Genomic DNA, 288,358 nt, shown 5'->3' on the forward strand with positions numbered 1-288,358 from the left:
ATAGGACTGAAAGAAAGTAAAGTAATTTCTCTCAGAAGTAGAAATACTAAGGAATTATCGTTAAAGCCGCAATTTTCAATCCAAGGTTCTCACATTAGTGGAGTTCTTCTCCCAGCCAAATACTTGGAGATTACTATGTTTGATTTCTTTAACATTAATTACACAAATTGACCTCAACGTTTTGGCCCATTTTGCTAATCCTGCAAACAGAGTTTATACAAGTGTTTGATTGACGCTTGGTTCAAATCGCCAACAGTTATTGATTCCCCACCTTGAATGCTCAAATTTCCTAAAAAATCGTCTTCCAGTCACGTAAGAATGAAATATTATCACAAAGTTCGATCAGCAGTAGCTTCGCACTGATCTTTTGGCAGTCTTTCTGCGTTTTTGTGGCCGGTAAAAAAACTAAAAAGTGGCTTTTTCTGGAGCGTGTGCCCGCGTATTGCCTGTTTGGTGTCCACTTAAACGATGAACGCCGCCATAGCTTCGGGCTTCTTTAAAGGGAGGCCCCGCCTTTAAAGAAACGTGTTATTCAGATAAGCTTATCAGCTTTTCATACCTAACAGAAACGTGTCAATTGCCTTTATGTGTAGTGTCTTAGAAACACGCAGCAAACTCATTTCTTCTAGAATTTATAAGCAGTTCTTGCAAGTTCTTTCGAAACCGCTTAAAGCTCTGTCCGTTCAGGGGTAGTCATAAAGGCAGTCACGGATTTGTTTTTCGTAGGCTCTATTTACAGGCGCTTATCAATAGACAGAATCCGGCTTTTGACAGGTGCCTGTCGATAGAAAAAAATTATATTGGCACGCTTGACGTTTTTTGCCAAATTCACTACATTTTAGCTAAATAAACTGCTCTTCGATCACCTTATTAAAACACTGTTCTGCCATGTAAAAATTAAAAAATAAGTTGCAATACGTCACAATTCAACATTTGTACGCAGAAGATAAATCCTTTGCACTTGTCTTACAAACCAAACGCTGAAAAAGCGTTTTATTGATGTCGTTACCTTTGTGCATTTTGGGCATTTCCTCTTCTTTTTCGGCATTTTTTCAAATTGCCGTCCATAACTTTCCAGATTATCTAGTTCGAAAAACCGTATATGAAAATATTTGCTTTGTAAACTGCGTTCAGTTGTGCACTGCTTTTCTTTCTTAGAGATCTACTTGCAGCCATCGTGATCGGAACAGGGGAACACACTTCAAAAATAAGATAACCTTTACTGGCAGGACATATCATTGTTTATCACTGAAGTAGTCTATCAGTAAGAATCTCATGTGAATTACGAAATGTGGCAGCAGTTAAATTATTTGACCAGGCTGGAAATATCTAAAGCGCAAAATTAGTCTTAAATTGGCGCTTGCAATGAGTTTGGTATATAATTTTGAATAGTTGCGTAACAATGCTCAAACTGAATAACGAAATTAGAACAGAAGTCAGGTGTTGTCAATCACCGACAAAATCCTTGTCTGTAGGCAGTAAGATTTACACCAGTGATATACCAAAGTAATTATAGTTCTATAAACACAAGTCATTTTGTCTTATTTTCAGAACTGTGATCAGCACGAAAATAAAAAGATATAACTGTTAGTAATAATAGTAAAATTTAGAATTTAAGATGTTTTTTTTAATTTAGTGCAAATGGAGGGTGATAGTCTTGCACAGCGAATGTATTTTTTGACTAAAAAGGTCAACAAGAACAGACAATCAGATGATACATATTAAATAATATCTCTCCAGGGATCATTTCGGTATGACTTTACTTGCCTTACTGAGCCTGAACAACTCGAAAACGTCCTTCTAGAAATTCTGCTGTTTTTGTATGCTATCCGTTTAAGGCCCTATAATAGTCAAAATATTAAATAAAACAGAGATATTCAACTAACTATAACTTGGTAAAAGGTATAACTCATAATTTCCGATGTTTCTTACCTGCTTTGTACAGCAGCTCATCTAATTTATCGTCCATGCCCGTGATTAACCTAGTGACCTGCTCAGCAACATTTTCATTTTCGATGTTCGGAATGTTCTTGTTTTGAATGATAGGCTGAGATGCTGATGGACCTGTTTTCCTGGAAACACGTAATAATACAAATATATTATGACTTACAAATCTTGACCACTCGACTTATATTGAATAACGACCTCTCACATCCTTTAATTCTCGGATGCATTCTTACACCGAATGGTCATGTGGATGCAAAGTGCAAGGTTCATGAAATATTGCCACTCAGTATTGATTGAAATACAGTTGTCAAGAGTTATATTTTTCTACTGCATTATTATTTCCTCGATGACTGACAACTTCCATAAACGTATGATGTAATGCCTATAGATACCACGCATCATATGCCCTTGAATGACATAATGAAATTAATATTAACGAAAAGATGTATATCAAATGGATCAACATTTGAGAAATGAGATTTGACTAATAATTTCAATGACAATGCAATATCTTTTTTCTAACATATAAACTAAACCTGCAGGCGGCTTTTCATAATCAATGAAATAGTCACAAAACTATATTCAAGAGCTCCTACAATTTCTAACGAGCTTTTCCCGAACATGCAGATTTACAGTGAGCTATATATTATTGCAGGTCAGCCCACACCCTACACAAGGTTGCAAGTCAGCAGATCTGTTAGTAACTTTATCAATATCTTAGCTCACATATGAGTAGAAATGTAACAATCGATATGTAACATCGTAACAATGAAGATCTACATCTCAAAGGTGTGTAACAACTGTCATTGTATGTGCATTTGACATCACTTTTGATGTCCACTAACTTTAAGATCAACTAGTCCGCCAATGAAACCAAAATCGTCCAAAACGAGAAAAGGCCCATATCTTACTGATGATCAGTAGTACGGCATCAGGCACTTACTTGATCGTTACTCAGTAAAAACCAATACAATGAAATATTGTGGCCTAAATGCACCTACGGGACAGAGAAAATATTCCAAACTTCACGACTATAATACTCATAATCAATACACAATAATAGGGAATCAAAATTCATTTACCAAGTGGTACTTAGAATATCCTTGGAGGTCTCATGAGGGCGCAAATCGGCAAACTCAAAATACTTCATTTTTCGAAAATGACATACAGTTCATCAACCCAAACCTTTGTAGGCCATCTGACAAAGAATACTGAAAGAAGGGAGAAGCTGGCAATAAACAGGCGGAGCTCAAATGAACAATAATGACATTTATTGGCGTGCATTCTTGTGTATCTAAAACATAGCTCACTCCACAGGCGCTTGGCACATTGCTGGGATAGTAAATCGTGTAGAATGTCTATATACGACTTGATTATTCAATAAAAGAATCACCGTACGTGATATTAGTGTAAGCCTATAGGCCTACATGTTGACTGGCATTATACCGAGTGGCTATGGCAGCCTGGATCGGGCCCGGCGAACGCACTGCATAATCATCAATGTTTAGAATGTCTACATGACTTGATTATTTGATAAAGAATAACGGTACGTGATATTACTGTACATGTCGGCTAGCCTAACCGAGCGGCTGTAGCTGCAGGGCTTGGGCCGTGCTTGGGCCCGTTGTCCACTGCTGCACAGACATAAACTCAAGGTGAGAAAGCTTTTCACAGCCCGATTTCATAAATCAGCGAAATTCACGAACCCTGAGCGTTTCCGGTGATAAAAACTGGTCAACGGTCAGATGGTTGGATAAACAATCGATCGACCGGCCTCTTTTGCCTAAATTCATACCTTACCCTATGCTACTGGCGAGAAATCGTCCTGAAATCGGCTGGGCACACCAACCAGCGCCGGCCATTTGAATAAGCTGCATGCAATGTATGCGTCCAATGAGAGAAGAGCAATTGAAAGACAATACGTCATCTGCCAAGGGTTGTACGCACAGGCGCATACATTGCATGCAGCTTATTCAAAATGGCCGGCGCTGGGTTGGTGTGCCCAGCCGATTTCAGGACGATTTCTCGCCAGTAGCATCATAGGGTAAGATATGAATTTAGGCAAAAGAGGCCGGTCGATCGATTGTTTATCCAACCATCTGACCGTTGACCAGTTTTTATCACTGGAAACGCTCAGAGTTCGTGAATTTCGCTGATTTATGAAATCGGGCTGTGAAAAGCTTTCTCACCTTGAGTTTATGTCTGTGCAGCAGTGGACAACGGGCCCAAGCACGGCCCAAGCCCTGCAGCAACAGCCGCTCGGTTTGGCTAGCCGACATGTACAGTAATATCACGTACCGTTATTCTTTATCAAATAATCAAGTCATGTAGACATTCTAAACACTGATGATTATGCAGTGCGTTGGCCGGGCCCGAGCCAGGCAGCCATAGCCACTCGGTATAGTGCCAGTCAACACGTACCCTATAGGCCTACACTTATTTCACGTACGGTGATTTTTTTATTGAATACACAAGTCGTATGTAGACATTCTACATATTAAATAAGATTATTATCCAAGCAATGTGCCAAGCGCCTGTGGCTCACTCAGTGGTAAATACACTGACAGGCAGCATATATGACATTTTAGTTGATAACATTGCTTAAAAGATTAGACATCGCTATGACATGAATATTGATGTGGGTCGGAACGATTTCAATGTCGACTTCAAAGGTTAAGCAAGCGAACATTTATCCTCCACTCAGGATAAGAATCAGGGGCAAACTCTTGAATGTCATAAGTCTAAAGTACATCATTGTTTCAAAATTAGTGTATTTTTCTGCTTTTTTAAGTTTGGTTGAAAAAACACTATAAGCATTATGCTTGCCAAGTCGATAAAGACAGCTCAGTGTCGAGCCAACAATGATCACTTTCACAAAAATTATAACCGAAGTAAAACAAAATAACATGATCAAGCATCGACAGAGTGGGATGTATCAGCTTCCAGGGACGTCACCATCTAAGTCAACTTAGTTAAAGCACCGCCATCTCTATTAGACTCAACTTCTATGCATTCTTGGATAACAACCGATGCCGTCTTAAGGTGGGGTACTATCCATTACTAAGAATATTGCCATTTTCTAGAAATCACATATGTTGTAGTTAGAAGGGTAAGGATTAAAATATGATCAGAAAAAATGGGTGTTTCCATTCTGCTTTTTAAGATAATTTACATTCAATCACCCATTACCTGATGATTAGAGCACCGCGCACGACTTTTGAAAATGTGATTCTTTACAAAAACAACAATGGTGGATAAAAACAGTGTTATTAAATTACACTTGTGATTCTAAAACGTCTTCTACATGTAGTATTGCCGATATAAACAACATGTATGAAGTTACTGAGCCAATAACAAAGCTGCAACCTATTCAATACATTAAACTTGAGAAAAAAAAGCTGAGTCAGCACTATTCATCAGCAACTTTTCAAAGGAAAGCGTACTATTATGATGCTCTCTAAACATTAAGCATGGTTACCTGGTAATTATATTATATTTAAGCAAAAAAGCACACCCAGCGATGGTATACCACGAGATTTTGACCAGTTCACGACATGTATGCACGAGCGATAGCAAGTGCATATATGAAGTGAACTGGTCAAAATCGAGTGGTATACCGTTGCTGGGTGTGATTTATTGCTATTATATCATAACAGTATATTAAAATTCTGGCATGGAACGTCTTAAACAGGTTTTTGCTCAAGCTGAGAGCTCGTGCGTATGTCAGCCGTGGTATATCGCCAATTAGTATACCACAGTTCTTTTCACATCTCGACCAATCAGATCGCCGCATTTGCGTCATCAATATACAGGTATGATATAATTTTCAATATGTTGAAGTTTCAGGAAATTTACAATATTCCTAATATGCTTTCTGACATTTCTACATGCAATCCTATTCCATGGCTAATTTTGCGTAGCTCCTGGACAAAGATATAATTATCATACATGTTTTGCCGTTGATTACTCAGTTTACCGGAGATAATGTCAGTAATTTCTGGAAATGTTACCTCAGCTTGGTCTTCCGCAGACAATTTTCCTGAATTTTTCGGTGGTAACTTTTGACGAAATTGGACATGCACGGTCATGTTTGGATCTGAAAGCTATTTCCTGGAATTATTCGAAAAAGGAAATGTGTAGAGGCATACTTTTAGCAACAGGGATGAGAAATGTTCTGCGATAGGGCATATGTATTCATTTTACCGTAAAGCAATCAGGCTTGACATTGTTTTGCATATATCATTCTTCAAATGACCCATTTTAGTCTCAGTCCCATTGACAGTACCACATATGACTGAAACACGAGCGACTGATTTCCACAGACGACTGACGTCCAAAATAATCATTTGATTGACTTTGTAAAAAGACGAAAGCTACGCAAAATTAGAACATTGTACAGGTCAGGACTAACAATGGGCAAACCCCACTCTTATCTAGAAAACTATTTCACTCTGACGGTAAGCTTCTTAAGCTTCATAACCCTGTTCTGCTGACAACTGAATGTAATTTTTTCTGGCTTAACACACCCAAGAACTCCGCAAAAGCATCGACCAGTTCTTCCTAGGGCAATCATGACTCTGTGCAATTTTCTCAAAATGAAGGAAATATCTGTCAACGTCCTTTTCTTGAAAGCGAGGACTACCCTGAAATGTTAAGTAACATCAAACTTGTCTGAGGCTGAAATTCTTCCTGTATGTTGAAGCTCCAAATGTTTTTATTTCTAACTAAAGTCGATGGTCCTAATTTCTAATTCTTTTTTCTCGTGTTTCATTTTTTCTGCATTTCTAATTCTATTTCTTGAGTTCTATGGTAGATTGTATGGTGAATTCAGGCATATAATAACTCAAGGCCTATTCATTAACTTTGCCTAAAGTAATAAATGTTTAATAATATTGTGCTGGATTTCCTTCTTGAGCATAGATCTTTTAACTTTCTACTTTAACGACTGGCCAGTGTAATTAAATCGTTTTTACTGAGGAAATCAAATATATCCTGATCAAGGTCCTCCATAAATTCGTCTGGCTTGAATTCTGCCATGATGACTATTCGCTCTGTTCACAATATACAATAGTTTTGTAAAGGCTGGCAAAATATTGTCAATTGATATCAAATGTTCGACTCCTGGACTAGCCTCCAATTTCTGTTACATGAGAAAGCATGGTGAAGTCAGCGATTTTCTTGAAAATAAAATTTATTACAAAAAAATAAAACAAATCACTAATTCAAGGTATACATTACAAACGTAAAGGCTACTTATCTCGGCTGGGACGACACAAAGCTCAAGAGTTGGATCAGACAGACTGGTAAGTGAAAAATCCTTTGGCTTGCAGGCTTGAGGTTGATCTTTGCAAAGTCCGCAGAAGATATCCAACGTGTGAATGTGAAGGTTTTGAAAAGTTTTGAAATCACATTGCTGGACTGATCCAAAAAGTCTTGAAGTAAACACGTTAGTGACACGATGCCAAATGTCTGACTGAAAAGCTGTGCTGCCCCTATTTATACTCAAGGTTCAATCGAGAGAATATGAGAACAATCTAGAACTTCCGTTGATATGCTAATTACTGTTCTAAAAATATCTTCACCCGGTAGTAAACACGGCTTATTGAGTTTCCAGAAAGGTCCAAACATGACTAATTGAATTCAAGGTTATGGAGGAGAACTACCCTAAGAATGTTCTGGACAAATTAACCCAGGTCATGGTTGGAGTAAAACGATCTACATAACACAATAAACAGGGAATCTAATCCCGTTAGTAGAGAAATAGTAAATAGTGCTTGTGCATCAAAAAGGTTGCTATGAAATGCAATGTATTTGAACCAAGCTATATTTATTGAAAGGAAAATATGACTATAAAGGAACTCATGACCTTGACCTCATTATTCCAACACTTACAATTATCTACCTTGATTGTTATTTGTACAGCACCCTCTTGGCGGTCTTTTAATCGGACCCCAGCCATATCTGTTAGACTAAAGCTTCTGTACATACTGGAAATCTCAAACGCCAAGACAAACATATAGTTGACATATATTGCAACAGATTACTCAGTTTGCTAAAAGGAATGGCAGTAATTTTCTGATGTCATCTGAGCTTGGTCTTTCGCTGACAAAAGTAATAGATCTTCGATGGCAACTTTTGACTCAGATTTGAATAGTTAGGTATTTATGAACTTAAAAGTTTTGTCCCCCATAACCAACTTGGTTCTAAGAATGTTTGGAAAAGGAAAATATGAATAGCAATATTTTCAGCAAAAGGGGTGCCCGGTGTTTTGCGATTGATCATTATAAATCTTCTCATAATGGTACTATAATCAGGCTCGAAATTGTTCTGCCATTAAGACTTTTTGCCTTAGTCCCGCTGACAGTGAAACAGCATTGGACTGAAACACATTCGACTGATTTTCACATTCTTCTGGCGTCCAAAATTTAAATTTGATTCTTATATTTGACAAAAGCTACGCAAAATTACCCAGTTGCATATGCTATTAAAGATTCCACGGGTCAGGACTAACAGTTCGCGAACCTAACCCTTATCAGATTTTGTTCCTTTGATACCTTGCTACGCTATTTGGTGGGCGGGTGTATCCCGGTAAGGCTGCATTCACAAACATCTCTTCAGGTTGGGGGGGGGGGGGATTCACCTTACAAACTCACTACTGGTTCAAGTCCCCCTTCTGACGTGTTACAATTTTGAAGTCTCCCACCCTTCAAAGGAAGGCAAAATGTGACTGATATAGAGCTTCGTCCAAAAATATCAAATCACAATACTTGGGAGTATATTGAACAAATTATTAACATTTTGGCCACAAAAACAAGCTCTATCTCTGCATTTATATGTGATTTATGATTTATGTAAATGTACTTTGCTTGAAGTGGCAGGTAAAAAGTGCACGTTAGTACAAACGCTGATTCACTATACATGGTAGTCTATAAGAAATTTTGAACACTTATTTTCAAATATGAAACTAGCAATGTTTGTTCTTCTATGAAAGTTTGTTAATTAGTATAACATACTTGATCAGCACGGAGTGTTTACAAGGGCATATGTGAACAAGAAATTTGATTTTAGAACAGAGAAGTCGGGTAAAACACGATTGGAACTAATTTGGGATAATTGTATGGTTAAGTAATGTCTGTTCAATCTACAAATGTAGCCTTATTTGCTTTTCTTTTCAAGTTATTTTTTATGAGTAATTTGTAATATTGCAACATTCAGCTATACGGCACCTAGTATTTTTGAGAAATTTGAAAAATATAACGATCCAATTATCCCAAATTAGTTCCAATCGTGTTGTAAATAATTAGTTCCTATCGTGTTGTAAGTAGGAATCCTGCCAACCTAAATAGTTTGCCTCAAGTTGACAGCTTGGGTCTTCAATAAAATTTTTCCCCTTAAACTTGCGCCCGAAAGTGGAGCCGAAAATTGAAATGGCAGAGAATGAAAATGCTAGAAGGTATTTGGAAAGGAATTTGATAGTCAACAAATGTTCAAGTCTCACCTTTGCAATGCCATTTTTTTTTCAGATCCCCCTGGCACGTTGTAATTTTTTCACGTCTTCCCTAAAATATCCCGCCCCCTCAGAGGCGTTTGTGAATGCAGCCTAAGATTCCATGTCTCCAAAGTTATAAATCTATCAATATTTAAGGTGAAGTACTACGAATTACGTCAAAATTAAGTTGTGGTGTCATTTTCTTGAAACTTTGCACAAATATTCTTGGAAGTTGTGCAAGTGCAAAAATAAATAAAAAATGGGGGTCACCACGCTCGTTTCCATGGAAACGGACGTTAAAATGGCGTCGTTAGAAATAAATAAAAACGATATAATTCACTTAAACTAAAGAAAGCAATTATAAAAAGCTTAGCAAATGAGTTAATTTTAATAAATACCAAGACTGAAGATCCATATCTATCGAATGTATAGTTTTCATGATGTTTGTAAAGAAATTTTTACGTAAGTATCGATTACAAAATGACGATATCGAAATTATATCACAACATAATTTTCGAACTTTCTTCCTGTCGCTTTGAATGGTGTCATTTTGACCAAACTTGGCGAATAAAATCCTGACATAATACCATTTAGTTTACACTTTTAATAAAAGGGGGTCACCACGCTACTTTTTACAATATCTCCAGGTGAATGGGTAATATGCGCCATGTAAATGGGAGAGAAATGTTAATTTTTCGCTCATATTGAATAAAAACCAGCTTCCTAGGGGGTCAAAATATGACAAGGTTATAGGTCACATGTATTTCTAAGAGACTGGGTCAAAAAATTAGGTAGAAGCGCAATTTCAACAATGACAGATGATGTTAAATACATGAGCTACAAAGTAACCCATTTGCGACAGGCTGGAGTTAAATCTGCGCATAAACGTTCTAAAGCGTGTGCGCGTCCGAATTCGTCGCCCTTTACCTTAAGCATCTTGATGAGAAAATAATTGGCTACAGAAGTTATATACATATGTACATGTATATATATATATATTTATATTTATATTTATATATATTTCGAAGTATACAGTGCCCTTGTGGGTGCCATTCCATCCGTAGGTGGTATTACAACTTGATAAATAATAATTGTTTTGGTGGCAACATTTGAAAACCAAGTCAGATCGTTTGTTTAACGAAGATTGCTTTATTTGCTTATGTTAGAGTGACTCGATGTTTTGTCGACAATTTACCACGAGACGTTGTTGACTCCTGTTGATATCTTGGCCTTGACTGAACAGTTACCTTTCAATGGGCATTCAGACTTGTCCCGGCAATTGCAATCAGGTGGTCGATCTTTACGCTGAACTCCGGTGATTATTATGCGACTTGATTATACTAGCCATATTTTTCATACAGTTGTAACAAATTTATTTTTTCCGAATTGAATACCTTGTGCAGTTTGGATCCATTTGGAATATCTTTTTCAAGAAGTTGGAGAAATTTCTCGTCGATATTAATTTACATCTTCTTACTGAAAGGGGTTGAAGCATGTGATGTTTCGTTTCCTGTTATTGCTTATCCTTGACACGTTGATTGGTTGGTCTTAACGTATTCAATTTGCTTTCGTGTACCCGCTTGACGTTATCGCAGTGTCGTAGTGACCTTTGTATTTATCAAAGATGCCCTTATCACTGGATATCTATTGTTGAGTTGCGTTTGCTTATTGCGTCGGGTATGCATTAGCTTGGTGAGTGATTGGACTGCTTACGGGCATACATTATTGGTCATTTGGTTTATGATACGGATGTATATATACATATATATATATATATATAGAGAGAGAGAGAGAGAGAGAGAGAGAGAGAGAGAGAGAGAGAGAGAGAGAGAGAGAGAGAGAGAGAGAGAGAGAGACAAAGACACAGAGAGAGACAGGCACAGACAAACAGAGACAGAGAGGTATACAGATGTCCTCGTGGGAAATTGCAGAGCTCGATGCTAAAGCAGAGCGCTATAATTAATGATCGGATTACTCCAAGTAAAAAGTAATTACATCTGTTACGTAGGTTTCATGCATCCTGAAACTATTTGACATATTAAGGGAAAGGGTCGTTAGCCCCACACTCTCTTTTACATCTTTGGGACGTACCATTCTATTTGTAGGTGGGGTTGAAGTATGATAAATAATATTTGTTTTGGTGGCGACATTTTGAAACCAACTCAGAACGTTTTTTTAATAGCGTATATTTCTAAGCATTGATAATGTGCATTTTTTCTGATATACAAAGATTGAATCGCTTGCTTAAGTTAGAGTAGTTCGATGCTTTGTCAATAATTGACCATGAAATTTCAACGACCTTGTTCATACTTTTTTAAGTTTTTGATAGTTCCTTACTATTTTTATGTTTCTCGTTGCTCTACGATTGCATACGGTTAGTGAAGCGCATCTTGAATGTGTTATTAGTGAGACCGATGTAAACCTTCTCCGTTTTGTCCTTCGTTGATGCTTTGACCTTGTAACCCATGCCTTTGACTTGACAGTTACCCTTCAAGGGGAATGTAGATTTGTCCCGGCAATTACAATCAGCTGCTTGATCCTTACGCTGATCTCCGGTGATTACTCTCTTATTATGCGATTTAATTATACTAGCCATATTCTTCATACAGCTGTAAGTCAGTTTAATTTTGTTCCTATTGAAGATCTTGTAAAGTTTAAGACCCCTTTGAAAAGTGTTTGTCAACAAGTTGAAGAAATTTCTTGCCGATATTAGTTTCCGCGTTCTTTTGCTGAAAGGGGGGGGGGCGGGTTGAACCACGTCAGAGTAAGTTCAATGCTGACAAGAGTGTCTTGCGCCGTTCATAGTGAAAGAGTGCTGCGGCATGTCCACACAGTGTGATGCTACGTTTCACCTGGATCTCCGTACGTAACGTGACGCTTCCTGTTATTGGTTCTCCTCGTTGATTGGTTGGTCTTGACATATTCAATTTGATCTGTGTACCCGATTGATTTAACGCTGTGTTGTAATGACCTTTGCGTTTATCAAAGATGCCCTTATCGCTGGATATTGTTGTGATGTGTTTGCTTATTTTGTCAGATATATGTGAATAATTACAGTTTGCGGGTGATTAGACTGCTTATGGACATTCATTGTTTGCTCGTTTGGTTCACGCTACGGACAGAACTTGCCGTCATTTATATTAAATGTCATGTCAAAGACATTTCATGGTCAATTATTGTCAAAGAATCGAGCTACTCTAACATAAAGCAAGCGATACAAACTCTGTATATCAGAAAAGCTGCACATTATCAATGCTGAGAAATCTACGCTGTTAAACAAACGTTCTGAGCTGTTTCAAAATGTCGCCAGCAAAACTATTATTTATCCAATTGTAACACCACTTAAAAAATAGAATTACTTTATATATATATATATTTATTTATATATATATATATATATATATAATATATATATATATATATATATATATATATATATATATATATATATATATATATATATATATATATATAATATATATATATATATATATATATATATATATAAGGGAATACATTTACCGATGCAGGATCGGAGAGCAACATTAAAACAAAGATGATAACACATATAGTAATTTGGGTACCTAGTACTCGAAATTTGAGTATCAGACGATGGTACTTTTTTGACAAGACCAGGACACTACAACTCAAAGAGGTAGGTGTAGATATATCATTCACTTAAAGCTGTCGAATACAAAGGGTTAAACTTCCAACTTCTTTGGGTGATATGCCCGGTAAATAATGCCTCTGTCTTCGTACAATATTTCAAAGTTCATTCATGTTTATAATTGCCAACTCTAATCTTAATAAAAAGGAATAGTTAAATACTGTCTGTGCATTACAACACTGTCCTAGAAAATGAAAAGTATTTGAACCGGTCATATTGTTCGAAAGAACAGTATGACCAGAAATGAACTCATAAACTTTGACCTTACTCTTCCAACACGGAACATTAAAACCTGGAAATTTGCCTAGTTTAACTTGTATTTGAGCTGCACCCTTTTGGTGGTCTTTTTGTTGAACCGTCGCCATTTCCCTTGGACATTAACTTTTGTGCAATCTTAGATAACGGCCCGCCCCGTCTACAACGCCTTGACAATTATTTTGCTCATGATGCCGGAAAGAGTAATAGTAATTTTCCGCAATGTCATATCGGTCTCGGTCCACGATAATTGAGTCAACTCACACGCTGTATATTGGTAGGCAAATAACCATGCCAAGAGGCAGGTGAAGAGATAACAATCACGGAAGGTTGCCAAATAAAATGTAATCAAATTTTCAACTTTGTAGGATTGTCTTCAGAAAGTAATGCCTCTTTTCCTGACAGTACACTTAGTAAATAATACTTACATCGTAAAAGGCTTCAGGAATGACAAGTATTGTACTTAAGTTAGGTAAGATGACACCTTTTCCAGTCGAATCTCTGCACGATACACCGTAGAACAAGACGAAAACACCTACTCCGGCTCCTTTTGCTCCTTGATGCGTCACAAGCTAGAAATGGAGGTAGGCAAAGGGTCAATTGGAAATACATTGATTTATTTATTGTGATAAATAGCTATTACATATTTATCAAACTAACTGAAACTCTTTCAGTGTGTGCCCGTAGTTACTTCCTCTCTTTCCACATAATATTTAGTCCGCACATCCAACCTTAATCCAAATTATAAAGCAATAGAAAAATAGTGCATGTGCATCGAAAATGTCCTGTGAAATGCAATGCATTTGAACCGAGTATATTGATTCCAAGAACATTACGACCATATCGATTAACTGATGAACTTTGACCTAAGTATTCCAACCTATACCCGGTTTGAAGTTAATTGGATTTCCTCTACTTCTGAAAATCTCACTAAAATGGCCACTAGAGGGCCGGGCAGAGAAATTGAAATGTTGCTTTCCTAGCATTTTCAAAAACTCGAGAAGGGCGGATTTTTTCCTTCACGTTATTTAATTGTCAATTTTCACGCTTACCAAAATAAATTAGGAATTCATTTACAATTGGATAGCACATAATTTTCCTTAAAGTATATTTTGAATTTCATTCATTTGTATTGCCCTGCAAATATTAAATTTTCATCCCATTTTTGTAAAATTTAAAGAGACTTTTTGTTGTTGCTGTAGGATAAAACAGTGCTTGAATTTTTGTATATTTGTTAATTACTAGTTAAATTTCCTACAGAAAACAGGAAAGTTGACCCCAATCATACGGAAGTAATGAATTAGTGCCAGTGCATCGAAGACTGTCCTTTAAAATATAATTTATTTGAACTGAGCTATATTCATTGGAAGCATTAGAATGACCACAAAGGAACTCATGAACTTTGACCTAAATATTGAAACACTTGGCTTTGCCTACCTTAGCTGCTACTTCAACAGCGCCCTCTTGGTGGTCTTTTAATTAAACCGCCGCCACCTCTGTTACCACCGCAATGTCTGTTAGACTCTAAGCTAATAGAGTCTAACAACTGGTTCCGTCTTAAAACGCCTGGACAAATATATTGTATATAGGTTTTGGAGAAGATTGCTCAGTATACCGGAGAGGGTGGCAGTAATTTCATGCAGTGTCATCTCAGCGTGGTATTCCGCAGACAAAATAAAGATCACTTCTTAGCTGTTTGATGGCAACTTTTGACTTTGATTTGACATAGACGGTCATGTTTTGACGTCAAAAGTTATTTTCCTATGACGACCTTGGATTAAAAAGTAAGAACATGAACAGGCATATTTCGGCAAAGAAGGCATATCGTACATCTGCCGATTATTATACAGTAATCAGACACGAAATGGCTATGCTAAGAAGACCTAAACAATCTTTTTTTTTTATTAGTGCAACTTACAGTGAAACCGCATTGGACAGAAACACGTGCACCAGGTTTCTCACTTCCCAAAGAATGATTTGATTTTCTAAAATGACGAAAGCTGTGTTAAGACATTTTACGGGCCAGGATTAGCAGTTCTCGAACCCCACCCTTATAAGATCACCCGTTTCTGTAATACTATGCTACGCTGGTTGATGGGGGATATCCCGATAAAAGCCTATGGATGGTTATGGATGGTTATAGCCGTTATAGCCGTAGCTGAACCACGTGACTGACCACAAATACACAGTAATGGTTTGTTTACATGCCCGTGAATATGTAACATTAACAACTCAAAGTATCGTAACTTTACAGCTAAAACGTAAATCATAATCAATCACAAAATAAAATAAAGCACTTGTGGACGGATTTGCCATTTTTTACAGTGACTGACAGTGCGTCGCGTATTGCTCAGTTCTGGGGTCCAGTTGTTGTTCGCCTGGGAAATGTTCTCAAATATTGACGGTTTTCTTGGGTTGGTTGATAATATAATGGAAATAACAGACTCCGCCCTGACCATTAACGTTTATTCTATAATAAAGAGCCTGGGTGATGTTTACAATCGACAGCATGTTTAAGCGTCAGTAGCTGGACGCATTGTATCCTAGACTGGTACCTCAATTCAGAGTCCGTAAAGAGAGAAGTAACAGATTGGCGGAGAATCCAGGTAAACTGAATCAGCAAGGCTTCGAGATCTGCGAGAACCAATCAGTGACAAGAACAAGAGATTGCAGAACCAGTGGCAGTACCACTGAACTGACAGCATGATCAACCCCATGTTGATATGTCGGGGCTCTTCAACGGATGGAGGTGAATCATGACCGAGAGAGATGAGGGCGGGCTGCAGACATGAACGTTCTAGGTTGGTGATTTGACAATATTGATTTTGGTGATTTTATTTTGCCTTCTAGATACACTGGACGGGAGAGTGATTGTCAACGGACATGGCTAAAGAAGTTTGATTGGCATGTAAACTTAGAACAAGTACGATAAGCCAATGTCAGCAATGCCATTTGTTCGCTTATTCTTGATAACATAATAAGGACATTGATGATACTGTAAAGTGCTAAAACTGTACAGGACAGTGTTCCCAGTTTTACTAATGGCCCCAAAACCGGGGTTTATAGGTTTACTATACTAATTGATAGTTTATATATGCGGAGGTATTGGATACTATCTCCTTCCAACCCCACCCCATCATGTCAATCCTGTATAGAAAATGCAAATTCAGGCAAATGTATACTGATTTTCCATTCGCCCCTTGAACAAATTTCAGGTACCCAGTTTTAGTTGAATGAGACACAATTACCACTTTTTATGGGCACCTTGAGGAAACACCGCTACAGTCTGCCTAAGTATCTAAAATGAAGAAGGGGAAAGCACTCTGCATGAAAAAGGTAGAGGGTAAAACAAGTGTAGACTGATGAACAATGATTAGGGAGCTCTATTTCTCTTGTTCAATACAGAGTGCCCCAAAAACCTGCCAACTATTTTTAGCAGTAGATCGTGCCAGGGTTTTATTTTTTGGTTCACATTGAATTGCAAGAGGCAGAGAATACCAACTGGTATAGATATAGATGCAGATTTAACTATAGATGCTGGTTTATGTAAATTCCACAAGTCTGGCTCAGAAGAAGCAGGGGGGGGTTCAGCAAACGTGGCCGAAATGGACGATGCTGCCTAAAATAGTTTTGAAGAACTCTCACAATGTGATCAATGTCAAGGAATACTTCTGATGTTGCAGAAAAGTAGAACATGAACTCTGAATACCACCAATAGAAACATTAAACAACTTCCTCAATGTAGCAATATCAAGTTCTTCAACATTTTGATTGAACGTTTTTACGCTGAACTTTGTTATGTAGTCACGAAGGCGAGGCGTGTGTCAAAATTGGACTCATAGATTTTGACAAAAAAGTCTTGCTGGTCCAAAATTTGTCTCGGGTCGACTCAGGTCGGTTCGGTATTTCCGGCAAGCCTATCTTGGCCGCGGGGTGACGTCATTGAGGTGACATCACGGAGTTTACATCCGTGGAGACATATTCGTGGCGACTACGGATATTATGTGACAAAAAGTAGAAATCACATTTGTATCATTCATATACTGTTATGTCGGAAAAACGGTGAAGTCAGCCATTTTCTTCAAAACAAAATTGTATTAATACTTATCATTAAATTAAGTGATTTACCATAGAGTTAAAGTTTACAGGCTATTTATCTCAGCTAGGATAGTACAAAGTTTAGTCAGACAGGCTGATGAGTGAGAAATCCTTTGCTTGTAGGCTTGAGGTTTATCCGTGCAGAATCCGATGACATATGGTCTCCATTAAGGTCATAAAGTTTGTACTCTAACGATTAAGCTAAGCTAAATTTGACATCCAATTTTTCCAATTCAATGTGTATTCCGTAATCTCACATATATTTTATCAACAAAGTAATTGTATTTCAGACATTCTATATACAGTTATGTGAAAAAAAAACCTCGTGAACTCAGCAGTTTTCCTTAAAAATAAAATTTATTCCAAACAGAAAATATAACTAGTCGCTAAGTCAAGGGATAAAATACAAACTTTAAAAGTCTACAAGCTACTTATCTCAGCTGGGACGAAAACTCTCCAGAATAGAGTCACACAGTGAGTCAAAGTGTACAGTTTTTTGACTTACTTGAAGACTTGAATGCAAGGTCCACGGTAGTGCAAAGTCTACGTCGAGCGTGGCAGTGAGATAAAGTTTTGAAAGCTGTACCGCTGGAGTTTCCAAAGTCCGGAAGTTAAACGTCTGTGACAGGATCCCAAAAATTGTCTGACTAAAAACCACGCTGCCCCAGTATTTATACGAATAATTATATAAGAAAACAAAGAGCAGTCCTGTGACTAATTTGAATGCCAAGGTCATGAAAGACAGTGACCCTAAGAATGTTCTAGTTCAATTGAACTCAAGAGTGTGAGGGGCTAAGATCTACATAACAAAATTTCATCAAAGTTATTGTTTTTAGTAACCTTGCATGCATTGTGAGGCGTGTACAACAAATCAAACTGAGAGACTTACATTTGTTTGTCAACAAAGGATAATATTTAGAAATCAAAATAATTTTAAAGTATGTATTGATATTCTCGAGGTATATTGCCCTTTCAGTACAGATTATCACATTGTCAATATCATACAAGTCCTGTGTAATGAACTGTTTGTGAACTTTTTGTAAACTTGCTTTTATCTGATGTGTCTCTTTCATCACACAATTCAAAATTTAGTCCTTACATGACAACGATTAGCCTGAAGTTTAACTCAAAGAGGAAAATACAAAAATGATATATACAAATACATAACGTATATTACATCATACCTTTTTAAGGATATACTAAATGGGAGTTCCCCAAAAGTGTTTATAAAATGATAAAAACTTGTATCACTGAAACCATTGGATCATAGAATTATGGGATACATGCTTTTTCATTCTCGGCAGATGTATCAAGTTATTAAAAAAACAACATTGTATTGCAAAGATGTCATTATCTCTAAGACTTGTCCGGATATAATGGTGTCATTTAATACACTCCCGCAATCACCATGCTACCACGGCTTTATCACAACTGAGAAAGGAAAAAAGATGTTGAGCAATTAGAAATATTACTTGTACGAATGTTTGGCATTCAAAGCCTTCAACTCTCCATTTTCAACACCAACATTTAAGTTGTACCTTTCGCAATAGCCTATTTTTTTGTAAAATACGAACGAAAGAGATGTTCCGGATTTCAGAGAATCGAGCTTTTAATAATAAGCCCCTTGTCATAGAACACTATCAAGCTCCAATTCAACACGTGTTTCTTCAACACGTAGTGCAGGTGATGTAGTGGATTCATTATGACGCCATGCAAATTTTACATTTTTACATTTTCTGCACGATTTGTAAGAAAACTAAAGCTATAATGCTACTTTAGAGAACGGATTTGTTATCAGAAAAAGAAAAACGACTGAAAAACAGTGCGTATTGCAAAATGTGAAAAATCCATTTGTACGGGTTTACAGTTTCCGATTTAATGTACACGTGTAAAACTAAAATAAAAACATGCAATCACTACTATAAGTGCACAAGAGTGGTTCAATAGTTCAAATGAGATCAGACTCCCCTTAACGAAAACATGGCAGTTGCATTTTATACACAAATCTGAGATGTTCTCAAACAATATGTATTTGTTGTTAGTTTAAGGTGGCGGTAAAGGCTAGAGCGTCAGTTATAAACTTCAATAAAACTATTATAATATAAAAGTAGTCAAAATTCTCTGTGGAATAAAAAAACTAGACATTTGGGGTCAAAGGCATTTCAGACTTATAGCCTGTTGAAACTTCTGAAAAACTGACCAAATAAGAGAAAGTTGGGGAGTCCTTAGTGTATTAACTATGGTAGAGGTCCCCTAGCTTTTCATAAGTGTTTGAAAAGGGAAAGTCATTATTTGCTGTTTTTCAGGAAAGTTTGACAAGGCAGTGCTTGCATTCAGAATGCATGACTGCTATTGTAGATGCATCTTTAGATTCTTTGAGTGTCAAAGAGGTGTCAAAAGTGAGATTAACCAAAAAATCACATTTTGAAATTTGAAAGAATTTGTTAATAATTTTTTGATATGTAAACCCATGTAAAATCAGAAAAACAAATTTTATTTACAAATCCTGCCGTACCCATCCTACAATTAATAGTGTCAACATATTTATAACTAATTTAGTAGTATTAAGTACAATCCAATTATTATTAAATTCAAATATGCAAAGCAATATGAAAAATTAAATTTTAATATTTACTTGTGTCATATTTCAAAACATGGCTGCAAATATACAATTTTTATAATCTTTGAAGAAAGTATTTAGTAAGGGAGTTATCCTGAAAATTTGAACTAAATATCTTGATTTTAACACTTGAAACTTGACATTAACTCTGAGAAAAAAATTGGTGCAAAACTAGCCTTTCCAGCCACCTTAAGTTGGCAATAATCATGAATATAGGTCGGTCCCCGATGCACACATTGCATTTACAGGTGGTTTAATTATCTAAGTAAACTACTTATGCCATCAGGAGAGTACTTACAGACAACAATCAAGACAACGACAAGAGCGATACTGATACCAATTATGATGAACATGCAGTACATCTGAAATGGAATTATATTTATATTTCAAGTAAGGAAATAGGGGTCTTTACAGAAGTTCTATACACAGGAATTAATTTGAATACTTCAAGAAAGCGCATTGATGGAAAATAACACTGGGTACACTAAAAATCAGTGTTGCATTCCCTGAAAGTTATCAAACTGAACAGTCGTAAGCACAAGGACTTCAAAAGTAAGCCTCAGTAATCAATACCTATTTGGTGTTTTTAAGCATACATCGCACCTGTATGTTAACCTTAATCATACATCGCGAAGGTTTGTGAAGATAGATTGATTACATGCCATGCATTAATTTTGGCACCTTTTTTGCTGTAGATCAAATTAGTTCGTGAAACCTAGTAATTCCATTTTAGGACATTTAGCCGCATTTATTTGTTACATAAATCACGCAGTGTATGTTTCTTCCAATGTACAAAGATTGGGCACATTCACTTCATCTATTCCTGATGCCAGACACTAGTAACGTCAACTATGCACATTTGAACAGGCTATCTTGGTAACATGATTTAAACGACTATAAATATGGAAATACAATTCTAAGAAGTTATCATCAAAGATAGTTACTTTGCAGTTCAACCTATTTAAGCTTTTCAGACAAAACCCCAAGTTCCAATTACCTTTAGGTTCAGCCTAAAGAAGCCTACAATATCTCAGTGAAAGAGGTGAAATCAACTGGTACTCACTAAAATTCGTTCACAAATTGATACAAAGCACTTCCTATGTCATAAGTTTTTTTTAAGATCAGTGGAGTTGACTGGCATTCAAAATTGCAATTATAATGAGTTTTTTATCTCTTAAGATAAGAAGTAAACAAAACCTTTCATTGGCAGTCGTTACCTTTACAGATTTGCAAAATAAGGTCCTCTTCACTCTCGCTGTAGTTTTTTTAAACTGCAGTGCAGAGGTTTCCAGATTCTCTAATTTGGAAAAATATATATACATTTTGTTTTTACGAACTTTTAGCCGTGCATTAAATCAGAATTATATCTTTCAGATACAGAAAAAGGGTGTACAATTGAAAAATACCGCTCTAATAGGCGGCCACATCATGCTCTGTGACTAAAGTAGTCGACGTAAATTCACAATATAACTAAGTAATGTGGAAGCATTTAGTATTTTTCACCAAACCGGAAAAATCTAAAGTGCAAACATTTTTTTAAATGAATCTCCAAATAACATATTAAAGATGATATGCTACACTGAGACTGATTAGTTGAAGTACAACGGAACAGATTGCTACGATAAGTGCTATCAACTAGGCAGAATGCTTTTGTGTTCCTGGATTTAACTTTACATCAATGGTAAACAGTTGCGCCATTCTACAAATTGGAGTATTCATGTCATGTTACCCTTTAATTCTTATCAATAATTGTCACTATAAGTGTACAATTTATAATGTGAGAGGTGCAATGTAATTAGCCAAAACTTTGAAGAGCATGTCTTTGTTTGTTTGTTTTCATCAAATAGAAAATTACAGAGTGAATTACAGAGAATCTGACAATACATATAATCTTATTCTTCGAGCTAAGACCACAATGAACTTACTTGAACGCATGCGTAATGAGCTACGATTAACTTGCAATTCGAACACTTCCACAAATTCCGTTGACTTTCTAGTTAATTCATTACACCCACTAAAACAGGCAGAATATCAAACTCAACAAAGATATTCAACAAAATGTAATTGTGTGAAATCGGATTGACTAAATATTTCTGATTCAGATACACATTTTTTTACCTGACATAATTTCCAACTTCTCTATATTTTCTCCCCTGTCCAGAATTTTATTTAGGTTTTCTTTCACAATGTCAGTGACCTCATCAACTTCATCCTGAAGTAGTTGAATTGTATGGGTCTGATTTTGATTGTAGGAGGAATTTCCCGCTGTGCGTGCTGCCCTATAAAACATTGCAAAATGTAAATGTGGTAAATTGATATGAAATTTAAAAGATGATTTCGATGGTGTGGATGACTATTCGTATTATACAATATCGATTTTCAATACATATAAACCAAAACCAGGGGTGACGTTATGTTTAAGTTGCCAATAGCAGCTGATGAAAGACATACAGTTACATGACTGAAATGGAGAGGTCACGAATATGCATAAGACGACTGCAATTCATGATAGATGACATGCAGAAAAATACCATAATATATTACTTTGTCACGTACAACAAATCAGATGAATTCGAGACATATAACAACTCAAAATAGCTAAGCGCGGAAAAAGCTCATATTCATTCACGGCACCAATAGGTCATACTTGTACGCACCAAAATATAGTTGTGTGGGCAGCTCACATTGTGGTTTATATGTGTTGCATATGAGCCGCGCTTGTGGATCATATATAATACCTCGATTTTGATCCCTATCACCTTTAGGGAGCGTTCAGTTATTATGGCCGGGGTGGGCCGGCAAATTCTATCTGTGCATTAGTCAAAATAAGTGAACCCCCTACCCATTGCACCAAAAAAAATGATGACCCCCTTTTAAGTTGACAAAAAATTCATGACCCCCCCCCCCCCAACATTGCCTGAGTTAAGCTGCAGAAACAAACACCTCGGGGTGGGGGTAGGGGATAGAATCCAAAAAAAAGTTCTCAGATATTTTCAAATGATCTGACCTTACAAACTCACAAAGTGTTAATGTTCAAATTTCCCCTTCTGATTTGCTATAAGTTTGAAATTACCCCTCAAAGGAATTGGAAAGAAATTACAGGTGGATGGCAATTTTTTTTGTGGAAGCGTGTGTGTACAAAATTTTGATATTTGGATTCAATTGATAATCAGCTGTTGATAATGTTGATTCACTGTACATGATAGTGTATGAAAACTGTGTAATAATTTTTCAATATAAAACTATATCTATGCATTTATAGATATTTGATAACTGACATAATTGTACTTAATTGGAATAGGGTTGTTGCAACTGGTATGTGGACAAAAAATTTGACTTAAGAATTTCACCAAAAATGTTCCTCCACTATACATGCGAGTCAATGATAAAATTGTGAATAATTTTTTTCGAATGAAAAACTTGCTATACTTGTGCATATACAGATGTCGAATAATTAACACAATTGTACTTGATTAGAATACGATGGTTAGAGGTGCATATTATGTGTACGAGAAATCTGATTTTGGAATTTCACTGAAAATGTTCATCCACTATACATGGGAGTCTATAAGGAAACTATAAATATTTTTTTTCTAATACAAAAATAGGTAAATCTGTGTATTTATGTACTCTTGATTATTAATATTAATGTACTTGATTAGACTAGGGTAGTAACAAATGGATGTGTTCACCAGAATTTGGATTTTGGAATTTCACCAAAAGGTAGATTCACTGTACATCGGAGTCTATGAAAAAACTATGAATTTTTTTTTACAATGCTAAACTCAATTAATTTGTGCTTTTATAGGTGTTTGATAATTGATATATACGGCTAGTTTTCAATCGGATTCGAACCCAAAACATACGGCATCAGTCGCCTATTTACTTGATTCAAATAGGGTATTTGAAAGTTCAGATGTTGACAACAATTAATATATTGGAATTTCACCTAAAAGAATTATTTAATTTTTCATGGTACTAGTAGTCTACAGGTGATTGTTAAATAATTTCCCTGACAAAACTTGCTATATCTCTAATATGTAAGTAATAGTGAGCTCCATTTACAATAAAGCGATTTCCAAGAACTTATTCCAGGCAAAGATGAGCACAGTCTTTTCCGATGTGTTGCTCTATTTGGATGTGCACTGGTCAGAAATGCATATGAAAATACAGATGGCAGTTTTCAGGATAGTGAGAAAGAATTAGAAACTAAACTGATTCATGAAATAAGAGCAACACTTGGACAACAACTCATGTCTTCAGGGTGTGTTAATTACTTTGAGTACACAATTCCTGTGAAAGAACAGGAAAGTCTGATCAGAATGGAGGATAATCAGTTTGATATAGAGTCACGTGCACTGCATGTTAAAACTGCAAAACAGCAGGTGACTTTGCTGAGATTGTCTGCCTGTCCTTTGTACTTAAGTGCCCTGTTCTTGTTTATGACAAGGAAAACAATTTAATACACATTTTTGGGTCAAAATACAAGGCAGTTCAGCCTTTCTGTGTCAAAAGACATACTTATGGTGGGTAAAGTCTGCTCTTGGTAAGTGAAAGAAATTTTGATGACTTTGACCTCATAGATATCAACACACCAGATGATATATTCCAGCCATGGTACACAACAAACATCAGAATACATGGCCCTGGCTGTTTGGATTGGAAAATGAAGGATGTGTTTGGTGTAAAACTGTTTCTAGCTGCAGAGTCGGACTCAGAGGCACCTAAACCAAAAAGAAGGAAAACAACATATTCTGATATTTAGTCTGTCAGTCTCCAGTCTGAAACTGATGGTCTCCTTCCAGAGGTCTGCATGTCCTCTGGTTTCCAAATTCAAACTGGTGTAAAATTGGAGGACTTTCAATTAAATTCAGTGGTAATTTCAGCATTGGAACACATTAAGAAAGAAAGTTTTCTGTACTGATTTCAAAAACATTATATTAAGGAATATGATAGTGATCTGTTGCTGCCAAACTTTAGGATATACCTTTCAAAACAAGGCAGTGAATTGCCAGAGAAATCAAATGTTGTATATTTAGGAGTTCTGAACGAGCCATGTGACAAGTTGGATACAGTCAAACATGTGGTTGAAAAATTACACACTATTTTTCAAATAGGAAAACATCTTAAGTATCTTGTTGTTGTGGGGGATGGCAAAACGTTTGAGTACCTTAATAAGGTAAAATATGAGTATGAAGACGAGTTACATTGGCTGTTAACTTTTTCGGGTGACCGGCATTTCCTAAAAAATACACAACCTGTGTTGTTTATATTGTATCTTGAGGTCGGGTTAAAGAGGTTGCCAAAGCTTCTCACACTGAGGGTGTTGTAAAATTCTCTGATACAATGTCAAAATTGTAAGAGATGTCTTTAATTTATATTGAACACATGGGAAGCACTCTATCGCTATCAAATAGATGCCTTTATGAAGTGTAAAGAATCAGTATCTGACACTTCACTCGATTATGAAAAGATCATTGAAAATGTATGGGAAACAACAGAAAAGTTGGAGAAACTACCTACTGAAAACAGTGATATAGAAAGCATACAATCATTAATAAAATCAATGCACAATACTGTATCAAATTTACATGGGGAATTCATGCAATTCATACACATAGAAGTCAAGAAGATTCAACTTTCAAATTTTGTCTGATTTTGTTCACCAACATGGCATGTCATATATCTGCATATATTTATTGGTGAGAAGTTCAGACTGGGATTTGAGAATGGTAGCACTGAAATCCCTGGATCCATTGTTTCATGCCTATGATCGCCCAATTTATCTTAGACTAATTCCCAAACATCTACGTGACTTACTAACAGTGCCAACCAGTGTGCTTTCACACTTGAAATCAGGGGGTTTCACTGCTAGCATAACTGGCTCGTCATGGAGGGAGATAGCTCTAGATGAAGCTCATGAGCCAATGATTAACCTGAGCGTTAAATCCACAGTCCACAAGCCTTCCCCTGAATTTCTTGACTCTATGGCAGTTTACCTCCCCACAGGGAATCTTGTCTACAAAATCTACAAAAAGAGTTACTGCCACCCGGTTTTGAATACAATCCTGTAAGGTACAGGGATGATCAGAAAAGTGTCAAGGAAAATAATGATGCCCTTTGTCGAAAATATTTGGCAAAAATTGTGACTAGCAGAGCATTTGATTTTTCATGTAATTCAAGGGGGGCGGTAAAACTATTCAGTGATGACTTGGCCACTGGTGCAACATTTGAAGATCTCACAACATTTTGTCAAGTAGGAGAGCAGTCTTTAAAAGACTATATACGCACACGTCTACTGGATGTACCCAGTACAGACCCTCCCATTTGCCGTCTTCAGTCTTCCAGATTCTCGTAGCTTCACATTGACGCAGGGCGTGGAGTGACTTGAGATGGTACATTTCGAGGACGTTGTTGTTGACGGCTCGGAGATGGCCGACGAAGTGAGTGTCCCAGGCGAACGATTCACAACAAAGGCACAAGTTAAAAGGAAAGTTCGTTCTAATGATGCTGACAAAAAATTAATAAATGCATGTATAAGACTTCAAATTGCACATTCCATCAAGCAAGGTGAACCAATATCTGAATTTTTACAATTTATTGCATTACCTAGAGCAATATGTGAGGCTGGTGGGTTTATGCACCACCAAGGCACATAATCAAATGCCACAAAAACAAACATGGAAGGATATTAGAAATCAAGCATTAATTAACCATGCCTTGAATCAAACTGGCAGCCCGACCTTGCTTTGCTAGAGGGTATGTTTATGATTCAGGGCGCACCTATAAGGAGCCATCACCTGAAATTAAAACACTATGCCGTGTATCGTATAAGAAGTGGATTATCCCACACCTTAGAAAGGAATGTACATCAGTGCATATTTTGTTTGATGACCCCAATGCAATGAGTGACCCCTACCAAGCCCTAAAGATATAGAGAGGGGTAGAAGGGATGGCAGCAAAATGTGCAAAATTTATGAGAACTTAACAATGGAATCAGATATTCCCAAAGAAAGTTGGATGGCATTCCCGGTTCAGAGGACCAATATACCAGTTTTGATTGAACTATTTCTGGGTTTGACCCAGAATGTAGTTACAGTTAGTGGCTTAGAAGGTGAGATGTGAGGTAAGGCTTTGTGGGTAACAACCAATACTGATCCAAATGATATAGCATGTTACCATGGGAACCACGAGGAAACTGATACAAGGCCATGGCATCATGATGTTGTTTCAGGTGCTAAAATATTCTGATATACTCACCTGACACTGATACATACCATATTTGGTTGCCTTACATGCTATCTTAATTATCATCAAGCCAGGTTTTTATTCAGCTACGTGCACATGCCAATGATAATTCCTTCGTTGACTTGAATAAACTGACTAATAGTTTATCTCATGATCCGGATTTAGTGCAAGTAGACACGAGCAACAGGGCAAAAATAATCCAGACTCTGTTCATAACATCTGGTTGTGATTTCATTTCATATTTTGTTGGCTATGGCAAAGCTTATTTCCTTAAAGTACTATTCCAGTATGCAGAATTCATAACTGGTGGGAAAGTTGCCCCCGGAACCCTTGCTGATGTTGACAGTTCTAACACGGATAAAGGGTTACTAACTTTCTACAGACTAACTGGAACGCTATACTTTCAAAAAACACTTCAGTCAATTTTCATCCGAGTATTCCACACCTTTTGATTTGTATAAAAACAATCAAAGCAGATAATTCGTCAGATGCATTACTTCAGGTGCACGAGACTTGGCTTTATAAAATCAGAAATACAATACAAGCGAGAGCACAGTATGAAGATGAATTACTGCTAAATAGTACTGCCCTTCAATTTCATTGGAAGCGTACATACTTCATTTCAGAAATATGGTCACAGGCCCATAAAAGTAACACTTTACTTCCCCCATACAATGATTCTGGGTACAACATTGAACATGGTAGGATTTTCCCTATATGGGATTCCCCAGAAAACATGTCATTGGTGGAAGAGCGTGTGTATTTCTTCACGAAGGGCTGCAGGTGCAAAAGTGGATTTAAAACCAAAATATGCAAAGTAAATTGGTCAGCAACTTGTGTAGACCAGGCTGTTCATGCATTAACTTCAAAACTGTAATACAACTGTCTTAGCAAGCCAGATAAATGCAAATCAGAATGAAGACACTGATTATATGATCTTTGAGGAAAACAGTATTCATGAAACAAATATTGTAATTGAGGTAGAAGATGGGGTACAAGTTGTACAACGTGTGGAGCGGTCTCAGTCAGAAAAATGTAATAACTTAGCCGGCTATTGAACCACTCTTTTTTGAGAGTGGGGTTAGCCGGCTATTGAACCACTCATTTTTGAGAGTGGGGATTTAGCCGAGCGGTTCTCTCTGTGGCCTCTCCGCTAGGCGACTGATGCCGTATGTTGTGGGTTCGAACCCGATTGAAAACTAGCCGTATTGTATATGATATAGCTGAACAAAGTCTACAAGAAATGGCTGATGATGACTAAGAAGGAAATGAAAATGAAATTGTCAGGGAAGACTGAACAACTGTGTTGAGAATATTTGATTTCAATGCCAAACAATTGATATAATTTTGTTTATAGATAGAAGTAAAATTGGATAAACTGAGACATTATAATAAACTTTCATTGCCATTACTTTAGTATGAAATAGACTAGTTATTGCTAATGCATTTAATGAATTTTTTCAATCCGTATTTACATCAGATGATGAAAGTATTGAGAACGAATTTCCACCATTTCATCCTAGGATTACAGACCAACTTTCAAATATATCATTAGGTTATCAGGACGTTTTACATGAGCTAAATAGTATTGATGTTAACAAAGCAGTAGGGCCAGATCTTCTGTCTGGTGTCATCCTGAAAGCATGTTCTCATGAACTTGATATTCCATTATGTATCATCTTCAACTGGTCTTTGCTTTTGGGAGTCTTTCCTCAAGCATTCAAAGTTGCAAATGTTACACCAGTCCATAAATCAGGTGACAAATCAAAGGTAGTTTACTACCGTCCAATATCGCTTTTGCCATTAGTATCTACAGTTTTTGAAAAAGTAGTTTATACTCGCCTGTTTTCCCATGTTAGGGAATTTATTTCAGAATCCCAACATGGATTTATGAAAGGTCGTTCAACTCAAACAAATTTAGTAAGTTATGTTGATTTTATTACAGATGCTATCGATCAGAAATTACAGGTTGACAGCATTTATACTGATTTCAGTAAGGCTTTCGATACTGTATCACATTCCTTATTGTCACATAAACTGAGCAGATATGGTTTCACCGGCAGTGTTTTGTCCTGGCTTACATCGTACCTCCATAACAGAACACAACGTGTAGTTATCAATGGTCACATGTCATCACCATGCGATGTCACGTCAGTTGTACCCCAAGGTTCATTAATTGGGCCACTTTTGTTCATTCTCTATGTCAACGACTTGCCAGACATTGTTCATTGCCATGGATCATCACTGTGCTAAATGTATGCTGACGACGCTAAAATTTTTCGCACAATTAGCACACAACGTGATTGTATTTACCTCCAAGCAGACATTGATAATGTTTATAAATGGTGCAATGCATGGAAATTAAAGCTTAATGTCGGGAAGTGCAGCATCATTACATTTACAAACAAAAAGAAACGGATCACCTACAATTACAGTATTGCTGGTGGGCCACTAGCCCGCGTTCATAGTGTTAAAGATCTTGATATTCTTCTTACCTCGGTCATGTGTTTTAAAACTCACATTGATAGTATTGTAAGAAAAGCTTTTAGAATGATGGGTTTTATTAAGCGTACATGCGCTAACTTTTCAAATATTTCTACTCTGAGGTCTTTGTATGTGAGCCATGTGAGAAGCCACCTAGAATACTGCAGTGTTATATGGTCTCCATGGCAAGTAACACAAATTGATAAAAGTGAACGAGTGCAGCAAATGTTTATTAAAGTTTTATGCTTTAAATCAAATCTGCAATATACTTCAGCAGGGTATTATTCTCTCAGTACCAGGTTTAAGCTTCCCCAACTGGTAAGAAGGCGTAAATTTTTAGATGGCACTTTTGTTTTCAAACTGGTCAATGCACACTATAATTGCTCGTCCATTTTGAACAAAATACCTTTTAACGTACCATGCAGACACCTGCGTAATAGCTACATTTTCCGCATCAGCGCCTCTAGAATTAATTTCAGGAAACACTCCAATTTTAAGATGTTTAAATACTATCAATGGAATTTTAAAAGATCATCCAAATATTGATTTAATTATTTCTACTTCCGCCTTTCGGCATGCGCTGCAGGGTGCATGTTTTTATTAGTTTCCTTGATTGTTGTTTTTAACTTTGTTTTAGTTATGATTGTGATGTCATTTTTTCATATTTTTGCGTATAGTTTTCTTTTTTATATGTCAAGTTTAATATATTTCTAAGGTGCCTGTAAATGGGCTTTACGCCCGTTGGTCTACGTATATAAATAGATAAATAAATAAATAAATGTTAGACACAAATCAGAATAATTGTTGTTATGAACAACGTCGGTCGGCGTGTACGCAAAACAAACAATTGTCGTAAATCACACGTACTCATTAAAAAGCATATACACTGGCAGAAATTCAAATTTAAGTAGTGGTTAGGTAAACAAACTAATCTACTGCGAAAACATCTAAATTCGACGCGAGACCTGTAAACCAGAGCGTCTGGATCGCACGTGAAAGACGCTAATAAGACGATGTAAACAGAAGTTGACCTTTGGCGGTCACATGATGTTCAACACTGTGTTAGTTACGTTCAGTATAAGGTATACTAGGTAGGCCTACCATATTTAGCACGAATAAACTTTGAACCTTAGTGATCATGTAGTTTTAGTACTGTTGTATCTCAAGGCCTCTATGACCTCTCCCAAAAGTTCAGAAGATACTAAACAATGACGCCATTTTGCTAAAATACATTACAAAGCGATGGTTCGAAAATTCACCTTAAAATGTATAAATGGCACGGCAACAGTATTCTATTTGATAAGGAATACATAGTTTCAATTTTTATGATATTTTTTTTCCTTCTAAACCGCAAACAATATTCTGAACCAGGCTTTCCAAACACGTTCACGGAGAGCAAAAAAGTACATCCACCATATTGTCATTTCCCGGAAGATTGAAAACGAGGCTCCAGAGCATAGTTACGTATGCAATTTTACGACCCAGGTTCTCGAGTGGTATTGCACTCCACTTATCAGCTTGTCATAGTTGTCAAGAATCGACTGCTGTGGTCGACGCAAAACAAACAAAATGGCTAATGTAGCGAGGGATAGCAACCATATACCGATTGCCCAGGGTCTGATATATACGAAAACAAACAGGTAACCTTACCTACTACTACTTCGGTAAAACGAATGCAGCACTAAAACAGAAATCAAAATAAACATATTTCCACAGGATTCTCTCTGGCAATATCAAAGCCTATATCGATGAAACACTGCCGGGCTTTGATCCGTCGACGTCGGCATTTTTTACATAGCGTAAGCACATTTCCACTGAAATTGCGTACGTCATTTTCATCATTTGTTACGACTGAACAAGGTGTGCCTTTTGAAAGAAGGGTAACTTGGTTGGAGCCTTTAAGGCTGATACCTCTACCCGCTATATTTGCTTTGACCAGCTTCAGTAAACATAGCTTGGACCGTACGATAAATTTGAATAACCGTGATGGGGACTTTCGTGATGGTTACGAATAGGGGTCAAACAGAGATCACACTGTTGAAACACATACGTTCTCTGACGAAAAAAGAACATGTTTTTCAATTTATTTTCAATTCACCTTTAATCGCCACATATTCACAGACATCGTATGCAAGATTTCATGACAATGAAGGCCAGAAACATGAGAAACATAGGTTTCTGGAAACAAACACGGCACGTTTGATCAGTAACGTGGCTTTTTCACATTTTTATTGACTTACGATCCTGCTTTTATGAGAGCGTCTTGTTTAAGGTGCGCGTTGTTATTTCAGCAATAGACTTGCAGGCTGGGCTAGTGCTGACTGTATATAAAATCGACTGTCGACAAGCCAAATACTTGTGTTGAGGGGGTAAAACTAGAAACTGTTGACACGCAAAAACATAAAATAGGTCATCGAAACTGCAGCTAGTGTTCCTATCATATGTCACCAACTATAATATTTTTTTAATAATATTTTTTACAGGCTGTTCAACAATGGATGTTCGATAAACAACTTATAGCTTGATAAAAAAAGATTATCGTATCTTCTTATTTTTGTGTTAAAACAAAAGTGCGAGGTCACAGGTCAAATAGACTCCCATAAAATGTCAAGTCATTAGACACGGTTTTAACTAATTCCTAAACCTGCTAATACGTAAACTCGATGGGTTACAAACGCAGATGAATAATAATGCATAACACTGATTTTGGGTAGGTAACGTAACAAAGACAATGCACATGACAAAACTCTTCGACATACGGCGAAACAGTTCGCGTTAGTTTTGCACCCTGTTTACTGGCAAGCCCAGAGCATTTTATCTCCATCCGCGACAAGAATCAGGTGCAGAGATATTAATTACTGGCATTTTTCTCTGTCAAAAATTGGTAAAATTTCCAAATTCTCGGGAAGTATGCCCACAAAATTTTGTTTCTTTTCCAATGACATCTCTTTTCACAACTAAAAACAGAAATGAACTAAAACAAAGCTCGGTAGCTAGCATTATGAATAATGCATTGGCCCAAAAGTTTTGCAGTTGGTCATTGTCACTTCTGATTATCCAACTTGGAAAAAATACTTACATATTGAAAGGTTCTGGAATGACGAGTATTATACTAAAGTTAATGATGATTGTCAATATGTCGAGTCTGTATCAACGTCCACTGAAGAACGGCACCACTTTGGCCCTGAAGCACCAGCCAAATCTGCAAGTAGGTAACAGGTCAAGTGATAAAAGCATTGATTTATTATTTGTGATAAAGAACTGACGTAAGCCATATCATTTAGTCTGTTTTCAGTCCCTTGTGCCTCGCCTGCTTATGACTGGTATAGTCTCTCGCACATACGAATAGGGGTTTCAATCGTAGCACCGAAGGCGCGAGTCGGGAATACCGATGCCATGACCGCGAGTGCCGAAGGTACACGTGAGTCACTGCTGCTGCGCCCTCGCTGACAACAGTGGAAGAAACTGTGTTCTAAAATAACGCAGAGGGAATGATTGAGAGGTGAAGCGGGGCATACGTCAGCCAGTCATGATGGATGTGGGGAATGACGAAGCATGCAGGTTCTTTGATGGCAGTCACGAATCTCGGACACCAGCAGTTGAAGTTAAGCATATAGGAACGACAAACAGAACACTGGAACACTGACCTCTCTAAGGACCATTCTCTAAAATGCATCTGACCCGTCACGCGGGAAAATTGCTCCAAAGTAAACGCGGAAAAATTGCCCCAAAGTAAACGCGGGAAAATTGCCCCAAAGTAAACGTGAGAAAATTGCTTTGCTCTGATTGGTCCTTAAGTATATACGTAAAGTAACCTGAATGGTCCATTTCACTCAAACGTGATTGGTCCGGATCTGGTTTTTGAATCAAGCTCAACATGTATTTCCAAAGTACATGTTATGTAGAGAATATATAGAGTCGCCCAGTCACGAAAAAGGAAACAACACCAACAAAACATGGTGACGGCGAAGCAACTTAACCATAGCGAAGCCTTGGAGAAACTTTGATATTGGCGCTTCGAAGACTTTCAGACAAGTTATTGATGGTCATATTGCTGGAAAAGATGTCTTCCTACAACGGCTCCACTACGGGCCAAAACTATTGACGTCGAAGTCAGACAGTGGAAATAGTGTGGCTTAGATCAGCGTGTGATCGAACCCCAGGGATTGGACCTAATTTTTTTACATCTTCATTATGCTCTAATGCATTTTGCAAACCAGACAATGTTAAAAGTTCCTCCTCATGTATCCAATTTATATCTTTGTGTTTCCTTACGCCAGATATTTCGATTTAAGGAGTATATCATAACATTCCTTAAGGTATATCTTTGCTTTGGAATCTGTAGCACTTTTGCCTAATAATAGATAAATGCTTGGCAGTATAAAGAAATAGGAGAGAACTACCACATTCTCCGAGATAGCATGCAAGGAGCAAGCAAAGAGCGGTATACGTTTCAGTCAAAAGTACTTGGTAAACTTCGATTTTCAGCAACACGAACCAAGCCAGTGAAATCATGGTGTCAGCAATACTAAAATAAACGTCCTAGTAGCCAGAAATCACTAAAGTCGACTTGAGAGCAATATACTTTAATGTTATAGCAAGAAACTTCTTCAATTTGTTTACATTTGTATAACCGGGAACGTACTAGATGGAGGTGTACAATAGTGTGCGATAACCTTAAAACACATGCAAGTGTTTCCAAGGTCTACCTACAATATGACTTATATCTGTCACTGATAACGACAGAAGAACGAGAAACAGGTATAAAATGCTACAATTTTAGGTAAAAGGTATTCATTGCATGATTAAGACAATGTGATTTGAATATATTTCAAAGGTCAGATTGCAGGAAACGAATTATGTGTATAGATGCTTTCTAAGTATTTTCAATAGAAAATAAACCCATGAATTATGCCCGGCATTCATGAATGGAAGTGTTTTACTAATGATTCACTGTCGGCCGACCTGCATTAACTGTTTTTTATTTGTACTGCTCGACATTGAATATACTAACAATCATCAACAATGATTACCTGCCCCGTTGTCAGAGTAGGTATAAACCTGGAGGTTCTGCTTCACAATCTGATCCTGAAGTAGTGAGTGCTCCATTTTATTCTGTGATTGATTATGATTTACGTTGCAGCTGTAAAGTTACGATACTTTGAGTTGTTAATCTTATTATTAATATTCACGGGCATGTAAACAAACCATTAGTGTGTATTTTGTGGTAAGTCACGTGGTTCACCTCGACCAATCAAATGCGACGGGCAGGGCATGGTAATATAACCTAACAGCGACTTTGTTAATAAGTGATGGAAAATAAGGGTTACAGCCAAGGTGCCAAGAAATGAGACACGTCATGAGCACATTTCATAATCATATAGTGAGCCGTGTGGTAAATCAATCTTCAGCAAGCCACTTTGTTCTCGTTATAGCGATAAACTGCTGACACTGCGTGTATGTTGGGGGAGTGACATGATGCAATGTAGCTTAACTAGATACGGATGATACAGTATAAGGGTGATTAATTGTTACTACATGGGATTCAGAATGAATAAACATACTAGTATACCGGAATATTATTATATACTAATAGCTAAGTAAAATAAAGATTTCAAGCTGTACCTTCGTTTCGGTTCCTGCTCTTGGAATTTCTATAAAATTACATCTTTGTCCATGCGTTTAGATTTCATGAAACTATATGTGCTTTGAATGAGTGGTTTCTTCCAAATGGTACGGCCACTGAGTGGTTATTAAGGGTTCTCGTGGCAAAGTTAAAAGTTTATTCATTTGTTGGTTTGGGCTAACAACTGAAACAATGTATAAAGCCCGATAAGGTCTAAGCACGATGCTACTCCATTCCATAAAGTTTTGCCCATTTGCAATTTGGACATACTCACCCTCGCATCCTTCCTACAGCTTTATCTGGCTTTAGCCATGTTTTCAGATGGTAAGAGATGTGGACTGTTTCTTTGAAATAATATGCAAAGAAAGCAATTAGACATTTATAGTAAGGTACATGTAATAACATGGTCAGATTTATCATCTGATAAATGCATCGCTCCTATGAACCTGTGAAGGCGGGTATACTGGACTTTGGACGACGCATAAGATTTTTCCATATTCGTTTTTACTTTGTCTATTCGTATTCGTTTTCGCCATGGAGAAAAAGACATGGTGTGCCAGCTACAGTGCTTCCCAAGCCGCTTGCCCAAGTCTTTATTGTAAAAGATGATTACTTGTAATTTCTAGACATTTAAGAGTCGTTATGATAATCAGTTATATGTAAACATACAGATAATTAAACAGCAATTCAGAAGCATTGAAGCTCGTGTAACAACCATTGACTAGTTCAAAATCATTAATTATTTATTTCAAATCTAAAACATTCAGCACTTGTTTACCTTAAAGTATTTAGGGTATCTCGCTAAATGATATTTATTCTTTCTTGATATGAAGAAAAAAGACAAAGTGAATGTTGAAAAGTTGAAATTATATCTTTCATTAAATGTATGAATTTTGGCTAGAAATGTCATTTATCAGACACGTAAACATGTCTGGCAACATTTCACCTTATGTATTTAATATAGTTTAACAATTGGTTATGATGCACTGTCCCTGGTTGATTCCTTACAGGCCTTGCTAATAAATTGGAAGAAAACATCTTGTAATATTTAACACCGTTTTGGGCTTTCGGTAAATGTACTGTTCACATTCTGTTTAGGGCAACAACTTGCTTAGAATCAACAAATCTGTCTCGACATTGAAGAGTATCTATGTATGCAGGAAGTCAAAGTCCACTTGTACCAACAAATTTCGCTGTAACTGTTTCTAACTCGTTCGTGTAATGCTATAGTCAGTACTTTAATGTGATCGATTACTTAACGATGTAATGTTCTCAGTCAATATATATTCTTCCGTAGTTATAGCAAAATCCTATATTGTACTTTCAGGCAGACATCAACATTTCGTACTTTTGAACTTTCGTTTAGGGGAGCGGGCGAGGGTTTTGATGTAAACGAAGGGATTTCGTTTCTTGAACTTATGCGACAATCTGAGACGGTCCCTTAGCTGAACGTTGGCATATTCAGCCAGTTGGTATAAATCTATTACCGCAGCTGATAATGATGCCCCTTTTGGTTTACGTTTGAGGGAAGAAGGTGCCTCTAAGACATACATATGGACTCTCAAACTTAGACAATTCTTTTCTGATCTACCACTTGTGATGGCTCATTTTGAAGCTATTGGTGTAAGAGCAATTTTCACCGTCTTAGTTTTTCTGAAAATCGACAATTATAGAGTTAACACCGGGATAACGGCAATTTTGAATTCCAAAAATCAGTAAATATTGGCTAATTTGCTTCTCCAGTATCAAAACCCCTGATTTTTATTCTTGATTTTGGAATAAAATGGTTGAAAGATTCCTTGAGGAAAATGTAATCAAAAGTTTAAGTATTTCACTTTTGAGGCGCATACCACCTTAAAGGGAGTAACATTACTGTTTTTGATCTATCAATCTCTTGAAACCGTGTTTAGTCAACGATGTGAGTTGTAAGATATTCGAACCTGACGCATGTTTTCGAGAATAATATGCAGACGTGAGGAATATGACGTGTTGAAGAGAGAGAGAGAGTGAGAGAGAGATAGAGAGTTGTGAAGTGAATATAACATCTCTAAGCCAACATAATGACAAGAGATATATCTACTGCTAGGTGCAATAATATCATTGCAAATAGTCATAACGAAAGAGTAGACATTTGATTGAGAACAGCTTTTTAATTGATTTTACAAAACAGATTTTACAAAAAAGATTTTACAAAATACAGTAAACAGTTTTGAAAGTGAAAAATGTAACGTTGGTAATGAAAATATTACAGACTAACTACCCTCAACTTTAAATGTGACTTATGAAAACGTTACATTTCCATCATTTCATTATTTTCGGAGCTGCAGTTCATGTCCTTTAATAATGGTGTCATTTCCATCACCACCGTCTCTATCTCCTATCACCATGCTGTCATGGATTGGTCATCACTGAAAAAAGGTAAAAACAATATGTTATAAAGCAATTAAAAGTATTTCATGAAAATTATATCTGTACCCTTTCGTGCTTTTGTCCTTTTCTATGATTAAAAAGAAAAAAAGTTGCCTTAATTTACAGAGTATTGCTTTTGATAGTATGCTCCTGGCTATATGATATCCTCAAGTTTTAATGCTTCCTTCTTCAACATACATTGAACCTTAGATAGCCTGATGTATTAGAAGCATAGAGGTTATGATGTTACTTTCGAGAAAGTGTTCGATGTCGAGTAAAAACAAGAGGCGTGTGAAAACAATGTACATTACAAATATATATGCAACTTTCTATCAATATCCTGTCACATTTCTACGCATATAAAATATTGAATATATTAATATATTGAATCCTATTTTAGCCATTACAGCTCTATGGTCTGCCGAAACACATTCTAATCAATGGTGGTCGTGAACCTGTTAACAGGGGCTTAAGGTATGTACAGGTTAACCACTACCTTTTTGAACGTAGAACAGACTCCTTCCTGTATTCAGACATTGAAATCATAATTTTGGTGTTAATCATCCAAAGAAGTAACATAAAACAAGGACATGGTACTTACAGACAATAATGAAGACAACGTCAAATACGAAACCGATACGCAATTACAGGAGTATGCACCTGAATTGAAAATTAATGAAAAGTCACAAAGTTTATAATCAAAGAAAGCATGTTTTTATTTTTTCTGATGCAATCGCTATCTGACTTACTTGTTTCAATCAAAGTTGTACATCTAAAGTAAGTCAAGTGGGTGTCAAATGTATATTGACAATATAAGCAAAACATATTGGTCAAAAATGAAAATAAATATGCGTAAAAGAAAACATTGATTGCTTGTTACATTTCTTCAAAGTTTTCCAATTTAAGGGTAATGGTGAATGCAATTGCTGAGGTAAGGCCCAGTAATTATCGTTAATTTAGTGCTTTTCGTCATTACAGATTATAAGTGACATCATACTGGTAACACCTGAAATGCATGTTAGACTAGTTTAGCTACATTCAATGGATAACTATTGTTTTTCTATAATTTTTGGCAAAAACTGAAATATATGTTACAATTTTATGCAAGGTTCAATAAACAAATTATGCAAATGTTTTTAGTTCAATCACTCCCACTGTACAAAGTTCGAATACATTCACTTTATACACCCCTAAAACTATACAAATTTGAAGGAACAATTTTGATCATTTGACAAAACTGGCTCCAAATATTGCATACACAAAGAAAATAATTTTCCGTCGAACTCAAATACTAAGGCATTATTGTAAAAGAAGCGTTTTATTTATTCAGTAAAAATTATTGAAGATTTTCAGATCTAACTACCTTTACGTGCAGTGCTTTAAAAACAACAGCGAAGTCTTACTTCTTTTGAAATTCATCAGCAGTTCTTCCGAGTTCTTACACAAACTCAAGGAAGCAAATAAATGCCAATTCTACCAATTTCAAAATTTTTTGAAGGCCTGTCCAGTGATGGGTGTCAAAAATAAAGGCAATCAAGGTTTTTAAAATAAAAGTTAATACAAAATATTTAATACTGAAGAAAGAAATGAAAATAAAAACTGAAGAAATATTTCGGTTATATCGCTACCTTTTTGCATTTCAGGCGCTTCCACTTCTTTTCCGTCTTCTTCTTTGGCATTTTTTCGAATTCCTTTCCACAAGTTTCCAGATAATCTAGTTTGGAAAAATGTTTATCAAATGATTTGCTTTATTAACTGCGCTAAGTTGTGCACTGCTTTTCTCTCTTAGATATATACTGCGGCCATCGGAAAGGCGAATACACTTCAAAATTATGATTACCTCTACTAGAACGACATATCCTTGTGATCATTCAATTAGCCTGTCTACGAGAAAGAATCCCATTGAAATTACTTAATTTGGCAGCAGTAAAATTATTTCGTCGAACTATAAAAATCCTTAGCTCAAAAATAGTCTTCAAATGGCGCTTTGAAGATAGCTTGATTCATATTTATGGAGAGTTGTATAACAATGTTCAATCTGGTTTACAAAATAAAAACAGAATAAAAGCGTTGAAAACTATGAAGAAATGTCTTGTCTCTTTTACATTAAGTTTACATAAATGACAGACAATATTAACTATTTCAGCTTCTTCAAATAGAAGTTTTCGTGACGTATTGCCCGAAGGTATGATCAACAACAACAAATTATTGTCGTGAACAAGAACAGAAATTATCACCACAATGATAGGAAAATTAGAATATAAGATGCTGTCGTGCAATGAAAGAGTGAAAGCCTTGCACATTATATTACCATGCCCTGCCCGTCCCATATTGATTGGTCGAGCTGAACCACGTGACTGACCACAAATACACAGTAATGGTATGCTTACATGCCCGTGAATATGAATAATAAGATTAACAACTCAAAGTATAGTAACTTTATAGCTCAAACGTAAATCATAATCAATCACAAAATAAAATGGTGCACTTGTAGGTCAAGTTGAGATACTTTTTTCTGAAAACATTTCCGGATTTGCCAATTTTTTATAGCGCGTGATAGTGCGTCGCGTATTGCTCAGTTTCTGGGGCCCAGTTGTCGTTCGCTCCTTGAAATTTTCGGTTTTCTTGGGTTCGATGATAATATAATGGAAATCACTGACTCCGCTCTGACCATAAACGTTTATTTGTGGGCGCGGGCTCGAGGAAAGCCAAATTAACGGGCTCGGCAAGCCTCGCCCGTCAATTTTTGGCTTTCCTCTCGCCCTTGACCACAAATAAACGTTAATGGTCAGCGCGTCGCCCGTTATTTCTATAGTATGTCTCTGTTAGTTTGTTTGTTTACTATCAAACGGAAAAAGGTTTAGTAGCAGAGAGAATCTGATAATACATATTAAATCATAACCTTTAAGGGGAACATTTCGCTGACCACACTGACTGTAGATGAAAGCATACTTATCAAACTTAGATCGACTCGAAAATTTTCTTCTACAAACTATGTTTCTATTTTCTATGTAATCAGTTCAATGCTAGATCATAGTCATGATATTAAACTCAACAAAGACATTCAACAAAATGTGACTTTGTAAAAAGAGTTAAGTCAAAATTGCTGATTTAGATAAGATTGTTCATACCTGCTTTGGGCTGCAGCTCATCTATTTTATCGTATAGGGCTTTATTAAGGAAGTCGGAGGCCTCATCGGTATCATTTGGACTATGTTGTATGTCGTCGCAGGAAATTTCTGATGTTCCTGTTGCCCTGGAATATATATATGGAATTGTTAATCTTGACCACTATACTTGTATTAAGTGGCGATTTTTCACGTCCTTAAATTACCGGATGTATCTTTACGCCGAATAATCATGTGAATGCAAAGTGAGTAACCTGTGAAATATTGCTAATTTATATTAATGTAAGTTATGTATTTAAGATATATATATATATATATATATATATATATATATATATATATATATATATATAATATATATATATATGTGACATACTTTACACGTATTGAATGGCATTAAGAAAGTAACATGGTATTTGAATAAAGACATGAATGGTGTTAATGACTATGCAATATATATACACACACACACACACACACACACCACATATATATATATATATATATATATATATAATATATATATATATATGCATATTATATATGTATATATTGCATAGTCATTAACACAATTCATGTCTTTATTCAAATACAATGTTATATATATATATATATATATATATATATATATATAATATATATAATAATGATAATAATAAAAACATATAAATTAAAACTTTAAGTGATTTCATAATAAGCGGAATAGTTGCAAAGCAGTTTTCTACATTTCCAAAGTCGCCCTTCTCGTACCTACATATTTAGTGAGTTGTATACGTATGATGTTGCAGATCTACAAATATCGCTCTGCCAGGCATTCCGCAGACGACTACAAGTTAGTTATATGGGTGTATACACAATTATCGTTTCGCTGCAGCTCCCGGAAGATTGCATGCAGCTATTAACATCTCAGACAGATCAACAGCGTACATATGACAGCTTAAAGGTAGATCTTTACAGGAGGTGGAGGACTTCATAGCAGTTGATATACATCGATACAACAGCACAAAGCAGATGGCTTGTACACTACACATCTATCAGCTCAAATAAGTTCAATACAGACATTGCTCGTATTTATGCACTGCTGTTAGCTTACAAATATACACACGGAAATATACATGGTTATAAGGAAGTCGGAGGCCTCATCGGTATCATTTGGACTATGTTGTATGTCGTCGCAGGAAATTTCTGATGTTCCTGTTGCCCTGGAATATATATATGGAATTGTTAATCTTGACCACTATACTTGTATTAAGTGGCGATTTTTCACGTCCTTAAATTACCGGATGTATCTTTACGCCGAATAATCATGTGAATGCAAAGTGAGTAACCTGTGAAATATTGCTAATTTATATTAATGTAAGTTATGTATTTAAGATATATATATATATATATATAATATATATATATATATATATATATATATATATATATATATATATATGTGACATACTTTACACGTATTGAATGGCATTAAGAAAGTAACATGGTATTTGAATAAAGACATGAATGGTGTTAATGACTATGCAATATATATACACACACACACACACACACACACACACACACACACACATATATATATATATATATATATATATATATATATATATATATATGCATATTATATATGTATATATTGCATAGTCATTAACACAATTCATGTCTTTATTCAAATACAATGTTATATATATATATATATATATATATATATATATATATATATATATATATATATAATAATAATGATAATAATAAAAACATATAAATTAAAACTTTAAGTGATTTCATAATAAGCGGAATAGTTGCAAAGCAGTTTTCTACATTTCCAAAGTCGCCCTTCTCGTACCTACATATTTAGTGAGTTGTATACGTATGATGTTGCAGATCTACAAATATCGCTCTGCCAGGCATTCCGCAGACGACTACAAGTTAGTTATATGGGTGTATACACAATTATCGTTTCGCTGCAGCTCCCGGAAGATTGCATGCAGCTATTAACATCTCAGACAGATCAACAGCGTACATATGACAGCTTAAAGGTAGATCTTTACAGGAGGTGGAGGACTTCATAGCAGTTGATATACATCGATACAACAGCACAAAGCAGATGGCTTGTACACTACACATCTATCAGCTCAAATAAGTTCAATACAGACATTGCTCGTATTTATGCACTGCTGTTAGCTTACAAATATACACACGGAAATATACATGGTTCTTGCTCACACCGGGCCACCTCACGTGGTTCAGATGCATGCAACAACTTCTGGGGATCCCCATTGTTTTGAGCTTCCAGTCCGTGTCACTCAACCATACGCAGACCAGTGAGTAACATCGTCGTGTAATAATTCACTCAGAATACCCTCGAAGGTCTCATGAGGGCGCCAAAATGAAGTAGCCACACTGTGTTGAATGGTCTCTGCAACCCCAGCCTTTATTGGCAATCTGACAAAAATACTGTTTGGGTAACAGCTTATTCAAAGCCTAAGCACATAGCGAAAATATTCCGCCAGGTGTGAACTCATAAATATTCATGAATACAACAAAGTATAAAGTAGTCCCCTGGGAACACAAGGTGTCATTCCTCACACAGCCAGGGCAGAGAACGCAGGGAGCTAGGAGGTACACTGTTAAGGAACCATTTGTAAGTCCTGACGGTAGCGGAAAGGAAAGTTTAGTTTGGTTTGTTTTATTTATGTTTTTGTTTTTGTTTTGTTCTTTTTATCCCACCCTCCCTCCCATGCACTTTGTGTTAAAAGGTCACTTTGCTCATGATATGCCGCAACGATGCTCGCACCCTATCCAATCCTTCATACAATAGGCAATATCATTGAGCGAAGTGATTAGGCTTTAAATATTACTTGATGATAAACCGAACTGGGTAAACTGTACTAAAGAACATTCAACACTTAACAATATGGGCAAATTCTTATAAATAAAAACAAACATAGCTGAGAGTTAGTAAAACATGAAGTATTCACAGACATGTAGGAAGGACTGTTTTTGTAGAGTTGTCCACTTACCCCTTTTGAACACATTATGGCATATGTGACAACTATTAAACGGCTAGGACATGTCAAGCGTGATCTATACTAGTTTAGTGACTTTCAAGTACTACAGAGTTGAGAAAATTTAATTCTGTTAACCCTGTCAACATATATTGTGATACCGTATCAAAACGTATAATCAACAAAGAACAAAAAAATGATTTACCCACGTATGAGGAAAATTACGGGAACAACAAAATTAACTTTTGTCCGAGGGAAAAACCGTTTGACACTGTAGTAAAATTTTAAATTGATCCATTCGTGAGTCAGACTTCAAGACATCATGAATTTATAACAATCGTTTTAAAGTTTGACGATGACTTATTCGAAAACATCGTTGACTTCCTCACAAGATTCCATCAATGGCATTGTGTGAACCAAATTTTATAGTATTTTGTATAACAAAATATTAAAATTGATGTTTGGATTTGGATTTGTTTCAATTTGGAAAAAAGATAAAACTTATTTAAACAAGTTACAGTTTAGCAAGGCATATGGCACTGCCTGAAAATGCTGAACTGCTATTAAAAGCACATATTGTAAGGCTTGCTGTAGCCATCTTTTTTACCTCGGTGAATGGACTAAAATTTCACCAGCCAAAAAGTTACTATCTTCTACAATAATCGCCAGACACGGGAGTGTAAAGTCGTGGGGGCTTGTCCGGGGTATTTTTAGATCGGATATAACTAACGATCCTTGAAAATCAACCGGGAGACAGGGGAGAAGTATTTACCAATAGCAGGATATTATCCGTCAGGTGCGCCACAATGCAGTAAATCAAAGCAAGGGTAAACTGAACTAATAAGGCATGACAAGGATAAAGCAAATGAGACAGATAGCGGTCACAGCAACCCCATCTTTTATGGCAGGCATGACCCTTGCACGCACTAGTAATCTGGACGAAATCATACATCTAAACATACATAACTTCAGTTCGATCAGTCTACATTCAAAATTCAAGTATCTCCAAATAAGTATCTCCAAATAAAACATTCGTGTCTGGCTAACTGCCTATGCGTTGAACACATGCACTCTAAAATACGGTAACATTATCTTAGTATTGAACAGTTACACAAAAATCCTAGAAAGAGTCTTTTCAATCGATATTTGCATTACGGAGTTTGAAGGTCTGTGTCAGGTGTCAGATTGTCTTGCCTGGAAGTGTACTAGATTACTATTCCTATGGAAATAAACAGACTATGACACTTCCATAATTACGAGGATCAGGTCCCCGCCTTTAGCATAATCTACTAGTATTAACAATCACCGTCTATACGTGACCCACATTTCATAAAGTTATGTATTTTCGACGGACAATATATTTATCATTAGAATACACATTGGAGAATGTTGTTCTGCGAAAATGAACAGTCAGCTGTTGATATGAGGATAGAGGTCGGTAAAAATAAAAATTGCGAATAAATGCATTCTGTTCTTCGTTTCAATCTATGCTATTTTCAATTCTATGCTATTTCCGATAAAGATAAAATAATTAGTATATCTCGTGATATTGACCAATTGATTTAATCCTGTGTCAACACCTGAGACGATAAGGCAATATTTATAGACTGATTATATTAGTGTGTTACATGTCTTTAGCGGAAATATCGCATAGACTGAAAATAGAGAATAGAGCACATTCATTCCTAATCATCATTTTACTGACCCCTATTAAAATTTCGCAAAGGAGGAAGTAAAGGACTGCATCAGGAAATATCTGCTTCAAATTGTAAGCATATCTGCAGTACAGAATTCCTGATTGAGTGATCCAAAAGAATAAAAAAGAAACACAAAAAATCAAGACTATGGCAATTTATGTTTGAGCAGTTTGTTGATCGTTAACACTCGATTACCATTGCATAGATCATACACAGGGTTATTTGGTTATCAGTGCATGGCAACACTCCTATCTAGACATACAAGGAAATGGTAGGTCGCAGACCACGGTACTTAATTGAATATTGCACGCAGTTCATTGACTGTCCAAGAGCACTATGACTGCAAGGGACAGAAGCAGAGATTTCATTTACTGAAAGGTGCTGAATAAAACATGGTATAAGGTAGAATTTCCAAATTTTTGGGATTGTATTACAGAAAAAGATACTTCTTTTCGAACTGACGGTGAGTATACACAGCCGAAAATAAACAGTAATAAATAAATGACAAAGGTTGGTAGCTCTTGTTATACACGATGCATTTGCGCAAGAGTTTCTGCAGTGAATCTCTAAGTTGTACTTAAGTAAACAATACTTATATCGTAATAGATTTCGGCGATGACAAGTATTACACCGAAGCTAGCTATGACGACACTATTGTCAGAATAATCTGTGCAAGATACACTGTAGAACAACACAAACATACCCGGTCAAGCTACGTTCGCTCAGTGATAGATCACCAGCCAGAAATACAAGTACGCAAAGGGTCAAGTGGACAATATTTTGACAGATTTATTGTAATAAATAATTATTAAACTTTTGTAAAACTAACTGCAACTGTTTCAGTGTGTGTCTGTAGGATTCCTCTCTCCCCGTACATTTTCAAAGTTCATGTTCATTGCCAACCCAAATCCCAATAACAAGGAAATGGTAAAAAAGTGCCTGTGAATTACAAAGTGTCCTGTGGAGTGTATTTGAACCAGCCATATTGATTGAAAGAACAGTAAAGATCAACTTATGAACTTTGAACTCCCTAGTCCAACATTGAACCTTGAAGACAATAATTTGCCTGGTTCAGCTGCTACTTCAACAGTAAACTTTGGTCTGTCTTTTAGTTCAACCGCCGCCATTTCTGCTAGGCTTAAGATTCTGTGCAATCTGTGATAACAATCGGTTCCGTCTCAAATGACTAGACAAACATACAGTCTACTTGTTTTGGGACAGATTACCTGGTTTATTGGAGAGGGTGGCAGTAATTTTTCGCAGTGTCATTCAGCGTAGTCTTTTGCAGACAATCAACCATCATTTCGTAGCTGTTTGATCGCAAATTTTGACTCAGATTTGGCATAGTCGATCATGTTTGGACATAAAAAGTTATTTTCCCAACACTTACTTGTTTCTTGGAATTGTTGAAAAGGAAAACATGGACAGGCATATTTTTCGCGAAACAAGTGTTCTGCGACAGGGCATATAATACATCGTCCGACAATCGTCAGTAATCTGGCTTAAAATAGTTTTGCAAATAAGCCTGAAACGATCTTGTTTCGGTCTTCCTCACGCTGAAAATGAAACCGCATTGGACTGAAACACATGCGACCGATTTTTCCGAAATAATGCAAAATAAGCTGTTAGAAACTTGTGCATGTCAGAACTGATAGTTCGCGAACCCAAACCTTATTAGATAAACTACCTTTTTTTCTAACTGATGCTTTGCTATGCTTATTGGTGCGGATATTTTGATAAAATTCCCTGTCTCGAAAGTGATATAAGCCACCTTGATTTTGTAATAATTGTAGTATTTTTGATATTAATTATTTGTTTAATTAGTTATAGTAAACTGGGAACCTAGTCCCAATAATAAGGAAATAATGAAATAGTACCAGTGCATCGGAGACTATCATTTGAAATGAAGTGTATTTGAACTGAGCTATATTCATTGAAAGAATAGTATGACTGCAGAGGAACTCATGAACTTTTACCTACATATTGAAACACTTGGATTACTATATATTTAAAGCCTTATCACTTCGCTCAGGGATATAGCCATTGTTAGGATTGGGTCGAAATTCTGGTGGGCTTATCCGTGGCGAAGCAATATATACATGGGGTGGGTGGGCGGGAGACCGCCGCCCCTCTCCGTATCTCTACACCATCGGGTCTTAGCCTACTTCTGTGTCGCCTTCTCCCCGTTTGCAATGAGGAGAGATAGTCCGGATGACACCTTTTCTATTTATACCTTATAAATTTGCATATGGCGGATTACTTTCACTACGTGATGCGGCTTTGAATAACTATATATTTAAAGCCTTATCACTTCGCTCAGGGATATAGCCATTGTTAGGATTGGGTCGAAATTCTGGTTTGCTCCCTGATGCTCTACGCATCATATTATTCTGCTCCCGTTAATACCCATACCTTAAAAGAATCCCAATCCCAATCATTAACAACGTACCGGGAAGAAAAACAGCCAGATCCGATACGCATGTTTCAAGATGTTTATTATTCATCTATGATATGGAGTACACACTTAGCTTTACCAACCTAACTTATATCTGTATATTCATTAGTAACATCCTCTGTATAGATTATAATATAGGCCCTTTACTCGAAAGCCTTATGGAAACCGACAAGTTCATCCATATGCTTATATGTGTCTGTAATACTGCCTGATGTTTCTACTAAATTTACGAGTTTGTCTGCTGGTGCGCCGAGTTGTGTAACTTTTGAAAGCTTCATGTAGTACCTAGCTGTCTCTTCCGCCTTCCAGCCAACATGCTCCATGAGGGCGTATATGTCTGTACTCGTCATGGCAAGTGAGATGGCGCATGCGCTTCGACAGCCATGCGGTGTTTCTCCTGCATTAATACCAACCTCCTGTAAATATGATTTCAGCCTATAATACATTAATTGGGAAGACATTGGTTTCATTTCTATAGTTCCTTGTGGGGCGGTTGGCCGGAAGAGATAACCAGTGAGAATATTAATGCCCAGGCTGCTGGCTAAAGCGATATACGCTTCCAACGAATTGACAGGGCACATGACTAAGTCGGAACATCTTTTAATAGCAAATAAATTTGTGGAGTTGCCTCTTAGCGTCTTTCCAAATGTATGATTAAAGAGTAAACCAGAATCGTCAGGAAATCTCAAAATTTCTTGGGTTTTCACGTGGCCTAGGTCGTGTGCCCTGTCTCCAGAAAAAGACAACATCTTGAAAAAGGCCATGTCTCTGGCTAATATATATAACTGTGTGGGCGATTTTGCAAGCATTATCTTTTGAAGTATATGTTCAAATACAAGTCTCATCTTATTAATAGACCGATGGGGGTCTATGCCGACCTGCCCGACAGCTGAAATAGCGCCAGTTTGGATTCTAGAGGAGATTGACTGAGAAATGAACTCAACAAAATTTACACAGGCAGGATTATTGGCAAAGATACGAGCTGGTGGGGTGGAACTATCATACTGTTTTCCTTTAAATGGACCTTTATAATGTTGAAAATACTCCGGGACTCCGACTCCATTAGTGATCCATTCCATGACAGGATCGTGACTACCAGTAGACATAATAGTTTCCCAGTTACATCTGTGTCGATGTAATTCTCCTGCGATGAATTCATCGGGGCAGCGAAAAGCTAATGTCGTTGGGGAAGCTCTCATCTTTCCCATCGTTACATCCCCGATGGTGGGGTTACACTCCAGGCCCTGTCGAGGGGCACCCTCAAAAGCTACCCAAGAGTAGGTAGTTCTAGGTGTCGGAATTTTTTCCACCATAAACTTTTCCCATGGATATGGTACATTTGTATTCTGCAACAGAACAGATCAAGGCCGAAACATGAAAAAAACAAACAAAATTACCTGTGAGGGCGCCCCTAGACAGGACCTCGAAATGCGAGGTGTGCAGGAAAGTACACGAGGTGCTATGGACCCTCCCTGTAGAAGGGATGAGGAGGAGGTATTACTTTACATGGGAGGCTTTGAAGAATGGCGCATAAATTTTGACACCTTGGACGCTATTTCCTCCTCTTCCTTGTTTCCCAGGAGAAGAATCAACAACCTGCCGGCTTCCTGCCCAAAATCATTAGACTCGAACTGGGCTAATACCGCCCGAAACCTAGGCAGTTTTGGATGAGCTGCAACCGTCGCTCTGTCGACCAGTGCCCTCAATGCGCTGACGAGTTGAACCCTGGAGGCCAACAATGGTGTGTGCGCCAATTCCATGACTTTCGACAGGGCGTCCTCAACGGATGCAGTTTCCGCCATATCTTGAAGCTTCTGAATTTGAGTCTTCAAATTCTTCATCTCGTCAGCCTATAAATTCAACCAAGAAATATCAGCCGTCAACATCATTTCAATATTATAGTAGACAACATTACCTACTATCGCAACAACATAGCGAGATGGTCGTATACTCTACATCTGCATACTCGCACATTTCTTTGGCATAATCACAGCACCCCACTATGCCCGCCGCTGGCATCACTATCATATACTTTTTTTTTTTTTTTTTTTTTGTTTTGTTGTTTTGTTTTGTTTTTGTTTTGTTTTTTTTTCTGTCGTTTTTTAATCATTTATGCCACTTCTCCACAATGTATGCACTAGCCTTACTATAACGTCCTCAAGTACCACTCTCTGAGGTCTGTACGTTATTCCCACAGCAACTTCTCATCTGTTATTGCTGTATTCCCCACATACAATACCATCCATCTATATGTTGCTAGAACTCGATCACCAAGGGCTTGTATTCCCCTACAGGCTAAAACACTGATGGCACCCTCGCAGTAACTCCTCATCGAGTTATCTACCTGGCCAATTCTCCCGGCACCCTCGCAGTAACTCCTCATCGAGTTAACTACCTGGCCAATTCTCCCGGCACCCTCGCAGCAACTCCTCATCGAGTTAACTACCTGGCCAGACTTAGCGACTTCAAGTAAAAGAAGATAACAGGACGGTGAAAAGAGGGTACAGAAAGAGAAACTAAACACAAGTATGACGTAGAATGAACACAAAAGAAGACAAAAGAGAGAGAAATGAGACTGCAGTATCAGATGGAAACCACAGACAGCTGGCTAACATGAATACTACACGTGCGCAAGCAAAAAGAGCAGTGAACATGAACAAACAAGCCAAGTGACAGAAATGAAAAACAGGGGGGAAAGGAAGCGGAAAACGTATCAGCGAAGAAATTCCAACTTGAAAGCATCTAGACACGTGCGCACACAAACTTGCGGCATGCTAGCGCCCTGGAGAGACCAGGTGAATGACTCGTACCAACAGGTGGTAGCGTGCCAAACGAAAACTGACTCGTGCTATTCCTTGCATAATTCGCAATTATCTAGTAATGAAATGACGGCGACATACACACAAGCAACGTATCAAACAGTCTAACAAACCAGCTCTACGATACGATATGCTCACCTGTGAAGGTTGGCTCTCCTGTGGCCCTATCTGGGGTCTAGGCGTTTCTGGTCGTGGTTGTTTGTCATTGGCTCCCAGTGGTGTTTGCAAAGCAGTATGGGCACGGGAATTCTCAGCATTCTCGGGTGGTTGAGAAGCAGCAGTCGCCCTAGACGGGCCTCCGTGTGCAGCAACAAAGGCTTGGCTGGCGCTAGTAACTGGTTGAGACGATGCCATGCTGTGTCGCTGGTCCCGTGTGCAATGAGGAGAGATAGTCCGGATGACACCTTTTCTATTTATACCTTATAAATTTGCATATGGCGGATTACTTTCACTACGTGATGCGGCTTTGAATATGCCTAGCTTGGCTGCTACTGCAACAGCGCCCTCTTGGTGGTCTTTTAGTTAAACCGCCTCAATCTCTGTTACCGCTGCCATCTCTGGCAGATTTAATCTTCTTTCTCATCTGGAGTAATAACCGGTTCAGTCTGAAACGCCTCGACAAACATATTGTATATATGTTTTGGAGAATATTGCCCAGTCTGCCGGGGAGAGTGGCAGTAATTTTCTGCAATGCCATCTCAGCTTTGTATTTCGCATACAAAATGACCATTATTTCTCAGCTGTTTGATGGCAACTGTTGACTTAGATTTGACATAGACGGTTATGTTTGGATGTCGAAAGATATTTTCCCATTACCACTTTTGTTTAAAAAGGAAAACATGTTAAGGCATATTTCGCCAAAGGTAATAGCCAATTGTTATTGCAACAGAGGCATATGATTCAAGATGCATTTAATACATCTACCGATTATGATACCGTAAGACACGAAATGGCTATGCCAAGAGGACCTAGACAATCTCTTTTATGTCCAAGTCAAACTTAGAGTGAGATCGCATTGACCAGATACACGTGCACCATTATATATTTCTCTCTTCCAAATATTGTTTTGATTTTTTTTAATAATGAAAGCTACGCAAAATTAGCCAGTTGCATCTGCGAATAAAACATTCTACGAGTCAGGACTAAAAGTTTGTGAACCCCCACCCTCATCAGATCATTTTGTCTTTGATTCTATCCTACGCTAATTGGAGGGTATATCCATGTAAAATACCATGGATGGGTATAGCCGTAAACATCGATCAAAGGTCAAATGCACTATTTTTGTGACCTACTCAATCTCCTTGCAACCTTCTTGACATACTAAATATCGTAGTTGGCTCTGCTTGTCCCCTTGTATCCAAAACAATACTTTCAAAGAAAGTAATAAAAGTAGATTCAAAATACAGATGTAAGACATTGTCTGCGCCGAGATAATCCTAATGTCAAGTTAATTGAAATTCTGCAAAATTTGAAAATCTCACCTGAACAAAGCAATAGATTGATTGCATTAACATAAATACTTTGAGGTGAGGGTGACCCACTGATTGACACTATCAGTATAATTTGAAACCCGATAGGTCGGTATAATTGCCAATGTGAACCCTTCTTGTGAATGGCTTTCATGGTAATTTTATCGGTGATGGTACTGAATAGATGAGCTTCATCATAACTAATAACAACAGACACAAGGTAGATATTAGTGCGACAACTCTTTAACATAAAATAATTTTAGATATTATTAATACTTCTGGGTAAAAATAAAACAGTACGTATTTTAGCTAAATAGTTTAATCCTATGATGTTATGTTATCAATGAAATTGAAAGAACAGATAAAGCATTTTACATGTATTTGTTCAGCATATAGACGATCAGACAAATTATTGTGTGGTGTACATACAGCGACCTAAATAACATCTGGTATATCGCAAGCACTGCATTATTAGCAATTGTCCCTGCAACATTTGGTACTGGAGCCAGTGCTGCTCTTGTTGTTTAAATTATTCAATTCAATAAAAAAGTTCTAATCGCTAGAAAAAAGAATGCTTAAAAATTCAACAAAAAACAATTACTAACACTTCATTTATCTGTACATGAAGTGAAATATTTGCAGACAGGCCTCACTTTGTTACAAATACAGATGATCCGTGAATTAAACAGAAGTGCAAACATAGAGACAGATAGGCAGCGTCAGACAGACAGAGAGTTTGTGTTGTGAAATGAATGTAACATCTCTTGGTAGATCTACTACTTAATTGAATAATATGGTTTGCATACGGTCATCATCAAATAGACTAAATATTACACTTACAACCGGTTTTTAAAATTAAAAAAGCAGATTTTTACAAAATACTGTTAAAATGTCGAAAAATTGAAAATGTAACGTTGGTTGTGAAAATGCGCTAGTAGTCGAAACTTTCAATATAATGAATGAAAAATGAGATTCCATGACTTCATCATCTCTCGATCATGTCCAAATATGATGGTGCAATTTCCATCACCAGTACTATCACCATGCCATCATGACTTTTACAGCCCTGAGAAAGAAAAAAAAAGAGCTATGTCATACAGCAGTTAATAGTATTCCTTAATTAAAATGTTCATCATTTAAAGGTTTCGTTACGTCTTCCATTTTTTCACATGAAAATGTTATCTATACTTTTTCGCACTTTCTTTATCCGTTTTCTACTATTATAAAACGTTAGTTGATTTCATGCAGTCAACCAGTATGTTAATTTGCAAAAATGAGCTACAACACACTGTTAGTTGGAGAAATGCCTGGGAATCGGCTTACAAAATTACAAATAAAATAATGAAGAGCTTTTACTTGAAATTTTACACTGAATTTTTATAAACAACGTGAGGTTGTGTACATGGAACAAATACTTAAACGCAGTATTTGAACATTGTAATGTTATAGACAATGTCAAACATCATTATTTCGATTGTACTGTTGTTAGAAAAGTCTGGAAAGTGACAGCAAGAATTATGAATGCTGTGTATCAACAACATGTTGTAATTCCTTGGGAAATAATTACCAAGGATTTACATATCAATATAGATGTCAATAGGAGAATTAACTTCATTGGCTTGATTGTAAGCTTGTTCGTTCACAAAAGTCGATGCTTAAGTCTTTACGATGCAAATATTGAAATGTTATTTAGACAAGAAATAAAGGTTTTGCTATGTATCTTTTTAATTTTGAAATTGAATGAGAGGATCATTATAACAAAAGAAAACACTCCGCCTTAATTACAGAGTATTCCTTTTGATAATATGCTCCCGGCCATTTGACATCGTCAGGCCAGGTTTTAGTGCTTCCTTCTTCAACATGTACCATGCAAGTGAAATAGCGTGATGTACTAGAAGCATGGGAACTACGATGGTGCTTAGGGTTCGATGTTGGTTAAAGACAACTGGTGTGGAAACAGTGCACTTTACAATTATATAAAAATTTGTTGATAAGAGTTCGCAATTTTCTGTCAAATTTCTGTCATATTTCCATTCTTATTGAATATTAGTTTAACCATTTCACCACTATGGCCTGTCCTAATCCATTCTTATCAATACCGAGTGTTGACCTGTTTACAGGGACTTTAAGGTAGTGAGCTACCATTCTATATAGGAGAGCGCCCTCTTTTGTCCAGAAGATGTACATGTTCATTTTAGACTACCTAACCTGGTGAGCGTGAATAACAGGACAAAATGGCAAAAAAATCATGCTAGTGACCTTATAATATTTCTTTCAGAAGTTTTTATGAATAAAAAAACCGAAATTATATTTTTGCACTGAAAAATCGACAGTTGTTTTTATTTTGAAATATCAGTAGAGAATAATTAACAATTGTAGCTCTGACATAATATCAGTAAGCTACAGGGTCAAATCTCAGGTCTAACAAATTTCACCTTTTTCCGCCTTTTTTTGCTGTTTAGTAAGAAAATTTGCGTGGTGACCTCAACTTTTTTTGCTTCTAAATCAAAAAACACTGTCTGTTTGATAGATATTGCTGCACTTTTTAACATTTTGAAAATTATTTTGTGCATTTATATTTTTAAAAAGTTTAAGTTTATATTTTTAAAAAAGACTAATTTTACAGTTAAATGATAAATTCAGGGTCTAATATTTAATTTTTAAGACAAGAAATCACCAATTTTAGTTGATTGTCCTAATTCAGCTGTCCTGGCAATGCAAAAATGTGGTATGCACACTGGGATCTGTTAATCGTTTGCAATAAAATAAAGATTCTGCTGGTAAGTGCAAATTTCGCAAAATGGGAGATTTAGTGGTTTTCTGTCAATTTTGACATGTGTTTTTTCAAAAGTTTTCCATTGGTACCCCATATTTTTTCAAATCTTTGCAATGTAAACATAAAGATTTTTTCAGAAAAGTCAATTTCAAGAATGTCCCAACATTTTTTTGAATGGTAGCGTACCTCCTTAAGGGTCCACAGGTTAACTTGACCACCATATTGAACATACAGGTAGAATAGACCCCTTCCTCTATGCACACATTGCATTTGTAGTGCGGGTGATAATCACCCAACGAATTTACATATCTGAGGATTATACTTACAAGACAAATATGAGGACAATGACAAGTACGAAGGCGATACCAACTACAATAGTATGCAGCAGAACTAAATAGAAAAGAAATGGAAAATCACAGGAGTAAAAAGATTCTTAACATTGCAAAAATAAAGAATATAATTTTTCTAAGAAGCATATATACTAAGGACTTGTCGTAAAAGAAACGTTTCATTCTTGTAAACTTATTAATCACTTCACACTTAGCAGAGACGTGCCTATGCATTCAAGTGTAATTCCATAAACACCGACAAAATCGCACTTCTTCTGAAATTGACAGCAGTTCTTGCAAGTCCTTTCACATACATAAATAAGCAAAAACATTTCTACCAATATCAAACATTTAAAGACCTGTCCGTTCACGGGATGTAAAAAAGGCAATAACTGTTTTGTTTCTCTGAGTGTCTATTGACAGGCATTTGTCAATACGCAGAATCAGGCTATCGACAGGCGCCTGTCAATAGAAAAAAACTGCTATTGACACACAAGACACTTTTTGCCTGATTGACCACATTTTAGCGAAATAAACTGCTCTTCTGCCACTTAAATAAAAAAAACATCATTCTGCCATGGAAAACCTACAACGTAAGTTACAATACGTCACAAATTCAGCATTTGTACGCAGAAGAGAAAGCCATCACACTTATCTTACAAAATAAAAAGTGAAGAAACTTTTTAATGACATCGTTACCTCTCTGCATTTTGGGCACTTCCTCTTCTTCTCCGGCATTGCTTCAAATAGCGAACCATAAGTTTCCACATTAGCTAGTTCGAAAAAGTATATCAAAATATTAGCGTTTTTAAACTGCGCTCAGTTTTGCATAGCTTTTCTCTTAGAGAGATATTCTTGCTGCTATGGGAAAAGGGTAATACACTTCAAAATTACGATTACCTCGGTTGGCGGGGCGTATTATTAGCGGTCTGCTAGAAAGAATCCCACATTAACTATGGATTGTGGCACCAGTTTAAGTATTTCACCAAGCTGAAAAGATCTTAAGCGCAAAATTAACCTTCCTGGTACTTGAAGACAGTATGGAACATACTTTTGGAGAAAGGCATAACAATGCTCAAACAGAAATTTGTCTGTTTGTAGTTAGGTTTACATCAGTGATATACAATATAAACCATTTTAGCTCTACAAACTGAAGTATGTATGTCATATTGTCTGAAATATTGATCAACAGAACGTAAATAATTATCACGATAATAGTAAAATTTAGAATGTAAGATGTTATAGTGCAATGAGAAAGTGAAGGCTTGCACAGCAAGTCTCTGTCTGTTTGTTTGTTTGTTTGTTTGTTTATCTTTTTGTTTGTGTGTTTGTTTTGTTTGCTTGTTTACTTCGAACAGAAAAAAGTTCGGTAGCACAGAGAATTTGATGATACAAATAAAATCATTCTAGGATAACATTTCGATCTGACCTGACTGACTTTACTTGAAAGTTCGATTAACTCCAAAATATTCTTCAATAAATTCTGTTGTATGTTATTCATATGTTATTAGTAAAATGACCTATCATAGTAATTATATCATACCAGTATATTGATGGCGCAACTGCAGCGATCTGATTGGTCGAGACTTGAAAAGAATCATGGTATATTCGCGATATACCACGGTTAGCACACGCGCGAACTCTTGGCAAGCGCAAAAATCATTTTTCGACTTTTTATCCCAAAATTGCAATATTCTATTATGATATAATAGCAATAAAGCACGCCAAGAGACGGTATACTACTCAATTTTGACCACTGCACGACATATTTGCACTCGCTTTCGCTCGTGCATATATGTCGTGAACTGGTCAATATCGCTGGAGGTGCTTCATTGCTGAAATATATTAAACCAAACAGAGATATTCAACTAAACGCAACTTGGTAAAAGGGTTGATTCAAAATTTCTGATTTAGATGATACAGTATATGTTTCGTACCTGCTTGGCACTGCAGCTCAATCAATCTATTGTCCGTGGCTCTAAGTAACGCAGTGGCCTCATCAACAACATTTGGGTCGTTTGGAATGTCCTGGTTTTGAATGTTAGGTTCATCTATTGATAAGTCATTTTCCCTGGAACATGGAATAAGAAAAATATAGTGGGAATTACAAATCTTAATCTTTAGACTTGTATCTAATGGCGATCTTTCACATCCTTTAATTCCCGGGTGCATCCTTGACGGCAATCATGTTGATACAATATGACATCAAATAAGTTCCAGCAATAGTTATCATTCAAGACAAGTAAATCAAGTAAAAATTTGTGGCCCATAAAATATTGCCACTTGGTATGAATGGAAATCTAGTTGTCAAGAGTTATATATTTCCACTATATTATTACTTCCTGGATAACTGAAAACTTTTATAAACGTATGATGTAATGTCAGTAGATAACACACATCACATGACTTTTTAATGACACTAGGAAATTAACAAGACAAGAATACCAAAACGATCAAAATCTGAGGAAAATTAGAATAAAGATTTTTTGGATTTACATGACAATGCAATATCAATTTCTAACAAATAAAGTGAAACTAAAGGGGACTTTTAATAATCAATGGAATCGTTGCAAAGAAATTGTCTGCAATCCCTAAGATTTGCAGTGAGCTGGTAGCTGTTGCAAATCTGTAAATGATTCTCTGTCACAAATCCTGCAGATGGCTGCAACTTGGCATATTCGGTGTATTTAGAATACGCTTTGTGCTGCAGCTCGTCAAAGATGACATGAAGCTCAAGGCAACTCATTGCATCTCACCAGCATGAAATTGCCAGCTCCAAAAGCAGCTCACGGCAGGTGACATGCAGACATATATACGAAGTCATGTTGGGGTCATACTTGTTGATATACTGACATATAACAATACAGATCATATAAATATGACTAATATAATTACTTGTTGACACATATTTGCTAAAACCAGCTCAATGTAGATATTGCTCATATTGACTCAGATACAACACCTTGTTTGGGATCCATCACATTGATATGGCAGTTCGTGTCGCTCAACAATTAAGATATCTAACAATAACTTAGCCAGTGTCCTAGCTCACGTATAAGTAAAAACGTAACAACTTATCTACGATGAAGAAGGATACTGACTGTTAGCGAAAAGGGGGAAATTCGTTTCTTCGCTTCGATAAAGTGTGTATGTGCGATGTATGATAGTGAGCATGCGTGCGTGAGTGCTTCACGAACTCTACAACGTGTGGAGCGGTCTCAGTCAGAAAAATGTAACAACTTAGCCGGCTATTGAACCACTCTTTTTGGGAGTGGGGATTTAGCCGAGCGGTTCTCTCTTTGGCCTCTCCGCTAGGCGACTGATGCCGTATGTTGTGGGTTCGAACCCGATTGAAAACTAGCCGTATTTCATACAACAAAGGTCTTTAGCCTTCATAAAGACATTGTATCACATCAAAAATCCAAAATAGTTCCGGTAATTGATAATCAAGTTTTGATAATTTATCTCAGCCTTGAATAATTACATGTCAGATTATTTTCAATTGATATGTAAAGTAGCGCTTAAAATATATGACAAGTATTAACTATGAACGTCCATGTCATCCTCATTCCCTAACGTAATGGGTTATCGAGAAACAATGACTTTATCAGCAGAATACACCTTGTATGATGTTTATATATCTGCGAAAACGAACAGTGCGTATGATGATTTGAGGATAGGGCTGGTTAAAATAGCCGAATAAATATATTTTATTCCATCTTTTCAATCAGTGCTATTTCAGATAATGATGAGACGATCAGTATATCACGTGATATTGGTCGATTGATTTAATTTTGTCAAGGTTAACACTTTAGGTGATAAGGCAATGAGCAATGTTTACAGACTTACATAGCTGCGTGTATACAAGTGGTCAAGGATTGCAATAAATGTTTGGTGAAGTTGGTAACTATATTTCTTTGCTGGAAATATCACATCAATTGAATATGAAGAATATAGCACAATCATTCATCAAAATTTTACTGACTCCTATGGCTTTCGCTATAACCAAAGGACTGCGGCCGAGAAAAAATCTGCTTTGAATTGTGAGCAAATGTACAGCATTGAATTACTGATTCAGTGGTCTTAAAGAATGCAAAAAATTCAGACCGTTAATATATATGCTTCAGTAGGTTGTCGATGGTTAAACAAGCGATTGTCATAGTCAAGAACCTAGTATGTAGAATTATTTGGTTTCAAGGCAGATCTCATAATCCTCATTACTGTTTGCAATAGGGAAATAGTGCCAGTGCAGAGAACTAACTGTCCTATGAAATTTATTGTATTTGAACCGGGCTGCATCGATTGAAAGAACGGTATGACCGTAAATAAACTCTTGAACTTCGACCTTCCTATTCCAACACGGAACCTTGAACACTGAAAATTGCCTTCTTTAGTTCTTTTAGCTGTCTTTTATTTCAACTGCCGCCAATTTTGTTAAACCTAAAATTCTGTCCAATCTGGGATAACAACCGGTTTCACCTCAAACGCCTGGAAAAACATAGTATACATGTTTTGGAGCTGATTGCTTAGTTTACCAGAGGGGATGGCAGTACATTTCTGCAATGTCATCTCAGGTTTGTCTTTCGCAGACAAAATAAACGTCAGTTTTACCTGTTTGATGGCATCTGTTAAGTCAGATTTGACATAGAAAGTCGTGTTTGAACGTCTAAGGGACTGGTCAGTTTCTTCGGCGTGGGGGGGGGGGGCGGTGGATTCATGGGGGGTCACCCTATTTTTTACTTTGGTGATGGGGGGGGGGTCACCATGTTTTTGAAATGCCCAATAGGGGGGGGTCAGTGTGTTTTTGAATTTCGACACAGGCTCATCATTGCCTAAAATGCATCGTGTCAGCCACAAATTTCATCGTTCAGTTGCAGTTTTCGGCGCGCCCTTCGGGCGCGTAACTTTAATAATCAGACATATTTTCAGCACGCCCAACTTTAACATATCAGGCATACATATATCAGAGATATCTGTATGTTCAATATTTTTCGGCGTGCTCTTCGAGCACATTACTTTAATATATCAGACATTTTTCAGCACGCCCTTCCTGTGCATGACTTTAATAAACAAGAAATATATATCAGAGGTATCAGGATGTTTCATATTTTTCTCCGCGCCCTTCGGGCGCCATACTTTAATAAATCAGAGATATATGCCGGAGATATCTTGATGTTTGCTAAGTGAAAGTGTACCGTTATGAAATCTGCATTTCATATGAAAAGCATGACAAATTTCTGATACTTTTCTGTTCTCTGTATGAGAATTCAGTATGAGAAAGCAACATGCACTAATATTTCACAATATATATTTGATAAAGTGACTTATTTTAGAGATAGAAAAATGACAAGATATCTTTCATTGTCATTGATGCAACTGTTTTCCTTTGTGTCTCAGGTTTTCTGTAGAATGCTTTTTTATGACCAAAATAACAGTTAAAAAGGCGGTTTTTGTCATTAGCTGTGCTTTTATGGTTTCAATGTTACAAGAAAAGGTCATCTCAGACACTGCACACATCAGATTTAGCTAAAATGCCTCTCTATGGCTCCTCAGGAGATTTAATTGGATTGCTGGCAAGTCTTAATACCCATCAAAATTTTTGATTTACTGCTTTTTCCTCTTTGATATTAATGATTGACATCCATTTCTGTTCAGGACATCTGGTAAGCATAGAAAATGTGAAATACATTCACAACTCATTCAAAATGTACTGTATTCAAACTTCAAGATTGACACTTTGAAATTCCTATCTTACAACTGACATGTCAACAATTTCATTAAAACACAGAATGAGTGTTAAAATATAAATGTATGTAAAATATATTAATATTAATATTATATATATATATATATATATATATATATATATATATATATATATATATATATATATATATATATATATATATATATATATATTATGTCCACCATTTGTTTTACAGTTGTCGCGTGCGGGGGGGGGGGATCACCCTGTTTTCGAAATTTGGGATAGGGGGGATCACCTTGTTTTCAAAATTTTGAATAGGGGGGGTCAGCCACATTTTGACGTCGGCAAAAAATAACACTGCATAAAAACCTTATAATACTTGCTGTATTAACATGGATTATTGCCTGTATTTTTGCTGAAGAGTGCATATACAGATGAATACAGTCAAGAATCCATTTTTTGTATTCAGCAAGCCTGTATTCATGTGGATTCATGTGAATTCACGTGTATTATACTATAATACAGGCAATTCATTAATGTGAATTTATCTGTATTATCGGGTTTTCATGCAGTGTAATCCACCGCCCCCCCCCCAGGCCGAAGAAACTGACCAGTCCCTAAAGTTATTTTCCATTATCGAACTTGGCTCTCACAATTATTGGAATTTCAAAACAAAAACATGAACAGGTATATTTTCATTAAAAGGGGTGCCAAATGTTTTGAGAGAGCATACTAAATTTCCGATTATGGTACTGTAATCAGTCTTAGAAGCATGTATACAAGCGATCAAGGGTTGCAATTGGAATCCAGGGTAAGAGTTGTTAACTATTACATGTCATTACCTGAGAATATAGCACAATCATTCATCATCGTCATTTTACTGACCCTATGATTTTCGCAAAGGATCAAAAGACTGCGACCAAGAAAGATCTGTTTTGAATTGTAAGCACATCTACAGCATGAAATTACTGATTCGATGGTCTATAAGGATGCAAAAGAATTCTGACTGTGGCTCTTCATGTTTCAATTGATTGTCGACCGTAAAACAAGAGATTGTCATTGCCAAGAACTTGTATGAAATCATATGGTTTCAATTGCATTTGCTTTCTCATAGCTACATTGTTACACAGTTTGTAATTGGGAAAAAGTGCCAGTGCACGAAGGATAATCCAATGAAATGCATTGTTTTTGAACTGGGCTATATTGATTGAAAGAACAGTTCAATCATAGATCAACTCATGGACGTTGACCTCCATATGGCAACACGGAACCCTGAACCCTGAAATTAAGCTACTACTTGAACTGCGCCTTTTTGGCCGCCTTTTCGTAAAAAGGCCGCCATCTATGTTCCACTTAGATTTCTGTGCATTCCGGAATAACAACCAGTTCCGGCCTTTATAGTAAGGCCAAAGAAATAAAATGTACTGCTCTGATAACCCGACCTACCCTTTTTTTGCCTGCCGACCCTAAACTTTTTAGAGCCACGTAACCACGTAACATATATATATATATATATATATATATATATATATATATATATATATATATATATATATATATATATATATATATATATATATATATATATATATATATATATAAGATACGTTTTTTTCTGGAAATGTTGTAGCCAGTGTTTGATCTCCCTGAACACCTGGAAAGCGCGATATTTAAAAATAAAAATACTTTGGAAAAATCCCTGTCGACCTACCCTATTTTTGAAAACCATGTTATCGGAACAGCGCAATTTTTTTTCCTAACGCCCGGACGAACGTATAGTGTACATGTTTTGGAGCAGATTGATAATTTTGCTGGAGAGAGTGGCAGTAATATTCAGCAATATCATCTCAGCTTGGTCTTTCACGTCCAGTGAGAGAAGGGCAACTGAAACAAAACACGTCATCTGCCAAGGGTCGTATGCATGTGCGCGTACAATGCATGAAGCTTATTCAAAATGGCCGGCACTAGGTTGGTGTGCCTAGTCGATTTTAGGACAATTTCCCTCCAGTAGTATAGGGTAAGGTATGATTTAGGCAAAAAAGGCAAGTCGATCGATTTTTAATGCACTCATCTGACCATTGATCAGGTTTTATCATCGGAAATGCTCATAGTTCGTGAATTTCACTGACTTAGGAAATCGGTTGGTGAAAAGCTTTCACACCTTTGTTATCTTCTGTGCAGCCGCGGAGTGGACTACGCGTGTTGGCTGGGACCAAGCTCGACAGCAATAGCCACGCGGTTGCAATGTCATCTCAGCTTGGTTTTTCGCAGACAAAATAAACATCATTTCATACCTGTTTCATGACAACTTTTGACCCAGATTTGACATAGAAAGTAATGTTTAAACATCTAAACTTACTTTCCCATAACTAACTTGGTTCTCAGAATTATTGGAATTTCAAAACGAAAACATAAACAAGCATATTTTCATCAAAAATGCAGCCCAGTGCCTCTGAAACTTTCACGATCTCTTTTTTGGTCTTAGTACCACAGGCAGTGAAATTGCATTGGACTGAAACAGCATTGGACGGAATATCGCAACAGATTTTCACATATTTCTGACCCCCCCCTCCCCAAATGATTTGACTTTTAAAATGACAAAAGCTACGCATAATCAGCCAGTTGTGTATGCTGGCTAAAGATTCTGCGGGTCAGGACTAATAGTTCGCGAACCAAATCCTTATAAGATGACTGTTTCATTGATACTACGCTAAGCTTATGGGCGAGGGGTATCCCGGTAAAATTCCATGTATCGAAAGTGGTAACTATGTAAGACACCTTGATAGAAACGCTCTCGAACCTACAAGGAAATAGTACATTATTGACAAGCGCAGGCACTAGAACTCAAAGAGACAGGTGCAGAGATATCATTTGCTGAAGGTTCCCGAATAAAAAAGGTAAAATTTCCAAATTCTTTGGATAGAATGCCCAGAAAATGATGCTTCGCTTCCAACTGACAGTACACACAGCCGAAAATAAAAATTAACATCGTAAATTACAAAGCTTGGCAGCTGGTATCATACACTTTGCATTTGTGTAAGGGTTTTTGCAGTTATCAGTGGTAACGTGTACTCCCAATTCTCTAAGCTCTACGTTTGTAAACAATACTTACATCGTACTAGATGTCAGCAATGACAAGTACACTGAAGTTAGCTGTGATGCGACTGTTTGTAGAATGTGTGCAAGATACACTGTAGGACCACACAAACACACCCGGTCAAGCTACGTTTGCCCAGTGATGGATCACCAGCCAGAAATGCAGGTAGGCGAAGTGTCAAGTTAGGAATAAATTGGCTGATTTATAGTAATAATAACTTTTAAAACCCTTGTAAAAGTAAATGCAGCTGTGTCTCTACAGGGATACTTCCTCTAATTCGTTTAATGTTTTAAAGTTTATTTTAATTGCCAACCCTAATCAAAATATTAAGGAAACAGTTAAATGGTGTCTGTGTGTTACAAAACTATCCTACGAAGTGAAATGTACTTGAACCGGCCATATTGATTGAAAGAACAGTATGGCCATAGATGAACTCGTGAACTTTGACCTCCATATTCCAACATGGAACCTTGAACACCAAAAATTTGCTTAGCTTAGCTACTACTTTAACTGCGCTCTTTTTGTTGTCTTTTAGTTAAATCACCGCTATCTCTGCTTGACTTAAGCTTCTGTGCAATCTAGGATAACAACCGTTTCCGACTTTAATGTCTGGACAAAGATGTAGTGTACATGTTTTGGAACAGATTGCCCAGTTTACCGGAGAGGATGGCAGTAATTTTTCGCAGTGTCATTCAGCTTGGTCTTTCGCAGACAATTATCCGTCATTTCTCAGCTGTTTTGTTGCAACTTTTGAATCTGATTTGACACAGTCGGTAATGTTTGAACGCCACAAGTTATTTTCCCCAGAGGAACTTTGTTCTTACAAGTATTTGAAAAGGAAAACATATATAGGTATATCTTTAGCTAAAAAGAGTGACAAGTGTTCTGCGACAGGGCATATAATACATTTTCTGATAATTGTACAATAATCGGTCTCGAAAATGTTTTCCAATCAGCCTCAAACGATCTCTCTTCTTTGATCTTCCTCCCACTGATAATGAAACCGCATGGCAGAAACACATGTGACCGATTTTTACATATTTAACGTCCGAAATAATGATTTCAATGTGTAAAATGACGAAAGCTTCGCAACAAAAGCTGCTAGAACCTTGTACAGGTCAGGAAAAACAGTTCACGAAAATACACCCTTATCAGATAAACTATTTCTTTGATACTTTGCAACGCTAATTGACGGGGGATATTCATGTAAAATTCTATGTCTCGAAAATGATGTAAGCAAGCGAATAAGAGAATAATGTGCTAAATAAATTGTAATATGTACATTTTTGTCATTAACAAGGGCCATGTACATGGCAACTCAGTTGAACCTACAAGGTAATAGTTGGTGTCGGGCCACGCTACTTGAGTCAATTGTACAACCTGTTCATTTGAAGTTAAGTGAACTGTAACTCCACCTGTGCCAAGAGGCAGGTGTTAGAGACATAGATCACTGAATGTTGTCGTATTAAATGCAGTAAAATTGTTATCTTCCCGAGAGGGTATGCCCAGAAAGTAATGTCTCTTTCCAACTTACGGTCCTTGCAGCCGAAAAAAAGAAATAATGAAAAAATAAATGGTAGAGCTTGGCGGTGGTTGTTGTTGTATGCAATGCATTTACGATTCATTGCAGTTATCAGTTATCAGTGGCCATGTATGCTTCTAATTCTTTAAGTTGTATATGGTAATCATACTTATATTGTAAAATGATTCAAGAGAGACAAGTATTACACTGAAGGTAGGTTTGGCGACATTATTCTCGGTCGAATCTGTGCAAAATTCACCCTAGAACCAGACAAAAGTTCATGGTCCGGCTACTTTTCTCTTGTGATGGATCACCAGCCAGAAATGAATTAGAAAAAGGGTCAATGTGAAACTACATTGATTTATTGTTTTGATAAATAAGTATCACACTTTCATGAGTTTCACTGCACCTGCTAGAAATTAAAGAGACATTATTTGTATCTTTTGACCTTATATTGTTGCAAACGAGCAATTGATAATGTTGTCCAACTTACTGAAAGATGTCTAAAAAACGGTCGACCACAGAAAACTTCAATCCCGTTTGCATACTCTGTATTGATGAAAAACCTTGGGTCTGAGGTTTACAATTATCGCAGGATATGGGGCACGATTCATTTATGCAAATGAGATTTTGGGTAGCGAAGGGTAGCGGAGGTAGCGGACCATAATTTCAACGTTTCATCTATTTTTATCTACTTAGCAATTGTTTAAAAGTATAGTACTTGCTAAATGTCAAAGAATTACACCAAACTAGCAACCTAACGTGCCAATTAAGCGCAACACAGTGCGCACCATATTCTGAACGTGTGTGCGTAACTAGTGCGAACAACTTCATCGACTGTACAGCCACGGTCTAGAGGGTCATGGTACAGCACATCTACCGAACACTAACTATTTGCTTTGAACGGAAGCTGGCACTAAAACAAACTGGAAAAAACTTGCAAAACAAAAGAAAGCCTTTCACTTGTGAACTCAAGTTCACGTGAACCCTCAGATAAGATGGCCTGTTGTGACGCTGATAGGTTTTCGTCTAACTGGTGGAAACCTGTCATGAAAGTATTTGTAATTAAAAAATTGAAAATGGTCATCATTTACTGTTGTGACTGTCATTTCGGCTATAGCTGGTTGCCACTTTTGGCGATGTATTGAGCCCCAGTGCCATCTACTGAGGCGTTCTGCTACTCTAATGCAAGTTCGGAGTCAGTGTGATTGAATCCATTAGCCTGCTTTGTCTGATCAACAGTTTGTGGCTGACTCAGGTTACAAGGGTGGCAGTTAGGCACCTCACTGTCTTTCTTTCCAGAGCTTAATTGCTTCCTTTTGACGGTATGCCATGTCCTTCCATGGACTATCTATTTTGGGATGTGAGGCTAGACTGCTACACAGCTGTACACGCGCGTCACAATAATGTTTGAAGCTACACTCGCTGCCGTCTTTGAGATCGCTTTTATTGTATTGGTACTTATAGTAAACACCTACGCTGTCTTTCTCCTACTTGCTTGTGGAAAAAGTAGACCTGCAGTCATGTTTGACTTCGCCTATTTCGAGCAGCAACTGCTGCTCTCTGAGATCAGAAAAGTCACTCTCCCATGACTTGATACCCGACTCTATATCTGTGAGCAACGCAGCATGGTATTTCAGGATAGCATCCCACGTAATGATATTCACGTCTTTCATTAAAGGCATGGAGATGTGGCAGATGAAACCGGTTCTCTTCGGGGCTTAATTCACTCAATTGTAGAAAAGTCAAGTGTCCCTTCATATATTCGGACATGGACAGGTCATTGTACTTCGGGGTGGAACATGTGAATGTTTTGCTCCGTACATACACAGTACCACCTGACGTATGCGATCGCATGGTCACTGTCAATGAAATCTCATTGACTTCCACTGAGGCCTACCGTAGTTCCGGTAAAAGCAACTGCCGGGGTCCCTGCAGAACTTGTACCTAATGATGTTGTTTGATTGGACCATAGCCTACTATTGGGTAGAAAATCGCTCACTTTCGTAGTAATTCAGCCCAACGTCTAATTTTGTTTTGGGCTGCTACAGCAGCATGTCTAATTGAACATCTGTTGTTAATTGCGGACTCGGTCATGATCTGGTTCCCATGGTAAGAATCACTTGTCGCGACATCACAGGTAGAGTTTTGGCCGGTACAAGTGATCTCAAGGGGGTACAATTTATTCATTGGACGTCAGGATTTGGTTTTCATGCTAGCTGACCGAACTAGTCGGTCTTTTCTGTACAGCAGCTCCTGTACCACAGTATGATTCCAGTTGATGCGACGTTTGTAATCGTTTTGTACTAGGACCACGTCTTCATTTTTTATCACATTGCCAATCTTACCCTAACGGCTATGACATTCATAAAGTGCAGGCAAATACTCTGCTGACCATCTATGCCAGAAATGCTTGTGCAATTGGGCAAGATATTTGACACAGGAGAAGCCAGGGGCGCGGGCAATGAACAAACCGCCACTCGTCACATTCAACGATTGAAGGCGTCTAGAAGAGCTCATCATGGTCAGATGACAAAACTCATTAACAAAGCATCAGAAATCACAGGACAATGGTGTGTCGCCTGAATAATAAGACATCACACGGAAATATACAGACTGAACGTGCAGGAATTTCAAGTGTGTCTTTTTGAGTCCGTATGGCTCCCAAGCCAACTGGGCTTGCGTCTGCGATAAACTCGGTGTGTTTGGATGGATCATAGTAACACATGACTGTGTCACTGCTCATTTCAATGCATCCAATGCATTTTGGTGTACTTCAGTCCATTTCCATTTGGCATCTTTCTTTGTCAGTTCTCTGAGGGGATGGATTATTGTGGCAAAGTCCGGGATAAATCTTGAACAATAACTTGCCATTCCCAGCAGGCTCTTCTCTTCACTCTGGTTTGTAGGGGGACTTGCATTCTGTATCGCTAACACCTTTTTTGGGTCAGGTGACACTCCATCTGCAGAGAAGATATTTCCATAGTATTCAGGCGAGCTTTTATTGAATCTACACTTTTCTTCTTAAAATGTGAGATTCTTCTCGCAGATTCGCTTAAAGGCAGCTTTCTGTTGTTCATAGTGATTTTCTTCATCAGTACCTGTGACGATGATGTCATCACTTATATTTCTGAGACTAGGTAAGCCTTGTAGAGATTGCTCAATGTGATTTTGAAACACATCAGCTGCAGACGTCACACCAAAATTCAGTTGCTTGTATCGTCTTAGACCAAGATGAGTCGAAAAAGTAGTTATATATCGGGACTCTTGCGCTAGCTCTAGCTGATGGTATCCTTAATTTAAAACAAGCTTGGAAAACACCTTTGCACCATTAATGTCATACAAGATCTCATCTATGGTTGGTGTTGAGTTTATTTATCTTTTGATGGCTTGATTAGGTAATCTCATGTCAACGCAGATTCGTACTTTATCAGGATTTGTTGGTTTAGGTGCTGCTAAAATCGGATAAACCCAAGGTGTTGCTCCTTCTACTTTCTCAATAATATCTAGCTCTTCTAGTTTTGCTATTTCTTCTTCAACTTTCTTTCTGATATGAAAGGGAACTAGTCAATGTGGTTGTGTAACTGGTTGTACACTGGAATCAATATGCAGTTTCACTTGAGCATCATTCAGTTTTCCTAAACCCTGGAAATCTATCTGAATACTCCTTTACCAGTTTATCTATCTTTCCATCAGATGTTGTTTCATGGCATAGGTAATATTAATGAGATTTAGAGCACATGCTGTTTCATAGCTAAGTAGTGAACCACTGTTGCCACTTACAACAAAGAATCTGGCATGTGTTTTGCTAGACTTGGAATGGACATCTGTATTAAACTTGCCAAGTATAGATAGAGGTTTCTTCGAACCATATGGATAAACATTGGTATTTGTTTTCTCATACGTGGGCTTGTTATTCAATTTCTCCAATGTACTGCGGTCTATCAGGGTAACACTAGCTCCTGTGTCTACCAGAAATTTTACTGGTGTGCCTGATAATACCACTGTTGCTTTTGGTTGATTTTGATGTTTGTCTTTGGTATTACACATGTATAAATTGTAGATGTATTCATCACCGCAGCTAGACGAATCAATTTTATCGCCAACTGATGGTTCAACATCATTTACAGGATTTTTCTTTTCATTTCGTTTTCTAGTTGTTGCTTGGTCTTGTTTTAGTCTTGACTGACACATTGTTGCAAATTGTTTGCTTTGCCACAGATATTAAATGTCTTTCCTCTAGCCGGCATGATTTGGCACCATCTTTGTGTGGGTACTCGCCTCCACAGTAACGACATTTTGTGCTTCTGTGTTGTCTGCTCTGAGACTTTTTATCTCGATATCTTTTTGGAGGTTTGATGGCATTTACTGCTTCAGAATTGTTCATGGCATTTTCAATACCACTTGCTTGTGCGTCAAACAGTTCCATAGCTAACAGGGTAGTTAGGGGCATTTCAGGTTCTCTCAATGCACGACGGCATAACCGTGAAAAGGTACAACTCTGTACGATCTGTGTTTTGATTTCTCTCTCTACATTTATGAATTCACACGTCGCTGCCACCTGTCTAAGGCTGGAGTGATATGTTGCAATCGATTCTTTGGGCTCTACATTCTTTTTGGTGTTAACACTGCGGCGACTGCTTCCTTTCTACCAAGGTTTGCACGACCTCGCTCAGCCGTCGTATCGCGCGAACATCTGGTTTTTATCAATAACCAGACGATCTGTTCTCTCAAGAACTATGCATGAAATATTGGGCAAAGTGAGAAAATACTTCAATGTGTAGCAACCTGGGGTGTTCGTTATTTACATATCAAAGGAAAAATGCATTTCATGAATTTATTATCTGAATAGAATCATGAAATACATATGAAAAATGCAGTGCGAGTGAATGTTATTTGTCATTGGCGGTGTTTACTCACTTTTTTAACTGCCTGGGAAACATGCGTCCGTTTGTGTGACCTCAAAGTGTTTACACTGTACTCGAACATTAGAAATTTTAGACGGCACATCTGTTGCCGCTGATGTCAAGCATTGGTTCGTAAAGCTCATCTCTTTCTCTCGCTTGTATATTACAGGCAGTGAGAAACCACGATGCAACAAGAAATAGAGCGTAGACAGGAATACTACGAAACGAGTATTGCCGGTGGTACCGTAAACAGACCATATACAGACCTACGAACTGGTGATTTCGATCTTTTACCAGAGTTCATTGGTCCAGAGCCAGGGCTTATCAACCCACTGCCAGATGATGATTCAGAAGTCGAATGGTTTTTGCAAATATTCGACGAGGATCTGATAAGATTCATTACCCGATGCACTAATCGTTACGCTAGACAGAGGAGCAGGGCAAATGCCAGGGAACGGCAAAGATCGGCCTGGACACCGATGACAGTTGTCGAAATGAGAGCATTCATTGGAGTGATGGTGCTATTCGGAATTTGCTGACAGCCTGAAATCCAGCTGTATTGGTCGGACCATGTTTGCTTCTGTCATAATTTCGTCAAGAGAACTTTTTCCCGTGATCGCTTCAAGCTACTGATGCGATATTTATACTACAGCACACAGCCGTACTGTGCTCGTAAGACAGCCATGTATACAACCCAAAAATAAGTGAGAAACGGGATAGGATGTTGAAAGTACGAAATGTCATTGATCGAGTGAATGCAAACAGCCGAATGCACCGGAGCCCAATGTGCGAACTGGCAATCGACGAAGGAGTCATCCCCTACCGGGGCCGCACAAAGAATGTTCTCTACAATCCAGCAAAACCGCACAAATATGGAATGAGAGTTTACACTCTCAGTGAGTCCGCCACGGGTTACGTTTACAACGACGAAGTCTATCAACCTGTCGCTGATAACTGTCATCACCCGCTTGATCCCGATGCTGCAGACGACCCCCGAGTTTTCAGGGGAAATAGACCTGGGAAAGTTGTTTCCCAGCTGATTCGACCTTACTATGAGTTAGGACATCATGTCATTATGGACTCATATTACACTTCTGCCCCGTTGTTTGACCATCTCTACATGCATAATATTGCTGCCACGGGAACCTGCAGAATGTACACCTTAGGTTTAACCGATGAAGTAAAGAATGCCGCAAACTATGATCCACAAGTCGTACTGCCTGATGCTGATGATAAAGAGCGATGGCCACGTGGTAGTTTCTCGGTATTTCAAGATGGCGCAATGACAGTATGTGCCTGGAAAGACACAAAAATGGTGAAATTTATGAGCATGGCAGTCTCTGCACAAAGACGGAATCGAGCGCTAGTGAGGCGCCGATTTAAAGATAAAAGAACCGGTGCTTTTGAAAGAATTGAAGTACTATGCCCGAACGTTGCTGTAATGTACAATCAGTCTTCAGAAGTGTTGACTTACTGGCTTACTACACGCCAGGTCGATCATCGCCACGGTGGCACAGAGCTGTGGTTTACCACAAGCTGAACAAGGCACTCATGAACGCTTTCCACAACATGGCAGCAGTTCATGGATACGGTCAAAGTGGATAGAGATACAGACGTCAGCTCATGTTTCGCGCCCAAGTAGCAAAACAGCTGATCGGTAATTTCTCATCTCGGCAATGTCCCCCAAGAGGAACTAGTCTGACGGCACCACGTCTCATTCCTACCAATGTGGAAAGAGTTGGTCATCGAATGGGTCGCAATCCGGATGGAAGACATAGTTGCGTGATGTGTCGACGTGCAGGACGGATAGTAGGCCATGGAACTCGTCCCAATGGTGTTCATGAGACAATCAACTGTTGCCTCACTTGCCAGTTACCACTGTGTCACCCACGGTACAGACAAGCGTGCTGGTGAGAGCACAATGTGTGAATGCCATTTGCAGAGGACTGCAGAACTTGACTATGCACGGACTGAACATTTGTCGGTATTACAACCCTTTATTACACAGTTGACATGGAAATAAAAAACATTCACTCACAAACTATCAGTGAGTACGATGTACTTTTGTGTGTGGTTGTGTGAAGTGAATGATTGAGTCTAACACGTTTACGTTTTGGGTAAAGATCGAGTTACAACGATGATTGCATCGGACGATCGCAAGACAAGGTCTCAGCCAGAGCAGTTCCTGTTTTGGCAGAGAGCGAGTCTGTGTGCGATGAAAAATGCATCTGAGTAGCTAACAGTCGATTTCCCCAGTCTGTAATCTCTCAAATGCGTAATAAAAATATTTTTTATTATGCAAATAGTATTCAACATTTACATACGGCTCCCTAGGCTGTACATACCTCAAATACATCAACACAGTAAAGATCACATCCCCGGCGAAATGTCAACTGTGGTGTACCATGGTCAACAAGGTATTTGATGGTTTTTGATGTTTGACCATGAACTACCATAGTTGGCCATGATATGAGACCACAGTAGGCATTCTAATACTATGGTCTACCACAGTTAACCACGGTCTATCATGGCTGACCTGTTTATGGACATCGGCTACCATGGTTGACCATGGTTTTTGATGACTGATTGTATTTATGACCGTGGTTACCGATGGTCAACTATGGTTGGTATGATATTTGATGACTCATGGTAGTTAATTTTGATGCCCAATTTTCTTGATGATCATATTGATAATAGGCTGTATGTATATACACTCCTATATTTACACAGTCGAGTCTCTTGACATCATTCATAGTTGTAAGAGAGAATTAATGTCGTTGCCCGGGAAGCTTAGACCAATATGCTGTATTCTTGTTCATGTCAGAAGACTGTGGACAAATATCGAGCTGAATTTCTTGAAATTATTGACATGGAGGGCATGAAAGCACTGCTGCAATGGCAGGAAGTTAAGACTATCTCAGTCTCACTCAATGTTTGCCTCGAAACATGATATCAACATAGGCAAGGTCATAGGTCCATTGTCATTGGACCTTTGGCCCTTTACCATGATGTCACATGTCATAAAGCAATGCATTTGATTGGCTCATTTGAAGCAGCCATCTTCAAAATTCACTTCAAACGGATTGTCTGTTCAGTGAACAACTGGAAAAGTAGCTGTGTTTTTAACATCGATTTTGGGAGAAAGTTTAGACTATTTTACCCATCAAACATTCAAGGAAATACTCAGAAGATGTTGGAGGATGATCTTTTATAGAATCTGAAGGGCTTGGCCGTTATTGCACTGGACATTATAATGGAGGCTAAGTTTGCTGGTCCTTAAGCGGGTCTGTCAAGTTATAAAGACACCAGTCAGGGATCACAGGTGTTTTGCAGAGTTCTGGTGAGGTTTATACCAAGATTTTTTCCGTTTTGACAATTTTCGACCCAAGTTTTTGATTCAAAAACCATCAAATACCATTTGACGGTGATCATGGTTGACCAAGGTTAATAACATGGTCAACCATGTTTGATGCCCATGGTCAACCATGGTTAACCATGGTTAACTACCTTGGTTTACCATGGTTGACCATGGTTGGTGACCATGGACAACCATGGTAATTTGTGCCATTTAACAAACATGGTCGACCATGAACTATCAAGGTTGACCATGGTCATATGACCATGAACTAACATGGTAGTCCATGTTAGACCACCGACACTTTCGCCGGGGAATTGTCAGCTCAGGGTAGTTCAGACCATAACTGCTCAAACTGACAACTGCTGACCGACAAACATGGAAACGTGAGATCGGCCTTGTGGGAACCTGTCGCCTCAGTGTTAAATACTCAGTAAGTTTGTCAACTGCTGTTTGGTACCTGTTTTCTTCTCCGGCATCAGGCAGAGAATCGAATACATCGTACACTTCCTCACTAGCGTAGTGCAGAAGTAAGGCTCTTTTGCGCGTAGTATCTTTAATATCTAGAGCAAGTGTCAGATTTTTGACCCGTTTAATCCACTTTTTCCATTGTATGCCTATAGTGCTCAGTTCCGAATTTAACTAGAATTTTGGAAATGGCGGTAATTCACGTGCGGGCCATTTTGGATCTATTGCGCACTTACTTTTACTATCTGAGGTTTGTTGACGTCTGGGCTTGTCTACCAGCTGTTCTTTCAGTCTCTGGCGAGATACCAGGTAGAGTTCAGATGACCCCATCCTCGTTGCCAATGTTGAGTCGCCTGAATAATAAGACGTCACCCGAAAAATATACAGACTGAACTGCCTTTATTGGGGAGGCCTTCCGATCCCTCTGCTTATCAATACCACAATGCAGAAGTAGATTAGAGCGCCCTCACAGGTCACTCATACACATAGTAAGCGCTGGACACTACAACCACAATGAGATTACTGAAGAGGGGGCAAACAATCTGATTTCGACGATCAAAAATATCTCAAAGAAACAGGCCCACCTCAACAAACTTGATGCCGACATTATGGCCACAATGGATGTCGCCAAACTTCAAAGTGAAATTGGGGAAATAGATGACTACGATGCCAGGATCACAGACATGTTAACCACCCACTGCAACCTACCATTAATCGTATCTGCAATGTTAGAACACGCTTAATGATTCAAAGACTGGACCCAGAACTGCTAGCAAAATATAACAATATCATCAACGACCAGGTGTCACGTGTATTTATCAGTGACGTCACCAATGATGACACATTGCTTGAACACTATCTCCCTCCTCGCTATGAAAAAAGACTCGGAGACCACACCAATGAGAATCATATATGACTGCAGTTGTAAACAGTCCGCTGATCAGCCAAGCCTGAACGAATGCTTAGAAACAGGGCCGTCTTTACTTAGCAGATTAAGCGAAATACTCTGGTGCTTTCGCGAACAACATCAGCATATCTAGTAATGTCGAAAAAGCCTTCTTGCACGTGAATCTAGATGAAAAAGTTCGACAACATACCAAATTCCTGTGGCTGTCTGATCCTACAGATCCAGAAAGCCCTTTCAAGACATACCACTTCAAAGAAGTACTCTTCGGCGCAGTATGTTTGCCATTTATATTACTTTCAGTCAACAAAATACACATGGTAGCAAACCCGTCACCGGTAGCAATCGATATTTGGAGAAATACCTACGTGGATAACGTTGTGAGTGGAATGAATGACTCCTATTGCGCCATACAGTACTGCAAAGCGGCAAAGTCGTTGATGCAATCGGAGTCCTCTGGTTTCAAACTTCGCGCCTTGGCATCCAACAACTTGAAATTAAATGCAATTGCCCGACAAGACGGAGTACTTGAAACCACAAAAATATGTAAATACCCTTGGTACTAAATGGCCAACAGCTACCAATGAATCGATGTACGCATTGAAACTGGAGGAAAGCGATATCCTCCCTACCATGCAAGAGATTGTTCGCTGCACATCAACAATATTTGATACTTTGGGATACCTTTCACCAATACACATAAACACAAAGATCTTTACCAAGGAACTTTGGAAGGAAAAACTTGATTGAGATGTGCCAATTTCAGATAAGCTAGAGCAGAAATGGCGTACACTAGACGTGAAACTTCCACGCCATTAATTTCGGACATTGATCCAGACTGCTGTGAACTTTTTCTTAATCGCAACGAGACTAGCGAACCATGTTTTTGATGCCCTACACGATACCATTCGCTTTAGCAAACAAGTTATTTGGGTTGACAGCCAAATCGTCATCCGCTGGACTACGGGCAATTAAAACTCCAAGTTTTGCAGGGAACCAGATAAATGAAATCAACAAGTCTACCTACAAAGTATAGTATTGCCCGTCCAAATACAACCCCGCTGACCTACTGACGCCGGAAAAATCTGCTGCAGAACTCAAAACTCCTGTCTATGGTGGAACGGATCCACCTGGCTTGGGCATGGTGACTGGGCAATATGTGAGTTGTTCGAAAGCCCAATCCCACTACAACCAGAACTGCACAGTGAATCACCGGACATCACAAGGGGTAGAATAGGCCGAATCATACACATAAATCATTACAGTTTGTTTGTAAAGTTGCTAAGAGTAACCGCCTTAGGACTCAGATTCGTATCCTTGGTGAAGGGGAAAGGTCAAAATCATAACTGTGACTCTTGAAGACTTGGAGTCTCTTTGCCGTTTCTGTATCCTGACCTCCTCTTGCATGGTGATTCTTCGAGGAAGATAATAGTCAATGGTAATAGCACTTTTAGAAGCAGGTTCTAAATTGTCTGATGAAGAGGTTATGATGCACAGTCTACGACACTGTCTCTCTCGTTTTGACATGAACAATGAACTTACTTTTATTGCATAAAAAGAGGCGGGCAAATCGCCTCAACATGTCAGTCAACTATGACCTGAACAACTTGCAACACTTTGTCTAAACTCAGTCCGAAGCATTTTTGAGTCCTGACACTACTGGCCTAAAATAGTTGCTGAATCTCCTGCTCATCTACGGCCATTTTGCGCAAGTCTGGCAATGGCATATGGGCCGAGCTCTCCATTGATGGATCCATTGCCTGCGAGTTTGTCCTGCAAAGAAGCTTTTTCGATATTTAGCGTCTCTATATCTCGCCTCAAAGTCTCTGTTTCTGCCTCTTCTTTTATCTGTGTAAGGCTGATTCGAGTTTGAACAACTCGTCAATGAGTTTTTTTTCTTTCCGAGTGGTCTCCATAACTGTGCGTCAAGTTGTTGGTTTTGCATCAGGCTTGGCCTGGTCATTACCTAGGACTTGTATGCAACGAGGCATCCCGATTTGAAATGTTGTTTATTGGTGAAATGTTGTTGTATTTTTATTGTTAGGGAACGAGCACAATTAACGGCAGGGGGGCTGGAAGAGAAAATATGTGGTGCATATATTTTTTACAGCCCCCCCCCCCAAACACCAGCAAAAAATTTTGTGCCCCCCCCCAATCACCGGTAACAAAATTTTTTTGCCCCTCCTCTCCCAAAAAAAGAAAGAAAGATTACATAGGTACAAAGTTGTACACTTGTAAGACCTACAGTTACTTTACAGTATTGTGTTGTGCTATTTTAATCTCAAAGAATGATGAAATTACCAAATACCTTATAAACAATCTACAAGTTCATTCAGTGCTGTTATAGTTGTTATAGTTGAAGCATTGGTTTAGACATGAATTATTTTAAATGATGACAGTGTTCACTGCACATCTTCAAGTTAGTCTAACAAGCTCAATATTGTGCATTTCATCATACTCTGAGTAAAATAAGAACTTCAAGTAAAACACACAGAACACAAAATACTAAAAAATAGCCAAATTATGTACAGCTACTGACCATCAATACCTTTCCAAATGATGCATACTCCAAGGCAGGAGATCAAAATAGAATACACTTTGAACAAAAAGAGCAACAATTGTCACTAAAGCAAATATAAACATGAACGGTCTTGAAGAGGTACACAACATAAAAGCAGATACCAAGTACAAAAGTCTTTTGTTTACTATGACAGAATAACAGTTTTAGTGTGGCTAATACTAGAAATATTGGCTGAAAATGGTCTGCTGTCTCAAAAATAACCTAAAATGTGTTTTCTGGATCAAATTTCATTACAAACTGATAGGAAATACAACTACATTATCAGTATGATACTGTCTAAAACACTTTCTTGGTTCATATAGGTTATTGAATGTTACAGACTGAGAAAATGCCTAAAAAATACAGGTTTCCCAACACTGAGTACAAGATTTATCTCATAACATCCCAAGGGAATTTTATGCAAAATTGCAAAGCTTTCAAACAATTAGTTTTTGAGAACAAGTATATTGACAAAAAATGCCTAAAAAACAACCTCACAAACATACATACATACTTTCATACATACATACATACATACATACATGCATGCATGCATGCATGCATTAGGCATTTTCTCAGTCTGTAACATTCAATAACCTATATGAACCAAGAAAGTGTTTTAGACAGTATGCATGCATGCATGCATACATGCATACATACATACATACATACATACATACACACACACACACACACACACACACACACACACACACACACACACATACATACATACATACATACATACATACATACATACATACATACATAACAATGATTATTGTTATGGTAATAAGTTTGTATAATTTACCAAAAATTACAGAGCGGTGGCTGCCACTCTGTATTGCTGTGGGGAAAATAATGGGCTATTACATATACAAAACTATTCATTTTGTACATATTTTGCATACAGAATGGACTGGAAATGGTTGTTGTCACTGCTCCCTTTACAGGGACAGTGGCTATACCTTTTGAACAATTTTCAGTGTGTTTTTCTCTTTTAAATTTACATTTCTCTTTCAACTCCTTAAAACTTGTTATTACAATGTGTGCAAATTGCTCTGTTATGATTGAAATATTGCGACTTTTAATCTAGACTATCAAGAACATGTAAAGTATGCTGTCACTATGCTGAAAACTGGACAATGCCACATATTTTAGGGAGTTGAACAATAACTGTCGATTTATACCGAGACTAAATACCAGGGAAATTAAGATATTTAGCTACTGTACCTTTAACCAGCCGTATATAAGAATGTTCAGTTATTATGCTGTGTGTTGTGTGTTTAGTTTGAATACCCTGAAAACAAAAGACATTTGGAGGACATTTTTGACAGATTTCTGCACAACCCTAAAGATAAGTGTTTTTATGAGCAAAATTTCATGTAACTTTCCCCCTTCAGTTTAATATAGTTTTAAATTAACCTGTACTCAAAAGTCATCCGAACAAATGGTCACACAGGGGTCATGTACATATTACCCATGGTATATAGAATGAATGCATTGTCTTTTTAATTTCCAAAGTATGATACAGCAAAGAGTAAGAATTGTAGGACAATTTTGTCATTGAGAAGACTGAACTGAACTGCATAACTATTTTTGAGTCTGTTTGCTGGTATGCATGTTTAGCATTTCATATACCGGTATGTCTATGCTTTACTTCAACTGAGTATCTGTATGGTGTTTTCAGATGTTGGGGAAAATGTATAACATGGCCATTGTGATTTCAATGCACTTTCCACAACCCAGTGTCTGCCTTTCTATGACTACCCAAGATATTCAATGGTACTCCACTGAAATGACAGTCTGCCATTGGAATAATCCTTCATGGGCTAACTATAAAAGACCCATTAATGCCATTTTTTCTCCTTTTTTCAGTATTTTTCCCTGTGTGTCCATTACGTATTTTAGTTCTTCCTATAGCATGATGAAATAACACGTTTCAACCTAGCCTCTGTATCATTACCAACCATTATTATTGTTGACAAATGAAGTCAATTTTCAATAATAATATTACTCATTTTACACATAACAATTGCATTGTGAGGTTTAAGACTTGGTATTTCATCATGCTACAAGAAGTTTAACAAGGAACTCCAGCTTCAACAAGGAACAAAAATGCTGAAAAATATTCTCTGTCTGTCATGGTGTAAAAAATTTTGATGGCCCACCCCTTACCTTTCCTGGAATTTTCATGGCCCACCTTAAGAACACTCTTTTTTTTCGTGCCCCCCCTCCCCATTTTCCCTTCCGCCCCTTCTGTTAATTGTGCTCGGTCCCTTATATGAAGAGGTATACATACAGAAGTTATGGTTGTTTGTGTGCTTGTATTGACAGAGCTAATGATCCGAATATGATACAATCATCCTGCATTTTGAAGATGAGTCTTCACTGTTGCCGTTTCCTGCTACAGATCAAAAAAATGATTAAAATGCACAAGTTGGTGTGTCAGCTTCAGCCAGAAAGCACTACGATCTCAGACTGGTATCTGAACTTAGAGACCATAGAGGAAAAAAGATAACAGCATTTTATTTTATTCATTACAATAGAGTAAAGGGTTAGATGATGACTCTCTCACTCAGTATAATTAGATTTTTACCATTGGTAACACAATTGCCATCGTCCGGCACATACCTGTATGCAAAATATCAAAGACATCTGATCAGTAGTTTTCGAGTTTTCAGCTTTTTGTCATTTTCTCTGTTTGTATAAAACAAAGCTGGCAGGCTTATTTAAACCAATTCCCCGTCTACAAGCCACAATGTATGTAAATACCAACACGATACATGCAGCGACCTGTCCGTCCGGTTGCCGACTTGCCTTGGCGATGGGACAGCACGAGACAATGATTGACACGTTCACTTGACGGAATCCGTATGTCAGGTTGGTGGAGCACGGTCCCTCCACAAAACTGGAGGGACCGTGGGTGGAGATACCATTCCGTGTATCAACATTTCAACTTTATAGGATTTTTGAATGAAATTACCTGTAATTCATTTGCACATCTCCTTTGTACAGTTTGCTTTACCTATTAAATCAGAGTAATCCTTGTGATTAACACACATCGTAACAAAATCATTCGATTTGTGACAATAATTTTGATCTGTCTTAATAAAAAGAAAAATAAGGAGACGTCACTGTTCATGTGATAAATATATAATCCCTTAGAATTTTCTGTGTTTCACGTCATTCTATACTCATGACACGTCAGTTGTTGTATAGGAATTTTAATTATTTTCAATCTTAATGTGTGAATACAATATTTTAAATGAGCTGTGAATGTATTTCACACTTTCTGTGCATAACCGGATTTAAAGATCTCTTGTACATAAATTGATGATCGTGAGAAAACCCCTTAGCACAAACTTTGTTTCTAGACACTCATCACAATGACAATACAAAAGTGTAGACATTGTTTGCTATCCAATAAACACCCTGTGTTTTGTAAATAAACAAGCATGTTTACAAACTTGCACAGGGGGGAGTGGTAACAGCCAGAGTGACTTTACAATGACAACTAGTTGGTCCGGCTGCTGTTGGTACACATGCCCCGTGACTTTTAAAGCACAGTCTCGTTCAAGGGGTTTATTTCGAAGTCAAGAAATCACTCAAATTTGATAGAATCCTGTCTCTAATGGGGCTATTCTAATATATATATATATATATATATATATATATATATATATATATATATATATATATATATATATATATATTATATATATATACGATGGTTTAAATCGGGTTCGAACTCACAACAGACGGTACCCAGTCAGCCAGCGGAAAAGCCACAGACAAAACCTATAAACACACACCACACACACACACACACACACACACACACACACATATATATATATATATATATATATATATATATATATATATATATATATATATATATATATATATGTGTGTGTGTATATATATATATATACACACACACACACACATATATATATATATATATATATATATATATGCAAATTTGAACTATAAATGGCATTGCACTTTACGTGAAACATCGACAAAGTTACAAAATATGCTTCATTCTACATTTCATTCTACAAACACGAACTACAACCAAAACTTCAAACAAGAACTCAAAACTTACGAAAGAAACTCAAAGAGAATACAGGTAACCGCACTTATCGTCGCTTGAATAAACAGCTACAGAATCAAGTGAGAAACACTGAGATAAAACTTAACAGAACACACAAAAACAAGTTTGCGTCTCTGGCATCTGTTGTGTCCCACATGAAGACAACGCCAAGAACAGCTCAACAGATTTTACACCCACAGTTCATGCGAAAATTGTTCAACAAGCAGATAAAATGCATCACAATTCTACAATTTCAGATACAGAGAAGTTAGCTATTTGCAACAAAGATAACATTAAAACTCCTTATATTCATGGGCTTGCTAAATGGCATAAATTAAAAAACATAGACGTCACGGTTGACGTTAATCCACCCATACGAGCAATAATCTCACATATCAATAGTTCCACTCGTACAGCCTCGATCTAGCTTCACTATCAACTCATGAATATCGTGCCAATATACTGTGTAGAGTTGGTTAAGGATACCACCGATTTTCTGAATCTTTTGCACCATTATAATGCATCACAGCTGTCAAACTTGCCAGACAATACCATTCTATTTAGTCTTGACGTGGTGAGCCTCTATCCTAATATTCCCCGTAAAGAATTCGAAGGATTAGAAGCATTAAAACATGCTTTCAAAACCTGCTCTACTTTAAATGACAAAAACATCAATGATATTATTGATCTAGCAGATATCATCCTTCAAAATAACTACTTTGAATTTTGTGAAGAGTACTACCTTCAAACACATGGTACAGCCATGGGTACTCCCTTTGCACCCATGTATGCTAACATATTTATGAGCTGGTTTTGGAGAAAAACAAGTGTTTATAAAGATCAAGCAGACTTTCTTAAACGTTTCATTGATGATTTGTACGGTATTTGGACACTTGGTGAAAATAGACTCCAAACTTATGACACTTTCCTCAATAGCATTCACCCGTCAATCAAATTTACTGTAGAATACGAAACAAAAATGCAACATTTTCTGGATATGTCCACCAGCCTAATTAATTCAAGAGTAGAGACAGATCTACATATTAAACCAACCGATAGCGGTAGATATCTGCCTCCATCCTCTTTTCACCCCAAGCATATATTCAACAGCATTATCTACAGTGGTACCATAAGATTGAGACGCATTTGTTCCCTAGACAAATGGTTTGATCAGCGAATAGAAGAGTTTCAAGATAAATTGGTTAAATCAGGATATAATAAAAATAAGATAATTGAAATCATAGAGAAGGTTCGTAATATACCTAGGACACATTTCCTTCAATATAACAAACCTAAGACAACAAAGAGAGTAGCATGGGTCAGTGACTTTCATCCTCTGCGCCCAAATATAAAAGAAATGGCCAAAAAACACCAAGATATATTAAAAATTTCCAAAAGAATGCGTGAAGTCGTGCCCCACCCACCTCTTATTTCACAAAGAGTGTGCGCAAACCTTGGCCAACTCATTGTTAGACATAAATTAACATTGAAACGTAGTGACAATATAAATTACGGTTCAGGACCATGTGGAGATAGTAAATGTAAAATAATGTGTTCACATATGGTAAAAACGGACAAACTGACTAATATCCATAATGGAAAAATATTTCAAATAAAAGGGAATTATAATTGTAACACTGAGAATGTTATATACTGTATCTACTGTGATAAATGCATGTGTCAATATGTTGGACAAACCAAGAATAAAATTAGATATAGAATGGCTGGACACAGGAGTATGATTAAATCTCATAAGTCTGACCCTAATAACCCTGCAATGTTCGAGAGCCAACATTTTAATTCATCTAACCACTCCGTCAAAAATATGAAAGTTGTAATGCTCGAAAAAGTACACAAAGATGACAAATTCTCCAGAGATTTCACAGAGTCAAAGTGGATATCTCAACTCAACACAATGTATCCTCAGGGTTTGAACAGAGAGACACCACAAAAATTCTAGATGTGTAAGCAGATTTTACAGCTCTTTCTTCATTTCATTTTGACAATTTTTAGTAGGCATCACTCTTTCAGCAGTATTCATTTTTAGTTTTCTTTGTAACTGTTCTAGTTTGATGTATTGTAGAATTTCAGTTGTTACATAAGTGTCCTGGGATGTACGCTATTGTCCACGGTTCATAATTTCACCTGTTTGAGCTGTATTTTTAGAGTCGGATATTTTTAGTACGTCATTTCTGTGTGGTTTGCACTGCCACCTTTCCTACACTTAAATATGCAAATGTCTTTCAAGTATAAATAAGCCTTGACGTTGTTTTGAAACAATACCCACACTTTGACCATTCGACTCCTGGGCTCGAAGGAAAGCGGGGCAGTTTTCTGCTCGCCGTTTTTTGTAAGTTGGCGCCAATTTTTTGTTTTAACTTTTACACGTTTTCCAGTCACTGTATGATTCCATCTTTTTTAGCATGTGTATTTTACTTTAAGTTTGTCGTTGTTATTTTATTTCAGATTGTTTTAACCTTGATAAAGTGGGATTACCCCCACGAAACGTCGGTGTAATAAATTTTATAAATGAAGAGCTTGATGTCCTGAGTTGGTGCGTCTTGACCTGCTTTGTTTATATATATATATATATATATATATATATATATATATATATATATATATATATATATATATATATATATATATATATATATATATATATATATATATATATTTGCTTAAACTTTGGAGAAGTACAACTCTGGTTAGAAACAGTTTACTTGTAATGCGATGTAAGGCTCTTGTTTATGTCTTCAGTACAAGGTTACACAATTTCAATTTCCCAGAAGCAGCTGGATTCATACATGGCTGCTATATTCTCATTTCTCGCCAGGCACCTTGGCGAAGGCACTGGCTTTGACCGGGTTGGAACCTGCCAGAGAGGCTCACCCGGATCCCTCTGATTTATCACAGGTGACGCATTACCCCAATTATACTGGGATTGGGTTGAAATGTTGGCAGCGTCAGTGCAAAGTAAAACCATATCTTGCATGGTTTCTTGGAAACCGAAAATAATAGTGATGCAGAGACTGTACAGATACTCGGCATTGATGACGCTGCGTTAGAACAGGAGTGAACAACCTAACGATAGACAGCCGTTTTCAGGGCCATTACCTATTCCAAAATGAGAGTTGCCAAAAACCTTCATCAACATGTTATACTCAAAAATACTTTGATTTAGTGGCATACTTTTTTAGTGAATTTGGATTTCTAGTAAATTGATAGAGAGAGGTTTAGATTAGCTTTATCTTAAGGGGGCGCTGCACCCAACACAGCATATTTTGCTCAAAAATCACGTTTTTGCAAATATTCATTCAATTTTTATTAACTTGTTAACCAAAGATTAAAATATTGGTTGGGTTCACCTTTTAGCTTGTCAAACAGTCAAAAGTTGCGCGATAAAGAAGTGTTAATTTATGCAAATGTATGCAAATCACCCGATTTCCTGGCTTCTCTTTCCTCCAAATTTCAAAACTTCAAAAGAATTTAACTCCATTCTGGCTGGGTCAAATTTTCTGAAATTTTCACATTATGTTCTTAAAATGCTCTATAAAAAATGACTATTTTGTTTGGCAATTAAGTTATTACATTTTGAATAAGAGGCATTTGAATTTTGCCAATCGTCAGTCTTTCAACCCTTGCCAATTTTGAATTAGGATAGATAATTCAAAATAAAATAGTCGTTGCTTTCTACATATTTTCTTCTTTCAAGTAAAATATTACAAGTTTTTGACTTAAATTAATTTTTATCATCAATACCAAAATTGAGGTTTTTTACCCAAAATATACACCCACTTCATTCCGCGAGTGAACTACTGCTACCATAATAAACTTTAGAGTCTCTGCTTTTTGAAAAGACATAGTATGAGGGGTTTCCTTGTCATCTTTCATGAGAAATATTGCTTTGAAAAAAAGCAATGTTGGCAACATGCCGCTCCACCTTAAATTAGCGAATTTTGAAACCTAGGTAAATTAGCTAAAATAGTGTTCTGGCTAAAAAGACATGTTTTACAGTAAACTGCACGTTCCCGCGAGAAATAGAAAGACGCACAAGAATTTATTTCTGAAACCGCCTCTTCTGTCCTGTTACAAAGTGATAGTAAATATCTGAATTGCATTGTAATGCAAAAACTACCTGGTGACAATTAATAACATACATTTACCAAATAGTAAAGTAATGATTGGCTCACACAATGATAAAGTACCTAAGTCGCTTGTTTTCTGAAACACGCTGGCCGCCGTGCTGAAGTAAACATAGTGTTTACTACATCAGCCGCCAGCCGGCAGGAGGGTAACACGGTGTTTACTGCAGCACAGCCGGCCAGCGTGTATCAGAGAACAAGCGACTGAGTAATGTACCAAGTAATTCGCCACGCATAACATAGAACACAAGAGCCAGACGATGTGCGATAAATGAAATACGGAGAGAGTTGTTATGGAGTTGTTATAATGTTTTTCGTGGCATTTGCTTGCCACAGAATTTTATCCATTCACGAGTATTATTCATCATTGTGTCATTTTTCCCTTTGTCAGCACGTGTAGAATATATTATCATTCTGTGACACGTGCTGCGCATCCCATTAAACATGTCAATCATTACAAGTTGTTAACAACATAGCCATCGTCAAGTGTGACCATCTTTTGTTACGTTATCAGGGTTTACATAACAAAATTCCTCTCTGAAAGGTTCATTGTGTTGATCAACTCATTCTCACCTTTTGTGAGTAACACTGAAGTGATCTCGAAAGTCCGCCGGGAAATCTGTAGCATACTGTATTATACAAAAAGCAGCTTAATCCAGACAACACTTGGAAATTCTAGAATTTCTATCGATGTGTAATTTACATCACTCTTCTTACAGTATCTTCACTTGTAATAAAACATGACCTTCTAGGAAGTTCTGAACTAAATTAATCAACAAGCTCAAGGTCATGGAGGAGAATGAACCTAAACATATGTCTTGCGGAATGTTGTAGACTAATTAAACCCAGGTCCCGGGTGGGGGACATGACCTACATAAATAACACACCTCTTCTCACTTCAAAAAATGAACATTTAAAGACCTTTCTTTTTACACATGTGATATCAAAAGTGTGAAAAATGATAAACATTAAATACGAGAGAGACAGTCTGCAATCAATTTTGTTCTCTACCCTTTATATGTCTGATGTCAAGATAAACTATTGTACCTTAAAACTCCTTCTTAACAATCTCTGACTTTTGCCTTTTAATTTCTGCTGAAAAAGAAGAGGTTGGGATAAATATATACCGGTACCACTGTCAGCAGATTTGAAGAAGTTTCATAAACTTCAAAATGTCGTAATGCTAAATTCAAAGATAAATATTCTTTTTGAGAATTAGCTAGAAAAAAACATATAGATAGGATGATCTTTCCAATGACATTCCTCTTGCAATAGAACAGCACCAGCAGTCACATTACTAGCATCTACAGCTAATTTGGAAGGCAAAGTGAAATTTGGTGCGAACAAGACTGGAGTTCTTTGCAGTACGGCTTTAAGTGTATCACTTGCCTGTTTGCATTGTTCAAACAAACTTTACTATCTTTAAAAGTAAGTCAATCAAAAGTTCAGTAATGATGGACTAACCGGCCATACAGACAGACATCGCATCAGTTGTCTGTTGCAGTTTGGTATGGGAAAGCTTGAAATAGCACTGATTTTGGCATCGACAAGTTTAACCTCACCCTGCCCTGCATTATTTCCGAGGTAAGTCAATCTAGCCCAACCAGACCCAGATTTGGCGAGGCTGACAGCCAGTATTGCTTTGCTTAGTCTCCCAAAGAACTTCCTCATGAGGTTCATGTGTTCTTCCCATATGTTTCTGTACAACATCAACGTAGGCTGCAATGCAGTCATCAATAGCTGATCTATGACTTGTTGAATTCCAGGCGTAAAGTTGGAACCTTGGTCGGACTTGACAGATTTAGGAAGGCCAAATGAGGTGAAAAAATTGACTATAGCTCTCACATTAGTTTTTGCCTTTGATTTTTGCAGTGGTATGGCTTCAGGAAACCGTGTAGATGTACACATTATTATCAATATGAAGTCATTTTCTGATCTAGTTTTGGGTAGGGGCCAAACGCGGTGTATGGGTATTCTACGAAATGGTCCTTCAAGTGCAGGAATAGGCTGTAAAAAGGACTTTGGAATGGTCGGATTTGGGTTTTTTTACAGATATATGACATCCTTCCTGGGATTCCATCAATACAATTGCTTGAGAATTTTATTATAGTCCGGCAGCCAGTGGGGTAAACCTTGCTTGTGGTCTTAAGTTTTTTCTTGGTGGATTTCGTTTGTCAAGACCACCACAATAAGAAATATAATTACTGGCCCTCTGTCAGCATTGAGCAATTTGAGAAAATTAGCATAATCAAAATGGCCGCCAGCTTATTGCACTTTGTATGAGAAAGAAGACTCAAATGGCTTTATACATACTGTAATTTTGTTTTTCTCGTTCAATCACCAAACAGTTGCTGATGGCAAACTGGAACATAAATATTGGCATATATTATTTGAATGAAATGCTAATTTGCATAATTTCAAGATGGCAGCTAGCTGTAAACATGTCTGGCAGCCAGCTGCCAGTGGGTTAAACCTTGCTTTGTGGTCTTAAGTGTTTTGCTTGGTGGATTTCGTTTGCCAAGACCACCACAAAAAGAAGTATAACTACTTGCCCTCTGTCAGCATTGAGCAATTTGAGAAAATTAGCATAATCAAAATGGCCGCCAGCTTATTGCACTGTGTATGAGAAAGAAGACTCAAATGGCTTTATACATACTGTAACTTTGTTTTTCTCGTTTAATCACCAAGCAGTTGCTAACGGCAAACTGGAACATATATGTTGGCATATATTATTTGAATGACATGCTAATTTGCATAATTTCAAAATGGCGGCCAGCTGTAAACAATTCTTTGTTAAGCGTAACTCTACATTATTATCTTTTACTGTACTTTGTGCAGTTATTTTAACACAGTAGCTTTTACATCACTGTTTTAATAGTTGCACGTACATAAACTTCTTTTTCTGTTGCAAATTTAATGTTGATAATCAGACATGTAAGCAGCCGACAAGTTTAGCCTTCGCCCATTGTCGAGTACTTGTCTGTTTACTCGTAAAAAGATATAAACTGATGACGACAGTGTTCTAGTAATTGTGTTTCACTCTCCCAAGAGCCTCTGTTATGTTTCTAAGTAATTAGTGATCTTTATGCCTTTGCTAAAACCAACCTGAGTTGTGATTTTCTAACCAAAACAATGATTAAGTGAGGTAGGAACATTTTCCTAGCTCGACTATCAATGAATTTATGTACATTTAAGAAAAAACGTTGTGATTTACACTACTTTCGAGGTTGATATGGAATCTGCTGATGTCATATTGAATCCATGATCAGTCACACTTTGTGTATCAGAAAAAGACTATGGGTTTGGAGTATAATGATTTATAGAAGATATTTCCAAAGTTACTCGGGTTCTCTAAAGGTAAAAAGGGGAAGGCAGCTCAACACATTATACTATTTTTGAGGATGTTCAATTTTTTCGTATGTTACTCTTAATATGTGTATTTTTGAGGGGGGTTAATTTATTTTTGAATGTACTATGACGATTCGTCGTTCGGTCTGTAGTGTCAAAATCAATTGTGATCCATTTTAACGTGCATTTCGAAACTCTTAAATGTGAGTTCTTCTTCAGTCTCTTAATATTGTTATCCTTATTTTGTTCGTGTATGACCTCCAGAATTACATTTGTTCATTTAGTAACGAAACTATTATTGATATATTTGGATCTAACTCCAATCCATTGTGAGATTGTATTGTCTGTGTATGGCCTGTTTTCTTTGGATGTTGTTGAACTCTCTTGTTCTTTAGTGATGTGTTTATTTGTTTGTTTGTTTTTCTCTTTTTCGTTGATCCTTTGCGTTTATTTTGGCTCTTACTACAAGTAATTCATCTTTTAAGTTTTGTTTCTCTTGTATGCTATTATTGGTTTTTCAGGGAACAAAAACTGAAGACGTTCATCGCTTTCAATTATTTTCCATTTCATTGTTAGTGCTTTTATATCGTTTGTTCTAATTTGTGGACTGTAGTTGGTTGCGTATGTATATTAGTTTTGTTATTATTGATTTTCCCTAGTTTGAGGTACGATTCGCACTTTGTGTGTCCAACTTCCTTTTTCTGATTGTGCGATTTCTGTGGTCTTATAACCTTGTTTTTGTTTTGTTTTTGTTTTTTGTTGAAAATTCAACTTTCTTGTCAAAGTCTTGGTTATTAGTATATGTTGTTACACGGGCATATCCCAGCAATTTACAGTAATTAAACCAGTAAAAATACCTTTTTGGGTCGCACCAGTTTCTGGCTAGATATTGAAATGGTCCGTTGTTTTGGTGCGAGTTTTTGTGTCGAGTATTCTCCCTTTGTAAATCATTAATAACACTTTGAGGAGAATACTCTATTGTACTTTTGAAAGTTTAGTGTAACTTCTTGATGTTAGCCATAAATTCACATTCAGCTCAGTTTCTGTTCCCGTATAGATCATGAAAACATCATCTCTGAATCGTTTCCAAAAGGAAAGTCTGCTTCTGTGTAGTTTAATGACCTCAGTTTCAAGGTTGTAGAATGTTGTATCAGCGATTTCCGGCGAAACTGGTGAACCCAGGCTACAGCCACAAATCTGTTGGTAGACGTTTCTGTTAAATTCAACCGTGTTATGTTGCAGAATTATTGTTAGTAATTCTTTAGTGGAACGCTTCGATCTTTTCTTTATATTTTACAGCTGTAATTGATAGTGAATACTGAATTAAGTGCGTTTGTGACAGCTTGCTTCAGTTTATGGAGTATTTGTGTACATCGAGATTACATCCAGAGTGACTAGTAATGCATTATGTTGTATTGTTATCTTGCTTAGTTTGTTGGTAAAGTCTGTTGTGTCTTTAATGTACATTGGCTGGTTTTGTACAATCAGTTTTAAGAAATAGTCTATCTTATGTATTCTGATATTTTGTGTGTTGGGCTAGAGCAGCCATAAATAATTTGGACCGTGACGACAAATGAATTTTGCTGATGCTGGTGACTTTTTTGAATTTTTGGAGTGGATACTGCTTTGGTGTGCATATTATGTGTATTCAAGGGATCATGATATTTGAACGTATCATTTGTCTATTTGTTTATTTTAGTACATGTCCGTGTAGTTTTCTGGTTGTGTTGTCGCTGTCATTTACATGCACTTTTGTATCGTAATCTCTTTTGGCTTAAAAGTCCGTGACTTTCTTCAATGTAATCAGTTTAATTTGATATTGCTATTCGATTTCCCCTGTCTTTATCTAATGGTTTTATGGCAATGTTATGGTTCAATTTGATAGTGTTTTAATGGCATTTTTTCTGCCTATGTTATGTTAGATTTGGTTGTATTGAAATGAATTTCGGAATTTTTCAGGGATAAATTGTAAGCCTCTATTCAATGTTATTTCAGGAGTTAATAGTTTAACACAATTGGAACTAATTTGGGATAATTCGATGGTGATGTAATGTCGATTTAATCTTCAAATGTAATCTAACCTGCTTTTCTTATATATTACACACTTGTTCTTATAAGTAATTTGCGATACTGCAACATTCAGCTATATGGCACCGAACACTTTTCAGAAATTCGCAAATTATGAAAATCCAATTATCCCAAATTAGTTCCAATCGTGCTGTTCATATTCCGAGAGATATTTTAATATATTTAGAGTTCTTAGGGATTTGTATTTGGTACGCCTGTTTGCGTCTTATTTTTTGTTTGTTTCTTTAATTAATTCGTTTCTTTTGCTTTCAATGTCAGAGAAGATTTCCTCAATCTGTTACATTTTCTCTGTGTGTATTTTGAATATGATGGCCTGGCCATCGTATTTCAATGGTAGTTCTTTTGCTGAAAAATTTGGTGGCCCTGAAAAAGAGCCCTTTGGTTTGGTATGGGGAAGTACGTCACAACTTATATTTTGAGTTTATGTGTAAGTATGTGTAAGTTGTTATTTGACTTCTTCTTCAAAACGTCCGATGAGCTTCTTTGCTTGTTGTATTTGGTCTCTTTCTATTAGAGATTGTATTCCTTGTAAGACTGTTGTGGTATTTTCGTTTGCCAGTTATTGGACCGGTTATATCTGTGTTCGGGCACGTGTATAATGTTGAGAGAGCTGTATGAAACACGGAGCCTACTTTTACCTCCTTGTAGACTTTTTGTTTCGCCATAGTGTCCCAACACTGTATCCAAAATTATAGAAGACGAAAATATTAAACATATTACGAGAAACACAGGAAAACACTGAATATCCGAAAAAATAGTATGGTGTATTGAGCTGCCTTCCCCTTTACCGCACCAATTCATTTAGCATTCCTGTAGCATTTTTCTTATCTACTTTGATACAGTTCAAGCTTCCCTATAAAATATGGTTTATGTGTTAATTTATGCAAATTAGTATTTAAATGTATTCATCTATGATTACTAACCTTTTTTTTAGTTGAAGCACCAATAGAAATGTGCTTTTACTAGCAGACTTTAACAATATTAAAGCCTACTTCTACTGCTTCCAATGGTAATTTGTGATAATTTTTGTTAATTTATGCAAATTAGTATTTAAATTTATTCATCTATGATTACTAACCTTTTTTTGTTGAAGCACTAATAGAAATGTGCTTTTACTAGCAGACTTTAACAATATAAAGCCTACTTCTACTGCTTCCAATGGTAATTTGTGATAATTTTGTGTTAATTTATGCAAATTAGTATTTAAATTTATTCATCTATGATTATTAACCTTTTTTTTGTTGAAGCACTAATAGAAATGTGCTTTTACTAGCAGACTTTAACAATATAAAGCCTACTTCTACTGCTTCCAATGGTAATTTGTGATAATTTGGCGGCCATTTTGTTTATGCTAATTATCTAAAATTGCTCAATACTGACAGAGATCCAGTAACTATTTTTTTCACTTTGGTTATCTTGACTAGCAAAATCCGGTTAAAAAAAACTTAAGACCCTAACACAAGGTTCAGGACAAAAAGTGGATTTGGCTGCCGGACTATTATAGGTCTTACTCATTCCGAAATGCCAAGCCCAGGGAGTTTCATTTGCAAGTTAAGGCATAATATTTCAGAACGATAGGACTTTGGAAGCACTATTTGATGTTTTATTGCCCAGTTGTCATCAACAAAAACATCTGGTCTCCATTTACGCATGAGAATACCAGACTTTGTGTAATAACAAACACTACTATCTGAAATTACAACTTCATCAACAAAACTGTCAAACAAACACAAAATAGTTGAGTCTTTGTGTTGTTCTTCACTAGGATGTGATCTTGAAAAAGTCTGAACTTGGTCAGCAGAAATTTAGTTGAGATTTGAAATCCACTAGGGATAATGGACTGACCTGTATCAAATACCTGACCGTGAAAGGTGTTCGTTCAAGTCAAAGTCTATGACATCATTTTTAAGAATGTTTTTTATACTCAGAAGTTTTCTTTGACATGGCTCGAGTAATGGCACATGCAGGATACAATCAAGAATTTCCTATTCGACTGGCTCTTGATTCTGATTTAAAGAATGGTTATCAGTCACAAGTTGATTTTAAATGACCTTGTCCGTAGCAAGACTTAAAAAGACTTAAAAGGCCTAATATACCTCATATAAAAGTCACAGTCATAGACATTATGAAGAGGACTTGGAATGAAGTCAATACAATCTACCCCTTAAAAAGAACTTAGAACCTAACAATTACTTTCCTGAAAACAGCAAGGTATCTGACAACACGAGCGGGAAACCAGGGTTTCTCATAAAATGCTACGGGGGTAGCGGAAATAAAATCTCTAGAAAGTGATATTAAACCATCGTGAATAAATGGTTTTGAAAACAGCCATAATGCTATTTTGAGAAGAACTGACCTTGACCTTACTGATTGGGGATAAGAGCATTTAAACTCAGAAAATGGGTGCATTATTAGACTCTAATTGAGATGATGAAGAAATAAGGCCAGTGGGCTTAGATCCACTTTGATCACTTTGACCTTCACATTTTCTTTTCAATTTTAGACAATTTGACATCACATGGCCGTCTTTCTTACAATAATGACAAGAAGGAGTACCTAATGTTTTGCCAGAAGAAGATTGAGATGTGGGGTCTAAGGATGGAGAAACTATGTGAACTCTGTGAACTATTGTCATTTGATTGTCTACTCTCCTTTGAGAAATTCTTCAGATGAAAGAGAGAGTTAAATTTCCCTGCACTGTTTTTGTATGAAAAGGACTGCGATTGTTGGCTGACAAATGAAATTTCATGGGTCAATGAATAATCATTGGTCAAGCGTGCAGCAGCCTCTAATGTGTCTATTTTTTTCGTTAATAAATGTATTGATGTCGATTTGAATGCAGCTTTTAAATTCGTCATTCTAAATGAGTTGCCGTAAATTTGCATGATCCTGACAAACTTCTCAGAAGAAAAGCAACAGTCAAATCATTGTTTGTTTGTTCAAGCAGACTCAACATAACTTTGATCTTTCACTTTCTCACAGTCCGTACATTTCTGAAGATAAGCTTTCGGCACAAACTCATAGCCCATTGTTTAAGCTCCAACTTTACCCTTCATTTCTAATTCTAATTTTATGAATTCTGAGGCAAACTCAGGAACATATTCTTTTAACGTGGAATACCCAAATTTGCCTAAACTAACAAAATGTTTTACGATATTGTACTGAATTTCCCTTTTCCGCATAGATCTTGTGACTTCCACTTTAAGAAAATTTGCTATTTTCATTAGGTCGTCTTTTCTGAAAGAATCAAATGTGTCCTGATTACGGTCCTCCATTAATGCGTCTGGCTTGAATTCTGCCGTGATGAAAATCGCTGAGTTCTCAATGCTCAGAGGCAATGGATTTGCAGTAATTTGGTAAAGACTGACAAAATATAATCAAATCATATTAAATCGTTCAAGTCTCACAACATGTTGAATCCAAGACAAACCCTAAATTTCCGTTACCACAAAAAAATTATGAAATTTATGAAAATAAACTTATAACTACATTTAAGGTGTAAATCAAGATAAAATTACAATGCAGAGCAAAATTTACTTATCTACTAAAATTTACTTCCTCTCCAGAGAATTAAGAGTAGACAGGCACTGATGAGTTAGAATTCTTAGTCCTTCTCTAGCTTGCAGGCTTGAGTTGATTCATATCTAACTTCAGTTCACAGAACAAGTCCAGCGTGAGTGTGAAGGTCCAAATTAGTTCAAGTAAACACTGAGGTGGTCCCGAAAGTCTGCCCGAAAATCTGTACCATTCTGTATACTAAAAGGAACCCCATCTAGACAACACTGATATGCTAATTACTGTTCCAAAACCATCTTACTTGACCTTCTAGAAAGTTCTAAACTAAATAAACTTATGTCATTGGCAAAGGAGAATAACATAAATATACTTTATTTATGTATATAGTGTATAATGCGTCCTCATACCGAGTTCTCACAGAAACAGTTGAAATAGATAAGGATTTTTTTCATCTTTTTCATATTAACTGCATATTCAATAATAAGTAGTACGCTTTGCAAGCTTTCGATTTGCAAACATCCAGACATCTCTAATATAATTCTCTTATATATCAAAGTTCTGCCCCCGAATAGTGCACCAAAATCATGGCTAGTATGATGCTTTGCAAAAATAAATTTGAAAAAATGCATTTATCTCTATTATAAATCTCTGATACATTAGGATTAGTTCCTAAAGAGTGCACTGAACAATTCAACTGAATTATGGAATTCGTTGTTGTGAAATTGCATTTTATGCAAGTATGAGCTCATGATATGGTCAAAAAACACCCTGAACCCCTCGAACATATCAAAAACATGGTGAAACCCCTCGTCTCTAATCACAAAATCAAAAACAGGGTGATCCCGCATGAATCCACCCCACGAAGAAACTTTGCCAGTGTGACATAGTGTCATGTCATTATTATTTATTAGCTGTCATTACTATTCATAAGGGCATGTATATCTGTCTTGGCCCACGTGTACTCAAGTCAGTCTCCAGCTTAGCATCACTCTATGTACGTAGCCTAAGTGCTTAGTGTAATAAAGTAGCATCTTAGATTATACAGTACTCGCTGTTTGGAGTCGTCTTTACATCCCTTCTACATTGGAATACCAGCCTTGCCGGCTACCCCGTAACCGACAACACCATCTTAACCTCGGCCATATCACATTGGTGCCAGCTTAATGGGATTCCAACTCACATTCTCTAGACGAACTTGGAGGAAATCTGGTTGTTACAAAGCTTAACCTGTGCGTACTTTAAGATACTTATAAGCTGTGTGTGAGACATGCTCGGACTAAAAGCTGAGAGACTTGGAGCGAACGCTTCTATTGTTGTTGTAACCTGCCGTTGCTACAAGCAGCAAGTTAAATATCTGCTGGAACTTTGGAAAGTTATCTGCAGTGGAGAGATTGTTGTCCTATGTATGTATTGGAGTGTATGCCAGCATAGCAGTCTCAGGTCCCTTAGATAGCCTAGCATAACTGAATTTGCTGATCAACTTAATACTGGTTCAGACGCTGCCGTGTGCACGGAGCTAGTAAACCAAAGACGGGAAGTTGGAAGGTTAGCACTGTCAAGGCCAAGACATCAAGCGGAGAAGTCAACCATCGCCACCAGAAGAAGCCCAGTTCACAGTCAGCAGTGGACAATTAAAAAGACAAAAGAACTTTTGTGTGAAGCGAACTTAATTGAACTCTGCCATGGGCAGAGTCATTGAAGCAACCAGGCTTGCTTTTTATGACTTTTTAATTTCCGGAAAATTTCTGTGTGGAGAGAATTTTCACGATCTTTTTGTTTGAGTGTTTAATTGATCTTTAAGTATACGCAGGAAGACATTGTGTTGACGCAAAAGACTGTAAGTAGTAATATAAACACCTATTGAAACAAAATCCTAACATCTAAAGATAACTTGTTTTTCTAGGGTGAACACCCCTTAACTAAGTACCTTTGTAAATCGCACGACAGGAAATTTGCATTTCTGTGATTGTGCTATTGTGCATCTTTTCATTAGTGGTGAAAAACAAAGATAACAAGCCATGGGAAATACTAGCATTCAATTAAGAAATTTACACTAACTGGGTGGGGTCAGCACAACAGGTTGTTGATACCATTGCATTCTAGGGGTGACCAGGTAAGTGTATATCTTTTACTACAGCTGTGCGCTAGGGGTGCTATTGAGTGAACGATCTAATGTCCGATAGTAATACTGAAGTAAGTTTTCCCAGTATGTCAGAAATCCAAGACAAAGCAACAGTTAAGGAAGAGCCTTATGATGATTATGGCGCAACAAGTGGTTTAGGTGGAAAAGAATTAGCTGAAAACCTCTTGTGTCAAAAAGAAATTCTTCAGCTCAAATTGGATGTGTATAAACAAGAGCAGGCAAATCACGCGCAGCATTTAGAAAGAGAATGGAAGCGTATAAATGCAGAAAAAGAAAAATGTTAGCAGGAATTGCAGGCGGCCAGGGAAAAGTGCGACCACGATTTAAAATGAAAGAACTTGAGTTAAAAGCAAAGGAATATTCGCATGATGCAGATCGTGAGTTCAATGATTGAACTGCTAAACTCCCTCAGTTCGAAGAAGGTGACAGTGTTGACAGAAATTTGCGTACATTTGAGAGGCTAGCTCAAACGTACAGTTGGCCCAAGCGGATTTGGCCGAAGAAATTAGCTCTGACTCTCGTGGTTAGGCCCAGGAGGTATATTCTACGTTAAAAGAAGACAGCGCCCTGGATTATGATAAGGTCAAGGTGGCTGCACTTAGGAAATATGAGCTCACCAGCGAGTCATACAGAGTTAAATTCAGAGCTTGCCAACATACAGATTAGGAGACATTCTGTATGTGGGGTGATATTGTTGCCGATACTTTTGACCGCTGGATGGAAACAAGCTGGGTTCCATCCTTAAGTGGTGAAGAAAAATATGAATGGGTACGTGAACTATTTATAATGGAGCAATTAGTTGAGGGCGTACCCAAACAAATGCAAACATGGTTAAAGTAAAGGGATCCTGAAAGAGTTGATAAAACTTGGTGAGACATATAAATCTGCTCATTCTGGCGCTGCTAGCGATCAGACTGAGCGGAAGAGGAATTTCAAAAGTTTTAACAATAAAGCAGCAAAAGGGTGAGGGAAAGAAGTCTGATAACTCATCCCGAGCGTTGAGAAGTCAAAGCCTTCTGCTGCATGTTACACTTGTGGGAAAACTGGTCATTTGGCAAGCAATTGTCCCTAACAAAAGTCTGATAAAAATGCAGGTTCAGCAAAGACAAAAGTCATTGGCCATGTCAGAAGTCGGGATGACAAAGGCTATGATATTTGGGCTGAATTTGGTAATGGATATCTACTTGGGAGAAATAATTATGTCGGGTGTTTAGACGGTAAACCAGTGAGTATTCAGAGGGACACAGGTTGTTGTCAAACCTTGGTAAAGCCAGAGGTCGTACAACAATCTAACTATTTGCCTAGCGCCTGGAGAGACTTGCAATATTAGTTTTGCTGACAAAACAGTGCACAAGGCCCTGTTGTCAAAGCCCACATCGAGAGTGAAATTTTCACTGGACCTTTACGCATTGGGGTATGGAAAGGTATACCCAAGAATGTTCTGCTTGGTGAGAGGACGCATTTGCCTTGCAGGATCGCCGTGCGTTAGTGGTCACAAGACGTCAAAAGAAGGCGCAGGACGAGTGAGAGGCTATAGTTAGGCGAAATGAAATGGCGTCTGGTGTGAGAGCAATACCTGTTGAGGAATTGCCGACTCTCATTGAAGTGGATCAAAGTGATGATGACTTCAATGAGGAAGTAGAATCATCTGATGAAAGTAACAGTGCTTCAAAGCACATTGACAATGTCAATGAAATCCAAGAGGTAAATGGGTCACATGATGAACAGGATGATTCGCTGGGTATCTTTAGATTGTTTGATGAGGACAATTCAAATAATTGGAAAGCGGATGAAGTAAACAGTGGGAGTGAGTGTAATGATACCTCCCATGATGCATCAGCCCTTGATGAGCTGTTTGATGAGACTTCAGCAGATCTGAGTGACATCAGTGATGACAATGAAAGTGATGATGTCACTTCTAAAGTGCCCAAGAATATTTCCGCTGGAATAAAATGTCATCAGGAACATGCTGAAATATAAAGGTTAGATCGGGATAAGTTAAGAGAACTTCAATCAGCCAATCATACTCTTGCAAAGGTATGAGAGCATGCAGATGCAAATCAATCGTCGGAAAATCAAACAGGATTTTTCTGGCATGAGAATTTGTATATTGTATTGTAAGTGGATTTCTTCACATAAGGTGTGTGAATGTCGCAATGCACTGCTAAGAGTATCACATGACATACCTCTGTCAGGACACCTTGGCATTAAAAAGACTAAACAAAGGTTGCTACGATACTATTACTGGCCCGGTATTTTCAAGGATGTTGCCAAATACTGCAGGACTTGTAGTCCATGTCAAAAATTTGCAAGACGGAGAGCATCTGAGAAAGCTCCTCTTGTTTCAATGCCTATTATGAATATACAGTTCGAGTTAATCGCAATTGATCTTGTGGGTCCCTTGAAAAGAACTCGATGCGGAAATAAGTTTATTTTAGTCATTGTGGATTATGCAACTCGGTATCCTGAGGCCTTGGCTATGCCAGACCAGGAAGCCGAAACTGTGCGACAGCATTGATCGAAGTGTTTAGTCGTATAGGAGTAGCTGGTGAAATTTTGATGGACCAGGGTACAAATTTCATATTGCATCATATGACTGATATGTGTGCTAAGTTGAAGATCTCAAAGATTAAAACGAGCCCATATCACTCTGAAGGAAATGGATTATCTTGGAGGTTTAATGGTATTTTCAAGGCGATGTTACAACGTTTTGTAGCGGAAGAGCCGAAGGATTGGGACCGATATTTGCCGTACCTTCTTTTTGCGTACAGAGAAGTACTACAAGCGAGTAGCAGTTTCTCACCTTTCGAGCTAATATATGATCAAAGTATAAGGGGACCACTCACTGTGATCAGAAAGAGAGTGTATAGCCATTGTTTGGGCTGTGGAAGCTTTGAATCCTTTCTTGTGCGGGAGAGAGTTTACAGTTCAAACAGATCACAATCCGTTGGTTTGGTTAGACAAAATGTGTAGTAAAAATCGTAGGTTGTTGTGATGGAATTTAATACTGCAAGAGCATCAATTTAAGATTGAGTACAAAAAGAGCAGCGAAAATACAAATGCAGACGTATTGTCGCGAATGTGGAGCTCGGACGTACGGTAGCGTGTGAAAAATGTGACATGTCATTATTATATGTCATTATTATTCATGAGCTCTCATTACTATTCATAAGGGCATGTATATCTGTCTTGCCCCAAGTGTACTCAAGTCAGTCTCCAGCTTAGCATCACTGTATGTACGTAGCCTTGGTGCTTAGTGTAATAAAGTAGCATCTTAGATTATACAGTACTCGCTGTTTCCAGTCGTCTTTACATCCCTTCTACATTGGAATACTAGCCTTGCCGGCCCAAACACGCTACCCCGTAACCGACAACACCATCATAACCTCGGTTATATCACAGCCAGATTTCATTCCAATCTTATAAGCTGTTCTTGAGATATCACGCAGAGAGAGACAGGCAGGAAGAGAGAGAGGTAGACAGATAGACAGACATGCAACCTTAACGTTTGTTTAAACTGGTAGTGAGCATTGATAAATTCAGCTCAAACTCTCATTTTGAAAATAGAAAGATATCATTGTTACCTTCCAGTGTCACCAGCTTGGTCAGCTTTGCCTCCAATCTTGACGTTGACCTCTAAAGGTGATGAGTGTACAAGATTCACTGTAAAATGTAACCATGGAGAATGATGTATAAATGTGTGTGTGTAACCTTAAGAACTGTGTATTTAACAGAGATCATGGAAACCTAAGCTGTTATATAGTTTATGATAATTTTTCCCTGTTTCCATCATACCACCTTGCATCCTTTACTTTTACAATTACTTACTATTTGCATAACTTTAGTGCCATTAATTAACTTGAAATATCTGCTGTCTGGAAACTTCTGGGAACTAATTTTGCTTATCATACACAAGAAACGATTCTCTTTTCACATTCACCTTCTGGCCTAGATGAGTATCTGTCTAAATCTAATAAACAATCATTAGTTTACATTAGTCAATATTTAAAGGTCATTATGACATAAGAAGTATTCTAGTAGGAAACGTTATAAACTGAAGACCATTTGAGTTGAGCAAATCTTAAACCTGCAAGTGAGTCATCCTTTAGCTCTTGTTTATTAAATACTGTATCAAGACGTGGCCTTGGGACAGTAGAGAACTTTGCTCACCATTTTCGCTCATTTAAACATATTGCCCCAACATTATCACAAAACATCAACCAAATCTTATACTTTTTGTGCATCCTAATATACCAAACACTGAAGTATCAATTTGGCAATATGAACATTTTTTAGTCAAGCAATAAAGACTACCTTACTAGGACTCTCCAGTAGGGAGCATACAGACTCTCTATCAAAAGCAAAAGTCTCCCCTAGAACACGGTCTCTATTTAAACTCTGTATGGTTTCCAGCTACAAACTCGACCGCCCAAAGCCATGCCGGAAGCCCTAGTCTCCCTCTGTCTACATGTACCCTTAGATGGTCATGTCGAATCTAGTCTTCCACCATCTGATAAGCCTTAAGAGTGTCTGACCCATCCCTGTTCCCAATGCTCCGACAATCAAATTCTCAAACAGAAATCTCTGTTCTCTATATAGCCTGCCGAATTTCCCGCAAAAACAAAGTCAGAGCACTCTACTATATTTACAACAGAGCGGAAACAGTCTCATGCGAAAGTCGTGCAAAAGGTTATGGCCCCGAAAAGGGTTGTTTATGGTTTGGATTGACTTTGGCCTATGCCAATGCCTGGCTTAGTCTCGTCATCGTCATCATTCTCTGGCGAATATGGGGTACACACTTGGGGACATGGTTCAGGTTAGAGAGACAGAATGGCCGGAGACAGCTTTGTATTGTGCTTGTAGAAAGTTAAACATTATTTTTTTGTACTTCGGCACTGAATGTGTTGTGTTGCACCATTCTCCTCTAATTAGTATAGGATTCCCGTTTCGCAAGTCCTGCTGAACTTCAATTCAGAAATACATTGCTAAAGCTACACAGTTCAAAATGTCTGTGTGGTCGCACATACTATAGCACGTCCGGTCTGCGTCACTTCAGGCTGTCCATAACAGAGAATAATTATTCGACCTCGCTCACAGCACATACTCCAAACAGTAACTTATCACATCGCAGTTTAAATAATTTCAGAGAATTGGTACTTTTTTGAAAGCAAACAAAAAGTAAGCTGGTATATTAGCTAAGCTAAGCATACTCAACTCAACGATGTGCTAATAAGAATAATTAAAATACGAAATATAGAAACCTGATGAAGGGGTTCATGGGAAAATTTCAAAAAGTAATAGAGTCTTTTGATCTCAGGATGTTTTAAAGGCCTCGACGATGCCCTAGCTCCGCCAATTTCTGTTAAGTAGAAACAATTTAGGAGTCAGTGATTTTCTTGGAAATAAAATTTGTTAAAAAACTAAAACTGATCACTAAGTCAATTTATAAAATACAAACAGTAAAAGTTTAGAGGTTACTTATTTCAGCAAGGAGGGCACAAAGATCAAGAGTTGAGCCAGAGAGACGGATGAGTGAGAATCCTTTGGCTTGCAGGGCTGAGATTAATCCGTGCAAAGTTCAAAGAATAAATCCAACTTGGTTGTGAAGGTCTTGAAGAGTCTTGAAATAAACATAGCTGAAGCAATCCCAAAGGTTGACTGAAAAATTGTGCCCCCCCTATTTATACTCAATGATTCAATCTATAGAATATATATACAATCTATAACTTCTATTGGCCTCCTAATTACAGTTCTAAAATATCTTGATTCATGGTAAACACGAGCATCGGAATTTCTAGAAAGGGCTAAACATGACTAATAGGATTCAAGGTCATGGAGGCGAATGACCTTAAGAATGTTCTTGAATAATTAAACTCAGGTCACGAGTGGGAGAAAACGACTTAATAACAATCCATCCGCACATACACAGATACATAGATACATACATTACATTACATTATATTACATTACATACATCCCTGTACGAAAGATAAAGCTTGCTACATATTAGTACATATATGTTACAAAGTTGATAAACACTTTAATTGAACATGTGAATGTTCACCAAGTTTGCTCTAGTTTGGTACAAACTAAGGGGATTTTCACCGTGATTGTGGTGGAATTACCAAGCTTGTAGAGATATGTGAAATATGCATCAAGTTTAGTACTGACTTCAGACTTTTTTTGCTGTCCCACATGGAACTTGTACAGAATTGATATAATGAATGATAGCTTAGAAACCCCTGTGTTCAAACAAAATGAAAACTTAATTCTTTTAGAGTTGTAAGTTTTTATTTTGGTTAAATTATTAACTTGCAATATTTGCTGCACTAGGCCTACATGTAATGAAAAAAATTTGAAAAGCAAGACATCCATCAATTAGTCAACTCAGCTGTATATTCACAATTTCCTTTGGCGTATTTTAAACGATTAGGTACACAAATTCCAGTTACAAGACTTTTTTGTTTGAATAATGTACCTGATATTTGCCCGCCTGAAAGAAAGTCCTACATTGCTGCATGGTCCCCTCTGGACCATGATTAATGCCACAGAACCCACAGAAAGGCAATTGGCTAATCACGATGATTACTTGCATTATTGCACATGTCAGAAGACCATGGAAGTACACTGACACCAATGTCTTTAAGTGATTAATTTCAAGAGAATAAAACTTGGCCTAAAAGTAAAAGTACTTCGTTTTTTAAGTGAAACGGACGCTCGAATGCATGACAGTGGCGAACAGGTCAAAAGTCTAACCACAGGGTCCTCGAGCTCCGATGATGATGGTGATTAAACATTTAAAAATGAAGAAAAATAAAATATATTTGGACTCAGTAAAGTTGTTGTTGTTGTTGTTGTTGTTTGTTATTGTTGTTGTAGTTGATAGTATTTGCAGAACAGGACAAATTATGCGCTGCAAATTCAATACAGCCTCACTGTACACATGGAGGTAAGCTACCTCCATGCTATACACAAGCGCTGCAAAATTCAATACAGCGATATTGATGATGATGATGATTAAATATTTAAAAAGGGAGAAAAATAAAAATTTATTGGACTCTGTAAAGTTGTTGTTGTTGTTGTTTTATTATTGTTGTTGTTGTTGTTGATAGTATTTGCAGAAAAGAACAAATTATGCGCTGCGAAATTCAATACAGCCTTACTATACTATGCGCTGCAAAATTCAATACAGCCTAACTATACATGTGCGTTGCAGCCTAACTATACTATGCGTTGCAAATTCAATACAGCCTAACTATACATGTGCGTTGCCGCCTAACTATACTATGCGTTGCAAATTCAATACAGCCTAACATTACCCAAGGGTTGTCACTTCATTGCCACACACTTTTTTTTCAATCGCCAAAAATGCACCTAGCAAGCATCGAAATCGGTAAAATTCGACGTAGGGTCAAAGCACATTGGTCCTTCTCAATCATACTCAAACATGTTTACCTCTTACCGATGAAAAGTCGAGAAATCAGCAGGTTTTTCGGCGCATCTGGTCGTCTCTCACATTATAGATTTAAAAGACCGCGCGGTACATTAAGTCACATGGGCGCATTTCAAATCGAACCAATAGCTGAGCCCGTACTGAATGAATGGGCCCGACGTGAAACCCGGCAGTAACGTAAGTTTCTCACGTCTTTGGAAAGAACTTTCTCTTGCTATGGGTGAACTGCAACTGTTAAAGTTACCAGAATTTCATACGCAGACAGTGTCACCCATAGTCTTCAAAAGACGTAAGAAACTTACGTTACTGCCAGGTTTTCACGCTGGCCCATCCAGCTCTGCTATTGGTTCGATTTGAAATGCGCCCATGTGACTTAATGTACCGCGCGGTCTTTTAAATCTATAATGTGAGAGACGACCAGATGCGCCGAAAACCTGCTGATTTCTCGACTTTTCATCGGTAAGAGGTAAACATGTTTGAGTATGATTGAGAAGGACCAATGTGCTTTGACCCTACGTCGAATTTTACCGATTTCGATGCTTGCTAGGTGCATTTTTGGCGATTGAAAAAAAAGTGTGTGGCAATGAAGTGACAACCCTTGGGTAATGTTAGGCTGTATTGAATTTGCAACGCATAGTATAGTTAGGCGGCAACGCACATGTATAGTTAGGCTGTATTGAATTTGCAACGCATAGTATAGTTAGGCTGCAACGCACATGTATAGTTAGGCTGTATTGAATTTTGCAGCGCATAGTATAGTAAGGCTGTATTGAATTTCGCAGCGCATAATTTGTTCTTTTCTGCAAATACTATCAACAACAACAACAACAATAATAAAACAACAACAACAACAACTTTACAGAGTCCAATAAATTTTTATTTTTCTCCCTTTTTAAATATTTAATCATCATCATCATCAATATCGCTGTATTGAATTTTGCAGCGCTTGTGTATAGCATGGAGGTAGCTTACCTCCATGTGTACAGTGAGGCTGTATTGAATTTTGCAGCGCATAATTTGTCCTGTTCTGCAAATACTATCAACTACAACAACAATAACAACAACAACAACAACAACAACAACTTTACTGAGTCCAAATATATTTTTATTTTTCTTCATTTTTAAATGTTTAATCACCATCATCATCGGAGCTCGAGGACCCTGTGGTCTAACAGATCATTATGTATTAGAACTTTGGCCTTACAACATCATGTGTCGTAAAGCAAGACACTTGATTGGTCAATTTTGCCAACATCAAGTGCATACTGAGTCAGGATAGCTGCCAAATTTAACGCCGTTTTAGGGGAAATTGTCGATTATTTCTCTCATTGGACGATTAACGGAACAAAGAAGAGATTTGAGAGTACAACTATTGTTTGAAGGAGACTGCCTGTGTTCGACGCTGAGAGTTCATGTAAGTTAAATACATCGACCAGCGGATCACTGGATGTCCGTTATGTACACTCTAAATGGCCGTGGACACGTTGAGTTCCGGGTTTTTAGTGAGGTGTTGACCGAGAGTTTGCTGCCTTGACACTTTCCGCACTAAAGAGGACTGTTTCAAACCAACAACTGTTCTTTGAAAAGTTTACAACATATGGTGACAAGAAGTGATCTCAGTCCCTATAGATCACTGCATTGGTACTTACGTCGATAGCAACTCTACTGCACGCTGTGTGTAGGAATGTATAACACAGTGCAAATCGGACATGATACAGTTTTATTGTCGTCTCAGTTGTCGATGTCTTAATGGTGGAATAAATGTTTTCGGACTTGACGAAACTACTCTCTCCAAGTTGTCTTGGATTTGGAGGTTTTAGTTAAATGCTTTTGGAAGTTTCATTGCTATGTGTCTTATATATCGCTGTTACAGTAAATAATGTCAAGGTCATCAGAGTCTCAATCCTGTTTGTAGCAATGGAAATTGTTTTACCATGACTTTGCAGTTACTGCTTTTGATTGAAAGTCAACATATAGTCAAAGATCTCTTGTACACTCCATTATCAGGAAAGGCATTTTAAAATATTTGAAATGAATTTCATTTGTCAACAATATGGTATACATGTGACACAAATACCAGGTTTTTTATTCATCTTTAGATATGACTTATTAACATAACATTTTTTCACCAATAAATTTTCTATTTGGTATACATTTTAAAAATTCGTGATCTGTATGATCTTGCCAGAGCTGTCTAAAATAATATAATTTACTTTTTCAATGTAAATTCCATTATCAGGGAACATTTTAATTATTTCTTAGTACGTGCCGTACAACATACATGTATGCCAAAATTAATATCAACAAAAGTACCGAGAATTTATAATGGATATTTTTCTTACACAAAATTCAATATTGATTAATTTTTACTAACTGTAAACTGTTACAAGTACTAATTAAAATTTGTTATGTTTAACTGTGGATGACGGATCTGTATAATCTTGCCAAAGCGTTTTTCAACAGATAGAATTTACCAAACGATTTTCATGTTCACTTCATTGTCTACACTGTCGGTTATGTTTCCAACATATTAATGTTTTCTACAAACATTTTGTATTTATTGTCTAATATGATAGATCAACCTACTAACATTTTATATTTTGTATCAAACCAATATTTATAAAGAATACATATATTTACAGCTCATTTTATGTAGAACGTACTTTTGTATGTTTATTATAGAAGAGATATTTTGTTCTGTTCTACAGTAATACATTATTTTTTTTAATGAACAATTTATTGCCTGAGAAGTTTTCTTTTTACAGTATAGTGCAGTACATCACAGTACAGTACGTGGAGTGTATGTTGGATGCACTGATATCCTATCAGCTTTTTCATAACTTTTAATATCTATCATCTGGATACATGACTCTAACGTGAATGTTAAAATTCGCTGCTCACAAGGTAAACGTATCTAAAGAGTGAAAATTTATATGCCAGTTTAGAAAAATCATTTGTATACAATACAGTGGGGAGAAGCAGCACAAAGATGTCATGTACCAGATGCTGTGTAAACATTGCTGTGAAAAAGACATTGTCAGGAATTACAATCATCTAAACCCCCTAAATTTTACCAGAGCAACAGTATTTTTGCTGTTGCTAAGGCAACAGTTTCCATGCCCTTGATATTGAATCACACCCCCAACGCAAAGCTTGGTGTGCTCTCAATACAAACAAACACATGCAAACTTGATGCAAAGTTTATAACACTCTCCACACATACTTGCTGCTAACTTGGCTAATATTTGAATCAAAGTGTATATAACTGACTAGCAAGATTGGTACTTGTTTGGACATCAGAATTTGTATCGTTTGTAACAAATTAGGAATGCGGACTTGTGGCAAGTTTTGATCTCTCGTAAGGGTACATACATACATACATACATACATACATACATACATACATACATACATACATACATACACACACACGGACTTGTGGCAAGTTTTGATCTCTCGTAAGGGTACATACATACATACATACATACATACATACATACATACATCACACACACACACACACACACACACACACACACATACATACATACATACATACATACATACATACATACATACATACATACATACATACATACAAACAAACAAACAACCAACTCTGAGACTGGAGCTTCGCCGTCCCAGCTGAGATAAGTAGTCTGTACACTTTTAAAGCTTGTACTCTATCCCTGACTTAGCAATTAGTTTTATTTTCGTAATAAATTTTGTTTAAACGGAAACTGCTGAGTTCACCCTTTTGTTCGTTTTCTCTGCACGTAACAAAATTGGGGGCTCGTCCGAGAGACGAATATTTTGAGCCGTTTGACAACATTTTGACAGCCTTTTCAAAACTACTGTATACTGTGAACTCAGCGAAATTTTATCATGGCAGAATTTAAACCAGACGAATTTATGGATGACCTTGATCAGGACGCATTTGATTCCCTCAAAAAAGACAACCTCATTGCACTGGCCATTTTTTCCTTAAAGTAGATGTCAAAAGATCTATGCGCAAGCGGGAAATACAGTACCACATTGCAAAACATTTAGTTAATTTAGGCCAATTTGAGGAATCCACCTTGAAAGATTATGAGCCCGAGTCTACCTTTGAACTAAGAAAATTAGAATTAGAAATACAGGCAGATTTGGAGTTTAAAAAATTGGCATTAGAAAAATAAAAAATAAAAATGCACTTACAAATGGAAGAAAGACAGAGAGAGAAAGATAGGAAGGAAAGATTAGAAATGGAAGAAAGACAGAAAGAGAGGGAATTGGAAATGAAAGAAAAAGAATTGCAAATGGAAGAAAGACAAAGGGAGAAAGAAAGAGGGGAAAAAGAAAAGGAAAGAGAATTAGCAGAACACCGACTGCAGTTAGAAATGAGACGTTTAGAGCTTGGACAGTCAGGAAAATTCTTCCCTTCAGACAAGTTTGACATCACTAAGCATTTCAGGTTAGTTCCCTCTTTCCAAGAAAAGGATGTTGATAAATATTCCTTCATTTTGAGAAAATTGCTCAGAGTCTGAATTGGCCCAAGGAGTCCTGGTCCATGCTTTTGCAGAGTGCTTTGGTGGGTAAAGACAGAGAAATTTACATTCAGTTGTCAGTAGAGCAGGCTTCAAATTATGATTCTGTGAAGGAATTAATTCTCAAGGGCTATGAGTTGGTGCCTGAAGCTTACCGTCAGAAATTTAGGGATTGTGAGAAGGTGAAGGATCAAACTTATGTTGAATTTGCTCGAACAAAAGAACAACTGTTGATCGTTGGTGCTCTTCTGAAAAGGTCAGTCAGAATTATGACAAATTACGACAGCTTGTTTTGATTGAGGAATTTAAAAGGTGCATTCGGAGTGACATCAAGACGTTTATCAATGAACAAAAGGCAGATACATTGGAGGTTGCTGCACGTTTGGCCGATGATTATTCATTGACCCACAAATCTTCATTTCTCAGCAAACCATCCCAGTCCTTTTCCTACAGAAACAATGCAGGTAAATTTAACTCCTCCTTTTCATCCAAGAATTTTTCAAAGGACAGTAGGAAATCAAATGACAACAGTTCACAGAGTTCAAGTAACACTCCCACATCATCAGATCCCAAGTCTCAATCTCTTTCTGACAAACAGTTCGGTACACTTTCTTGTAATTATTGTAAGAAAGACGGCCATTTAATGTCAGATTGTTTCAAGTTGAAAATAAAACATGAAGGTCAAAGTGGTCAAAGTGGATCTAAGCCCACCGGCTTTATTTCTTCATCAACTCAATTAGAGTCTAATAATGTGTGCAACACAATTTCTGAGGTTGAACATCTCTTATCCCCAATTAATGAGGTCAAGGTCAATTCTTCTCAAGATAGCATTATGGGTATTTTGGAACCATTTATTCATGATGGTTTTATATCACTTTCTAGTGATTTTTCTTCAGCTACCCCTGTCAAAATTTTAAGAGATACCGGGGCTTCCCAGTCTCTTTTGTCGGCAGATACCCTGCCGTTTTCTGAAAAGTCATTTTCAGGTTCTAAAGTTCTTATTAAGGGGATTGATTGTAATGACTACATTCCTGTTCCTCTCCATGATGTCAATTTGTCTTCGGACTTTGTTTCTGGACCTGTGACTTTAGGTATTAGGCCTTTTTTGCCTTTTGAAGGGATTCACCTTCTTCTTGGAAACGACCTTGCTGGGACAAGGTCATTACTAATCCACTTGTGACTGATAATCCTAGTTTAGATCAGAATCCAGAGCCAATAGAGGAAGAAATTCCCGGTTTTTTCCCTTCATGTGCTATTACTCGAGCCATGTCAAAGAAAACTTCTGAGAATCAAAATACTCTCAAAAATAATGTCACAGATGTTGACTTAAATGACACCTTTCTCAGTCAGGTGTTTGACACGGATCATTCCGTTATCCCTCGTGGATTTGAAACTTCCAGTAAAACTTCTGCTTACCAAAGTCAGACATTTTCTAGATCAAATCTCATTGCAGAACAACACAAAGACCAAGATATTTTGTCTTTGTTTGACAGGGTAGATGATGAAGGTAAAACTTCAGATAGCTCTGTTTCCTATTATACAAAATCTGGTATTCTCATGCGTAAATGGAGACCTCAAGACATTTTGGTTGATGACGATTGGGCTATAAAACATCAAATTGTGGTTCCAAAGCCCTACCGTGCTGAAATATTGCACCTGGCCCATGAAACCCCCTGGGCTGGTCACTTAGGAGTCAGGAAAACTTATCATAAAATTCTCAGTCACTTTTAATGGCCCAATCTCAGGCAGGATGTAGCACATTTCTGTAAAACTTGTCACACATGTCAAGTGGTAGGAAAGCCAAGTCAGACCATTCTAAAGGCCCCTTTACAGCCAATTCCTGCCTTTCAAGAACCATTTAGTAGGATTCTAATAGACTGTGTTGGGCCCCTACCAAAAATAAGATCAGGAAATGAGTACATGTTGATAATTATGTGTACATCAACTCGGTTCCCAGAAGCCATACCACTGAGAAACATAAAGACAAAGACTATAGTGAGAGCTTTAGTCAAATTTTTCACTTTATTTGGCCTCTCTAAATGTGTCCAGTCCGATCAAGGCTAAAACTTTATGTCTGGTATTTTTCAACAAGTAATGGATCAGCTAGGCATTAAACAGTATAGGTCATCCGTCAGAGCGCTCTTGAGCGATTTCATCAAACTTTGAAAAATATGATTAGGACCTACTGTTTTGACACAGAGAAGCAGTGGGATGAAGAAATTCATTTTCTGCTCTTTGCTGTTAGAAAGTCAATTCAAGAGTCTCTTGGTTTTAGCCCATTTGAGCTTGTTTTTGGACATACAGTCCGTGGCCCACTTAAGCTCAGTAAAGAGAAATTCCTATCAGACGATGATGATTGTCTGAATATTTTGCAATATGTGTCAGATTTTCATACAAAACTCTCTAAAGCATGTGAATTAGCCAGAGAAAATCTTGAGTCATCCCAGCAGTCAATGAAAACCAAATACGATAAAAACACATCAAAACAGAAGTTTTAACCAGGTCAAAAAGTTCTTGTTCTATTTCCAATTCCTGGCAAACCACTCCATGCTCGTTACTTTGGGCCATACCTAATTGATAAGAAATTGAGTGATTTAAATTACATCATAATAACACCTGACAGGCGAAAACAAAAATAGCTATGACACATAAATATGCTTAAGCCATATTTGGATAGGGATAATCCTACTAAAACAAAGCCTGTCAGTGCAGTCAGTTCAAAACATTATCAAACCATGATACTGAAACTGACGTGATTGAAAATACTCTAAATTCAAAGCTGGGCTCGGTCAAGCTTCAGAACTCAGAAATCCTGGAGAAGCTGGAGTCTACAAAGTTGGCACACCTCCAGCCAAAACAACAACAACAGGTGAAAGAACTGCTCCATGAATATAAACACCTGTTTCAAGATGTTCCAACGAGGACAAACATCATCTATCACGACGTTGATGTTTGGGACAGTAAGCCTGTAAAACAACATCCATACAGACTGAATCCAACAAAAGTGAAATATTTCCAGGAAGAAGTCAAATACCTGCTGGACAATGACTTTATTGAACCCAGTAAAAGTAACTGGAGTTCGCCGTGCATACTTGTACCCAAATCAGGTCACAGTTATCGTTTGTGCACGGACTTTAGGAAGGTCAACACTTTAACAAAGACAGACACTTTCCCAATCCCGAGGATTGATGACTGCATCGACCGAGTGGGAAAAGCCAAGTATGTGACGAAATTTGACCTACTGAAGGGATTTGGCAAGTCCCTCTGACGGATCGTGCTCGTGAAATATCCGCCTTTGTTACGCCAGACGGATTGTTCCAGTACAAGGTGATGCCATTCGGAATGAAGAACTCTCCGGCAACATTCCAACGGATGATCAACGACGTCATATCCGGGCTAGACGGATGTGCAGCTTATGTTGACGACGTCGTCCTGTATAGTGACACCTGGGAGGAACACATCAAGCTCATGCGGAAGTTCTTTGAGAGACTGAGCAAAGCAATGTTGACTGTCAACCTTGCCAAATCTGAGTTTGGTTGGGCGAGGGTGACTTACCTCGGACATACTGTAGGACAGGGTTAGGTAAAACCTGTTGATGCCAAAATCAGTGCCATTCAAGTTTTCAAACTGCAAACGACAACTGATGCGCTTTCTCGGTATGGCTGGTTACTACAGAAAATTCTGTCCAAATTTTTCCACAATTACTGAGCCTTTGACTAACTTACTTAAAAAAGAAAGTAAAGTTTGTTTGGTCAGAGCAATGCCAACAGGCATTTGATACACTTAAAGCCATACTGCAAAGTGCTCCAGTGTTGTCTGCACCAGATTTCACTTTGCCATTCAAATTAGCTGTAGATGCTAGTGATACGGCTGCTGGTGCTGTTTTATTGCAAGAGGATAGTCATGGTGTAGATCATCCTGTTTGCTATTTTTCACGCAAATTTAACAAATCCCAGAGAAACTACTCTACAATTGAAAAAGAGTGTTTATCTTTGATATTAGCTTTACAGCATTTTGAAGTTTATGTTACTTCTTCAAATCAGCCAATAGTGGTTTATATTGATCACAACCCTCTTGTTTTTCTGCAGAAATTTAAAGGCAAAAATTAGAGATTGCTAAGATGGAGTTTAATCGTGACATTAGACATATCAAAGGCAGAGACAATTTAATTGCAGACTGTCTCTCTCGTATTTAGAGCTTATTGTTGTTCACACTTTTAAGATTACATTTGTAAAAGAAAGATTTTTCTTTGAAAAATTTTCTTTTTTGAAGAGGGGGTGTGTTATGTAGGTCATTTCCCCCCACACTCATCATGACCTGAGTTCAATTAGTCTAGAACATTCTCAAGGTCACTGCCCTTAATGACCTCACAACCTTGAATTCAATTAGTCATGTTTGGAATGTTCTAGAAATTTAGTTAGCTGTGTAACAGAGATAATTTTAGAACAGTAATTAGCATGTCAATAAAAGTTCTAGATTGTTCTTATATGCCCTTATGTAAGCACATGTGTATAATATATAATACATATATATATATATATATATATATATATATATATATATATATATATATATATATATATATATATATATATATATATATATATAAAATCTCCAGTATTTCGAAAGTGTGACATCATCGAAGACGAGGGTTCCCCCCAATATAGGGGCAGTATCCCTCCGGGCCGGTAGGCTAGGAGGGATACAGCTATGTTGGGGGAAACACGACTCTTGGATGACATCAAATGAGTGAGAAATACTGGGAGAATATATGTTTATCACATGCATAGACCCACTTTTTTTTATTCGAATAAATTTCACTTTCCAGTGCGATGTAATTTGGACCTTTGTTAAGTCAGCGTGGAGGATGAAGTGGTACGGCTCGAGCTGATTCCGTTCACATTTGGACGCACTTTCCTCTCTATGCGTCGGAGTAGTCTCTCGCTCTCGAATTTTCCGTGCAAAACTAGAATTGATATAGCCGTTATCATCGAGGACAAGGGAAAGGAGGATGATATAGTATCTTCAGATGCATTATTTTGTTTGAAGGTAAAGTAATAATGTAAAAAATACATCGAAATTTAACCTTGCCTTGCCGTTCATAGCGGTGCTTACATGTTGTTTATACTGTACGAACGAACACACTGTGCAATGCTGCAGTAGTCATTTTACTGCTATCTAAAAATCGTGTCAGTTCCTGATTTCGATCATAATTAGAGGTTATTACCCCATATCGCCTGTACCTGTGTCGTATCAGCATGAGTGTCATTTGTGCTGCGTCAAACGCAGCACAAATGCTGATACGACACAAGACACGAATGCTGATACGATACAAGGAACAGGCGATATTGAGTAATAACCGATTTATCATATACCCATGCCAATAATGTTACTAATAGTACTAAAAACCCCTAATTTTGAGGCTTTACTTTATTACACCTTGCGCATAAACATCAGAATTTTTATTTGGACAGGCTTCATTCATAAAGTATACAACAAAGTAAACATCACGCGCGACATCACTGCAAGTCCTCCATATCTCAATGAACCCCAAGAAGAAAGACACGGCGGAACCTTTTAAGGTTCAATATGCTATTACAATTGTAACCGATCAAAAACTGTCCTCAGCTTTAAATCTATGCTAATTTCGATCGCACTCGATCGTCGTACGGCACTGAGCACGCGCGGAGTGGTCGCCATTTTGTTTGTTTACCCTGAGAGTTGCCATGTCAACATTCGTCACGCGCGCGCCATTGCTGTCACGCCATGCGCTCACTACCTTTTTGGGGGGTAGACCGTGCACAGTGCCGGCGCCGCGCAAACAGCAGAATTTTTGCTAGAGCTTGGCCAAAACTATACGAGAACTTTAACAGGAAAACAATGGGAAAACATTACAATACTCAACATGTTATTCCGTATTTTGCAACCAGAAATACTCGTGTTCCTCGAAGCCCTTGAGGTATTTACGTCGGCTACATCGCTTCGCACGCGGGGAGCGGCAGCCGTTTTGTTTGTTTATGTTGTTTACAAACAAACTGCTAATGTGGGAGAACGCCAAAACCGATGGCGTTTATCGTGCATATATCGACCTTTACCGTGAAACGGTGAACGTCACTAGGATGAAGCCATACGGGCAGGGATTTATGATAATAAATGAATAAAATCACAATTGAACTCTATTACATTGTTCTTGTTGGTCATTTATGTAACCATACTGCACCTAGGAAAATTATGTTGCTCGAAACTTGCGAGGACTGGAGGAGTATGATGCCGTATGAAGATCGTACGTTCGCATATATTCTCAGCGCCTTGGACGTTGTTTGAAATTGAGAGGAAAAGTGTATCATCGTTCGTCGTGATTATGAATGAAACTAAAATTATAAACAATCACAGTAAACAAAACGAAACAAGAAACTTTTGCCATGTAACGTTCATTCGATCTTGAATTTACTCTGTCTTGTGAAAACAGTTCATTGTGGCCGCGGCTCCTATCGAGCTGTCCACGAAGTGGCACAAGCTTCTGAAAACCGCGTTTGCCGTACGTTACTACAGTAAACATTATCGCTTTAGTACAGCCTACCGCAGAAGTTCAACAGCAATACAACACTTTGCCGATGCTAGGAATTTAACCCGTCACCTGACAGGATGATGTGTTGATTTTAATACATCATATTCTTAATATATATGTTGGATTCTTGTTCTGTGATAAATTTGTCGACTTTAAGGGATGACTCAGCTGTTTACGACTCGTGACGAGATAGCACAGTTCACTGGTAGTAGCAAACGTAGGGAGCAGACGAATGTGAGCGCTCTCGTTTTCCCCACTTTCACAATCATCGCTACCAAGAGCCTTGACTTTTTCGCTATTTAGGCTGCGTTCACAATTAGGGGGGGGGGGGTTGGTAGAATCGTGATTGAAATCTTATTTTTTTCAGATCCCCCCTCAGTATCCTAAAAAAAACCTCAAATGCCCCCCCCCTCTATATGGTCAAAATTTTTCAAGTCCCCCCCAACTATCACAGGCCCGCATATTTGTAAAGGATGTGAGCGCAGAAAAAATAAACATGTACTGCGCCGTTCTGCTCACAGGTGTTCAACATTACATGTATTGGCACTTTGTATAGTCATATTCCCAAGGCAAGTTCTTTAGTGAATTTTTTTAGATTTATTGGTAAAAGCAACCTTGAGTTAATCCAACTCTGGCCAGGTCAATTGCTCCTGCCGAAGAGCACACAAAATGACAATCATGAGAGAGTAGGTAAATTGTGAATTCTGGCTAATTGCCATATTGTAAAAAACTGAGCACAGTGACCTACCAAAATTTTTTTCAAAACTACAAGACATATATGAATAAGATGCTGCTCAAAATTGACAATACTGGAAGGATAAAATATCCTATCAAATAAATGTTTTAATCTCTAAAATTTTGGGTGTAATAATTGCAAATTTGGTTAAAAAATAAATAATTCCATTTTGTCAAATATTTTTTCATTTAGTCTTTACTATTCAAAGTTTTACCTCTATGTCATTTTATGACAAGAATGTGAAAATTTAGAAAATTAAGCATGATGACCCCATCTTTTTTCTTTAATATTTGATTGTTCTCATATGCCAGAATTAAAAAATATCAATGTGTTCTTCCATGTGTTGCTCTCTGGCCTGATCTTGTGTAAAAGTATGTTTCACTGCCATGAGTGTCATTTGAACCAAACTCTTCTTTAACTACCATGTACATCAAACTCAGAGCTATCTCTGTCACTGTTCAGGTATGCAGTAACAGTGACACTACAGTAGCAGAGCATAAATGATAGTTACACTACCTGTAGGCAGTAGCTGTATTAACTTTGATAATTTGAAAATATTTTTTTTCAGTTTATACAACTGCATTCTTGTTCAACTCCCTAGAGCATGTTGAATTGTCCAGTATTCAGCTTGCTATCACAGCCTATGTATGTGTACCATGCATTTCTATCACTGACAACTGACTGTCAGTCTGGAGTACTCCAATTACATTATCACCTAATACATATATATATATATATATATATATATATATATATATATATATATATATATATATATATATATATATATATATATATATATATATATATATATATATATATATATATATATATATATATATATATATATATATATATATATATATATATATATATATATATATATATATATATATATACAGGCTTTGTCAACAAACTTAATATTGTGTGTTTGAGCATGATGTAGGGAGATAGCAAGAAACTGTAGTTGTTGTATTGCATAAAAATATTGCAGAAATCATTAACAGTTGCAGCTTTTTACGACCAATCACACATTTTTAGATTTTTTCGAGATAAAAGTCATGAAATGTGACAAAATGGTTCTAGACTTTGTTAAATTATTACTAACATTAGAACATTTTAATGACAAAAATTGTATTCATTTTTCATTAAATTACCTACAAAAACTTGGAATTGGAAAATGTAAAACATAAAGGGCAACCAAAAAATGTAAAGTTCCCCCCCTTACAGGTAGAGCAAAATTTAAAGTCCCCCTCTACTACCCACAAAATTTTCGAATCCCCACCCTGAATTCCTCCAGCCCCCCCCTCCCTAGCCGTTTTTGTGAACGCAGCCTTATTACCTTTACCGCATTTTTCTCTAAACTCCTTTGTGTACACTCACGGGAAATTCATACTCATCAGATATCCAGTAATAAGCTCCCTCAACAATAGAAGCGAATTAGTATCGACCTACAGACACAGAAGAAAATTTCTGCTGTGCAGTCACTAATATATACAACTTTTCGCACCAAACAATCAGGTGCCAACAAAAAAAAGAAATTGTTCCACGCCCTACAATATATTCAATTAGCAGCCCAAACGTTTCAGTCGAACACAGCCACCCGATGAGTGTAGGCGGCTCTGCAGCCTATACGAAACAAATTTGTGGTGGAAATGTAATTTAGATTATCCTGATCAACTCAGTTGTGTATTAAGCTCTACTCTAGTATTCAGCAGTCTACTCCAGTTGATCTTGAACTAAACAAGTATATATACATACATACATATATATATATATATATATATATATATATATATATATATATATATATATATATATATATATATATATATATATATATATATATATATATATACTGCAATTTTTTCTGGTTTGCCGGCAAGCTAAATTCAAGCCAAAAATAAACCGGCTTGTTTATCAGTTAACAGATTGTTTGGAGTTGTGAATTTGGCTTAGTTTTGGCTTTCTGGCATGCCAAGTCTCTTTTCTGTGCATGCCAGTTTGGTTTGTGATTTGGCATATATACATGCCAAGTGAAGATCATTTCAGCTTGCCAGTAAGCCAGTTAGTACTTAACAATGGTTTACAGGCAATCCACTATTATATGAATTAGGCTTGTTAGCAAGCCATGTTTAAGATGCTATGGCTTGCCCATATACCAGATAATGCTGAACAGTGGCTTATATATGAACCAATATCACACTTCTCTGGCTCAACGGTAAGCCAATTCTGGTTCCATCTGGTTTGAAGATAAGTCAATATTAGTGCAATGTGGCTTACAGACAAACCAATTTCTGACTAATTCTGGTTTACAGGCAAGCCACTTTAAGGATTCCTCTGGTTTACCAACAAGCCATTACAAGCTGGCTTGTAGGCATGCCACTCTAGGGCCTTAGTATGGCTTGCTGACAAACCAGATCAATAGTAACCATAATGGGGAATAATTATTTCTGACCATCCTTCAAATTTAAATTGCATTTCTTCAAATTTTGCAGATACAGGGGAGGATTTTCATCCAATGAAATGGCCTATTGGGTTCTCTACGTGATGGAGCTACACAAAGCAGGACTGTAAACATCTGAAACACAAAAAACAGCTGAAGTAGTTAGAAATCCTGCAAGCTACATTAAAAAAACAACAACAACAATAATCAAAATTAATTTCAGACTAACATTTATTGCAATTTACAAGAAACAGTAATTGTTGCAACATAATTAAATCTAATACTTACAAGGGAATATTCACAAAACTGACATTCTTATGAATGCTACTTGTAAAATCATATTGATAACATAATTTGATATTATAAAGTTTACCTCATGCATCTGATGCAAAATTGCTAGCTGCTTCACTGGGAAATCCCCTGCACACTACAGACTACTCATATATTGTCAGCCCATTTACTTCACATCCCAGCTTTGTCAAGCCAGAAGTGCTCTACAAATTGAAATGTTCCTTTCACACATCTGATGTAATTAAAGTTTGAAACTCTAGATAACTAAGCAAACGTAGCACAATATTGTCTCTTTTGATACTGCTGAATATAACACCTTCAAGAAACAACACAAACTGCTTGCTCCTTCATAGACGAGCGCACCTAAACAGGGATGCTGCTCTGCATCTCATCCGCAGAATGTGAGTTTTCCAGCATCCTGGAATATAAAAGATGTAAACATTCAAAATTTGAGGTACAAGATTAGCTCCTGGTAAAACACCCAGTGCCCAGCTACTAGTGCAATGAGGGCAAGACCTAGCTACTGGTATGTTTAGGGCATTTGAACAAGTATATTGGACTGTTCATCGGTAGCATTCTAAATTACGGTCATGTTCTTAAACACATATTTGACTGCAGGAACACAATTATCAAATCTTTCTTGGTGCACCAATAATCTGACATGACTGCTCAGGGCAAGTCTCTTAGCATGACAAAGATAGCTTTTACAAGTTATTGTCAATGTCATAGCCGTTGCTGCATCAGTGCACTTGCAAAAAATGTGTAAAACTATGGTTTGAATGTGATGAATGTGATGAATTCCAGAATATCAAAATGAATTTATTACAAGGCAAATATATTAGAGTCGCAGTGCAATGTCCTTTTGAGACTTGCAAAGAAGTTGGAAAGACCTTTGAGAGAGCATTTTATCACTATGGCTACGCAACAGTCATCATTGATGATATACTTCACATGTATGTATTTTGAAATAAGTAAATGAGGCTCCATTAACTGTAACTTTGGGCTACTTCTTCAGTATTTCAGCACTGTTTATCAACTACAGTTTCTTGGCCTACTTTCTACAGCATACTAAAATGCCAAGTAATATGTTTGTAAACACAGCCTGTATATTTGATCATTTTTGTCATCGACAAATGAATTCTTGTCCTGCCCTAAATGAACTTTTCAACAATAACAATGCTACATACATACTGTACTGTGTAGCTAAACATTGGGGATTTCATCATGCTTCAATGACTTGGATGGGAAATTGCAGTTGATAAGCAGAATAAAAATGCTGGCAGAAAGCCCCAAAAGTTGTGGCCAATGGAGATCAGAACAACAGAACTAAGCCATAATCTACCAGGTAAACATATGATTCATGTGAATGAGGGTGTGATTGATTGCCATATTGGCCTGTTTTTCTTGAAACAAATTGACAAATGCAGATTTGGCATGGCCATGTCCATGTACAACATCCTAGCACAGCTTTGAGGAGCACATCTGTGTACCACCTATGTAGTTGACAACACGGTAGCAGGGGTAATTTTCACATTTCCCTAATATAGGAATGTGTGCTGTAGGTATGTAATGTGCCTAGCACTATATGTATGTACTAGAAGTGTTGTTCACCTCTCTGTACCAGGATCCATGTTCAGCATTTGAGGCACAGTGATGAACACATCCGCATACCAGCCCTGTTGAAATGTTTAGCCCCCTTCCCACCCTGGTCACATAAAAACTTACTTCTCTGTACCACCCTTAGTGTAAACACACAGTGCAATTGTGCCTAGTATGCAGACATTCATATACCAGTTATGTTGGAATCCCCCCATTACAAAACTGTACACCTTGCTTCTACAGGGTTAATTTTGAAGGAAATGTTTCAAGCTAATGTTTTCAAACCCATGTTGCATGTACTATTTACAAAACTATTGTACTGGACTGTTGACACACGAGGTACATGGATGTGAAATGCAGCTGTGCTAGTTATTTTTCTGACTATAGCATATATGGGGATATTATTTTAATAGCTGGTAGTCTCTGTAACTTCTCAGGGCTGGTACAGCTGTGTGTACATCCCTGAACCAGCCCTCAGAAGGTAACAGGGAGTTTTCCAGTGTAGTGTTAGTGTCCTCGTACTGAATCTGAGAGAAATCAAATACGGCATGTTGAAAGCTCCATCAGCTGTAACTTTTGGCAATTTCCAAGTAGTTTTGTTTTATGAAAAAAAACCTGCAGTTTCTTGTTCTACTTCTTAAGGCATAATGAATGTCAAACATACATTATCAACCCAGTTCATATGTATACGATGGTATCAACCAGGACTCGAACCCACAACGCACGGCACCCAATCACCTAGCGCAGAGGACAACAGTCAAACCGCTCGACTATATATTTAGCATGGTTATTGTTGAAAATCAAATTTTAGTCTGGAATAGAATTCATTTGTCAACAACAACAATGGTTGTTAAATATGTACACAGTACATTGTCAAGCAGAATATTAGTATTCAAGAGACTGTTATATAGCTATTGAAACTGCAGTTTGTACACACAACAATGAAGATTGAAAATTGCTAAAACTTACAGCTAATGTGCCTTTAATAATTTGCACTGAATTACGGTAACAATTTTTTTCAACAAGCAATACTTACGTCACAACCGTAACCACTTGTCCAACTGCATTTTTTCCACAAAAGACATTCTTGAGGACCCAAAACGTTTGATGCCTGTTTAACAACCAGGAAAAGGGTAAATTACGTTCATTCTACTCATCCATACATCAGACTAAGATTCAATATCATAAACCAGGTGCATGCAAGTGGCTCCCCTCACGTGATTGATTATTATACCTCTGCATCTGTAACCTATGGAGTTTCGTCGTACAGTAAGTTTCCGTATCAGAGGATACAGAGTCCAATAAATTTGTTGCAGAGTACAATAACCTTTGGTGTTATTGGACGCTATTTGATATTTGCCCTCAGAAAAACATTTACGTCAGAGCAGGGAAAAAGGAAAGATGATTTCAAATTTTTAACAAAATGTGTCAGCGTTTCCGTTACAATTTCAAAACTTGCCTACGATTTTACGCAAATGAGTTTTTATTTGCGTAAAATGTATTCAAAATGCGTACGGTAGGAATCAGTATCTGAAGTGAGCTTGGCAGTCTTTTCTGTAGAACTTGGGGGTTTCCTGTAATGTGCATGCTCTATTAACAAAAAACAACAACCTGGGGGGCTTCAAGGTGTAGCTGAACGTTTGCAATGCCGTTATGCATGTCCCGTATATGATCGTTGAGCAGCCCAATGAGTTCATGTTCAAAGAAAATACCTTCTGACTACGACATTAGTGTTTTCAAAGGGCCAACAAAAAGTAGATACTGTTCAAAGTCCAGCGGGACCTCTCAAGAATGCAACCCGACAGAGTCTAAATGGTCACCCGTATAAAACACTTTCCAAATAACATGCGACGTAATGACCATTAACTGTATTGTGTTACCAACAACCAACAACGTAGACTCGATCGATTCTCGAATTTTTTGCATCTGTAGTGCCATTGTCTGTACAGAACTGATTGACATGACGTTTTGTGATGATGAAATACAATGTTGCATAAAGTGCTGCGGTCTGCTAAAGTCTAAAATGTTGCAATATCATGATAAATGTCACTTGCAAGCTGGTGCATATGTTCTATTTTTGTCCTGCATTGAACCATGTTCAGGCAATGTAGTGCGGGCCAAGTACGTCGTGTCATTGGGCGGCATTTCTCAGTGCGTATTTGTTTACGCAGTCATGATTTTTTTGCGTATTTCAGAACAATTTTGCGTAAAATACGCAGGATTTTGCGTTAACGGAAACACTGCAGTGTACTTCTAAAACATTCAGTACTTCACAACGTAACTAGTGGTGAATCAAAACCCTGTGAATTAGAGTGAAATTATGCTGCTGGCCTACAATTTCTATCACGTACACTGTGCTGGGTGAAATTTAGTTCTGTGCACTTAGCCGACACGCTGAACGTGTTCTCAGTTTACTTGTAATCGCGTAGTGTAGTACGCGACGGGCATCCCAAAAATACTTTAATTTTGACTCTTTTGTGGTAAAACCGGACTAAAAGGTGTATAATAAGGTTATTCACAAAATACTGGGATTTATGTCCTCGTACATTGTACGCTTTCAAATTGGTATTGTCCTCGATGCTACGCATCTCGGACAATACCTCTGCTGCACGATGTACTTGGACATAAATCCCAGTATTTTGTGAATCACCTTAAGGCAATACCAAAGGATTCATATTGCTAAGCAACAGTTGCTAAGGTTAATTTCCAAAATCAATCAAAATGCAAAGTTTTCATGCTTTCTTTGCATAATAAAGATTTACAGAACAATACGATTGCAAAACACGCACGTTTGTCACGCGATTGGTCCATGACGTCACACATATACAAATTTTCACTGCTCTACTTTAAAACGTTTCAGCTCCTACAAAATTGCACCAAATTTTAGAAAATTTCAGAATGTAACACATGAGATATCTGTTTAGAGCCTCTAGCATGGATTAGGTCATCTGTTCAAGAACAAACGATTTTCGAACAGGAAAATATCTACTGTGTAATTTTGTGAAATTTTGAAGGGTTATATGGCGATATCTCGTAAACGGTCCGGATTTTTTAGAAACGCATGCTTATCTATATTTTCATGTATGACATCAATAACCCTACCAAAAGTCAGCTAAATTGGTTAACAATTGAGAGACTTGAAAGATTTTGAACATTTTCAAAATACCGACAGTCGAAAATCCATAGAAAACAATGAACAGTAAGATTTTGCACATGCAAAAGTGTGCGTTAAGAACGTTGCCAGCGATAGCAACCAAAGCGCACTTTGAATCATTCGGTATCGCCTTAAATTATAACAATAATAAGTGTAAACGTTTACGTCTGTTGTGTGACTACGACAAAGATACGTCACAGATATGTAATAACAGCTGAAATCAGAACAAAACCCAAGGTGTTAGTGTAATATGTGGAAGTATGAGGAACGTTCACGCCTGACATGATTACTATTGCTGCAAACAACGAATTTTGATCACGTTTTATATTCACTTTCTAAGTTCCATATCTGAGGGCAGAGTCTTCATTCCATTTCCACATTGTACTCAGAGAATCCATCGCTAATTTTTGGAACTGAAGGCATTTTCTGTATCAAGTATATCATGCCCTGGACAATCTGTTGAAAAAGAAACAAATAAGTATCTATTACCGGTAAGTGGAAGTAAATGGTCAACATTTGTACATATAGTCATTTGCTGAAAATGAATCACTTTAGTATGTACCTGTCTTGAATGACAAGATAGCTCACAAGATTTGTGTAAGCAATGATGTTGAAGGACCCAAGTTAAAATCAAGCTGTGGAAACATAAATTTGCCTTGAATAACAGAAACAACCATTACATCATTTCGGACAAATGATTTGTTAGGTATGTTTGTCTGTATTAAATCATCTAAGTTGCCAGTTTGAGGTTATCATCAACATAAACAAGAAATATCATCCAGCGTATGTTTGTTATTGAAAGAATGGCATGAGGGTACCTGCATCTAAGCTGTGGCAAGTCAGTTTGCCTTAAGATCACACAGAAAGGTAGCTAAAACAAATGTGCAGTTTACTCACTTTTTCTGGTCCCTTCTTATAAAATGGGCATCTCTCTAATGCGGTAATAGCTCTAGTTGCAGCTATTTGTTGGTTTCTCCGTCCTATACGATAATGACAAGGGGTTATTAAATGCAATTTTCCTGTGAACTGATGGATGACAAAATTTAAATGATTGCCATCTCTCCGTTCAGGATGAACAATGGCAAGGGGTTATTAAATGTACAGCAGACTATGGACTAAGCCACACATCAACCTTTTAGAAAAGCTCCTCGTTGCTGAGAACGGAGCTAAGCAAACGAATTTGAATATTCACCGAGCAGGGACGATTTGGGGGGAAAATTTGAAATACAAGTAAGTGTTAAGTTGGGAACACATTCACTTTTTAATTTTTCACGATATCGTGGTCATGAAAAGCCATATAAACACAATAACATGTAAAAGGGACACACACACACATCAGTTAAGTCTGATAAAATGAAATTGAATGCCAATTTGTCACATGCTTGGTAATGATCGTTGATATGAATGTATGCACTAGCTTACTAGCACTAGCTGCAAAATTGTAGAGCTACTGTGAGGCGGTCGGTGAGTTTGGTTTTTGCGACCTCGGTCAAAGTAGTGCTACAGAGCCGACGGCCCTGTAGAGTGCCAAATACATGTAAGAGCACCCCACTGGACGAGGCGTGTTGATGTGAAATGCTACACATTTGCTCCATTAGGTCGTACCGAATTATCACTACTGAAGACTAAACACTATACTACACTAACCTTGTCGTTTATGGGGTTTGGAATTTGTTCAAACACGTCGATCGTGTGCCATAAACATTGAGCGTGGGGCATCCGTGTTTCCGGGAGCCGCCTTTACCAAATTGGGCAGCGGAAGTTGGTAATGGCCGCTCCTAGAAATGTTTTCGGAACGCAATCGACGTATTTGAACAAATTCAAGCCCGGTTTAAATTAATGACTTTGCACATCTTACACGGAATATAACACGGAATAAAACAAAGACGTAAGCTTACGTTCGATTTGTAGGCACTGGGCTCAAAGACGTCGGTTAGGCAGATCGTCCATGTAGCCGACACGAACACGAACCGTCTGTTGAACGTATTAACGCAATATACTTATCGCTAAGATATATACATCGCCAGTTCTTCCGAAGAAATCCTTCGCCAGTGATGGAAGCCATTACTGTCGACTGTTTTGTGGGAAATTTTGGAGGTAAACTGACGGACTGCCGAAGTAGAGGTGTGAGGTCACAGAGTACCATCTCGGCTGCGCTGCATTGCAAGGCCCGTATACTATTCGGAACTTTGGCGCGCAATCTATGCTTACAGATGAAGGGAGGTGGATTCCACCGGCCAGCAGTCATGTTAAGAGTATGATTAATGAGCAAGTACTATAATTTTTACATACAGTATCTATAACGAAGTTAACATTGGCTCGGCGAATCATTGTGTAAAATTGAACTATTTTAAAGTGTAATGTTACAAAGGGTGAACCGTGGGTCAAAAGCTACGGAACGACCGCGACCGTTGACCTTTATTAACACACAATATCATCACCTTTGCTGTGGCATGCATATTTTTCACATACTTCAGGGGCATGGAACATCCATTTCAAAGATGTCCTTATTAATAAAATACATCAGAATTGTCCCAGGATCAAGGCTGTGGCCTGGAAAAAAATTAGGATATTACGCGATTTAAGGTTTGTTACTATAAGCTTAGCTGTACGCGAGCGACATTGCTGCCTGAAATTCGACCGACCAAAGTTTGTTGTTGCAATGGGTAATAGTCTCAGCCATAAATTACTACGGTTTTTACTTTCGTTGTTCTCTCGGAAAATGCGGACAATCCGACATACAGGCTCTATATTTATTTTTGCATGTTAATGAAAGAAAAATGACGTCCTTTGCGATCAACGCTATTTCAGTATTGTCAGTTAATTCCTTCAATTTATTGTTTTGATATTTATATGCCTACATACTTGCAGCAAGTCCATGCCTCCTCTTCAATTGAAAACTTCATAAAATTGTATCGTACTACAAAATTAAAGCCAATCAATCTGTCACACTGAATGCAGGCATTGATGCGCACCGTCCTTGCTGTTATCAATGTAGTGATGTGATGTACAATTCTGGTTTAGATACTAGCCAGTGACTGTCATGACAATGGCTTGAAAACAGGCCGATTAATTCCAAGTGCTTGAATGGTTTAAACTTAAACCATGCTCGCAAAGTTGCCATATGTGGTTGACTTAAAGATGAGCCAATGAATTTGTCGGTCTATAAACAAACCAACGATGCCAGTGGTTAAAATTTAAACCGATAAAATTATATTGTGAAGGGCTTAAAAAGAAGCCATTCGGCTTAAATTTATGCCATGACGGGCTTGATAATAAGCCACCAATGTATTGGCATGAATACACGCCATTCATACTCTGTGTGGTGGCGTGACTTCAAACCACAAAAATCTCAGTGGATTTCGGGCAAACCGAAATATTTGAAACACATACACACTGGTTCACCCGCAAGCCACATACAAGCCATGTGGTTAAATTTCAAGCCAGAAGAATTTGCAGTGTATATATACACCAATTGTTACCATAAACCCGTTTTGGGTAATACAGTTGCCTTATTTATCTGACAGTGGGTTACATGACCGGTCATGGATTCATGTAATTGGGAAAATAGTTGTTGTGATTGCAAAATCTAATCAACTTCTTCAAAACTTCTAAAAATGAGAGAAAATATGCTCCCGACTAGAAGGATGATTACATTTTTATGACAGCGATTTTCAAAAATTCTTAGCTTGTGAAGAAGTGGTCGACTTCCAAAGGGTCGTCACTGTTTGATGCTGTTGCACTTATATTAGTAATCTGCGCCTGTGCTGTAAAAATATAGGCAGCGCGGGACTCAAAAATGTGTTACGATTGCCAATGCTTCAGAAACTAACGGCGGCATTCTCTAAAAATAACAACGCAGCTCATTAAGTTGACTCCCGTACAAAGTTCCAATGCTATAAGGAATTTCTTATGTGTGCGGTGACGCAAAGCCCGCTCGTAGATACCTAAAAATTATGTTATGTTCTTTGAGTCTACTTTCGATAAGGGAGTGGTCAGTTTCTTCGGCCTAGAGTGGTGCGGTGGATTCATGGAGGAATCACCCTGTTTTTGACTTCGGTGATAGGGGTCACCATATTTAAGGGCTGTCAGTGTATTTTTGAAAATCGACACGGGCTCATACTTGCCTCTAATGCATTGTGTCAGCCACTAATTTTATCATTCAATTGCACTTTTCGGCGCGCCCTTTTGGCGCGTATCTTATCTGACATATTATTCAGTACCACACTTTTGGCGTGTAACTTTAATATATCAGATATTTTTATATCAGAGATATCTATTTGTTTATTATTTTTCAGCGTGACCTTCAGGCGCATTACTTTAGTTATATCAGACATATTTCTCTGCAGCCCCTTTGGGTGCACAACTTTAAGATATCACAAATACATATCAGAGATAGCTGGATGTTTAATATTTTCGGCGCGGTGATTTTGTATACTGGGGATACATGTCAGAGATATCTTGCTGTCAGCTAATTGAAAGTCTGTTTAGCAAAGTGTACAAATCATTATGAAATCTTTAGTTCATATGAAAAGCATGACAAATTTCAATGAGAACTCAGTATAAGAAAGCAACACGCACTAATTTCCCACAATATATTTGATACAGTGACATAAATTAGAAAGCGAAAAAATGACAAGGTACTTTTCGTTCTCATTGATGCAACTATTTTACTTTTGTGTCAAAGTTTTTCTGGAAAAAGGTGCTTTTCTCATGACTAAAATAATTATTAGGAAAACGTATTCTTTTCATTATTTTCTATGTTCTTATGGTTTGAATGGCATATTAAAAGAAAATGTGCTGTAAGACACTCCGCACGTCATATACAACTTAAAAAGATACCAATCTATGGATTATCTGGAGATGTAACTTGATAGCTGGCAAGTATAATCACCAATCAAAGTATTTTTATCTACTGCTGTTATCATACATAGAAAGTGTGGAATACACACAGTTTTTCAAAATACTGTATTCAAACTTTAAAATCGATACTTTCGAATTCCTATCTCACAAGTGATATAAACAACAATTTCATTGATATGTATGTATGTATATATATAATTATTATAATTATAATAATAATTATAATAATTATAATTGGTTTATTTACCCGATTTGAAAAAAAGTCTATTACATGACACATGAACTCGAGGGAGAAAATAACAAAGTAGAGGGTAGATGGGGAGTCGGGAAATAGCTTACAGCTAGTCTAGCCCAAACCCCGTCATGGTAGCTTTCTGAAAAAACAGAGTTAGCAAAGGGGCTCATGATAACAATAACAAATAGTTCTTTAAGTAAATAAAAGAGAAGTCCTGAAATAATTACAATGTCGTGAAGATAACTAAATTACTACATGGCAAAGTGAAATCTGTTACTGATTTATCAAATATTGTCTAAAAGTGTGTTTGAAGTTATGTAGAGAGTTTGTGGACTTTTTATGAAAAGGTATGTCATTCCAAACTCTTGCTCCAGAAAAAGAAAAAGCAAACTGGCCTGAATTTGTCATTGCATGATATGGACGTTGGTTTTGAAGTTGACAATTCCTAGTATTATAGTCCTGACAACTGACACTGAAGTAATCTGATAATGTATGTGGTGAATGCTTGTGAATCAAGCTGTGAACGAAGGTACCAAGGAGGAATTTATGGAGTTTAAAAACATCGAGAATATTAATAGTCCGGCAGCCAAATCCACTTTTTGTCCTGAACCTTGCGTTAGGGTCTTAAGTTTTTTTTAAACCGGATTTTGCTAGTCAAGATAACCAAAGTGAAAAAAATAGTTACTGGATCTCTGTCAGTATGAGCAATTTTAATAATTAGCATAAACAAAATGGCCGCCAAATTATCACAAATTACCATTGGAAGCAGTAGAAGTAGGCTTTATATTGTTAAAGTCTGCAAGTAAAAGCACATTTCTATTAGTGCTTCAACTAAAAAAAGGTTAGTAATCATAGATGAATAAATTTAAATACTAATTTGCATAAATTAACACAAAATTATCACAAATTACCATTGGAAGCAGTAGAAATATGCTTTATATTGTTATAGTCTGCTAGTAAAAGCACATTTCTATTAGTGCTTCAACTAAAAAAGGTTAGTAATCATAGATGAATACATTTAAATACTAATTTGCATAAATTAACACAAAATTATCACAAATTACCATTGGAAGCAGTAGATGTAGGCTTTATATTGTTAAAGTCTGCTAGTAAAAGCACATTGTGCTGTTTTGTGTCTATGTTTACAACTATTGTCTTACGAATTCTGACCCTGTCATTGGATTATGGATTGGTATGATTGCGATTATTCTATTAGTGCTTCAATTAAAAAAAGGTTAGTGATCATAGATGAATAAATTTAAATACTAATTTGCATAAATTAACATAAAATTATCACAAATTACCATTGGAAGCAGTAGAAGTAGGCTTTATATTGTTAAAGTCTGCTAGTAAAAGCACATTGTGCTGTTTTGTGTCTATGGTCACAACTATGTCTTACGAATTCTGACCCTGTCATTGGATTATGGATTGGTATGATTGCGATTATTCTATTAGTGCTTCAATTAAAAAAAGGTTAGTGATCATAGATGAATAAATTTAAATACTAATTTGCATAAATTAACATAAAATTATCACAAATTACCATTGGAAGCAGTAGAAGTAGGCTTAAAGTCTGCTAGTAAAAGCACATTTCTATTAGTGCGTCAACTAAAAAAAGGTTAGTAATCATAGATGAATAAATTTAAATACTAATTTGCATAAATTAACACATAAACCATATTTTATAGGAAAGCTTGAACTGTACCAAAGTAGATTATAAACAATGCTACAATGAATGCTAAATTAATTGGTGCGGCAAAGGGGAAGGCAGCTCCACACACCATACTATTTTTGCGGATATTCTTTGTTTTCCTATGTAACTCGTAATATGTTTAATATTTTCGTCTTCTATAATTTTGGACACAGTGTTGGGATACTATGGCGAAACAAAAAGTCTACAACGAGGTAAAATTAGGCTCCGTGTTTCATACAGCTCTCTCAACATTATACACGTGCCCGAACACAAATATAACCGGTCCAATAACTGGCAAACGAAAATACCACAACAGTCTTACAAGGAATACAATCTCTAACAGAAAGAGACCAAATACAACAAGCAAAGAAGCTCCTCGGACGTTTCGAAGAAGAAGTCAAATAACAACTTACACATAAACTCAAAATATAAGTTGTTACGTACAAAAAACTACTTCCCCAAACCAAACCAAACCAAAGGGCTCTTTTTCAGGGCTACCAAATTTTTCAGCCAAAGAACTACCATTGAAATACGATGGCCAGGCCATCATATTTAAAATACACACAGAGAAAATTTAACAGATTGAGGAAATCTTCTCTGATAATGGAAGCAAAAGAAAAGAATTAATTAAAGAAATAAACACAAAATAGGACGCAAACAGGCGTACCAAATACAAATCCCTAAGAACTCTAAATGTATTAAAATATCTCTCGGAATATGAACAGCACGATTGGAACTAATTTGGGATAATTGGATTTTCGTCTTTTGCGAATTTCTGAAAAGTGTTCGGTGCCATATAGCTGAATGTTGCAGTATCGCAAATGACTCATAAAAACAAGTGTGTAATATAAAGAAAAGCAGATTAGATTACATTTGAAGATTAAATAGACATTACGTCACCATCCAATTATCCCAAATTAGTTCCAATTGTGTTAAACTATTAACTCCTGAAATAACATTGAATATAGGCTTAAATTTATCCTGGAAAATCCGAAATTCATTTCCAATTCATTTCAATACAACCAAATCTAACATAACATAGCAGAAAAAATGCCATTAAAACACTATCAAATGAACCATAACATTACCATTTAACCATTAGATAAAGACAGGCGAAATGGAATAGCAATATCAAATTAAATAGATTACATTGAAGAAAGTCACAGACTTTTAGCCAAAAGAGATTACGATACAAAAGTGCATGTAAATGACAGCGACAACACAACCAGAAAACTACACGGACATGTACTAAAATAAACAAATAGACAAATGATACGTTCAAATATCATGATCCCTTGAATACACATAATATGCACACCAACGCAGAATCCAAATTCAAAAAGTCAACAGCATCAGCAAATTCATTTGTCATCACGGTCCAAATTATTTCTGGGTGCTCTAGCCCAACACACAAAATATCGGAATACATAATATAGACTATTTCTTAAAACTGATTGTACAAAACCAGCCAATGTACATTAAAGACACAACGGACTTTACCAACAAACTAAGCATGATAACAATACAACATAATGCATTACTAGTCACTCTGGATGTAATCTTGATGTACACAAATACTCCACAAACTGAAGCAAGCTGTCACGAACGCACTTGATTCAGTATCAACTATCAATTACAGCTGTAAAATATAAAGAAAAGATCGAAGCGTTCCACTAAAGAATTACCAATAATAATTCTGCAACATAACACGGTTGAATTTAACAGAACGTCTACCAACAGATTTGTGGCTGTAGCCTGGGTTCACCAGTTTCGCCGGAAATCGCTGATACAACATTCTACAACCTTGAAACTGAGGTCATTAAACTACACAGAAGCAGACTTTCCTTTTGGAAACGATTCAGAGATGATGTTTTCATGATCTATACGGTAACAGAAACTGAGCTGAATGTGAATTTATGGCTAACATCAATAAGTTACACTGAACTTTCAAATTTACAATAGAGTATTCTCCTCAAAGTGTCATTAATGATTTACAAAGTCAATGATACAATAAAGGGAGAATTCTCGACACATAAACTCACACCAAAATAACGGACCATTTCAATATCTAGCCAGAAACTTGTGCGACCCACAAAAGTATTTTTACTGGTTTAATTAAGGTAAATTGCTGAGATATGCCCGTGTAACAACACATAATAATAACCAAGACTTTGACAAGAAAGTGAATTTCAACAAAAAACAAAAACAAAACAAAACAAGGTTATAAGACCACAGAAATCGCACAATCAGAAAAAGGAAGTTGGACACACAAAGTGCGAATCGTACCTCAAACTAGGGAAAATCAAGAATAACAAAACTAATATACATACGCAACCAAATACAGTCCACAAATTAGAACAAACGATATAAAAGCACTAACAATGAAATGGAAAATAATTGAAAGCGATGAACGTCTTCAGTTTCTGTTCCCTGAAAAACCAATAATAGCATACAAGAGAAACAAAAGTTAAAAGATGAATTACTTGTAGTAAGAGCCAAAATCAACGCAAAGGATCAACGAAAAAGAGAAAAAACAAACAAATAAACACATAAGTAAAGAACGAGAGAGATCAACAACGTCCAAAGGAAAACAGGCCATACACAGACAATACAAATATACAATCTCACAATGGTGTCGATTCAGATCCAAATATATCAATTATAGTTTCGTTACTAAATGAACAAATGTAATTCTAGAGGTCATACACGAACAAAATAACTTAAGGATAACAATATTAAAAGACTGAAGAAGAACTTACATTTAAGAGTTTCGAAATGCACGTTACAATGGATCACAAATGATTTTGACACTACAGACCGAATGACGAATCGTCATAGTACATCCAAAAATAAATTAAACCCCCCAAAAATACACATATTAAGAGTAACATACGAAAAATCTGAACATCCTCAAAATAGTACGGTGCGTTGAGCCGCCTTCCCCTTTTTACCTTTAGAGAACACAAGTAACTTTGGAAATATCTTCTATAAGTCATTGTACTCCAAACCCATAGTCTTTTTCTGATACACAAAGTGTGACTAATCATGGATTCAATGTGACGTCAGCAAAATCCATATCAACCTCGAAAGTAGTGTAAATCACAACGTTTTTTATTGAATGTACATAAAACTCATTGATAGTCGAGCTAGGAAAAAGTTTCCACCTGACTTAATCATTGTTTCGGTTAGAAAATCACAACTCAGGTTGGTTTTAGCCAAGGCATAAAGATCACTAACTTACTTAGAAACATAACAGAGGCTCTTGGCAGAGTGAAACACAATTACGAGAACACTGTCGGCATCATTTATATCTTTTTACAAGTAAAAAGACTAGTACTCGACAATGGGCGAAGGCTAAACTAGTCGGCTGCTTACATGTCTGATTATCAACATTAAATTTGCAACAGAAAAAGAAGTTTATGTACGTGCAACTATTAAAACAGTGATGTAAAAGCTACTGTGTTAAAATAACTGCACAAAGTACAGTAAATGATAATAATGTAGAGTTACGCTTAACAAGGAATTGTTTACAGCTAGCTGCCATCTGGAAATTATGCAAATTAGCATGTCATTCAAGTAATATATGCCAGCATTTATGTTCCACTTTGCCATTAGCAATTGGTGATTAAACGAGAAAAACAAAGTTACAGTATGTATAAAGCCATTTGAGTCTTCTTTCTCATACAAAAAGCAATAAGCTGGCAGCCATTTTGATTATGCTAATTTTCTCAAATTGCTCAATGCTGACAGAGGGCCAGTAGTTATACTTCTTGTTGTGGTGGTCTTGGCAAACGAAATCCACCAAGAAAAAAACTTAAGACCACAAAGCAAGGTTTACCCCACTGGCAGCTGGCTGCCGGACATGTTTACAGCTAGCCGCCATCTTGAAATTATGCAAATTAGCATGTCATTCAAATAATATATGCCAATATTTATGTTCCAGTTTGCCGTTAGCAACTGCTTGGTGATTAAACGAGAAAAACAAAGTTACAGTAATGTATAAAGCCATTTGAGTCTTCTTTCTCATACAAAAAGCAATAAGCTGGCGGCCATTTTGATTATGCTAATTTTCTCAAATTGCTCAATGCTGACAGAGGGCCAGTAATTATATTTCTTTTTGTGGTGGTCTTGACAAACGAAATCCACCAAGAAAAAAACTTAAGACCACAAAGCAAGGTTTACCCCACTGGCTGCCGGACTATAAGTTGAGTGAAACAAGGAGCTGAGTGGTCTGTGGTTGACTTGAACATCATCGTATCGTGCGAAAAATCATTTTCTTGGCTTCTAAGATACAGTTTAAGTGTGTAGAGTACGTACTTCCCCAGACTTTTAGGCCGTAGCTGATGTGGGGAAGTATAAATGCATTGTACAAAAGTAACAAAATGTGTAAAGGTAAAATGGATCTGAGTCTGTACAAAATTCCACATTTCTTTCGAATAATCTTATTTGTCTTATCAATATGTTTAGACCAAGAGAGATGCTTATCCAACAAAATACCGATAAAAGGGGCAACATCAACCTCTCTGATTTGCTCGCCACGGATGTAAACAGAACCCGAGACATTCAGTTTCTTACGTCGGCCTCTAAATATAATAAAATTTGTCTTACTCCTATTTATTGTCAGTTTGTTGGAATCACACCACAATTGCATATCGTTTAAGTAAGATGATACAGCATTAAGGTCTATAAAATCTGAACCAAAGTAAGTATGAAAAAGATTGGAATCATCAGCAAATAAACGGAAATCAAAAAAGGACAAGAATTTGGAAGATCATTTATATATATTAAAAATAAAGTCGGACCAAACACTGATCCTTGGGTTACACATGATGAATGCTAAATTTCTCTGACACATTGTCATTTAATTGAACAAATTGAGAACGGTTTGATAAATAACTTTGTATCCAGTGTAGGCAGGGGCCCCTGAATCCATAATGCTCAAGTTTTGACAACAAAATGTCATGTTTTCTGGTGTCGAAAGCTTTACTAAAGTCGATAAAAACTCCTAAAGTAGAATTTCCTTTGTCAATTTCATGCAACAAATAATTTACTAAGTTAATCAAAGATAACTTTGTGCTGTGCTTCTTTCTAAAACAACGCTGATGTTTGTACAGTATGTTGAACTTATTAAGGTATGAGGTGAGCTGCTTGTTAACTACTTTTTCCATGAATTTACTGAACAATGATAGAATAGACACTGGTCTGTAATTCCCAACAAGTTCTCGTTCTCCCTTTTTAAAGATGGGCATAACTTTGGCAATTTTCAAAGCGGTGGGGAACACAGAATTAGTTATAATATGGGCCAGTGGTTGTGAAATGACAATGGCTTCATCAATGTGAAGTCTCGGGGCAAATTGTTCCATTCACTTGCTGTTTTGCCATCTAAATTTACTAAAAGTTGGTGAACCTCATACTCTGTTACTGGTTGGAGAAAAAATGAGTGTGTCATTAGCCGACTAAGGTTTGTGAGAATATTTCTGTTCAATTTAAAACGAGAAACTGCCCTGGGATCATGGTGACTGGAAATAACTTGGGCGTACATATATATTTGTTTTACCTGTGTTGCGCGAGGTAGGGTCACCCTGTTTTTGAAGTTAAAAAGGGGGTCAGTCTGTTTGCGAAAGTTAGAATTGGAGAACAGCCTGTTTGCGAAAGTTGGATTTGGGAGGCAGCTACTTCTTGACGTCCGCAAAATAATCCAACGGTTCCCATGCAGGACGAAGAAAATGACCAGTCCCTAATACATCGACATTGCTGCACTTCATGTTCAGCCTTCAGCTGATGTCCTCACTTCTGCTTTACGCTGCTGCAAGTTCGATTCCGATTTGGACTTCAGGGAAATTTTCGTGTAATAATGGAAATTTGTCGTTCATCGTTCATCGAATTGATTGGTGCTTTGAGCCTTTCATGTTGCTCCCGAAAGATCAAGGTTAACTTTTTACTTACGTTGAGGTGCAGCTTTCCACTTTATTGACAGGTACGATGTTCACATTGACCGGTACGAAAGGAACCGCTATGTTACTGAAATATTATCATAAATCAACAGCAGCCCCATTCTGATGTTTGGCATAGATAAAGGTTTGGCGACTCGAAATTTCGTTGGACATGCCTTCTGTGTTTTCATGTCTGAATTTATCTCATCACCTTTTCGTAAAAATCTCATGAGGGCATGGCACGGCATCGATGGCGACAGATCAGTCTTTGCACACAAGCGTCACGGCGTACATGAACAGTAAAAAAGTTCAAGTTGATGACGTACAACTGTGGGAACCTGGTCTGCGTCACGCAGGTGGTGATCCTGGCCAGTTCATATGATAAAGTTGCAAAACTATCGAAAGAGGTGTTATGTAAATAAAATTTCACTCAATTTCTTGGGGTGAGTTTAAATTGGTACGTTTTCTAAAAATAAACAGAACAATTTTTTGTGGACGAACACTTTTTTGATAAGGACAGCTTCTTTTTATTTTAACTTGACGTCCATTAGACTGGTGGTCCAAAACAAGTATCTCGAGCCCAGTTAGGTATGTCATGTCATCAAATCTGACACAGGCTAACCCAAAGATCATCCACACTACATTTCAAAGCAATCGGTCGAGCAATTTCACAGGAGATTTTTTACCCAAAAATGGGAAACATTCCCCAAAAAATTACAACTATAAAAAATTCACCACAATTTTAACAAATCCACCAAAAGTCACCATAATAGACCTAAATACCAAGTTTCAACAAAATTTGAAATATCGTTACAGAGGTGTAGCAATAAACAGGATTTTCCCTTTTTAACCTCATTTACATATTTTTGACACTGACATGTTCATTTTAAGAAATTAACATCTACACCCCCGGGTACACACTTTTCACTAAATACTGAGGGGTAGGTGGTGCCGTTTTTTTCTTTTTGAAGTGGCCGGACATTCGTACATCCGCACATACTTACGTACATACGTACTAAAAATTAAAGTATCACAATACCTGTCATATCAATTTCAGTCTGAGATGTATGATGTTTGTCAACGGTTTCTTCAGTTATCATGGCATCAACTTCAACCTTCAGATGGAATATGTGGTAAAACTTAAACAAACATAAGTGTCATGACATTTCCCATCATTTCATTAGTATTTTCATCTTTATGTCTTTATTAAGTAATTAGGCCACGTTCACAAAATGGTGAGGGGGCTGGAGGAAATCAGAGGGGATTCAAAAATTTGTTGGTAGTAGAGAGGGGGACCTGGAAGTTTGCACTGCCTGTAGCGGGCCTGAAAACCATTTGGTTCCTCTTACTTTTTGCATTTTCCAATTTCAAGGTTATCAACTGTTATGAAAATGTTATCATGTATCAAAGTATTATCAAATGTTAATACAGCTACTGCCATCCTACTACAGTGTCATTATCACTGCATATCGGAAATAACAGAGATAGCTCTGATGACTATGCACATGTAGTTGAAGAAGAGTTTGAGTTAATTGACGGTGATGTCCACCAAATCGGGTAAGAGAGCAGCACATGATATGGAAAGTTATCAGGGATTTTTGAATTCTGGCTAATGAGAATGATCAAATATTAAAGAAAAAATATGGCGTCACCATGCTTGAACTTCGAAATTTTGTTATTGTCATATAAAATAAACAAATAACACAAAAGAAAAAACTTTCAACGGTAAGGACCCTAATTTAAATGCAAAAATGTGTCACTGAATGGAATTATCTATTTTCTACCAAATTTGCAATTGTCCAAAGTGTCTGAGATTTAGACTTTTATTTCATGGAACATTTTAACCTTCCAGTCTTGTTAATTTTGAGCTACATGTCAGTTATGTATGTCTCTTACTTTTGAAAACAACGAATTGGTGGGTCACTCTGCTCAGTTTTTGAGAATTTGGCAAAATATAGTAAGGAATTCACAATTTGCATACTCACGATATGAGCGTCATTTTATGTGCTTATCAACAGGTGCCATTGACCTGGCCAGCATTGGATAAACTCAAGTCGGCTTTGACTGATAAATTCAAAAAGTCCACTGATGCTTTTAAAATGAACAAATTTAAGAACTTGCCTCTAAGCAATATGGCTCTACAAACAACTGCGAATAACTGTTAGTGTAGAACATCTAAGAGCCAAATACATATTTATTTTTTTCTGTGTGTGCATCCCTGATAAATGAGCGGCTATATATAAATTGGGGGATATGACAAATGTTGATCATAGAGACGGGGGACTTGATTTATACGAGTACTGAGGGGGAGGGGTCTGAAAAAATATTTCAATAGCGATTCCTCCAGTCCCCTAACCGTTAGTTGAGAACTCAGCCTTAAAATGATATTTAATCTTTGAGTATACCATTTCATGAAACATTGTTAATGTCAACCACAGGCACGTGGAGTGTTCAATGTTAGTAATGTAAGGGAAAGAAAGGTATGACATAACTTTGTCCTCCGGAACGGTGAATACAATACAAATCCATGTTAAGGTGGTTGGAAAGGCTATTTTTGCACCAATTCTTTTCTCAGAGTTAATGTCAAGTTTCAAGTGTTAGAATCAAGATATTTAGTTCAAATTTTCAGGATAACTCCTTAGTCAATATTTACTCCAAAGAATATAAAAATTGTATATTTGCAGCCATGGTTTTGAAATATGACACCAGTAAATATTAAAATTTAATTTTTCATATTTTTTTACATATTTGAATTTAATAATAATTGGATAGTATTATATTACCAAATTAGTTATAAATATGTTGACACTATTTATTGCAAGATTTGTACGGTAGGAATTGTAAATAAAATTTGTTTTTATGATTTTACATGGGTTTATATATCAAAAAATTATTAAAAATTCTTTCAAATTTCAAAATGTGATTTTTCAAAAAGTACTTCAAATACAGGAAAATTGTGCCGTACAAATCTTATCTGTAACCTTGTTAAGGTTCCATGTCCATATCTCATTTCAAAGTTGGATTAAATTGGTATACAATTATGTAGGAAAACTGTTATTCTGTCAAAAATGTTGAAAACAAGCCATATTTGCACCCCTCTTTTGAAGTCATAGAGCATTTTTTTTGTTAATCTCACTTTTGACACCTCTTTGACACTCAAAGAATCTAAAAATGCATTTACAATAGCAGTCACTCACTCTGAATGCCAGCACCGCCTTGTCAAACTTTCCTGAAAAACAGCAAATAATGACTTTCCCTTTTCAAACATTTTATTAAAAGCTAGGGGACCTCTACCATAGTAAATACACTAAGGACTCCCCAACTTCTTCTTATTTGGTCAGTTTTTCAGAAGTTTTAACAGGCTATAACTCTGCAATGCCTTTGTGCCCAAATGTCTAGGTTTTTTTATTCCACAGAGAATGTTGACTACTTATATATTTTAATAGTTTTGTTGAACTTTATAACTGACGCTCTAGCCTTTCCAACCACCTTAATCAACACAAGCGGTCAAAAATTATCATCCATCAATAGATAGATACTTTTGACATTTAGTGTCTAGCTCTTAGACGACTTCATAGCTTTTAGTCCAACTATTGACGCAAACTCCTCGTTATGCACAATCAAGCGGTCTGACATACATCAGATATTCTGAAAGGGTCAATACCCTTAGTTAAGCGCTGACTTATAGCGTTTTATTGGAACTCGTGACCTTTGCAAGATCAAAAGACTAGTACGTATATAGAGGGGATAAGAGTAGCCCAGTGAGTGGATCGCTAAATACTTACCAACTAACAATATTATATATACAATATTGTTAAATAAGCCAAAAATAGACGTCGAATACCAGTATCTGTAGCCCGTTTGATAGCTGATTTAAATTTAATTGTTGCAGGGTCGTGGGCTCACGCGAATTGTTAAAGAGAAATAAAGTGATTGCCAGATATGAACTGAATGTGTTCACGTGATTTACAACAGGTTCATTAATAGTCAGTAAACAGACTAGAAAATTTTAGCATTTACTCAACAGAACAACTTGACCTACTAATGTGACCCCTGAATGGAAGGAATGACTTTGAGTTTGACAAAATTACAAACTTAGTTATCAAGCAATGAAATTGACTGCTGATGACTCGACATGTATTGACATTTATCAGACACTACTGGACACATGAAATAATACAGTATGACATGAATTACTGCATACATTTTGACTGTTATGAAGTTGTGTAAAACAATTGTACCTTTCACCTGTCTCATATTAAAGTGACAAATTAACGAGCAAGGAGATGTTACGCAACATTTGCAGACCTCAGGACAATCACTAACCAAAACACAAGAACAAAGACAGACATTGTATATTGTGACAGCAGATGACGACGCGGAGTGGAAGACAGATTTCTTATAAGGCCAGACGTGTATACGGTCTACTGCCTGAGTAACTATCTCTGACGAGGATTCATTGTATTATGTTTTTCAATATTCCTATCAATAAACCAAATTCATACCAATATAATCGACATCCATGTGAGGCGTGTAATAAGAACAATCAGATATCTGTTATATCATTATATGTAGCAGGTTTCATCAACTTTCGCACAGTACTCTCAGAGTTAAATCACTAATTACAAAACTTTATTTAATATATAAATGAGCTAATTATTAACTTGACACGCCCAATGCTTCTCAGTACAATTAAACATTTATCAGATCAATATCTGTTGCAAGTTTCATCAAATGTAATGCTGTAATTTTGAAGTAATATCACTAATTACAAAATTCATTAAATATGCAAATGAATCCTTACTTAACTCCACACAACTAAATGCTTTATACCACAATTACCTATCTGTCGAATCAGTATCTGCGGCAGATTTCATCACATTTGGTCCAGTTATTTTGGAGCTATATGACTAATTACAAAACTTCATAAAATATGGAAATGAGCTATTTGTTAACTTGACAGTGCCAAACGCTTGTCAGTACAATTAGATATTTATCAGGTCAATATCTGTACCAGATTTCACTGACTTGAATGCCGTAATTTCAGAATTATATACCTAATTACAAAGGTCATTAAATATACTAATGAACCCTTAATTAACTTGACATTACTAAGTACTTTACACCACAGTTAGATATCAGTCAGATCAGTATCTGCAGCGGAATTCATCAAATTTCATGCAGTTATATTGGAGTTATATGACTAATTATAAAACTTCATAAAATATGCAAATGAGTCATTTATTAACTTGACACTACCCAATGCTTCTAAGTGTAATTATATATATAGCAGATCAATATTTGTTGCACGTATCATATAGTTTGATGTGGGAATTTCAGGGTTATGTCACTAATAACAAAAGTTCATTAAATATGCAAATGAGCAGATAATTGACATCATAATGTTCTGAGATCGTCATCTGTGAAAAGTTTCATGAAATTTTGTGCAGTATTTATTGATATATGTCTACACTCTCATTACCGTGTCCATAAGGAAACCATTGTATGGAAAAATGATATTGCATAACTTCATTAATATGCAAGCCACACTGACCAAAATCTAATCAGTTCTTGCAAGTAGCATATGGTACCTGTGTACCACATCTGACTTGAATCTGTTCAGGCGTTTTTGAGTTATCGTGTAAACAGACACACAGACACACACACACACACACACACACACACACACACACGGACAGACAGACAGACATTGCTATAACATTAGCCCACGTGTGCACATGTGGGCTAAAAACGGTCGCTGTACGTAAAAGTCTGATAACAGGCATGACAAGACAGTTTTTGATCCGATATTGGCACCATTTGAAAACTTTGGTAGTAAAGGGAAGAGGTATTTAGCTGTTGATATATATCTTTTATTTGACTGTTAACTCAGTACCATATTGCATTCACGGTCCTACTAGCAGAATCGTGTCATACCTGTCATTCTCTCTGTGTGTATCACATTGGCAATTCCAAGCACCTATGGTCTCAACTTATTATAATGTGAATAATATTTTGTCGCTTTCCATTGACTGATGTAGCTCGAAATATTTACTTTATAATCTATGGTAGTTATTATGATGAAATTTCCGTTAACTGAATGCTGTCCATATATTCTCACTGAGCTTCCAAATTTGTCATCATGGCACATCTCAAAAGCGTATAAATAATGTGTTTTGATCAGTCTGGCAAATTGTTCGATGAGAAAATAGATCAAATGGGAGAGCCTGGCCCAGTGTTGAAAGCAATGGCTCAAATCACCCTCTAAGACTATCAGTTGATGAAAGTGGCATCTTAACGCCTTAATTCTAGTCTAAGAGACAAAAACAACCAATTTTCACTTTGCAGCAGTGTAATGGTACGTCGAAAAAAGTATATTTATTGTAATCAGGTTTACTCACATCAGAATTGCAGAGTATCTCCTGAATGTGCTTCCTTTCAAAATGAGTGTAGACTTCAACTGGCTTCACACCTCCACCATCGCCTGAAAGTAAACAAATAGTACATGTAAGTGACAGCCAATCATTCACATGCTCCCATTATTTTTAAACTTAAATCTCTTTTATAGATACACAAATAACACGTTTGACTGTGCTGACATAATAATCTTGCCAGAAAAGTAATTCAACTTACGGTTGATAAAGAAAAGCTCAATTTCTTTAAAACACTCTTCATCATATGTTGCCTTTAACTGCAGTGTTACCCCAACTTTAGCAGCAAGCTCTCGCATTTCGTATGTTATCAGGAGTGGTTCAAATGCTTTGGCAAGGTTGGTAGATCTGCAAGTCTGCTTCAATCTGTAGAGATTATAAAGACCAGGTAACCTCAGCAACATCCCCAGGGAGTCTGCTGTCAGATCACAAGGGTCCACATCACCAAGGTAATCCTTGACGGTTTCCACGATTACTTGACGACCACTATCGTCAGCCAACACTTCTTCAACGTTTTGATGTAATCCTTTTCGACAGTCAGTCAATGCAGCTTCTGCACCTGGTTTACCTTCCTCCATGAAGGGCTTTTGATTTATTCCGAAAATAAGTTTGAGTTCATTTGATCCTACATTGTAGCACAGGGAAAACAACAATTAATCCGATAATATCCATGGAAGACAAAATAGCAAACACAAAAAGTGTTGTGCTCAATTTTATTTATCTCCGATATCATCTACATTATGTGATGATAATGTTACTGTGGTTTTACGACTTATCCGGACACCAAATTTGCTAATTACCCAGCAACTTCGCTGACGATATTGAGACTTTGATCGGTAATTACCAAAGCACTTCGGTAATTCACCTCAAACTTGATACACGATCTGGCTGCATGAGTGCTCCAAGGGATACACAATGTGTATACAAAGTCACTGATAAGTATCATACTAGTGCCATAAACTAATTTGTGACCAGGGGTTAGAATTCCACTGAGAGCATTCCTCAGTAAAACCAACATATGTACATGTGTGCTGTTCGTCCGTGTTACATGTAAAACTCAACTATGGAGAGGTTAGGAGAGTATAATGGGTCGTTAGTGTTTGTTAAATTACTTTTCAGAGCAGAAAAACTATTACTAACATTAAAACAAGGGGACATTGGAATTCCTGTTACAGCATTGAGAGGAAAATCCTACATTATCCAGTTTATTTAATCCCATGACCCTCCGTCTCCGTCACCTAAATAGAATATTCCCACTCCACGCATCCGCCATTGGTTTTCCTCCTCTAAAACCTGCAGTTTCATTCATTTCACATTTCATTCACCTGTGAAGAGTTTTTACCGGTGACTATTACAACTTTCACTGCCAGTTGTTGTTTTCATAAGATGCAGACCATTTGATACTGAGTACACTGAGTTGCTTTTACGTGCAGGCAATGCAGATGCGACTTCACAGCTCACACTGTGCTGTTGGTCGGCAAAGTACAAGATGTCTTTGTTTCACTTTTGTTATTTCAGGATATGATTCATGTGAAAATTTTACCAAATGTCACTGATGGGATTGTGTTTTCAATTTCATTTGATGCAGGGATATGAAATACTGTGTCAGTTTAGCTCGGAATCGTTGCTGAGTTTTGCTGCCTTTTTGGCAATGGTTGTCTATCAGCATAAATGTCATCGAGGAATGTAATGCCCGTTCATGAAGTTAGAAAGATTGAAAATCTTTTCTGTATTCTAGCTTCCTTTACAATTTCTTCAGGTGTAAGTCGATTTAGGAAAGAGATTTAAGTTTGAGTGGTGTTCAATAATTGTGCCTAAATCAGCACAAATTGATTGGAAAAATATTTAAGTAGGACTATTCAATCAGGCATGATGTCCATTGAAGTTACAGAAATCCTTTTGGTGCAGTGGGCAGGTTTACTGCAATGCAAGTTGTATTTGTCCTGTGCCATTTTCATCACTTTGTTCAGCAATTTTTTGTATGGGTACACTGTTGAAAACTTTGAGTGCAAACTCATGTCTAAATTGGTTTATGCTATCACTGTATGCACTGAGATGTCGGCGTCTGTGTTTACACTTTGCTACCCATGGAGTTACTGCAGCCAGATCAAGTATCAAGTTTGAGGTGAATTACCAAAGTGCTTTGGTAATTACTGATCAAAGTCTCGATATCATCAGCTAAGTTGCTTGGTAATTAGCAAGCTTGGTGTCCGGATAAATCGTAAAACCACAGTAAGTTTACGTCTGTTGAAGTAGCATTTCGCCAAGTAGTTTCATTGTACCAACATTTCTTAACGGTTCACACTGTACTTTGATTAAAAAAAGTCAGCTTTCATAGCAAACTTACAATACACTGTAAACTATACGAAAAAAAGAAAATATTTGCAATTTATATGCCCCGTGATTTACTGGTCTTTGCCTTCATATTTTTGAAAGGAAATGAAATTAATGAGTAAATGATCACTAACGTGGTATATATACTGGCTAGTACTCTTACCTTGTTCTTCTTCCAAAAAGCCTAGTTCCCCTCCAGTCAGTATTTGAGATTTCATCTCTCCTGGGGTTTCAACACCACTGCTTCTCTTTACAGCTTTTCTAGCTTGAGTGTCTCCACATTTGCCTGAAACACTTCCTTTTTTAATCATCTTAGACAGTGTCATTGTTTTTTGTGAGTTGTGACTTGTCACGGCACATGATGTCATTGACTGTGACTGTGCTTTATGGGTTCCTTGAGCTCTATCTATATCTGATACCTCTGATTGTGATGCCCCGGTTCTCTGTAGCTTTGATGTGTCATCCTTTTCTGTATTCTCGCTTAGTTTTGCTTTGATTTTGCGTTGGTTGAGATCCGTCCTACCTAGTAGCGGCGTTGATTCATTATCCATCCTCTTTGGTTGCACGCTTACTTCTTGTTTTCTCTTCTTTGCCTCTTTAAATGTGCCTTTTTTTTTAGAAAATGCACTTTGTTGTCTTTTTGTTTGATGTTTCATGTGTGACGGTTTCTCTGTTTGTAAATGTGTACCGATTTGCTGTGATATATCTGATTTGCTTGCGTTTTTATTTTGTGTTCTGGGGTTCTCTGCCTTTTCTCGAGTAACATGGTGTGAAATTGATTGCACTTTCTGTGTTTCTTGAGTTGCACTTATTCCACTTGCCTCAGATTGAGGCCGTTGTTTCTTTTCTAATGTAACATCTTTTCCCAACTTTGATGTAGATGCAGTCTTCTGTTTTTCTCCTTGCACTCTGCTGTTTATTCTAGTCTGTTGTAGTGTCCTGTCAGTTAACAAAGATGTCAATTTTGCACTTCCAAGGAATATGTCTTCATGAGCCTGCAAGGTCTTTTTTAGTGCATTTGCCTTTTCAAATGCTACCGTAAGATTACTCATGGTCCCCAAAATTTTATTATGATATAACTTCTTTTGTGGATCATGAATAATGCAGTCATCAGCATGATATTTGAAGTGTTCTGTCAATAAGCAAGCTAACTGAGAATCATCTTCTATCATGGTAGGTAACCCTGCTGCCATTGCTTCTAGGCCTTGGAGACTGTAATCCTTATAACATGGTGAGGGAATACAGAGATGAGACTGTTGTAAAGTGGTCATCAAGGCACCAACTGAACAGTCTTGATAAAATTTTGGTTCTAAATGAGAACTTTTCAATTTTTTCACAAGTTCATTTTTGTCCTTCGTTTTCACATTTGGAGAAATCCCTTGAATCCTCCAATCTGGAATACTACCATAATTCTCCTTCCTAATGTTCGCCGCTTTTCCAATCGATTGTGCCATAACGTGACATTTGTTCAGTGCTTCTGGGGTATCATGTTCCCCATATGTCAGGATGTTGCACGTTGTGTCACCTGGTATTATGGTTAGCTTTATGTCAAAGAATACACTTTCAGGTTTAGGAAGAATCTCCTCATGGGGGATGTCTGATAGCTGCTTGTTATTAAGTTTGACTCTATATTGGTTTTTAAAATATTGATGGATTTTAGGACCAATGAAAAACAAAATATCAGCCTCACTTGCCAACATCAACATCCTTTTTGATAATTTTTGCTCTTCATTTTCATTTCCCAAAAGGCTCTTTTCTCCAGGACAGACATGGTTGATGAGAACTAGCAGTGCACCTGGGAACAGTCTCTCTCGAATAATAGCCGCTGCATCTCCAGTCTTTGGTGCATAACCAACAACGTATTGGATATTTTCTAATTTTCGTATGCCTGGGTAGTGAATGTCATAATACTTCAGCCATGACAATTTTGGATCTTCAACTTCTGAAAATCGATCCATTTGTGCTGGAATTAAGGTAACACCACAATTGGCAGCATCTGTCATCTGGTCATCTGTGAGTTTGAGACTGAGTACTGTAGAGTAAGCTTTAATACTTTGTCTAACCTTCACTTTTCGTTTACAAAACTCGTAGATGACTCTTCTGTGAAATCCTGTCAGACCACACATGTCTTTATTCCATTCAGTGTAAAGGAATAGTGCTCCCGTTGTTTGTTCCATTGAAAGTCAGAGTATCTAATGCAAAAAAGTACACAATGGGTTTTGACAATGCAAATTGTAGACTGCATGTGGCATGGGGCATGATATGACAGTTAACATATTTACATAGAGGAAGACATCACCTACTTTTAATCTCCCATTATCTCTGCGTTGTTTGTCAAAATCGCAATTTTACATATGTACTAACCCTCTACAGGCTAAAAGTACACGACAAAGTGACAAAGAAATTCCCTACATATATAAGTTGATTATTTGAATAAGGGCAACTTATCTTTGTAAATAGATAAACAAAATGTCAATTTAAATTAATGGGGTCATTAGTTTAGATGCAAAGTTACCAAATAGACAACAGACAACTAAATCAACACTCAGATATTTCATAAGTCAAGATCATTGTCAATGAAGCTGCAAAATCTAGAATGGGAATGTCTTTCGCATAAATGAATTCACATCAAGATATTAAAGGTACTTAAAGCCTGGAAATTTAAATACATAAATTTTCGTTCAAATTTCTATCAGAAAACAGTAAACTGTTCCCTTCTGAAATCAAAAAATCAAAGTAACATTTAAATGGACATAAAGTGTAATTTAAGCTGCTAGTTATGTTACCGGGGCAAAATCATTAAGGATAATGTGAAATCAAGCGAAAATGTCATCCACGTAACATTTTTGCAACATGTTTGCCTTTCATATTTATATCTACATACCAAAAATCAGACTTGTAGCTCTATTGTCAAGTTCAGAACTAGATATAATTAATGGAGTATGAGACGAGCCACCTGTAGCATATTGCAGTAGTAGAGATACGCGCCCTCAACATTAGCAAAGCTGCATGCATGTGTTCGTGTGTTGTGTTGTAATTTGCTCTAAGACTTGAAGACTTCCGCCCAGCATGGCGCGAAGCACGGTTATTGAGTTCAATAGAGTGTTTAGTTGTTTGAACCGTACCAACTGATTGTTTGGTCTGTATGCAGATGAAAACATAACATGGTGGCAGCGGTAAACTCCAGAGAACAAAATTACGCCAAATAGACAATGTGAAGACATCCGAAGAAAAACACCACAGAAGACAGTGAGTGAAAATGACGTCACTGCAAGCCCCACTACCACCACCAGTAATGCAATGGGAGGCGCCCAATGCATCGGACAAAGAACGTGCTAGTTATCTGTCACTATTGGTAGGGGAATCTGGTCTAGATATCTACAAAAGCTGGTCTTTCGACAATGAAGACGATAGAAAGTAACCAACAGTGTTACTAGACAGATTTTCCCAACACCTAGAGCCGAGATCAAATCATCGCATGTACAGATATCAGTTTCAAGATATGAAACAGCAAACAGATGAACCTGTCGATAATTTCATGGCCAAACTGAAAAATGAAGTGGCCAAATGCAAATTTGGTACTGATAACGAGCGAGAAGCCAGACTCGTCGACCAATTAATATGGGGGTCATGTCACCCAGAAGTTCAGAAGCAACTTATAGGGCGTGATGAGAATTTAACCCTGAAACAAGCCCTTGATATAGCCAGGGCATTTGAAGCCACTAGGCAACAGATGAAAACACTGGCTGACAACTATAGAGAGAACTCGATGGGGGGAAATAAAATCAGTCAGCGCGATTAATAGACAACAGAAAAGAGCGGAAACAAAACAGTGCATAGTGTCATAGAATGTATTTACTTCCTGCATATTAGAGAGTATTTACTTCCTTGTCATAGTGTGAAGTAGCTTAGTCCTCACTTCCTGTATCCTTTTGTTTGATTTATTTTAAGTTAATCGTTCCCAAATGTTCCCAAACGTTCTTAGTACAACATTGTTCGCATAGAATTTGCTGTTCTCAGTCTGGAAGACATGCTTATATTCGAATAAACCACATGAAACTCAGATCAGATATTTGGTTCGTCTTATTTAAGAGGGATCGCATTACGGAAAATCAGTTGTAGACGACTATTGCAAAGTAGTTGCAGACAAATTATTTTGAGTCTTAAGGAATTTGTTTGTGCGCTACTTTTCTCATTAACGATAATTACATCGAACTTGTGATATTCACCTAAGTCAAACCATAAGAAGACAGAGAACAGAACTTAAAAGCATCATTGGAAAAGCAATTACAAGAGCCCAGGCGTAGCAGCCGTGACAGAACACCGTCTGAAAAGGACTTGAAAATATGTTAGCTACTAAATCTAGCTTCTTTGAGAAAATAGCGAGTTCACTAACCAAAAGGTCCAGTGAAGTACAAGCGTTCATCGCTGATAAGTCAGACTTATTCACAGTCAAACTGAAGTTTGAAGTGTGGAAGGGGCTGCATGAAGGTTTTGTCTCCACGGGCAAGGAATACGAAGAATTACTCCCAAAGGATCAGGTGCCAGACGAACGCCTTCGTTGGCTGGTCAATGTCGAAGACATTTTTGGGACCTTCTTTGAAGACACCAGTGCATGGTTGAGCGAACATGAAGCGAACCCAACACCAGATCATCCTCAAGATGATGTAGAACCAGAAGATAGTGTTTCCCAAGTCAGCATACCAAAACCTTCTATAGTCGGCAGACTGAGTGGAGTCAGCCACCATACGAGCCACAGTGCACTCTCAGCTACCAAAATAACAGACAAAAGTAAAAAGGCTGAACTGTTGGCAATGTCAGCCAAGCTTAAGAAGAAGCAAGAAATTGAGCGTGCCAAGTATAAGCTTCAACTCCAAGAAGAGCGGCAGAGGCAAGAAATGGAGCATGCCATGGCAAGACATGAGCTTCAACTCAAGGAGGAGAAACATGAACTTGACACGAAAATTGCTGTAGCCGATGCCAGAGCTAGATCTCTGAATAATAATTTTATTTTGGCGATGGATTCCAGGACGATGTTGCAATCAATATTAAGACTGAACCACTGGAGTACAAGTCTATTGTGTCCAGAAAAACACCGCTGAAGACCACAACACCAGTACAAGTATATAAGAAGAAAAGTCCTACAATAGAAAGGGAAAGTGACACCAGTGAGTCTGATGATTTAGAAGAGGCAGTCAGCGTAGCAGCTTACAGAATTTCCAACAGAAGTAGAGGCAGTAGCATGAATAAGACAACACGTGACTCTGCACAGTGGGCAATGATCAGAGCAATAAAGAAAATGTCCACCGTGATAAAGAAGTTTGACGGCAACATCAAGGAGTACAGATCATTCATGGATGAGTTTGAGACCAAACTAGTACCGACTGCCGAAGATGATAAAGATAAACTCACTCTGCTGAGACAGTTCACAGAAGGCTCAGCCCATGAAATAGTTTAAGGGCATGCAGGTATAGATGCAAGTGAAGCATATCAAGGTGCCATGGAGGAGCTGGAGGAGCGCTATGGTGATCCACACAAGATAGCCAACGCCTACCTTAGGAAGGTTTTAGACTGGCTTCGAATCAAGCCAGACAAAGTGGCCTCATTAGACAAGTTCGCCGTCTTCTTGAATCGATGTAAGACTGCAACCCGATGCGTTGATGGCCTAGAAATACTAGAACATTCAGAAAATATGAACTGGATCGTCAAGCAGCTTCCTTACTTTATTCAAAATTCTTGGAGCAAACTCACAGTGAAGATACGCAAAGCCAAGACAAGAGTAAGATTTGAAGACCTTATCGATCTAATGAAGTTCGAAGCAGGCAGACTGTCAGTCCCGGACTACAGCAGACAAGCTATGGCTAGTCTCGACAACCCGGTGAAAAAGAAGAAAAGCACTGACAAAATGGAACAATCCTTTGCCACCAGTGTTACGAACACAAAGAAGACAAACCAAGGGAGCAAGAAGAGCAACGCTTCGACCTCCAAACCACACAAGGCTCAACAGACACCATGCCTGTACTGCCAAAATAGCAATAATCCTTTCAAAAATTGCAAATGGTTGATTGAAGCCGGTCAAGAAGATACTGTTAAGTTCCTAAGAGATCAAGGTGTGTGTTTTGGTTGTCTGAAGCCTGGCCATCGGAGTAAGGACTGCAGGCAGAAAGCCAAATGCTCCAAATGCCAAGGAAAACACCCAACAATGCTACATCAGGATCGTCGACCAACAACTGATAAAGATGAGGATTCAAAGAGACCGATACAGACGGAGAATGTCGCAGTACACTGCACCACAGCAGAGGTAGACCAAGTACAGTCCTTTATTGGGACCGGTGGTGATGATGATGATAACTGCAAGGTCCTGCTGACTATTATCCCTGTCAATAGAATTGTACAGACTTATGCCTTTCTGGACACATGTAGTAGGGTGGCCAAGCCATTTTTTTCTCTTGTTTATACACACAGTTTAAATGGATTTTTAGCAAGAATGGGGTAAAAGAAGTAAAATAAAAAAAACATTATGCAAATAGCTGTATCCAATCAAAAGTTATGAATTTTAAAGCAATAAAAATGCTATTTTTTCGCGGACAATTTTCGGCAAATTTTAAAATTATTTCAATGAATGCCGATTCCTTCAAGTTTGGCAACCCATAATTTTTTATTTACTTCACATGGAATCATTAAACTATGTGTCTTGTGCACAGATTTACCCAATATTACGGAAAAATCAAGATTTGACTGATGCACAGTCTTGGATTTTGAAACTGTGAGTGTTGAAAATTGAAAATATTTTGTCTGACTTAGTCAAAATGGCGGCGGCACCGTACCATCGAAAAATGGATGGATTTTTATGTTTTTATGAATTTTGAATTCACATGACTTAAAAACTAGAGCTCACAATACAATGAAATTTTGTCACAATGTTATTTAATAACACTCAATTCTAACAAATCAATTTAAACTGCCAATTGTCTTTTAATGCAGTTCATTTTCAGCCATGAAATTGTAAGAAATAGCTGTCCCTAACTTCATCCTCAGGCAGGCTGTCAATGGTGTGTCAGTGTGACTGCCTTCCGCCGCCATCTTGAGTCACACTGTACTGAGGTCTATGAATGAACACGATTTTGTTTTTAAGGTTCGTACTTGTGCTCGTGGACAGATTTGTGTCATATTTCACAGAAATGTTGGAATGATGTTTAAAAAGAGCATGCTACAAGTTTTATGGCAAAAATATGTATCTAAATGGGGAAAATCTACACCGAATTTACCGTACTCACTTTACCTCGTGTTTGCTGGCTAAAATTCCCAGAATATAACAAAAACTCACCACTACATGTAAATGGGATGGTCTGCCACTTCCTGGCCAAGTTTCACAGTTCTATGACAGCATGCACAGGGACCAAAAGCAGTTCCGTTGCGAAAAAGGTATTGACTGGATTCAGAAGTGCGTGCCATGAGCGGCGACCGCTCGAGCCCTGTGGCCGGTCAGTACAAAGTGGCATTTTTGGAGAGAAAAAACACTATTTTTCTATCTTTTTTTCTTCAGTTTTTTAATGAAACCTGCCTCATACATCGATTTTAATTGGAAATATCCATTTTTTCAGTAACTGAGCTACTTATTTTCAGAAAAAATGGCGTTTAAAATTTCACGAAAATCAAATTTCACTTTCAGTGTGCGTGAGTTGCGTATAATGTCGCAACATTTTAGCTTAACTTTGGCCACCCGACATGTAGTGTCATATCATCCTGCAAAGAAGCGTTACAGAGAAAACTTGGAGCCATAGGCAGAAAGACAAAGCTGACTGAAAACACAGTGAATGGTTTTGGCACCCACACTTGCGACAAAGTCATGGGCATAGAAGTTTACGACCTAGACTGTTCAGAGCCACAGGTAGAGCTGAAAACAGTGTACACTAAACCAGAGATAGGCGTCTGTGAAGACATTCCCAGTCAAGAAGATCTCATGAGATGGCCGCATTTGAAGGATATAAGGCTTCCAAGAATAGATGCCGAAATAGGACTGATGATAGGTACTGGAGAAACAGCAGCGTGTCACTGAGAAGAGGTATGGAATGGTTTTCACATGTATAGCAACTCGTGCGGTACATTTAGAAGTAGCCTGCTCATTCACCAGGCTGTCAGAAGATCCGAACGATCTAGAGGCATTAACACCCAACCTTCTGTTGATGTTGAAGCCAAAACAGGCCCTGCAACTCGGCTTGTTTCAGCAGAATGACAACTACGCACAGTACACAAAACAACTCGGTCCATATTGGCAACATAGTTCTGATAATCATAATTTTCTGATTTCTCACTGCAAATAATGAGAATATCAACCCCTTTTCCGCGGAGGAGATAGCAATTTTGTAATTTTGTCGTCATAAATTTTTGACAGCCATACACAATATTTTCAAGGAAACTAAGGGAATAAGTTGCATCTGTGTTCGCTAAAGAAAGGGTATTTCTTTTTTAATGTTCGTAACAAAGGAAATTTGCATGTCTGACAAGTGGTATGATGAGACCATCTTAGTTGCTGATAACTTTATCTTCACAAGTGTGCAATTTTTAGCACCTCCAAACATCGACTTCTCATTCAATTTACTCTTATAACATAATCGATAATTTAGGAACATAGTATTAATAAATAATCCTGAACTTAAATTGTAAGTTAAAAATTGTGAAGAAACTGATAAAATTGAAGAAGCCTTCAGCAAAAAATGTGTGAGTGAACAAATCGGGGGAGTTGTGGGTAGCTTCACTTACTGTGCTACGTACGCCGTCAATGGAGACAAGTGCAGTACCTGGTGGATATATTCTGGAAGAGATGGATGAAAGAATATCTCCCATTACTACAAGAGAGACAGAAGTGGCTTGAGATCAGAAGAAACCTCAATGTCTCCAATGTTGAGGTTTGTTGATCGTGGACAACACAGCGCAAATGAACTCCTGGTCCATGGGCAGAATCATCAAAGTGATGAAAGACAAGAAGGGACTCGTCAGGTTTGCAGAAGTCAAGACCAGAACGACTACTCTACGACACCCGGTGGATAAGTTGAGTGTGCTCCTGGAGGCCGACACCATCGAAGATTCTTCTGAAGGACACAAGTACAGCTAAGAGCTTTAATCTTTTTTATTAGTGATATATGAACATAATATTATTCATGTTTGTTTAGTTAGATTGAATTTTGACCAGTTTAGAATATTGGATTTATAATTGTTTCGAGCCACATCTACACATTTAGGGGACCTGAATCATACGATCAAAATCAACATCCCTTTATTTGGTCATAGTTTACAAATTCAAAGTCACGTGAAATGAGTCACCATAATTTCGCCCCTTCAATGTTTACCTTTTATATTACGCAATGTGCACATGTATCCATTCCAAGCATGCCTTTAGCCACTTAAGTTTAGACACCATCAGGGAGTGGATTTCTCTGAAGGCGACCAGCTACAGTTCTCGCCAAGATTGCTTGTAAAGACCATTTTGATGGAACAGTTTCCAACCTGTTGATGCCATAGTCTTATACAGCCCCCATAATTATCTGTGAGTTGATTCTCTTTGTGATTTAAGCGGGCATTCTTGAAGGAACCTTGAATAGCCTTGTTCCTTTGTGAGACTCTTAGCACGTGTACCTAACAAAGGGCCAAGGACTCATTGAATTATGCGAACAATGAACATTATAATGGACACATTCAATGGACTTTGACTATGTTTATAGTACCTCCTTTTGATACTTTTCAGTTAAAGTAGTTTTAATGATTGTATTTTTATGCAACTTTGAGTTAGTGATTGTTTCAAAAGCAGCTAATTGTTCACTCATTAAGTCAAGGCTGCTTTTATGCAAATGATATTTTGTCGACAAAGGTAAACGTTCAGTCACCGTTAGAGGGCGTTTACTGAATTGGGTCACGTGACCCTCTCACCTATTTGACTTTTGACCCCTGGGTCATTTCAGAGGGAGTATTACTTCCTGTTAGTTACTTCCTGTTTCCAATTTCCTGTGTCATAGAATGTATTTACTTCCTGCATATTAGAGAGTATTTACTTTCTGTGTCATAGTGTGAAGTAGCTTAGTTCTCAGTTCCTGTATCCTTTTGTTTGATTTGTTTTCAGTTAATTGATCCAAAACGTTCCCAAACGTTCTTAGTACAACATTCTTTGCAGAGAATTTGTTGTTCTTAGTCTGGAAGACATGCTTATATTCGCATAAACCATGTGAAACTCAGATCGGATATTTGCATCATCTTATTTAAGAGAGAACTCTTTACGGAATATCAGTTGTAGACGGCTATTGCAAAGTAGTTGCAGACAAATTATTTTGAGTCTTAAGGAATTTGTTTGCGCTACTTAGAGGTTATTACCCAATATCGCCTGTTCCTGTGTCAATATCGCCTGTTCCTGTGTCGTATCAGCATGAGTGTCATTTGTGCTGCGTCAGACACGAGACGAAGTCGAGTGTCATTCACAAATGACACGAATGCTGATACGACACATGGAACAGGCGATATTGGGTAATAACCGATTTATCATATACCCATGCCCATAATTTAAGGGAATTTTTACTAATAGAACGAAAAACCTGTAATTTTGAGGCTTTACTTTATTACGCCTTGCGCATAAATATCAGAATGTTTATGTGAACAGGCTTCATTCATAAAGTATGCGACGAAGATGTTAACATCACGCGCGACATTGCTGCAAGTCGTCCATATCTCTATGAAACCCAAAAAGGAAAGACACGGGGGATACAAAAATCGTCATACAGAAGGAACATTTTAAGGTGCAATATGCTGTTACAACTGTAACCGATCAAAAACTGCTCAGCTTTAAATCTATCCTGATTTCGATCGTCGTACGGCACGGAGCTCGCGCGGAGAGGGGATGCCATTTTGTTAGTTTACCTTTAGAGTTGCCATGTCAACAGTCATCGCGCGTGCGCGACATCGCTGTCACGCCACCCGCTCACTACCTGTTCAATGGAGACCGTGCACAGTGCCGGCGCTGTGCGAACGGCAAAATGTTTGCAAGAACTTGACCAAAAAATACCATGGGAAAACATTTCAAGACTCAACGTGATATTTCCGCATTTTGCAACCAGAAATACCCGTGTTCCTCGAAGCCCTTCAAGTTTTTACGTCGGCGACATCGCTTTGCAGGCGGGGAGCAGCAGCCATTTTGTTGTTTACGTTGTTTACCAACAAACTGCTAATGTAGTTCGGGAAAACTCTAAAACTGATGACGTCCATCGTGCATATCTCGAGATTTACCGTGAAATATCACGGCTGATATTTTACGTTGAACGTCACTAGGATGTAGCAATATGGGCATGGGTATATGATAAACATACTATATCATTTCACCGGTTTAGGACAGTAACTGAGTTACTGCTACAAATAAAAACATTGCACCCGATTTCAAACTGGAGGATAACCCTTGTGATTTGATATTTAAATTATGTGAGGGCAAGATGAACTTATCTGAGTTTAAGTTGTCTTTACTTGTATAGACCTTTTACCAACATGATGACATGATTTTCTTCTCTTCTAATCACTAAATAGCCAGAAGCAGTATCACTTATCACACACATTCAGCAAATATTTTACACAGCAAATATTTACAAAGAAAAATTAAAAAATTTATTTCAAAACTATAATTCAATCAGAGTTTTAAAAAGTAAATACACAATGGAGTAAAAAGAGCCATTAGAATTGTAACATCGAAATGCCATGATGGGAGGTGCCGAAAAAATATGCTGTGTTTTAGGGGAGTTAGTTAAGATAGAAAACTCCTTAAAGATGATTTTTACGGATTCTATGGTTGAAAGCATGGTATGTTAACACAAGAGGAATGCAATCACGTTGAGATCGGGTGGTTGACATTAACGCATCCTCCTGTGTTAGTGGTTCGACTGTTTAGCTTTGTCCACTACAGAGTGGGGATAACCCCGAGCCAAAAAACAAGTGCTAATAGTGTCTAACTGCTGCTCAAAGTCTTTTTGGTCAGAGCAAATGCGGCGAGCGCATAGAAACTGTGAAAATGGAATGGATTCCTTGCACAGACGGGGATGTGATGAGCTGAATAGAATATGTTCACATACTGTCCTTTCAACCATAGAATCCGTAAAATCATCTTTGAGGAGTTTTCTATCTTAACTAACTCCCCTAACACACAGCATATTTTTTCGGCACCTCCCATCATGGCATTTCAACGTGACTCGAATATCAAAGACCGGCTCGTACGGTCCAGTTTGCCTAATTGCCACTGCGCAACTGGAACGTCATCATGTGACCGTCGAGTATGTAACACCTGCCCGCACACTTTCACTACCATTGTCATTCAGGGCCTGCGTGGTAGAGTCAATGTTTCCGGCATGTTCACACGCACGTCGGCTAATATCATTTATTGCGTCAAATGCAGACGCTGCAGCATGTTATACATTGGCAAAACAAAGCATCGCCTAGGCGATCGCTTTGCTGAACATCTTCGTACCATGACCGATAACAAGCTTGCATACCCGGTGGCTAAACATTTCTGTACACCTCCCAACCGTGGTCGGTCTGACATGGCAGTGTCTGCTATTATTTCCATCACCGACTCTACCCGCAATATACTTGAACAGGCCACAATTTTTAAACTTGGCACTCTTGCGTCAGCCGGATTGAATAGATATTTTAATGCGTTCGATCGTTCTGTCGTCTGATTGGTTGTTTTAATTTCTTGTGTCTCCGTGTCCTCCAGTGAGTTTTTTAGTACTGATGAAGGGTTGAACCCGAAACGTCTATGTGTTTTAGTCTCTGCAATTTGCAAATGTTTTAATTCCCGCTGGTCGGTCAGTATTTTACTGTGTTTGTTTTTTCTATTGCAGTTTTTATTTTCTGCTTTTTAACAAGTATTGTATCTCCCGCCGGTCGGCCTATTTTTACAATATTTCAAACTAGTTGTATGTTGCACAGATGTTGGAATTGCTGCACTGACCTTGGAATTTGTTCCAATCTAGTGAAGCACATTTTCTTTAATGTTTGGAAAGAAAACAATCAATGTTGTGGCTAACAGAGCCCCTTTGTGATATTGACATTGTGACGTAGTGTCATGTGATTGTTATTCATGAGCTGTCATTACTATTCATAAGGGCATGTATATCTCTCTTGGCCCACGTGTACTCAAGTCAGTCTCCAGCTTACCATCACTCTATGTACGTAGCTTAGAGCTTAGTGTAATAAAGTAGCATCTTAGATTATATTGTACTCGCTGTTTCCAGTCGTCTTTACATCCCTTCATCATCGGAATATCAGCCTTGCCGGCCCCGACACGCTACCACATAACCGTCAATACCAACGTAACCTCGGTTATATCACATTGGAGCCAGCGGGTGGGATTCTAACTCACATTCTCAAGACGGACTTGGAGGAAACCTGGTTGTAACAAAGCTTAACCCGTGTGTAGTGTTTCAACACTATCTCACATCTGTTCACTTCCGTCAAGTAAACATCCTTGAGTCAATATACTGACTTGACAATCACATTCCAGAGATTAATCATCCATGATGTGATATGTTACAGTCTTTACTATTAGACAATAAAGTAATCAGTTCTAGTTTAGACATCAAGCCTACAACAGTGTCTGTCCCTGTATCCACACACACACTACACACAGACACATCACATTGGCGACGAGGATTAGCGGATGCGAGAAAACTCACGTACAAGCTACGATTGAGACGATCCGTACAATCAAAGATATCATGGCAACCGGAGCTGTTCCTCACTACGAACCATTTTCAGTCCATGCCGAAGCTGGATCCAATGCGACCAGATGGGAAGAATGGTTGAAAGGTTTCAAGCACCTCATGGAAGGCTTCAACATAACGGAAAACAAGAGAAAACGTGCTCTACTTTTCATCTACGCAGGTAAAGACGTACAGTATGATATCGAGTCAATGACAGAGGCAGAAATAGGTGGCGATGAAGATTACCAGAAGTTAGTCGATGCGCTAACAGCCCGTTACTCACCAAAAGTAACGAAAGCATACTACAGACATCTATTTCGTCAAGCCAAACAGAAACCAGGCGAATCAATCGACAGATACCACGCAAGACTACGGGTACTGATCAAAAAGTGTCAATACCATGACAACGATGACGAAATCCTTACTCAAATCATTGAACACTGTTCATCACAGAGAGTACGAAGACGAGCTCTACGTGAAGACATGACTTTGAAGGACTTACTACAGTACACCCGATCACTTGAAATCTCAGAATCGCAAGCAACGGAAATGGAAGCCAACACTGGTTCGACAATCAACGCGGTTCGAAGGAAACAAAGCAAGCCTGATAAATTTAAGCGTGGCAAGTCAACTAGAAGTGAAGACAAGAAATCGAAATGTCACTTCTGTGGAGGAAACTACCCTCACCAAGACACATGCCCAGCAAAAGGCAAGAAATGCAAGTCCTGTGGAAAACTAAACCACTTTGCAAAAGTTTGCCGATCGAAAGGACAGGAATCCAAAACACGTGGTCATCGTTCTGTGAAACAACTAGACGCAGATACGGATACAGACACGAACTCGATTGCAACAAACTCTGACTCCGACTCGCAGTACGTATACAACATACGATCCGCGAGATGAAGCAATTCGCACAACTACTGTCAAGAATCCGACAGCGGATATCGAAATAAAAGGTAAGAAGATACATTTTATGATCGATACTGGTGCAGCAATCAATGTCATTGAAGAGCGTGACTACAAAAAGATAAAAGACAAAATCAAGTTGAAGGACAGCAACGTCAGAATATTTCCCTACAAAAGCTCTAAGCCTTTGAAAACTTTAGGTACGTTCAACGCAGAAATCGGATTCAAATTCCAGTCGACCAAATGAAAGAAGGCATTATCTAAAGTCGAATTTCACGTCGTAAAGCAAGATGGCGAAATTGGCGGCTCTCTTTTAAGTTTTAAGACTGCTGAAGACTTAGGATTGATACAGATTGTCAAACAAGTCGGAGGGCAACAAAACTTAACGGTCTTCAAAGGAAAACGGATAAGCTGATAGAAGAATATCAGGACTTATTCAAAGGCATGGGGAAGCTAAAAGATTATCAAGTCAAACTACACATCGACAAAACTGTTCAACCGATAACACAGCCACATAGGCGTATACCATTTCACATTCGCAAGAAAGTCGAAAAGAAACTTGCCGAAATGGAAAAAAACGATATAATCGAAAAGGTCGAAGGTCCAACACCGTGGGTCTCACCGATCGTAGCGGTTCCAAAACCAAAAGATCCGAATGATATCCGAATATGCGTGGATATGAGACAACCCAATAAAGCGATAAAACGTGAACGACACATCACGCCAACGATTGATGATGTTATGCATGATCTGAACAATGCGACGGTATTTTCCAAACTTGATCTGAATCAAGGTTATCATCAACTTGAACTCGCTCCAGAATCAAGATACATTCCCTTACGAAAGATCAAAATTTGCCACAAGTTTGCATTCCTTATTTGTTACAAACTTGATACAAATTCTGACATCCAAACAAGCACCAATCTTGCTAGTCAGTTATATACACTTTGATTCAAAAATAGGCTAAGTTTGCAGCAAGTTTGTACAGAGAATGTAGAGGTCATTTTGTTTTTGTTTGTATTGAGTGTGCACCAAGCTTGGAGATGTGGGGGGGGGATTCAATATCATGGGCATGGTATCTGTTGCCTTAGCAACAGCAGACATATACTGTTGCCCTGGTAACATTTCAGGGGATTTAGATGATTGTAATTCCTGACAGCGTCTTTTTCAAAGTAATGCTCACACAACATGTGGTACATGACATCATCGTGCTGCTACTCCCCATTGTATTGTATACAAAAGATAATTTCTAAACTGGCTTATAAATATACACTCTTTAGATATGTTTACCTTGTGAGCAGCAGATTCTAAAATTCACCTTAGAGTCATGTATCCAGATGTTAGGTTGAACATCATGAAAAAGTTGAGAGGATATTACTACATCCAACACGCACTCACCCTACGACACATTCAACTATACTACACTGTAAAAAGAAAAAACTTCTCACACAATAAATTTTGTTAACTAAAAAACACAATATATTACTGCAGAATAAAACAGTATCTCTACTATAATAAACATACAATCTTTGTACTTTATACATAAAATGAGCAGTAAAATATATTCTTTTTGGCATATATGTACAGTACACTCTAATTCAAAACATTCCCTGACAATGGAATTTAGATTGAAAAATGGTAAATTCTGTCTCTTTAAAGAAGATCATACAGATCACAATTTTTTTAAATGTGTACCAAATAGAAACTGAGTGGTGAAAAAATATTAAAGTCTCATAGATAGTTAACAATGAAAAACTTATTCAAAAAATTTTGTAATTTTTGTGACATATATACTTTTGTTGACGAATAAAATTCACTTTAAACATTTCAAAATACCTTTGCGATGGAATGTACATGGAAAACATGAGAGTTTTAACTTAATGTTGTATTATTACATGTTCAAATCAAAACGCAAAATCATCGAAAAACATTGTCCAGAGCTACAAAAAAAAAACTTCATGGGATGACCTTGACTTAACAGCGATATTTGAACAGACACTTAGTGTTCAGTCCAACTTCAAAAAAGCAAACAACTAAATACAACCACATTCCACATCACTTGGATGATAGATTAGTTCCGCCGAGTCCAAAATATTGCTTCCACCATAAGATACTGACAACTGTGACGAAAATAACTCTGCCATGTCCGATTTGTCCAATGCACAGCATGCAGTGCCTGTGGAGTTTCTATCATAAGAACCAATGCAATGATCGATAGGGACAGTCCCTATCGATCATTGCATTGGTTCTTATGATAGGGCAGTCTCACTTCTAGTCATCATGATGTTCTCAATGAACAGTGGTTGAATTGAAATAGTCCTCTGTGGCATGGAAAGTGTCAAAGCAGCAAACTCTAGCTTGAAACTTAACTGAAATCCCGCGGAATTGTCCAAGGTCATTTGAGTGTATAACGGACATCCATGATCCACTGAATGTGTTTAACTTACAAACTCTCGGTGTCGAACGGAGGCAATATGTCCTTCATCAAACAACAATTGTACTCCCAAATCTCTTCTTTGTTCCCTTAATCGTCCGATGACAGAAATAATCTACAATTTCTCCCCAAAACGGCAGGTAAAAACGTTGTAAATTTGACTGCTGAAGCAGTGCATGATCCATGACTTGTTATGGTGCAGTGGAGTTCAAATGCTGGTATTGGCCAAATTAGCCAATCAAGTGTCTCTCTTCACGACATGTGATCTTGTAAGGTCGAAGTCCAAATACATTATAGTCTGTGTGACCTGTGACCTCGATGCTCTCATTTATCTGAAACGTCAGTTTCTCGAGAAATGGGAGAGTATATTACTTTTTTACCAACTTTTATGCACTTGAAATCAATCATTTGAAGACATTTGGTGTCAGCTGGGATCCATGGTCTTTGGACATGTGTAATAATGCAAGTAATCATTTATAGCCGTGGCAATGACTTTTCCCTGCTCTGAGCGTACTACTGGTATGACAGTGTGAATATGTTTTGGCGGACACATGACAGGTACTTTCAGTGGTTACGACTAGTGAACGGAACAAAATAGTCTTTAAGTGGAATTCGAGTACCATTTTTGGATCCTTATCATTTAAAATATGCCCAAGGAAATTGTTTGAAAAAATGGCAGCTTAGTTGACTTTTGATGTTTTTCATTCATGATGTTGCAATGGTTTGATATGGAGGTAGCTACCTCAATGGTTTTTATAAATTTGTGCATTCCACGCGTAACCTAATTCATATGTGTTTAACCACAGAGCGTATTTAAAAATTTTTTGAATAAAAAAGAATTAATTTGTCATTTTGTACAATGAACACAGGGTACGTAGTTCGATCATTGTTTCAATTCTGTGACAAAACAGTGCCACGTGGGACAGCTAAAAAATCTGAAGTTCGTACCAAACTTGATTTGTATTTCACATATATCTACAAGCTTGGTACAAATGTCACAACTACCATGGTGAAAATCCCATAGTGTGTACCAAACTAGTACAAACTTGGTGCATATTCCACATGTTCAATTAAAGTGTGTATCAAATTTGTAACATATATGTACTAATATGTAGCAAGTTTTGATCTTTCGTACGGGTTACTACGTTCAGTACACATGTAGGTTTACGTCGATACAAACGACTCAACTTTGGAGTTACGTCGGCATCGGAGATATTCCAAAATACAATACGGGAGGCACTTGAAGGTTTACCCGCCCTAAACATCAGTGACGACATACTGGTATACGGCAACAGAGATACACATCTCGACAATCTCCGCCGAGTATTTCAACGATTACGCGAGCGCAACTTAACACTGAACAAGAAGAAATGCGAATTCAATAAGACAACACTTCTATTCTACGGAACGAAATTCTCAGACGAAGGAATATCACCAGATCCTGAGAAGGTAACTGCAATCAAAGACGCAGCACCGCCAACAAACCCAAGTGAGGTAAGAAGTTTACTTGGTATGGTTAATTACTTCAGTCGATTTATCCCCGACTTAGCGACGATTACACAACCGCTAAGACAGCTAACGGTAAAAGACGAACCGTGGGAATGGACGGGAAAACAAGATGACGCACTGAAAACTATCAAAGAAAGACTGACAAGTGATACAATAATGGCATATTTCGATCCAAAGAAAGTGACTGAAATAGTGGTAGATGCAAGCCCAGTTGGTTTAGCAGCTATGTTGACACAAAAGAGCAAAAGAGATGACGCTCCACGAGTACTTTGCTATGCAAGCAGATCACTTACGCCAGTCAAACAACGATACTCGCAGACCGAACGAGAAGCACTCGCAGTAGTATGGGCCTGCGAACGATTTCATTTGTATGTGTACGGCCAGAAATTCAACATTATCACTGATCACAAGCCGTTAATCCACATATACAACAATCCAAATTCGAAACCACCTGCTCGAATTGAACGATGGGCATTGAAGTTACAAGACTACGACTTCACTGTAATATACAAGCCAGGAAAAGACAACCCAGCTGATTACATGTCAAGACACCCTGACTATAAATCAAAGCCGAGCAACAGACAAGAGAAAGTAGCTGAAGAATACATTAACTTTGTTGCTACACACGCCACACCCAAAGCTTTAACGCTAGAGGAAATCAAGGCCGAAACGATAGCTGATCCAACGCTACAGGCAGCGGCAACAGCAATTAAGACGGGACAATGGTACAAGGTCATCGATCCAAGCGATGAAGAAAACATTGACCGGAAAGCAATACAAGCGCTACACAAAGTCCGAGACCAGCTGACTTTAACAACGACAGAAGACTTACTTCTGCGTGGGACACAAATCGTGATTCCAGCATCAATACAAAATAGAGCCATCGAACTCGCTCATGAAGGACACCAAGGAGTTGTCAAGACAAAGAAATTACTACGAGAGAAAATATGGTTTCCAAACATCGACAAGTTGGTAGAAGAGAAAGCACAAAACTGTCTACCATGTCAAGCAGCGACGCACAGTAAAAGTCGTGAACCATTACGGATGACGGAAACACCGGATAATCCCTGGGAAGAATTAAGCATCGACTTCTGTGGACCATTTCCATCAGGTGACTATTTACTTGTCATTATAGACCAATACTCCAGATATCCAGTTGTAGAAATTATCAAATCAACATCAGCAAGAGCAGTAATACCCAAGCTCGACAAGATATTTTCCGAATATGGCATACCGAAAAGGCTAACATCCGACAACGGACCTCCATTCAACAGTCATGAATTCAAGCAATTTGCAAACTATCTAGGATTTAAACATCGTAAGATCACACCATACTGGCCAGGAGCAAATGGAGAAGCTGAACGCTTCATGCGCACAGTTGAGAAGGCAACACGTACAGCACAAGCAGAAAATAAATCATGGAAACAAGAACTGTACACATTTCTAAGAAATTAGCGATCAACACTACACAGTACAACAGGTTTACCACCAGCGACAGAAATCTTCCAGCGACCACTCAACATCAAAATTCCAACTTTCATCAGACGAAAACCTCAACAGAAATTACAACAACAAGACATGAAAGCCAAGGACAAAATGAAGAAATACGCTGATAAACGCCGAAACACTAAACCATGTGACATCAAACAAGGCGACACTGTTCTCATTAAAAACACCGAGAAAGGAAAACTTGAAACTCCGTACAAAATACACCCGTACGAAGTCATTCAGAAGAAAGGAAGTATGGTTACAGCTAAAAGAGGCTCTCACACCATCACTCGCAACTCATCACAAGTAAAGAAAATCCCCAAGAGAAACATCAAACAAGAAAATGCTGACAATGAAGAGGAAGAGGAAAGAGAAATAAATATGACACCGCTGAACAAGGACGAGCTAACAGAAGAAACACATGTGCCAACATCAGAACTGACACCGACCCAGGACAAAGGAAAGAGATATCCGGAACGAGAAAGACGTGCACCAAAATACCTCGAGGATTACGTGACTAAGTGAGAAAAGATTTAGTCAGCCAGAAATACACTAGTCCTGTTGGGGAGCAGAATAATCTCCTCACTAGATGTATACAGAGACCGGATAGTCCACCCCAATCTCTTAGTTAAAATTAGAAATAGAATTAGAAAGCATGCAATAGAATAGCAATATATTTACTTTGATTTTATTATTTTAGAATTTCAATTAGAAACTTTTGACTCATTTATTAACGGACAATATGAACTCTATTTTGAACTCTATAATCAAACAGTCAATACATCAACATCCGATCATTCAACATTTTGGAACTATCACAAATAATCCAATTTTAATTAAAGGAGGGATGTAGTGTTTCAGCACTATCTCACATCTGTTCACTTCTGTCAAGTAAACATCCTTGAATCAATATACTGACTTGACAATCACATTCCAGAGATTAATCATCCATGACGTGATATGTTACAGTCTTTACTATTAGACAATAAAGTAATCAGTTCTAGTTTAGACATCAAGCCTACAACAGTGTCTGTCCCTGTATCCACACACACACTACACACAGACACATCACACCGTGAGTACTTTAAAGACACTATAAGCCGTGTGTAAGGCACACTCGGAATTTTGACAAATAACTCTGTGCTACTAAAAGCTGAGAGACTCGGAACGAATGCTTCTATGGTTGTTGTAACCTGACTTTGCTACAAGCAGCAAATTAAATATCTGCCGGAACTTTGGAAAGTTTTCTGCAGGGGAGACTGTCGTCATTTTTATGTATGCATTGGTATGTGGACATACCATCATAGCAGAATCTCCGATACCTGAGATAATTCAGTGGAACTGAATTTGCTGATCAACTTAATACTGGTGCAGACGTCGCCGTGTGGACGTAGCTGATAAACCAGGGACGAGAAGTTGGATTTTGTGAGCAGTGTCAACCTTGAAGAGAACTCAACCATAAGCCAGCAGAAGCAAGTTCACAGAAGACGGGGGACAATTAAAGAAGACAAAAGAACTTTTGTGTGAAGTTAACTTAATTGAACCTTGCTGTGGACACTGTCAATGAAACAACCGGACTTGCTTTTTTATGACTTTGAAATTTCTTGAAAATTTCTGTGTGCAGAGAATTTTCACAATCTTTTTGTTTCAGTGTTTAATTAATCTTTCAGTATACGCGGGAAGACACACCTGTTGACACAAAAGACTGTAAGTACTAAGATAAACACGTATTGAAACAAAGTCTTAACGATCTAAAGAGAAAAGCGCGAACACGATTTGAAAATGAAGGAATTAGAGATAAAAGCGAAAACAAATTCACACGATGCAGATCGTGAGTTCAATGATTGGACTGCTAAACTCCCTCAGTTCAAGGAAGGTGACAATGTGGACACACATTTGCATACATTCGAGAGGCTAGTTCGAATGTACAGTTGGCCTAAGCAGATTTGGCCAAAAAAATTAGCTCTGACTCTTGTAGGTAAGGCCCAGGAGGCATATTCTAGGTTGAGAGAAGACGATGCCATAGATTATGATAAGGTCAAAGTTGCTATACTTAGGAAGTATGAGCTCACCAGAGAGTCATACAGAGTTAAATTCAGAGCTTGCAAACATACAAATGAGGAGACATTCTGTATATGGGGTGATATTGTTGCCGATACTTTTGACCGCTGGATGGAAACAAGTGGGGTTCCGTCTTTAAGTGGTGAAGAGAAATATGAACGGGTACGTGAACTATTTATAATGGAGCAATTAGTTGAAGGCGTGCCCAAGCAAATGCAAACATATTTGAAGGAAAGAGATCCTGAAAACTATAAGGAGTTGGTAAAACTTGGTGAAACATATAAATCTGCACATTCTGGCACTGCTAGCGATCAGACTGAGCGGAAGCGGGGTTTCAAAAGTTTTAACAATAAAAATAAGCAGCAAAAGGGTGAGGGAAAGAAGTTTGATAACTCATCCCAGAGTGGTGAGAAGTCAAAGCCCTCAGCTGCGTGTTATACTTGTGGGAAAACTGGTCATTTGGCAAGAAATTGTCCCGAACAAAAGGCTGATAAAAATGCAGGTTCAGCAAAGACAAAGGTCGTTGGCCATGTCAAAAGTCAGGATGACAAAGGCTATGATATTTGGGCTGAATTTGGTAATAATTATCTACTTGGGAGAAATACTTATGTTGGGAGTTTAGACGGTAAACCAGTGAGTATACAGAGGGATACGGGTTGTTGTCAAACCTTGGTAAAGCCAGAGGTCGTACAACAATCTAACTATTTGCCTGGAGAGACTTGCAATATTAGTTTTGCAGACGAAACAGTACACGAGGCGCCTGTTGTCAAAGCCCACATCGAAAGTGAAATTTTCACTGGACCTTTACGTATGGGGGTATAGAAAGGTATACCTAAGGACGTTCTGCTAGGTGAGGACGCGCTTGCCTTGCAGGATCGCCGTGCCTTAGTGGTCACAAGACGTCAAAAGAAAGCGCAGGACGAGCGCGAGGATATAGTTAAGCAAAATGAATTGGCATCTGGCGTGAGAGCAATACCTGTTGAGGAATTGCCGACTCTCAGTGAAGCAGAAGAACGTGATGATGACTTCGATGAGGAAGTAGAATCATCTGATGAAAGTAGCAGTGCTTCAAAACACATTGACGAGGTCAATGAAATCCAAGAGGTAATTGGGTCACGTGACGAACACGATGATTCACTGGGTATCTCTAGATTGTTTGATGAGGACAATTTAAACGATTGGAAAGCGGATGATGTAAACAGTGAGAGTGAGTGTAATGATACCTCCCATGATGCATCAGCCCTTGACGAACCGTTTGATGAGACTTTATCAGATCTGAGTGACATCAGTGATGACGAGGAAAGTGATGACGTCACTTCGAAAGTGTCCAAGAATATTTCCACTGGATTAAAATGTCAGCAGGAATATGCTGAAATATTAAGATTAGATCGGGATAAGTTAAGAGAACTTCAATCGGCCGATCTTACTCTTGCAAAGGTGCGAGAGCATGCAGATGCAACTCAATCGTCGGAAAATCAAACTGGATTTTTCTGGCATGAGAAATTATTGTATCGTAAGTGGATTTCTTCACATAAGGTGCGTGAAGTTAGACAAATTGTAGTACCGGCAGAATGTCGCCATGCATTGTTAAGAGTGTCACATGACATACCTCTGTCAGGACACCTTGGCATTGAAAAGACTAAACAAAGGCTGCTACAATACTATTATTGGCCCGGTATTTTTAAGGATGTTGCAGAATACTGCAGGACTTGTAGTCCATGTCAAAAATCTGCAAGACGGAGAGCGTCTGAGAAAGCGCCTCTTATTTCGATGCCTATTATAAATATACCGTTTGAGTTGATTGCAATGGATATTGTGGGTCCCTTGAAAAGAACTCGACGTGGAAATAAGTTTATTTTAGTCATTGTGGATTATGCAACTCGGTATCCAGAGGCTTTGGCTATGCCAGACCAGGAAGCCGAGACTGTTGCGACAGCGTTGATCGAAGTTTTTAGTCGGATGGGACTACCTGGTGAAATTTTGATAGATCAGGGTACAAACTTCATGTCACGCCTTATGACTGATATGTGCGCGTAGTTGAAGATCTCAAAAATTCGAACGTCCCCATATCACGCACAAGGCAATGGATTAACTGAACATTTTAACGGAACGCTCAAGGCCATGTTACAACGTTTCGTAGCGGAAGACCCGAAGGAGTGGGACCGATATTTGCCCTACCTTCTTTTTGCATATAGAGAAGTACCGCAAGCGAGTACCGGTTTCTCACCTTTAGAGCTAATGTATGGTCGAAGTATAAGAGGACCACTCGCTGTGATCAAGGATCAGTGGACTGAGAAAGGTTCACAGGAAGAAAACTTGGCGCAATACGTAATAACGATGCGAGGTGCCGACATGAGAAAAATTGTCAAAAAGAACATGGAAAAAGCCCAAGCACGACAAAAACAGTGGTACAATAGGGGAGCAAGGAAACGTTCTTTTAAGAATGGTGATAAAGTACTTGTACTCTTACCTTCCTCAACGCATAAGTTGAGTGCTCAGTGGCAAGGACCATTCACTGTGGTGAGGAAAGTCTCGAACGTTGATTACGAAATTGAGCGAGGTGGCCGTAGAAAACCGAAGCGGGTTTATCATATCAACATGCTGAGAGCATGGAAAGAAAGAAATAAACCGGTGTATTTTGTTGACACTGTTGATGCTGTGTGCAACAAGGACATAGAAAACTCTATGTACTACACACCGGAGGATCAGAGCACAGAGACTTGGAGAGATGTAGTAATTGCGGATTCGGTAACTGCGGATCAGCTTGCAGAACTGTTACGCTTACTGCAAGAGTACAGTGATGTTTTAACTGATGTACCCGGTTGTACTTATCAGGTAGAACACGATGTGATAACTACTGACGAAACGCCAATTTGTCAGAAACCATATCGTCTACCGCAGGCAGCTAAACAGACAGTAAAGAGGAACTGCAGAAAATGCTGAAAGCTGGAATTATCACTGAATCAAAGAGTCCCTATGCCTCGCTTCTCGTTTTAGTCAAGAAGAAACAGGGCGGAATTCGATTCTGCGTTGACTATAGAGGTCTGAATAAGGTCACGGTATCTGATGCATATCCGATGCCTAGACCAGATGGATTGATTGAGGAAATCGGTGGATCGAATTATATATCGACGATCGATCTCACGAAGGGATATTGGCAAATTCCCTTGAGCAAACATGCTCGGGAGAAGTCCGCCTTTATCACTCCTTTTGGACTGTATGAGTTTACTGTTATGCCATTTGGGATGAAAAATGCACCAGCAACTTTTCAGAGGTTAATGGATAAGACGTTTAATCAGCCCAGAGAAAAAGCATATATGGATGACTTGGGTCCACATGATCATTCATGGGAAGATCATGTTAAACACCTGCGTAGCATATTTGAGAGGTTGCGTAGTTGTAAACTAACTGCTAGACCAACGAAGTGCTATCTTGGTGGCAGTGAGGTTTCTTTCATTGGTTACGGTGCTGGAAGTGGAAAAATAAAACCTATGGCAGATAAGGTTAATGCTGTTGTCAATTATCCAACACCAGTGACAAAGCGTGACGTCAGATCATTTTTAGGATTAGCAGGATACTACAGGAAGTTTATCCCAAATTTCTCTGACATTGCGACCCCATTGACTGAGCTGACATGTAAAAATAGCCCAGCCAATGTTCAATGGACTCAGAGCTGTGTAGATGCTTTCCAGAAGCTGAAAGATGCTTTAGCATCATCACCAGTTCTGGCGGTTCCAGATTATAATAAGCCGTTTGTGGTGCAGACAGATGCGTCTGACCATGGTATTGGTGCGGTTTTGTGTCAATATGATGACAAGGGAGAGGAACATCCGGCTCAGTATATTAGCCGAAAACTCCTCCCCAGGGAGAGAAATTACCCAACTATAGAAAGGGAGTGTTTAGCCATTGTTTTGGCTGTGGAAGCTTTGAATCCTTACTTGTACGGAAGAGAGTTTACAGTTCAAACAGATCACAATCCGTTGGTTTGGTTAGACAAAATGTGTAGTAAAAATCGTAGGTTGTTGCGATGGAGTTTAATACTGCAAGAGCATCAATTTAAGATTGAGTACAAGAAGGGCAGCGAAAATACAAACGCGGACGCATTGTCGCGAATGTGGAGCTCGGATGTACGGCAGTGAGTGAAGGTGCATGAATGATGTAGTGAAAGGGCTGTAGTGACCTGATATACACTGTTTTGGAAAATGCGTGTTGAATTTTCAACCCTTATAGTAATGTTGTTTGCCCAGGTTACTGTACCCGACTTAGTCAGTAGGTTTTTTTGTCATGTACTTTCTTTAAGATTCAGTAGTATTAGCATTGTATTATTTCATTTTGATTTTTGCTGATTTTCTGAATTATTTTGCCGTACTAGTGATGTAGACTCCCTGTCGCCATCAAAATAAGGAGGGAGGAATGTGACGTAGTGTCAAGTGATTGTTATTCATGAGCTGTCATTACTGTTCATGAGGGCATGTATATCTCTCTTGGCCCACGTGTACTCAAGTCAGTCATCACTCTATGTACGTAGCTTAGAGCTTAGTGTAATAAAGTAGCATCTTAGATTATATTGTACTCGCTGTTTCCAGTCGTCTTTACATCCCTTCATCATCGGAATATCAGCCTTGCCGGCCCCGACACGCTACCACATAACCGTCAATACCAACGTAACCTCGGTTATATCACAGACATGTAATACAACACATCTATGGGGATAAACATATATCAGAAGACAACTTACTCAAATCTGCTGTGGCAATCTGCTTTGAAAATTTCAAAGCAATCATTCGAGTGGTTTCTCAGAAGATATTTTTTCACTAAAGGACCAAAATTGCCCAAAAATACATTTACATACAAACTTCACCATAATTTGATCAAATATTACTCGGTTGTTTTGGCTTCAGGAACCTGCCTACTGAACTTCAAAGCAAATGAATAAGTGGTTTGAGAGAAAATTTCCTGTATACCAAAGTTCACAACAAGTTAATTGACAAGTGCTTTTAAGGGAAGTCAACTGTGGATGGACAGGTGGAAGGCCAAGAGATAATCAGCCATTTGAACACTTTGAGTCAACTGACGCGGTGAAAACTGGGCAATCATAATGTATTGATAAGATGAGATCTGCTGCGTATTTCCTCGCTATTTTCAGATGCAACGAGTAGAATGACTGCTGTCCTCTTAGAGTTTTAAAATACACTTTTTTTCTTTTAGACAGGCATCTAATGTACATTAAAGTTCATTCAACGGATTTGCTCTTCAAGCCGCTCAGGAGACCTCACGATGACAAATGCACTCTCCTCTTCTCTTCTTCATCTTAACTCAGTTCACAAGTAAACCCGTCAAAAGAGTCATGTTGTCATCATTTAGAAACACACAACGACTCGTCTTCATGGCCTGCGAGACAAAATAAATTGAAAACAGTTTAGTAAAAAGGGTAACTAACCACAGAGGCAGTAAATGAATAAATAAGAGATAAGGGTCACTGCTTTACTGGATAACAGTGTTGTTTAAATTTGTGTTTTCAATTTTTTATGAAAATTGTGTGATATTTCTATCTCTTGATTTTTCATTTTAAGCATCTTAACATTGCTGCAAAAGATATTATTATTTGCTATAAAACATTAAAGTGTTACTGCATTAACATTGGCTAAAGGAATTGTGTGAAACTATCAGCGCTAAAGCATCAGATTGACTTTGTTGTAACATAAAAGGAAATCCAATTTTTTAGAAGTTTGGAAAGGTTTGGTCAGGTGTAAAAAGTGTTCTCCCGGGAATTTCTGATAGCAAATAGCCTAATTTGCATAACAACGTTATTATTGTAGTTGCCATCGCTGGATGGGAACTGAGTGAATAGAGATGCAAATGTCTCTCAGAATGCTACCAAAAAGAACCCAAAAATTGAATGGGGCTCTTCCCATCATGGAAGCATAATACATAATTTGAAATATAAGAATTAAGAGTCTGGTCAGATTAATCCAAAATCCTCGCAACATATTTATTCAATGACTGTAATTTGAGAGGAAAACAATAGACAGAAACGCCTATTCTTCTCACGACTTCAGTTTTACTATCCCCGGACATTTTTAGTTGGGGTTTAGCAAAAGGTAGGACGTAAGCCATTCATGTTACTTTGCCTTTTTGGGGTCTATGCGTGTATATTTGCCTGCAAGGGATTAACACTCCTCCCTTGGTCTGATGCACGGCATGACATGAAGAGGTCACATTAGCGTAAAGGGCTTGGAAACAGGAAGCTAGAAATAGGTGTCCATGCAAAAGTTTGGAATTGGTGCTCATTTGCAACAGTCAGGAATATTGATGAATGAAAACATATAATATGTTTAATACTTGCATCTGATAAAGACATTACTATACAAAGCTATAGAAGAGAAAGTATCAAAAAAATGGGACTGTTTGAGAGGACAACTTTACATACCTGGATTAACAACGGCTGTCCAGCTGATGTTGTATAACTATGATAGCGGTGATTAAGGTATTTGTCTACACGTCGCTATTGTTGGAAAGGTTGCTCTCTTCGTCCAAGTTTCAAAAATTGGTTGTATAGTTTCACCCTGGTTAAACAGGGGTTGAGCGGACAATAAAACGTGCATTGCTTGTCGAATTGAACGGCTTGTACCTTCATGGCAACCCGATGCGGAGACCAGCTACAACTTTAACACACGTACTGCATAGTGATCAAGGTAGCGCTTTATTGTTTACGACCCCTAAAGTGCTCAAAGATTCACAGGCTGTCTGGCTAGGGGGTCATGTTGGAGTAAGCATCGCCTGCCCGCTGCTCCTGCGGAACTGGTAGAAATTATGACGACAAAATTTTGAAAATCCACAGAATATCTCCACAGAAAGTTTTTACACGACTACCAGTGTAGACTGAAGTCATTTCAATGAGTGCACTAACCAGAGAAACCCGTTCTGGAGCAAAAACCAGTCCACAAGACAAGGGAGCAATTTCAAAGTACTTTCAAGATGGCGACAGCATGCGTTCTCAGAGACACGTGAGTGACACAGCTGCAGCTGGATCAGATGCCACAAGTGGTCTGCCTGAAGGATGGTTGGCAGCAGCATTGAAAGCGATTATTTCAGAATGCCTCGCGGCACTTGCAGAGACTGTCGAAGTAGTTTCCAAAACGGTCAACGAAATTCGTAAAGAACAGACGATAGTCCTCGGACGTGTGGAAAAGGTGGAGCAGAAATTTGAGGAATTGGAAGAAAGTGCGAACGCCATGGGCCAAGATATGCTCAAGGTACGTCACCGTATTAGTAATCTCGAAACGCAGAAAGACAAGCTGACCAAAGCCTTGCACCAAGCAATGGAGAGAATAACAGAAACTGAGAACACTGCTCTGGAATATCGACGTACAGTCAGCAAATAACCTCCTTTTTCTCCTCACAAAGTTTTCTGTGATTTCTGGTTTACATGTGAATCTTGATAAAACTGAAGCACTGTGGTTAGGAAAATCAAAGCATTGTAAGGATAGACCGTTCGGGGTGAAATGGCCTATGTCGCCCATTAAGAATGTGGGTGTTTTTTCTCTTATAATACTCTAGCTGCATATAAAATGAATTTGAGTGCACCTTTCGAAGGGTTATCAAATGTTCCAAACTGTTGGAAAGGACGTTCCCTTTCCCTAATTGGTGGGTTGCAAATTGTAAAGACCCTTGTTATTCCAAAGTTTGTCTACATTTTCTCTCACATCAATGTTGATCAGAAAGATTTAAGAATTTTAAATTCTAAAATCTATTCCTTTATATGGAAGGGGCACGATAGAGTAGCACGTGACACTATGATAGGTGACATAGGCCGAGGTGGACTCAGAATGTTGGATATAGTTGCTCTGCAAAAGGCTTTAAAAGGGACCTTGGTCAAACACTATCTTTTCTCACGTTTTTATCCTTGGAAATTGGTCTTTGATTACTATTTGAAACCAGTTGGTGGACCTTTTATCTTTAAGTGCACTTACTCACTAAAGGCACTTGGTGTAAAATTTCCTCCGTTTTTGAAAGAAATATTACACATTTGGAGTTCCTTTTCACAGAATGATTTACCCCCAACTTTTGAAATAATATGGAATAACAAAAATATTTTGATTAATGGGAAAAGTATATATTTTTAAATGACTTCTACAAACTGGGAATTGTTTATATCGCAGATATTTTTTCCTCTGAAGGCAATTTTAAAGACTGGAATTTCTTTAGAAATCTCGGGATAAACAAAATTAACTTTTTACAGTGGCAAGGGCTAATATCTGCTATACCTAAATACCTGAAAATTCATCAAGCAGTTTGTGTGCGACCTGAAAATGCTGTTATGGTACATGGTCAGAATTTGTCGCTTTCACTTAGAAAATCTTCTTCAAAATTGCTTCGAGATATGATATCTGATTCTTATTTTGTCAGTCCAACAAGTCAATTTTTCTTTACCAGAATTTTCCAAGGGGATTTAGATTGGAAGTTTATATACAAAATGCCCTTCAAAGTAACTATCTGTAGTACACTTCGTGATTTTCAATGAAGACTTAACCACGACATTATTTATACAAATGCATTGCTTTTTAAAATGAAGTCCCATTTAGTAAGTTCAGACCTATGTCCTTTTAGTCAATTAGACCCGGAGACAATTGTTCAATTGTTTGTGGAATGTGACATTGTTAAAAGTGTATGGAATGATATATGCAAATTATGGCACACAGCTTTATATTGTCCAAACAATCCAACACAAAGACTAGTGTAAAATGAATATTTTGGGTGAAAAAAATTGGTCATATTTACTCAATAACATAGTATTGGTGTACAAAAAGTATATTTATGACTGTAAACTTAAAAAAGAAGCACCAACGTTTCAGATATTGAGAATTAAAGTCAAACATATTCAAAGACCAGAATTTTTTTTTCAAAAAGAAAGAACACTGTGTCTATTTATAAAGACAAATGGAAGGAATTTGCTGCATAGTTTCTCCTATCTCTCTGAAAATGAAACCAGCTCTGTACAATGAATATATCCATTTTCAATATTGTCCTTGCAGTATCTGTAGTATTTCTTTTTTGCCTTTGGTTTAGACTATTGTAACAGTCTTTGCACACGTACACATACGTGTCCCATGCAATAAACACGAAAGTTGACGAGATCTTAAAAACGACGTGTCGGCCTGAGTGAGTGATAAGAGCTTACGGCGAAGGCTAAACCTTCATTCTGACTGAGGACAGAGTATTCACACTTCGAAACGGAGCTGTCAAAGAAAGGCGAAATTTACGTTTTAGAAGAACAAATCATCTACTCTCCTTATGTTAGTCAGTAAATGGAAATATTGTTGTTCCCTGTTGATGAAATCATGGACAGTCTAACGTCTCTGGATGGTGGACTGTGATTACATATTTGACATATGCTTTGATAAAAAGTATTTTTATTTTCAATATTATATTCTTATTTAACCGAAATAATATCCCAACTTACTGTCATTAGTTCCTTTAACATTACAAAGACGTAGCCCGTGCGTAAAAGTTGATAGTAGACGAGATGTTTTTCAAAGTGGTATATTGTATTTCTAAGCACGGCCGCGCCCGACCAGGTCGAACTTCTGAGCGTGAGCACAGACATGGAGAAGTGTCTGTGCTCGAGAGAGAAATGGGTTTCACAACAAGCGTGTGTCTAGGCAAATGCAATAAATCACTTCAGTTGAATAAAACAAAACTTTTTGACATTTTATCTTTTCATGTTAATTTTAAGAACTTTTTTCAGATATAATATCTATTGTTTAGCCTACATGTCTGATTTCTGTCGGGAAAAATGATCAATACATTCATGATTTATGCAATCCATCATCGGGGCACAGCCTCGCCTTCACATGCAGGACTACGCGAGGAGTTCTTGACATTTTGACGTGTGATTCGATTGAGAAACTATAAAATAAAATTTCTTGCGCCACTGTTGGACTCGGTCTCGATATCTTTGTGTTTTTGAATAAGCAACTTTACCCTTTAAATGAAAGTAATCCGCGTAAATGAAAGACAAATCACGACGAAATTCATGCATTTTGTTACAATAATTTTGAACCATCTACGTCAAAAAAATAAGAACACTGTTCATGTGATAAATATATAATCCCATGGAAGTTTTCTCTGTTTGATGTCATCGTACACTCGTTTTATATATATATATATATATATATATATATATATATATATATATATATATATATATATATATATATATATATATATATATATATATATATCGTATATTTTTATGGCACTGTATTGTCAGAATATCTTCGCATCGCATTCTAATAGAAGATTTTCTTCCAAAATTTGCCAGCCTGTACAACAATATGTTGTCTCAAGGAGGACAACAACCTAAAAGTATTAGCCAGTTTCATAAAGCTATGTCAAGACATCCTCAACTTTTTGAAAATTCAATGTAACACCGAAAGACATCATATATAACATCAGACTCAGAATAACTTAAGGTGTGGTGGTACCTGATCAGTACTGCTTGGGAAGCCAAGGCAGTTGACTGTATTGTTTTCGAATCCCCGAAACAGTCGCCTTGGTAAATAACTGATGAACACCTAGGAGATTTTGATGATGTCATTTCTTTGCTGTATATTAATTGTTATAAACTAATCCTGCTGATTTCATATCTTCATCATTCATATGACACAATCATAGAGAACCCATAATGATCTATTGCTTGCACTTGCATGACGTTACTTTACATCATTGCTGTATTTATTTCCATCCGAGTGAATTTAAACTGTTTAACTACTTTTGACTATATGTATATAAATATATATATATAAATATATAAATATATATATATATATATATATATATATATATATATATATATATATAATTATTGTTACGTCCAGAGAAAACGAACAAAAGGGTGAACTCAGCAGTTTCCGTTTAAACAAAATTTATTACGAAAATAAAACTAATTGCTAAGTTAGGGATAGAATACAAGCTTTAAAGTGTACAGACTACTTATCTCAGCTGGGACGGCAAAGCTCCAGTCTCAGAGTTGTAACAGTCAGTCGGATGAATGAACAGTCCTTCGGCTTGCAGGCTTGTAGTTGCACAAAGTCCACAGTATAAATCCAGCGTTGGCAGTGAAGGTCTTGAAAAGTCTTGAGAATGACTATTGCTGGAGTTTAGTAACACACAAGAGACACGATCCCAAAAGTCTGACTGGAAGCTGTGCACGTCCCTTTTATACACATGTGCTTACATAAGGGCATATAAGAACAATCTAGAACTTTTATTGATATCCTAATTACTGTTCTAAAATTATCTCTCTTACACAACTAATCAAATTTCTAGAACATTCCAAACATGACTTATTGAATTCAAGGTTGTGAGGTCATTAAGGGCAGTGACCTTGAGAATGTTCTAGACTAATTGAACTCAGGTCATGATGAGTGTGGGGGAAATAACCTACTTAACAATATGTATATATATATATTTATACCTCTTTTCCGACACACAAAACAAAGCTGAAGATGAAAAGTAACAAATATATTTATAACAAAGTTAGGCAGCTGATGTTATACACAAAGCATCGGTGTAAGGGTTGTTTGCAGTCATCAGCGCTCTTGTGTTTCCCTTATTCTCTGAGCTATACTTTTGAAAACAATAGTTACATTGTTATAGATTTCAGCAATGACAAGAATTACATTGAAGCTTGATATGATAAGACGTTTGCCATCCGACTCTTTGCAAAATACACTGTAAAACAACGCAAACACACTCGGTCCGGCTATGTTCGCCACATGATTGATCACCAGCCAGAAATACAAGTGTGCAAAAGGTCAAGTCGGCAATACACTGACTTATTGTGATAAATACCTATAGGACTGTTGTAAACGAAGTGAAACTGTCAGTATTGGTCTGTAGGATACTTATTTTCTCTCCACATAATATTTCAAACTTCATACCTGTAAATCCTAATCCCAATAACAAGGAAGAAGTGAAATAATGCCTGTGCACTACAAAAGTCTCCAATAAAATAAAGGGTATTTGAAATAGCCATATTGACTGAAAGAACAGTATGACCATAGGTGAACTCATTTTTTCTCCCTATTCAAACACGGAACCTTGAACCCTTAAAATATGCCTAGTGCAGCTGATATTTTAACTGCGCCCTTTTGAAGGATTTTATTTAAACCAACGTTATCTCTTATCGACTTAAACTTCTATGCAATCTGCGATGACGACCGATTTTGACTTAAACGCCTGGACAATCATATATCATACATGTTTTGAAGCAAATTGATAAGTTCACTGGAGAGGGTGGCAGTAATTTTCTGCAATGTCATCTCGGTCTCGAGCCACGACACTTGAGTCAGTTTTACATGCTGTTTATTGGTAAGCTTAGAGCACTTAACTCCGCCCATGCTAAGGGGTAGGTGTAGAGAAATTCATCGCAGAGAGTTGAAGAAAGAAAAGAATGCTTCTTTTGCAATGACAGTACACACAGCCAAAAAAAGAAATGAACAAATAAATGGTAAGCACTTTTTTTGTGGCTGTTGTTATATGCGATCCATTGGTGGAAGGGTCATTGCAGTTATCAGTGGTCACGTGTGCTTGGAATTCTTCAAGTTGTACATGGTAAAAATAGGTACATCGTGATGGTTTTGAGGAATGACAACCATTAGGCCGCGTTCAAATATATATGTTAGGGGGGCTAGAGGAATAGCGATTAAAATCTTTTTTTTACAGATCCCCCTCAGTACTCTAAATGATCAAACTCATTCAAGGTCCCCGCCCCCACCAAATTATCATTTAGCCGCATACTTATTTGGGATGCACGCAAACAAAAAATAAACATGTACTGGACAGTTTTACACTGCATGAAAACCCGATAATACAGATAAATTCACATTAATGAAATGCCTGTATTATAGTATAATACACGTGAATTCACATGAATCCACATGAATACAGGCTTGCTGAATACAAAAAATGGATTCTTGACTGTATTCATCTGTATATGCACTCTTCAGCAAAAATACAGGCAATAATCCATGTTAATACAGTAAGTATTATAAGGTTTTTATGCAGTGTTACTCGCAGAGCCATATTTGCAAGTGCAAGTCCCGCATTTACATATCAACTGTACGGCTGTGTACAGATGCAGTAGCACTGACTTATTCGTCCTTGTCCTGTCAAGTTGTACGAGAAGACAGACTATTTGCACAGTCTATGTGGCAGTGAACTCTCAGTTATTTCAAAGTTACGTTTGTGTCTACTTTCAGACTTGCAAAGGCTTTAATGGTTTAATGTAAACAAAATGATAGTAATATTTTTATGTATTTTTTTCATTTATTTGTTTCAATTGACTTTGTCATATTTGTATTTTTGTTCTTTTCCTCAGAACCGTGTGTTCCGTTCTTATCGTGTTTACCGTTCGTACGTGTGTAGGTCATGTGCGTACCGTGTGTACCATTTCACATATGTAACAAGTGCTAAGACAGTGTAGACTCCATTGATAGAGAGTTACATTAAAGGCCATTTTGTACTACACACGAGTGTCGAGAGTTTTATAACAAGGGGCCCATGCTTTGTAGGGTTAGGTGCTACATAATTCTGAAATGACGTTGAAGAAGTTTAAGTTCCAATTCAGCGGAAACTAGTTCTGAAGATCACACTTAGGAGTAATGGCATCAGGAAGTGACAACAGGTATCAAGTACCTTCTTCACAAGAACGAATTCCAGAGAGTGTGTCCAGAGAAGAAATAAGCGAATTGATTGTCTCAGAAATTAAAGAGATCAATAATTGCTTACCATGGACACATGACACGAACTTATATGGATATAGAGACTCTGTTAATTTGGTCAGCTAACCACCAAGAGGTTATGAACAAAAGAAAACTCCTGGATTGACTTTCTACCGAGTACAAAAATGCGTACAATGAGAGTCAGCAGCTTCTTCACCCTTCTGAACGAGAAAGTGTTGATATGGATTACGACTAAGAAGTCAAAAGAAAGGAATGTTTAGACCATCGCCTTAAAAACTGGGTTTCACTTCATAAGATTTCGCTATTGGGTTCACCACAAGGTTTAGGGCCACTTGCAGATGGTTCCAATAAAACAGAAATACCGAAGGACGGTTTTATCGGTGACAGCCCAAATGGTAACTTAGTTTTTGATCCAGCAAGACGTTCCAGTTTAGAGACTTCTAAACATTCACAACACTCTCACAGAACGAAATCAAGTAGAAGTACTGTTGATTCTGGTATGAAATTGCAGTGTCATCATGCCGACGGTAACTGTACTAAGTATTCTTCTGAGAATGAATGTCATTCTGTAGTTGCATCAAAGATGAGTAATGCACCATGGATAGCAAAGAAATATATTTTTGAGACCCAGCTTGAATTTAACAGAATCAAGAAAGAACAGAAACTGAAAACTCGGCTTAAAGAAATAGAACTTGAAAAGGAAAGAGAAAAGCACGAGTCAGCATTGACGATACTGGCGGCTCAACAAAGACTAAAGTATGCAGAAAATGGAAGCTGAACTAGCCGAAGCAGGAAATTGGTCTAAAAGTGGTTCTAAAATGCAAAATAGAATGAAGATGACTATCCAAAGTGACTCAATTAACAGGTATTTTCAATGTTTTCATGGTTCAACCCCCCCCCCCCCTTGCCATCTGTGGGTCCATCAGTCACTGCATCAAAATGCAGATAGCCATTCCTAGATCTGAGGAAAGCCATGGGTTTGAACGTAGATTGGATAGGGGGAAAGGGGTCTGGATGTCACATTCTTACACTGAATCCAGATGCAGAAGAATGGCAACGGATGATTGATGATGTAAGGCAACAACCTTTTGAAGGTTATGAGAGAGTCAATTGTTCACCAGTTCCCATTTTAAGATCATCAATATGAAATATTACAGAATATAATTAGGCAACAAAACGAAACTAATCAAGCACTCCTATCAAGTTTGAATATGCCTAAGAGGGAGTTATTATTATTTGACAGTGATCCTGTGTTGTATCCCGTCTTTATTAAGAACTTTGAAGTAATATCGAATGAATGGTGAATGATAACAGTGTAAGATTAGCCTACCTTATCCAACAATGCACGGGTCCAGCTAAAGAAGCGATTAAAAACTGTGTAATTTTCCCTCCAGAACAAAGTTATGCTGTAGCCAGAAAAATTTTATATCACAATTTTGGTCAGAAACACCATTGTTTATGCAACAATAGACAAAGTTGTTAAAGGATCTCGAATTAAGACGTCAGAAACAGGAAATTGCGCCAATTAATTCTATAGACACACTTGCGAAAATTGTGAAATGTCTTCCGACATATTTGCATACAGAATGGCCAAAAAGAGCGAGAAAGTTGGTTTGCTCAGGTGTTGAACCGGAATTATTCATTTGACGCAATTCCTGGAAACTAGAACTGCTATTGCAAGTATCAAATTTGGAAAACTTGTCTGCTCCAAACCAGATGACAAAGAAACAGTGTCCACCATTAAGACTTCGACCTCAACAGCAAAGGCAAACACTTTGGTTACAAAGGGCAGTGATCGTGAAACAAAGAAAGGAACTTTCGAGAAACTGAAGTCGAAATCCAACAGTGAAATCACCTATCTATTCTGCAGAGGAAACACAAGTTGATGACATGTCGACAATTTGCTGGTAAGTCGTATGATGACAAGGAGAGCTTTGTAATTGTTGTCTGGAATCCAGCCAACCTCACTTTGCCAGAAATTGTAAAAGTAGTATGTTTTGTCCAGTTACTGGCTGCAGAAGACGCAATCATCCAATATTGCACCCATTGTTGAGTCAACTAAATAAAGCACCTTGAGGTAGCATTTCATCAACACCTACTTCTAGTAATCAGAATGAAGAGAAAGAAAATGTAAAGATATCTGAACCTTACAATGGGGCCGGAAATGCAGCTAATTGTAGAGCAATCTGAACAGAACAACCTCGTATCTGTCTCCAAGTTGTTCTCGTTAGAGTTAGTGGGTCAAATGGCGGACCTAAAAGTCAAACATATGCTTTTCTTGATAGTGGTTCAGACAGAACAATTTGCCTAGGATATCTGGCAGACAGACTTGGCCTCGAGGTAAATCAATTAGTAACACCTTATCAACTCCAGATACTGAAATTGAAAAGCATGGTCGTGAGATTCAGTTGGAAGTACAAGCTTTAAACACATCAGAAGGTATACATCTCGATAAGGTCTGGACAACTGACAATCTTCCTATTACATCAAATAGTATTCCAACTGTAAAGGATACACAAGAATGGTCTCATTTGAATGGTATTGACTTGCAAGAGTTACAGGACAAGGAAGTAACAATTCTCATCGGCAATTATGTCCCTTAGGCTCATTGGGTTCTTGAGTAAAGACCTTGTAGATTTCTTTGGACCTCTATTCGTCAAATAGAGAAGGGTACTACCAAAAGGTATGGCTGTATCTGTACTTGCTTTGCCATCTTAGCAGTACATATAGAAGTCGCCCAAGTTTAACCATAGATTCTTTCATACAACAAGCTGTCTGGCGGTTTGTTTTTAGGCGCGGACCACCAACAACACTGTATGGTGACAATGGAACAAATTTCCGTGGAGCTGAAGCGCTTGGAAACTGGAATCAAGAAATAATTCTTGATTGTCTACGTCGTAGGAGTATTCAATGGTACTTCAATGGTACTTCAATCCACCGGCTGCATATCACGCTGGAGGTGTTTGGGAGAGAATGATTCGGTCAGTGAGAAAGATTCTGAGATCTCTGATGCGAAATCAACTGGTCGACGATGGATGTCTACTTACCTATCTGGTAGAGGTACAAAAAAGATTATTAATGATCGACCACTTGTTCAGCAATCAGATAACCCTAGTGACCTTGAACCCATCCCTCCAAACAGTCTATTACTGCTTAGACAAAATCCATGTACATCACAGAGTAGCATTTCCACCATATATAACTTAAACGACAGAAGAAGGCAGGTTCAGCAAATGGCAGATTCTTTCTGGAAAAGATGGATCCGCGAGTATTTGCCAACACTACAGCAATGAAAAATATGGTTGAAACCTCGGTGGAATTTCACTGTTGGGATCTGGTTATCATCGCAGATAACAATATTTCAAGTGGCAGGTGGCCTAAAGGACTTGTGAAACAAACTTTTCCAGATCGCTATGGTAACATCCGCCAAGTTCTATTGAAAACTGTAATGGGAAGTTTGCATAGAGATGTGTGCAAGCTTTGCTTGTTAGGAGCAGTCATTATGCAATAGAAAACAATGTAATCTCAAGCTACACAGTGATTTATTCAATAACTTGAAATATCAAAATTAAGTTGACGTGATAAAAAAGTGTCAATTATTTCTAAAAAGTCATTTCAAATTGTTTCAAGGACATTAGTGTTCAAACGCATTTTATTGAGAGCCTAATATTTCTTATGGTTTATTTCAGGACTTGCTGAGAAATGTAAAAATGGTACGCTTTTTGGGGCCGGTGTGTAAGTGCAAGTCCCGCATTTACATATTAGCTGCAAAGCCGTGCAAAGCTGGTGGGCGACTATTTAAATGCTCTACACGTTGGACTATTTACTTTTTGTTTCGTTGTAGCTGTTCGTGATAGTTGATGTCGACATTTTTAGAAGATCAAGAGCGACTTTTGCTTGCTTTCTTTCGGTTCGTTCTCATGCACAAGTGTCCCTGAAAGCGTCACCATCTGAGGTAACACCTTTTACTTCAATATTGTCATTTCGCTCATCTACGAGACAGTAGCATTGAATTATTCGTCCGTGTCCCGTAAAGTTGTATGAGAAGACAGAAAGAATATTTGCACTGTCTACGTGGCAGTGAACTCTCAGTTATTTCAAAGTTACGTTTGTGTCTACTTTCAGACTTGCAAAGGATTTACTGATTTAATGTAAACGAAATGATAGTAATATTTTTATGTATTTTTTTCATTTATTTCTTTGAATTGAATTCGTCATATTTGTATATTCGTTCTTTTTCACAGAACCGTGTGTACTGTGCGTACCGTGTAATACCTGTAACAAGTCCTAAGACTTTGTACACTCCATTGGTAGAGAGTTACATTAAAGGCCATTTTGAACTATACACGAGTGTCTAGAGTGTTATAACCATGAGCCCATGCATCGCAGAGTTTAGATCCTACAATATTCCTAAGGCAACTTTTTAAACTGTTTTTTTTTTTAAACCCATCAGTGGATTTTTTTATTTATCAGTCTAAGCCTACTTGAGTTAATCCAACTCTGGCCAGGGCACTGGCACCTCCTGAAGAGCACACAAACACAAAATGACGATCATGAGAGAGTATGCAAATTGTGAATTCTTAGCTACATTTGCCAAATTGTGAAAAAAGTGAGCACTGACCTGCCAAAAATGACTAAGATGCTGCTCAAAATTGACAATACTTAAAATTTAAAATACTCTATATGATAAACGTTTTAGTCTCTATAAATACTTCCCCTTTGTCATATATTTTTTTGATTTAAATTTCAGTCTTCACCTTTCAAAATTGTATTTTGTGTTCGTTTACTATGAGAATGTAAGAATTAAAAAATCAAGCATGGAGACCCCATCTTTTCTCTTTAATATCTGATTATTCCCACATGCCAAAATTCAAAAATGTCTGATAATTTTTACGTTTCTTTGTCTTCCATATCATGTGTTGCTCTCTGGTCTGACCTTATGTACAAGTATATTTCACTGTCATGAGCGTCATTTGACCTAAACTCTTCTTCAACTACATCAGAGTCAGAACTATCTCTGTCACTGCCGATATGCAGTGACGGCGACAACGCAGTAGCAAGGCAGTAGCTGTATTTACTTTGATTACTTTGACATTATTTATATTCAGTTTATACAACCGTGTTTTCTTCTACTCCCTACAGTATATATATACTAGTATTCAGCTTGGAAACACAGCCTCTGCATGTGTACTGTGCATTTGTATCATTGACAAATGACTTTCAGTCTTGACTCTAATTCAATTATCAGCCAATACACATTTGTATGTATATATACAGGCTTTGTCGACAAACTGAATATTGTGTGCGTCAGGATACTATACGTACACGGCAAAAACTGTATTTGATACATCGCTTAGAAATATTTAAAAAAATTATTTACAGTTGCAGCTTCTGTCCTGTTACTAGGCTCACTCGTTTGGGGGTTTGGTGAAAAATCATACATGTTTAGATTTTTCGAGATAAAAGGCATGAAATGTGACAAATCGTTGTCGTTATCGATTTTGTTCAAAATGATTAAAAACATTAGAACGATTGGACGACATTAAAATATTATTCATTTTTCATTGAATTACCTTACAAACCTTGGAATTTGGTAATGTAAAGGTAAAAGGGAACCACAATATTTTCAGATACACAGCAGAATGAAAGCACCTGGTCCGGCCACTTTCGACCCATGATGGATCGATTTATACATCGATTTATTGATTGTGATAAATAACTATCACACCTTTATAAAACTACAACTGTGTCAATGTGTCTGACATTACTTTCTGTATTTCTCCGCATAGCATTCCAAAGTCCCTACATTTAATTGTCAAGAGTAATCCCAATAAAAGGAAAATACTGAAATAGTACCTGTGCATTAAAATCTGTCTTACATGACAACTTTTCCCACACAGATTTAGACGTGGTGGGTATGGCCGATAATTTTCATTATTGTACTTTTCTTGTTTACGCATACACTTAAAACGATAGGAAATCTAGTTAATTGGTATTACATCAGGTTGACAATCCCTACACGTGGACAGTGAATTAATATCACACTTCGTACGACAGTTACAATTCTGAATAAAGAAAGACAAGTTTTTTGGTTTCACAAATGTCCCTACAAAAACAACACTTACGTTCGCCAAACAGGGAAAACTATGCAGCCCCAGCAAAGCCGTTTGTAACGACATTTGAACACACTGATCATGTAATGAGAAATATATTCCACAATGATTGCCGTGTAGCGTAGGGGTACTAGCTCCGCTCCTGGCTCCATGATCGTATCGAGCGACCAACCATGGAGGTAGAAGATAACTTTTACCTCCATGGACTAACGTATTCGTGACTGAAAAACAAAACCGAGGAGGTTACTACTAGTATTTACTTTAAGTAATTTTCTGTCTTGATATTATCCGATGCGTTATGGTCAGCTACCACAGGCATTCGACTCAATGCAAGCAAACCATCACTGATGCAACCTGTGGTCAGCTAGTAGCCCTACAGCTTGTATGAGTCCAGGAGTGCGGGCTATGGCGATTCAAACGAACCTTTGTAGCAGTGTAACTGCTTTTTGTAGTTTAGAACTCATCTATAGGCAACATGACGTCTAACATGATCATCTGACCAGTACAGAGGCCTAGGAGTCATTACAAATAGTGAGAACAGATATTTTATAAAATAACGTACGTGTTTCATGAAATGTGTATGAAGCACTGGGCTGATCTGACATTTGTAGATAAACATCGAAAACAGTAGTATTAGTGCATGCGTTGTACTCCCAACTAGGCCAGTTTCTGTGTTGGGAAAAGTTGTACAGATGAAATGCAATGCTTTTGAACTTAAGTAATATCCATTGAAAGATCAGCATGACTAAAGAGGAGTTCAGGAACTTTGATCTAAGCATTCGAACGCTTAGATTTCCTCGCTTAGCTGCAACTTGAATAGCGTCCTCTTAGCTGTTTATAGTTAAACCACGGCCATCTCTGTTAGTCTTAAGCTTCTATGCAATCTGGGATAACAAACAGTTCCGTCTTAAACGCCTAGACAAACATATAGTGTACATGTTTTGAAACAGATTGCTCAGTTTACCGGAGAGGGTGGCAGTAATTTTCTCCAACGTCATGTCAGTTATTTTTGCATAAGGTACTTGGTTTTTAGAATTATAGGCAAAAGAAAACATGTACATTGGCATATTTTCAGCGAAAGGAGTGCCAAGAGTTTGCGACAGGGCATATAATACATCTTTTGATTTTAGGACGGTATAAATCAGGCTTGAAATTGTTTTGCCAATAAGATTTAAACGACCTCTTTTTGGCCTTAAGTGAAATCGCAATGCATAACAACAAGTACGACTGGTTTTCATTTTTTCTCTCTTCGTAAATAAATATTTGACTGTATAAAATGGCGAAAGCCGAGCAAAATTAGACAAATGCAATTGCTATTAAAACTGATTCACCCATCTTTTCCGTTGTAACAGAAAATTATCATGGCAGATCCGGGAACTGACTAATTTACAAGTGATCCCTGAAACATTCGGACCAGCTTGTACCAATTTCTTATACTGTCATTGGTGTTCTGTCAAATCAAAAATTTCAAAACATGTCAGAATTAGAGCCAGAACAATTTATGGAAGAACCTGATCAGGATGTGTCTGATTATCTCGAAAGAGAAGATCTGATCTAAATGACCAAGCTTCGAAAGGTAAAACGTAATTATCCTACGAAGAAGAGAAGAATATAGAAACAAATATTTAGTCGAGTTCAAAACGTTTCTGGTTCTGCCTCAAAATGTTATATGCCCACCCAAAAGAACCGAAAATTATCGACATCCAGGCCAAATCAGACCTTATAATTTGCTATATTGACCTTAAGAGAAAGACACCAAGAAAGAAGAAATTAAAGACTTTTTACGTCTGAAAATGTCATATGAATCATCAGGATCACTAGTCAAGTCTATATGAGGTGGCAGTAACAAAGCTAGTTTGATCAATTTGCAAATTCACTGAAACCTAAGAACAGAAGGTAAAAGATTAAGTTCTTAAGTCATAATGAGTCACAAAACATTGTAGAGACTATACTATTTTACTGAGCATATGGTACTTCCTGTAAAGTAATAGTTTTTAGATGACACCTGTTGAAGGATTGAAACAAAATAGTCCTATGCAGACTGTTAACTTTGAAACCAATGAGGCCAAATTGAAATTCCAAGTACCTCCATCTAAACCATTCATGTCTGGCTAACTGCCTATCCATCAAACAATCTTTATAGAAAATCATTACCTTAGTGATGGATAAGTACACCAAAATTGTAGAAAGTTTGTTTTCAATTGATGAGTGAAATACACTTCTGAAAATAAACTACTAGTATTAACTGTGACCGGCTACGTAACCCTATTTCCGTAACGTAATGAGTTATCGAGGGACAATGGCTTTATCAGCACAATACATATTGTAACATATTGAACTGCGAAAATAAACGGTAAATATGTGGTTTGAGGAAAGGGACTGGTAAGAAAAACCATTTTCAACAACAGTATTTTAATCTTCCCTTTCAATCTGTGCTATTTTAGATAAAGATAAGACGATAAGCATATCACGTGATATTGATGAATTGATTTAATCTTGTAAGGTCAACACCTAAGCTGACAAGGCAATGTTTAAAGACGTACATAGTAGCATGTATACAAGTGGTCAAAGAATGATTGCAATACAATTGTAGGTAAAGTTTGAGAGGCCGGCAGTAAATTTCTGCAATGTCATCTCAGCTTCTTTTGCAACTGACAGTACACGCAGCCGAAAAAAGAAATGAACAAATAAATGGTAAACAACCTTTGTGGCTGGTGTTATATTCAATGCATTGGTGGAAGAGTCCTTGCAGTTATCAGTGTCCACGTGTGCTTGGAATTCTTCAAGTTGTATACGGTAAAAGTAGTAATGTCGTGATGGGTTTCAGGAATGACAACTGTTATGTTGGTCATTTCCCCCCACACTCATCATGACCTGAGTTCAATTAGTCTAGAACATTCTCAAGGTCACTGCCCTTAATGACTTCACAACCTTGAATTCAATTAGTCATGTTTGGAATGTTCTAGAAATTTGATTAGTTGTGTTAGAGAGATAATTTTAGAACAGTAATTAGCATGTCAATAAAAGTTCTAAATTGTTCTTATATGCCTTTATGTAAGCACATGGGTATAAAAGGGACGTGCACAGCTTCCAGTCAGACTTTTGGGATCGTGTCTCTTGTGTGTTACTACACTCCTGAAGTAGTAATTCTCAAGACTTTTCAAGACCTTCACCGCCAACGCTGGATTTATACTGTGGACTTTGTGCAACTTCAAGCCTGCAAGCCAAAGGACTGTTCATTCATCCGACAGACTGTTACAACTCTGAGACTGGAGCTTTGCCGTCCCAGCTGAGATAAGTAGTCTGTACACTTTTAAAGCTTGTACTCTATCCCTGACTTAGCAATTAGTTTTATTTTCGTAATAAATTTTGTTTAAACGTTAACTGCTGAGTTCACCCTTTTGTTCGTTTTCTCTGCACATAACAAAATTGGGGGCTTGTCCGGGATACAAATATTTTGAGCCGTTTGACAACATTTTGCCTGCCTTTTCAAAACTACTGTATACTGTGAACTCAGCGAAATTCAATCATGGCGGAATTCAAGCCAGACGAATTTATGGATGACCTTGATAAGGACACATTTAATTCCCTCAGAAAAGACAACCTCATAGTACTGGCATATTTCCTTAAAGTAGATGTCAAAAGATCTATACGCAAGCGAGAAATACAGTTCAAGATTGCAAAACATTTAGTTAATTCTGGCCATTTTGAGGAGTCTGCCTTAAAAGATTATGAGCCTGAATCTTCCTTCGAACTCAAAAAATTAGAATTAGAAATACAGACAGATTTGGAGCTTAAGAAATTGGAATTAGAAAAAGAAAAGTTACAAATGGAAGAAAGACAGAAAGAAAAAGAAAGGCAGGAAAGATTAGAAATGGAAGAAAGACCAAGAGAAAAAGAATTGCGATTAGAAGAACAGCGATTACAGGTAGAAATAAAACGTTTAGAGCTTGGACAGTGAGGAAAATTATTCCCTTCAGACAAGTTTGACATCACTAAGCATTTCAGGTTAGTTCCCCCTTTTCAAGAAAAGGATGTCGACAAATATTTCCTTCATTTTGAGAAAATTGCTCAGAGTCTGAATTGGCCTAAGGAGTCCCCAGGTCTATGCTTTTGCAGAGTGCTTTGGTGGGTAAAGCCAGAGAAATTTACATTCAATTGTCAGTAGAGCAGGCTTCAAACTATGATTCTGTGAAGGAATTAATTCTCAAGGGCTATGAGTTGGTGCCTGAAGCTTACCGTCAGAAATTTAGGGATTGTGAGAAAGTGAAGGATCAAACTTTTGTTGAATTTGCTCGAACAAAAGAACAACTGTTTGATCGTTGGTGTTCTTCTGAAAAGGTCAGTCAGAATTATGAAAAATTACGACAACTTGTTTTGATTGAGGAATTTAAATGGTGCATCAGAAGTGACATCAAGACAATTATCAATGAACAAAAGGCAGATACATTTGAGGTTGCTGCTCGTTTGGCCGATGATTATTCATTGACCCACAAATCTTCATTTCTCAGCAAACCATCCCAGTCCTTTCCATACAGAAACAATGCAGGTAAATTTAACTCCTCCTCTTCATCCAATAATTTTTCAAAGGAGAGTAGAAAATCAAATGACAACAGTTCACAGAGTTCAAGTAACACTCCCACATCATCAGATCCCAAGTCTCAATCTCCTTCTGACAAACAGTTCGGTACACTTTCTTGTTATTATTGTAAGAAAGACGGCCATTTAGTGTCAGATTGTTTCAAATTGAAAAGAAAACGTGAAGGTCAAAGTGGTCAAAGTGGATCTAAGCCCACTGGCTTTATTTCTTCATCAACTCAATTAGAGTCTTATAATGCGTGTAACACATTTTCCGAGGTTCAACCCCTCTTATCCCCAATTAATGAGGTCAATGTCAATTCTTCTCAAGATAGCATTATAGGTATTTTTGAACCATTTATTCATGATGGTTTTATATCACTTTCTAGTGATTTGTCTTCCGCTACCCCTGTCAAAATTCTAAGAGATACCGCGGCTTCCCAGTCTCTTTTGTTGGCAGATATCCTGCCGTTTTCTGAAAAGTCATTTTCAGGTTCTAAAGTTCTTATTAAGGGGGTAGATTGTAATGACTACATTCCTGTTCCTCTCCATAATGTCTATTTGTCTCCGGACTTTGTTTCTGGACCTGTGACTTTAGGGATTAGGTCTCTTTTTTGCCTTTTGAAGGGATTCACCTTCTTGGAAACGACCTTGCCGGCGACAAGGTCATCACTAATCCACTTGTGACTGATAATCCTAGTTTAGATCAGAATCCAGAGCCAATAGAAGAGGAAATTCCCGGCTTTTTTCTTTCATGTGCTATTACTCGAGCCATGTCAAAGAAAACTTCTGAGAATCAAACTACTCTCAAAAATAATGTCACAGATGTTGACTTAAATGACAACTTTCTCAGTCAGGTGTTTGACACGGATCATTCCGTTATCCCTCGTGGATTTGAAACTTTCGGTAAAACTTCTGCTGACCAAATTCAGACATTTTCTAGATCAAATCTCATTGCAGAACAACACAAAGACCAAGATATTTTGTCTTTGTTTGACAGGGTAGATGATGAAGGTAAAACTTCAGATAGCTCTGTTTCCTATTATACAAAATCTGGTATTCTCATGCGTAAATGGAGACCTCCAGACATTTTGGTTGATGACGATTGGGCTATAAAACATCAAATTGTGGTTCCAAAGTCCTATCGTGCTGAAATATTGTGCCTGGCCCATGAAACGCCCTGGGCTGGTCATGAAGGTGTCAGGAAAACTTATCATAAAATTCTCAGTCACTTTTATTGGCCTTATCTCAGGCAGGATGTAGCACATTTCTGTAAAACTTGTCACACATGTCAAATGGTAGGAAAGCCAACTCAGACCATTTCAAAGGCCCCTTTACAGCCAATTCCTGCATTTCAAGAACCATTTAGTAGGATTCTAATAGACTGTGTTGGGCCCCTACCAAAAACAAGATCAGGAAATGAGTACATGCTGACAATAATGTGTACATCAACTCGGTTCCCCGAAGCCATACCACTGAGAAATATAAAGACAAAGACTATAGTGAGAGGTTTAGTCAAATTTTTCACTTTATTCAGCCAGTCCAGTCCGATCAAGGCTCCAACTTTATGTCTAGTATTTTTCAACAAGTAATGGATCAGCTAGGCATTAAACAGTATAGGTCATCCGCCTATCATCCAGAAAGTCAGGGTGCTCTTGAGCGATTACAGCAAACTTTGAAAAACATGATTAGGACCTACTGTTTTGACACAGAGAAGCAGTGGGATGAAGGAATTCATTTTCTGCTCTTTGCTGTTAGAGAGTCAATTCAAGAGTCTCTTGGTTTTAGCCCATTTGAGCTTGTATTTGGACATACAGTCCGTGGCCCACTTAAGCTCGTTAAAGAGAAATTCCTATCAGACGACGATGATTGTCTGAATATTTTACAATATGTGTCAGATTTTCGTACAAAATTCTATAAAGCATGTGAATTAGCCAGAGAAAATCTTTAGTCATCTCAGCAGTCAATGAAAATCAAATACGATAAAAACACCTCAAAACGGAAATTTGGACCAGGTCAAAAAGTTCTTGTTCTACTTCCAATTCCTGGCAAACCACTCCATGCTCAGCCAGTCCAGACAGATGCCTGTAGAGTTTATTTTGTTCACTTTCAAGAAGTTTTACTATAGAGTAAAAAAAATTTGAGTACTTAAATCTTTTTCAAGATTACATTTGCAAAAGAAAGATTTTTCTTTGAAATATTTTCTTTTTTGAAGAGTGTTATGTTGGTCATTCCCCCCCCCCCCCCCACACTCATCATGACCTGAGTTCAATTAGTCTAGAACATTCTCAAGGTCACTGCCCTTAATGACTTCACAACCTTGAATTCAATTAGTCATGTTTGGAATGTTCTAGAAATTTGATTAGTTGTGTAAGAGAGATAATTTTAGAACAGTAATTAGCATGTCAATAAAAGTTCTAGATTGTTCTTATATGCCTTTATGTAAGCACATGGGTATAAAAGGGACGTGCACAGCTTCCAGTCAGACTTTTGGGATCGTGTCTCTTGTGTGTTACTAAACTCCTGAAGTAGTAATTCTCAAGACTTTTCAAGACCTTCACCGCCAACGCTGGATTTATACTGTGGACTTTGTGCAACTTCAAGCCTGCAAGCCGAAGGACTGTTCATTCATCCGACAGACTGTTACAACTCTGAGACTGGAGCTTTGCCGTCCCAGCTGAGATAAGTAGTCTGTACACTTTTAAAGCTTGTACTCCATCCCTGACTTAGCAATTAGTTTTATTTTCGTAATAAATTTTGTTTAAACGTTAAAGCCGCCGTTCTCAATTCCAGGATCATGCATTAGTGGGTACTCCACCCTGTCAACATAGTATCGTTTCATTGTTTTGCGTCAAACGCCGCTATATTAGTAGATTTACAAACATAAATTCACGTCGAACGTCGATGAGCACGTCGGAGAACGTGCATTTTGGCATGAGGTGTTTTCACCATACTTGGTGCGTTAGAGTTACAGATTTCACCGATTCCGGCAATGTGTCGCTTGGTGCTAGATGCAGACAGTGTTCTCGACCATCTTCCCCCCATACTCTCTATACCTCGATCCACAAATTTACAAGTCAATATACTGATATGTAAAAAACACAATCTGCATCGTTCGCATCTCTCAAATTCTTAGAAGTAATGTTTTATTAAATTTGGAAACATCGGTGTCGAAATAACATAAAATGAGTATTTCCTGAAGATTGAACCATGATCCCAGGTTATCCTGACGTACTCAACCAGCCCAACGTAAAACTTTTATGAGGCCAAGATGGCGGTCAGAAGTCAGAAAACAAGTCCAGATCATCGTGTATTACATTATTTGCAAATTTGTGTTGCGAGACTTCGTTTGAATTGTAACCAAAAAAGTACAAAAATGCATTTCGAAAACTCGGACAGGAAATCTCGTAATTTAAAATTTCTCAGACGTAATGAACTTTGATCGATATGCAGCGGAACTGCATGACATCTGTTTTCGATAAGATGGCACTTGCTCACGAGGCTACGTACACTCGAAGTGACGGCAGAACGAAACAGAGGAAGTCAAATCATCCTTTTTTTAGCTCCATGGTCAAATAAACATTTCGTTTATAAGTAGACTCACAGAGGTAAAAATGACACTCCATGGGGAACTATACACGGATACCGTACCACTTCACACCTCTGTGCCGGGGTATTGAACATTTCTTGATTTGTCATTCTGAGCTTAGGGACTGGACGTAAATTAGCAGGGGGGAGGGCCGGGGGGATTTGGGGGAGGGTCACAAATTTTTGAGCCTCTGTTTGGGGGAGGGTCACAATTTTTTGAGCTCCTCTAAGGGGGAGGGTCACAAATTTTTGGGCTTGTTGTTGGTGCACTAAAAGTGGAAAAGAAACTGTTTGTATAGACAATTATAGTCACATGACATCACTCGCACACTGCCTCTTACTTTCTATTAAGTGCTCATTCCCAACTCGCTGTGTATCTCTTCCCCACCATTATCTTAAACAGGATTGTCTCTGTCGTTGCTATTCCTATAGCCATTAAGTTTATAGCAAATCCAATCTATTTTGTTCCTCTGTTAACCCCCTTTATGATTCTTGGCATTCTGGCTGCACATTGTACCGGTACATGTAGTGTGTTTTGTTAATAAACACTGGACAGTGTTTTTGCTCAGGTTGGGAAACATTGGGAACCCTGGTAAAATTTCTGTTGTCCGCTAGTATGACTGCACTGATATACCAAGGCTAACCCTGGTAAAATGACTGGGGAACCCCGGTAACATTTACCCAGGTACCGCCCTTAACAAAAACACTACCACGCTATCTTACATTGTTCCACTGATGTAGTCAATCTTGAACCTAACTATTCGACAATATTATTTCTCATTCCACTTTTTGTTGATCAACAAAAGTTCCCTCTCTTGCATAAGCCACTTCCCTTTAAAGTTTAAGGCCAAGCTCCACCCTGCATCAGTCACTTTTTAGGTACATGAATTTTAGTTTTTAGAGATACTATTGTTTGAAATTAAGAGCAAGCTTTGGTGTGATAATTGATAATTTTGATTCTAGAAAAATGATTTTAGTATACTTAAATATTTAGGTGCAGTCATCTGATTGGTATGGCTACTTGTGGCATTTTCAAGTTTATATTGGCTTTACCACGTGGGTACTATCTTTGGAATGGATAGTGTTCATTTGTGTTGGGATGGCAGGATATATGACATTTATTGAAATTTAATGCGGGTATAATTTATACAGTGAATTAGCCATGTTGATCACGTATTCAGATTGAACTTGATTAAATATGGTGATATCCCAATGTCATTTCAGAATATGAAGACTTGATTGATCATGAACTAGTGTTTGCCACTTCTGTGTCTAATCACGATCTATCCTCTATTATCTAGACTGCTTTCTGTGATATGTTTAAAATGCAAAGAAATGAGGCACAAAAATTGACAATTTGTGAAGTGTTGTCAATGTTAAAAAATCATAATTTCACACACAGCATTCAATCTATGACCATACTTTGAATTGTTTGCTTAAATTATTGCTTGAATAGGCACAGCCTTTCTGTTGACCTCTGCTCACAAACAGGGCAACATGACCAAAACTTCTCATTGTCTACTCGAACACATGGTATATTTTGTAAAACTGGATTTGATATGAGTGCAATGAGCACATGTACAGATATTTTCAGTTCTTTGACTATACAGGTCTATTGGAAATATAATAAATTCAGTGAATAATGGGGTCATGCACACATGTAGTTCTATATCTGTACCAGGAACACATACTTTCCCATATTTCCTCCCCATGTAGAGATTGAACTGCTCAATACATTGTCCATGACCAAATTACATTGTTGTGGAGATCAGTGTCACATTGTGTTTCTGCAGTATTCCCTCAATGGTCAATGTGATACATTCCAAAATTATGAATTTCACTGATATTTTGATAAATGTTAAATTATAATATCTAAGAAAAAATGGCAGGCAAATGTGCACTAATATAAAAGAAAACATTTGAAGAGTATTATTTATTTCAATCACCCTTAATGGAGTATAAGTGCTCTATTCCATTATGAGCCAATTTGGGCATTCATTATTGGAAGTATTGGACAGTCTGTTGAATCATAACATTCCACATGTGCAGTTCAAGGCCAAAGTGAAAGGGTGCATATTTACTGCCTACTTTACATGATATATGCCATTGACTTGATGTAGCAGTCTAAGCCCTACGAGAATCGTAAGAGTATTCAGCTATTGGCTGCTCTTATTGCCTCCAACAATGACATATTCGTCACACACAGGTGAAACCACAGTCGCAACGCAAAGGCCTATGCACCCTGTAGAGAGAGCTCTTCCGGTAAGTAGCCTTCGCGTAGCGACAGTGGTACACATATCCTCCTAGCATAGGGCAATATTGCCGTTGTACCTCAATATTTGGACCGGTGTTTAGGTAGGACGTCAACTTGATCAAACCCTAAAAACTAAAAGCTTAAACTCGAAAAAAGGCAAAACCTTCAGCTTCGGAACTGCAGCTACATTAAAGCAATATATAATACCACGGTACTACCAAAAGAGAGTGGTAGCTCCTTGCTGCGGATCCGTAGCCCTACCACTCCCCCAACACAACCAGCAAAGGGAGTGGTAGGGCTACGGATCCGCAGGAAGGTAGCTCCTAGCTTTGCATGGCAGGGCTGTGCGTTACCAGTGTTATACGGCCTGTGGTAGGAGGCCGTATAACGCCGGTAACACAGCCCTTCCATGCAGAGCTTGGTAGCTCCATGGTGATACTGACAGTGATACGCTCCTGCTTGGGAAAACAACACTGGGAGTCCAGGACTTGTGAATTGCAATATCAACATCCTTCTGATCCTTAATATTATATTTTTCATAGGCCAATAAGTCAATCATTTAAACATACAGACCTTTATTTCCTGAAAATGATAGGCTAAAATGTACAGTCTACGGTACGCCCAGAGAACTTCTTGGTACAGCGCGACACGACACTTATAAACAAACTTGAATGCGTTGAAGTTATTTGAATATTTTTAGAATCATGTTCACAGTCACACTTGGAAGTAGTAACAATTTAGTCCAGTTGTAAGTGAAACATATTTATGAAAATCATCATTAAATTAAGTACTTTCAATACTTCGACCTCAATCAATTTTGACAGTCAGGAAGAACAGACAGAAATAATTGAGTGAAATTAAAATGACCTATATGACGAATGTCTGACTTAAAATGAAATTACAGTTACTGTCATTTCCCAGAATTAGCGTACCAAGCTTGCAGGTCAAGTCCAGAGGGTCAAGTATGATATAAAATAGGCACAGAAGAAAGTTTTTAAATAGATTTGAAACAAGCAGACTGCCGATCTTATTTATCAGTCATCTTGTACCATGACTTCAATTTTTTCACATGATGCTTATATGCTTGGTGTCTACCTCCATGGTGTACAACATACCGGTACATGATTCGTCACTCAGCAGAGGACTGCACTTTCATATTGGAAATATTTGTGAATTCACATGGTGGTGTAATCTTATATCCCTGTTCAGAAATGGCTAATATTATGCTACTTTGGACAAAGCTATTTTTGTCAACATTTTACAGTACTTATATCTTGTCAATGCACCAATTATAAAAGTATTCATTGCCACCATTTTAATACTTCAACAGTGCAATGGTCATGCTGCTTGACACTTGAATTAAAATAATCTGTACTAGATATGTACCAAGTTGAAGGGACAAAGTTGCTCATTTTTGACATTATTTTGCCATTTAAATTTCTTTTGATGGATTATTCTCACTGAAATACGCTCACTCTCTGGTTGTTGCAATTCAATTCTCATTTTTTATATAACACTTATTATTTATTTATTTATTTATTTATTTATTTATTTCGAACACCAACACAGATATGATACAGTTAAAAACCATATACATCCGCACTTACAGGAGGATTTTAGTAAAAAATACAAATAACATGATGTTACAGGACAAGAAAGCAAGTTAAAACAAAAGACATGCACAACAAGGACAAAGTAAAAATTCAAAAGCAAATGCTTTTAGCTTTTCTTTTAAAACTCGAAACAGAAATGTTAAAAATTGGTAGAGATTGATAAAAACTATTATATAGCTTTGGAATGCGATTAAAAAGTGAATTGCTAGTAAATCTAACTCTACCACCAGGTTCATGAAATTTCCGTTTCTGTCTAGTTGATCGCCCAGGAATGTGTAAATTAAAAATTGGTTGGCAATCAAGAAGGGCATTAATTGATTTGTGAAGAAAAACAAGGTCAAAATAAGTGCGCCTTTTAGACAGCATTGGTAAATTAAACATAACACACATATCATCATATGAATAATCATCAAACCTTACATTTACAAGATAACACAAATATTTAACAAAGTTACGCTGTACAGCTTCCAGTTTGTCTGAGTACACTTTGTCAATACTATTCCAAACAACTGATGCATACTCGAGTTTAGTTCTAATGAATGTTTTGTAAACCACGAGCAATGCATCCACTGACAACCGTTTGCCAAACCTTTTTAGCGTGCCAAGTAGTCTTCGAGCATCAGTGACAATTGAAACAACGTGAGTTGAAAAAGTTAACTTTGTGTCTAGTGTCACGCCTAGGTCACTGTAACTATAAACAGTCTTCAAGTTGTGAGCATCAATATTATAATCCCTCTCAATTGGCAATCTTTTCAATGAAAGACGAAGTACTACACATTTGGCATAATTAAGGTACATTTTCCATTTCTCATACCATGTGGACAAGTAATTGATATCTTCTTGTAACATTGAACAGTCATTCACACTACGTATTATCTTAAACAACTTCAGATCGTCTGCAAAGCCTAAGGAGCCACATTTAAAATTACCAAATATATCATTTAAATAAAGAATGAAACACAGTGGTCCCAGTTGTGACCCCTGCGGAACCCCGGACTTAACTAAGACAGGGTCTGATCTACACCCTTTAACATTAACTACCTGGGATCTATTAGTTAGGTAGCTACTAAACCAGTCAAGGAGGGCGTCTTGTATTCCATACTTACTAAGTTTGTAAACTAAATATTTATGATTTACTTTGTCGAAAGCTTTGGAAAAATCTGTATATATAACATCCAACTGTCTTGCCTCATTAACAGCAATACGAGCTTCATTAAGCAAGACAGATAGATTAGATTCACATGATCGCCCAGGCAAAAAACCATGCTGTTGTTCAGACAAAACACACTTTACATGGTTATATACATGCCTTGAAATCATTTTCTCACACATTTTCGAAACAATTGACAAAAGGGACACTGGGCGATAATTTCTAACGTTAGTTTTTATGGGTCCGTGAAGTTTGTTACTTATTCCTTTTTCCTTATTCCTTATTCGAACGTGAAGTTTGTTCCTTATTCCTTTTTCCTTATTCCTTATTCGAACGTGAAGTTTGTTCCTTATTCCTTTTTCCTTATTCCTTATTCGAACGTGAAGTTTGTTCCTTATTCCTTTTTCCTTATTCCTTATTCGAACGTGAAGTTTGTTCCTTATTCCTTTTTCCTTATTCCTTATTCGAACGTGAAGTTTGTTCCTTATTCCTTTTTCCTTATTCGTTACTTATTCCTTATTCCTTATTCGAAGTTTGTTACTTATTCCTTTTTCCTTATTCCTTATTCGAACGTGAAGTTTGTTACTTATTCCTTATTGGTTATTCCTTATTCAAAATGTGAAGTATCTTAGTTATTAGTCCCAACGGACACCGTGCTTGCGTGCGTGTGTCCGTCCGTCTGTCAATGCGTGCGTCCATCCGTCTGTCTGTCCGTTCACGCAGATATCTGAGAGATGTCAAAAGCGATTTCATTCAAGTCTGTTACTTATTCCTTTTTCCTTATTCCTTATTTGAACGTGAAGTTTGTTCCTTATTCCTTTTTCCTTATTCCTTATTCGTTACTTATTCCTTTTTCCTTATTCCTTATTTGTTACTTATTCCTTTTTCCTTATTCCTTATTCGTTACTTATTCCTTTTTCCTTATTCCTTATTCGTTACTTATTCCTTTTTCCTTATTCCTTATTCGTTACTTATTCCTTTTTCCTTATTCGTTACTTATTCCTTTTTCCTTATTCCTTATTCGAAGTTTGTTACTTATTCCTTTTTCCTTATTCCTTATTCGAACGTTAATTTTGTTCCTTATTCCTTTTTCCTTATTCGTTACTTATTCCTTTTTCCTTATTCCTTATTCATTACTTATTCCTTTTTCCTTATTCCTTATTCGTTACTTATTCCTTTTTCCTTATTCCTTATTCGTTACTTATTCCTTTTTCCTTATTCCTTATTCGTCACTTATTCCTTTTTCCTTATTCCTTATTCGTTACTTATTCCTTTTTCCTTATTCCTTATTCGTTACTTATTCCTTTTTCCTTATTCCTTATTCGTCACTTATTCCTTTTTCGTTATTCCTTATTCGAACGTGAAGTTTGTTCCTTATTCCTTTTTCCTTATTCGTTACTTATTCCTTATTCCTTATTCGAAGTTTGTTACTTATTCCTTTTTCCTTATTCCTTATTCGAACGTGAAGTTTGTTACTTATTCCTTATTGGTTATTCCTTATTCAAAATGTGAAGTATGTTAGTTATTAGTCCCAACGGACACCGTGCTTGCGTGCGTGTGTCCGTCCGTCTGTCAATGCGTGCGTCCATCCGTCTGTCTGTCCGTTCACGCAGATATCTGAGAGATGACAAAAGCGATTTCATTCAAGTCTGTTACTTATTCCTTTTTCCTTATTCCTTATTCGAACGTGAAGTTTGTTCCTTATTCCTTTTTCCTTATTCCTTATTCGTTACTTATTCCTTTTTCCTTATTCCTTATTTGTTACTTTTTCCTTTTTCCTTATTCCTTATTCGTTACTTATTCCTTTTTCCTTATTCCTTATTCGTTACTAATCCGTGGCAAAACGCGTCCAACGGTTTTCTTTTAATCTCGTTTTCAAATGTAAAAAGGAATAAAGACACTTTTTTATGTTTTTCATTAAAAGGTCATCAAAAGATAATTGGTCTTAAGCTCGTTTTCATTAGCTTGTTACTCATTCCGAAAAATTTATAACATAATTAGGGTACCCCCTCTCACCAAATAGGGGTCTAATTGCGTCCATTCGTTTCATCGTGCCTGCCTGTTAAGTACTTAAATCACTAGACACTCCAAACAAAAATGTTCGAGTGTCTATGCCTAGGGAAAAGAAAACATGAAAATGTGGTGTTTTTGTGTTTTCATTTTCAAATAATCTTTTTCTCTTTCAGTGTTAAAGTATGCGTGTTCTATCCAAAGTACATGAACTGTACGCACATTTAATTACTTAGGTTTGCTACAATGTAACAATTAATTGCCGAACTTGTTATATTTGTCCAAATAATTCGCGCCACTTTTGTTTATGAAGACATTGTTCTACTTAAAATTGAGTTCCCGCCAAATTGAAAAATATAAGCACTGTTTTCAACAGATTGCAAAAGGTGGTACAACTAACCCTTTTGAGGTATCTTTTAAAAATGTTCTCGAACTATTCTGGGGTGCAAACGTATGCAGGGTTTTCCTTAAAGTGGTAACTTTAAGGGGTATTTTTAGACATTTCGGCAAACAACTAATGCTTTGTCATGTCATATTTACGTGACATAACATCACAAGTTAGCCCAAGAACACATTGTGCTTTGTTAGTTTGTATCGTGTAATAGGTGTGATTATCTGTGGTCACAAATGTCACAAATGTCACGTGGCCAATTTCAAAGACAACTGTTTCTTACTCACAGCAAACGATAGAAACTTGCCTTTACCACGTTTACATGCTGAACATATTCACAGATAAGTTGTCCTATATACCGTTTAGTTACTGATAATCCCTACAACGGTTGGAAATACTCTCTGTGATCAAAACGATTTGCAATTGTGCCGTGTGAAGGCATCATACAGCTGAGAAATTTCTCCTTTTATTGAATATTCACATTTTATGTCAAACAAAGAATATTAAAAGGTGTGTTAGAACTGTTTTAATGTGTTTGAAATGACAAAACAATCAAGAGCAAGCAAGGGTTAGGTAACGTAAAATATGCGTAGAATTTTTATGATATAGGTGTTTACAATGTGAACATTTTAAATAATGTTAATATAGAATTATATGTGTTTTCTGAAAATAACGTCATGTTTTACGTACACTCTGAACGTTTGCCAATGTTTCATAAGATCTATCGAAATTGAAATTCAAAGGCAAAGTCAAATATGCTACGAACTTCTTTGAATTCTCTGTTATGACACCAGTCCTTTATTTCTTTAATATGTACATATACGCTCTTTCTATCCAAGATTTATTTTAAAAATCTACTATGAAAATTTAGTTTGGGGTATTTGTGAAACAAACATGCAGTTTAAAATCATAAGAATATGTTTTTACTTGAATGTTATATCCACTGTCATATTGTTATATTTTCCGTAGAGTAGTTGGTGATAATCAATTTGTTCAATCTTTATGCACTAGGGTACTTGAAAGCCGCGCAGTGAAGAGTTTTTAAACTTGTTAAAACTTAAAGATCTATTTTTTGAGGAATTGATATTGTACGTTTTGAGCTAAATCTGCGCCATGCCCATATGCATTTGTAGTAGAGTAATTTTAACCGTTTCAATGAAGACGTAGACCATATATAAATTTTTTAGAGAGAATTATTATCATGAAAAAACATACGGGCGGAAAATCATTAAAATAAGATAAATACTTTAACACTGAAAGAGAAAAAGATTATTTGAAAATGAAAACACAAAAACACCACATTTTCATGTTTTCTTTTCCCTAGGCATAGACACTCGAACATTTTTGTTTGGAGTGTCTAGTGATTTAAGTACTTAACAGGCAGGCACGATGAAACGAATGGACGCAATTAGACCCCTATTTGGTGAGAGGGGGTACCCTAATTATGTTATAAATTTTTCGGAATGAGTAACAAGCTAATGAAAACGAGCTTAAGACCAATTATCTTTTGATGACCTTTTAATGAAAAACACAAAAAAGTGTCTTTATTCCTTTTTACATTTGAAAACGAGATTAAAAGAGAACCGTTGGACGCGTTTTGCCACGGATTGATGTCCATGAGAAGTAAACGCCAGTCTGAAGTTGTTTAAGATAATACGTATAGTGAATAACAGTTCAATGTTACAAGAAGATATCAATTACTTGTCCACATGGTCTGAGAAATGGAAAATGCACCTTAATTATGCCAAATAATCCGTGGCAAAACGCGTCCAATAGTTCTTCCTTTTTGATACCAAGAGATGAAAACAAGAAAACTGCTATCGTATACTGTTTTTCGGCATTTGTTGAAGAAGTGAAAAGTACATGTAAGTTCCTTTTTCATGTTTTTGCTTTTCTCTCCTGTTTACGTATTAACGAAACAAGGAGCCCTACTTTCTACAGAGTGGTCCAAGTGCGTCCATTCATTTTACGAATTTTAAAAAATAATGCAAAATTGACAGTGCAGAGATATTTTAATTATAACGCGCGTTCTCATGGGGGCATACTTATCAACTCAAGAGTTCGTTACATAACGTTGACCAGTTTGTTATTGTTCATAGTGGATAGGTTTGTGCATAATTATTTGCAGTTTCCATGCATTTCTTTTATAATAATGTCGATTTGCCATGGCAACCTTCCGAAAAATTTCATTTTTATGAAGATATACAGACAATATTTATACTGTATAATACATACTTAATATGCAGCCACGCTGTAAAGTTTAATCATAGATTAATAACAAAAAGGCATTAAATGACTAGAAAAAGTAGAAAATATAGTTGGAATTGCAAAGTTACGATCAGTCCATCGAACTCAAACCCGAATCCGAAACCGAATCTAAGTTCGGTTGTTGAATAAAATCACTACTTCCTATGATTGTCTGCATCGCTTTTGGCAGGAAACTTTGCGCGAGTTCTTCAATCTGGCAACATGTAACTTAGTTTAAGTCAGATTAAGGAAAGGGCCGCAGTCAAAATAAACGGGAAGGTATCAACACAAGCCTAAATAATTTTAATGATTATATTTGCGATAATTCCTGTAACTCAGAGCGAATTGCGTTCGGTAGAATATTTCGACTGAATCACTCAGCCTCCATCAGCTGTTGTGTGATTGTGAAGAGTGCGATGACTTAACAGGTCCACTGATTCAGTCGAAATATTGTACCAAAAGCAATTCGCTCTGAGTTACAGGAACTACGACCAATAGAATATGTTTCCAGAGCAAGGAAACAATACTTTAGTTGTATTTTACTGATTGATACTTAAAGTAGCTACATTTCATTGTTTGCACTGTCGAGTGTGACAACTGTTGATACAAGCATTTGCTGCAAAGGTAGCCGTGTACGATAACTGAATTAGAGCTTCCAAGAAAGGTTGCCATGGCAATTTAACATTATTATAAAAGAAATACATCGAAACTAAAAATAATTATGCACGAACCTACCAACTATGGACAATAACAAACTTGTCCACGTTATATAACGAACTCTTGAGTTGATAAGTACACCCCCATGAGAACGCGCGTTATAAAAAGAAGCTAAAATATCCCTGCAACTGTCAATTTTGCGTTTTGTTGTAAAAGTCGTAAAATGAATGGACGCACTTGGACCACTCTGTAGAAAGTAGGGCTCCCTGTTTCGTTAATAAGTATACAGGAGAGAAAAGAAAAAAAGTGAAAAAGGAACTTACATGTATTTTTCACTTATTCAACAAAAGCTGAAAAACAGTATATGATAGCAGTTTCCTTGTTTTCATTTCTTTGTATCCAAAAGGAATAATTGTTGGACGCGTTTTGCCACGGATTGTTACTTATTCCTTTTTCCTTATTCCTTATTCGTTACTTATTCCTTTTTCCTTATTCCTTATTCGTTACTTATTCCTTTTTCCTTATTCCTTATTCGAAGTTTGTTACTTATTCCTTTTTCCTTATTCCTTATTCGAACGTTAATTTTGTTCCTTATTCCTTTTTCCTTATTCGTTACTTATTCCTTTTTCCTTATTCCTTATTCATTACTTATTCCTTTTTCCTTATTCCTTATTCGTTACTTATTCCTTTTTCCTTATTCCTTATTCGTTACTTATTCCTTTTTCCTTATTCCTTATTCGTCACTTATTCCTTTTTCCTTATTCCTTATTCGTTACTTATTCCTTTTTCCTTATTCCTTATTCGTTACTTATTCCTTTTTCCTTATTCCTTATTCGTCACTTATTCCTTTTTCCTTATTCCTTATTCGAACGTGAAGTTTGTTACTTATTCCTTATTCGTTATTCCTTATTCAAAATGTGAAGTATGTTAGTTATTAGTCCCAACGGACACCGTGCGTGCGTGTGTTCGTCCGTCTGTCTGTCAATGGGTGCGTGCGTCCGTCCATCTGTCTGTCCCTTCACGCAGATATCTAAGAGATGTCAAAAGCGATTTCATTCAAACTTTGTACAAGGATTACTTCATATGTCATACAGATGCACCTCGATTTGTTTGGTGATACAATCCAATATGGCTGCCGTGCGCCCATTTTATTACGATTTTTTCATGTACAGAGCCATTACTCAGGCATGTTTTAACCGATTTTATTCAAAGTTGATACAAGGACATTGACCAAAGACATAGATATGCACGTCAATTTGTTATGTGATACGATCCAATATGGCTTCCGTACGGCAATTTTGTTTCAATTTTTCATGTACAGAGCCATTACTCAGGCATATCTCAACCGATTTTATTCAAACTTGGTACAAGGACGTTGACCAATGTCAAACATATGCACGTTAATTTGTTTTGTGACACGATCAAATATGGCTGCTGTGCGGCCATTTCGTTATGATTTTTTCATGTACAAAGCCATAACTCCGGCATATCTCAACCAATTATATTCAAAGTTGGTACAAAGACATTTACCAATGTCATGTTGGTTTTTTTTTTTGTGATACGATACAATATGGCCGGCTTGTGGCCATTTTGTAATGATTTTTTCATGTCCTGAACCATAACTCAGACATGTATCAAGCGAATTTATTCAAAAGTATTTTTATCACAGACCTAATGAAGAGGACTCTATCCTCTCTGAGGACCTGTAATCAAGTGCCCATTAACAAGTGGGGACTGTGTCATCAATGATGACTTGTTCCTTAGTACTTATTCCTTATTCAAAGCTATCGAAATCTTAAGTTTTTTACTTATTCCTTATTCGAAATCTTAAGTGTTTTACTTATTCCCTATTCGAAATCTGAAGTGTGTGACTTATTCCTTATTCGAAATCTGTAGTGTGTGACTTATTCCTTATTCACAACCTGAACTTTTTGACTTATTCCTTATTCGAAATCTCACGTTTTTTACTTATTCCCTATTCGAAATCTGAAGTTTGTGACTTATTCCTTTTTCCTTATTCCTTATTCGAACGTGAAGTTTGTTACTTATTCCTTATTACTTAATCTTTATTCAAAATGTGAAGTTTGTTAGCTATTCCTTATTACTTATTCCTTATTCAAAGCTATCGAAATCTGAAGTGCTTTACTGATTCCTTATTCGAAATCTGAAGTGTGTGTCTTATTCCTTATTCTCAGCCTGACCTTTTTGACTTATTTCTTATTCGAAATCTGAAGTTTTTTACTTATTCCCTATTCGAAATCTGAAGTGTGTGACTTATTCCTTATTCCTTATTCCTTTTTCGAAGTTTGTTACTTATTCCTTTTTCCCTTTTCCTTATTCGAAGTTTTTCCTTATTCCTTATTCGAAGTCTGTTACTTATTCCTTTTTCCTTATTCCTTTTTCGAAATCTTAAGTTTTTTACTTATTCCTTTTTCCTTATTCCTTATTTGAAGTCTGTTACTTATTCCTTTTTCCTTATTCCTTATTCGAAATCTAAAGATTTTTACTTATTCCCTATTCGAAATCTGAAGTTTGTGACTTATTCCTTATTCACAACCAGAACTTTTTGACTTATTCCTTATTCACAACCTGAACTTTTTTACTTATTCCTTACTCGAAATCTGAAGTTTTTCACTTATTCAAATCTGAAGATTGTGACGTTCGTGAAGTGCATGCAAGCAGGTAGGTATTCGGTCGTCCATCTGTGCCAGAAGTGTTGATGTATAAATTTTGCAAGATATCTGGCGCGTTTTTTATTGTTGTCCGGTACCGATCATGTGCAATCGTAGGTGCTGTCGTTTCATCCATGTCGATCAGTTCATAAGTATTGAAAACCGCTTGTGACCTTTGCCGCTCTCTGTGATATCACGTTTAAAATGCCCATACCATAGAATCAGTCGCCGACAGCGGCATCGGTTTCAATGCACACGCCGTTGTGGACCTTCGCTCATCATCGCCAGAACGCATGCAAGCGCATGTGCATATGAGTCCCGCTGGGTGGTCAAACAGCCAAGTTAATAACGAAGCTTAACTTATAAGTTCATCTAGGCTGAAGCGAGTGCAGCCCAAAACTTTCTCCAAAATCCAACCACCAAACCATGTAGTTCCTTTGGGAATAAAATTCCTTTCGACGCCAATATTGTTCATGTATTCTGTTTCTTCTTGTGTTTTTAGAAGTTTATTGATTTCTTCAGAAGCGGAGAGATATGTTGACGCGTTATCCGATATTACTTGGATCGATTGTAACTCGTGTTTCCCCGTGGTATTAGAATTGGAACTTTTGTCTCGTAGCTGACAGTAAAGCCATGTTGTAAGTTCAGGTTGTGAATAAGGAATAAGTCACAAGCTTCAGATTTCGAAAAGGGAATAAGTAAAAAACTTAAGATTTCGCATAAGGAATAAGGAAAAAGGAATAAGTAACAAACTTCGAATAAGGAAAAAGGAAAAAGGAATAAATAACAGACTTCGAATAAGGAATAAGGAAAAAAGAATAAGTAACAGACTTCGAATAAGGAATAAGGAAAAACTTCGAATAAGGAAAAAGGAAATAGGAATAAGTAACAGACTTCGAATAAGGAATAAGGAAAACATTCGAATAAGGAAAAAGGAAAAAGGAATAGGTAACAATCTTCGAATAAGGAAAAAGGAAAAAGGAATAAGTAACAGACTTCGAATAAGGAATAAGGAAAAAAGAATAAGTAACAACTTCGAATAAGAAAAAAGGAAAAAGGAATAAGTAACAGACTTCGAATAAGGAATAAGGAAAAACTTCGAATAAGGAAAAAGGAAAAAGGAATAAGTAACAGACTTCGAATAAGGAATAAGGAAAAAAGAATAAGTAACAGACTTCGAATAAGGAATAAGGAAAAACTTCGAATAAGGAAAAAGGAAATAGGAATAAGTAACAGACTTCGAATAAGGAATAAGGAAAACATTCGAATAAGGAAAAAGGAAAAAGGAATAAGTAACAAACTTCGAATAAGGAAAAAGGAAAAGGAATAAGTAACAGACTTCGAATAAGGAATAAGGAAAAAATTCGAATAAGGAAAAAGGAAAAAGGAATAAGTAACAGACTTCGAATAAGGAAAAAGGAAAAAAGAATAAGTAACAGACTTCGAATAAGGAATAAGGAAAAACTTCGAATAAGGAAAAAGGAAAAAGGAATAAGTAACAGACTTCGAATAAGGAAAAAGGAAAAAAGAATAAGTAACAGACTTCGAATAAGGAATAAGGAAAAACTTCGAATAAGGAAAAAGGAAAAAGGAATAAGTAACAGACTTCGAATAAGGAATAAGGAAAAAATTCGAATAAGGAAAAAGGAAAAAGGAATAAGTAACAAACTTCGAATAAGGAAAAAGGAAAAAGGAATAAGTAACAGACTTCGAATAAGGAATAAGGAAAAACTTCGAATAAGGAAAAAGGAAAAAGGAATAAGTAACAGACTTCGAATAAGGAATAAGGAAAAAATTCGAATAAGGAAAAAGGAAAAAGGAATAAGTAACCAACTTCGAATAAGGAATAAGGAATAAGTCACACACTTCAGATTTCGAAAAGGGAATAAGTAAAAAACTTCAGATTTCGAATAAGAAATAAGTCAAAAAGGTCAGGCTGTGAATAAGGAATAAGTCAAACACTTCAGATTTCGAATAAGGAATAAGTAAAACACTCGAGATTTCGATAGCTTTGAATAAGGAATAAGTAATAAGGAATAACTAACAAACTTCACATTTTGAATAAGGAATAAGTAAAAAAGAATAAGTAACAAACTTCACGTTCGAATAAGGAATAAGGAAAAGGACTAAGTTACAAACTTCGAATAAGGAACACGTGTGTTACGGTGTGGTAACATAATTGAAGGAACGAAATACAAACCAACAATCAAATCTCCCGTATGGCTGCTTTTGAGCCCATAGACAATGCATGAGGCTTATCAAACTTTGAGACAGGGCAAAGCTCCGTAAATATATTATTGGAAATATACTTTTTATCATTTTTTGGCATTAGAAATATGTACTCTCGCATAACAGACCATAAAAATCATACTAATGCAAGTTTTAAAATTCTTGGCCGACAACCGAAAATTTGTCAGCATACGGGAAGCTGGTTGGCTAACCGGTACATCGTGTCACCTCTCCCGTTGAACACGGCCACACGTACCCGTGGTCAGCGAGATGGAAACATTTATTTGTAGACCTTACTGTAATGCTTTAAATTCTATTTCACCATACTCACACAATTCGCAGAAAAAATCCTTATAAGTATAGCTCGGTTTTTTCTAAAATCATAATAGCATTCAGTTTATATAAAGGTCTAAGTCGGATTGAGTGAACGGGCGAGCGGGCAGTTCGCTATGTCACTTAGGCCTACAGTGCGGTGTGCATGATCAATGCAAGCACATAGCCGGTTGCCGTAATCGTAAATTGTTCAAAAACGTAATTTACTACAACAAATTGAGCAAGCGTGTTGAGTTGTAAAGATGTTGTAAGCATTAGTTTTTGAAATTTTGATGTCAAATATTATGTTTCGTGATCATGGTACGGCATAGAATTTGCCCTCGCTGTCTGTTTTGGTAGCCATCTAATTTCAAAGATGGCGCCCGTGGGTGACACAAGGCTACAGCTTATATAGTCGCCGCGATAGTAACTTTCTTACAAATACCAATGATCTCAACCTGAAAAAAAGCTAGAATTCGAATTCACTTGTGTAATATTCATTAGTTTTTAATGTCTTTGCTTTCGATTCGCTTTTGTACATTCACGCTGCAACAAAGATTTTGCCGATGCCCTACGCTTAGTTCAAGGGGTTGTGCACTGCCCTCGTATTTCAAATATGGCCCGGTAAGGTAATGTTGGTAGTTGCCATGATCGTAAATAACTTTCAAATGCAGTTTTTTATCAGAATTTAAACAAGAGGGTAAGAAATTGCTTATTTTATTTTCATAAATCTTTGACATTTAGTCTTCGGTTTTGCTTCATACAGCAGCGGTCCCCCGTAAAATTTGCCGGTACTCACCGGGACTTGACTCAAAAGAGCTTATGGTAGCCTACGCGATCGCTTATCCAATAAAGTCAACAGCTACGTACTGTTGCCGCGATTGTAAATGTGTAAGAAATAGGCCTAAGTCACACACTTCAGATTTCGAATAAGGAATAAGTAACAAACTTCAGATTTCGAATAAGGAATAAGGAAAAAGGAATAAGTAACAGACTTCGAATAAGGAATAAGGAAAAAGGAATAAGTAACAGACTTCGAATAAGGAATAAGGAAAAAGGAATAAGTAACGAATAAGGAATAAGGAAAAAGGAATAAGTAACGAATAAGGAATAAGGAAAAAGGAATAAGTAACGAATAAGGAATAAGGAAAAAGGAATAAGTAACAAACTTCACATTCGAATAAGGAATAAGGAAAAAGGAATAAGTAACAAACTTCACATTCGAATAAGGAATAAGGAAAAAGGAATAAGTAACAAACTTCACATTTTGAATAAGGAATAAGGAAAAAGGAATAAGTAACAAACTTCACATTTTGAATAAGGAATAAGGAAAAAGGAATAAGTAACAAACTTCCCAGACCTAGTTTGGATACCCTTCTTGTGTATAGGTACAACCAAAGCTTTCTTCCACTTTGTCGGGAAAACTCCCTCATGGATAGACCGATTATATATAAAAGTTAATGGAATGGAAAGTGCATCAGCACATTTTTTTTAAAACTATCGCTGGCAAATTATCATCACCCATTGCCTTATGTTCATTTAGGGCTAAAAGTACCAACTTCACCTCTGACACAGATATAGTGAACTTACGCAAAGGATCACGTAATTGAGTGTCTAATTCAGGAATGGTATTGATGTCATCATTTGTAAAAACAGATTCAAAGAAGGTATTGAAAATATCGGCCTGAGCTTGCTCGTCACAAGCTTCATGTCCATCCAACTCTATAGTACCAGGAATACGCGATTTTGTCCCTTTCATACAGGCTGAAGTAAAGGAGAAAAATCGCTTGGGGTTGCACTTGACATCTGCTGAAACAGATGCAACATAATCATTGTATTTCAATTTCGCCAGTTTCTGGAATGAGGTACGAGCCTGCTTGAAAAGTTCTATATTCTCAGGCACAGGTATACGTCTTTTGGCACGATGTCTAAGTTCTTTCAATTTTAAAGCTTCGATAAGCTCTGCATCATACCAGGGAGGGACGCGGCGACGAAGTTTGATTTGCGGCACATGGTCTTTAATAGCTGGCATAATTAAAAAGTCTCCAAACAGTCATCAACGGTACCAGCTGTCAGTAAATCGATCCAAGGAATAGCTGCAAGATCGGATTGAAGATTTTCCCAGTTGGCTTTCTTAAAATTGTACATCTCCCTCTGCGCAAAGGCAAATTTTACAGGTTTTGTAATGCCTTGCAGTAATACAGAGAGGGATTGATGATCAGAGTTAATGATGTTTTCTCCGACCTCAACACGTACTTTGTCAATGTTTGACAGACACAGGTCAAAAAATTGTTCTCCCTTGTAGGCAGTAAACAGTGTTGATCAATATTGAAGTTTGAAATTACTTCATCCAAAAAGAAGTTGCTGATATCATTTGGCGTTATACACACATGCTCTGATGTTGATTTCCATGTAATATTTGGAATATTGAAATCTCCAACAACAATGTATGGGAGACCAGACTTTTGCACATTTTCCAATGACAACACCAGTTCGGAAAGGTCATGCACTGTTGGAGACGGTGGTCTGTAATATGTTCCAACAAGTAAGCTCCTATATTGCATTTTTATTTCAACCCAGATTAGTTCACAGTTAGATTCAAAGTGTGTAATTTGTTTGGCTGCAAGAGAGAGATTTACTCCAATAGCTACACCTCCACCTCTTGTTTCTCTCGGTCTATCACGCCTGAACCATTGGAATTCATCAAGCAGTTCATGGTCTCCCACAAAAGGCTTTAACCAGGTTTCAGTAAAGCAGACTACATCGAATGATTTTAAGCATTCACTGTTTGCTTTAATGTCATCAAGTTTTTTCTTTAAACTTTGAGCGTTTTGGTAATACACACTCATTGGATTGTGCTGGACACCACGGGTTGTAGCTGGTCCAGGATTTGGATGAACATCACCTGAGATGGTGATAATGTTAAAGGTAGAGTTGTGATTAGCATAATAATGAACTGGAGCTCCATATTTGTACCGGTACCTGAATTTAGGAATCACGTCTATTACAGATGCAGTTCTGTTGTGTCTGTAGACGACATCTGTGACGGAAGGCTCTATACTAAGTAAGCCTGCAAATGTAGCAAATAACAACAAGATGTTGGCCTCCATTGGTGTACGGGTGAATTCCTGTGGAAGCTGCTAATTGAGCAATCCTGTGAGGGATTGTTATGCAATGCAGTTTTGCTATCCACTAAGTACAATGATGACTACAGATGGTAGGATGTCGTAGCCGCATATAATTAGAATAGCACTGCAATCCTCTATTCCCTGTAGAAATACTCCAAAATCAGAAAACAGTTTCCCCGGAGAGGGAACTGTTAAACAGGCTTACTTGACGTTCCCAGTGTACTCAGGGTATTCACGAACCTCAGTGTACAGTATGGAGTTCGAAAACAAGCTAAAATCCAATAAAATTACTAAAACTTGGGGAGCTCTTGTAGCGTGACTGTAGCATGACAACAGCTGCATATACGTATGAGAAATTTACTATGTTACAATTTTTAGTACATAAAAGTATTAAGTGATCATATGTTATATTCATGCGTGCACATGAGTTGAGCTGTGACAACCAGAGATTGCAATTTAGCCCATTTCAGTGAGCAGCAGAAAAGCATACATTCAACGGAAACTAAAATGACCAAAATTTTGTCAGAAATGAGTGACTTTGTCCCTCTAATGGCCAATGAAAATGGCTAAATTCCATGTTTGCTGTTTTGTTATTTTTACCTGTCAGTCACTGTAATTTGAAACAATGGTGTATGGACAAGATGTTGGTTTTGTTGTTTACTTTGCAGGTCAGAGTTACATAAATTCATAAGATTTCAGAATTTTTCAGTATTAGCTGCTGTATTTAGCATGTATTTTAGCATGGTATGCTCAGTATTGATTCAGTTTGTCAGCCTAGCCTGATGACACTTGAGCAGTGGTGTCATTTTTTGTGTCCAGTGAAGTCTCTATATTGCCCTGTGTTGTAAATCCCCACCTCAATTTTTGAACATTGAAGATTCAATCAATTTGTAATATTCTATTTTTTTGAACCTGGGGGAGGGTCACAAATTTTTCAGCCTTGCTTGGGGGAGGGTCATAAATTTTTCAGCCTTGCTTTGGGGGAGGGTCACACATTTTTGGTCACTCTCTTACGAATCCCCCGCCCCCCCCCCCCTGCTAATTTACGTCCAGTCCCTTAGTATCATTAGTTTGGCAATGACAACGAGTCTATTTGACTCTGACTCTGTCAGAAGTATTGGGATCTCCTTGACCGGACAAACGCTTGGCGTGATGAGCGATATTTGACCCGAAAACAGCATCTGATGCAGGCCGATGACGTACTCGTCAAAAGAAGAGAACTGATATGCCATTTTGCGTGATTTTTGTTGTCCGATCGTTTGCCCGGCGTACCATACACATTTGCCATCGTTGGGTGTACGGTAGAAGCCACAAAACCAAACCAAACGGCCCTTTTCAGGGCCATCAAACTTTCCAGTAAGAGAGAACCCGATAATACATTTTCTTTTTCATGGCACGTCTTGTGAAGGGACTGTGTCCACGGTTACTAAGATGTAATCGACTTGAATGTAGTCTGATCACGTTTTTTATCCCCAGTAATGCGGCGGGTAGGTGCAAAAATTGGAGAACTGTGAAGAAACTATTGCGCACGTCTTTCGACACTGGAAATCTGGACACATATTTTATTTATTTTAGTCACTATTAGCAGATAAGGCGAATGCTAATCGACATTAGGTACACATCCAGCTGACTCGTGTCTGACTTTGCACAAGGTTTGATTGACAGCGGTATTCAAATCCCACTCGGCGTCCCCTGGGTCGACGTTCTCGCTGACCAAAGCACAATTACTCACGAAAATTGTCCTGAAAACTTATCGGTTTAGAAAATATGGAGTCGTTATGTATTGATCAGGTATTTACCCTGCTGTAGAGCATTCCCATTTCATAAATTTTCATAAAAAAACACGCAAAAAACCGCAATCTGTGGAGCTCTCAGTTTAAGCTACTCGCACGGCGTCTCTTTGCATAATGAGCGTCCTCTCATGTAATCCGGTATTTATAACCAATGGGCGTCTTTAACTGCTGAGTTCACCCTTTTGTTCGTTCTCTCTGCACGTAACACTTAAGTCAGGCATGATGACACCTTTTTAAGCTGAATCTATGTAAAATACACCGTAGAACCAGACGAAAACATCAAGTTCGGCTACTTTTGACCCGAGATTGGTCGATTTGTACATAGATTTATTGATTGTGATAAATAACTATAACACTTTTATAAAAATGCAACCGTGTCAATGTTTTTCTGTAGTTAATCCTCTCTTTCTCCAGATAGCATTCCAAAGTCTCTGTATTTGTTAATTGTCATGCATAATCCCAATAATAGGGCAATGCTAAATAAGTGCCTATGCATCAAAAATAGTCATACGAAATGCAATGCATTTGAATCGACCTTTATTGATTTGAGGAACAGTATGACCATTGATTGCCTGATTAACTTTGACGTAAGTATGCCAATTTAAACCTGGCATGAAGTTTATTGGAATTCAACAGCTTCAGAAATAACACTCTAGTGGCCGCTAGACGGCCGACGGCGAAGAGAAATTGAAATGTTGTTTTCCAACCATTTTCAAAAACTTAAGAAGGGTTGAGATTCTCCCTTTACATTATTAAATTTTTTATTTTCACACTTACCGAAATAAATTATAGATGCATTTCATATTGTGTGGTACAAAATATTTCCTTACATTATATGGTGATTTCCATTCATTCATATTGCCAAGCAAATATTTAATTTCCAACCCATTTTTTCAAAATTAAAAATAAGACTTTTTGTTAGTGTGGAATAAAATAATAACAAACAATGCTGAATTTTAGTAATGACTGTAGTATTTTGATAATAACAAGTTAAATTTCCTACAATAAATAGGGAACCTGATGAAGGGATGATGAAATAGTGCCAGTGCATCTAAAACTGTTCTGTAAATGCAGTGTATTTGAACCAACCTATATTCATTGAAACAGCATGACTAAAGAACATTCCAACTTTTCCCTACACAGACACTGGCCTGCTTGGGATTATATCACATGCATAATACTATTGTTCTCGATGTTTATCTACAAAAGTTAGATCAGTCCAATGTTTTGACACCTTTCACGAAGCGCGTATATGATTGGATAAAATGGCTGTTCTGAGCATTTGTAATTAGGGACTGGTCAGTTTCTTTGGCCTGGGGTGGATTATTTTTTGCCCACGTCAAAAAGTGGCTGACCCCCCCTATTCCAACTTTCAAAAACAGGGTGACCCCCCCTTTTCCAACTTTCAAAAACAGGGTGACCCCCCCCCCCCCGCGCGCGAAAAGGTAAATCAAAAGGTGGGATATAAATTGAATAATTCAGTGTGTGTGTGTGTGTGTGTGTGTGTGTGTGTGTGTGTGTGTGTTTGTGTGTGTATATATATATATATATATATATATATATATATATATATATATATATATATATATATATATATATATATATATATATATATATAATTTTTGGGGTGTATATTTTAAACATTGAGTCATTCTGTATTTAATTAAATTGTTGTCAGTTGTAAAATAGGAACTTAAAAGTTTTAATACAGTATTTTGAATGAGCTGTGAATGTAATCCACTCTTTTTATGCATAACCAGATGTCCAGAACTGTTGTAAGAAAAATGTAATCGTGAAATATTAGTGCATGTTGCTTTCTTATACTGAATTCTCATAGAGGAAACAGAAAAGTATCAAGGAATTGTCAAGCTTTTCATATGAACTGCAGATTTCATAATGATTAGTACACTTTTTCCTGCCAAGTCCATATTTCACCATCAGGTCAAGATGGTTAAAATTAATGAAACACAACATATTCCACTTCCATATGGCGTATTTTAACAGGGTTTTAAACTTTGCAAAACAGACTTTCAATTTACAGACATCAAGATATTTTTGACATATATCTCTGATATATTGATTTACTGCGCCCGAATGGGGGCGCTGAAAAATATTAAACATCGAGATATCTCTGATATATATCTGATATATGAAAGTCATGTTGCTGAAGGGCATGCTGAAAAATATTGTTTGATATTTTAAAGAAATACGCCCGAAGGGCGCGCAAAACATGTTAAACATACAGATATCTCAGATATATATGTCTAATATATTAAAGTTTTGCACTAGGATAGGGCTCTGAAAAATATGTCTTATTATTATTGAAGTTACGCGCCAAAAGGGCGCGCCGAAAAATGCAACTGAATGATGAAATTTGCATGCATTTTGCGCAAGTATGAGCCGTGTTGAAATTCAAAAACACACTGACCCCCCCATCGGGCATTTCAAAAACATGGTGACCCCCTATCACCAAAGTCAAAAACAGGGTGACCCCCTTTAATCACATAAAAGTTTTTTTATGGCGCGTAATCAAGGCCAATATTCTAACTCCCCATTTTCAACTATACAACTCGACATTCAACATTCAAACTCTCCATTTTCAACTATACAACTCGACATTCAACATTCAAACTCCCCATTTTCAACTATACAACTCGACATTCAACATTCAAACTCCCCATTTTCAACTATACAACTCGACATTCAACATTCAAACTCCCCATTTTCAACTATACAACTCGACATTCAACATTCAAACTCTCCATTTTCAACTATACAACTCGACATTCAACATTCAAACTCCCCCTTTTCAACTATACAATGCCGCATTTTCAACTTTCGAACTCCACATTTTCAACTATACAATGCCGCATTTTCAACTTTCGAACTCCACATTTTCAACTATACAATGCCGCATTTTCAACTATCGAAGCCATAGGTCCCCCTAGACCACAAGCCAGCGAACACAAGCCAAAAGTAGCATACATATAGTCAAATACGTCTTCAAAAAATCGTCGGTGTCATTTTACATGAAACTACTTATCACTTTGTTAGGGAGTCCCAAACACAAGGTGACCTCGCAGTTACTTTTGAACATGGACGACACTGAGTTTGTTCGTGACCACGTCAGTGGTAGTTTGTCTAGGCTGCTACTTGACCTTGACCAGCCCGACAGACGGGGAGATGTGTCACGTAGGTGTGAGAGTCTTGTTAGACTTTTGTCACAGTTAGGTCTAAGTGGCATTTGAATGTGTAGTGAGCGTATTGTCCAGCTGGTGCAAGCGCTCAATGTGAAATACATGATGTTGAACATAGTGGTCACGGTGTAATAAAGGAAAAGTGGCTTCACTCATCAGCCATCTCGTCTTGTATGTGGTTTGGTGTGTTTAGTGTTAGCTCTGCATTGCACTGGGCTGTGTGTTACCGGCGTTATACGGCCTCCCACTACATGTGGTTGGAAGCCGTATAACGCCGGTAACACACAGCCCTGCCTAGCCCTGCGTACGATGCTGTGTGTTCCGCTACAGCTAATCGCCACGCTCACCAGGCGATTAGCTGTAGCGGAACACACAGCATCGTACGCAGGGCTAAGCCCTGCCATGCAGGGCTAGTTTAGTGTTTGAGTTGTGTTTTGGCTGTAATAGTGTGGAAATTAATAAGCGAGTTGTTAATTTTAAAATAAGCCATGGCGAGCCACGCATGCATGCTCTTGATTAGACGACATGATAGCGACCGAATTAGGCCTACGTGATGGCGGAGGTCGGCGGTAAATCTTGATAGCATCACAAGTGTTTCCAGTTCATATTTTTGGACCCCCTAGTACATCACATAGGAATAACTCCAAAACTCCGAAACGTCATGTGACGTATCTATGACGCGTTCTGACGTAGTATAGCCCAGAAGGAAAAACGTGGGTAACTACAATGAAGCAAGTTAGGGATGCCTAGGGAGAATGCGAATCCTAAATGTTGAGTTCGAGAGTTGAAAATGTGGAGTTCGAAAGTTGAAAATGGGGAATAGCAATCCCAAATGTTGAGTTCGATAGTTGAATGTTGAGTTGTAAGCTTATAGTTGAAAATGGGGAGTTTGAATGTTGAATGTCGAGTTGTATAGTTGAAAATGGGGAGTTTGAATGTTGAATGTCGAGTTGTATAGTTGAAAATGGGGAGTTTGAATGTTGAATGTCGAGTTGTATAGTTGAAAATGGGGAGTTAGAATATTGGCCTTGATTACGCGCCATAGTTCTTTCCAATCAAAGTACTACAATCAAAGCATCTCCTTCTGCTACCTGTTTAGGTTTAAGACTTGACCAAGAACTCAGCTGGTCCAACCATGTTGCCTACCTCCGTCGAGCATGTGGCTATCGTCTGACGAAATTGGCCCGTGTCAGACGATGTATTCCTGAAAAGGTTCGCAAAAATGTTATCTCAGCTACAGTTTTCTCCCTTTTAGACTACTGTGACACTGTCTTTTTAGTCCCCACGGACACCGTCCGGGGGGACTTATAGGTTTGGTCATGTCCGTGCGTCCGTCCGTCCGTCCGTCCGTCCGTCCGTCCGTCCGTTCACGCAGATATCTCAGAGACGCCTGGAGCGATTTCGTTCAAACTTGGTACAAGGATAGTACCATACCTCATACAGATGCACGTCGATTTGTTTCACAATGCGATCAAATTTGGCCGTGGTAGTGGACTTTTTAGTTTTCACCTCCATAGACTCCCATGTATAAGGCAGACCATAGACTCCCATGTATAAGGCAGACCATAGACTCCCATGTATAAGGCAGTCCATAGACTCCCATGTATAAGGCAGACCATAGACTCCCATGTATAAGGCAGTCCATAGACTCCCATGTATAAGGCAGTCCATAGACTCCCATGTATAAGGAAGTCCATAGACTCCCATGTATAAGGCAGTCCATAGACTCCCATGTATAAGGCAGTCCATAGACTCCCATGTATAAGGCAGTCCATAGACTCCCATGTATAAGGCAGTCCATAGACTCCCATGTATAAGGCAGTCCATAGACTCCCATGTATAAGGCAGTACATAGGCTCCCATGTATAAGGCCAAGATAAATAAAAATTTAGTTTCTCATCGTATTCATATTGCAAAAAGGATGCAGTGACACAGTTTTTAGTCCCCACAGATAAAGTCCAGGGGGCTCATAGATTTGGTCATGTCAGTCCGTGAGTCCATCCGTTCACGCAGATATCTCAGACACTTTGACAAAATGTCATGTGACCTTGGTGACCTTTGACCTCGAATATACATATTTGTCCATAACTCAGTAACCACAAGTGGTATGATGGGACACCCTATGACGCCACATATTGTACCTCATTAATTATGTGCATATCTAATTTTGAGCGAGCCAATAGAGCTAGAGGTCTGATTTTTGGTATATATGGATAACTTAGCAATACAATTTTTTTGACAAAATGTCACTTGACCTTGGTGACCTTTATCCTCAAATATACATATTTGTCCATAACTCAGTAATCACTAATGCTACACCCTTCATATTTGGTATGATGGGACACCTTATGACACCACATATTGTACCTCATTAATTATGCACATATCTAATTTTGAGCGAGCCAATAGAGCCAGAGGTCTGATTTTTGGTATGTAGGGATAACTTAGCAATACAATTTTTTTAACAAAATGTCAAGTGATCTCAATGACCTTTGACCTCAAATATACATATTTGTGCATAACTCAGTAACCACAAGTGCTACACTCTTCATATTTGGTATGATGGGACACCTTATGACGCCACATATTGTTCCTCATTAATTATGCACATATGTAATTTTGAGCGAGCCAAAAGAGCTAGAGGTCTGATTTTTGGTATATAGGGATAACTTAGCAATACAATTATTTTGAAAAAATGTCAAGTGATCTCAATGACCTTTGACCTAAAATATACATATTTGTCCAAAACTCAGTAACCACAAATGCTACACCCTTCATATTTGGTATGATGGGACACCTTATGACGCCACATATTGTACCTCATTAATTATGCACATATCTAATTTTGAGTGAGCGAATAGAGCTAGAGGTCTGATTTTTGGTATATAGGGATAACTTAGCAATACAATTTTTTTGACAAAATGTCACGTGACCTTGGTGACCTTTGACCTCAAATATACATATTTGTCCATAACTCAGTAACCACAAGTGCTACACCCTGCATATATGGTATGATGGGACACCTTATGACGCCACATATTGTACCTCATTAATTATGTGCATATCTAATTTTGAGCGAGCCAATAGAGCTAGAGGTCTGATTTTTGGTATGTAGGGATAACTTAGCAATACAATTTTTTTGACAAAATGTCACGTGACCTCGGTGACCTTTGACCCCAAATATACATATTTGTCCATAAGTCAGGAACCACAAGTGCTACACCCTTCATATTTGGTATGATGGGACACCTTATGACGTCACATATTGTACCTCATTCATTATGTGCATATCTAATTTTGAACAAGCCAATAGAGGTAAATGTATGATTTTCAGTATATAGGGATAGACTATAGGATAGAAATGTTTTGACAAAATGTCATGTGACCTCGATAACCTTTTACCTAAAATACACGATTATGTCAATAAATAAGTAACCACAAGTGCTATGTCCTTTATATTTAGTAGGATGGGAGACCTTATGACAACACATGCTTTACCTCGTTAATTATGCCCATATATAATTGTGGGCAAGCCAATAGAGCTAGAGGTCTGAATTTTGGCATATATGGATTAATTAGCAATACAATTTTTTTTTTAATGTCACGTGACCTTGATGACCTTTGACCTTGAATATGCATATATGCATAACTCAGTAATCACAAGTTCTTTACGCTTCAATTTTGATAGGATAATAGACCTTAAGATGTCACATCTTGTACCTCATTTATTATGCACATATGTATTTCTTAGCTGGCCAATACAGCTAGAGGTTTGATCTTTTTTCCCGATTTAGAACCATAACTTAGACATGCCTCTTGTTTCAAATTGGGAACAATGACATAGACCTATGTGTCCATAGATCTGAACATATACACTTTAGTGATACTTCTTAATGACCTCATTTCCCTGCCCCCTCAAGACTAATACTCCTATTACAAGTGGGGACTATGTCATTGTCAATGACTTGTCCAACTGTAATATTACTCTCAAAAGCAATCTACAACGCATAATTAATTTTGCAGTTCGCATTCAGTGTGGACTCAAAAAGTCAGACCATGTTACATCTTACAGAAATTCACTCAACTGGCCAACTATCCAGGAAAGACACGACCAATACTTAAAAAATCTAGTTCACAAATGTATCAACAAAAAGTTCCTGTCTACTTGTCTGACCTTCTCACAAAAAATTCAACAATTCACCAGTATAACACCAGAAGTAAATATCATGTTTCTAAAGCCACAGTCGCTCATTCAAATATCGTTCATCCATCATTGCCAATACTATAATTTAAACTACTTTTCTGTGCCTGTCTTTTCTTTTCAGAGCCATTTCTTGGCCGATTTGCATGTCAACTTCCTGCTTGTTTTAATTGAATACACGGTGCTCACTAACTTTTTATGCTTATCTTTTGATGTGTAGTTTTTTAACTTTTAACTACTGGTTTTTTTATTGAGTTTTTATTTATTTATTTTTATTCTGTATATGTCCATGTATTTTATTCAATGCATGAAAATCCATTTATGGATGCATTGACTTGAAGTAATAAAATTACAAAAATTACAAATCCACCGCCCCCCCCCCCCCCCGGCCGAAGAAACTGACCAGTCCCTTACCCCTAGGCCTATGTGCTTGTTATGATATCAATCTGACGTTCGATAAGGGCTGTGGGTATTTCAAAATTCAAGTCAAATTCTAACTTCCACATGCATAAGATTACCCATGCTGGTGATAAACGACACTGAGGCCACAGCCCACACCAATTAAGTATCCATAACATGGCTGGCGCAAACGTGCGGGTGTAAACAACATGTTAGAATATATGAATAAAAAGGACTGAAAAAGGGAGTAAGGAGAGGATCTACATTTCGACGTTGGAAGAGAACCCTTCAATACCTGAAGACCACGCAGGATGAGACAACTGCTCAGCACTCCTCTCCCCCATGGTTTAGACATCTTGATTCTAGCTACCCCCGCACTATTTTGATAACTGGGCCATTTTAGGCAGTAATTTACGTAAGTGCTTGAGTTAGCTTATTTTATTAAATTTTACAGATTTCACTTTACACTGTAAATTCCCAGTGTTCGTGTCGATCTATTAGGATGTCAGCACGATTCTGTGTAGGTACCTCTCAGCTTAGTCTTAGCCGAGTGAGTTAGCTTTTCAAGTGAGTAAAATTCCCCTATTTCAATCCCCCACTCAAAACGATCCCGCGTGACATTGTCGAAAATTGCTGATGCCTAACGACTTCACGGAAACGGACACTGAAGATCCTGAGGTGAGTACATTATAGTGAATTTTACTCCTGTCTTTTGAGTAATTCCAGTCCTTACAACTTACGAGGAGCCATACTGACCACTTCACAAGTCACGACTTCAAAATCATCGGGTTCAAAACAGCGTCTAAATATGCCACAAATCACACCAGAATTCCAAGCTTCAATTGAAGAAAATTTCGCGCAATTAGCAATCGCAAATCAAAAAGTTCAAACAACTGCTGCAAACTTCCTCAAACTGCCCCAGTCGCTAAACCTACAAATATAACACCCCATTTACCGGTCGAAGCAACACCCTCTGTTTTCAATGGTCGAGATTCAAAATTCCTAAAACACGGTTAAACAGATTTGAAAATTATGCCAAATTTTGTGATTGGGATGAAAAACATATCTGTGCCATTTTCCCCCTCTACTTACAAGATATTGCCTCTACGTGGTACGAATCACTAGAGCCAGGTGTCATAAACAAATTCTCAAAATTGTCTGAAGTATTTCTTCAACATTTCGTTGGTTATCCCTCTTGGATAACAAAAAGAGAATTAAAAAATGTTAAGCAAAGCCAACATCAAACCGTTGACGATTTTGCACGTGTTTTACTATCAAAGGTCAATCAAGCAAATTTGCCGAGACCAGAATCCTTTGATGATTTCATCAATGATCTCAAACCAGTGTTTGGTTCATTTATGCTCATACAAGATCCGAAAAATAATCACAGCTGCCAAAAAGTATGAAAAATCAATTGTCACAAAGCCACACACTCCCCGGGTAAATCAAATTTCAGAGCAAACCTTGATTGCTGGACGGAACTAACCAAATCTAGCCAAGTGTCAAACTCACAACCTACGGGATTTAATGACAGACGCGAAACACAAATGAACACAAGACGGGACATCTTTTGTACATACTGCAACATGAATGGACACACACACACAATAATCACAGACGCAGACGCAGACATGATGAATGGGATCGCAAGCATTGAACGTATTGTGATAGACGAGGACTAACGTATGATGAATGCAGAACTTGTTTGAGACGTACACAAACATACACTAGGCAAAATCAATATTCATCGCCAAGATACTCATCAAGTCAGGGACCTTTAAACACCAATGCTCCTGCCCGACATTATTAGGGCACGGCCAACAGAAGTCGCAACGACCGACATGCTGCCCTATCTCACACACACGACTCACACAAACAAATACAAAATTACTGCAATGATGGACACATTATTTACAAAGACAATTTGGTCAAAGGAAATCTATTTGGAAATAAAATATTTACTTTGCTTGATTCTGGAGCAAGCATCACTTGTTGTTCAACAAATCTTTTAAAAGATATCCCTTAGCTTGCTGCGAAACCAATTAAACCCATCAAATTCACAAATATCTCAACTGCTGATGGCAAGCAATTAACAATACAGGGCGTTATTCATGCTTATTGCTTTCCCGGTAAGCAAAAGGTTCACTTAAAAATCCATATTGTTGATGACTTTAGACAAAGATTAAGTCTTTGTCAGGTCTTTCTAAAAACAAACAAAGCCGTCATCAATGACAACACTAACAAACTGCAGCTTTCACCTACCAACCATTTCTCCACTATGGAAGACTTTACAATCAATCCAAATTCAGAATGTATAGCTACTGCAAATCTACACCTAATCAACTTGTTGGTATTACTCACGGCATCTACGCCACTGAAAGACAAAGTTCATGGCTGCAAGTGTAGTAACCACTTCTGAAGACAACTGATTTTGATTCGCCTGGTAAACCCTCTAGATTAACCAATTCATGTGAAGAAAAACACTAAAATGGGACAATTCAAACCAATTACGCACTCGACTAAAATTCTCTACACCAGGGCTCGAAATTAGCGGTAGCCCCGTGTCAACAGAATACTAACTTTTTTCTCGGGCTACCAAAATCCATGAAATGGTAGCCCACATGGACTACCAAAGCTTGGGACCTGAAATTCAGTCAGTACTTGGCATGCTATGTCCGATCTGTCACGTTGGCACCAGCTAAGTGCAGTAAAACAAAGCTGGACACAGATACCCAAGACTATGATTTTGTTATACAAATTACGAAGACGACCCTGCTGCGTAACTTTGCAACAAAGTTTGTATATTTCAACTGCCGTACTTGAATGACAGCTATAGGAAATAATAGCCAATGAAAATGCATTTTTGTTGCATTTTGATTATAATATATCAATCACAATTACACAGAAATTATATGCCTCCTCCCTCAAGAAAGCCCAAGGCCTATTTTAGCCCTACTATAGTGTCTCAGTGCTGAGAAGGTCATATTGTTGTCATGATGACTATCAAAAATTTGCATACAACTCTGAGAGTGAAAGGGGTTGTCAATAGGTCACCAAAATTTTGAGTATCAGATGACTAGAAATTTCACTTTTTGGGCAGAATCTAGAAAAATAGCCTTTTCTTGTCTCGTTATCGAAAAAACATATCCCCGAATTAAAATATGCATGGGCTACCAACCATTGTCACTGGGCTACCAACTTTACAAAATGGTAGCCCAAGTGGGCTACCAGGGTAAAAAGGTTAATTTCGAGCCCTCCTCTACACAGATAAATCCCAGCCCAAATTTGAATGAATTGTCCTGTCATAATTGTACCAGCTTTTCATGCAATTCCTACCGCCATCGCCACCCTCATCAACCTTCAAATACCGATGAGACTACTCACAATATACACGCCACTGATTACAAAACTACTGTACCGCAAATGACAAATACAACAACGCAAGAACATGATTACCTATTGTAAAAAATACCATTTGAGGATCCAGATTTAACCAACCAACATAAACAATTATTGAGAGAAGTCATTTTAAGCAATTGCAATGCATTCGTTGGTAGTGATGGAACAATTGGTCACTGTAAATTAATACAACACAGAATCAATGTCGCCCCCTGCGCAAAACCTGTCAATCGTCCCCCCTATCGCCTGAACCCAAGCAAACACGTGATCATGAATGAACAAATCTAGAAACTACTGGACAGTGATATCATTGAACCAACAAACAGTGTTTGGGGTTGTCCTATTGTCTTGGTAAAGAAACCAAATAAGAAAATGCGTTTCACTTGTGACTTCCTTGGTCTGAATAAAGTTACCATCTCCGACAGTTTTCCCCTGCCAAGACCCAAGGATTGCCTTGAACAGGTAGATCACATATACTTTTCCAACACAACAATCCCATATACTTTCCAACATTAGATGTTGCGGATTCATTTCATCAACTCGATTTACATTCTGATGACAGGCCAAAAACAGCCTTCAAAACAGAACACAACCATTACCAATACAAAAGACTAGCCATGATGCTAATGAATTCCACAAGTGCATTCCAAAGAACACTCCACACCATATTCAAACATACATTATGGAAGTACTTGATTATTTATGTCGACGGCTTAATCATTTATTCATCCTCATTTGCGGAACACGTTCAACACATAGATAGCGTACTCCAAGAGATCACCAAATCAGGTCTAAAACTCAAGGCAGAAAAATGTCACTTTGCCTGCAAAGAAGTAAAATTTCTAGCACGTCTTAACGAAAGAAGGAATAGCCCCAGATCCTGAATCAATAAACTAAGTGCAATTGCCAGCTTTCCTCGGCCTATGAATATCCATGAGGTTCGCTCAATTCTAGGTATGGTGGGATACTATCGTAAAGCTGTAGCGAATTTCGCCAAAATAGAGGCTACCTTATACAAGTTAACAAAGAAGCAAACCACTTTCTCTTGGTTGGAAGATTGTGAGTCTGCTTTTCAAACAATCAAAGAGAAACTCACAAATGACCCAGTAAGTCTGGCTTTTCCCAACTTTTATTTGCCATTTGAACTTTATACTGATGCTAGTGACTTTACTATACCGTAGGTTATATTCTAGAACAAAAGGTTGATGATAAACAACGCATCATCGTCTGTGGGGGCAGAAAACTTGGCAAGCATGAAAGACGATACTCTATCGGAGAAAAGAGTTGTTGAATGTGCTTCATGCTAGAAGATCATGTGACACATTTGTATATTGAAAGAAAGTCACTGTCTATACTGATCATGCGAATTCAGTTCACATTTTCAAAAGTAAAGAATTAAAAGGAAGAATTTGTAGGTGGGTTCTCGCATTGCAACAGTATAACTTTGACATTATCTACAAAAAGGGAATTCTACATTTTCAAGCTAAGGCACTCAGTAGACACACATATGACATCACGCACGATGCCCCTCCCCATACGGACGTTTCAGACGAGGAGGCGGACATACTAGAGCTTTGTTCGCTCGTAACCAAGTTCACCAAGCCACTCAAACAGAGGAAATATGTGTAGAACGTGACAAAACTAGTGATCTTCCCACACAACTTAGCCCGCTATTGAACCACTCTTTTTTTGGGAGTGGAGATTTAGCCGAGTGGTTCTGTCTGTGGCCTCTTAGCTAGGCGACTGATGCCGTATGCTGTGGGTTCGAATCCGATTGAAAACTAGCCGAAATTTCTAACCTGGGTTGGTAACACTGCTGGTGGACAGAATTGTCCCCGAGGTTATCGTTCGCCCAGTTAAAGCGATGAAATTCGTTTCTTCGCTTCGATAAAGTGTGTATGTGTGATGTATGATAATGAGCATGCGTGCGTGAGTGCTTCACGAACTCTACAACGTGTTGAGCGGTCTCAGTCAGAAAAATGTAACAACTTAGCCGGCTATTGAACCACTCTTTTTTGGGAGTGGAGATTTAGCCAAGTGGTTCTGTCTGTGGCCTCTTAGCTAGGCGACTGATGCCGTATGCTGTGGGTTCGAATCCGATTGAAAACTAGCCGTATTCCCTATCAATCATACAGACACTACCGACACTGCAAACTCACACTGTAACAATAGTCTTGCCAAAATAAATGAAATCTGCACGAACGCAATAAGCTCTCATGAACCATAAACGTCTCAGGGTTCAATTTACGATGCAGATAATAGCGATGTTGATCAAAATGAAACTGCAAAAAAAAAGAGAAAAAGATCAAGCTCAAAAGTTCCCGCGCAAAAAGCGTGTACAAGCAAGTTTACGTCATACAAAATGACGCCACCGAAAACAATCGAGATCCCTCTCATTGGGGTGACAATGACAATGATAATGAGAACAAAGGGGAAGATATTGCAGGGTCTGACATACTCCCTGTAAATCTCATTACAATTTATGATTCATCACATTGTTCTAGTGAGTAAAGTGTTAATGACACTCATTATGTAGAAAATAATGGCTCTTCATCAAGGGATGAATTGTCTGCCTCTGACGCTGAACAAATGATCAGCAACTTATTTGATACAATAGACGTGAAACAAAGAGTAGATGAACATTTATAATATTATTTCGCATTTTTCCAAAATGGTCAACTTCCCGAAAATGAAACGCTTGCGCGAAGGCTATTGCTTGACATAGAATCATATGTTACCAATGACAATAAATTATAAAGACCATAAAGACCAGTCGGCAAGGCTAAGGAACTACAACACACATACAAAAAACTGGTTATTCCAGCGTGCTTACAAAGAGAAGTTCTCAAACTCCTGCATGACTCCCCATCAACTGCAAATCATATGGGTTTTGCCAGGACCTATGCAATATTATGCGAGAGACATTTTTGGCAGAATATGTCAACAGACACACTCAACCATGTTACATCATGCTCTTGTTGTCAAACGCGTAAAAGATCAAGCAAACCATGCAAAGCAACACTGTTGTCTCAAGACAAAGATCAACCAATGTCACGGATTTGTATGGACATTGTCGAACCCCTTCCAGAATCAAACAATGGAATGAAGCACATTCGTGTCCTTGTAGACGCATTCACACGTTTCCGAATGGCATATCCCATTTCAGAGACCAAAGCTGACACTGTAGCTTCAAAACTTATTGACTTTTTCCTGTTTATCCTGTTTATTGGTTAGATGTTGATGTTTGGTCGTTGTATTGTCGTCATCCTGTGTTTTTGACGTCGTCTTTGCTGTATTTCTACTTCACTAAACTCACCCTCGTGCCGGGCCCTCGTGGGTACTACGTGGAAGCCTTGAGGCAATCCTCTATACAGCATTAGGTGAGACACCTGTTCACTTTCGAACGTCACCGTCATGTCAGAAGATTCTAAAAGTCTTCTTTGCGACTCCTGCCAACGAGACATACTACTAAATGCAACAATTTTTCAGTGTATTGAGTGTCACGAATTTATTTGTGTGAAAATTGTTTATACTATACGGAAACAATAAAAAGCACAAGTCCAAGTAAGGGTGGATACTGCGGTCAATATATCACCGTTACAAAGAGCGGACACGTTGGCGAGGACCATTACTTCAGAGTCATATCTGTGAAAATCTACACTTCGTAGAGCAGACGCTCAAATTCATCCACCCCGAAATAGTAAAACTGTACTCGAAAGACATCAACGAAAGACAATATTCAGTAGACGTCCGCATCTGTTCTCTCCTGATTATTTGATTTTCGCCTATTGGCCAATCATGGACCTTACAATATATCGACGCCAAATCGGAATTTTCAACATGTGTCCGCCCACAAAAAGAGTGAGAAATCACAAAGCAGTAACCGGTATCGGCGCAATAGATATCATCACAATGTACATGCTTGTTGTGACATTCCTATTGTCAGCAAACCTAAAACCAGCCGATATCGTAACCAAGCAATCGAGTAATTGTCAACTGGAAATGGTTATCACCACTGTCACCAGTATTCAAATACAGAATATTCAACCCACAATGTACTCGGGAATTAACACTGTGCAGCTTGACAAATCAGTACCGTTACTTGAACATTACGTCGAACATGCATCTTCTGTTACATTGCATAACTGTATACACCAATTCATCGGCAACAAAGGTTCACATATTTACAACGGAAATCAAAATGAAATGACGTCAGGTAGCAGTACAGTCTTGGCCAGTGACCTTCCCAGTGGGCTTAGCATCACTCACTGGAATGTACGCAGTATATGTCCAAATGGTAATAACAATACCCTGGAGGAAATCAGAGTGATTCTTAACAATCCTGGTAAAGAAACACATATTTTAGGTATAACTGAAACATGGTTAGATGGATCGTATAGTAACCTACAAATACATATCAACGGTTATATATCTGAACGCGCTGATCGTGAAACCAAAGTCCTCCCCACGGACAGAATTACTGGCGGCGGCGTCATGATCTATGTTTTAGACACTATTCACTATAGAAGAAGGGACGATTTGGAATCGAATAGCATTGAATCCATTTGGATTCAACTCTGCCCAACAAAGGGCAAGTCCAGATTGATTTGTATTGCTTATAGATCGCCTGATTATTGCTTGTCAGATTGGATAACTAATTTTTAAGCACAGCTTACGAACGCATATACTGAAGATAAACCAATCACGGTACTTGGTGATTTTAATATTGACTTACTGAAATTAGATAATGATTCCAAACAATGGATTGAAATGATTGATAATTACCATTTTCAGCAGGTAATTGATGAACCCACTAGGGTAAACAATTTAAGCAGTACTCTCCTTGACCATATTTATTCTACTAGTCATCATGACATCAGAGCTATTAAAGTACCCAAAATTACGTTGAGTGATCACTTTCCAACTTGTGTTGTTTATTGTTCTAATTTTGGCAAGAAACACAGTCACGTCACCATTAACTATCGGTGTTATAAACATCTTGACAAACACAAATTTTAAGCTGATCTAACTGACGTCCCATGGTCTACTATCGATCAGTTTGATGACCCTAACGATGCTCTCAACACTTGGTATAATTTATTCAGAACCATTGTCAACAAACACATACCACTCAAACAAAAGAGGGTCAAGAGTTCAAAATTACCAGAATGGCTAACAGATGAAATTACAGCTGCATGGGTTGAAAGAGATCGTTTAAAAAAATAGGTGATGAGCAAGCTTACCGTATAAAAACGGAACCAATGTGTTCGAATGGTTAGAGATGCAAAAAGTGATTATTATAAAACCTTAATCAAAGATAGTAATGGTGACAGTAGGAAAATTTGGAAATATCTCAAGGAGTTGTCTCCAAGTTCAATTAAAGAAACTCCGAGCAGTATTAACGATGGGAATAAAATTATAACTGAACCGCAAGCTATAGCCGATTCATTAAATGATTATTTCACTAGAATTGTTGATCAATATCTACCTCACTCAAATACGCACCATTATGAAAATGAAAAATTGACCAACTATGTCTCATCTTGAATAGGCTCAGATGTTTCATTTAATATTCCTAAATTACATATGACTTTGTCCATCAACAATTAAATAACTTGGATATTACTAAAGCCAGTGGGACTGACAAAATTAGTGCACGTCTTTTACGATTGTCAGCTCCAGTGATATCCCATTACCTTGTTAAGATAATGAGATAATGAACTTGAGTATTACTTCAAGTAAATTTCCATCTGTGTGGAAAACGGCACGAGTAGTTCCAGTACATAAGGGTGGAAACCGTGATGATAAGAGCAACTACAGACCAATAAGTATTCTATGTGTTTTAAGTAAGGTGTTAGAACGTTATGTCCATGATAGCTTTTACACATTCATTACAGACAACAAACTGCTTTATCAAGCACAGTCAGATTTTCGTGGTACTCACTCTTGTGAAACTGCTTTTAACAGGCTTGTTGATATCTGGGTAAATAACATGGACAATGGTAAACTTAACGGAATTGTGTTTTTGGATTTGAGAAAAACATTTGACATGATCGATCATATTATCCTTTTACACAAGCTCAAATATTACAAATGTAACAATTTTGCTATCAAATGGTTTAGTTCATATCTACAAGACAGAAAACAGTTTGTTTCCATTAAGGGAACATGCTCTAAAGTCAATGACATTTTAAATGGAGTTCCTCAAGGCAGTATTCTCGGACCCCTTTTATTTATTTTATTTATGAACGATTTACCATTATCCATCGAATCAAATATAGACATGTTCGCCGATGATGCCACTATTAGTGAATCAGATAATAATATTTCGGAATTAGAAACCAAATTAACAGTTGCTATGAATGGGATCAAGTTATGGTGTGAACAAAACAAAATGGTTGAAAACGTAGGACAAACCAAAGCAATGCTCATCACAACGAAGCAAAAACTTTCTAGGCTCTCAAAATCCAATCTTGACATGTATTTTGACAATTGTTTACTGACATCAGTTACATCTGATCAACTTCTTGGTGTCATTATCGACCAACACTTAACCTGGAAAGACCACATTCGAAAAATTGCTGGCACTGTTGGTAGAAATCTAGCACTGTTGCGTAGATTACGTTGTTTCCTGCCAACCGAAACACGTGTTCTATTTTATAAAGCTTTTATACAACCCCACTTTGATTACTGTAGTACAATTTGGTGTGGCACGAGTCATATTAAACGCCTTCAGATTCTTCAAAATATGGCTCTCAGATTAATTACGAATGCCCCTAGAGCAACTCCATCTGTACCACTTTATGAAATATGTAAAATAATGCCGATAAAAAATCGTGTCGAATACAGAACAAGTTGTTTCGTGTATAAAGCCGTCAATAATATGTTGCCCCAATATATTACAAATTTGTTCACCAAAATAACCAGTGTATCATCTCGCAGTATGAGATTCAGCAATCAAACCGATATTCTGTATGTCCCTAGGGCGAGACTTGTCGTAACGTCACATTCTCTTAGACACCATGGTGCCGTCACTTTCAATTCACTGTCAGAGAGTGTTCGTTCATCACCTTCGTTGAACACCTTCAAAACAAATTACATCAGGACATTTTTGACGTCAAGTAATGTTTAAATGTTTTCGTCTTTAAACTTTTTAGATTATGCGTTGTTTGTATTGATCATTATACCGCCCTTGTGTTTTAAGTGTATGTTTTTATGCTTTGTAATTTTATTTCTTGTGTACTTTGTATGTCATAGAGGGCCCTGGGGAAGATTAGCATTTATGCTAACCAGGTTTCTTGTTAAGGATGTTTACCCTCTTTAAATAAAGTTTAAATAAAATAAATAAATAAAACAAAATCCCACTACAAATCAACCTTTCAAGCATCTTGTGAACTTTAATCGTCTCAAATTTGCATATGTTAGATCAAGCTGTGACTAAATAAGTTCCCTTGATTCCACATCAGATTCACATGATACTGACCAAAACATCACAGAATTAGAGAATACATGCTTTGAAATGACAGATTCAGCAACATCATTAGAGTAATACTTCGAGGTCGAAAAAGTACTTAGAGGCAGAAACAAAAATGGAACAACCCAGTGTCTTAGACTTTGCAAATGGAGAAATTTTCCTCATTCACACAATAGCTGGGTAAACTATGACGATTTAAATGAATTCATAAGACAGCATCTCATTCACGCAAATCTGGCACCAGTCGACCAAATGTCAGATTAATTAGCACACAACCAACAGAGGAAAATATGTGTCTGTATGACTCCGACTTCATATAAATTTAACTACACATACTTTTCATGCAGGTGTCAATTGGTATACCATGATGCAGTCGGCACATCTAAGCAGAAGCTATTCAATGGTCAAGCTACGGTACGGGCGCCAGCACAATTCCCACATAAAAAAACTAGGTTGTGTGCAATAGATTGAATACTAAGAAAATCTGCATAGTCTACAACAAAAATGTCTACCTTGTTGCTATATAAGTACATATTATATGATGGCTAAGGCACTTTCCAAAATAGGATTTAACTTATACCATTCTACGCTCACGGGCGTCGTTTTCTTGACATCAAGATACGAAACACAAAGTATTGTTATGTTGCTAGTAACTGTATTATTGAAGCCATAATTTGCCAATGGCTATATGAGACGAATATTTGCACCATTTTTTTAATGAAAGTTTCGCTCACTCAGAGATTTTCCCCTGTTTAAACTTTCTATCTTTATAATAAAAAAAAGTACGTAATAATATGCAAACAAAGTATTCATCAACGATACCGCCGATAGACGCGGCCACTTTAAAACTTTTCTTTGTACTTATTTTAGCGACGCCATACCTAACGTAATCCCCTATGCTGTGCATTTCGACAAGAGCACTGGCGCTCTCATCCGCATTGCACCAAGCGAATAGCTGCCGACAGAAGATACCTTTTAGCAGGTGATTTCCACTGATAAATTATCAACCTAGATCTACACTCTTTGGCTGTGCATAGAGGTTATAGACAACACCCTCTATGTATTGTGTACTCGTGTTCTCAGTCGAGTTCCGAAACTCACACATTCACACGTTTCATCAAAGCTCACTACTGTATATATGCCTCCTTGATACGCATCTAGTCATTCGTTCGAACTCCATCACCCGAAGACTCAAGACGAACCGCTCGTGATCCTAGTACTCCAGTAAGTATAAATTCCCTTACAGGTACAATCATGATTTCACAAGCGTTTCGTTTTTGTTTGTTGCTGTTTACTCTACAGGCTAACAATGCCGATCCCTCTATAGCAAAACTAAATTATGGAACTATTTTCGAACTCGAATTCAAAAAGTATCAACTCATTGGTATGTTACGTTTTATTTTGACATTCCTGACACACATAATTTTGACCCCATTCTCTCAAAATTCTAATCAAACCCATGCTCTACAAAAGAAACATCCCCATTTTGTTTCAGGTACAACTCAATTTTGGATACATTCTATGGCAACTTCAAAATAAATGATAACCAAGGTGAGATTTTTGGCTCAACAAATTCGGTCAATAGCCGATTCAGATATAGAGTCCAAACGGCGCACAAAACGCGCCCTATTCTCACCTATTAGTAAACTTGCACATTTTCTATTTGGCGCTAGCACGGACTCTCAACTCAAAAAACCTTACAAAACAAATTGCAGCCATAGAAAAACAAAATCCGGCCCTTAAATTCACCGTACAAGACATACAAGATGTACTGACGTCTATTACTAACTTGACAGACCATAGAATTAAAAACCTATGGTCCAAACTTAATTTTTCACATCAACATATTGTTGATATTATTTCTGAGGTAAACACACGTGAACAATATCTAAATATGACCTCGGCTAGAGTTAACCAACATACAAAAGACTCTATGCATATTGCTTAACTCACAATGTTACCCAAACAAATAACTAAACGAACACAAATTTTATAATCTAGTCTTAGTATATCAATTTTTTTTCTTTCTGGTATGAATGTTTTAGTTCAGGATTTCCTTCCCTTAGAAGTCGTTTCACATCAACAACTTCGTTCATCCTAGGACAAAGTACGGTCATTTCTGTCACCCCCATTATCGACTTGCACATGACAATATTTCAGCTTGCGTTTACAAGAAAAATGTCGCAACTTCCGCTTTGATTCATGACGGGATAAGAAAAGGCACCAAACTTGAACACCAAGTGTTAAGGAGTAGAACGCCTCTTGCACGCCGATGTTAAAATTTAAACGTTTATGGTGGTTATCTGATTTTCTTTTCAACATTTCAAAATTGCAACCCGTAATAAAGATGTAAAATTATTTTGTATACTTCCTTTTTTAGAAAAAAAACATGCTTTCAGCAATTTTAGACCGGAGATATTTTTCACTTAGTGTAAAATTCGTTACATCAAAATCCGTGTACGTTTGCCGGATAGCGAGACAGTAGTAAATTTAATATAGCCATAATAATTTAAAGTAAAAACGCTAAAGATTTTTAATTGTTTACAGTATTGTGAAATTTCAGTAATGCTGAGTTTTTGAACACTTGAAGGAGATCGTTGTTAACACTCAGTGTTCAGGTTTAGAACATCATTGTTGACAATATGAACACTTGCCGTTCAAATTTGAACACCGACATCTACATTTGGAACGCGTAACGACGCGTCTAGCGTCCGCTATTTTTACAGTGTAGTTGACATTGAGTGCAACTGTGTTATTGAATCGACATCGGTTTTGCTGGAGTCAACTTTGTCAAATTGCAAAGGCAATAATTCGATGTTGACTCGCCATATCGCAAACCTTCCATTCATCAGTGCTATGTACAAGTTGAAAGATCTCGCCAAGATCACAGGCGACACATACTATAGCAGTCCATTGAGGGCTGAACTCCCAGACATAAAGGTAGTCCAACAAAACTGGCAAAATACCTTAACACGTGAAAGGACTTTACAATTGGATCTTAAAATGCATTATTGCTCTCACGATTACAATGACCATACTATATATGTCCAAACAACTCTTTTATAAGTTGAGTCTTTTTATTTCCGAGAACATTTCTTCAAAGTTCAGGTTCTTATATTATCTTAGAAATTTCTAGGCTTGACAACCCTTGACAACCTGAAGACAACGCAGGACGAGACAACTGCTCGGCACTCCTCTCCTCCACGGTTTAGACATCTTTCTTCCCGCTACCCCCGCACTATTTTGCTAACTAGGTCATTTTTTGGCAGTAGTTTACGTAAGTGCCCGAGTTAGCTTATTTTATTAAATTTTACACATTTCAATTTGCACCGTAAATTCACAGTGTTCATATCGATGTATTCGGATGTCAGCACGATTCTGTGTAGATACCTCTCAGCTTAGTCTTAGCCAAGCGAGTTAGCTCTAGCAAATGAGTGAAATTCCCTCATTATAATTCCCCGCTCAAAACCATCCCGCGTGAGATACTGGTCAGACATCATGCTGCCTATATAATAGTAGTTCTAAACATAGACAGGGGGACTTATTCTAAACTACAAAAGCTGTTAAACTACTAAAAAGTTTCGTTTGAGATGCCATGCCGAGTTCCTTCTCAGTGGGTTTTAACATAGGGGTGAATTTGGATAAGACGCTACAGGACAGCAAAGGATACAGAAATTGTGTGACATACATTAGAACCGTGACTGAACATTCATTAACATCGAAACGTTGAATATATTATACAGTATAGCGGTCGAAAAATCCGAACTGGTCATATGCTTTCACCGTGACATGACACAACAACAGAGGTAGCTTCATGCAACAAATGACTCAATCACCAGGCTAAAAACCCGGATGTTTCGCGATGAGAATATAGAGAAGCCGTCGGGGATGTTGGTGGGGGACGGGGGCTGGGGGCCTAGAACTGCAACAAATCAACATCAAATCGTTAAAGTAGGTGACGGTTATATCAGTTCAGTAAAGATAAAAATACAATCAAATTTGCAACATGCGTGGTTGGGCCGAAAAAAGAAAACTAAATTCCATGGTGTCCCATGGTGTCAATCGAGTGAAAACTATGACTTCCCCTACATCACGGACAATGTCTGTGCCTTCATGGATTGTTAATACAAGAGGAAATTCTTCAGGGACCGTTATTCTTGACATCTAGGCCAAATAAGAAATTATAATTTGCTAAACCTTAATTTAGGAAAAGGACAAGTCATCAAGGAAGAGGAACTTAAAAGTGATTTTAACCATCATTAATAAGTGGTTAACGGAAATTTGACCTCGACTTCATTCACTCTGGATAAGGGTGGTTTTACATCTGAAAATATGTCATATGAATCGTCAGTATAACAAGTCACGATTATATAAGGCAGAAGTAATAAAGCTAGTAAGCTAAATTTGTAAATACTGAAATCTAAGAACAGAAGATTAAGTTCTAAATTCATTATGAGTCACCGTCCAAAACAATGAAGAGATCTTAGTATTTTACTGAGCATAGCACGTCAATTCCTATAAAGTAATAGTCTTGAGATGACACCTGTTGAAGCACTGGAACATAACAGTCCTTTTCAGGCTATTAACTTTCACTCCAATCAGTCCATGTTCAAATTCCAAGTCTCTCCGTGTACATAAAACATTCATGTCTCACCAATTCATCAACCAATCTTTCTAGAAAACGATGATATTACCTTAACAATGAATAATTACACAACAATTCTAGAAAGATTGTCTTCAACAAATATTTACATTACAATTCTTAAAATAGACAACTAGTATTAACCATGGCCGTCTACGTAACCTACATTACCGAACATAATGGGTTATGGCGGGGCAATGACTTCATTGTAAAATGTTGTTCTGCGGGAATGTACAATGCAGATATTGATTTTAGTATAGGGGTCGATAAAAAAATTGAGAATGGATATATACTTTTCTCCCCTTTCAATGTGTGCTATTTCTGATAAAGATAAGATAATTAGTACATCGCATAATATTGACAAATTGATTGAATCCTGTGATAAGGTCAAAGTTTTAGTTGATAAGGCAATCAATGTTTACAGACTTATTATATCAGCGTGTATAAAAGTGATCAAGGCATGCGATTAAAATGTAGGGTAACTATTACAAGTCTTTGCTGGAGAATATAGCACAATCATTGATCATCGTCATTTTTCTGACCCCACGGTCTTCGCAAAGGACGAAAGGTCTGTGACAAAGAAAAATCTGCTGTGAATAGGCCAAACCCGGAATTCGAATCGACCACGGTACATACAAAGCCATGTGCGCAAACGCGCATAAACGTACGTGTATTTCCATGCACGTTAGTACACATGTGGGCTTGTTTGTACCGACATCACGTGATTATTTGGGCGTACTGAGTCTGTAGAACGCATCGCGTCCTTTTTATTCAGGAGTAGAACCTTTGTAAGTACATCTACAGCATGGAATTACTAATCTAGCGGTCTTAAAGGATGCAGAAATTCAGACTAGATTGTCGGTCGTAAAACAAGATATTTTCATTGCCAAGAACATATAACATTATATGATTTCAATTGCCTTTACTTTCTCATAGCTACATTACTCATTGCTCACATTGCTCAGTTTGCGGGAGAGTGTGGCAGTAATTTTCTGCAATATCATCTCAACTTCGTCTTTCGAGCCCAATAAGAGAAGGGCTACTGGAAGAAAATACGTCATCTACCATGGGTTGTATGCTAATGCGCATACGATATATGAGGCTTATTCCACCACCACCCCTATTCAAAATGGCCGGCGCTGGGTTGGTGTGCCCAGTCGATTTCAGGACGATTTCCCGCCAGGAGCATAGAGTAAGGTATGATTTTTGGCAAAAGAGGCCTGTCAATCGATTGCCAAAGGGACAAAGTCAGCCATTTTTCATGAATTTTGTTTGATACGAGATACTACTTATATTGTTTGACATGTCGAAAGATACCGACTGAATGGCTGACCATGCATATATTCGACCCCGGTTTTGGACACGATACATGAATCCATCGCGAAAATGAATTAATGGTCATGACGATTAATTCATTTTCGCGATGGTTTCACTTAATTTGTCTAAAACCGGGATCGAATATATTGATGGTCACCCATTCATTCAGTATCTTTCAACATGTCAAACAAAATAAGTAGCAGCTGCAAAATTGTAGCGCTACGGTGAGGCGGTCGGTGAGTTTTGGCTTTTGCGACTTAGCTCACCAGTGGCGCTACAATGCCTATGGCCCTGGGGAGTATAAAAAAGCGCATCCCACTGGACTAGGCGTGTTGATGTGAAATACTACATATTTACTGCATTTGGTCGTACCGATTTATCACTACTGAAGACTAAACACTAGACTACACTTAACCTTGTCGTTTATGGGGTTTGGACTTTGTTCAAACACGTCGATCGCTTTCCGAAAACATTTCTGGGAGCAGCCATTACCAACTTCCGGTAATGGCGGCTCCCAGAAACACGGATGCGGCCCCACGCTCAATGTTTATGGAACGCAATCGACGTGTTTGAACAAATTCCAGCTGCCCGCAAGATAATAAGACATGGCATGCTTTAGTGTTGAAATAGATTTGTATTTTTGTACACCATACTGACACTTGTACACCATACCGAGTGTCAGGGAGACTGGTTATTGAGTAATGTACGATCGAATGCATTTCCGAATTAAGCGCGAAGTATAGTTACAGTCTCATGGATCCTAGGGCTATGAACTAGACATTCGATGAATTTTCTTTCTCGTAAAAGAAGGTTGAGAAATGATCAGGTACATGTAGTCAGCGCAAAGTCAAGTACGCTTACAATTACGGTAGACCTTGCTACAAGTCGACGACGACTTATTACGAGAGTCCAACAACTTACAACAGAGGGAGTAGCAGGGCTTGCTACCCGCACTGCAGCAACCTTGCGACATTGATTGAAGTAGTTTGTAGGATGGTTTACGTCCCTATTTAAAACTATTTTACGATTTCTCTGTCGATATTATAGAAATAACGGGCGACGCGCTGACCATTAACGTTTATTTGTGAGCAAGGGCGAGAGGAAAGCCAAAAATTAATGGGCGACGCTTGCCGAGCCCGTTAATTTCGCTTTCCTCGAGCCCGCGCCCATAAGTAAACGTTAATGGTCAGAGCGGAGTCTGTTATTTCCATTATATTATCAGCAAACCCAAGAAAACCGTCAAAATGTGCGAAAATTTCCGGAGCGAACGTCAACTGGGCCCCAGAAACTGTGCAATACGCGACGCACTGTCACGCGCGCTGTAAAATTGGCAAATCCGGAGATGTATTCAAAAAAAAGTATCTCAACTTGACTTACAAGTGCTCTATTTTATTTTGTGATTGATTGTGATTTACGTTTGAGCCGTAAAGTTATGATACTTTTAGTTGTTAATCTTATTATTCATATTCACGGGCATGTAAACAAACCATTACTGTGTATTTGTGGTCAGTCACGTGGTTCAGCTCGACCAATCAAAATACGACGGGCAGGGCATGGTAATATAATTAGCATTTTTGTTCATGTTCAGCGAAACGTTTGAGCCCGACAATTCTGACTTTAACCTGTTCGCAATGTCCGTGATGATGATCGACAAGTCAACGTCCGTTGACGTCAAGCCAGCTGAATACACGCGTGTGAGGCCGGTGACCTGTCGATGACGTGACACAATGGCTATCTGTCTATGTACTGATCAGGAAGGTAGGTTGGGAGTAAACTTGCCAAGTAATTCACAAATGCACATAATCGCGAAAATCGTAAAGGACTCCGATTGAGGATTTAATGAATTTCTCAAATAAAGATGATATCACTGATCTGAGAGATGTGATGTCGAACAAACTGATACAATGACGGTTATGGTTAGGTAAGTTGATGCCATGCATCGCAGAAGACAAGTTAAAACAACGATACATTTTCTCGAGATGTTTTCGATTTTCAAGATTTGCAATTGATAACAGGAAGGCGATTTAGTCCCCTCATGCAAGAAGTGAATGCCCGTGAACTTGGAACACTCTGATTTATACCAGTCATTTCAACTTCAGTGGTCAAGGTTCGAGTTTGTAAATACTTTTTTTCCAATTTTCCACAAGGACGACCCACGCGACGAATACATAATTTTTGTGGTGCTTTCAATGCTGCTCCCTTGTTTCCATGTATGATCGTATACATGGCATTGATCAACGTTCTAGCTTCATGTTTATATCATGCGAGGTCAGAAACGACCGTGCAATCCTTGTCACCACGTCAAACTGTCCCCATATAATGAAGGCGAGGTGGTGTCACGTCTGCAAAGAAAATAAATTACGTACCATAATTCCATAGACGCACACTCTCCATAAATGCATGCGGTCCTTCTCTTTCGATTGTTGAAACCATGTTTATGTGGAAAGATTGAAGATCACAAATATTGTGATCGAGGTTCCGCTCTTGTAAACAATGGTCACTCCGTACATCTTTGCCTAGTCACGATCCCTTACGAACATGTCCCGTAATTTCAATAATTTCACAAGCCGAGTATCTCTATCAGCTCATTTTCAACCCAACTATCACTATTACAGTAGCTAAACTAATAAAACGGTTAAGTTGAGTTGTGAAAACTAAATATATTCGTACGAGATAACTGCAAACTTTTCCACAGATGTAAAGACGAAATATCCAACTCTAGCCAAAACATGACTCTGCGTTTTGGGCGGTTGTACTCGACGTATTTTTAGCAATACCAACTTCATATCAAGGAGAAAGGTTGCGCGACAGGGCACGGCGCACGCCCAATTCGAAAAATAGAGAGCAAGGCAAGCTTGATCGAAATGTGGAGGTTTAAAAAGACCCCCTTTGGCTAAGTTATGATTGGAAAAGTTTCAATGATGTTTATCGAAGCCCCTTCAGACAAGTTCCTGCGTGAAATATTACATATAAATTTGCAATGGCCAATATGTGGAACTCGCTGTGGAGAAAGTCATGACCATCGTACTGCCAACAGTGCACACGACGTAATGAGGCAATCATACAGGGACGCCGTATAATTTGTCACCGCTACCACTGCTAGGACGACGAGAGTGCCCCTTAAATGTTTTACACCCTTGGAGTTTAGCTTTTGTTTTTCAAATTGAGCCCGTTTGCGAAGTGAAACGTACATATAAGAAAAGAGGTGCTAGTCTTTTCCAAGAAAGATTTTATGCAGGAGAGATTCTGACATCTGATCCCCTTTTTCAACATTACTAGCGATGGAGCATGATTAGAAACCCGATGAGAAAATCGGGCAACAGCCCAGACGTTGCAAGGTTGCTATGGAAACCGGCGATTCCATTCAGAACAGAAGGTACAGCACGAAGTTTCACCATTTAGCATCTCAACAAGATGGAATCATTTACATAATGCTTATCTTTGACCCCCCAAACCTCGAATAGCTATACTGTACCAACCACAAAACTAGTTCAGTCACGTGAATTTGTATATTTCGATACATATATGAATCATTTCACAACGGCACGCATCAAAAACAAAGGTCGCGGTTCTGGTTCAAGCACGTTCACGAGAAGGCTACGTCGACTAGCGTCTATCCTAAACTTTTTTGACGTTATTTACTTGCCTACGAACGCTTGTTGCTCTGAAGATCAGTAGCCTAAAACTGATAGAGATAGTCTCAATAGCTTGCTGGGTCTGTAAGTGATCATTGCACATCGCACCGACATGATTTTCTTAGAATTATTACGCTTTGTATCACGGTCCTTCTGTCATAACATTTGACATAGTCCATCCACAAACTGTGGAAAGACCGTGCTTCGTAGTACCTTGGAGCTATAAAAGAAGAGTTATACCTCCATGGTAATTTAGAACTGTTGTATCTCGTCATGTTTCCTGGTCAAACAAAGCCGCATATGCAGCAGTATATGCTTTAATTCACCGAAACCTAGAATCATATCTTACACGACGACGACGTCATGCTAAGTGGTATAGAGAGTAGACCTACTAGGCTATAAAGTATTTAAATTAGGATTGTTATTATTCAGATATGTGAAGAGGAGAAATTTCCGATATATTGGATATTTACCTGTGATTTGAAAATTCTTTAGCATTTATTTATCATTCTTTAGTATTGTCTAGTATTGTAAATAAAATCAGAGTGACAACGTCGGGCTGAACCAGATCAACGAGGTGGTGAAATCTCCGGTAGCACCTACATTGGATATACTTAGCTGCGTTTTGACAAGTCTAGTATCACCCAGGTAAAGCATTTGACAAATTTGACTTTCCGTACAGTGCTAGTATCAAAATTAGAGTCAGACTGACAACGCCGGGCTGAGCCAATTCTCAAATATTTATCGGATAATTACCAGCGATTTGACAAGTGTAGTCTCGGTATTAGAGTCCCAAAATTGCCGATAAAGGTCGTGGTATGCAGTTTTAGCTAACATGTGTGAACACACGTGAGCTAATGTCATAGCGATGTCCGTCTGTCTATCCTTGTGTGTGAGTGTGTGTTTGTGTCTGTCTGTTGGTCTGTTGGTCACGATAACTCAAAATCGCCTGAACAGATTCAAGTCAGATTTAGTAGACAGGTACTATATGTTAAATTACTGAATAGATTTTGATTAGTGTGGCTTGCATATTAATGAAGTAATGCAATATCATGTTTTCATATAATGAATTCCCTATGGAGACAGTTTTGACAGTAGCGACATATATCAAGAAATACTGCACAAAATTTCATGAAACCTTTCGCAGATGACAATCTCAGAACAGTATGATGATAATGCGAGTGTCATGTCAATTATCTGCTCGTTTGCATATTTAATGAACTTTTGTATTTAGTGGCATAACTCTGAAATACGTGCACCAACTTTGATGATACATGCAACAATTATAGATCAGATATATATCTAATTGTACTGACAAGCATTGGACAGTGTCAAGTAAATAAATAGCTCATTTGCATATTTAATGAAGTTTTGTAAATAGTCATATAACTCAGAAATAACTGCACCATATTTTATGAAATCTGTTGCAGATACTGATCCAACAGATATCTGACTGTGTTGTAAAGCATTTAGTAGTGTGAAGTTAATTAAGAGTTAATTTACATATTTGATAAACTTTGTGATTAGGTATATAACTCTGAAATTACGGCACAAAATTTGGTGAAACCTGCTACAGATATTGATCTGATAAATATCTATTTGTGCTATGAAACATTGAGAGTCAAGTTAATTTAGGGTTCATTTGCATATTCAATGAACTTTGTAATAAGTTATATTACTCTAAAATTACAGCATTAAATGTAATGAAACATGCTACAAATGTTGATCTGATAGATACCTAATTGTCTCAATAAGCATTGAGCAGTGTCACGTTAATAAACAGCTTATTTGCGTGGTTTAACTCTGAGAGTACTGTGCGAAAGTTATTAAACCTGCTTCAGATAATAGTGATATAACAGATATCTGATTGTTCTGTGAAGCGTACTATTATTAATAAACCTGTTGTAAAACACATGAGCACATTCAGTTCACATCTCGTTCTAGGCATACCACAGCGGCCGCTGTGTATCGAACCACACGTAACTGTGTGCATCAGTGAAGTGGACTGCCCGTGTTGGCCGGGTCCAAGCCCAACAGCCATAGCTACTAGGTTATGCTAGGCGAAATGTACACTAATATCATGTACCTTGATTGTTTATAGACTAATCAAGTCATATAGACATTCTGTACATAAAATATGATTATTACATATGTACCACAGTTTACTTGCATCGAAGCGCGCGTACCACCGGTATTTGCACTGCAGTGCAATACCAAAAACATTATGCCATTTCTTTATGTTAATGAGTGTTTACCAATTTTAACCCGGATTTATTTGTGTTTGTAAACATAAAAATTGTCGTCCACTAGATTTTTTGTTTCACTTTGATTCGGTGCTAGTTGTCGTAAAATGGCTGACATTACCAATAAAAATTATGACAGAGAAAATTGCATGTACTTATCGCAGTGTGAGGATGATTTTTATTATCCGGAAGAGCACTTTGTCGCCAGCAAAACAAAAAGACAACGGGCAACGTTGGCGCAGCCACAGTTACGGGTGGTTTGATTCACGGGGGGGGGGGGGGGGGGGGGGGGGGCGCGGTGGCCATGTATAGCCACGGCGGCCATCGTGTATCGAACCCGGGGGGGGGGTATCGAACAACATGTAACTGAGGACGCAGAGGAGCCAATTAAACAGTTAACATCTTCAGCTTAGAGACAGTTTTGTCAGTAGTTTTCTCACCGAACATTCCCTGTTACGTCATTTCTGCGTGCAGTTTACTCTGTGTTTGTGTGTTCTACACGTTATAACCAGTGAGCGCTTGAGCCGTGGCGAAGACAGAAATTGGATCGTTCGACAAGTTTGCTTTTGCAGTATCTTACTCTTAAAATTCCCGTAAAAAATCTTGAAAGTGTTATTTGTATCGATTATTTAGAAGAATTTCACGCTGAAAATGTGAAAAGTTCTCTTCGTTTGACTATCTATGGCTTATGTAAAGTTGGGACGTATGTGTGAGCGATCGTGAGCAGAATTCGAGCTCTCCGTCAGGATATTCCTCTGAGGTCATCCTTGATAAACAAGTAAACAATAGTTTAGCCAATCAAAAAAGAGGATGTGACGGCCTTGACCAATGAGAAGTGATAGCTCATTCGATGCCTTATTATGGTGATGTGTATATTATATAACTACGCAGGGTCGAGCTGAAGCTTATCATGAGAAAAAATGCCGAGAGGTTTTGACCGTTTGACCTCGCTGTTAATTTTATGCAGGAAATTACAATAACAATGCTTGGTCGAATGACGTATTGCCTTGAGGGCGGGATAGCCAGTGGTATAGGGGGAGGAGTACCTTCAAGATAGTGATAAGTGGTGCGGATTACCGTCGCCTAGGTGTCTGGCGTATACGCGTGCCAAAAGACACCTATGGTTGATTTTCGGTTGACCAGTCTGATGGCACAGTTGCAAATACCTGGACTGAACTATTCTGTATTTTGTAGGTGTCGTTGGCACTTTGACAATAAAAGTAAAGATGCACACATATTGAGTTTATTGTCTTGTTTATGAGCGGCCAGTATTTCCAACGGCATAAATTGTGTGCATTTGCCCTAGAATAAATGATTTCGAATAAAACATCGCGAATGTAACCACATTCCTTAAGCTCGACGTACACTTAATTGCCCCAAAGAGCCATGGAATCGCCCGACTTCGATATGAGCCTACAGAAATTTCAAAATGCCAGATGACTTTATTTTTATAAACATAGACAGTATAGCGAGAACTGTCTATGGTAGAAGAGAAGAGAAGAGTTCAATGGCTCAATGGCTCCCCCAAAGTGTTTACACGACCGAAAGTGCGAGGTAAGTTGATATCGTACACTTTAAAAATGCGATACGTTATCTCGTCACATGCACCCGTCCTTTACATTTGTTTGGGTTTTTTTTCAATTACTGTTTGTCAGTGATTTTATATGGCAAGGGCCATCTTCGGCATCCAAAAACCATTTTTTGGCTTTTTATGTCTACCCGTTTTGTTAATGTTGTTGATGATGATTTATTGTTGGTGGTAGCGGTGGCGGTATTGCTGTTTTTATCCCTGAAGTTATTGGTTTTATAGTTCTGGTGTCAAACTTCGAATAAATTGCCAAGTACCTTGACCAAAACCTAAGTGCCCGCTATTGATATGCGTCATAAGGTAACAAGTGAGAACGGCCCCACGCCTCGTCCGAGAAAACGGCCCCGCGGCAGCACGTGAATCGTCGCGATGACAAAGCCTGCTTGTACCAGGCAAACGAATTTCAAACGAATCGGTGTTTGATTATGAACTTACGGACATTCATAAAAAGAAATCGTTTAAATTGATGCGTCCATTTACAAGTTCAATGACACGATGGCAAGGGCAAAGACGCGGCCTGTGCACAATAAGCCGTGAACCAGACAGCTTGTAAAGCTCAACAAAATTTGATTCACGAATCCCGTTCGTGTCCCAGTTAGTTTTTCTAAAAACTTGGACTATGGTCTTGATTGCCTTTTTTTCTCGGCCAGACCAAATTTAATACCTACCCAGACAAAAGTGTCGTAATGTTTGTGTATCGAACAGGCGCACTGCAGAGTAAATTAAAGTTCTATCGCCCAATGGTCATGAAATCATTCAGGATCACCATTTTGCCTTGACTTTTGACAATGAACGGACATAGACGAATAGAACTTTGCTTTTAATACTCCTTTATTTCCCCGTATGATCGACTTCACTATTACGTACATTTGGTCACAGGTCACCCAGAAAAAAATGAGTGGGTTCAATGATACTGTGGCCGGAAATTTTTTCAGAGCGAGAAATTTTCGCAAACTTCGCGAGGGCAAAAGAAAGCGAAAACAAATCCTTGGGATATATGTAAAAAAAAAAAACATTGCGTGATTTACATCATGACATGTAACACGTTTACTCAATGCCATGATCACTGAACTTTTATAGTAAGCCTGTCACCTTGAAGGTAATACTGTAGATAACACGAGGGCTTCAAACGCACAATGGTACAAACAACACCACAAGTGTGGCCGTCCCCGTCTCGGGGCTGTTCTCGGAGCGGGACGTTTTCTCTGGTTTTCCGTCAATGTTTTCCACCACGGACAAATGGTAACAACACTGAACAAAACCTGAATTATATGCTTGTCAAACCAGTTTGTGTCAGTGCCGCCGGTCACGCGCACCACCCAAAAGTTTGACCGTCACTTAATATCGAACAGTATTCAAAGAAACAGTCCTACTAATTACTGCCGTCCCTGCCCGTCATTCTTCTAGCAATGCCCGTCACGAAATTGGCCTTTTCAATACAGTAATAGGTCGATATCTTAATATTCCACAACATTTGTTTGTGATATAAACTTATAAAATCATAGTCCAGGGCCCCCAAACCGCCGATCGATTTACGACCCGATAGTTATGCCGCTGACGCTGATATTCACCGTTGGTTGCCTGTGTGTGCGTACATGGACAGTCTGCATAGCCCTTGAATGTGGTCTCGGTTTTGATCAAACTTACAATTAAGGAGTATAAAACAGATAAATGATTTATGTTTTCACATGGATTCACAAAAAGTTTCGCCCCGGTGTTCATTTTGGCCCTGGAATTCCATCTACCCACCCTTTGCAGAGTAGTAAGCTTATTGGGCAAGTAAACATGGATGCGCCGGTGCGATTCAACGATCAACCTGTATATCGGATCGAAAGTCAAAAATTTTACGGCTCGGACTATGATTTTACAAGTGTATATAGAAAGTATAAGGCGCGGGGTATTATATATTGACTGATTACTGTAGCTATGATAGGCTACATTCAGGACGGGCAGCGACGGGCAGTAATTAGTAGGCAAAACAGGTGGTTTTCACCGTGGGCAGAACTCGGTGCAATGATACTGAACATTAATAGTAAGCCCGTCACCTTGAAGGTAATACTGTAAGTGAAACAAGGACTTCAAAAGCATGATGTTACAAACGACACCACAAGTGAAACGTACACATAGAAATACACGCGTTCCCACGTTGTGCCCACCCGGGCCACGCGATTAACATATGACTGATACTGCTGGATAGTGTTAATTGGGTCGGTAAACAGTCAATTAATAGTTTAATTGACTACCTGGGTGATTGGCAGGTCGTGTCCAACGACGCATATGCAAAGCAGGCCAAAAGACAAAAGCCCCCAAAGTTATTGACAGCTGGCCAGGGGTCACCATGAATACGTAATGAAGCTTCACTACGCAGAAACTGCGTAGTCAAGCCCTTCTTAAACGGTCAAAACCTCTCGGCATTTTCCGGCATGTTAAGTCGCGCGTCATTCTCTCGCTGAATGATGCAAAAAAAAGATATAACATATGTAATAATAAGAGAATCCTATGATCCTGATGTATTCGGCTTTCCTTTCACGAGCGAATACACCGCAGCACCCGTGCAAATACCGCTAGTACGGCACGCTTGCACTCACAGGTAGTGGGGTTCTGTCATATTATAATCAAGTCATATAGACATGCCACACATAAAATATGACTATACAGCGTGTTCGACGGGCCCAAGCTAGGCAACCATAGCCAATTGGTTATGCCAGCCGTCATGTACACTTCTAATATTATTTGCCGTGATTCTTTATTGAATAATCAAGTTGTAAAGACATATTAAATATGATTATAATCCCAGAAATGTGCCGAGCGCCTGTGGTTTGAGCTCACATATAAGTTGGAATGAAACAACTGATCTACGATGAAGAATGATACTGTTTTGGTGAAAAAGGAGAACTTTTATAGAACAGAAGTCTTTCGTCTTCGCAAAGGCATTAGATCACATACAAAATACAAAATAGTGGAAGTTCCGGTAATAGATAATCAAGTTTTGATAATTTACCTCAGTCTTGAATAATTAAACCTTATTCTTGAAAAGTTGTTTTCAATTGATATGTGCATTACGGTGCTTAAAATAAACGACTAGTATTAACCATGACCGTCCACATGACCCTCATTTTCCAACGTAATGAGTTACCGAGGTATAATGACTTTATCAGCAGAATACACCTTGTTAAATGTTGATCGGCGAAAATAAACAGTACGTATGTTGATTCGAGGCTAGGGGCTGGTAAAAATGACCATTGGAGATAAATGTATTTTGTTCTCCTTTTTAAATCTGTGCTATTTCAGATGAAGATAAGACAATCAGTAAAGTTGGTAACTATTACATGTCTTTTTGGAAATATCACATCAATTGATTACTTAGAATACAGCACAATCATTCATCATCATTTTACTGACTCCCATGGTTTTCGCAAGGACCAAATGACTGCGGTCGAGAAAGATCTGCTTTGAATTGTAAGCATATCTACAGCATGGAATTACTGATTCAGTGGCCAAAAGTATTTAAAAGGCCAAAATTCAGACTATGGCATTATATCTTTAAGAAGATTGTCGATTGTAAAACAAGTGATTGTTATTGCCAAGAACTTGTAGGATTATTTGGTTTCAACGGCAGCTAGATCTCGCAAGCCATATTACGCAATAGGGAAATATTGCCAGTGCATACTAAACTAGCTGTCCTATGATGAAATTCACTGTCTTTGAACAGCTATATCGATTCAAAGAACAGTATGACCATATATGAACTCATGAACTTTGACCTTACTATTCCTACACGAAACATTGAGCACTGAAAATGTACCTACCTCAGCTCTTTTGGCTGTCTTTTACTTCAACCGCTGCCAATTATGTTTAACTTAAAATCCTGTCCAATCTTTGATAACTCCGGTTCTACCTTAAACGCCCTGACAAGCATCGTATACATATTTTGGAGCTGATTTATCAGTTTATCGGAAAGGTCAGCAGTAATTTTCTGCAATTTCATCTGAGCTTGGTCTTTCACAGACAAAATAAACATCACTTCTTACCTGTTTCTGGCAAATTTTGACCCAAATTTGAAAGTCATGTTTGAACGTCTAAAGTTATTTTCCCATAATCAACTTGTTTCTTAGAATTATTGGAATTTAAAATCAATACATGAACAAGCATATTTTCATCAAGAGGGGTGCCTAATGTTTTGCGACAGAGCATACTAAATCTTCCGATTATGGTACTGTAATCAATCTCAAATTGTTCTGCCATTAAGACTTTAACGATCTCTTTTTGGTCTAAGTACCACTGGCATTGGAACTGCATTAGACTGAAACCGCACTGAACTGATTTGCCTTTTCAAAATGACGAAAGCTACGCACAATTAGCCAGTTGCGTATGCTGTTAAAATATTCTACAGGTCAGGACAAACAGTTAGCGAGCCAATCCTTATCAGGTCATCGTTTCTTTTATACTACACTACGCTAATGGGCGGGAACCCGGTAAAATTCCATGTCTCGAAAGTGGTAACTATGTAAGCCACCTTGATGCTAACGCTCTCGGACCTTTAAGAAAATAGTACATTATTGACAAGCGCAGACACTGCAACTCAAAGAGACAGGTGCAGAGATATCATTTACTGAAAGTTGCCGAATAAAAAATGGTAAAATTTTCAAATTCTGGGGATAGTATACCCAGAAAATGATGCATCTCTTCCAACTGACAGTACACACAGCCGAAAATAAATATTAACATTGTAAATGGCAAAGCGTGGCGGCTGGCGTTATACACAATGCATTTGTGTAAGGTTTTTTACAGTTATCAGTGGTAATGCATACTCCCTATTCTCTAAGCTGTACTATGAAACAATACTTACATCGTGATAGATTTCATCGATGACGAGTACTACACTGACGAGGCTATGGTGAGACTATTGTCTGTAGAATCTGTGCAAGATACACTGCAGAACCACACAAGTACACCCGGTCTGGCTATTAACGTTAGCCCAGTGATGGATCAACAACCAGAAATGCAGGTAGGCGAAGGGTCAAGGTGGGAATAAATTGACTGATTTATTGTGATAAATAAATTTCAAACCTTTGTAAAACTAACTGCAGCTGTGTTAGAATGTGTCTGTACTAGGATACTTCCTCTCTCCCCGTTTAGTGTTTTGAAGAAGTTCATATAATCCCAATACTAAGTAAACAGTGAAATGGTGTCTGTGTGTTAAAAAACTATCCTACGAAATGAAATGTATTTGAACCGGCCATATTGATTGAAAGAACAGTATGACCATGGATAACCTAGTGAACTTTGACCTCCCTATTCCAACACGGAACCTTGAATACCAAAAATTTGCTTAGCTTAGCTACAACTTTAACTGCGCTCTTTTGGTTGTCTTTTAGTTAAATCTGCTTGACTTGAGCTTCTGTGCAATCTATGGTAACAACCGTTTCCAACTTTAATGTCTGGACAAAGATGTAGTGTACATGTTTTGGAACAGATTGCCCAGTTTACCGGAGAGGATGGCAGTAATTTTTCGCAGTGTCATTCAGCTTTGTCTTTCGCAGACAATTAATTTTCTCAGCTGTTTTGTTGCAACTTTTGAATCAGATTTGACACAGTCGGTAATGTTTGGACGTCACAAGTTATTTTCCCGAGAGGAACTTTGTTCTTACAAGTATTTGAAAAGAAAAACATGTACAGGTATATCTTTAGATAAAAAGAGTGACAATTGTTCTGCGACAGGGCATATAATATATCTTCCGACAACTGTACAGTAATCAGGCTCGAAATTGTTTTCCAATAAGCCTAAAATAATATCTCTCTTGTTTGGTCTTCCTCCCTCTGATCGCAATGGACGGAAACACATGCGACCGATTTTTACGAACTTAACGTCTAAAAAAATGATTTGAATGTGTAAAATGACTAAAGCTTCGCAAAATAAGATATAAGAACCTTGTACAGGTCAGGAATAATAGTTCGCGAAATCCTACCTTATCAGATAAACTATTTCTTTGATACTTTGCTACGCTAATTGGCGGGGGATATTCAGGTAAAAACTCTATGGCTCTATGGCTAAGCAACCTGGATGAGAGAATAATGGGCTTAAAATAATAATATGTATATTCAGATTTGGTCAGTAACAACGACCATGTACATGGCAACTCAGTTGGACCTACAAGGAAATAGTTAGTGTCGGGCCACGCTACTTGAGTCAATTGTATAAGCTGTTCATTTGCTCGCCCAGAGAACTGTAACACCACCTGGGCCAAGAAGCAGATGTAGAGACATCAATCACATGAATGTTGACTAATTAAATGCTGTAAAAAATTCATCTTCCTGGGATGGTAGGCCAAGAAAATAATGCCTCTTCCCCAACTGACAGTACACACAACCAAAAAAAGAAATGATCAAATAAATGGTAAAGCTTTGCTGTTGTTGTTGTATGCAATGCATTAGTGCAATTAGAATCGTTGCAGTTATTAGTGGTCATGTATGCCTCTAATTCTTTAAGCTGTACTTGGTACAAAATACTTACATATTGTTTCAGGAATGACAAGTATTATACTGAAGTTAGGTATGACGACAGTGTTTTCAGCCGAATCTGTGGAAAATTCACTGTAGAACCAGACAAAAAACTCCTTCTTCGGCCACTTTTATCCCTTGATGTGTCACCAGTGTGAAGGTAGAAAAGGGGTCAATTGGGAAGTACATTGATTTATTGATTTATTGATTGATTGATTGATTGTGATAAATAACTGTAACACTTTTATAAAACTAACTGCAACTGTGTCAGTGTGTGTCAGTAGTTACTAAAACCCCCTCCTCTCTCTCTCTCTCTCTCTCTCTCTCTCTCTCTCTCTCTCTCTCTCTCTCAACTTACCAAATCTAACACGCAATAAAATGTCAATAAAATGTCTCAAGCTTAATCCCAATAATAGGGAAATACTTAAAGCGCAGTGGTCGTCGCGCTGCGCAAGCTCCTGAGGGGGTCCCCCCTTGTTGACAACATATCCGAGAGTGCCGCATCAGCGCATGAGGTTATGGGTTGATTATTATGTTTGCGATATTGCCGCTGATATGGCGGCTAATTTGTCACAAGTATACCAACTTACCAAATCTAACACGCAATAAAATGTCAATTAAAGTTAAATATCTGCTGAATATTGAACAGTAATTACACGCTGGATTGAGATCACATTTTATCATGATTTTCTTTAATCAGTTGAATGGGGCTCGCTCGAGCCATGGAGCTAAACACTTTCCCGTACGCGTGTGCCAACAGACTATCAATGACATAGCTGTGATATCGCAGCGGTACTTGTGGCATGTGTCGAACGCGCTCGGTTTGGGGCCGGTCATCGCCACAGTCCCGCTGCGAGCCAACGCATAGGCTTCGTTGGCAGTTTACGACGAGACCGACTGGTGTCGTAGATTTAGCTCGCAAAATAATAAAATAGATAAAGCTTGCAATAAATAAAATGATACCTACTGTATCACTATCTACGACTCATCCTCTACTCCTGCTAACGAACCCGACTGTGACAACATGTATTTTCGACCGTTTTTCGATGAGTCGTCGATGGTTCCTGCTTGAGTTTGAACTTTTGACCTCCAACGTATTCAGTGTGTTGTACGCGCGATCGAGCAAACATCGTAGAAACCGTCGACGACTCACGGGAAAATGGTCGAAAATACGTGTTCTTATCTTCAAGGAAGTTAGCAGGCGTACAGAATGAGTCTCAGATAGTCAATGATAAAGATGATACAAGTTTATTTATTCAAAGGCTAATGTAGTTCATTATTTTGCAAGCTTAATCTATGACACCGGTCGGTCTCGTCGTAAACTGCCAACGAAGCCTATGGTTTGGCTCGCAGCGGGACTGTGGCGATGACCCCAATGACCCGAGCACGTCCGATACGCCACAAGTACCGCTGCGACATCACAGCTATCAATGACAGGGCTCTGGTCTACGACATCGCTAGCAAGGACGAGAACTTTCATTTCAAGGGGCCCAACATGAGTACAAATGACAAAAACGCAAGCTAAAGAAATCTACAGCTCGCAGAGCAATGCCCGCCGCAGCAAGAGGCATCTGTTCCCGTGGTCTGCATGAACGTCAGTGTCAAGAGAACCGGGTATGTGGCACGCTACACTCGGCTGTGGAGAATCCACAGGCGTGCTAGCTCCTTAGCTGGGTAGTCTGCTAAGTAGATCGATTTTCGGATCGATCTATTGATCCCGTAGTCGATATGCCCGCCACTGCAACCGAAATACTCACAAGGTGTGCAAAACAATCACTCAAAAAACACACCACCTGATTTGTCAACTGGCCGTGCGCTCGCATAAAACATTCAGAACTACACTCCCATATACCTAGTTGGATCACAAATTTAACCATCTCCTCAAAAATCACGACGATGAATGTGTTACTCGCGTCATCTTGAAAAAATCGGCCGTGTTTTGAGACCAAGCGCGGTGAAATGCGGCCTGCAGAACGATTCTACCATATGATGTAATTTATTCCACTACTGATTGGCTAATCAACGGCCAAAACAAAGGTCATGGCAAGACGTCAATGGTGCATGGTGTAGTATAGTTGAACCTGTGGTGAGAGGCCGTATAAGTATAACGCCGGTAACACACAGCCCTGCCATGCAGAGCTACGGTAGGTCTACACTAGTCTGGCAGAGACCTAGCTGTGGAAACGCAGCTATCTGTTGGCGGGGTTGCGTGCGTCTTTATGTGGGTAAAAGGTCAACCCCGCCACGGATAGCTGCGGGCCAACTGCGAGCGAAAGTGGGTCTATTACGACGACACAACATGTATCGGAACTTTGAACGGCAAAATAAACCAAAGTGTGCGTAATTCAATAAAATGACCTATACCTGCCTGAACTCTGATTATAAGGATGTATTAGAATATCAATAGAAGTTAAAGTTCGCTGCTGGAGTGAAAATCTTGAGTACTCCTTGGAAAATCAGCCAAAATTACGTAAACGAACCAGAAATTTTGTTCACAAAAGGAGTTAGGGAATGAGCAATAATCACAGTTCAGGCAGGTATAGGTCATTTTATTGAATTACCCTCACTTTGGTTTATTTTGCCGTTCAAAGTTCCGATACATGTTGTGTCGTCGTAATAGACCCACTTTCGCTCGCAGTTGGCCCGCAGCTATCCGTGGTGGGGTTGACCGTTGACCCACATAAAGACGCACGCAACCCCGCCAACAGATAGCTGCGTTTCCACAGCTAGCAGAGACCCTGCAATTCGCGTTCTTCCCTGTTGGAACACGCGCGCGCCCTTCAGAGACGCGACGCGAATCCCAGGGTCTGGACGTTCTTGCAAGCAACCGGTCGGATTTCTGCCTGATCCTGGTACTTTATAGAACTCTACGCACCCGTCAATCAAAAACAAATGACAAGTACTATAGCCAAATAAAATGAAAAATGATAAATAAAAACATACCACGTATATAGGTCTACCAGCTACTAGTAGAATATTCACTAAGCCCAGTTAGATAGGTTTTTCTTTTGACGTCACTATCCTTATGAATATTCATATCTTTGCAAGAACGGACAGTCGTTGTGTCTGGCAGCGCGTGCTCACAGCTGCACAGCGTAGCCTTCGAATTCAGGCCCACTTTGGGCACGAACAAAACAAGGCACAGCAACTGTGGAGAGTCTAGGTCTACACTAGCTAGCCGTTGCATCTCTGCCATGACCGCGCACAGGATCTCTAAATGCGTCCCTATGTATGTGTAGCCGTGCAATTTTCCTGCCGAATGCTGCAAAAAACCCGCTCGGTTTGTCTATTGTGTCCTGTCATTTGACTATTTCTTGCCACGTATTACTAGAAGAAGTAAGAAATGGTGATCAACAGTGGGTCGTGGGCCAAGTCGTCGCGGGGCCGGTACGTTGTGCAGCTGGTTGTGGGACCAGATTCTCTTATATCCGTGTACGTCAACACGGTGACCTTCTCCCTTAGGGACTGGACATAAATTACAGGGGAGGGTGGGCCGGTGTTTTTCGAAACGCCGCTACATCAAAAATAGTGACCCTTCAAAAGTACATGCACAAAAATTAGTGACCCTCCCCCTTATCCGTGCATGATAATAAGTGACCCTCCCCTGTTACTCAATACCCCCAAACAAATCTGCAATGTGTTCAAAACCTCCTTCTGACTTGCTATACTTTTGAAGTCCCCTCCCAAAAGGAAGGCAAAATGCGGTCGATATAACGCTTTTCCAAAAAATATCAAATCATATGTGTGTGATAATTCATGTAAATATATTTTGCTTGAAGTGCAGGTAAAAAGTGCATGCATGTACAAAAAATGTAATTTTTAGATTTCATCAATAACGTTGACTCACTATGCATGGCAGCCTATGATGAAACTATGAATATTTTTTTCCAATACAAAACTAGGTAAATCTGTGCATTTATGTACACCTAATTATTAGTATTAATGTTCATGATTAGACTAGAGTGGTTTCAAGTCAATGATTGTGCAAAAAATTTGATTTTGGAATTTCACTGAAATGTCCATTCACTATGCATGGCAGCCTATGATGAAACTATGACAATTTTTTTTTTCCAATACAAAGCTAGGTAAATCTGTGCATTTATGTACACCTAATTATTAGTATTAATGTTCATGACTAGACTACATTGGTTTCAAGTCAATGGTTGTGCAAGAAATTTGATTTTGGACTACTTTCACTGAAATGTCCATTCACTATGCATGGCAGCCTAGGATGAAACTATGAACATTTTTTTTTCCAATACAAAACTAGGTTAATCTGTGCATTTATGTACACCTAATTATTAGTATTAATATTCATGATTAGACTAGAGTGGTTTCAAGTCTATGGTTGTGCAAGAAATTTGATTTTGGACTACTTTCACTGAAATGTCCATTCACTATGCATGGCAGCCTAGGATGAAACTATGAATATTTTTTTCCAATACAAAATTAGGTAAATCTGTGCATTTATGTTCACCTTATTATTAGTATTAAGGGACCGTTCAGTTTTTTCGGCGGCGGGGGGGGGGGGCAGCAAAATCCAGGGGGGGTCATCGTAATTTTGGAATCCGCAAAGGGGGGGTCATTGCTTTTTCACTGGTAGGAAAGGGGGGTCACCACATTTTCAAAAACATAATACCAACAATAAAGTTCACTTTATGCCATGGCCATGATCGACCCTCTTTATCGGCGGGCCGCCTTCGGCGGCCCACTACAATAAATATACATTATGTATTACCCATGACCCTCTTAACGTGTAGACGCCTTTGGCGGGCCATTACAATTAGGATTACTTCATGCAATGGCCATTATCGGACCCTCTTTACCGGCGGGCCGGTAGCGGCGGCCCAGTACAATCAATTGACTTTATGTAATACCCCACGGCAATCTTACTGTAAAATTCCCAATTGAAGCCGCGGCTTGTATTAGAAACATTTTTGAGGGACTCCTTGGATCACCCACTGAATAATGGTAATGGTCGCGCGCCTTCAGCGGCCCTGTCCAGTAAAGTCTACTTTATGCAATAGCCATGATCGACCCTCTTTACCAGCGGGCCATCTTTCATGGCCCACTAGAATAAAGTTGACTTTACGTAATGGCCCATGACCCTCTTAACCGGAGGGCTGCCTTTGGTGAACCACTCCAATAAAGTTTACTTTATACAATGTCCATGGACATGAGTTTTCTATGGAAATGAAGTTAAAAATTGCCTTACAGTCGTCCTAATTAACAGACGTTTCAATGGATGTGGCTGAGAAGTTTTTGCACTGGCATCTCTGCTACACGAATAAAGTGCGCCGCCTACCGGAGTTCAAATCCAAACCATGCGGGTAAATTTGACATATGAGTTTTGGTTATTTTTCAGGGGGAAGGTCATCAATTTTTTTCGTCTGACAAAGGGGGGGGGGTCATCTTTTTTTTACAAAAAATGCAGGGGGGTCTATATTTTTTTCAACACCGGCGACAAGATTTTGACGCCCTCCCCCTCCCAGGCCATAAAAACTGAACGCTCCCTAATGTTCATGATTAGACTACAGTGGTTTCAAGTCTATGGTTGTGCAAGAAATTTGCTTTTGGAATTTCACTGAAATGTCCATTCACTATGCATGGCAGCCTATGATGAAACTATGAATATTTTTTTTCCAATACAAAGCTAGGTAAATCTGTGCATTTATGTACACCTAATTATTAGTATTAATGTTCATGACTAGAATACAGTGGTTTCAAGTCTACTATGGTTTTGCAAGAAATTTGATTTTGGAATTTCACTGAAATGTCCATTCACTATGCATGGCAGCCTAGGATGAAACTATGAATATTTTTTTCCAATACAAAGCTAGGTAAATCTGTGCATTTATGTACACCTAATTATTAGTATTTATGTTCATGATTAGACTAGAGTGGTGTCAAGTCCATGGTTGTGCAAGAAATTTGATTTTGAAGTTTCACCGAATGTTGATTTTCTATACATTGTAGGCTATGAGGAAACTACAAATAACTCAAAGGTTATCTGATCCTAAATTGTTATTCAAAAGTTGTTCGACCTGAAGCTTCCAGTTTTTATTGATGACATTTTGCACTATTCTGAATAGTTTGTATTCTGTCAATGTCCTCAAAAACTGAAAAATGTACATACAGCTTCATGAACATTTGACACCGACCTATACCCAATGTATTGTCAATGGGAGAATGATATCAAATAAGTGATCTCCCAAAATATTTCTTGAAAGCGTCATTATAGGGGACAGTTTATATGTACAATAGAGAAGTTGGAAAAGTAGAAATCATGTCGCTGCTTGGATTATCAATACATTGTTTATTATACCCTTAAACTTGCGCCTGAAGGGCGCCGAAAATGGAAATGACAGAAACTGAAAGTGCCAGGAGGTATTTTTTCTTTTTTCAGTATTCCATATTCTTTATATTTTTTATATTTATATTTATATTATATTTATATTATTTTAATACATGCACATGCAATTTCAGCTTTGATGCATAAAAAAGGTGACCCTCTCTCATAGGCTTGCACAAAAGTTTATGACCCTTCAAAAATGCTTGCGCGAAAAATGGCGACCCACCCCCAAAAAAAAACACCGGCCCAACCCCCCTGTAATTTGTGTCCAGTCCCTTATCGAAGCAACAGCATCTCCCATGTCCTGCTCTGGCTTGCCGATCATGGTCTTGAGTGTAATGTTTGTGTTAGGCATTGTGCTTGTTTCTGGTCTACATATATATATATATACAATGTTGATCATTTTAGTGATGTATTTTTACCGTGCTGTACATAGCATTGTGTACAACCAGCGTGACCGCGCGATCAAACCCATTTGTTTACTGTGACTGCGTGCAGTAAACTCAGCGACATATATGCAGAGTGTCTCAGTGTTCGTAGCCTTACATGACTTTATAGATAGAAATACACCACTGAAGTTCGTTTCCGATCTTAATATTTTACTATTGCATGATGTTGAGTCTTGAGGGACCGCTCCCATCTCACTACGATTGAAGTTATTATGGCCGGGGTGGGCCGGCAAATTCTTCCTGCACATCAGTCAAATAAGTGAACACCCCCCCCTACCCATTGCACAAAAAAATTGATGACCCCCCCCTCTCTTAAGATGAAAAAAATTTCATGACCCCCCCCCCCCCCCCCCACATTGCTTGAGTAAATAGCTGCACACACAAACACCTCAGGGGTATGGAGCGATAGAATCCCCCAAAAAAGAGCTTAGATTTTTTCAAATGACCCTCCTTGCACACTCACAATATGTTAATGTTCAAATTTCCCCTTCTGATTTGCTATAATGTTAATTACCCCTAAAAGGGTTCGGACAGAAATTACAGGTGGTTCGCAAATTTTTTGCGCAAGCGTGTGTGTACAAAATTTGATATTTGGACTTAATTGATAATCAGCTGTTGATAATGTTGATTCACTGTACAAGGTAGTGTATGAGAAAACTATGTAATACTTTTCAATACAAAACTATATCTATGCATTATAGATATTTGATAATTGACATAAATGTACTTTATAGTTGGAATAGCGTTGTTACAACTGGTATGTGGTCAAAGAATTTGACTTTAGAATTTCAACAAAAATGTTCATCAATTATACATGGAAGTCTATGATAAAATTGTGAATAATTTTTTTTCAATGAAAAACCTGCTATACTTGTGCATATACAGATGTTGAATAATTAACATAATTGTACTTGATTAGAATATGATGGTTAAAGGTGCATATTATGTGTAAAAGAAATCTGATTTTGGAATTTCACTGAAAATGTTCATCCACTATAAATTGGAATCTATGAGGAAACTGAATATTTTGTTTTCCAATACAAAAATAGGTAAACCTGTGTATTTATGTATTCTTGATTATTAATATTAATGTACTTGATTAGACTAGGGTGGTAACAAACGGATATGTGTGCAAGAAATTGGATTTTAGAATTTCATCGAAATGTTGATTCGCTATACATGGTAGTCTATGAGGAAACTATGGATAATTTTTTTTCCAATACAAAACTATCTAAATCTGTGTATTTATAGACATTTGATAGATCATTTTAAAGTAATTAGTTAGACTAGAATGATTAAAGGTTGATATGTGTGCAAGAAATTGGATCTTGAAATTTCAGCGAAATGCTGATTCACTATACATTGGAGTCTATGAGCAAACTATGAATATTTTTTTTTCAGTGCTAAACTAAATTAATTTGTGCTTTTGTTGATGTTTAATAATTGATACAAATGTACTTGATTCAAATAGGATTTTTGAAAGTTCAGATGCTGACAACAATAATGATATTGGAATTTCACCTAAAAGTATTAACTTTTCATGGTACTAGTGGTCTACAGGTAACTGTTACACAATTTCCCTGACAAAACTTGTTATATCTCTAATATATGTAAGAAATAGGAATTGTTCATTGCCCTCAGTGAGCTCAATTTACAATGAGACAAGCCTCAGAGTTGCCAAGTAAAGATGTTCATGTGACAGATAATTATACTTTTGTTCAGATTTATAGATGTGACTTCAGAGAATTAAATCATGCAGCAAATCATTTTTATCTCCCAGAATATTTCTGAACAGTGAAACTGCTTTTTGATGGGACGGATACTTTTGAAAATTAAGAGACCCCCCCCCCTCTGAGCTGTTTAAAAAATACATTGACCCCCCCCCCTTGCAGTTTCTAAATTTAAGGTGACCCCCCCTGGATTTTGCTGGCCCACCCCCGGCTGTAATAACTGAACGCTCCCTTATGTTTACAAACATTTATGTTTATCAACAAAAAAATCGCTCACGCGCAGCGCGACGACCACTTCGCTTTAATAGTGCCTTGCATTAAAATCTGAACAATGACCGAGCAAATATTGATTCAAAGAACAGTATGACCATGGATTTACTGATCAACTTTTAAGTATGCCAACTTAAATCTAGTCTGATGTTCATTGGAATACCACCGCTCCTGAAAATCACACTCGGATGGCCGCTAGAGGGCCGCAACAGGACCGACCTGAGCAGAGAAATGGAAATAAGTTGTTTTCCAATCATTTTCAAAAACTCAATAATGATTGTAATTCTCCCTTTTATTGTTAAATTTTCATTTTTCAGGAGTACAAAAATAAATTATTGGTTCACTTCAAATGGGGTAGTACATTTTTATAATGATTGTAGTATTTTTTGATAATTTCAAGTCAAATTTCCTACAATAATAGGTATACTAATCCCAATAATAAGGAAACGGTGAAATAGTGCTAATGGATCGAAAAGCTGTCATTTGAAGTGTGATTTCGAACTGAGGTATATTCATTGAAAGAACAGATTGACTAAACTAAGTATTCGAACACGTAGATTCGCTGAGCTACTACTTAAACAGCGCCTTCTTAGCTGTTTATTGTAAAACCGCCGCCATCTCTGTGCAATCCGGGATAACAACCGGTTCCGTGTTAAACGCCTTGACAAAAATACAGAACACATATTTTGGAACAGAGTGCTCAATTTACTGAAGAGGGTGGCAGTAATTTTCTGCTATTATGTCACTTCCCTTGGTCCTTCGCAAACGAAATAAACACCATTTCTTTGCTGTTTGTTGGCAACTTTTGACTGAGATTTGACATCCATGTTTGGATGTCTAAAATTATTTATGCACAGGAACTTGGTTCTTAGAAGTATAGGAAAAGGAAAACATGTAGGCACATATTCAGCAAAATGTAAGCCAAGAGTTTTGCCAAGGGGCACATAATACATCTTTCGACTTTTGTATAGGCTTGTAATTGTTCTTCCAATAACACTTACTCGACCTCTGTATATACCTAGATTCGGACCATGGTACCATCTCACTTCCTCAGGCAAATTATTCACTGAAATGTACCGAATGAAAACACGGTTCCTAGGAAATGATGTCTCGTTTCCAACTGCATGGTAGTATACACTCAGCAGAAAATAGCCATAAAGTGAAAAGCATGGCTTGCGTTATATACCATGCATTGGCGCAGGACTACTTCTGTGGTTACGTGTACTTCTTATTCTCTAACCTGTACTTGGTAAAAATATCTACACCATGATGACTTTCCGGCTGACTCGCAGCGTGTTTGCAAGGTTATATCTGATTGGTCGATTGTCACTATTCACAGCCACTTAGGGAGTCTATTTGTATTGTTTTCATTATATTGGTAAGATTCAGCCACCCAATTGGATAACAGCTTCGAAATCGCTGCGAGTCGGCCCTGACTTTCAGGAATGACAAGTGTTACATTGAAGTTAGCTATGACGACACTATTGTGAGCCGACTCTATACAAAATACACTGTTCAAGCTCACAAACAAATCCAGTCCGGTTACTTTTGATGGGCTTGGTTTCGCCAAGTTCCCGTGCCAGCCTAAATTGGGTTTGTACCCCTGCTGCTAGCATCCCGACTCTGCCTTCTATGGGCACCTGTATCGAGGGCATTGGACTGAGAATGGTAAGGATACGGTGGGATGCAATCACATTTGCCACCAGTACAATCTTCAATATCGAATTTGTTGGCGGTACCGCGCGCCGTTTGTTTCAAAACTATTTCACGCATCAGAGGGAACAAAGAACAAATCGTTACTCTTGAAAGAAAAAATAAAATACACATGGTGATGTTAAAGTGCAGGTCATATTCTGAAAGATAAATCGTCGCCACAAAAACTAATCTGAGGGCGAAACACTAGGAAAAACAAATTGTCGTCAAAAGCAGAGATATGTCGTGATGTCGCCCCCACTATACGACTCAGATATGAACTGACATTGTGTATGTTTTTAAGTAAATATAGCAACTTTTTCTACACTTTGCAACTTCATTGAAAGTGCTATGATCAATATCATGAGCAATATTTCACAATAGATAATTCCAAAGGATATTTCCAAAGGAATATACAAATATGTAATTAGCTGAAATAAAAATACAGAATTTCTTAGACCATTGTCATTTTATCACCACGTGCACTTTATGAAGCATGGTTCACTGCTGTTGCTAAAGTCCTTCAAGCTTTATATGCCAAACTGTGAAAGCTTATGGATATGTAAATTTTTAATGAGCTGACATGAAAATGCAAAATATCTTTACTAATGCAATGATATTGTCTCATCAATATACATACTAAGTTTCATAAACTTCTGTAGTGTCCTTTCAGTCTTATTTCCCTAATTTGGAAAGTTAGTTAAATATGGAAATTAGTAACTAGCTATAGTAATGTAATAATGCTAAGCGATAGACAGACAGACAGACAGATAGACATTGCTGCGACACTAGCTCACCAGTGTTAACAGATGAGCTAAAAACGATGGTAGGTTTAATAACACAAGGCTAAAGAGTTTGTTACTGCGGCCAAAAACGACGTTATCTTCAGAATCTTCAAATTTTAATTTCCTTCTTCAGATTTGAGCTACGCTCTGCAGCATTGGCGTTTCCATGCTCTCAACTACTTTTGAGCTAGACAGTCCAGATTCCTAGCTAAAATCTGAAGAAGGAAATTACAATCTGAAGAGATATAGCGTTGTTTTCGGCCACTGTAGTCGGCACTGTATAGAAAATTTCATTCAAAGCACAGTGCGTGAGAAAGACAAAAAACAAAGGTAGGGTGACAGAACAGTCAAAAGTTTACGACGAATGTGTAAAGAGAAAATCGAGATAGTAGCCTACTTATTCTCAAGTAACGTATTTTGAAGGTAAAAGTGGGGAGGGGTGCTCGCAAAATTTTATTACACTAACATTTACTGTGCCTAAGGAAAACATGTCCTGACATATTGTGGGTACGATGTTTACTAACAGAAAAAAGGTTGTGACTGTTGAAATTAAGAGTGTCCAAGAAAAAAGTGTGAAACTCAAAAATTACTGCCACTGAGAAAAACTAAGGTGATAATGATTTAGTGCGAGGGGCAAGGGACACATTTATGGCTGTCTTAAATACAGTATAGTTACTAAAAAAGAATGACCAGGTTTGATGACCTAATAAAGTAAAGTAGAATAATTAAGTTTTAAAACAGGACTTTGCATTACGAGTTCATAGTTTGTTGGCGTGCGTCCCATTTGTATACGGTGTTACCTTTCGCACACTAAATTCCGACTGTTTAACATTATTGCCTGTTCACACACATTAGCACATCTGCATGAGCACTTTCAACATGGCAGTAAACCGTCACAATGTGACGAAGAACATATTGAAATTTTGCTGCCAATATGATAAAAAGGTTGACAATTTCCCAATTTCTGGAACTCTTGAAGGGATGCCTCAATTCGGTTCACTGATGTGAATGGCAGTTATGAAATCTACGCCACTAATGACATACAGACTATCAGCAATCAGCAATTCTCTTAAATTTATTCTTCTTCCTGTAATACATTAGCATCACAATTCAAAATTATCTAGCTACCACTCTTCACACGTCTTCATCTAGTGCAATTTCGGAGGTGTAAAGTTCTATGCAAATGAGAACAAGTGTAGCGAAGTGTAGCGACGCTAAATTAACACTATACTTGAAAACTTAATGTGTTAGGAGTGTTGGTTTATATTTTATAAAGCATTCTGTAAAATTTGTACATTCAGTTTCTTTGATGTATTGTCAAAATAAAGCCAAGAGTGGCGTACTTGATTGTTTGTCATGGAAGGATATGCCTGTGTAAAGCGGACCTACTGTCACAAACGCTCGGTGACCCCCGTGACCCGAAGACTGTACGAGGAATGCCAAGGCGGAACTCGCCGAAGTCACTTCATTATGCGGCCCCGCGGTCGATCGCGTATGAGTAAAGTAAAGTAAAGTAAGCCTTTATTGAAATCGTATCCCAGTTGGGATCTTGATCATAAAGTACAATAAAGGTTTTGCAAAAACAACAATGAAAGAGTATATATAATATATATATCAATATAAATATCTATACATGAGGTCAACATATTAAAGGTTCATAAATAGTTTACTTTGTCTTTTTCATTTTGTCTTGTCTGAGTTTAAAACATGTATGTATGTATTTTCCCAATTCACATAGTGATGCTTTATCTGTCCTTGAAAAGATGCTTACAAGGTCTTGTGTGCCTCTGAATGCGTTTTTACAAATGTTTAGTTTACTGAAAAAATCATGCCTAATGTTTGTGTATCCTTTGCAATGAAAAAGAAAATGTATCTCATCTTCTACTTGTTTGTTTTGGCAAATTGGGCATGCTCTGTCTATGACATCAAGGTTTCTATATCTACCTGTTTCTATGTGTAGTATGTGTGCACTAATGCGTAACTTGCACAGGGCTGACCTGTGAGTGATGATGATGTGAGTGACCTATGAGTGGCGTTTTGTTACATCGTACTGCAAGTCTCACCATTGTAGGGTAGCAGCTGATGATCACGTATTTTCCTCGACTGGCGAAGTCCTTTCTTCCACGTAAGTAACAGTATGCATAGCTGCAGTACAGTAAGTTCGAGGTTTTGCCTGGGTATTTGGGTCGGACAGCAAATCTCGTTTTGTCGTCCAACCCAGATACCCAGGCAAAACCTCGAGCTACTGTACTGCAGCTATGCGTGGCACTGCTGTAGCAGTGTGTGTAAAACTGCACAGTGGCTCGAGGTTTTGCCGTCCGACCCAAATACCCAGGCAAAACCTAAAGCGCGAGCTGCTGTACTGATACTGCAGCTGGTCAGCCTCAACACGTACAGCATGCCACGCAGAGTTGCTGTATTGATATTGCAGTGAGATCGCACTGGTTTCGGTGTTTTGTCAATAATCATGTGTTGTTACAACATACAGTCACACGAAACGTACAAACGTATACTATATTGTCAGTAGACGCCTGCAGAGAAGACCACTTTATTGCTGAACCGCCGAGAAACGCGAGTTCTGCACGCAGAGGTTTAATAATCACAGCATGGCTATATCTATAGCTCTGCGTGGCAGGGCGCTGTATGTGTTGCCGGCCTTTTACGGCCGTATAACGCCGGTAACACACCCCAGGGCTCGAAATTAACTTTTTTCTCTTGTAGTCCCATTGCATTGGGCTACCATTTTCTTAAGTTGGTAGCCCAGTGACAAGGTCTGGTAGCCCATGCATGAATGAAGATTTTTTTGTGAAGGATATTTTTATTTATATCTAGACAATGAAAGATTTATTTTTCATGATTCTATTCAGGAAGTGAATTTTCTAGTCATTTGACATCAATACCCGTACCCGCAGATCATCATAGCCTTAGGAGAACGGTGACGCCTCAAAGTTTGACAACCTATTCACACATACGCAGAGCTTGTATGCAATTTTTGCAGTGCTGTGGTGGGATCTGGAGGCTGTGTTTACAAACATCAGGGAAGGTGACAAGCTGCTATTGTAATTTTGAAATTTACTGATGCTACACAGGACTGGAGATTCTCATGATTCATTATGATAATTGTACCGCTGTGATTCCCCGGGGAAGGCAAAAATATCCCCCATGTTTAGACAGATTCACAGACTGTTGTAAAAATTCTGAAAACATGTTTATAACACCATTCCTCTCTATCCCCATTTTTAAATTAGTTGGAAAATTATGCTTGAGTAAGATTGAGATTATATGTCATGCATGTTTATTACCCGACGTCATATGAATTATTTATCGCTACTGAAACCCTGCAAGGTTTACAAGTCTGTGGGGAAAAGCATTCACCCCACTATCTGAGCACCAGCCCACCACCTAGCCTTGCAGTCTGCAGAAGTTTATTCCTTCAATTTATTAATTTTTGATATTTATATGCCCACACAGACTTGGAGCAAGTCTACAGAGTGCAAAAATGTAGTCAGTTTTGTATTGGAAAAAATTGTTCCTTGTTCTATTGGCAGCCTTGTATACATGGAGTGCATTTGGGGAAATTCCAAAATTTAATTTCTTGTACATAAATGCCCTTATCACACTTATGTTAACCATATTAATTAATGATTAATGTAATTAATATTTAGAAATAATGGGTGATGCCCTGACCATTATTATTCATTTATGGCCAAGGGCAAGCGGAAAGTCAAGAATTAACAAGGCTTGGCGAGCATGCTTATTTTGGCTTTCAGTCTTGCCCAAGCGTATAGATAAATGTTAATGGTCGAGGCAGAGTCTTGTATTTTCATGATATTATCAACAAACCCTAGAAAACCATCAAGATTTTCAAAAATTTCCCATGTGAAAATAAAGCACACCTAGCAATGGTATACCACGAGATTTTGACCAGTTCACGACATATATGCACGAGCGATAGCGAGTGTATATATGGAGTGAACTGGTCAAAATCTCGTGGTATACCGTCGCTGGGTGTGATTTATTGCTATTATATCATAATAGTATATTGAAATTGTGGTGTGGAACGTCAAAAAAACGGATTTTTGCTCAAGCTGAGAGCTCGAGCGTGTTGCCAGCCGTGGTATATCGCCAATATACCACGGTTCTTTTTGCGTCTCGACCAATCGGATCGCTGTATTTACACCATCAATATACTGGTTTGATATAATATATATTATTGCCTAAATATATGGGTTTATGTGCCCGAGAACAGGTGACAATATGCCTGACGCCAGGAGGGCAAATTGTCTCCTGCTGCGAGGGCACATAAACCCATGTATTCAGGCAACAATATTTTTATTACATGCCTCTTCATGGTTACAAATGCTATATGACATTTACAATGTAGTTATATGCAGGACATTTTCAAACAATTTTACCATTATCGACCAACATCAAACGGATTTTAACGAAAGTAAAAAAAAGTGTGTGCATGTATATTTTACATCTATCATTAAGCGTCTACTTAGATGTAGAAACATTGAAGTGCTTCACTGGCCTGGGTCACCATGGAAACCAGTCAGTACATCGTTAACCGACCCACTAACTACCCAGATATTCCTTTTCAAATCAATTCACTGATTTGCACTCACATCAAGGCATGTAATAGGCAATGCATGGTCATGCCCACCCTAAAAATTTGGCAAATCTGGAGATTTTTTTAAAAAGTATAATTTGGCCCACAAGTGCTTCATTTTGTTTTTGTAATTGATTATTAGCTCCCATATATGCATATGTATATATGCAAATGGGAGGTATTCTTGTATGGTGGAAAAATTTCGTCTGTATGTATGTATGTATGTATGTACGTACGTATGTATGTATGTATGTATGTATGTATGTATGTATGTATGTATGTATGTATGTATGTATGTATGTCCGTCCACGTCAAAAACTCCAAAACCGTAGCACCTGCTGTCTTAGTATTTGGTGTACAGGTGCACCTAGGGGTGGAGATGTGAATTTGTTCAAATGAACATGTCAGTGCAAAAATATGCAAATGAGGGGAAAAAAGGAAATCCTGCAAATGGCTAAAACTCAGTAAGCATTGGTCGATTTGGTTGAAACTTGGTATGCAGATTTCTTTAGTAATTTAAATTATGTGTGCAAAATTGGGATGAAATTTGCATGTTTGTATTTTTAGGGTATTTTTTCCGTTTTTAGTAAAAAAATCTTGTTCTCTGAAATCACTCGTCTGATTGCTATGAAACTTGATATTCATGTTCCTCAGGATGAACTCAGTCACGCTTGTACAAATTGTATTGATATTGTCATATTTGCAATGTTGGGCAATTTTCCCAATTTTTGATAATTTTTTTTTTTATCCAAAAACTACTGATTTGATAGCTTTGATATTTGGTATACAGGTATCTAAGATTAATCTCAATATAATGTATTGAAGGTATGTTGAAACTGGCAATTTTTTTTTTATTTTGGGGGCAATTTTTGCCTTTTTTGGTCAAAAATTTTTTCTCCTAAACTTCTGATCTGGTAGCTTTGATATCTAGTGTACAGGTTACTAGGGTTTACATTAATTAGATATATTTAAAATTAGGATGAAATCTGCAATTTTGTTTTGGGGGCAATTTTTCTCATTTTTGGTCAAAAATTTGTTTCTCAAATTTACCAGTCTGATTGCTTTGATATTTAGTAAACCGGTTCTTAGGGTTTTTGTTAATAAGATATATTGAAATTAAGTTGAAATCCGGAATTTTGAATTTTTGGGGCAACTTTGTGAAACTCTCAGTTTTACTGGGATATCTTTCATTTGTATTTTTAAGATTTTTTTGGTAATTTATACCTACTGGAACTAAGAGAATATAATGTGGTTATTTAGTAAGCATTTGATATGGTAAACTGTATTTGGTGTTGAAATGCCGTAAAAAAATCCTGGCAGATTTTGAAAAAATTCCAAACAAATGCCAATAAAAAATTCAGCCAGAGAAGGTTTGACAAAAAGAAAAGGTGGGAAGGTGGGGAAAACAGAATGTACAATGGATCGGATAAAAAAGATAATGTACCTCATCGATCTTTCAGACACCATCCCTTATCAAATGGTCCACCCCGATGTATTTTTGCACACAATTAACCATGCAGTGTATTTTAGTTTAAGATGTCAAGCTAATTAAGGATTTGAAAGGAATAGTCAAGTTCACCACAGTTTAACTTTATCTCTTGTGTCATCATCCTTGTGTAATTGGTTAAGTTTGTAAGTTGTTCCATATGTGGATGCACCAGCTGTTCTGGAAGAAAACAATGTTTACTTTTCCCTGTAGGGTTTCTGAGTTGATGATTGTATGTTGAAATTTCTCCATGTATCTGGTGTATGGGCAAAGTGTAAACATTGGTTGCGTGTTATGTATTTCAGTCTATGTCAAATATTGTAAATGAAAAATCAAGAACAGTTTGCTGTGTGCTTGTAAAAGATAGCATATTTGTCAATACATAAACTGCCTTGCAGATTGATTGTCTTAAAGATTATCACAGAAATTGAAAAGGAAAAGAAACTAATCAAATTGCTGTAACGTATTCACTCTCAGTGCCTGTATAGGCCTATACTTAACCCCTTGACTACCTATGGCGCCGGATATATCCGGCGCCATATTGAATTACCATATACCTTGAGTGCCGGATATATCCGGCACAGTTAAATAGGCCTATTGTCTTCGTTTTTGTCACTAAAAATCCCGTAATTTCGGCGTCGGCACGCAGCGCGACTAAGATTGATGTATTCCGATCTGGCCTGAATGTGATTGCGCCCCCGTACGTCCGAGTATGGCCAAAATCCGGAAGCACATGTCGTGACCCATGACCTCTACCCTGAAAGGTCAGGCTGATCACAGAAGCGTCGCGCTGATTGTTTACAGTTTTCAGAAGTACGGACGATCGCGGAGATGTTTATGGTTTTTTTTTAATGAAATGAAATGTTTATTTCTTGAAAACAAATGATTTATATGTAAATATGTTCTATTAACAGCAATATTCGTGAATGAAACTAGAGAAAATACAATTTTTTTACTATAAGCCAGTAAAATTTTATAGCAGCCATATTATCAATATGACTGGTCACATAACTGGTCATGTGTTTGGTCATGTGATATGTTGTTCCCTAAAATGTATTTTTAAATATTGTGAATTATTTTTTGATAAATCATATCCATTTTAGATGCATGTTTCTGCAAGGAAGACATAAAGCAGGTGTTTACAAATATAAAATGTATTGATTTTCAAATACAGAATCATATCAGATGCTGATTTTGTGGTTCATTTACTCTGCCTTTTGTGAGAAAAATCTTAAATAGGTACATCTATAAATAAAGTAAAGGGTAGTTATTATTACATATATGTAAAGACAACGTCATGGAAATTGCAACTTTATTCAAATTTGCGTCATTTTATGGATTCAAAACACGTCCTGATGCTTCAAATATTCATATTCTTTGCCAACTCTGGTCACATGACGTGTCATGTGATCAGTCATGTGACCTGGTAATACAAACTTATGTATGAGAAAGTGGGAAATTTCATGCTGATTCAGAAAATATATAGTTTATTGGTACTTCCTTAATTTTTACTCTAAGCAGTGTTGATGCAATGACCACACCCCAGATTTTATCAATAGTTACATATTAGGGGTCTGGTGTATAGGAATACATTGGCCTTGTAGTCAAGGGGTTAACTATTTTATCATTACATTCAGCTGTTTATTATATCTTTATCACTCTCCATGGGCCAAGGCACACTTTGGGGCCAATGTCATTACTCTGTGCCAGTCTGTATCTGTCAGTCTGTATGTATGTCCATGTTTCATACAATTGTTAACTTGTTTTGATAACTATATGGGAGCGAACAGTGATATTGTCACTATTTTGATCTTTGTACAATTGACAATTTACATGTTTGCTGAAAAGTTACAATGTTAGCATTATTATTCATTTTCACGGACATAAAACAAACCATTGCTGTGTATTTGTGGTCAGTCACATGGTTCAGCTCGACCAATTAAATGAGATGTATATAGCATGGTAATACATAATGAATGAGTGAATGATTTTACTAATCATTTGACCCATATATTCATGATTATAAAGTTGAGTATCCATTGTACAGACAGTGAGGAATAGGATTATCTGCAAGATTCTAATTGTATTCATTGATATTTGCCTACAGCTGTAAGTATACCTCACGTACCCTGGTTGTAAAGCCTCAGAGGTACATGTATGTGAAACTCAGAAGGAACAAGAAGCAAAAGATGGATAACTGATCTTTAATAAAATCCTTCATCAGGTAAGATTTGTTTTAAATTTTTAATTATTTTTTATTTTTAATTTCCTGCACATGTCTCATTCATTATCAGTTAAGCTTTTCGCATGCTCTGTTTTATTTGGCGGATACTTTCTTCAACATCAATTGCTTTGTACATAACTTATGTAATACATGTAAGTATTTTAGAATATGCGTCTTTAGTGTGGTCTCCTTGGCAAAAAAAACAACAGGACAAACAAAGCAAGTGCAAATGAAATTCATGAAGTTCCTTTGTTTCAAACATAGCATCCTTACAGCCGAAATAATTATGAAGAATTCTGCAAGCGTTTGAACCTTTGGCCTCTTTATCATTGGAAATTATTTATATTTTTTTAGAAATATAAGAATAATGTGTATGATTGTCCCCAGTCATGTTTCATATTAATTTTGATGTTCCTCAGTAAACTACATGTACTAGAACCCGCATTGTTTTTTAGACTCGCAGTATAAAACTCAATGTATTTAGGTACTTGGCTCTTCAAAGATATATGGCTACTCTAAATGAATTGTGCATTTCCAGCCCTGCCATTGACATCACTTTATCTTGTCAAAGTTTCAGATGCCTGGTCAGAATGTCATGCTTAAATATGTACATATTTTAATGGTTTCATATAGTTTGTTGTGTTGTTTATTGTTTTATTGTACCTTATGCATTTATATTTTTATGTATATTTTATGGAGCCTGTTAATGTGACTTGTTCCTGTTGGTCTTCCTTTGAAATAAATATATAAATAAATAGATTGCTACTTGCTTGAATACACGTCTTGACCTACATTATGTACCTGTTTCCTTTAAAAAGGTCCACAATCACCAGTGAATACAATGGGTTTGGGGCAAAGTTATAGTTTAATTTAAAATTACAGAAGTCATAAACAATCAAGTTGTCTTATCTTGCATATAAAAAGCCATATTTTAGAATGAACTGATGTAAACTAATGTCAGCAACTTGCAGGAGATAATATTTACATTGCATGCTTCAAGTTAATGTTTTCTTTTCACCTAATCAGATTCAAGATCCCTTGCTGAGACAGTGCACACTGGGCAATGACAACCAGGTGAAAAGCAACATAGTGACAATACCATCCTCCATTGCAAAGGAAATACACAGTGTGTGGCTATGCAAACAGCCAAAACTGAACAGAGATCGTGGTGTTGACATCAATGCAGAGCAAAAACCTGTGGAATTGAGGGAGTCTTTCATCAATATATTTACTTTCCTAAGACAATGGGTCCTTGCTGTGGCACAGGTTTGTACTTACACTGTTCAGTGGTTCAGTGTTTCCACTGGATAAATTTTCCCCTAAGCCATTATGGCTAATTGAGACCAAAATTGATTAGCCAGAACTATAGCCATCAAAATTACATGTAATTGCATTTATGATTTTTATCCAACTGACAGTTGTATACTCAGGTGGGTCCTATCAGTTGCTACAATGGCAAGATGACATTAAACTAGTCCAATAATCATTTACATTCAAGGTAATACATTACCAGGTCCATTTGTGATTTAAAAATTTAAGTAGGACCATCCTGAACGACTGATAATCAGTGGCAATGTAAATAAACAACTATTTTTTATGGAACAAACTGCTTTCTTAATAACATTCACAACAAATTTTATTTCCTGTGTGCCAAACACTTATGGTGACTTGCACTTTTGTAAATGTATCAAGATGTATCACAAGTATTACATCATTGACAGGGTAACTTCAAGATGTTTCCTTTGAAAGATCCATAGCTTCTGCCTCAGTCATCAAGTGCTTTCAGTTCTCCAATCACAGAGTCTAATTTTACACCAACTGTTCACTTAAGAAGGTGTACTGGTAATTACATTTTGTACACTAGGTGTAAACAGTCGCCTCTTTCTATTGATAGTCCAAACAGTGAATGCTTTAGTTTCAAAATCAAACTGGTGTATATGTTAAAATGTCCTGTCTGGCCACACTGTCTTACAGAAAAAAAAGCTGACTCTTCTCTTATTCAAACACTAGCCATGGAAATTCAACGAACTATTCCTGGCACACTTTCTTTTTTTGTAACTACTCCTACCCTGCAACTCTGCAGCCTGTGCAATTATCTTTTTTGCTTACTTGTACTCGAACACGACTTAGCATGTCACAGTGTGCTGCTTGTTGTTCAGCATTGTAAACATTCAACTGGACAACATCCTAGTTATATCTTCATGCAAATTTATGACCTATGCCTATCCACAATACAGTGTTATATTCAGTACTTTTACACATCATGGCAGAAAGTGACCCCTGCCTATATCCACAAATACATGTACACGGTATGGAAGATAACCCGGGCCTATACTCAATCCAAATGCATTCACATGGTATGGAAGATGGCACAGACATATCCACAATACACATAATATATAAAATGCAATGGAAGATGACCTAGGCCAATCCACAATACACATACATGCACACAGTATGTACATGTAAGATGACTCAGGCCTATGTAGAATACAAAATGGGAGATGACCAAGGCCTATCATCAATACAAACAGTCTGTACCTGTATCGTATTCAGGATAGGCATGGGTCATTTTCAATAAAATATGTACCGTTATTGTATTCAGGATAGGCCTGGGTCATTTTCCATAGCAGGTACCTGTATGTGTATTCTGGCTAGCCCAGGGTCACCTGCGATGCTGAATAATTGTTTTGTGGATAGGCCTAGGTCATTGTATTTGCATAGGTTATAACATTTACATGAAGTTAGGCTCAGGACGTCATCCAATTGACAGTTTACCATGCTGCACTCATTTATAGCTGCTTCTGAGGTTGCCACAGAAGTGCTCTAAGGTGCCGGTTTTTTGAAACACTGGTTTCATTCTGTTCACCACCCTTGCTGTCATTGGCTGCTGCTGTCTGCTTAGTTTTTGAAAATACACTGCAATCAGTGTTTCCTGACTATGTTAGAAGCATTGTTTACAAAGCACTTGTCATCATAAAATAACAAGGTCATTGCATGCAGCCATCTGAAAGCATGGCATATCACTTGTTACTGATATAATAGTTTTCTGAGACTGCACACTAAAGCGAGGAAAGAATGACCACCCAGGGATGTTGAAAAATATCTCTGCCTTTTAACTACACTCTCGATCACCCCCTGAAAATAGCACTAACCAGTTTTGCGAAGGATAGTTGAAAAATATTTCCCAATCTGCAGACATTTCATTTCCCATTTCACGCTCTTGCGAGTGGCAGCGGAAACACTGCTGTTGTCATACACAGTTGTAGTTCTTTTTAAAATACCCTCTTGAGTAGATCAAATGTATTACACCTCTACTAGTATTTAATCAGTAATTTTGTTGTGATAATCATGGCTTACACATTTTTGGTGAAGTTATTTTCTCTTTTTTAGCTGAATTTGCTAAAAAAATTTTCTTTAGACTTGGCACTCTATGAATTGCCTAGTGAAATGCAGATGATATGATAAATGCACATGACTAGACATTCAATACATGTAGCTTCATTCGTAGGATCCATAAAACTGTTATGATGAAATATATTCCAATGAGAGAATACATCTGGTATGCACACGTGATTTATAACGTTTACATGTGTGTAATGCTTATCATCATTAGGGTTAAGGACATACAGAGTGTTTACAATTCATCCCAGCAATACATCCCATCATCAAATGTATTTTATCATTCTGGTTATCATTGTCATTTAAAGAGTTATAAGTAATCATGAGTCTATCTGTTTACAATTCAGGATCAGCAGTGAATGCTGCAATATCAAGGATGAGAAATATCATTGACCTTGACAAAGAGCGTTAAAGACAAAGTGGAGGGCTTTGAATTGGACTTGGACCATGACATTATAACGAAAGATGAATGGAAATGATCAAACAACAGGTAAATTTCTTCCATTTCAGTCCTTGCACCCAAGTATATGTACACAAGTGACTGTTGCAAAGATGTGCTGGAAGTGGTATCTTGTAACTTGCACAAAGTGTTTTATGTTAGTTGTCTTTATATAGCTACACATGTATAGCATCTTTACAATTACAAGAATACTAATTAGAAACACAGGTTCACAAAAACATAAGTGATACATTGCTGTATTTTAATTGACATTGCCAGCAGCAACTATGCAGGTGCATCAGCTTAACACTAATCCATCCAGAATTATACACAACATGCATGTGATAGCAATCCTCATTCTTAAACTGTGCAGGACATTGGTTGTAGCCAATCTATTACATATGACATGAGCAAGAAGGAAAAAGTGTGGTTGAGATGTCTAGGTTAGAGAAACATGCATATAGCGGAGACAAAAATAAATTTATTTGTTCTTTGTACACAAGAATTCTTGGATATGTAACACACAAATAAACTAACTTTTTTGTGAAGAGAAATTATTATCTTCCATGATTGGTCCATGATTGTCTTCCATGAGTTTATTATTATTTCTATGTTAGGGAACAGGTGTGTATATCCATGCAGAAGAGGAAGCAAGATAAATCCAAAACCGACTTCAAGGCAGCATTTTACCACGCAAAGAAAGGAACCAACTACCAGGGACAGTTGTCTCAAGATGAAGACAGTGGGATTGCATCTCCATTTGGTAGAGGATTTCCTATTAGTCAGTATGGTGGACAGACGTGAACCCTTACACTGCTCAGCACACAGATTGTATGTACATGTATGTTGGGATCAAAAACTCCTAACCACTACACCTACCACAGACAAACAGTGGGCAACTTAACAGATATAACCCGCAATACTAAGCATCATCATATTACAGCTAGTACACAGAACTGTTTAAGGTAGTCCAGCTCAAAGAGAGGAAAAATTCTACTTTCAGAGCACTGAGAAAACACAATTATTATTTCATGCCTCCCCTCAGTATCATGGTGATCTCTGTAGTATAATAACAAACCTGTAGGTAATTGTCACTTGTGATGATTGTTTATAAACATTCCATTATCACTTTTTCTGCTCCAGAGGTGTACATGTCAATCAGGACCCAGATTTACATACACTGGTCAATAACATTGCATGTGCACATGTATGATATATATAGGTACTTTGTTTCCCAGTAAGCTTTCAGAAGAAGAACAAGAAACTAGAGTTGATATTATAAAATTTGTGAAAAATTCATCAAAAAGATACAGCTACACTGCAGCCCAAATTTCATTGGAAGCTGTCATTATTTACAGCCTAAGGGGGGGTGGGGGGGGGGGGGGATGTTGGAGGAATTTTGTCGGAAACTCTAAAATTTCAAGTACCCGCCCCCCAAAAAAAACCATGATGAACTTGAGTAACCCCCCTCTCTTACATGGAAATTTTGACTGACCCCCTCCCCCTCACTTTTGAAAACTTAAATTTCAATACATGTATTTTATATAATTTACATAAATACAGCAATAGTAAAGACCATTCAAATCCTAGTGTACCCTGCTAGATAATCATTGGTTATCTCATGACGGTTGAAAAAGGTGAAACCAACAAAATGAAATTCAAAGTCACAACAAACATAGATGTCAAAGGTCACACTATAACCAGTATACAACCACATACAGTATTGTTTAATATGGATGGGTATCATAACAGGGTCCTCACTGGGATATCTGATAGGGTAGACTTTGAAAGTACTGATTGAAGAACATGCGGAAGGCTGATGGGGAAAGTGTCTGACGGGCTTGCTCATCTCCCTTGCATGGAAAAATTTGAGAAATTGTAGTGTGCATTGGTACAGTTTGGCGTAATCTCAGAGGTGTTTTCAATGTGTAATTTTACTGAGTAAAAATTTTTTAGAAATTGATGTGTGAAGTGGTGCAATCTGAGAGGTACGTGTTTCAATACATTTTGCACCAACGTTTCAATACATTTTCCACCAAAAATTGAGTAACTGCCTTCTTTCTCTCAACATTTTGAGTAACCCCCCCCCCCTATAGCTTTCAATATTTTGAGTGACCCCCTTCATATTCCTCAGACAGCTTTATTATTTGTTATAGAGATCCCTAGGGATAACCCAACTTAGATTTGTTCAAATTGTGATGATATATGCAAATCTGTATTTTTAAGGAATTTTTTTGTTATTTTTGGTCAAAACTTTATTTCATCAAAACCGCTCATCTGACAGGTTCCTACAGATAAACTTAATATGATATATTGAATATATGACGAAATCTGCAATTTTGTTTTTTTGGTGCTATTTTTGCCATTTTTGGTCAAAAAATGTGTTTCTCAAAAACTACTTGTCTGATGCCTTTGATATCAGGTATACAGGTTCCTAGGGATTGTCTTAGTGTGATATATTGAAATTTGATGAAATCTTCAATTTTCGTATTTTTTGGTCAATTTTTGCCATTTTTGGTCAAAATATTTGTGTTTCAAAAGTTACTCATCTGATAGCTTTGATATTTGGCAGACATGTTCTTAGGGATGATCTTAATGTGACATTGTGAATTTTTACAGCTGTCCTGAAATGAGCTAGCAAAGATTTCCACCCTCTTCATCAATAAGTGTCAGAAATAGTCTCTACACTCTACATAACACAGCTGAGCTCTATCCACTGCCATTTCACTTGCTTACAAATGAGAACTTTTAATGCTACCAATATGTCACAAACCATTAAAAGAGAGTTTCCATGTTGTTTAGAAATGAATGTATTCATGACATCAATTGTCAATTGGAAAAAGCCCTCCACTATTATGCCTGTAAAAATATGCAGCCAAGTATTAAAGCTGTGTATTGTGAAATTCTTTGTTACACAGTAAAGACTTTTATCACAATACTTAATGCTGATTTACATGGGATAATGATCTCATCCCCAATTGGCAGGATTGACATTGTATCAGCTGTACACTGATGTATACTTGAAACTTCCTCACATATGTAAGATTTAATTGATTCCTCCAGTAGTTCAAATTACATTGCATTTGTAACCTTTGTAATTGTGGAAAATATATGTTAGTTTTTCCAAGGCCTGCATATGTAAGAACACTTGGTTGATTGTGTATCACTCTTCTACAATGTAATACAGATATTTAATGGTAAATAAAACCTCCTAACAAGCTTTTATACAGCATAACATGTATTTCTGTCTCTATCATATCGTAGGATGATCTACCGGGTATGTGTGTCTCTAGTGTTTTTTAAAATGTATTGAAATATATTCAAATAGATGTAAGCCATCTTGAATATCACATTCATACACTGTGCCAAATGGCAAGTTGATCAATCTTGAATCCCACCAATTTCAATGTGTCAGAGATATTATGCGTATTTTATCATAGAAAGCATTAATGTTTTCAAGAAAAATTTAAGTAAACGTTTACGTGTCATGAAAATGTATATTCTCCAAAAAAAATATCAGTTATCTTTCTATGTACAGTAAAACAATATTTTCTATATGATATTTTTCCAAAGAAATATCACATATTAGAAGTCTTGTTGCATTGTGTACACACATTAGTCCCACGGAGGTAAGTTCAGAGAGGGACTTATGGTTGCATGAGACTGTGCATTTGTGCATGCAGGTATCTCAGACGTGCCTGAGCCAATTCTTTTCATACTTGGTACAAGGACATAAAACTATGAAATACATATGCAAAACCATTGTTTTTGGCGTGGCGTGAATAATTAGTACTAAATTGCATGATTAGTGAATTTTGAAAAAGCTAGGTTTCTAGAAAGATGGTGACGAAATTTAGTACTGGTGTTTCTCACACAACTCTGATAACAGACAAAGATTTACATCAGTATTTTGTCAATTAATTGCTAATTTGCATATTTAATGAATATTTATGATAAGTTTAATGTAAGGAATCCTGCATCAAATTTGACTAATGTGGTACAAATGTTGATCTCCCAGGACTACCATAGTGTGCAATGGCATTTAGCAGTGTTAAGTCAATTACTTGCTAATTTGCATATTTGATGAATTTTCATAATTTAAGATGATGTGTTTAGAAATTCTGCAAAGTTTACAAAATCTAGTCCTGTAATAGTGTTCAAAGACATTTACCGGTATCATGATAATTAAGGTCTAATTTGCATATTTAATGAAATTTACTTATAAGCGTAATTAGTTAAGAAATACTGCATCAAATTTGATAACACGTCGTAGCATAGTTCCTAAAAAATGATGTACAGATGTAGATCTTTCAGTGTGGAATTTCACTTGTTGAATTTTTCAATGATAACAGGCAAATTTGTTGCAATTTTTCTAAGATTTTCAGGTTTTTTTAAATTCAAAAAGCCATGGTTTTCAGGAAACAGAAACATTTTTACCTCACATTTGGTATATATATAAAATCAATGAGAGGCTATCTTATAAAGATGAATCAGTTCATTTGCATATCTGTGTATGTATGTATGTCTGTCTGTATGTGTGTTTGTGTGCGTGTGTGTGTGCGTGTGTGTGTGTGTGTGTGTGTGTGTGTGTATGTATGTATGTCAATTAAGATTAGAAACTCCTAAACCGCAGCACCTACCATCTTAGCATTTCACGTACAGGTGCACCAAGGGGTGTAGTTGAGAACATGTTCAAATGTCAGTGCCAAAAATATGCAAATTAGGGGAATAAAGGAAAAATGCGGCAGCTTGCTAAAACTCTGTAACCTTAGGTCATATTGGGTTGAAACGTGGTGTACGCAGGTTCCTTTAGGTATACTAAGTAAGTTACAGAGTAAGGAGTGTACAAATTGAGGTGAAACATGTATGTTTGCATTTTTGGGGTTATTAGTCCCCACGGACGAAGTCCAGGGGGACTTATAGATTGGGTCATGTCTGTCTGTCAGTCTGTCAGTGCGTCCGTCTGTGCATCTGTGCGTCAGTCCGTTAACGCAGATATCTCAGACATGCCGTGGTCAATTTCTTTCACACTTTGCACAAGGACAGTACCCTACCCCATACAGATGCACGTCGATTTGTTTCACAATGCGATCATTTTGGGCCGTGTTAGAGGACTTTTTACTTTACAACTCCATAGACTCCCATGTATAAGGCAGCTCTCCATAGACTCCCATGTATAAAGCAGTTCTACATAGACTCCCATGTATAAGGCCAAGAAAAATAAAAATTTAGTTTCTCATCGTATTCATATTGCAAAAAGGATGGAGTGATACAGTTTTTAGTCCCCCCGGATGAAGTCAAGGGGGCTTATAGATTGGGTCATGTCAGTCCGTTCGTCCATCTGTTCGTCCATCCGTTCACGCAGATATCTCAGATATTTAGACAAAATGTCACGTGACCTCAGTGACCTTTGACCTGAAATATACATATTTGTCCATAACTTAGTAACCACAAGTGCTACACCCTTCATATATGGTGTGATGGGACACCTTATGACGCCACATATTGTACCTCATTAATTATGCGCATATCTAATTTTGAGCGAGCCAATAGAGCTTGATGTCTGATTTTTGGTAAAAAGGGATAACTTAGCAATACAATTTTTTTGACAAAATGTCATGTGACCTGAATGACCTTTGACCTCAAATATACATATTTGTCCATAACTCAGTAACCACAAGTGGTACACCCTTCATATTTGGTATGATGGGAGACCTTATGACGGCACATACTGTACCTCATTAATTATGCACATATCTAATTTTGAGCGAGCCAATAGAGCTTGATGTCTGATTTTTGGTAAAAAGGGATAACTTAGCAATACAATTTTATTGACAAAATGTCATGTGACCTGAATGACCTTTGACCTCAAATATACATAATTGTCCATAACTCAGTAACCACAAGTGGTACACCCTTCATATTTGGTATGATGGGAGACCTTATGACGGCACATACTGTACCTCATTAATTATGCACATATCTAATTTTGGGCAAGCGAATAGAGCTAGAGGTCTGATTTTTGTTAGGTAGGGATTAATTAGCAATACAATTTTTTTTGAAAATGTCACGTGACCTCGATGACCTTTGACCTTGGTTATACATACACACACACACACACACATAAATAAATATATATATATATATATATATATATATATATATATATATATATATATATATATATATATATATATATAATATGCATAACTCAGTAACTGCAAGTTCTATACCCTCCAATTTTGATAGGATGTTAGACCTTCAGATGTCACATCTTGTACCTCATTTATTATGCACATATGTATTTATTGGCTGGCCAATACAGCTAGAGGTCTTATCTTTTTCCCGATATAGAACCACAACTTAGACATGCCTCATGTGTTTCAAATTGGAACAACGACATAGACCTATGTGCCACTAGATCTCAGCATATACACCACAGTGATTCTTCTTAATGACCCCATTCCCCTGCCCCATCAAGACTAATACTCCTTTTACAAGTGGGGACTATGTCATTGTCAATGACTTGGTTTTTTTTCAGTGTTTAGTCAAAAAATTTTCCCTGAGACGGCTTGTCCGATTGCTTTGAAAGTTGGTATCCATGTTCCATGGGATGACTATAGTCAAGTTTATCAAAATTGTAGTGAAATTCTCTTGTTGGTAATATTCGGGATTTTCTCCAAATTTTGGGTCAAAAAACTACTCATATGATATCTTTGATATTTGGTATAATGGTTCATAAGCTTTATCGAAATGTGATGTATTGAAAGTCTGATGATATCCACAATTTTGTATTTTGGGGAAAATTTTTGTCATTTTTGGTTTAAATAATTGTTTCTCAAAAAGTACTCGTCTGATAACTTTGATATTCAGTAGACATATTCCCATGGATGATCTTAATTTAATATGTCAAAATTATGATGACATATGTAATCAAGTATTTTTGCAGCTATTTTTGCTATTTTTGGTCAGGCTAGCCCCTGCAATGGTTGTCAAAGATGACCTCCTCCATCAACACATATGTCACAAAAAGTTCTCTATATAACATAAGAGGCTCTAGCTTCAGAGAAATATCTTCAATTTTGTGTTTTTGTGAAGTTTTTTTCGGAATTTTTGACGGGAAAAAATACAGAAATAGTTCGTTGTATTGATTGGAAATTAGGTTTGCAAATCCCTACAAATGTTCTCATACATACATTGCATGTTAGAATGAGATAAACAATTCTGATATTTTTATTATTTTTCTTTGTCGATCTTGGTAAAAATATCCCTACAACAATCACTTCCGATGCTGGTTGAAATTTGGCATGAAGTTCCATTGAGTGCAGTACATTATATATTCAGATTGTGATGACGTGAATAAAATTAATAAATACTGTGAAAAAACTTGTTCTTATTTTATACCTTCAGGAACATAGAGTATACAATGTGGTTATTTAGTAAGCATTTTATATGGTAATTTAAAACTGTATTTGGTATTGAAATAGCAAAGCTGAAGGTGATTTTAGCAGGTTTGGTCTCCAAGAAGTATATTCCATAGGTTTTTCGATCTCTCTCTCTCTCTCTCTCTCTCTCTCTCTCTCTCTCCTCTCTCTCTCTCTCTCTCTCTCTCTCTCTCTCTCTCTCTCTCTCTCTCTCTCTCTCAGGGATGACGAGATCGATGTTTATGTGTATCAAGGTTGTAAATAGTTTACATATTTTACATTTTCTGCCATTTGAAATCATAATTTACATCAGAGACTTCCGAGTGCAAAGATAAGGAAAATACAAAATTTGACTTTATTTAATATAAATACGAAAGTTAACAATAACAAATGAAATCTAATCGAAGCCTTTTTTCTTAAACTTATCATTTAAAAAACTACGTAACTGCGCTTTGAACTGTGGCAAACTTTCGGTATTCCTATATAGATGAAGGAATACTATATCCGATTGTAGAAGTACGTTATACAAACTACATATCTTGCTGCTGTCTGAAAAGTTGGAATGTACAAATCAGCGTTGCCAGAACTCCGAGTATTGAAGTGATACATCTAAAAACGTGGAAACTGTAAATAATCACGTGAAAAATCATTCATTATTTTAAATGTCTGAACAGCGACAAAATAATTAATAAGTAAATCCATACATAGCCCATTGACGTGAAAGAAGGAAGCGAGAATAAGAAACCGTAACATGTACTACCAATATAACCCTCCCAGCTCTCTTTTCAAGTTTGTATAACAGTCGTTTATTTCCCATACTGTAATAGTACAACAATAAGTAAGTACAGTAGGAAATTAAAAGTTCCATTATTCCATCTTTCTCCTATTCCTCTTCTGTAAAAAGAATAATCTCAAGTGAGGTTCCATGAAAGGAAATAGACGCATTTCATTCTATAAATAAACCCATTGAGTCCTGACAGTTGAACAGATGAATGAAAACTCGTTGCTTGAGCCAACGTTACAGAAACATTGACGCTTTTATGGGCGAAAACATTGGGGCTATATAATCCGTGGCACTTTGCGGCCACTTCATTTTCTAATTTAGGTATTCAATTAAAAAATAGAATGAAGGGTAATTATCAAATTTCAATTATTTTAGGCGAGCAGATGAAGTGCATTCGGCCCTTTTTTAATTATATTAGATTTTGTCTAAAGTTAAAGAGTGAGAAAAAAGTAAAACGCCTTGTGAGGATGGTACATTGCGGCCAATCAGAATTTTGCTGGGAAAGCTTCATTCGATATTTGAAAATCCTATCTTTTTCAAAATTCTGTTTAACTAATACCTATTTATTTTCCTTTTAACTTTCCAAAAGTCGTTTGTCAAATAGCATTTCACTTTATCAATGTCCGAATGGCCATATGTCATGTTGAAAAGCAAACTGCAAATTCGATCCAAAATCCTAATTTCTATTTGAGTTCAGGCGTGGTCTATTAACATTCCCCCTGACGTAAATGATGGACATCTCGAAACAGCCAATCAGATTGAACCAAACAGTGACAAGGTGACGATTGACATATCACTTAAATATTTCAACAAAGTTATACTTTCCTTTGTCAATGTTTTTTTAATTGAATTGAATTTTCGGTCACCGTCAAACGTGCTTTCTCCCTACAACCAAATAGTAGGTAGCAACATTATGAATGGTCATCAGCAGTGAAGTGAATTTCACGGCGTTTGTACAGAGGGATACCCAACAAATCACAAAAGTTTGTGACATACTCTGCGCGTTGAATTTGTGACATACTCTGCGCGTTGAATGTTTTGTTACACCATGGAGCTTGTCCGTTTCTAGCTCCATGGTTAAACGTTTTGCTACTTTCCTTCCCTTGGCTAGACCTGTTCCACACCAAAATTACATACCTCAGTGGCTGTGCGCGCTGCGAGCATTACAGGCGCCGACGTAGTTGAAAAGTGCTGTCAACTACGGCGGCACCTGTGGCGAGCATGGTCAAAACTGCCAGTTATAAGCGAATTAGCTCTGCCTGGCAGGGCTGTGTATTCCCGGCGTTATACGGCCTCCCACCACAGGCCGCGGCCGTATAACGCCGGTAACACACAGCCCTGCCATGCAGAGGTGTAAGCGAATCAGCCACAGTCTCTAATGCTTGCCAACCGCCAGCCGTCACCGATGCTATTGTGTAAGTGAAGGCTGGCGGTTCGCTTGCATTGAATCAAGAGCCTGTGAAATCAACCACTCTAAGACACTGTACAAATATTACATGTAAATTAAATTGATCATAATGCGACGTCTTCGTCGGAGAATTATGTTTTATTTAACGAGGTAATTTGAGAATGCGTGCATATCAGCAAGCATGGAGTGTTTGGATCTGGTGGTCGTGTCATTGTTTTGACTCTAAGTCTGACCTCCTCCCCGAACAATGTTCCAACTTCATGAACTTCGTAGAGTAAGCTTAGATTTTTTTGTGTTCGGCTGATGTTACCGCTCAGCAGATGATCACAGCTGTGTGTTGGCAACTCAATTTTGAAAAACAACGGTTGAACGTTGAACTAAGGTTGAACAACTTAACAGTCTCGATGTTGACTTGACCGGCATGATATTTCTGGGTAGACAACTTC

General features: G+C 37.6%; 3 protein-coding genes and 3 long non-coding RNA genes across 8 annotated transcripts; 1 reads left to right on the forward strand and 5 right to left on the reverse strand.

Moving 5' to 3' along the window:
• Positions 1-1,012: 1,012 nt before the first annotated feature.
• LOC139140698 (uncharacterized) lies at positions 1,013-13,907 on the reverse strand. The gene is made up of 3 exons (XR_011554057.1): positions 13,787-13,907; positions 1,933-2,072; positions 1,013-1,083 (listed from the first exon to the last, which is right to left on the reverse strand). It is a non-coding gene; the product is annotated as an uncharacterized lncRNA (long non-coding RNA).
• A 3,893-nt stretch (positions 13,908-17,800) lies between these two features.
• On the reverse strand, positions 17,801-33,549 carry LOC139139054 (synaptobrevin-A-like). Of its 2 annotated transcripts, XM_070707771.1 has the most exons (6): positions 33,456-33,549; positions 32,888-33,010; positions 22,195-22,355; positions 21,294-21,373; positions 20,375-20,438; positions 17,801-18,887 (listed from the first exon to the last, which is right to left on the reverse strand). In XM_070707771.1, coding segments are annotated over exons 2-6 (327 nt in total). In that variant the 5' UTR covers positions 32,890-33,010; positions 33,456-33,549; the 3' UTR covers positions 17,801-18,867. The 2 variants fall into 2 exon arrangements, with proteins under 2 accessions (XP_070563872.1, XP_070563863.1); XM_070707762.1 differs by lacking the exons at positions 32,888-33,010; positions 33,456-33,549 and adding an exon at positions 31,459-31,663.
• A 16,069-nt stretch (positions 33,550-49,618) lies between these two features.
• On the reverse strand, positions 49,619-51,413 carry LOC139140760 (uncharacterized). The gene is made up of 2 exons (XM_070710197.1): positions 51,089-51,413; positions 49,619-49,981 (listed from the first exon to the last, which is right to left on the reverse strand). The coding sequence occupies exons 1-2, from the start codon at positions 51,302-51,304 to the stop codon at positions 49,634-49,636; spliced, it is 564 nt and encodes a 187-aa protein (XP_070566298.1). The 5' UTR covers positions 51,305-51,413; the 3' UTR covers positions 49,619-49,633.
• A 1,233-nt stretch (positions 51,414-52,646) lies between these two features.
• Positions 52,647-55,587, reverse strand: LOC139140834 (uncharacterized). Its single transcript, XR_011554079.1, has 2 exons — positions 55,522-55,587; positions 52,647-53,485 (listed from the first exon to the last, which is right to left on the reverse strand). It is a non-coding gene; the product is annotated as an uncharacterized lncRNA (long non-coding RNA).
• A 288-nt stretch (positions 55,588-55,875) lies between these two features.
• On the reverse strand, positions 55,876-147,705 carry LOC139145149 (uncharacterized). The gene is made up of 8 exons (XM_070716129.1): positions 145,812-147,705; positions 143,517-143,939; positions 143,285-143,367; positions 137,923-137,998; positions 100,971-101,049; positions 57,462-57,595; positions 56,224-56,297; positions 55,876-55,986 (listed from the first exon to the last, which is right to left on the reverse strand). Exons 1-8 carry the CDS (start codon positions 147,649-147,651, stop codon positions 55,876-55,878), a joined length of 2,820 nt encoding a protein of 939 aa, XP_070572230.1. The 5' UTR covers positions 147,652-147,705.
• A 120,452-nt stretch (positions 147,706-268,157) lies between these two features.
• Positions 268,158-281,531, forward strand: LOC139139045 (uncharacterized). 2 transcript variants are annotated; one of them, XR_011553715.1, is made up of 6 exons: positions 268,163-268,258; positions 269,001-269,176; positions 274,339-274,455; positions 275,482-275,721; positions 278,205-278,347; positions 278,914-281,531. It is a non-coding gene; the product is annotated as an uncharacterized lncRNA (long non-coding RNA). The 2 variants fall into 2 exon arrangements; XR_011553714.1 differs by lacking the exon at positions 269,001-269,176 and having other exon boundaries at positions 268,158-268,258.
• Positions 281,532-288,358: the final 6,827 nt, after the last annotated feature.

This window comes from Ptychodera flava, chromosome 1 (assembly GCF_041260155.1).
Source record: "Ptychodera flava strain L36383 chromosome 1, AS_Pfla_20210202, whole genome shotgun sequence".
In the NCBI taxonomy this organism is placed as follows: Eukaryota; Metazoa; Hemichordata; class Enteropneusta; family Ptychoderidae; genus Ptychodera; species Ptychodera flava.

Coding starts and splice junctions, on each gene's coding strand:
- LOC139139054 (XM_070707762.1), bottom strand. CDS start 31,514: ATGTTTATTTTGATTTCTGTTTTAGTGCTGCATTCGTTTTACCGAAGT. Junction 21,374..22,194: donor GAAGTTGGAAATTATGTCAG/GTAAAAAAATGT, acceptor TTTCCAAATTAG/AGAATCTGGAAACCTCTGCA. Junction 18,888..20,374: donor CGTTGTCTTGATTGTTGTCT/GTAAGTACTCTC, acceptor TTCCTTTCTCAG/TTGTGATAAAGCCGTGGTAG.
- LOC139140760 (XM_070710197.1), bottom strand. CDS start 51,304: ATGGCATCGTCTCAACCAGTTACTAGCGCCAGCCAAGCCTTTGTTGCT. Junction 49,982..51,088: donor AGGAGAGCCAACCTTCACAG/GTGAGCATATCG, acceptor TTGAATTTATAG/GCTGACGAGATGAAGAATTT.
- LOC139145149 (XM_070716129.1), bottom strand. CDS start 147,651: ATGACAGATGCTGCCAATTGTGGTGTTACCTTAATTCCAGCACAAATG. Junction 56,298..57,461: donor TGAGCTGCAGTGCCAAGCAG/GTACGAAACATA, acceptor TTTTCGAACTAG/CTAATGTGGAAACTTATGGT. Junction 55,987..56,223: donor AGTGCCCAAAATGCAGAGAG/GTAACGATGTCA, acceptor TTCTATTGACAG/GCGCCTGTCGATAGCCTGAT.